This window comes from Pleurodeles waltl, chromosome 9 (genome assembly GCF_031143425.1).
Source record: "Pleurodeles waltl isolate 20211129_DDA chromosome 9, aPleWal1.hap1.20221129, whole genome shotgun sequence".
In the NCBI taxonomy this organism is placed as follows: domain Eukaryota; kingdom Metazoa; phylum Chordata; class Amphibia; order Caudata; family Salamandridae; genus Pleurodeles; species Pleurodeles waltl.
In genome coordinates this window covers 337,862,983-338,151,340 of record NC_090448.1, presented here as the reverse complement: position 1 = coordinate 338,151,340, position 288,358 = coordinate 337,862,983, and the positions used below count along the sequence as shown (strand labels likewise).

The following is a 288,358-nucleotide window of genomic DNA, read 5'->3' as shown; positions in this document are numbered from 1 at the left end:
CTAATAAGTGAGGCCAAGGACCCAATACAGTGTGAATAGGTGTCTGGGTATGGGGTTGTCCATAAGGGTTAGTGTGTGTCTAACAGTTGTCCCTCGATATTTGCAGGTGACTCTGGTTACCCCAACCTGTCATGGCTACTGATCCCAGTGAGGAATCCCAGGACAAGGGCAGAAGAAAGCTACAATGAGGCACATGGGCGAACTAGGAGGGGGATCAAACGCACCTTCAGCCTCCTGAAGGCCCTATACTACTCACCAAAGAAGGTGTGCAAGATCATCGTGGCCTGCTGTATGCTGCACAACCTGGCTTTGCAACGGCAGGTGCCTTTTCTGCAGGAGGATGGGCCAGCTGGTGGTCTTGTGGCAGCTGTGGAGCCTGTGGACAGTGAAGAAGAGGAGGCAGAAGAAGAGGATATTAAAAACCGAAACAACATAATCATGCAATACTTCCAGTGAGACACAGGTAAGAAGATGTCACTGCCTCCCACATCTCATACTATTGTGGGAGCTGGCAGAAGTCTGTCATTTTCACTCAGTTTATGGACCCTGACTTGTCACTTTGCCTTTCCAATCCACAGATGTGGGTCCCACTTTGTGCCCTCTGCTATATTTCCTCCTGGCCTACAGCTGTGTTACATCGGTATGTGCACAAGTAAATTGACATTGCTATATTCCATGGTTATTGCAATTACACATTTGTGAAAGCACAGCCTGCCTCCAGATTGTTTTGTGATTGAAGTGTGTTTATTTCTGTGCTAATAAGTGGAGGGGGTTGTAAAATGGGCTGGGGGGATAGTGGAGGAATGTCCATGGCAGAGTCCAGTTTATTTGTTTCACAGGTGCATTGTCCAAAGGGGCATAGGAAGTGGAGCAATGGCAGTTGAAGGATGGACAGGGTGACAAAGTGGGACAGAAGAGTGACATTCAGGGGGGTCTCATTTCCTGGCGGGGGTCTTGGCAATGTTCTCTGTCTTGTTCCTGGATCTCAGGGACAGTTTGCTGGGTGGTTCTCCATCTGCAGGGGGCGGGGTGCTGGTGTTGTGTTCCTGTGGCGGTGCCTCCTGCCCACTAGCACCGGCAGAAGTGGAGGGCTGTTCATCGTCCAGGCTAGTGTCAGGGGCCCCTTGTTGTGCCACTGTGTCCCTCCTGGTGTTGACAAGGTATGCCAGCACCCCTGCAATGGTGACCAGGGTGTTAGTAATGGACTTCGAGTCCTCCCTGATCCCAAGGTAGTGTTCCTCCTGCAGCCGCTGGGTCTCCTGAAACCTGGCCAGTACCGTTGCCATCGCCTCCTGGGAATGATGGTAAGCTCCCATGATGTTGGAGAGTGCCTTGTGGAGAGTGGGTTCCCTGGACCTGTCCTCCCCCTGTCGCACAGCAGTCCTTCCAGCTTCCCTGTTGTCCTGTGCCTCTGTCCCCTGAACCCTGTGCCCACTGCCACTGCCCCCAGGTCCCTGATCGTCCTGTGTTAGTGGGGTTGCCTGGGTTCCCTGTAGTGGTGGACACACTGCTGATTGACGTGTCCTGGGGACAGAGGGATGGGCCCGCTGGGTGGGTGCTGTGCTGGTGTTTCCTGAGGGGGGAGGGTCTGTGGTGGCTTGGGACTGTGTCAGGGGAACCGACGGTCCCGAGGTCCCTGATGGGCCGGGTTGGTCATCTTGATCCAGTTGTGCAGAGCTGCTGTCATCACTGTGGGTCTCTTCTGTGGGGGGGACTGGGTATGCCTGGCACCTCCTGTCCGGTGACATTGGGTAGGGGTCCTGTAGACGTGTAAAAGCATGATTATTGCATCTGTGTGTGTCATCGTGTGCAATGGGTGAGTGACCCTGTACTCCAGTGCTTGCATTCTTGGCTTGGTCCTTGTGTGATAGTTGGTTTGGGGTCTGTGTGGGTATCTGCACTAGACATGCTTTGGTGATGGGTGTCCATGCATTGGTGTTACATGCAGGGCTTGTTTTGGGGATGTGTGGGTTGTGGTGGTGGGGTATCTGTGGGTTGTTGGGGTGAGGGTAAGGGTGGGGTATGTGATGGCATGCAGGTAGGGCGGGGGATAAAGTAGTAAGGATTTGCCTTACCAGAGTCCAGTCCTCCTGCTACTCCTGCGAGGCCCTAAGGATGCAGTATTGCCAAGACTTGCTCCTCCCATGTTGTTAGTTGTGGGGGAGGAGGTAGGGGTCCACCGCCAGTCCTCTGTACTGCAATCTGGTGTCTGGAGACCACGGAACGCACCTTCCACCTCTTCCTGATGTCATCCTGTGTTCTTGGCTGCTGTCCCACTGCGTTGACCCTGTCGACGATTCTCTGCCATAGCTCCATCTTCCTTGCAATGGAGGTGTGCTGCACCTGTGATCCGAATAGCTGTGGCTCTACCCGGACGATTTCCTCCACCATGACCCTGAGCTCCTCCTCAGAGAACCTGGGGTGTTGTTGAGGTGACATGATGTGGTGTGGGTGATGTGTGAGATGGGTTGTGTTGTTTGAGGTGCGTGGATGTTGTGTAAGTGATGGTATTGTGTGTCTGTGGATGCTGGTGTTGTTTAAGGTAGTGTCTCTCTCTGGCCTGCTATCAAATTTGTGGGTGTGGGTGTGGTGTGTGTATGTGTATCAGGTGTGTGTATTTTGAATTGTCCAATGTGGTGGTGTTTTGTAGATGTGTGCGTATTTTGAGCGCAGCGGTGTGTACCGCCAATGGTTTACCGCGGTTGAAAGTCTGCCGCGTTGATTTGTGGGTTGTGATAGTGTGGACGTATTCTTGTTGGCGTGACGGTGTCGGTTTTGTTATCGCCAGTTTATCACTGACCTTTGGTGTGGAGGACTTGTGTGGGTGTCTGTATTGTGGCTGATTCCGAGCTGTGGGTCGTAATACCTGTAGCGGAATTCCGCGGCCGCAGCGGTATGTTGGCTGTCTTCTGCACGGCGGTAAGCAGGATTTACCGCCAGGGTTGTAATGAGGGCCTATGTCTGTACTGTGGTCAATTTAAAATTTTGAGAACGAGTGTCTGACAGACTTCATGCCAGGAATATCACAGATAGAAAAGTTACATCCACTGGAAAACAATAATTCTTGACAAAATTAGGAGCTGCCTCGTTGAGTGAAGAAAATTACTTATGTAATGAGGCCCCCAGTTTAAGGTGACTTTGGGCATGCCATGATAAACATTGCATAATCTCAGTACTGATTGGGCAGTAAAAACATTACAAATGAATTCCAATTATTCAATGAATCATTGTTTGATAGCTAAAAACAAACTCACACAGGTCTTTCAAAGGTATTGGCGGGAATAATGAGTACTCCTGTTATTGTTTGCAAAGTTATTTTACCAACAGGTTATGAAAATTTGCAAGATGTATTTGATAAGAAAAAAACAAGTGTGTTGCCGCCACATTGAATATATCTTAGCAAGACTCGAACCTAGGGCATCTATGCATCCACATATATAGTTTTTCTATAGTGCAAACACAGCCAAAAGGCACCATGCAGTAGGGAGAGTCAGAGACAAACACAAAGTCTACAGGTGATAGTGGAGGTAGATGGGCTGCATGGTTAATGCATTGTGATGCAGTGATCATTAAAGAGGTGAGTCTCCAACTCTTTACCAAATTAGAGCAGTTTTAGAGCAGTCCTGGTGGATACAGGGATGTTGTTTCAGATCCTGGGTGCATATACTAACAAGCATTGGCGAAGCCAATCGGTCTCGCCTATACAAGAGCTACTGGCTTTGGCAATGTGTTTTGTCATGTTGTACACCAGTGTGGCTGCTATTCGGCATGGTTACATTTTAGTGGCCTGGAGTGTCAGAGAGGAGTGGGGGAGAAGATTGTGGAAGAGTGGATTTGTTGGAATGTCATAAAGTGGAGGACCAGAGTTGAGTAGAGGGGAGTAGAGTTCAGTGGTTTAATGACAGAGAGTGTCTTAGAGTGGAGTGGGGTGGAATAGGGTGGAGTGGGTTGCAGTGGATTGGGGTAGTGTGGTGGATGGGATTGGAGTAGAGTAGAGTGGAGTGGATTGGATTGGGATTGAGTGGGGGGATTGAATGGAGTGGGATGGACTGATGTGGGGTGGATTGAAATGGATGAGGTGGATGGGATTGGGGTTGATTTGAGTGGGGTGGATTAGATTGGATTGGGGTAGGCAGATTGGAGTAGGAAGGAGCAGAGTGGGACAGATTGTTTTGGAGTGGGGCAGATTGGAGGGGGGTGGATTGGAATGCAGCATAATGTTTTGGATTGAAGTGGGGCAGAGTGGAGTGGGACAGATTGTTTTGGATTGGAGTGGGGAAGATGAGAGTATGGCGGATTGGAGTGGGGCAGATTGTTTTGGATTAAAGTGGGGGCAGAATCAAGTAAGGTGGGCTGGAGTGGGGCAGATAGTTTGGGTTTGGAGTGGGGCAGATTGTTTTGTATTGCAATCAGGCAGATTGGAGTGGGGCAGAATATTTTGGATTAGAGTGCAGCAGATTACAATGGGTCAGACTGTTTTGGATTGGGGCAAATTGTTTTGGATTGGAGTGGGGCAGATTGTTTTGAATTGGAGTGGGGTAGATGGAAGTTGGGCATATTGTTTTGGATTGGAGTGGGACATATTGTTTTGGATTGGAGTAGGGCAGATTGTTTTGAATTAGAGTTGGGCAGATGTTTTGGAGTGGGGCAGACTGTTTTGGATTAGAGTGGGTCAAATTGGAGTACAGCAGATTAGATTGGAGTGGATTGGGAGGATTGGAGTGCGGTGGATTGGACTGAATTGTGGTGAGTGGTTTGGACTGGAGTGGGGTGGATTGGTGTGGGGTAAAGTGGGGTGGACTGTAGTGGGGTGGTTATGGTGGATTGGAGTGGGGCAGATTGGAGTGAGGTAGATGTAATTTGGGCATAATATTCTTTGGAGTGGGGCATATTGTTTTGGATTGCAGTTGGGCAGAATGTTTTGAATTGGAGTGGGGCAGATTGGAGTGGGGTGGATTGAAGTGAGACAGATTGTTTTGGATTGGAGTGGGGCAGATTGGAGTGGGTCAGATTGTTTTCAATTAAAGTGGGGCAAATTGGAGTGAGGTTGACTACAGTGGGGCAGATTATTTTGGATTGTAGTAGATAGTTTTGGTTTGCCATATGGCAGATTGGAGTGGGGCAGATTGTTTTGGGTTGGAGTGCAGCAGATTGTAGTGAGGAAGACTGTTTTGGATTGGGGCACATTGGTTTGGATTGGAGAGGGGCAGATTGTTTTGGATTGGAGTGGGGTAGATAGAAGTTGGGCATATTGTTTTGGATTGGAGTGGGACATATTTTTTTGGACTGGAGTAGGGCAGATTGTTTTGAATTAGAGTTGGGCAGATGTTTTGGAGTGGGGCAGACTGTTTTGGATTAGAGTGGGTCAAATTGGAGTACTGCAGATTAGATTGGAGTGGATTGGACTGAATTGTGGTGAGTGGTTTGGACTGGAGTGGGGTGGATTGGTGTGGGGTAAAGTGGGGTGGACTGTAGTGGGGTGGTTATGGTGGAATGGAGTGGGGTAGATTGGAGTGTGTTGCACGACTATGTGTTAAAGCATCATTTCATAAATTACACATAATAAAGAAACAATGTCGCATTGCAATATTTAGAACAAGATAATCTCTTGAGAACAGCGCCCGCGAGCAAAAACAAAATAAAACATGAGTGAAAAGTGAGTAAAGACGACTTGGCAAAATAAAAGAAAACTTTGCTATTTTGTTTGTCTTGCTAGCCACGTTTTTGCCAGTCACACACCTTCTGTTGCAGGGCACAAGGAATTAATAAGAACAAAATAGTACCTTGATCATGTCAGGAGCAGGGGACGGGCACTGATTAAGTTGAATCCATCAATGCTTGGTCCCTGCGCCACACAAAGGAAAGGAAATGATGCCAGGCCTGAAGGGGATGAATTACGGGGCTGTAAGAGTGCCAGGCAAGCTAACAAATGGTGAGCAACAGGTGGGCTCAGAGCCCTTTACTGTACACAACAGAGTCTCGCAAGCAAGAAGCATTCGCTAGCACACACACTCGCAGGCACGAACAAAAAAAGGCCTGCTGGCTTGTTTTTTTGTCTTTACCCTTCTTAGTCGGCAGCCTTATGGTGTACTGGCTGCGGGTGTGCTGCAAACAGTCAAAGAGGATGAGCTTGTCTAAAAGAAAAGCATGGGAGTTAGTTGTGATGGCTTTAGAAATAAGGCTCCCTGTTTTCCATTTTTACTGATTTTACAGATAAATACAGACACAAAACCATTTATTTAACCTGTCTGTATTTATTTTTAAATGTGGATAAAATAGGAATTTGGGTTGCTTTATAAGTGATTCTAAATACTGATATGAGTGCCATGGCTTTGTGGATTGATAGGCCAGGGGGTTAAAAATGAAAGGAATTTTAGTAAAGAGGATTAATTGAACAGCAGTAGATACTTAACAAGGTTGATACTGACGTGTGCATTTTCATATAAGTGCATTGATTTATCTTCTGCAGTTGTTCATATCACTGGAACCCGGAAGGCATTCAAACATAAGTGCATTTTTATTACTTAAATATATGTGGGAATATTCCAGTTTCAGCTTATTTTTTTCACAAAACCCAAAATAAATATGCATAAATACAGATACAATTATCGAAAAATAAATATGGATAAATACAGACGGAAATGTTAAAATAAAAATGCCATAAACCCGGGAGCCCTATTTATAAATGATGAAGCTGGTTTTGAAGATAGTGTGGGCTGGCAAGGGGAGAAAATGGAGTTCCATCAGGATGGAGGTGATGTGATGGACGAGACATACTGCAGCTGGTAAGATGCCTTGAAGGTGCCTGGAGGCCATAGGGCATGGCGTTACCATTATCCAGTTGCAAGAGTGTAAGGGCTTGGAACAGCAATTGTGAAACAGCTGGTACATGCGGTCCTTGTTTTTTGGCAACCTGCTCCATGAAGATGAGGTTGGATTCCTGGGTGAATCCATGCGACTTGGCATCTGGTAAAAGTTCAGGTTCAAAGCTGTTGAGGTGAATGTCACAGAGCCTGGTTTGTACTGTTTCTTCTTTACCTTTTAATACTCATAATTATAGTTTATTATGTTTGATTAATTGAAATCATTACATTACATATAAAAATTAAGTTTTCTAAACCCAACACACTTAAAGTAAACATTTTAAAACCCTCTTAACATACACATAAACTGAAATTAAAAAGATAATTTCAGTTCTTATCCTAACGAGTAGCGTTACTGCAGAAATAACGTAAGGGTTATAAAAGTAATTTGAAAAAATATGGCTGCTCGACAAAGTTACGAGATGTTCTGTGTATTGAGTCAGTGTTTTAAAACTTCTGTGCACGATGTGATTATTTTTGTCAGAAAAATCTGCTTGATGTATACTTGGTTCTCTGGTAATCCCCCTGGACAACAACACATGAGATGGAGTATTGATTCACTTTGGTAGTCGCACAATAACCTAAATTCTTTTACAAGAAAAAGCATAAACTGCCTGCGAAGAATTTGTAGTCTTGCAGATTTATATATTGATTCTATTAGGTATCACGAAGTGGTCATAATGTTGTCGGATTCCATGGTATACTGCAGGTGTTTATTTTTTGGCAATTCTATCAAGTCAGCAATGCGACTTAACAGCATGGTTTGTTTTTTTATTGCTGATATGAATGCTGGTTGGGGGATGTTATTTTCCCAAATTGACTTTGCTTCAAGATCATGGGCTGTGCTTGATAAGCACATTGACCATGGGTTCTTGGAAAAGCAGGTCTTTTCGAGTATTAGCTTGATGATTTCTTTCAGTATAGCCTCCCTATATCTACTGACAAGGAGGCAGTATTTCAGAAAGTTTGATTTACCTGCTACATTTTGAATAGTTAGGCCAAGTTTCAGCTGGATTTGTGCTCTTGATGTGTTGCGTGACAGATTAAATAGTTTTCGAAAGGTACTACACTGTAATGATGGCTTCATGAAGCGTCCTGAAAATCCTTAATTGCCATAGATCAAAGATGGTAGACATTTAAGGAATGTTTATGACCTAGGCTGATGGGATTCTCCGTCAGAAATGTGACGAATATCCCACCCGCCATTTTACATGTTCCATAGGACATAATAGAACTTGTAATACGGTGGATGGGATATCCGTCATGTTTGTGACGGAGTATCCAATCCACTCAGTTCGTAATCAGGGCCTTACCCCTTGTTATTTTCAATATTGTTCAGGCTGAAGGACATCGTAACTTAAAGCTAACTTGTAGACCTCTGACATTTATTGTGGCTAGTGGATGTCCTGGTGTTCTCTTTTCTGTTAGCAATGTACCAAAGTAATTATAGATTGCAACATATCTCAGAATAGATGAACAAATATGCTATGACTTTTTTCGTTTCGTTTTCATAGTTTAAAAATACATTATTGTTAGACCTGTCAGCCTTAGGGTGGCCTTCCCCTAACTTTTTCCTTCCCTCTCCATTTTTCTGACCTTGTTTTTGCGGGTACTAGTACTCTGCACACTTTACCGGTGTTAACCAGTGCTAAAATGCTTGTACTTTCTCCTCTGAACATTGTAATATTGGCTGATCTGCAATTGCATATGTAATTTACCTGTAAGTCTCTAGTAAAGTGCACTACATGTGCCCAGGGCCTGTAAATTAAATGCTACTAGTAGACTGATTGTGCCATGCCACCCACTTAAGTATCCCTTTAAACCCGTCTCAGGCCTACCATTGCAGAGCCTCTGTGGTCATTTTTAAACTGCCAGTCGACCTGGTCAAGAAACCCTCCTGCCGGTCCTAAACCTTTGTTTTTCATACATATAAGTCACTGCTGGACTTCTGCTTTGCTGTGCTGACCTGCTGCCCTCTTGCCTGGGTGAGAAGGACTGGACCTCTCTTGAACCCAGAACCAAGAGTGACTCCAAGGGGCTAGTTGGCTGATCTGATCTGATCTGACGTCCCAGGGACATAAAAGACTTCCAACGACCCTGACATCTGCGAGTCTCCCCTGCCAAGTGGTGCCACCCCAGTCCTGGACCCTTGGAAGTGGGCATAATGTGCTTGACAGCAGAACCGAAGCATCCTGTGATGCATCCCCGACTGAGGTACACATCTTTAAGCAGAACCAAGACAGTGCTGCTGCTCCATGGATTGGACCAGTCTCAAAAGACTTGCATCACTGCAGCAACCCGCATTTTGGGACCAAAGGATTACCTTTGGAACTATTGCTGTGCTATGCTGTCCTTGCCGCTGCTCCCCGGATCCCTTGTTAATGGACCGGTATGTCAGTACAATGCATTCCCTTGCAGTGCTTTCCTTTATCTCGCATGTTATACAACGCATAACCTCAGAGCTCGAAAAATCATAAAAATGTTACTAGACCTGCAGGTCGAGTAACTTGAATAATCTACTCAACCTAACTGTATTGTACGTGACCTGTAAACGGGTCTCAAATTGTGTGATCCTAGGCAAATAGTTTACAGAGTCATCTTTTTCTTAATTCTCACATATGATTGCACCTACAAATATGTGAGCTCAGCATTTCTGCAGTACAAAAAACTCTCTTTTGTTTGAATAGGTAGACTAAAGTTTGCTGCATGCATCACAAGAATCTAGCCCACATACCCATGAGGTCTAGCCCACATAACATAGGACTTCTTTTAGTTGACTAACAACATTGCCATCGGAGCAGGGGTGTTTCTCAGTTTGTTTAAAGACTCAGTTTTAATAAATATACCACTAAACCATGATGCGGTGACATATTGTCATCTACACACAGTAATGTTCCAAGAAATGTCCAAAAACCTCTCCACTAACTTGCAGCTTTACTGATAAAACTACATAGTGTATTAACAATCTGTGAAAATTGGGTTTAAGAAAACATAACCTTTGAACATCAACATGTACAGTATTCTGTTTTTTGAACCTATTAAAATATTTTTTCATCATAAATAAATATAAAAAAGGGCTTTCCCAACTACTGAAATATATTTTAAAATGTTTGCTCAGTTGACTTAGTCATTTCAGTGTTGTGTGTTAGAAAAAAACTGACACCCTATATCCTTTTATTTTACTTTCTAAGCAGCAGATCACACAGTTCACCTTACGAAGTCCTGGAACTCTGCAGTCAGAAGGAAAATTAATTGTAAGAAAAACTGACTTTTGACCTCGGTCTATGAAAACAGAGCAAATGTGACATAAGAACAAGATATAAAGGCATCTTTAATTGCCCCTCCACTTTTCAACTGAATAGAACACCTGTTCAGTGTAGACTCGCCAGAAGGGATGAGTAAGTATTAAATATATCTCGACCTGATCAAATAAGACTCACCAATGTGAGTGGTTGAGTGGATTTTTAGAGCCCTGAACCATAACTACGCATATCCAACAACGAATATGCATTTACCACACATGCTTTTACAAGGCATTTCGTTGTAAAAGCATGCATTTTAAATGTATTTACGTGGTTAAGGTTTTCCCTGGCCCCTGCCCTAAACACTAAAACCGGACCTCTGCACCACCCCACTCCATCCACAGCCCTTTTAAAAAAGCACTGACTCCTGTCCTGAACCCTAAAACTGTCCCCAAATCCTGAAGCCAAACCCACCGCCCTGAACCCTAAAACCTCACCCCAGCGCAACCCCCAACCCTTTTAAAACAAAATTACCTGCCCTGAGCCCTTACACTGCTGCCCCCTCATCCCAAGCCCTAAAGCTATATACCCCCTGACCCAATCCCTAAATCATGACCCCAGATCGACACCTCCCCTACGATCCCTAACTCATTTAAAAAAAAAACAATCCCTCTACCCTGAGCCCTAACACCGACCCCCCTGCCCAAATACAAAAACTATACACCCCCACCCCAAGCCCTAAAACAGTATCCCAGCACAAAAACCTCTACTCGACCAGCAACCATTTAAAAAAAAAAGTCTCCTCCCTTAGCCTTAACACTGCCCCCCAGCCCAACACTAAAGCTATACCGCCCCATCAAGCCCTAAAACCATCCCCCAACCATTTTAAAAAAAATAACTACCCCCAGCCCCAAGCTCTAAAGCCTACTAAAACCTAACTCCGTCCCCCCAAAAGCCTTAAAGCTGCCCCACCTCCCCTTACATCACTCTCCTCACGATAGCAGGCAGGTTCTCCAGTCAGGCAGGTGCAGGCAGGCAGCTTTCCAGTCAGGCAGGTCTAACGATGCTGATAGCCTTTTAACACACCTTCACTATGCATATGCCGTAACCATCACTACCACACATATGCCCACAACCTAGTTCATTGTAAAGGCATGCATGGCACAGGCATATGCATTTTAAGAATGCGTGGTTAAGTCTAAGCATTGTCAAAGGCATGCGTTGTAACACATGCATGATTAAGGCTATACTTGGTAACAGCAATGCTGCCGAAACTCCACATTGCAGCTTCACTGCTCATTGGAACCAGTGCATTGTCTCGACCTCGCAACGTGTCCTTAGCAGCAGCCTTCACATTGCAAGGCCCGTCGATGGGATCCTCGATGCCGACCCAACAGGACTTCATAGCACCACATCTCTGAACCAACACATCGTCTTGGCTGCGTGCTGCATCTTCAACATGGATCCACGCAATACTCAGCAACCACAATTTAAGGTAGGGTGCTTAACTGGGTCCCTGTAGCCTGCCCTCACTCCATCGCGGTCAGGCTGAACTTGTGACTTTGTCCTAGTCCAATGTGACCAAATATTCCCAAATAGGGCTACTTGCTTCTGGATGCTATTTTTACTTAAAACTTTAAAATTCAATATCTCCAGTTCTACAAATTGTATTTTTGCCATTTCGGTCTTGTTTTACTTATTAAAATCTACTCTATGTTCCTAATTCTGTTGTAGACTCCTTTTGTGGTGTGTTTTCACTGTCTTACTGTTTGAAGTGTTGCACAAATACTTTACACATTGCCCTAAAGTTAAGCCTGACTGCTCCGTACCAAGCTACAAGGGGTTTAGCACAAGTTAATTTGGGGTTTGCTTATGTTTTATCCAGGTAGCTATGCAATTCATTAAAATTCTCTGTAGCCCAATGTGAGTTTGATCCAGAATTACATCATCTGTATAGCGAAGGATTTTCAGGTAGTGAATTTGTAACTTTGGTGGAAATTATCTAGCTTATTTAATGATAAACCAATATCAGCTGTTTAGATGATAAATATTAGAGTGGCCAGTACGCACCATTGCCTCAACTAGTGATTATTGTCTTTGATACGCTGAAACCATTACCAGCTTCAGCTCTTACCCAGGTTTCTGCATATAATGAAATGATAGCCTGTAACAAGGAAGTCAGAATCCCTCAGTCCACCAGTTTGTTCCACATAATTTGTCGATTAACTCTTTCGAGTGCTGCAGAGTAATCGAGGCTCGCAAATAAATGGTCACATTTCTTAGGGATTGCATGATGGACCAGAAATTATACATTCACAGTGTTATCCACATAGAGTTCCAATTGGGTCTAATACTTGTTTGGAAGAAGGGAATGATGTACTTTTCTTCTGCCCATTTTTTAAGTTCCTGTAGTAGAATCCTAGGGAAAGGTTTACTGTCAATTTCCAAGAGCACTTTTAAGCAATAGCTAGAGCAAAATTGTTGCCCTTGTTTTTAAAAAGAGTCCATAGAATGAAACCACACTAAGAATCTACGACAGTAGCCACTGAAAATGAATCCTGTGTAGAGGTGTCAAGCAAGACTTCCAATATTCTTTATCACCTTTGCTCAGGCTGCTCTAGAAACTGTTCGGCCCTGCTCACCCTGAGATGCTATAGCATTAATTCAGTGCTTCCTGCGTTAATTAAGTAACTGCTGTTATCTCTTTGGCCTTTGATATCTTTTTTGATTTTTTAACTACAATATGTAGGCAGATTGAGATTCCAAGGCCAAGCTGCCATCTCTATAAATCTGCAAGATGTAGTTCTGCCAAACTCAGAGACTTACTGAAATGTTGTTTGGTCTTTAAGTCTTGTGATCTTAAAGATGACTTGCCATTGATTATCAGTGTATTCTTTCTTTTCTTCCCACAGGCCTTTCTTAGATTCTTATTTTATCTCTTGCAATGTCTGTGCCATGTTTGAATCTTTACTTCCATTGCTGTATCCCCTTAGCATTTTAATCAGTTGTACTTCTTGGGAATATAATTTCTGTATGAATGACTTTTTGTTCTGTGATTGTTTATTCCTGTCTGTGAAGGAAGTCTTATTGTCCTGTAGCATTTCTACTTGTAATGATTTGATCATTTCTGTCCACAGTTGCAATATGCTCAAGGGCACTGTAAACCCCCCAAATCTCTCTTTTAATGGTTGTGTACTAGTGGATGTTTTCCATACCTTTAAAATTTCTGCGTTTCTTGTGTTTAATTTTTTTCTCCTCAGGCCTTTGCAACCAATGTTACGTTGTCAGAGGCAGTTTAAGAGTTTGCATTACATTTTGGTCTATAGTCATTAGAGTTGGCTGGTGATCACCATCAACCCTTTCAATGATTGAGTAATCAGCACATTGTGTAAGCATGAAACATAAGTATAGTCTAAAGTAAACCCTCCTCTCGGTGAGCTGTGTGTAACATTTCCAGCTGATTTAAATGAATCACACGGTGTCATGTATTACTGACAAAGAGGTGAATCAATCATCTATTTGTTTACCTAATGAGATTACACATGTAAATTACTCAAAAAAGTAAGGTACCTTTGTGAATAGCCCCCAGCTCGGTGGAGACAGATAAGTTAAACTTTGGAGTAAATTTACAGTTGGATATTGAAAGAGCCAAAAAATACTACAATTATTCAGTCAGTCAGTCAAAATAACTTTGTTCGGTCTAACTAGACCATAAAAGTGTGCATATTAAAAAACACCGTACATACAACACTTTAATCAATAGAGCATATTGAGATAAAACCACATAAAACAAAAGCATAGACAAATTAATTTCAAGTGGGTAAATTACTCACAAGTATGTTACCTTTGTGAATCAGCCCCAGAGTATGATGACAGATGAGAAGCTAGCTGAAATGTTTATCAGAACATAGCAACCCGTAGCTTCCTCACCTTTATCTTATAACTCAAAAATGGAAGTGAATTAGGAACATATATTGACTACACAGGGATCAACACAATTACAGACAAAAAAACAGCCACCCGTTAGCATTAACATCTTTTCTCTTGCATTAGAAATGTGAAAGAAAAATGCCACTCCGCAAACCAGGGCTCCATTTCCAGAAGGAATTGAGAATCTAATGCTAGCCCCTCCCCATATTTGACCAACATGTATATATTAGTTTCACATGGACATTTGAAACAACATACATGTTGCCCTACATTTATACATTTTCTTCACGTAGACAGTTGAAGCAACTCTAGATACCTATACTGACATGCTCTTGGGTTTCCACTGAGAGAAACAAAAAGGCAGAAACTGAAACTTTAGATAATGATAACAACATGTGCTTGGGTTTCTCATGAGGGAAGCAAAAAAGAACTTTGAGGAAAGATACAAGAGTGAAGATCTCAGGCACTAGCCCAACCTCAGTTAAGAATTCTCACTTTGAGAGGCAAGCATGAAGAGAAGGCTGTGTACATCAGGGGCAAGAGTACTCAAGCAAATTAGTATAACATGCTTGCAAACTGGCTGTGGGTTACTCAACACAGCACTTTCCAAATGAATAATTACATTATTATAAATTGGTAAAACAAGTTGAAGTGTCAAACAAGCAACTATTTTTACCAGGCTTAATTAGCGAAACATATCATTTAGTCAGAGTCCGGGGAAGGTGAGGAATGGAAAATGGCATTTTGTACTAAGCTGGGCTTATATTTAAGCTGACAAGTCATGTCTTTTCAACTCTGTAGTACTGCAACGGCTTTTCAATTTTTATTGAATTGGTGAGAGGGATTTTGGATGTATTTTGTTCTGTGCATTTTGTTATGATTTATGCTGAATCTCTAGAAACACATGTACAACATGTTAAAGGAGTATTGCAAAGATTTAGAGAGCATCATCTTTTTGCCAAGGATGACAGATGTATATTACATACCAACATTTTTAGGAAGCAAAAGGAGCCAGAAAGGAATGGCGATCAAGAAGGTTTCAGCAATAACTGTTTTGGCCATGTCTCCTTTTTTAAACTTAGTACAGACGTTTGTAAGCTTTGCTAAATGTTACAGAAGTTTTATCCATCAATTGTCTGTGATACTCAGACCTATTACCAAACTTATTCACTAAGATATGCCTTCACATGGTCCAAAGTAGTTGATTAATCTTCCTACTTTCTAAATGTTCTCCTTTTCATTTTCCCAATGAAACACTGGTGAAAGTGAAAAAAATCAGAGGTTTGAGAGTTAATATTCTAATTTCAGTCAGGTGGGGGGAGTGTAAATTTACTATTAAAACCCCAATCCAACTAAAATTGGTGAAAGTGCATAAATGAAAGCGGGTGAAATTTCATATTCAAACTTGTGTCTCTGAAAAACTGGGAAAATGCATGAATTATAGGGGTGAGATTTGCCATTCTAATCCGTATTCAAACCAGCACTGGTGAAAGGGAAAGTCTGAGCGTGTGAGATTTATTATTGTAATTCCAGTCTTACAATTATTGAAGAAATTGCATAGTTAAAGGGTGTGGGATGAACCATACTACCATTTTTTTTTAACCTATTTTTATTAATTTTTATATTATACGTTGGCAGGTAATGCTTCCATTTTTATTTTGTATACATGTTTAAGATACTGTGTGGTCCATCCATCTAGTGCTTTGACGATTACAAACAACAAAGCTTTGTTGTCTAGAGACAACAAGAATGAAGCCATGGCCGTATCTGGTACCAGTACATGCTAAGTAATGAATGCAATAATTCCTGAATGGGTATGTCCATGAGTACAAAGAACAAAAAAAAAAAGGAAGGAACAACCCCCCCCCCACCCACCCATGTTTATGCCTGTGATGGCCCGCGTGTAGTATAGGCTAATGACATTCGGCAGAAGAGACAGAAGGGGTCCTTGACAATAGAGGCAATGGGAGAGCTTTCGGCATCCATCCAGGACATTTAATGTGTGAGAGCCACTTGCTAATTGGTGTAATAAGCGCCTTGGTGTTGCCTGCTTGTAGACAGGTTGTGTGGCATCAGTCACGATCTTCTGTTCGAGCCCTAAAGTGACACTGACGCCGCGCTCTGCCTTCCGCCTGCTGCTGCTCTGCTGCGCCGCCGTGCTCTCTCAAGGAACTCTAAAAGCGCTAGAATGATGGTGTAGGAAAGTCCTTTTTTTTGCCTGATCACCCCCACTCTTTCTGGATAGGTACTGGTGGTTACTGACTCTTGGCTGTGCCCTGGGTACTGCTTACCAGTCCCAGGGCCAGTGCTCTGTGTAAAATGGATATGCAAATTAGGCTAATTATAATTGGCTAAGTTAACCTACCTATAAGTCCCTAGTATATGGTAGGGCATGTAGGTTTAGGGACCACAGCATAGGTGGTGCACACCTAGGTGCATTGCTGAGGTGCCCAGTGTCATTTTAAAAGCCAGCCTGCCTTGCTGGCTGCTTTTAAATTAAAGTTATATGCAAATTCGACTTTGGAATTAAAGGTACTTCCAAAGTTTTAAACTACCTTATTTTTACATATAAGTCACCCCTAAGGTGTGCCCTATGTGCCCCTAGGGCTGGGTGCCATGTAACTATAAGCAGGGACTTTATAAAAATAGATTTATAAGCCCTGGTGAGGTAAAAACAGCCAAATTCGTTTTTCCCTCATTGAAGTAAATGGCCTTCATAGGCTAGAATGGGCAGACTTTATTTTAAATTTTAAAGTCTCCTTAAATGTTACATACCAAGAATTTGGTATCAAATTGATTGTTATAATAAATCCCACAACTTCCAGTTGTTGGATTTAATATAACTAGTGCAGGTAAAAAGTTTAGACTTTACCTAAAAAGTTGCCAATTTCAGCTCTGCATTGTTTTTGCTGCTGTGCTCTGATTGGCCAGCCTGCAGCAGCTTCTGCCAGGCCACTTTTATGAGGTGTGAAGTGGCCTGGCTTTACACAAAGGAATGTGCTTGGGGGAGAGAATCTCCCCTCAGCAGATGGGGAAGCAGGAAGGGGGAGGGCTGCCAAACTGGTCTTCAAAGGCAGAGAAGGACATCTGGAGCACCCAGCAACACCCCCACATCCTGCAACCCCAGACAGCTAGGTGCCCCCTTGATTAGATTAGGAGAGGGCAGGAGAGGGGTGTGTTTATGATTTTTAGCCACACCAGTGGGTGGGCTCAGCCAGATCTCTCCTCTAAAAATCAGATTCATCCATTTTGGATTTTTAGAGACTATTGCCTTCTGGGATGGATTTTTGCCACACTTCCCAGGAAGTGGTCATCTCAGGGGGACGACCCTGTCCCTGATTGGAGGACCAGGGCCCCCCTGCTTTTCACCCAGGAGCAAGGATAAAACTGGCAGACCTGCACCCACGCCTCAGATCCCCACCAAATTTCAAGAAGAAAGAACTACAAGGAGAAGAAGGACTGCCCTGCTGGACCCCTGGCCTGCATCTGGACCCTGCACTCAGAAAGACTGCACCAGCTGCACACTTGGGCTTCACCACAAGAAGGACTTTGCCTGGCTTCCACTGGTTCAAGGAGGGACTCCCTGTTTGCTACAGGTGAAAAATTGCTAACCAGAGTCCCCTGCACCAACTCCTGAAAAAGTGACCAGCTGACCACTGCCCAGTGGCCAAAAAGGAGTTTGCGCCAGGTGCACTCTGGGAGTTGAAGTCCGCACTTCCCAAGGACCATCACAGAACTTCTGGACCCTTGGGGTGAGCTGTGGACCCCAAAAGAACCTTAAAAGAACATCTGGGTGAAGCCCCAGAAGTTTGGAAAAGATTGGAGAAATTTTAGAAAAAAGCTCCATAAAGTGACCGACTCGACGCGGAAATTCGAGCCGGCTTGCCTCAACCGCGACCCGGCCTGACTTCGTGGTTCGTCCCGGTCAAGAAAAACATCCGAAAAAAAGACTAAGTCCGAACGTAAAAAGTTGACCGGGACCTTCCAGCCATCGTATCCGAGAAGGGCTCCACGGACATCGGATCAAGATCCAGGTTTACCCCGGTCGAAGGATTTTCATCTCGAAAAAACGACTAAGTCCGAAGGTAAAAATCACCACCGAGGAAACCGACTTCGCGTATCCGGACAAGGGCTCCAGGAGGTCGGATCCAACTGGCAGGTTCGTCCCGGGGAAGAAAAACATCGAAAAAGAGACTAAGTCAGAAGGTAACTTTTTGACCGAGGCCTCCCGCGACTTGTAGCCGAGCAGGGCTCCATCGCGGTCGGCCTGAAAGTTTGACTTTGCCCCGGTCCTGGTGCAACCAGATGACCCGATTGGCGCTTTTCGTTTCTGAGCGCTAGAAAATAATAATACTTTAAAAATTCATATCTCCGGTTCCCCTGAACCGATTTTAATCGTTTTTGTGTCATTTTAAAGATAAAAATATAAGCTATTTTTATAAATTGGTTTTGGATTTTTAAACTGTTTCCTGTGTTTTATTTAATTACTGTTTTGTGATATTTGAATGCTTTACACTTTGTCTCCTAAGTTAAGCCTTGACGCTCGATGCCAAGCTACCAAGGGTAGAGCTGGGATTAATTTACTGAGACCTAACTGTACTTTTGTGGAGGTTTGTGGCTTGTTGCTAGGTGTAGGTACCTACCTGCCCTACCAATAACCCATTTTCCAACATAATTGGAAGCAGCGACGGGATCCTGTACTTGTGTTCAATATCACGTTACAGTTTTAGATAAAACAAATTAAAAATCCTTTAAATTGTCCTAGTGCAAAAATTGTTTTTAATTTTTAATTTTAATTTTTTTTTTAATTAATTTGGATTAATTTCAATTATTGAATTTTTGTAATTTTTCTAAATTCTTGTTTCCAATTTTTGCAAAAAGCTTTTGTTGACACAAAACTAGGGAACCATGGAGCTTGATCTGGCTAGCCTACCCACACTGACAGTAGTCCAGCTTAGGGGGTTGTGTATTGAGAGGGGGTTGCCTGCAACCACTAATCTCAGGAAAGAAATCCTGATTAAATCCCTGACAGCATGGGCTGAGGCCCAAGAGGTAGAGACAGAGGAAGCTCCAGAGGAGGAACCAAAAGAAGATGATGCTAACTCTAACCATTCAGGGGAGGAAAGGCATCAGACCCCAAGTGAGGAAGAGGAGGAACGGTCCTCACGGGACACAGTCACTAGGGGCAGACCCAAAGCTAGTGGTAGGAAGAGGGTCCTTTCAGGAGGAGAGAACCCATCCATCAGGGAGAGAGAGCTGGAAGCCCAGCTAGCCTACATAGCTTTGGAGGCAGATAAGCTTGCCCTAGAAAAAAAGAAGTGGGCAAGCAAAGAAAAAAAAGATGGAAGCAGCGAGAAAGAAACTGAGGTGTCCCTGGGTGGGGGTTTTGCCCCCAGATTACCCAAAGGGGTGGTTCCTGCCTATGTAGAGGGGGATGACATCGATAAGTGGCTGGGGGCCTTTGAGAGGGCCCTCCAGATGAGGAAAGTCAAGCCTCAGTACTGGGGTTCACTCCTTTGGGAGTTAGTTCCCAACTCTGGGAGGGATAGGCTCCTAACCATGAGTGGGGAGGATGCAGACTCATACCCCAGTATGAAGAGATGCTTGACTAAAAAGTTTGGTCTAACCCCAGAGCAGTATAGGCTTAAGTTTAGGGACACCCAAAAGACAAGCACCCAGTCCTGGGTGGACTTTGTGGACATTTCAGTGAAAGCACTGGAGGGCTGGATACAGGGCAACAGGGTAAGTACCTTTGAGGGGCTGTACAATTTGATTATGAGGGAGCACCTTCTAACTAATTGTGTCCAAGAGAGGCTCCGCCAGTATCTAGTAGACTCTAGGTTGACCAACCCCAGAGAGCTGGGGGAGGCAGCAGATGACTGGTTAAGAACTAGGGTTAACCAGAGACCCCCAGGGGGTGATCAGAAAAAGGGAGGACATGGTTCTTCTCAGGGGAAGAACCAGGGGAAAGATGACAAAAAACCCAAAGAGTCCTCACAAGAGTCCCCAAAAACTTCTCAGGGAGGGGGAGCCCCGAGCCAATTCACTTCTAAAGGGAAAGGGTATCAGGGAAAGAATTTTGATCCTGCTAAAGCAGGAAGGTTTCAGGAGCTTGCTAAGGCCGGCAAGTGTTTTGACTGTTATCAGCCAGGACATAAAAGAGGAGATGCTATCTGCACCAAGAAGCCCCCCACTGGTGGGCAATCCCAGGGGATTGCTAGTGTAGGGTTGGGGGTGGAAGTTGGCCCAGGGGTGGAATCAGGGTACACTGAAGTCACCTTAGTATCCGTGGGTGGGGTGGACATTGCAACTATGGCCACCTTACCTCCCATCATGCAGAGGTATAGGCAGAGGCCTAAAGTCAATGGGACTGAAGTGGAAGCTCTGAGAGATACAGGAGCCAGTGTGACAATGGTCACAGAAAAGCTGGTTTCTCCAGAGCAGGTCTTACCTGGTGTCTTCCACCAGGTGACTTATGCAGATAGCAGAACCAAACTCCATCCCATGGCTATGGTGAGTCTGGAATGGGGAGGTGTGACTGGCCCTAAAAAAGTAGCTGTAGCTCCTGCCCTCCCAGTAGAGTGTCTACTGGGAAATGATCTTGAAGCATCTGAATGGTCAGAAGTGGAGAGAAGGGTCCATGCAAAGATGCTGGATCTCCCTGAATGGGTGTGTGCTGTGACCAGGTCACAGGCAGCACAACAGGGAAATGCTGGACACTTGGACCCTGGAACAATGGGCCAAGCCTCCAAGAAGAAGAGAAAGGGCACTGGGTCTGGCTTACCAGCCTCAACAAGTACAGAGGGTCAGGAAGAATCCAACCCTGAGGGGGAGGATCTGAACTCTGAGGGAGGGACACCTTCCCTGCAAACTCTGCCTGACTTGGCAGAACTGCAAGGGGCAGGTGGGCCCACCAGAGAAGATTTGTGCCAGGGACAAAGAGAGTGTCCCACTCTTGAGGGCCTGAGGCAGACTGCTGCCAGGCAAGAACAAGGGGATACCAGTGGTACCCACAAGGTTTACTGGGAGGATGGAGTTCTCTACACTGAGGCTAGGACCCTTAAAGAAGGGGCTACTAGGAGAGTAGTGGTCCCCCAAAAGTATAGAGAATTCCTCCTTACCTTAAGCCATGATATCCCCTTAGCTGGTCATTTGGGACAGACCAAGACCTGGAACAGGCTGGTCAACCATTTTTTTTGGCCAGAAATGTCAGAAAAAGTCAGGGAGTTTTGCAGCTCCTGTGTCACCTGTCAAGCCAGTGGCAAGACAGGGGGCAAGCCAAAGGCTCCCTTAATTCCACTGCCAGTGGTTGGGACTCCCTTTGAGAGGGTGGGGATTGACATTGTTGGTCCCCTAGACCCACCAACTGCTTCAGGTAACAGGTACATTGTGGTGGTAGTGGACCATGCCACCAGGTACCCTGAGGCAATACCCCTCCGGACAATCACTGCACCCACAGTGGCTAGGGCCCTACTTGGTGTGTTCACCAGAGTGGGATTCCCAAAGGAGGTGGTCTCAGATAGGGGCACAAACTTTATGTCAGCCTATCTGAAAGCCATGTGGGAGGAGTGTGGTGTTACTTATAAGTTCAGCACACCCTACCATCCACAGACCAATGGTCTAGTGGAAAGATTCAATAAGACCCTGAAGGGCATGATCATGGGTTTGTCTGACAAACTCAGGAGGAGATGGGATGTCCTCCTCCCATGCCTGCTGTTTGCCTACAGGGAGGTGCCACAAAAGGGGGTTGGATTCAGCCCCTTTGAGTTACTGTTTGGGCACCCTGTAAGAGGCCCATTGTGCTTGGTGAGAGAGTCTTGGGAAAAGCCTCTCAAGGAAGCCAAGGAGAATGTGCTGGATTATGTACTAGGCCTGCGGTCTCGCATGGCTGAGTATATGAAGAAGGCAAGCAGGAACCTGGAGGCCAGTCAGGAGCTCATGAAGCTCTGGCATGATCAAAAGGCTACCATGCCTGAGTATCACCCAGGACAGCTGGTGTGGGTTTTGGAGCCCATGGCTCCTAGGGCACTACAGGCCAAATGGACTGGGCCCTATCCAATCCTAGAGAAAAAAGGTGAGGTCACCTACTTGGTGGACCTTGGCACCCCCAGGAATCCTCACAGGATCCTGCATGTTAATAGGATGAAACCCCACCAGGACAGGGCAGACATGACTATGCTGATGGTCACTGATGAAGGGAAGGAGGAGGAGGGTGAACCTCTGCCAGACCTCCTGTCCTCAAAGGAAAAAGATGGGTCAGTGGAGGGAGTGGTACTCTCTCCCAAACTGACAGATCAGCAACAACAAGACTGTAAGCAAGTCTTGGGACAGTTTGCTAGTCTGTTCTCCCTGACCCCTGGACTCACCAATTGGTGTGTCCATGATGTTGACACTGGTGACAGCTTGCCTGTCAAGAACAAGCTGTACAGGCTGTCTGACCAGGTCAAGGCCAACATCAAAGCTGAAGTGGCTAAGATGTTGGATCTGAAGGTAATTGAGCACTCTGATAGTCCTTGGTCCAGTCCAGTGGTACTGGTGCCCAAAGCTAGTCCCCAAGGTGGGAAGAAAGAATTAAGATTCTGTGTGGACTACAGAGGTCTAAATGCAGTCACTAGGACTGATGCTCACCCCATACCTAGAGCTGATGAGCTCATTGACAGGTTGGGGGCTGCCAAATTCCTGAGCACATTTGATCTGACCTCAGGATATTGGCAGATTGCCTTAAGTCCAAGAGCCAAGGAGAGGTCAGCATTTTCCACACCAGAGGGCCACTTTCAGTTCAAGGTGATGCCCTTTGGGATGAAAAATGCTCCTGCCACCTTCCAACGGTTGGTGAATAGAGTCCTATCTGGGTTGGAATCTTTTAGTGCAGCTTATCTAGATGATATAGCTGTATTTAGTTCCACCTGGAGGGACCACCTGGTCCACCTGAAGGAAGTGCTTCAGGCCCTGCTTCAAGCAGGCCTGACTATCAAGGCAAGCAAGTGCCAGATAGGGCAAAGTTCTGTTGTGTACCTGGGCCACCTTGTTGGTGGAGGCCATGTACAACCTCTCCAGCCCAAGATCCAGACTATCCTGGATTGGGAGGCTCCAAAAACCCAGACTCAGGTCAGGGCCTTTCTTGGCCTGACTGGGTATTACAGGAGGTTTGTTCAGAATTTTGGGACCATAGTGGCCCCTCTGACTGAGCTTACCTCCAAGAAACAACCCAAGAAGGTCATTTGGACCCCAGAGTGTCAAAAAGCTTTTGACACCCTAAAACAGGCTATGTGTTCAGCACCAGTGTTACTGGCCCCTGACTATAGCAAGGAGTTTGTAGTGCAAACAGATGCTTCAGAGGAAGGGATTGGGGCAGTGTTAGCACAAGTTAATGAAGAGGGCCATGATCACCCAGTTGCCTTCATCAGCAGGCGACTACTCCCCAGAGAGAAGAAATGGAGTGCCATTGAGAGGGAGGCCTTTGCTGTGGTTTGGTCCCTGAAGAAGTTGAGGCCTTACTTGTTTGGCACTCACTTCCGTGTACAAACTGACCACAGACCTCTCAGATGGTTGATGCAGATGAGGGGGGAGAACCCAAAACTGTTAAGGTGGTCCATTTCCCTACAGGGGATGGACTTCACAGTGGAGCACAGACCTGGGACTGCTCATGCCAATGCAGATGGCCTTTCCAGGTTTTTCCACTTAGCTGATGAGGACTACCAGGGTGTAGGTTAGTACCCATCACCTTTCATCTGGGGGGGGGCAGTGTAGGAAAGTCCTTTTTTTTGCCTGATCACCCCCACTCTTTCTGGATAGGTACTGGTGGTTACTGACTCTTGGCTGTGCCCTGGGTACTGCTTACCAGTCCCAGGGCCAGTGCTCTGTGTAAAATGGATATGCAAATTAGGCTAATTATAATTGGCTAAGTTAACCTACCTATAAGTCCCTAGTATATGGTAGGGCATGTAGGTTTAGGGACCACAGCATAGGTGGTGCACACCTAGGTGCATTGCTGAGGTGCCCAGTGTCATTTTAAAAGCCAGCCTGCCTTGCTGGCTGCTTTTAAATTAAAGTTATATGCAAATTCGACTTTGGAATTAAAGGTACTTCCAAAGTTTTAAACTACCTTATTTTTACATATAAGTCACCCCTAAGGTGTGCCCTATGTGCCCCTAGGGCTGGGTGCCATGTAACTATAAGCAGGGACTTTATAAAAATAGATTTATAAGCCCTGGTGAGGTAAAAACAGCCAAATTCGTTTTTCCCTCATTGAAGTAAATGGCCTTCATAGGCTAGAATGGGCAGACTTTATTTTAAATTTTAAAGTCTCCTTAAATGTTACATACCAAGAATTTGGTATCAAATTGATTGTTATAATAAATCCCACAACTTCCAGTTGTTGGATTTAATATAACTAGTGCAGGTAAAAAGTTTAGACTTTACCTAAAAAGTTGCCAATTTCAGCTCTGCATTGTTTTTGCTGCTGTGCTCTGATTGGCCAGCCTGCAGCAGCTTCTGCCAGGCCACTTTTATGAGGTGTGAAGTGGCCTGGCTTTACACAAAGGAATGTGCTTGGGGGAGAGAATCTCCCCTCAGCAGATGGGGAAGCAGGAAGGGGGAGGGCTGCCAAACTGGTCTTCAAAGGCAGAGAAGGACATCTGGAGCACCCAGCAACACCCCCACATCCTGCAACCCCAGACAGCTAGGTGCCCCCTTGATTAGATTAGGAGAGGGCAGGAGAGGGGTGTGTTTATGATTTTTAGCCACACCAGTGGGTGGGCTCAGCCAGATCTCTCCTCTAAAAATCAGATTCATCCATTTTGGATTTTTAGAGACTATTGCCTTCTGGGATGGATTTTTGCCACACTTCCCAGGAAGTGGTCATCACAGGGGGACGACCCTGTCCCTGATTGGAGGACCAGGGCCCCCCTGCTTTTCACCCAGGAGCAAGGATAAAACTGGCAGACCTGCACCCACGCCTCAGATCCCCACCAAATTTCAAGAAGAAAGAACTACAAGGAGAAGAAGGACTGCCCTGCTGGACCCCTGGCCTGCATCTGGACCCTGCACTCAGAAAGACTGCACCAGCTGCACACTTGGGCTTCACCACAAGAAGGACTTTGCCTGGCTTCCACTGGTTCAAGGAGGGACTCCCTGTTTGCTACAGGTGAAAAATTGCTAACCAGAGTCCCCTGCACCAACTCCTGAAAAAGTGACCAGCTGACCACTGCCCAGTGGCCAAAAAGGAGTTTGCGCCAGGTGCACTCTGGGAGTTGAAGTCCGCACTTCCCAAGGACCATCACAGAACTTCTGGACCCTTGGGGTGAGCTGTGGACCCCAAAAGAACCTTAAAAGAACATCTGGGTGAAGCCCCAGAAGTTTGGAAAAGATTGGAGAAATTTTAGAAAAAAGCTCCATAAAGTGACCGACTTGACGCGGAAATTCTAGCCGGCTTGCCTCAACCGCGACCCGGCCTGACTTCGTGGTTCGTCCCGGTCAAGAAAAACATCCGAAAAAAAGACTACGTCCGAACGTAAAAAGTTGACCGGGACCTTCCAGCCATCGTATCCGAGAAGGGCTCCACGGACATCGGATCAAGATCCAGATCCAGGTTTACCCCGGTCGAAGGATTTTCATCTCGAAAAAACGACTAAGTCCGAAGGTAAAAATCACCACCGAGGAAACCAACTTCGCGTATCCGGACAAGGGCTCCAGGAGGTCGGATCCAACTGGCAGGTTCGTCCCGGGGAAGAAAAACATCGAAAAAGAGACTAAGTCAGAAGGTAACTTTTTGACCGAGGCCTCCCGCGACTTGTAGCCGAGCAGGGCTCCATCGCGGTCGGCCTGAAAGTTTGACTTTGCCCCGGTCCTGGTGCAACCAGATGACCCGATTGGCGCTTTTCGTTTCTGAGCGCTAGAAAATAATAATACTTTAAAAATTCATATCTCCGGTTCCCCTGAACCGATTTTAATCGTTTTTGTGTCATTTTAAAGATAAAAATATAAGCTATTTTTATAAATTGGTTTTGGATTTTTAAACTGTTTCCTGTGTTTTATTTAATTACTGTTTTGTGATATTTGAATGCTTTACACTTTGTCTCCTAAGTTAAGCCTTGACGCTCGATGCCAAGCTACCAAGGGTAGAGCTGGGATTAATTTACTGAGACCTAACTGTACTTTTGTGGAGGTTTGTGGCTTGTTGCTAGGTGTAGGTACCTACCTGCCCTACCAATAACCCATTTTCCAACAGATGGCAGCTTGATATATGGATGCAGCACATTTATTGGAAGAACAGAGTGATTTCCAGTTCACTGATGAATTATCATTTATGGCCCTGAGGAAGGTGGCATTAAGTATTAAGGGGGTCATTTCGACCCTGCGGTAAAATCCGCCAGGGCCGTGAACGACAGAAAGCACCGCCAACAGGCTGGCAGTGCTTTCCTGCCCATTCTGACCGCGGCGGTAAAGCTGCGGTCAGAAAAGGGGATCCGGCGGTTTCCCGCCAGATTTCCCCTGTCTGGGCTGAATCTCCATGGCGGCGCTGCAAGGAACAGGATGGCGGGAACAGGTGTTGTGGGGCCCCTGGGGGCCCCTGCACTGCCCATGCCACTGGCCCACTGGCATGGGCAGTGCAGGGGCCCCCTAACAGGGCCCCAGCATGATTTTCACTGTCTGCTTAGCAGACAGTGAAAATCGCGACGGGTGCAACTGCACCCGTCGCACCCCTGCAACACCGCCGGCTCCATTCGGAGCCGGCTTCCATGTTGCAGGGCCTTTCCCGCTGGGCCGGCAGGCGCTCCTTTGGGGCGCCCAGCGGGAAAGCCAGAATGGCCTCCGCGGTCTTTTGACCGCGGAGCGGCCAAATGGCGGGCGGCCACTGCCGCCCGCCGCGGTCAGAATGACCGCCTAAGTAATTTCGGGATCCACCGAAATGCGCGTTGGCAGTTGAACTTGTGGCTGGACAAGTAAATCTGTGACTGGCGGATACGGAGCACCAAGGACGGGTGCCGGATATGAATGTGACCACTGTAGATGGGTTTCGTGGTTGGCTAAAGGACTTTATGATTAAAGCTGGCTACAAGAATTTAATGTAAAGATATTTTGAACGTGATTGTATTAAAAAAGAAATTGTTATAAGGTCGTATTAAATCAACAAAAAACAAAGAGCAAGAGAAAAATAAGTGTTATGATTATATACTTGTCGAATTAATGTTGGTAAAATGTGATTATTTGTCTTTGTTGGTTGAATGTGAGTATGATTGAGGGGGTGTGAGTGGTCATCATTATTATCTAAAAAATCTTTTCTGTTTGTCTTTTGTGCTTCCATGTTTGTTTTACGATTTTGTATTTTTATATTTTGAGGAAAATAAAATGTTTTTGTAGAATACAAAAATATATATGTTGAGAAGGATTTTTATTTGGGATTGTATGTAAAAAGATATAGGAGAGAAAGGTGCTTATACAAATATCGAGCCCTAAAGTGTTCCAACAGAATATCCCATGCTGCTGTCAATGGGTACTTGCGAAAACCTTTATATTAATCTCTACGCAGTGCGGTGCTCTCTGCAGTTCCCCACTTCCAAACCTCCTCCTTCCAAGTGGTAATTAAAGACACAGTTGAGGATTTACAACAGTGCATAATCTGGCATTTGGCTAGTAGAAGGGCTAAATCTAAAACCGGTTTTCGGCATCTTTTGGGCCTGGGATAGAGTCCCAGAATACTGTGCTCAGCTGCATCCCAGTGATGGCATCCCGTCAGGACTTCTACGGTTTCTCTTATTGTGTCCCAGTAGGTGGATAGTGTAGGGCATGACCACAACATGTGGAGTAGATCTGCTTCAGAACTATGAAAACGTGGGCAGTTGGGTAAGAGCATGGGCAAGATCCTGTGTAATTTTAAGAGGGGGGAGCTAGGCACTGTGAAATATTGAATATTGGATACATTTGAATCTTGTGTTTAGAGGGATGGGTTTGGGATAACCCAAAGGGAAATTCCATTCCTTGTCCTGTGGGACCTGATTGAGATCTGTCTCCCATTGGGACTTCAAAGAGATGAGTGATAGGTACAGGTGTGAACATAATCCCTTGTAAAGCCGCTTGTCTAGGTGACATCCTGATCCCGTTAAATTAATTGCTTGAACCAGTGCATGTGTGCTTGGCTCAGTGCCCGTTGGGGACCAGTGTGTACGAATATAGTGTGTGATGTGGGCATGGGACACAAACAAGATACCCGTATGAACCATACTACTAATTTTGGGGAAAGCGTATTAATAGGAGGGATGACATTTTCTATTCTAACTATAATCCAAATAACATTTCAGAAAGTACATAGATATTTAGTATTTTAACTGAGGTCCTACAGACATTGAGGAAAATTAATAAATAAAAGGGTTGACATATTTATTTATTTTTGTAACTCAAATCCAGTAATAATTAGAGTAACTACATGTAGTAAAGGGTGGAGTTCATTATTCTAGTTCAGTTGCAATAAACACTGGGAAAAGAGAATTAATCAGAGACATCAGATTTACCTTTTTAGTGCATAATTTAAGGAGCTCAGATTTAGTAATCTAATTCTAGTCCTACAAATAGCAGAGAGTTCTCCAACTAAAAGGGCTGAGATTTACTATTTTACCTCCAATCTCACAAAAATTGGGGAAAGTGCATAAATGGAGATAGAGAAATGTAATATTCTGACTCGAGTATGGTGAAAATGCATACATTTGTGCGTGGGGGTTAAAATGTATTTTTGTTGTGTAATGTAAGAAATTTTTAAACTTTAGAAAAAGGTGGGTGTGAGAAATTGGTTTGCTGGTGGACTTGGATGTGACCCCTTGTCAAGCATCAGCCACAATCCCTTGCAGGGTGAACCACAAAAAGTCACTAAATTAACCTGTGCTTAACCCTAGGTAGTTTGCCACAAAAAACAGTCACCCTTAACTTAAAGTAAATGTGTAAGGTATTTATGCAGCACATAAACAATAATAAAGTGAACGTACAACACCAGAAAAATCCCAAACCAATTTTGACAAATAGAGCAAATTATAATAAATTATTTGACACCAACACGACAAAAATACAATCAGTAGAACCGGAGTTATGATTTTTTAAAGTTTAAAGTTCACAATAGCGCCTAAAAGGTAAAAGTGCAAATTGTGGACATCTAGTTGCGCGAGAGAGGGTCAAAGTCGAAAGTTAATGCCAACTCCAATGAAGCACAGTTCGATGCAAGAAGTGGATTGGATTTGGTCAGTGTTTATCTTTGGACTTAAAAAAAATTCTGAAGAAAAATATCTGAGAAGGTAAAGTTCAGAGGGGCAAGGCTGCAGGAAGTGTCTGAGGAGGAAGCGGCATCATCGGGTGCCCTTGGGTCGAAGATTTCTATGTTTGGACTTAGTCGCTGCAATGGAAGTCAAAAAACTCCAGTGGGACGAGGCAGAAGGCAATAGCCGAAGACTGTTCCATGAGGTTGGATACCTCTTTAGCATAGGACCACTGAAACTGATTAGCTGCTGTGGAGAAGAATATAGCGAGAGAAGCCGCAAAGTCAATCTGACCGGCGATGCACCTCGGGTGGATAAGCAAGCAGGTTGGTCATGGTCTCCTTCTGGTTCTCAGAGTACTTTTTGGCCAAATTTTGTCTAGGTCCTCAGTTTTGGAAAATTGCCATCTGGCCATCTTTAGCACTGCAACCAAGGGCCCAGAACTGATTGGACACCTTTTGGGGGGTGAGGGTCAGGACTCACTAAGGATGGGTCCAGGTATGGGTTCAAGATGCTGAGAGTCTGTTATGTTCCAGTGCCTCTGACCAGGAGGCCAGAAAACTAGCCCTTGGAGTCACTTCTGGTAGCCTGAGTGCAGATGTAGATGTAGAGCTCAATGGCAGGGGTGGCCTGTAGGGATTCAAGACAGGCTCCAGGAAACCAGATAGCCCTTCAATGTTGAATATAAACCAGGGCACACCAAAGCAGTCCAAAAAAGTTAATCCAAAGTGGAGAAATAAGTTCAAAGTCCAAAGACTGTTCAATAGTTGATTGAGGTTTATTCCTGTTGAACAATAGTGCATCCAAAACGGCCTATTCCTGTTGAACAATAGTGCATCCAAAACAGCCAATGTACGGCTGCAGTCTGGCAGAGTGTACAGCAAGTCAAAGCAGCCCTCTAAGAGTCCTTCTGCAGGTCCAGTAGTAAACTGAAGAGGTGGGGTGAAGGTCCTATTTTTATACCCTGATTCCCTGATTCTGGAAGAAGGGAGAAGCTTCTTGACAATGTCTTTGAAGTACATCAAATTCACTACCATCCCTGTCCTGGCACCAAGCTGGCTAGAGTGACAATACAGGGGTGTGAAGGCAGAGCACAGGCTATCAGTCGCAACTGAAGCTATGCTAAGCTCCACCTCCCATCATGCCAGCAGATGGCCCATTCAGGCATACCTAATCACACTATTGTATGACTGTCTGGGAGGAATTTACAAAGTCTAACTGGCAGCTACACCTAGTCATGTGACCCAAGACAGGCTACAGGCACAAAAGTGTTAAGGATAGGAAAAATGTGAACTTTTTACAAGTGGTATTTTGAGAATTGTAATTTAAAATTGGCTCCACCGTAAGTTAGGATTTTAAATTCTGATTCCATCTCCACCAAACGTGAACTAGTTACCTCTCCCCATTTGGAAATTACACTTGCAAGATATAAAAAGGCAACTCCAATGTTATGCTATGGGGGAGATAGACCATATAGTGGTGAAAAACAAATCTGAGAGTTTTTCACTACTATGACACATAAAACGGAAAATTACATGTCCTACTTTTTAAACATATTGTATGTACCTTACCCACTGGGCTATTTAGTGCCTATCCTAGGGGGACTTATATGTATTAAGAAGCATTTGTAATTCAATGGGTCTTGCGTTTTCTTGAGCTAGAGCTATTGGCTGTGTAAATTCCTAACTGGACTTTTCTTGCCACATAACTTGAAAATGAAAAGTAAAATAGCTGACATAAGCAAGCCGATTCAAAGCGCCACGGCTGCCATGAGTATGAGCGCGAAGGAGAGACATAAAAGGAAAAAGAAGTTTGCGCGCAGTCAAACATTTCGGCAAACGTGCAGTTATCCATGACACTGGGTCACTGTTCAAGGCGGTAACAAAACCCCCCAAGGAGGGACAAACGTAAAGCATTTACAAATGATAACAAAGGATTTTTGAAAGGCAAGCCCACTAACGAGTGAAAGTGATGGGCATGCAGTGGGCGTGGTTAAAAGCCCACAATACTTACAACAGGTTAAAGCGCTTGCATGCTCAACCTAAAAAGGAAGGTTTGGGCCTGGCAAAAGGTTTACTTTGCCAGGTCAAAATGACAGTTCAAACTGCACACACAGGCTCTGCAAAGGAAGGCCTGAGACATGTTTACCAGGCTACTTAGGTGGGTGGCACAACCAGTGCTGCAGGCCCACTAGTAGCATTTAACGTACAGGTCCTAGGCACATGTAGTGCAAATTTACTAGTTTTACCTGGTTCTAAGGAGACAGCACAAGCACTTTAGCACTGGTTAGCTTAGAGTACTAATGCAACAAAGAATTCATCAAAAAGTGGAGTGTAAAGGCAAAACGTTTGAGATGACCTTGCAGACAGGGTCAGATATAACAGTGGGGAATTATTTAAATAACAGATATTAAATTAAAACGTTTTTTTAATATCCACAGTTCATATATAATAAGTCTTCACTTAAAGACAATGAACCTAAATATATTACATAATAATAAAAATGAAGCACAAACCAAACCACAAAAAACAAGTAGAAGTATGATAATAATAGCGCTGTAAAAAGTTAAATTTTTCAAATGTTATAATTTAAATATCCCAGATATATGGACGCTCTGTTTTTATAATTAAATTACAATTCAAACCACAAAGGTGCCAGTTTATTTGAAAAAATATTAAAATTAAAATAATAGTAAAATATTCACAACTCAGGCCCCCGGTAAGCAATTAATCCACAACATAAAGATAAAAGAAAATATTACTAGTCCAAAATACATTAACCTCCTCAATGAGGATAGCCCCCTTCTATACCTGTGCACAGGCATAGAACTGAATCAGGAAATGGCCCATGCCATTCTTGTCTTAATTTATATCCAACATGTCTTCTAAGTTCACTGTGCCATTCTACACCTTTTTCGAGGTTGGCGCATAACTGCCAAGTCGCACAAAGGGGGTCATTACGACCCTGGCAGAAGGCTGGTGGTCTTACTTTGTGGAATTATGACCATGGCAGTTACCGCCATGGTCATCCGCCGGTTCTCCGTTCCGCCCGCTGGGCTGGAGACCTGGGTCTCCAGCCCGGCGGCCGTCACTAGACCGCCGGCGGTATTTGGACCCGGCTTACCGCCGTGGATTTCCAGCGGTTTGAACCGCCATGAAATCTATGGCGGTAAGCACTATCAGTGCCAGGGAATTCCTTCCCTGGCACTGATAGTGGTCTCCCCCACCTCCCACCCCCACCCCAACTCCCTCCCCTACACCCCCCACCACCCCCGCCAACACCCAAAGGTGGCAGGGCCCCCCTCCCCACCCCGACCCCCAACATCACATCACCCATACCCACACTACACGCACGCAGGCACCACCTACACTCTTACTCGCACACACGCCGACATACATGCCTACATCCACACACACAGTCAGACACGCACACCCACATTCAAACATACATGCACACATCCATACAGACATACCCACAGACATACACGCACTCATTCCCATACACACAACACCCCCGCAAGCATACACGCACTCACACCCCCCCTCTACATACACACACGCACACCCCCATGCACCCACACAACACCCCCCCACCCCCCTCCCCTCACGGACGATCGACTTACCTGGTCTGACGATCCTCTGGGAGGGGACGGGAGCCATGGGGGCAGCTCCGCCAACACCACACCACCAACAGAACACCGCCACGGCGATTCACAGGACGTGATTCGCTGGGCGGTGTTCTGTTGGCATGGCAGTGGAGGTGGAGCAACCTCCACTTCCCCGCCTCCCGCCAGTATGGCTGTTGGCGGCTCTCCGTCCGTAAAAGGTCGGAGAGCTGCCAACGGTCATAATAAGCCGAGCGGCAAACCGCCACCACTGGTGGTCTTCCGCACGGCGGTCCCTCGGCGGTCTTTAAAAAAGACAGCCGAGGTCAAACTGACCCCCAAAGTAAGAAGGAATCTGCATTCTGTAAAAAGATTCCTGCTAAAGTCATGGCATTACTTGCAATCTAGTTTAGCTGGAAACATTTACATGTGGTATGTGTCCACCTAGTGATTCTAACCTATGGTCTGACCTATTCAATTCTGGTCAATATTTCTGTTCGTTTTTTGTTAATGCTGCTTAGTAAAGGGGTAGAGGGAGGAACAAAAGCTTTTTGTCTGGTTGGCGACATGGCAGGAAGTAGATGTAACATGGCAAAAGGAGAAAATGCCCCCTCCCCCCCAACATACTTTAGGTATGTATGCTTATCTGAACACTGTAATCATGGCTGACATATTCATGGTCATCACTTTTGGTAAGTGTAGGAAATAAAGGGGAATCCACCAGAATTCGGCAGGTATTACTGAGCTGGATCTAGGGTAGGATTGGCCTGAGTTAAATATGTTGAATTTTGTCCTGGTGTAATTTGCTGATATCGGGACACATTCAGCAGCTGCTGCATGTTGTCTGTTTTCGGTCCCGAGCAGCAATATGCACACTGTGAAGGGGCTTTCTTATTTTCACTGCCCAGGTGGGCTAAAAACAAAGGTCGAATTTAAGGGGCCATCAGCCTTTCTTTTGTTCGAGTATCATCTTGGCTGCGAGCTTTACTGAGCCCAATATGTTGGTGCAAATGCAACAGAGGGAGACAAAGACGTGCAACTTGTTATCACTTCACAGGTACTTAAGAGAAGAATTAGAGGCAGGTTTTGACTTTGTTCAGCCCCCTGTATTGAGGGATATGCGTTCACTGTAAGAATGTCAGCTGTATGGGTCTGTCTGAGTAGCTACAAGATTAACAATTTCAATAGCACTTACTAATTTGTGTTTTATTTAGTTGTTTAATAGTGCTACTCAGTCCGATGCAGGGCGCCAGAGTGCTGTACATCACATGCTCACACACAATATACAATGAACAAATATCTTAGATGTGTGAAAATCAATGTGCAGGATGTGTTACATAAGATAATGAGCTTTAAAGGGTGTAGCAGTTACATATCGATCTCTTTACTAGGAGGCATTATATGTTAAGAGTGCATGGTTGGGAGAAACATGAAGTTATGATTTAAAACATAACAGCGTGCTTGGGGTTGTCTGTAGTAATAAACCTATGTTAGTAATAAAGGAACCCTTTTTTCGCAGCAGAATATTAATGATAGATAGAGAAAAATTACCATGAGCTCCTTGATGCTGGTTCATGGCTCACTGTGCTATATTAGGATTGAAATTTATGAACTGCAAGTAATAAAAGTATCTCTGCGTCAAGATCAGTAACTCCCTTATCTATCTACATAAAATAAAAATCTGTGGTCTGCATGTTACAAGGTGTGATTTGCAGGAAACATATTAACCCTTTATGCCACTTTATAAGTCAAAGCTGTGACTCGCAAAACATACATCTCTACAGCGACTGCATTGATAGCAAGAAAGGATAAGAGAGAGGATGGTCTCTTTGCACAATGCTAACCTCGGTGCAAACCTGATTCTCCACTAGGAGGGGCCTTTGTAAAGAACAGAGGCTAAAATAACAATAACATTTCATTGACAGTGAAGAAAAGTTTGCCCCACAGTAAAGACAGATAGAAGTAGAGTGCAAACCATGAATGTTTATTAATCAGATTAGTAAAGTTATATCTCAAATTCATTCAATAAAGTCAAGTTTACATTTTCCTTGATACTGCATATATGAATATAATCCAAGCAGTAAATCAATAATAACAATATTTAGAATATTCAAAGCACCATGTGCAAAGAGAAGAAAAGACTCATTTCCATAAAGAAAACACTCTAATTCTTTGCTAAGATTGTGGGCAGGATGGGGAATTTCTAAACAGTTGATATCAGTAAATATAGAACTGAAAAATGAATCTGTCAAACGTTCCTATTAGAATGAGAAGAAAGGGGCTTGCTCTTGAGAGTAGCTTAGCGAGCAGGGAATTAAGAAGCTTTGGTCTCAGGAGATAAGAGAAGAAGTCCGCCTGCAAAAGTGGACAGAGGCAAGTGATCTAACAAGCTTTGCATGCTTAAAACACCACATTTCGGCCAAAAGTTACATTCTTTGTTTTCCCACCTAAGGATGCCCAATAACAATCCAGTGTTTGCTAGACTTGGCAGCTTTTTGCCGTGTCTCCCTTATCTTTTTGCCTTCTGACCTCCTGTTTTTATGATATATTGGACTCTGTTTTTGCTGGCTTGTTGTCTTTGCGCACTTTACCACTGCTGAACTGTGCTAAAGTGCAAGTACTCCCTGCGTAAATTGTATTGGTGATTGAGTTATACATGATTGGCATATTTGATTTACTGGTAAGTCCCTAACACAGTGCACTAGAGGTGCCCAGAGCCTGTAAATCAAATGCTACTAGTGGGCCGGCAGCACTGGTTGTGCCACCCACATTAATAGCACTGTAAAAATGGCTCAGACCTGCCACTGCAGTGTCTGTGTGTGCAATTTTAAATTGCCAATTCGACCTGAGAAGTGTACCCTCTTGTCAGGCCCAACCCTTCCCTTTTTGTACCTGTAAGGCACCCCTAAGGTAGGCCCTAGGTAGCCCCATGGGCAAGGTGCAGTGTATTTAAAAGATAGGACGTGTACTGGTGTGTTTTACATGTCTTAACAGTGAAATAGTGCCATATTGAGGTTTCACTGTTGCAAGGTCTCTCTCTCTCATAGGTTAACATGGGGGCTGTCTTTAAATCACTTTAAAGCACAGATTCCTTTTGAGAACAGATAGAAATTTGGAGTTTAGGGTCTCTGAACTCACAATTTAAAAATACATCTTTTAGTGAAGTTGGGTTTTGGTTTGTGAGTTTGAAAATGCCACTTTTAGAAAGTAGGCATTTTCTTGCTTAACCCCTTCGCTGCCAGGCCTTTTCCCCCTCAGGTGCCAGGCCTATAATTGGCTATATGGGGCAGTTCGCACTTAGACCCTCATAACGTTTTGCCCACATAAGCTACCCACACCAAATTTGTGTCCTTTTTTTCCAACATTGTAGGGCTTCTAGAGGTACCCAGAGTTTGTGCGTTCCCCTGAAGGAGACCAAGAAATTAGCCAAAATACAGCGAAAATTTTGTTTTTTTTTAAACAAAAGGGAAAAAAGGGCTGCAGAAGAAGACCTGTGTTTTTCCCCTGAAAATGGCATCAACAAAGGGTTTGCGGTGCTAAAATCACGAGCTTCCCAGCTTTCAGGAACAGGCAGACTTGAATCAGAAAACCCAATTTTTCAACACAATTTCGGCATTTTACTGGGACATACCCCATTTTTTTGATTTTTTGTGCTTTCAGCCTCCTTCCAGTTAGTGACAGAAATGGGTGGGAAACCAATGCTGGATCCCAGACAGCTAAACATTTCTGAAAAGTAGACACAATTCTGAATTCAGCAATGGGTAATTTGTGTAGATCCTACAAGGGTTTTTCCAGTGATGTCAGATTTTTTAAAGCAATATACTGTTACGTCTGCTGGACTCTTCTGGGTGCGGGGATATGTAGGGCTTGTAGGTGCATCAAGAACCCTAGGTACCCAGAGCCAATAAAGGAGCTGCACCTTGCAGTGGGTTTTCATTCTATACCGGGTATACAGCAATTCATTTGCTTAAATATAAAGAGTGAAAAATAGGTATCAAGAAAACCTTTGTACTTCCAAAATGGGAACAAGATAAGGTGTTGAGAAGCAGTGGTTATTTGCACATCTCTGAATTCCAGGGTGCCCATACTAGCATGTGAATTACAGGGCATTTCTCAAATAGACGTCTTTTTTACACACTGTCCTACATTTGGAAGGAAAAAATGTAGAGAAAGACAAGGGGCAATAACACTTGTTTTGCTATTCTATGTTCCCCCAGGTCTCCCGATAAACATGGTACCTCACTTGTGTGGGTAGGCCTAGCGCCCGTGACAGAAAATCCCCCAAAACACAATGTGGACACATCACATTTTCCCAAAGAAAACAGAAGTGTTTTTTGCAAAGTGTCTACCTGTGGATTTTGGCCTCTAGCTCAGCCAGCACCTAAGGAAACCTACAAAACTTGTGCATTTTTTAAAACGAGACACCTAGGGGAATCCAAGATGGGGCGACTTGTGGGGCTCTCACCAGGTTCTGTTACCCAGAATCCTTTGCAAATCTCAAAATCTGGCAAAAAAAACCCACTTTTTCCTCACATTTCGGTGACAGAAAGATCTGGAATCTGAGAGGAGCCACAAATTTCCTTCCACCCAGCGTTCCCCCCAGTCTCCAGATAAAAATGATGCCTCACTTGTGTGGGTAGGCCTAGTGCCCGCGACAGGAAATGCCCCAAAACACAACGTGGACACTTCACATTTTCCCAAAGGAAACAGACCTGTTTTTTGCAAAGTGCCTACCTGTGGATTTTGGCCTCTAGCTCAACCGGCACCTAGGGAAACCTACCAACCCTGTGCATTATTTAAAACTAGACACCTAGGGGAATCCAAGATGGGGTGACTTGTGGGGCTCTCACCAGGTTCTGTTACCCAGAATCCTTTGCAAACCTCAAACTTTGGCTAAAAAACACTTTTTCCTAACAGAATATAGAAAGTTCTGGAATCTGAGAGGAGGCACAAATTTCCTTCCACCCAGGGTTCCCCAAAGTCTCCCGATAAAAATGATACCTCACTTGTGTGGGTAGGCCTAGTGCACGCAAAAGGAAATGCCCCAAAACACAACGTGGATACATCAAAATTATCAACAAAAAAAACGAACTGTTTTTTTGGGGAGGGGACACCTGTGTTTTTGGTCCTGGGCTCAGTAGCCATATAGGGAAACCTACAAACCCAAACATTTCTGAAAACTAGACACCTGAGGGAGTCCAAGGAGAGGTGACTTGTGTTGTTTATCCAGTGTTTCTTACCCAGAATCCATTGCAAACGTCAAAATTTGGCTAAAAAAATCACTTTTTCCTTCACATTTCAGTGACAGTTCTGGAACCTGAGAGGAGCCACAAATTTCCTTCCATCACGCGTTCCCCCAAGTCTCCCGATAAAAATGATACCTCACTTGTGTGGGTGGGCCAGGTACCTGCAACAGAAAAAGCCAAAAACCTGTAGAGATTGAGGGGATAGCACAGCAAGTTGATAAGCACATACTTTTCTTTTATACATCTTTAGGCTGACTCTGCTTTGGGGACCCACACAAGTGAGGTGTCATTTTACTTGGGAGACTGAGGGGAATGCTGGGGAGTAGGAATTTTGTGCCGGAGCGGTGATCCTACAAAGAAAAGTCCGGAAAATATGCTTTTATAATCAAATTTTGAGGTTGGCAGAGGAGTCTGGGTAAGAAAATGTTGGAGGATCCACGCAAGCCACACCTCCCTGAACTCCTTGGGGTGTCTAGTTTAAAAACTATTTTGGGTTTGGTAGGTTTCCCTAGATGAAGGCCGCACCCAGGACCAAAAACAAAGGTGCCCCCTCCCCCCTAAACACAGGTAGTTTTGTAATATATCATTTTGATGTGTCCATGTACGTCTGTGATGTGCCAAACACTAAAATTGTGAAAAGAAACGCACTTAGGTTATGTGAAAAAGACCCCTCGCCCACCAACCAAGTTGTTGGCATGCTTCATCATCGGGGTCCCACCTGAGATACCTAGTGTGTCACTAGTGTGCTGCGACGCCTGATTACAGCGGAGCAGGTTTTGTCATTTTTACCACACATACTGGTTGGATTTGGCACGAGGGTGAGTGATGGTTCAGTAGATAACATTTTATTAACAAGAGATTTCACAAAAGTGAAATGCACTGTTAATAACTGAAAGGCCAAAAAACTGAACCAATGACTCACAGCTAGTGAGCTGTAAGGCAGCATCAAGGCACCAACCGTTTTACAGTCCAATCACACACCTTTCATACATGACATGTACAAGACCATTCACGCCGCCAGCCACAGGCCCAGCACATTACAACACTCGCATCGACAGACAGTGCCACTCAAGGGCCCATCACTTACATACGCTCACATGCATGATACAGCAATCACACTAGCTGATGGGAGTGTGTGGACTGACGTTTGGCTGACACCGCCAGCCAAGCGCCACTCCACACACACCGCCAGCCAAGCGCCATCCCACGCACACCAGGAGCCAAGCGCAACCCCACACACCGCCATCCCTTTTTTTGTTTATAAACAACAAAGAAACCACTAACTAATTATAAAATAAGTACAAAACTAAAAACACAAAAGCTCTAACTAAATACATGAAAGTAATGTCAACCGTGAAACTGAACATATGAAAATATAAAATAGGCAGTTTACGCTCACAGTATTTCCCAAAAACATTTTTGGGTGTGGTAGCTTCTGAAACAGCTGGCCACACACAGCCCAGGCTTTGAAGGGCAATCGGGGCAGTACATCCGGCTCTCCCTCCGGATACCTCTTCGGGCACATACTCTACATTGCTTAGTGGGCAAGTCTTTTTTGGGAGTGGGAGGAATGTGATCTGGAAAGTGGCGATCTTTCAATCTAGCCACATCCTCCACCACTGCCACTCTAGGAACTCTTGCCTGTTCCACCACAATAAGGCTCTCTATCACTGTCTCCTGAAATGTAACAAATTTCATCCTTGACTCAGGTGAACAATCCTTGAACACAATAAAAGCATTAAAAGTTGCCAAATGAAATAAATGTAGGGGCAACTTTTTATACCACACATAAGACTTACGAAGAGCAGTGTAAGTTTCCAACCTCTGATCTACTCTATCAACAAGACCCATGTGCCTATTGTAGTCCAAAATGCACACAGGTTTGAGCACTTCAGCAACCTGACCCTAAGCAGTCACAGGGGAAGTACTCTCATCATAGATGGTAGATAGCATGTACACATCCCTCCTGTCTGAAAATTTCAGAGCTAGCAGCTCATTATTCCGCAAAGCACTGCACTGTCCCCTCTCATGTTTTTTACAGGCAAGCTCCCTTGGATAGCTTTTCCGTTTAGAACGGATTGTGCCACAAGCAACAGTGTCCACTCTAAACAACTCCTTGAACAGCTGCACTCCAGTGTAGAAATTATCTACGTACAAATGGTGACCTTTGTTAAACAGTCGTCTACCAAGTACCCACACAATTTTCTCGCTAACTCCAAAAGCGGGCGGAGAACCAGGGGGGTCAATACTGGAATCCCTACCAGTGTAGACCCAGAAATTATACATGTATCCTGTACTACTTTCTGACAGTGTATACAATTTAATTCCATACAGTGCCCTCTTACTAGGAATGTACTGCTTAAAAATTAAAAGCCCCTTGAACAGGACCAAAGACTCATCCACACTTATCTCTGTGCCTGGAACATAGACCTCTGAAAACCGTTCTACAAAATGATCAAGGACAGGCCTAATCTTAAAAAGACGGTCACAATCAGGGTGATCTCGCAGCAAGGCTAAAGCATTGTCTACAAAATGCAGCATACGAAGAAGAAGCAAATAGCGATTACGAGTCATAGTTGCAGGAAACATAGCTGTTGCCATCAAGGGACTAGTAGACCAATAGGAAGCCAGTGATGGCTTCCTTATCAACCCCATCAAAAAAGTAAAACCTAAAAACTTTTTCATCTCTTCCAGATATGTGGGAACCCACTGAGTAGCTCTAGACTGTGGCCTAAGTCTGGCAGCGCTGTACCTCAAATATTGCTCTGCATACAAATTAGTCTGCTCAACAATCTCTTTCAAAAATACATCGTCCATAAACAAGTGAAAGAAATTGACAGGCAACAAGTTTCCCATATTGACTTTAGACCCTGGGAGACCAGTAAATGCAGGTAATTGTGGCTGCTTCATGTTTGGGGCAATCCGGGTGTCAGGTCTTCTAATGGGAAACCCTTCAGCCCCAGGCTGCTGCACTCTTGGCACGTCAATGTCCTCCTCTAAAAAAGACCCTTCATCTGCACTGAGAGTGGCTTCCTCATCAGAAGAATCCTCTCGGACAGAAAACTCACTGCCAGAATCTCTCACTTCCTTCTCTGCCTCAGATGCAGAGTCAGTCTCATAATCATGGTCAGAAGATGACTCAAAAAAGAATGCCAACAACCTGCTGAGTGGTCACTCTGTGGCTAGCCATGATCCTTTCTAACAACAAATGGATTGCCAACAACAACCAGCACTAAAATAAGTAATAAACAAAGTGTAGCTTTATCACAAAGAGTTATGTACCAAGAAACTATACCACTCACTTGGCTAAAAAAGCTACTCACCAGCAACTACTCTGTACAGACACAGCAATCACCAATGATATCCCACTAAAAAGAAAAAAGCAAATTAGACATATGACAACACAGATATCGCGCTCAAATCTAACAACAGTTTCACACACAATCCTGCACTTAGTACACCACCTACAAACATGTCATTCATGCATGTCAACAATACTCCTTTGGAGTAAATTGCTTTTACTTACCTAAACCATGCAGCTATGCAAACCGCAGGAAAACTACTGCCAAAACCACAAGGATCCACAGCAAAGGAAGCAAAAGCTTTCAACTAGAACAAATACAAATACTTCGCCAGTTGACAAACACACCGCCACCAAGAAGTTAGAAATTGTCCCTGGTGACTAAGTGGCTTCTGCCCCCTTGGGGGCAGATGGACCTAAAAGAAATAGGCCGATCTGCCCCCAAGGGGAGCAGAAATGGCCATCAGTAATGTGCCCCCCTTTGGGGGGCGACCCTTACCAAAGGGGCCGCCTCCCCCCACAAAACACACACACACAAGATCCCTGGTGCTTAAGTGGATTCTGCCCCACTCGGGGACAGATGGGCCTAAAGAAATAGGCCGATCTGCTCCCATGGGGGGCAGAAATGGCCAACAGCTCTGTACCCTGTTTGGGGGGGCGATGCTTGCCAGTGGGGTGCCCCCAGCACAAAAAAACTAAGAGGAACAAAAAGAAAATTCCCTCACCTCTTGGTGGCTTCTGCCCCCTTGGGGGCAGATAGGCCTTGAAACATTTCCCGATCTGCCCCCAAGGGGAACAGAAATGACCATCAGTAATGTGCCCCCTTCGGGGGGCGACCCTTACCAAAGGGGCCACCCCCCCAATACACACACACACACACACACACAAGATCCCTGGTGCCTAAGTGGATTCTGCCCCCCCTTGGGGGCAGATGGGCCTAAAAGAAATAGGCCAATCTGCCCCAAAGGGCGTCAGAAATGGCCATCAGCAATGTGCCCCCTTTGGGGAGCAACCCTTGCCAAAGGTGTCGCCCCCCCCACACAAAACACATACAGACACACACACCAGATCCTTGGTGCCTAAGTGGATTCTGCCCCCCTTGGGGGCAGATGGGTGTAAAAAAATTGGCCGATCAGCCCCCAAGGGGGGCAGAAATGGCCAACAGCTCTGTGATGGGTCGCTCTGTTCCAACCCACACACTTCCCTTACTTGTGCTGACTCTGCCACACATGACCTGGTGCATACTTTAGACTCCGACGCTTTGATTGGTCGCTTACGGCAACCGCGGGACCAACTGCAAGTTATAAGTGGAGCGTCAGGTATCCCTAGGAGAGTGGTGAGCGGGAGTGAAAGTATCCGAGACCCGGTGACAAAGGAGGAGCAAGAAGACGAGGAGCACGGCATCGAGGAGGAGGACGGCCGGAAGACGAAGCCGACGGGAGCCGAGGAGCCACAGAGGAAACCTGGAGACCGCTGGCCCGGGGAGCCTGCCCCTAAGCCGCCACGCTTCCGGAGAAGCGTGGCCTCTCCAGGTACGGAGACAAGAGTGGGGAAGGGAGGCGGGAGGTGAGAGTAACGGGGAAGAAAAGGGGAAAAGAGGGGAGAAGGGGAAACGGGCACTTTTTGACGGGGAGCACTGAGGGGTACGGGGGAAAAAAGGGACGGGGTAAGAAAATGATAGCATTTCTTCAGATACAGAAAAGAAAGAGAAGAGAAATATAGAAAATAAGACACCAAGAAGATAGAGCGCACGCAGGAGGAGATAAGGGAATAAAGACAGTGAAAAAGTGCGATTAAGTACTCGAAAACAATAAAGAGAGAGAGAGAGAAGAAAGACGGAAAAACAGTACATAAGAAAGAAGAGATACTCAGGACGCAAAGGAAAAGGCAGGAAGGAAGTCTGGCAGGAGAATCAGAAGAGAGAAAACCAAGGCGAAAAGAAGAAAGACTTTAAGAAGACAGCTGAGACAGGGACAAAGAGAGTGAGAGAGGAAAGGAAAAGATAAGAACAGTTAAGCCTTAACAAGCTTCCCCACTTACCGTATCTATGTATTTTCTTGTTTTCACGCTCCCCGCGAGGCCTTGGGAGAAAGAAGGAGGACGAGCCAAGAAGTCAACCAGAGGACTACTCCACAACCTACCTCTATTCCATAAACTTTGTACATATTACTCACCGTATAAACTGTTTCAAGAACCAATAAAAGACAGTTCTTTGAAACCACAATATTGCTCTTCAGCGTCATAAATCTGCCATCCTCGTACAAGTGGTGTCAGAAGTGGGATTCGAACCCAGTATACATAGAGAAGAAGATGGAGGAAAAACCTACCATGGCGGATATAATTGCTCAGCTCGCAGAAGGACAACAACATCTACAGTTGATGTGGGAGCAGCAAATGAAGGACGCCAAAGAGGAGAGAGAGGCGTTACAAACGGCCCTTAAAAGTCAGGCCACAATTATGGCCAACAATCAACTGGTCCATGAAACTGCCATGAGTAAATTAACAGAGACCATTGCACATACCAAAGTACATCCGAATGTGCCGAGCAGTGTTCTACAAAAATACCAAGATCAGGAAGATCCGGACTCATTTTTTCTTAATTTTGAAAGGGTGGCCAGTACAGCCAACTGGCCCGAAGACAAATGGGGCCAATATGTAGCCCCATTATTGACTGGACAATTACAGGCCACATATCAAGCCATTAATCCCATGGGTACAGTCCCCTACAAGGAGATCAAAAAGACTATCCTAGAAAGGATAGGACTAGACCACGAAAGTTATCGGAGCAAATTCCGGCATATGAAATGGGGGTTACAAGAAAATCCGCGCGCCTTATATTACCGGGTTCAACACGCGGCGGGACGTTGGTTAAGGCCCACCGAAAAGACTCGGGAAGAAATGTAGGATGTGATCGTTCTAGAACAATTCCTGGATGCACTGCCCTCATCCACAAGAAACTGGGTTCGGCAACACCCCGGGTTAACTAACGAAACAGCAATTGACATAGCCTGTGCCTTCCACAGGAGCCCAGATTTCAAAGCCACTCCTACTCGAAATCCTGGACCATCTCCTGCACGGCCCAATATAGGGAAAATAGCGCCTTCACGACCCATAAGTACACATGAGCAGGAGACAATACGTAGTCCCCATCCACCTCCAGCCTCTTATGCGTCTAGCGGACCTCAATGTTATAACTGTTCAGAATGGGGTCATATCGCCCGGTTTTGTCCACAAAAAAAAGACATAGAAGAACCCATGGAAATTGGCGTCACCAAAGGCAGGGTTTTCTGGGCTGGAGAAGCTAGGCCTACATATACGCTCCCCATTTGTCTAAATGGACAAGAGAAAGTAGCCTTAATTGACTCTGGCTGCAGTCAGAGCGTCATTAGACAAAACCTAGTAGAAGCAAGGCACACCATACCCCATACCCAGGTATTGATAGCATGTGTCCATGGTGATCAGTCATATTATACAGTAGCTAGCATTCGGTTTCAGTGGAGGGGTGAGGAAGAAACCCTCAGGGTTGGGGTGTTGCCACATCTTGAAGAAGATATTATTATCGGGACAGACTATGTAGCCTTTCCACAATTATTGCACAAAGCCGGAGAAGAACATCTGATGAAAAAATGGTGGGAGTTAATACCCTATGATATTGATATAGCCGAGACTCGACCTCTCAAACCCCACGCAAGCAAAAGACAGAAAAGAGCCCAGAGACAGCAGTATTGGGAGGAGAACCCGGGGAACACGAACCCACCAAAAAGCACAGGAAAGGTATATACCGTCGCAGGGGATTTTAGACAAAACCAGAGAGAGGATCCATCCTTAAAGAATGCCTGGGAAAAAGCCCTTAATCGGGAGGAAGGAGGGGTAGGACCCACATTTCACATACATAATGACCTGTTATATAGACTGCCCCAATCAGGTAATATGGACCGGAGACAGTTATTAGTCCCTGGGAGGTACCGAGAGCAGGTCTTACAATTAGCCCATGGGGAGACAGGGGAAGGGCATCTCGGAAGAGATAAGACTGAAGCAGCGGTCCTACAGCGGTTCTATTGGCCTGGGGTATATGGGGATATACGTCAATATTGTCAAACCTGTCAGAAATGCCAATTCTATAATCCAGGAATGCAACCCCCTGCCCCTTTACAGCCCCTCCCGATTATAGAAACCCCTTTTTCTCGTGTAGGAATGGATCTTATTGGTCCCCTCACCCCATCTACTAGAGGAAGACAGTATATACTAGTCCTGGTGGACTACGCCACGAGGTATCCCGAGGCAATCCCGCTTCCCAGTATGCATACGAAGGTAGTGGCCCAGGCTATGATCGAGTTCTTTTCAAGGGTCGGGTTCCCTAAAGAAATTCTGACTGATCAGGGTACGCCTTTCATGTCTCGACTGAAGAGGGAGGTCAGTGACACGTTGGGGATAAAACAAATCCGGACCTCGGTTTACCATCCCCAAACTGACGGCCTTGTGGAATGATATAATCGAACCATTAAGTCGTTACTTAGGAAAAGCATAGCAGAGGACGGAAGAGACTGGGAAAAGAAACTACCACTCGTGTTATATGCCATACGTACACATATCCAGACTTCCCTTGGACACAGTCCTTTTGAGATGTTATTTGGTAGACCTCCTAGAACCCTCCTTGATATGTTAGTAGAACAATGGGAAGAAAGAGATGAGGACATAAAAGATCTCCTGACCTATACTAAAGACTTAAAAGAGAATCTACAGTCTGTTTGGGATAGAGCCCATGAGAATTTACGAGAAGCCCAAGACAGGCAAAAAAAGAATTATGATGCTAGAAGTGTGATTTGTACCCTTAATGTTGGGGATAAGGCTCTAATCCTTCTCCCCAGTTGTGAGAATAAATTGTTATCCCGATGGCAAGGACCATATGAAGTGTTAGAACGAATCAACCCAACAACATACTGGTTGGCCCTTCCCCATCGACCCCAAAAAGAACAAATCTATCACATAAACTTGTTAAAAAAATGGCAAGAGACTGATCATAGCCATAAAATACAACATATCGTGACAGAGCAGATAGAAGACATTCCTTATCCCACTTTTTCCTCTTCCTCCAATGAAGGAGATAATAAACCCCGGATCAATACCTCTCTTGCTGACAGGTATCAAACTTCTCTCTCTCAAATACTTACCACCTATGCAGATATATTCTCCCGACAACCTGGCCACACTAATTTAACCGAACATAGTATTAGAACCAAGAGCGAGGCAATTGTAAGACAAAGACCCTATAGGATTCCGGAAGCCAAGAAAGCTGTAATCGAACAGGAAGTTACTAAAATGTTACAGTCCGGGATTATTGAACCATCCAGTAGTCCCTGGTGTTCCCCTATAGTGTTAGTACCCAAGCCAGACGGAACCACGCGCTTCTGTGTAGATTACCGGAAGGTGAATGAGCTCACCTACTTTGACACTTACCCTATGCCTCGCATCGACGAACTGTTGGAGAGAATAGGGCACACCAAGTTCATGTCTACTTTAGATCTCACAAAAGGATATTGGCAGATCCCCTTAAAAGAAACAGACAGGGAAAAGACTGCATTTTCAACACCCTCTGGGTTATATCAGTTTACAGTTCTCCCTTTTGGGCTACACGGAGCCCCTGCTACCTTTCAACGGTTAATGGATATGATTTTACGTCCCCATCGTTCCTATGCCTCAGCATACTTAGATGACATTGTAATATTTAGTGACTCATGGACTGACCACCTCCAACACTTATCAACAGTACTACAGACATTGAGGGAAGCCCACTTAACTGCCAATCCTGAAAAGTGTATGTTAGGCTGTACCTCAATAAAATATTTGGGTTATGTCTTGGGACAAAGAAAAGTCCGCCCTCAAATTGAAAAAGTTGAAGCCATAAAACAGATTCCGGTACCTAAGTCAAAAAAGAAATACGCTCGTTCCTTGGGATCGTCGGCTACTACAGGCGGTTTATTCCCGGGTTTTCAACCATAGCTGAGCCTCTTACGAATCTGCTAAAGAATGGGTCCCCTAAAACATTTTCCTCCTTACCAGAAGCAGGTATGCACAGTTTTCTGAGACTTAGAGAGGCCTTGGCTACTGACCCTGTGTTGTGCTGCCCTGATTTTGGTAGTCCTTTTCTCTTACAAACCGACGCTTCAGATGTTGGTCTGGGAGCCGTATTATCTCAAACCCAACCTGATGGGTCGGTTCACCCTGTTCTGTTTATCAGTAGGAAACTTCTCCCACGAGAACGTCCATATCCCACTATTGAGAAGGAATGTCTTGCCATTAAATGGGCCATTGAATCCCTTCGGTATTATCTCAGTGGCCGTCCTTTCACCCTCCTGACTGATCATGCCCCACTCACTTGGCTGTCTTGTCATAAGGATACCAATCCTAGAGTCCTGAGGTGGTTTCTTTCCTTACAACCCTTTTCGTTTCAGGTGTTTCATTCTCCGGGACGTCTCATGGCCAATGTTGACTTTCTCTCCAGATGTCCTTCGGATGAGCGTCGTCTACAGACGCTCTCTGGGGGAGTGTTTGTGATGGGTCGCTCCGTTCCGACCCACACACTTCCCTTACTTGTGCTGACTCTGCCACACACGACCTGGTGCATACTTTAGACTCCGACGCTTTGATTGGTCGCATACGGCAACCGCTGGACCAACTGCGAGTTAAAAGTGGAGCGTCAGGTATCCCTAGGAGAGTGGTGAGCGGGAGTGAAAGTATCCGAGACCCGGTGACAAAGGAGGAGCAAGAAGACGAGGAGCACGGCATCGAGGAGGAGGACGGCCGGAAGACGAAGCCGACGGGAGCCGAGGAGCCACAGAGGAAACCTGGAGACCGCTGGCCCGGGGAGCCTGCCCCTAAGCCGCCACGCTTCCGGAGAAGCGTGGCCTCTCCAGGTACGGACACAAGAGCGGGGAAGGGAGGCGGGAGGTGAGAGTAACGGGGAAGAAAAGGGGAAAAGAGGGGAGAAGGGGAGAAGGGGAAATGGGCACTTTTTGACGGGGAGCACTGAGGGGTACGGGGGAAAAAAGGGACGGGGTAAGAAAATGATAGCATTTCTTCAGATACAGAAAAGAAAGAGAAGAGAAATATAGAAAATAAGACACCAAAAAGATAGAGCGCACGCAGGAGGAGATAAGGGAATAAAGACAGTGAAAAGGTGTGATTAAGTACTCGAAAACAATAAAGAGAGAGAGAGAGAGAGAAGAAAGATGGAAAAACAGTACATAAGAAAGAAGAGATACTCAGGACGCAAAGGAAAAGGCAGGAAGGAAGTCTGGCAGGAGAATCAGAAGAGAGAAAACCAAGGCGAAAAGAAGAAAGACGTTAAGAAGACAGCTGAGACAGGGACAAAGAGAGTGAGAGAGGAAAGGAAAAGATAAGAACAGTTAAGCCTTAACAAGCTTCCCCACTTAACGTATCTATTTATTTTCTTGTTTTCACGCTCCCCGCGAGGCCTTGGAAGAAAGAAGGAGGACGAGCCAAGAAGTCAACCAGAGGACTACTCCACAACCTACCTCTATTCCATAAACTTTGTACATATTACTCACCGTATAAACTGTTTCAAGAACCAATAAAAGACAGTTCTTTGAAACCACAATATTGCTCTTCAGCGTCATAAATCTGCCATCCTCGTACAAGCTCTGTGCCCCCTTTAGGGGGCGACACTTGCCAAAGGGGGCGAAAGGGGGCACCCCCAGCACAAAACAAAAAAAGAGGAACAAAAAATAAAATCCCTGGCATATTGATGGTTTCTGCCCCCCCCCCCCTTGGGGGCAAATGGGCCTAAAAGAAAAAGGCCCAGCTGCCCCCAAGGGGGGCAGAAATGGCCAACACTAATTTCCCTCTTTTGGAGGTGGCGACCCTTGCCCAAGGGGTGCCCCCCAAGACACAAAAAACACTCACACAATCCCTGGGGCCTAGTGGGTTTCTGCCCCCCCCCGGGGGTGAGATAGGCCAAAAACATGGCTGATCTTGCCCCAGGGGGGGCGAAACATATCAAAAAATATTGCCCCCAGGCAGCGACCCTTGCCTAAGGGGTTGCTGCACAAATCCTTCATTAAATTCCTTGTTCTCTAGTGGGTTTCGACCCCCCCGGGGGCAGATCGACAGACAAAACGTCCGATTTGCCCGCAGGAGTGGCCGAAACAGGATTTATTTATGGCCCCTCAGGGGAGCGACCCTTGCCCAAGGTGTCTCTCCCCAAAATAAACTGCACACGAAATCCCTGGTGCCTAGTGGGGATTCCTGGTCCACGATCGCAGGCCCCGCCCGTGATCATGGAGCAGGAATCCATTGAAAACAGGCACAGGGAGAGAGGAAAAACTCTTTCCTTACCCGCTGTGCTGTTTTACCCCCCAAAAAGAGAAGGACTCGGCAGCTTCTGATGACGTCGGCGAACTGTGAGCACGCTGAAGTCATCAGATTGCCGAGGGGGGGATCGGGGGTGGAAGGGGAAGCAATTCCCCTTCCATCCCCGACTGGGGAGTGTGGGCGGGAGGCCCAATGGGGGAGCGCTAGCGCTCCCCCGTGGGCCGGGTGCATGCCTGGACGAGACCAGCTCGCCCCAGGCACCCTGGGTGTTAAACCATTCTGTGACACTGCCTGTTTGTGGATTCCCCATCTGGGTTGTTTGACAGTAGGGCTATTTACACCACTCTCCTGGACTGTGACACAAAGGGAGCTGACCTGTAGCCTGCATATCTTGATGAGCCATCTGAGCTAGAGTGGAGGGAGGAGTGGTCACTCACACCTGAAAGGACTGTACCTGCCCTCATACAATGCAGTCTCTAACCCCCTGGTGTGTGTCTGAGGCCCGGCCTGGACAAGCAAGGATCTTACAAACACTTGAGACTTTGCTTTGAAGTTTGCCAACTTCAAAGGCAGAAAGGGGTATAAGTATTGGACCCAAAACCCTAGACTTTGAGAATCTTTCTGGAGTCAAGAGGAACCTCTGCCAAGGAGAAGAGCTGAAGATCTGGAGGAGTACTGTCCCTTTGCTGTGTTGCTTTGCTGGACGGGCCTCCTGTTGCTGCTTCTGCCTGAAAAAAAGAACAAATGGTGAACTTTGCTGTGTGTCCTGCTTGAGAAAGTTCTCCAAGGGCTTGGAGTAGAGCTTGCCTCCTGTTGGAAGTCTCAGGGACACCAAAGACTTCAGTTTCCTCGACCTGCAGCACTGGGAACTGTATGTTTTGTGCTGTTCAAGAGGTGAAATCAATGCAACTCCTCCAACGATGCTGCTGGCCAGTACCGTGACCTGCCAACACTGCACGGAGCCGCACTGCCCCACTTTGCACTGCGACCCTGGTCTAACTGACGCCGTCATTGGACGACTTCATTGAGTCACTGCTCGTACCGCGACTTGTGGGCCCCGCACTCCGACATTGCCTTGCTCACACTGCAGCCTAGGCATTCCTGATGCCGCCGCTTCTGCTGATACCGGCGCCGCTGCCTGCACGGTCACCTGCGGACACCGTTTGTGAGGTACACAAAGCACCGTCCCATCCCGCACCGCAGCTCCGGTCCACCGACGCCAGCTCCATTGACGCCAGTGTCATCACCAGGCATCCCTGCCTGCACCGTGGACTGTGGACACCACTCGTGAGGGTCACGAAGCACTGCCCCGCACCGTCTACCGACGACAGTGCTCCAACAATGATGACGACGCTGCCTGCACCACGACCTGGTGACTCCACACGCTGCATCGTCCCGCTTCGCCCCGTAGCCCAGACGCCATCCACGCAATCGCTCCTGACTACATCAGCCCGGATTTCGATCTGCAACCCGTGACTTCAAGGGCCCGACGACTCCGGAACCTACACCACGACACCAGTGACGCAGCTCTCCGGAGCTTACCGCGAGAATTGACGTCCTACAATTCCAAAGGTACTGTTTGATGGTCTTCCCAACACCATAGCTGGCCCGCGACGCCACGGCCGGCCCAAAATGTTGGTTTTGTTGATCACAACGCTGTGATAGCCCCAGGTGGAACTATCGACTTCAAAGAACTGTATTTTTAAGTTAAATCTTGCAGAATTCATATTTTTATTACTGTATGTTGGATTGTTATCGTACTTGGTCTTGTTTTAAATAGATAAATATTTGTTATTTTTCTAAAACTGGTGTGGTGTCCTTTTGTAGTGTTTTCACTTATTACTGTGTGTTATGTGCAAATCCTTTACACATTGCTTCTGGGATAAGCCTGACTGCTTGTGCCAAGCTACCAATGGGGTGAGCAGGAGTTATCTGAGATGGGTATCTCCCTTATCCTGACTAGAGTGAGGGTCCCTGCTTGGATAGGGTGCAAACCGACTGCTAACTAGAGACCCCTTTCTAACAGTGGTTGTCAGCGGTGAGGATAGGACTTGCATTTGCACTTGACCCACAGTGATTGGTGTACACTACTACCATATCGCAGACCACTACGTGCCACTTACAGATTTTTGTTTTTTATTTTTTTCTCTTTTACCTATTTTTGATCTTGAGTTCAATTGAACTCCAACGACATCATGTCTCAGTCAAGAGCATCTTCAGTTGCATCCCAGGATTTGGTTTTTGAGGAGGATAGGTTGAAAACCTATATCGTGAAGGAACTGAAGGCAGCTTTTAAGAATCTCAAAGTCCAGGTCAGAGGCCTCACCAAAAAGGAGGAGCTACAAAAGGCGCTGAGGGCCTGGGTAGCAGCCAGAGCTGCCAGTGGGCAGTCTGAAGATCCAAATGGGGAGTCTGCAGACACAAATCCTAAGGAAGATGTGGTGAGGGTGCTGGAGCTGCTTGGGGGGAGGTACCCCCTGGGCCAAGCAGCAGTGGTGGATCAAAAGGCCTGACTCTAGAGGAGAGCTGGAGGAGAGAAGGCAGGAGGCACCAGATTGAGTTGGAGAGATTAAGAATGGAGGCTCAGAGAGAGCGGCGAGCTATGGAGGAGAAGAAGATGCTTTTGGACCACGAGCTCAAAGTAAAAGAGCTGGATGTGAGGAGCAGATCCAGCTATAATGGTGGCAGCAATACCTCAGTGCAGTAAGATAAAATTGTTCACATTCCTAAGAATGTAGGGAGAGAGTACAAGAAAGGAGACAGCATGCAGAGGTGGTTTCAGAGATATGAGCCATCCATCCAGATGAATGGGGTCCTTGAGAAGAATTGGGGGGCAGGATTGTGGAACCACTTCATAGAGAAGGGGAGGGACACTTTGCTAGCTTTGGGTAAGGGGTACAACCTGACCTACGTTGACATGAAGGAGGCCGTTCTCACTAGGTATGGTCTCACTCCTGACAAGTACCGGGATCAGTTTGGGCAGAGTAAGAAAACCGATTCCCAGAACTGGTTAGAATGTGTATATTCTTTTTGCAGATCGCTGGATGGTTGGGTGAAGGGCAGTAATGTGACAGATTTTCAGAGGCTGTAAACTTAATTGCGTGGGAGCACTTGTCTAGTCTGTGTTTTTCAGAGCTGCACCAGCACTTGACTGATAGTAAGCTGACTGACCCCAGGATGCTTTCTATGGAGGTGGACCACATGGTGAGTACCAGAGTCCACAAAAAGGTATATGGGGGAGATTCTGCCAAAGGAGGGCAGGATTCCCAGCAGCAGAGTGGGGGGGACAAGGGTAAACAAAAAGAGTCTTCCAAAAGGCCCCAATCTAGTAACACGGGTAAGAAATCCCCCCGCCCCAGGAGCTAAGAAACCATAGACCTCTTCAGGAAAGCCTGCAGAGGCAGGGCACTGTAGGTGCTTTGCTTGTGACCAGGAGAGTCACATGAAGGGGAATCCCAAATGTCCCACGTGGACACCATCACCCAGCAGTGGGCGCTTGGTGAGGAGGTGGTCCCAGGTGGGTGTGGGGATCCCACTGAGATGACCCTTGTCTCACTATGGGATGGTGAGATGGTCCAGAGAAACCTAATGCCTGATAACACGTAGAAATACAGGCAGTGGGTGACTATCAATGGACACAGGGTGGAGGCTCTCCAAAATACTGGAGCCAATGTGACCACAGTCCGGTGTCATCTGGTGTCTGAAGAGCAAATAGTCCCAGGTGTATTCTACTAAGTAGTTGCAGTGAACAACTCGGAGTGCCAATGTAAGGTGGTGCAGGATCCCTTGGATTGGGGGGGGTGGGAGGTCTCAGTTTCCTTGAGGGTAGCTGTAAGTCCCGCCATGCCAGGTGACTGTCTGCTGGGCAATGACCTGGAGACTTCCGCCTAGCAGGAGGTAGAGCTCAGGTCGCACTTTGGGATGTTGGGGTTGCCAGAGTGGGCATGCGTGACCACTCGGTCCATGGCAGCCAGAGAGGGTGATCAGACAGACCTGGAGCCTGAACAAGTGGCCCAGCTGACTGCCAAGAGAAAGGGCAAGGTGCGTGGGAAGCCCCACCCCCAGAGGCTCCCATGGTTTGGGAGGAGGCTGACCTCGAGGGGCACGCCCCGGCACATACAAGGGAACAAGTGGCCAAACTGAGAGAACTATCTGAGCTTTCCCATTGGCAGCAAGAAGGGGGTCCCACCAGGGACGAGTTCTGCGCAGAGCAGAAGGTGTGCCCTACTCTCATGAGTCTTGAGCAGGAGACTGAAGACCAGGCAGCTGGGGCTGAGCCCAAGGATCACCTGATATACTGGGAGAATGATCCCCTGTAAAGCAAGCCTAAGGCTGCTGAGCCTGGGGCAGCCCGTGTGCTGGTGGTACCCCAGCGCTTCAGAGCCTTCCTACTGGGTTTGGCTCATGATGCGCCTCTGGCAGGACATTTTGGGTAGGGCAAAACCTTTGACAGGCTGCGTTCTATAGATCCTATCAGACTTGCCAAGTGAGTGGCAAAAGTATAGGGAAATGTAAAGCTCCCCTCCAACCCTTTTCTGTCGTGAGCACCCCTTTTGAGTGGGTTGGCATTGACATAGTGGGGCTTCTGGACCCCAAGACAGCACTAGGCAACAGGTTCATCCTGGTCATGGTGGACCATGCTACCCGGTACCCGGAAGCTATCCCTCTGAGGACAGTGATGGTGTCTGTTGTGCCCCGGGCACTGATGGGGATCTTTACCCGAGTGGGTTTCCTCAAGGGGGTGGTATCTGACCGGGGTACCGACTTTATGTCCATGTACATAAAGGCTATGTGGAAGGAATATGGAGTGAACTACAAATTCATCACTCCTTACCACCCCCAAAGTAATGGGTTGGTTGAGAGATTCAACCGAAACCTGAAAGGCATGATTGGGGGTCTGTCAACTCCATGAGGCGTAAGTGGGATGTCCTCTTACCATGCCTTCTCTTTGCCTACCGGGAACTACCACAGAAGGGGGTTGGCTTTAGCCCTTTTGAGCTGTTGTATGGGCACCCGGTCAGAGGACCTCTGAGGCTGGTGAAAGAGGGCTAGGAGAAAGCTCCTAGGAAGCCACCCCAGGATGTATTTAGCTACATGCTGGCCTTCAGAAGCCAGACCACCTGCTTCAGGAAGCCCGCTCAAGAGAATCTAGAGGCAAGCCAGGAGGACATGAATCGCTGGTATGACCAAAATACCACTCTGGTTGAGTTTCAGCCTGGCCAGAAAGTGTGGGTCATGGCCCTCATAGAGCCTTGTGCTCTGCAGGACCAGTGGTCAGGCCCATTTGAGGTGAAGTGGCGCAAGTGTGATGTCACCTTCTTGGTGGACTTGCAGACTCCAAGGAACCCCTTGAGAGTTCTACATGTGAACCGCCTCAAACTCCACTTCGAGAGGTCTGAGTTAACCATGATTCTAGCTACAGATGAAGGGACGGAAGAGGAAAGTGAACCTCTCCCTGACCTCCTAGTTGCCAAGGAGCAGGATGAGTCAGTAGAAGGTGTGGTCCTCTCCCCTATTCTGACTCTAGAGCAGCAGAGTGAGTGTCACCAGTTACTGGGACACTGTGCTACTCTGTTCTCACTCACTCCAGGTATCACCCATCTGTGCATGCATGATGTGGACACTAGGCATAGCCTGCCTGTGAAAAACAAGGTTTACAGGTTGGCTGACAGAGTGAAGGCCAGCATCAAGGAAGAGGTCTCCTAGATGTTGGCATTAGGGGTGATTGAGCGCTCCAGCAGCCCTTGGTCCAGCCCAGTGTTTTTGGTACCCAAGGCTGCTGCACCTGGTGCCACACCAGAGCTTCGGTTCTGTGTGGACTACCGGGGGCTCAAGCTGCATCAAAACAGATGCCCACCCCATCAGAGCTGATGAGCTCATAGATCGGTTGTGGCAGCCAAGTTCCTCAGCATGCCTGATTTAACATCTTGGTATTGGAGATTGCCTTAACCGAGGGGGCCAAGGATAGGTCAACGTTCTCAACACCAGAGGGGCACTTCCAGTTCCGGGTCATGCCCTTCGGGTTGAAGAACGCCCCTGCCACCTTCCAGAGGTTGGTCAATCAGGTCCTGGCTGGGCTTGAAAACTTCCGTGCCGCCTACCTTGAAGACATTGCGGTGTTCAGCTCCAGTTGGGAGGACCACTTGCACCACCTCTGGGAAGTGTTGAAGGTGCTGCAAGCCGCAGGCCTCACTATCAAGGCCAGTAAGTGCCAGATAGGGAAGGGGTCAGTGGTGTACTTGGGACACCAGGTAGGGTGGCGCTACTACAACCCAAAATTGATGCCATTCAGGTTTGGGCACCCCCCCAACACCCAGACAGAGGTGAGAGCCTTCTCAGGTCTCACCGGGTACTACAGAAGATTTGTCAAGGGGAATGGCACCATTGGTACCCTTTTGACACAGCTGACTTCTAAGAAGCAGCCTAGACAGGTGATCTGGACTGAGGCATGCTAGACTGCGTTTGACACCCTGAAGGGGGCCATGTGCATGGCCCCCCTGCTGCTGGCCCCTGACTTCTCCAAGGAGTTTGTGGTACAGACAGAAGCTTCAGAGCATGGTGTGGGAGCAGTACTTTTGCAGCTGAACAAAGAGGGCCTAGATCAGCCTACAGTCTTCCTTAGCAGGAGACTACTCCCCAAGGAACAGAGGTGGAGTGCAACTGAAAGGGAACCTTTTGCTGTGGTCTGGGCGCTGAAGAAGCTAAGACCCTATGTGTTTTGGTCTCACTTCTGGGTTCAAACCGACCACAGGCCCCTAAGATGGTTAATGCAGATGAGGGGTGAGAACCCAAAACTGTTGAGGTGGTACATTTCCCTACAGGGGATGGACTCTGCGGTGGAACACCGTCCTGGCACAGAATATGCCAATGCAGATGGTCTGTCCAGGTTCTTCCGCCTTAGTGAGGAGCACTCCCCAGGGGTTGGGTAGTTCCCCCCACTCTCAGCTGGAGGGGACATGTGTTAGACCTGGCAGTTTTTGGCCTGTCTCCCCTGTCATTTTGCCTTCTGACCTCCTGTTTTTATGGTATACTGGACTCTGTTTTTGCTGGTTTATTGTCTCTGCGCTTTACCACTGCTGATCAGTGCTAAAGTGCAAGTGCTCCCTATGTAAATTGTATTGGTGATAGGGTTATCCATGATTGGCACCTTTGATTTACTGGTAAGTCCCTAGTACAGTGCACTAGAGGTGCCCAGGGCCTGTAAATCAAATGCTACTAGTGGGCCTGCAGCACTGTTTGTGCAACCCACATTAGTAGCACTGTAAACATGGCTCAGATCTGCCACTGCAGTGCCTGTGTGTGCAGTTTTAAACTGCCAATTCGACCTGGCAAGTGTACCTACTTGTCAGGCCACAACCTTCCCTTTTTGTACATGAAATGCACCCCTAAGGTAGGCCCTAGGTAGCCCCATGGGTAGGGTGCAGTGTATTTAAAAGATAGGACATGTACTGGTGTCTCTTAACAGTGAAATAGTGTCAATTTCACTGTTGCAAGGCCTCTATCTCTCACAGGTTAACATGGGGGCTATCTTTAAATCACTTTAAAGCGCATCTTCCCTTTGAGAGCAGATAGAAATCTGGAGGTTAGGGTCTCTGAAATCACAATTTAAAAATACAGCTTTTAGTGAAGTTGGTTTTTGGATTGTGAATTAGAAAATGCCACTTTTAGAAAGTAGGCATTTTCTTGCTTAAACCATTCCGTGACTCTGCCTGTTTGTGGATTCCCTGTCTGGGTCAGTTTGACATTTGGGCTGTTTACACCTCTTCTCTAGACAGTGACACAAAGGGAGCTGGGATGTAGCCTGCATATCATGATGACCTATCTGAGCTAGAGTGGAGTGGTCACTCACTCCTGAAAGGACTGTGCCTGCCCTCACACAATGCAGTCTCTAACCCCCTGGTGTGTGTCTGGGGCCTGGCCTACACAAGGAAGGATCTTACAAAAACTTGAGACTTTGCTTTGAAATTTGCCAACTTCAAAGGTAGAAAGGGGTAGAAGTATTGGACCCAACACCCAAAACTTTAAGAATCTTTCTGGAACCAGAGGAACCTCTGCCAAGAAGGAGAGGTGAAGAGCTGGAGGAGGAGTACTGTCCCTTTGCTGTGTTGCTTTGTTGGACTGGCCTGCAGTTGTTGCTTTTGCCTGAAAAGAGTGCAAAAGGTGAACTTTGCTGTGTGTCCTGCTTATGAAAGTTCTCCAAGGGTTTGGAGTCGAGCTTGCCTCCGGTTGAAGTCTCAGAGATACCAAAGACTTCAGTTCCCTCAACCAGCAGCACTGGGAACTGTGTGCTTTGTGCTGTTCAAGAGGAGAAACTACTGCAACACTGCCAACAACGACGCTGGCCTGCACCGTGACCTGCAGACGCCACATGGAGCCGCACTGCCCCACTTTGCACAGCAAACATGGTCTCACCGACACCATCATCGGACGACTTCATCCAGCCGATGTTCGCACCGTTACCTGTGGGCCCGCACTCTGGCATTGCCTTGCTCACACCACAGCCTGGGCATCGCTGACGCCACCACTCCTGCTAACATCGGTGCCGCTGTCTTATTACTGTGTGTTTTGTGCAAATGCTTTACACATTGCTTCTGAGCTAAGCCTGACTGCTCGTGCCAAGCTACAAAAGGGGTGAGTAGGGGTTATCTGAGCTGAGCATCTCCCTTATCCTGACTAGATTGAGGGTCCCTACTTGGACAGGGTGCAAACCGAATGCCAACTAGAGACCCCATTTCTAACAGTGTTCTTTCCATGCCTAGTGTCAGCCTCCTTATGACTGAAGATTACAGTGCCAACTCTTTCTTCCACAGCGACCTTCACAATATCATACAAAGTGGTTTCAAATCCTTAGCATTCTCACACAATCCAGGTTTTGGGGTTTCGATCCAAACCAACTAATTTCTAGGCTATGACCTTCTAAATTCAAGCTAGTAAAAAAATAACATTTTAAGAGCCCACAGTGGCTTGGTATCTGAAACAGAAAATTATATACACAGCAGGCAGAAACACATTTAAGTCAAAATGGCGTGAAGCACCTAGGCCTACTCAAGGTAATGTTACATGCACAGTGGCTAAATAACGTTAATCAAATATATGTGTACAGATGATACATTCTACTAAATCTATGTGAATAATGTTACTTACAAATGACAAAATTTGAGTATATAATGTGTATTTCATGTGTAAAAGCCGAGGCCAGTGCAGGCTACAAGTCAGCATATTATTTAAGTGCAAATTAACAAATCAAATTTGTGCCAGCAGCACTAACTACAAGAATTACCTTAACATTATTATTATCCCCTGAGATTTGCTGGGCACATAAAGATCTCTGCAGCATGTACCTTAATCCCATAAAATATGTTAAAATGCAGCCTGTGTGGCCAGTAAACCAGAGCAGATTTATGGTCACATTTGTCCTTGTTTCCAATTTCCTTGCAGCAGAATGTTTTGAAAAATCTATGTATAAATGAGCTGCTAGACTTTGCTTTTCATGACTCCGCCTCCAGGACACCACCTCCTTTCCATTGCCACACTTTGATCGATAATGTATGGGCTTCTTGTGTATTTTTTCCAGTTTCATCACAGCCTGTGGTTGAAACACTGATCCAGTTATTTGTTCCATGTAGCTTTGCCACCTGGCCAGTTTTGTGCAGGTATTTTAATATCCTGCCAGTACAAAAAGTTGAAAAATCTCCTAAACAGGTACAGGGAGTGCAGAATTATTAGGCAAATGAGTATTTTGACCACATCATCCTCTTTATGCATGTTGTCTTACTCCAAGCTGTATAGGCTCGAAAGCCTACTACCAATTAAGCATATTAGGTGATGTGCATCTCTGTAATGAGAAGGGGTGTGGTCTAATGACATCACCACCCTATATCAGGTGTGCATAATTATTAGGCAACTTCCTTTCCTTTGGCAAAATGGGTCAAAAGAAGGACTTGACAGGCTCAGAAAAGTCAAAAATAGTGAGATATCTTGCAGAGGGATGCAGCACTCTTAAAATTGCAAAGCTTCTGAAGCGTGATCATCGAACAATCAAGCGTTTCATTCAAAATAGTCAACAGGGTCGCAAGAAGCGTGTGGAAAAACCAAGGCGCAAAATAACTGCCCATGAACTGAGAAAAGTCAAGCGTGCAGCTGCCACAATGCCACTTGCCACCAGTTTGGCCATATTTCAGAGCTGCAACATCACTGGAGTGCCCAAAAGCACAAGGTGTGCAATACTCAGAGACATGGCCAAGGTAAGAAAGGCTGAAAGACGACCACCACTGAACAAGACACACAAGCTGAAACGTCAAGACTGGGCCAAGAAATATCTCAAGACTGATTTTCTAAGGTTTTATGGACTGATGAAATGAGAGTGAGTCTTGATGGGCCAGATGGATGGGCCCGTGGCTGGATTGGTAAAGGGCAGAGAGCTCCAGTCCGACTCAGACGCCAGCAAGGTGGAGGTGGAGTACTGGTTTGGGCTGGTATCATCAAAGATGAGCTTGTGGGGCCTTTTCGGGTTGAGGATGGAGTCAAGCTCAACTCCCAGTCCTACTGCCAGTTCCTGGTAGACACCTTCTTCAAGCAGTGGTACAGGAAGAAGTCTGCATCCTTCAAGAAAAACATGATTTTCATGCAGGACAATGCTCCATCACACGCGTCCAAGTACTCCACAGCGTGGCTGGCAGGAAAGGGTATAAAAGAAGGAAATCTAATGACATGGCCTCCTTGTTCACCTGATCTGAACCCCATTGAGAACCTGTGGTCCATCATCAAATGTGAGATTTACAAGGAGGGAAAACAGTACACCTCTCTGAACAGTGTCTGGGAGGCTGTGGTTGCTGCTGCACGCAATGTTGATGGTGAACAGATCAAAACACTGACAGAATCCATGGATGGCAGGCTTTTGAGTGTCCTTGCAAAGAAAGGTGGCTATATTGGTCACTGATTTGTTTTTGTTTTGTTTTTGAATGTCAGACATGTATATTTGTGAATGTTGAGATGTTATATTGGTTTCACTGGTAATAATAAATAATTGAAATGGGTATATATTTGTTTTTTGTTAAGTTGCCTAATAATTATGCACAGTAATAGTCACCTGCACACACAGATATCCCCCTAACATAGCTAAAACTAAAAACAAACTAAAAACTACTTCCAAAAATATTCAGCTTTGATATTAATGAGTTTTTTGGGTTCATTGAGAACATGGTTGTTGTTCAATAATAAAATTAATCCTCAAAAATACAACTTGCCTAATAATTCTGCACTCCCTGTATTTTCCCCTTTATCAGTGCATATCTTAAACCAGTGCTTGAAATGGAAAAATAGAAGTGCAGGTACTCTGTACCAGAGTATCTGCTTGTTTCTGAGATTTGCCGGTACTCTCTAATTGAAAGTATTACGTTTTTCCTGAGAAGTGCAGGTACTCTCCCTCTCAAAATAAAAAAGTGCCTGTACTCAGTACCGGCCAATCTAAAGCACTGCCTTAAACAATAAATACTCTAAGAAATCTGTTTGGAATGTGTTCTGTTGCTGCCCTTACAAACCCTGACTGATAATTTAAATTTAAAAAAGTAAGAAAGGCCATCTTAAAAAAAAATGACTACAGAACACTTCATTTAAAATACTGGCCTCTGCTGATTCTTAATACCTGAACAGATAGCCGGTGTGTTTGCCTAAGAAAGGTGGCAACCTTAGTTCCACAAAAGACACAATCGTGCATTGTAGTTAAAATTCGTAAATTTAGTAAAAACAAAAAACAAACGAACAATGTAATGTGTTTTTTTCCTGAATGAGCCCCCTGCACAGATAAGAAGCGCGCGTTGTCAGTCATCCATTCCTGCGTCTTCCAAAGGTGCAAGCTTCGTACAGTCGCCGTTTCTGCGCATGTGCTGCTAATCGGTAACTACTGCTCAGCGCATGCGCGATTGAACGATACACCGCACATTGTTTCACCGTGAGGACGCTGTGTGTGTTTTGTAGGGGAACCCGAACATTTTCCTGTTCTCATCATTGCCTCGGACTCCAGGGGAGAGATGTCCCTACAGCATTCAGATGAGGTGAGCCACATCTTGTGCAGTAACAGAGTATTGATGGTCGGATTTACTTGAACTCTTTCCATTCAACTGGTTTTCTGGTAGGGGGCGGGGTTGGTAATGGGGAATTCTTTCCTGAGATGTTAATTCCTAATGAAACTGTTATTCATTTATATAGTGCCCACCAAACACCGACTTATCTCTTGACGCGTCGGCACTGGGTGTTGTAAATGCCTACTTCACTGTGCTCGTTTTATCCACCTTTAACAGAGGGAAGCCTGCGCTGCTGCTTCATGGCTGCGGACTCGCGGTTGGACACCAACAGCTGCAGCAGTTGCTTCACTTAGTGAGGACTTTAAACGACTAACATTTGTAATCTCGCGTTTAGCACTTCAGGGCAAGAGTTTTGAGCGGACCTTCACTTTCTAGAGTTACCAACTGAAAATAACAAGCATTGGCAAAGCCAACAGGTCTCACCTATGCAAGAGCTATTGGCTTTGCCAGAATGTTTTAGCCATATTGTACACCAGCGTATCTCCTGTTCATCATGGCTAAAGGCTAATGGCTTAGAGGAAAATTATGTGGCGAGTTGTAGAGTGCAATGGCGAATAGTGGAGTAAGCTAAATGTTAATGGCGAGAGGAGAGTGACGGAGTGTTGTAGAGTGGAATGGAGAACAGTGGAGTAGAGTGTTGTAGAGTGGAGTGCCAGTAGTTCCCAACATGTGCGCTGTCAAAATTAGCCTTTTGTATTAAAACAAAATATTAAAAAGGGGCTCATTGCCTGCCCACAGCCTTCCCATTATTTATCATTGGTAGGCTTCCCCCGTCACTCTCCTTGCCGTGCTTCTTATTGGTCATAAGCAGCTTCTGACATCATCGGTCTGCACTTCTTCTCTTTGTTTCTCTGTGTCAGCTGTACCTTGCGACTTGGACCTAGTACTGTTTCCATCAGTGGCTGGCAGCCAGTGTTCTTCCAGCCGCTCACTTCTGAGGTGCTATTTTTTGTATTTTAATGCCCCACTCCATACGAGTGGCTCTGTTCCATCTTTCCACTGCTTCCTATCACCTCCCGCTGTTGTTTGTTTCACCTTTTATTTGTTTCTCCTGCTCGTTCTTTTATTTTACCACTCTGAGCAGGGATGCAGTTGCCCAACACATATTGTTTGGGGTCAAGGGCAACAGGTCTTCACGTTTTTCTATGTCCTTGGAACAAGTAGGCCCAACCCCCTGCAGCACAAACCTTTGGCTGCTAGTTTACACTGAGGGAAACTGTCTGCAGTTGAGGTAATATGTGTGTCTATATGTTAATGCTGTTTGAACTTGTACATACAGTTCATTAATGAAAAGCTATATTGGGGTGAACGCTGTAAATAAATGTTTTAAGGTTACACTGCACAACTGACAGTAGTCCCAGTAAAAAAAAAAAGTATGGACACGTTTGAAAAGTTTATCAATATGAGGCTACGTATAATGCTCCCATTATGCTCTCTGATTAGATGCAAATGTTTGCAGAAACTTGTAAGCAAGAGTGATGATTCTTTGTGTTTTAAAATAAAATGTTCTCCAAAAAATGCAAGTAGGAAAAAATGGCTCATTACTATGAAATTTTAGGTGCCATTTCTTTGAAGCATCATTTAGTAAAATGTGTTGGTGCATGCTAGTATTTCCAAAAAATAAAATAAGTGTAACCATTTTCAACAAGATTATGGGAAGCAAGAAAATAAACAAGCACTGACTAAGCCAACTGATGCGACATTTCTTGTGAGACTTTTGGTTTCGTCAATGCTTGTCTTGTTTTGACATGGCTTTTGTAACATGGTATTGTTGTGGGGGCTGTCAGGCCCTCATCATTGTAACAAACACTGGCAAAAAAAAAAACATTTTTGATCTCAAAAGCACACTTTGCCACCAGTGGTGTAACAAGGGCCACTTCAGCACATCACCTGCCCTGAGTGAGTCTGGACAAGGGGTCCCTCCATATTCTTTTCAGGGGGCTCCCTTCTGTTTTGTTACACCACTGATTGCCACATTAGTTCCTGGCACTGAACAAAACTACTTTGTGTGCCAGTATGGAAGAGCAGAATGTGATCACTCACAGTAAAGCTAGCCAATAACGAGAGAAAAATAGAAGTTTAATAAAAACAAAATGTCTTTGTTAACGCCAGACCTAATTAGGGACACAATTCTTAAAGAAAGTCACAAAAGTGCAGCAATGGTATAAGTCTTTGTATTAGTGGATTTCCTGAATTCGCAAGAACTCACCAAAGTAGACCAGGAAATCGTACTCCTATAAAATATTTGTGAGCTGTAATTTAGCATGTGCAAATATGCATGTGTAGATTGGCTTGTGAAAACTATTAAGCGTTTACAAGTTCACTTTCCCTCAACCACTTTTTTCCCAGCCCTGTAAGAACTTCTACTTCTGCCATTGTCAGGAGTCATTTTTATTATGGGAAAAGATTTTCACAGTGCCCTTTCCTCTGGATCTGCATGTTGCTGACCAAAAGGCCCACCTCCCGGCGTCACCAACTCAGAAAGCTATCAGAGCGCAGAGTATTGATGAAGCCAGACGGGGGGAAGGGAATTAGGGTAGGGTACTGCAGGGAGAGAGATATTAAAAGAAAGTGGTTTGGACAAATATGCATATACTATTTCATAACAGTATAAACTCACCAATAGACTCTGGAACAAAGGCGTCTCCGTGATATCGGATTGAGACCCTTTGAGAACTGGTCGTAGCCCCTTCTTTGAATCATGGAACAAGAACGAACTGCAATCTCTGTACCTAAAGATGGCAAGAGCTTTGGACTATGATCATACTCTGAATATTAACCATGTAACAATTATGCTTTCATACCATAAACGTTTGATCGCAGCCTAGAAATGCACAACGATTTAAATATGTATCTCTCATATTGTACTTTCCAAAAACATGAAACTACAGCTTGCTTTTCTCAAGCACTTTCACATTTGCGACTGAGGCCCGAAAAGTTTTACTAATTGAACTTGAAGCGCTTTGATCGTCATGCATGAAGCTCTTTACTCATTATGCCAGGGGCGCTTCTACTTGTTTTGCCTGAAACGCTTTGCTCGTTCTGTCAAGGGGCGCTTCACTCGTTTTGTCTGAAGCGCTTTGGTCGTCGTGCCAAGGATGCTTTACTCATGTGGCCTGAAGCGCTTTTGATTGTCGTGCCAAGGGTGACTTCCTCGTGTGGCCGGAAGCGATTTGATTGTCGTGCCAAGGGCGCTTTACTTGTGTGGTCTGAAGCGCTTTGATCAAAATAGTGAGCAATGTGCCTGGGTGTGGCTGGGCTTTATAGGCCTGCCACACTCCAAGATGGCCGCTGCCTCTAAAAACTTGGGAGTTGTAGTCCATTCATAAGATGGCATTGATAAGTGCATCTTGTACACCAATGCCCTGACCCTGCAGCTACATGAGCTTTACCGCAGGGCAGGCGATGCTGATGACCACCTCTGGAGCAAGCGGGGATGACAAGCGCCGCGCATGACGTGCTGGACCGCGCACAGCCTTATTCCTGACAAAGATTAGAGAAGAGCTGGTGAAAATCCTTAAAACATGCCCATTAGTAGGTTTGCAATCTCAAAAGCATTCCAGCCCTGGAACTATTGCTTACTGCTTCCTTCAGTCTCAGTATGTAGATCTGGGAAAGGTGGCAAAATGAGGAAATTGCTGTAGTAGCGATTGAAATTTACTATAGTAGCAGCCCTGGCATAATCAGAGAGACTATTATCAGAGTTCTTACATAATGAGATTACTGCCATAATTTGTCTCTGCACTACATGGCACCAAAGGGACAAGTAGATTTTTTACGGGACAAATAGATTTAAGAGGCAACCTGTCCCATGGACAAGTAGATATTTTATTAAATTCCTCAACCCTGACTCTCCAAGAGTGTATGTCTATGGTCACCCTCCTGCCCCTCCCTCAGTCCTTCCTTCTCTGCACTTCGTTCGTGTTACTTCCCTCCCCTGTCTGTTGTTGCTGCTCCCAGCCTTCTCGCCTGGACTTCTCATGTTTTGGGTTGGTTTTGGGTTTATATTTGGAACTTGGGTCTGAGGCCTCTTTACTTCCCTGTGTCCTACTTAGCACTGCGGGCTTCAGAGGATCTGTACTGTGTAACATAGTGTGTTCTAGATACATGCAGCAAATACATCCCGGGCGTCACATGATCTTTTTTCACAACCTGTTACTTTAATCCGCTTCTCAAACACCCTGACAACCAGCTCGTCCTAGGATCAAAACTGTACAGCGTCCTTCTAGATTACTGCAGGCAGTGATTGAAGAATCTCTGCGATTTTAAGTGTTTCCTATATACCCCACGCTCCATATTTTGTTTTTTACTTGGCCAAAGTGCAGTACTTCACTCCTTTCGCAAATGTGCTTACCCACTTGTGTGCCGTGAATTTTTCATGCATCCATGATTCTGACTGCTCCGAAAGTTGTTGGAACACATTGCCACCATCTCTAGATATATTAGTGTTGCCTCATCACACCACTTCATTAAAGCAAGCCTCCCACACCATAAATGCGATTATGACCCATGACAGTGTACTTGAGTAGAGTGCAAGGGCATAGAGTTGAGTGTTACAGAGTAAACTGCATAGGCATACAGTGTAGTGGTGTAGAGTGCAGTGCTGCAGAGTAGTGTAGAGCGGAGTTAGGCAGAGCAGATTGGACTGGCCAAAAATAGTGGTGTGGAGTGCCGTGGGGTGGAGTGGAGTAGAGTACATTTGCACAGAGTGTAAAGTGGAGTGGTACAGAGTTGAGTGCAGTGGAGTGGTGTGGTGTAGATATAGTGGCGTAGTGTAGAGTGGCGTTTGCATGGTGTGGTTGCACGCTGCCATTACAGACAACACGTTTTCAATTGGAATAACTGTTACATTTGCAGACATATAGTTTTACTAACAAAACTATACAGCACACAAACAACGTGTGGAAATGGCTTTATCTAGTGTATTTATATGTCTTGATCATATTAAAGTAATTGCAACACACTTCAGAACTAACAAAAATGTGCTTCATTTGTGAATTCATAATTCTGATATATTCTGAAATACTTGTACAGTTTATTTAAATGTTTTTGTGTGCTAGAAAAAAATCTTTCACGCCACCAGTATTCATCCACATCGTCATATAAATCCTCTACTTTGAAGTCCGAGAAAGAAAAGTAAAAGCTCTCTTGGAATATAGAGGCTCTCTTGGAATACAGAGGCTGACATTTGACCTGTGTCTTTAGATGCACGGCAAATGTGAAAAGATAAGAACAAGGTTTACAGGCTGTTTACAGAAAGGAGCACATGTGGAAAAATACAAGGGAGTTGGTGTGAAAAGGCTTTACTCTTCATTATGCAGGTGAGTCCAGTTTGCCAATTACAATGTTTCTGAGATAACATGGTTATTCCTAGCAAAGGTAGGTCCTCTTGAGCTTTCATGGTCAAATGTTTCGCAAGAATTGGTGAGGAGGTATAATTTTGTTATTTTCATTCATGCTATCCAGTTTATAAAACCCACCAGTTTTAGAGCAGCAAGAGACCTATGTTTCAGCACAAGTATTTGGCCGATGAAGAAACAAATACATGACTGATTTAGTGGTCAAAGTTTCTTAGTTTTTCCCCTGTTCTTGATATGTCCAAATACACAAGGGGCATCTTTATCGTTGACCATTGGAACTGCAGCTGGATGATTCAGATGGCATAAGACTTTTTCTGTCTTTTTATAGAGTCTTAATTTGCTATGGAATTTTCTGTTTTACTTAGGGTAGAACAATTCTTCTTAATACTGGGGAATGATAATTTTATATTTTCTTTATTTAAGGTGTTGGAAAACTGAGGACCTACCATTTCTGAAACCAAATTTATCAGCTCTCTGAAAGGACTAAGATTACTATTGCCTATTACGTGCTGTTTTAATCTTTTAGGATTCTTTCCTATCTTCGATAACAATACTGTATTTTTAAGATTACAGTTGAATGGATATTTTTTTCCTGTTAAGAACACAACAGACATGGTAGTGCTGGTGAAGTCTGTGGTGTATGTACTCTCCCGTAGTGTGTTGTGTGTGTGTGTGTATATATATATATATATATATATATATATATATATATATATATATATATATATTTTTTTTTTTTAAGTGGTCGTAACCTACCAGCATCTTAGGGACATTTGGAAAAGCTTATCTCGGGATGCATTCACCCCTCCCTTTTCCCTACCCCCCCCCCCATTGCATACCATTAGCTTTGTAGTTTGTAACTCAAATTTGCTTGCTTTCTGTTTGCTGGCTTTATTTAGTTTAGGCTGTCCAGCTTGAGTTTGTTGCCCAAAACCTGTTTACTGTATTCTTCTACCAGATTTGATGTGGATCTACAGACAGAGGTCAAATGTCAGGCTCTGTATTCCAGGGAGCTTGGTGTTCAGTTCTCATTGTCTGACTTCACAGTGAGAGGATTTATGTGACAGTCCTGCTGGGTATCCAGACAGAAAGGCTGTAGCATCTTATTTTTTCTAGCTGGCTACTCGGGGTGTGCTTAACAATGTTATTTTGTTAGCACAAAACATTTTTATGTCTGTAAATGAGCTGTGCAGATATTTCAATGTATGGAAAGTACTAATGTTGCACATTTTTGGGGGGTAATTATGAAGTGTGGTGGAAACAAATATTTTAATACGACCAAAGCAAATCAATACACTAGGTGATGACATATCCACACGTTACTGTTTGTGTGCTGTATACTTTTATCAGTACAACTGAACGTCTGTGCAAATATAAAGGTCATTTCAATTGAAGATGTGCTGTCTGTACTGGGCACTGCGCTACCACACCATGCATTCTCCACTTTACTCTACTCTACCCTGCACCACTCCATGACACAGCACTCTACTCTGCACCACTTCACTCTACGCTACTTTACCTGGCACCTCTCTACTCTGTGCACTCTACCCCACATTCCTTTACTATGCACTGCTGCTCTCTTTGCCACTGCACTCCATGCCAGTCCACTCTAAGCCACTCTAATGTAGTCTGCACCATTGCACTCTAGAGCACTAGAAAAGTGCATTCTACACCACTTCACTCTGCTGTGAAACCATCTACTCCATGCCACTCAATTCTACACTGCACCATTCCACTCTACGTCATTCTGCACTGTATCACTGCTATTTACCCTGTGCCACTCCACTGCACTTTGTCACTCTGCTCCACTGCACTCTATGCCACTTTACTCAAAACCAATACACTCTATGCCACTCCACTCTACTCCATTGCACTCTACATCACTTTATTCTGCACCATTCTGCTCCACTGCACTCACCAGTGCACTATGCAGTTGCACTCTACTCTGCAACACAGCAGTCTGCCACTGAGCTGTATGCCACTTTACTCTGCACCTCTGCACTCTACTCTGCATCACTCTACTTTATGCCACTCCACTGTGCGCCACCATTCTTCTCTGCATTACTCCACTCTACGCCACTCTAATCTGTTCTACACCGCTGCACTCCACGTTCTCTACTGCATGCCACTACACCTACACCACACTGCTGTACACCTCTGCCATACTTTGCACCACTCCATTCTACGCGACTTCACTCTACTCTGAAACAATCTACTCTATACCACTCTATCCCACTTTGTGCCACTCTGTGGTGTTGCACTCTACGCCACTGCAATCTACTCTGCACCACTCTACTCTGTCACTGTACTCTGAGCTAATTGACTCTACACCACTTTACTCAAAGCCAATGGACTCTGCGCCAATCTACTCTGTATCACTACACTTTACGCCACTTCAGAATAGTTCACTCTACAACAATCCATGTTACTCCAACCTATGACACTCTACTCCATTAGGCTTTACTCCACTCTGACACTCTTCACTACTCTATACCACTTCACTCTACAACAATCTGCTCCACTATATTCCACTGTGACAGTACTCTGCTCTACAGTGCTCTGCGCAACTCCCTCTATGCTACTCCATGCCCCTAAACTCCATTCTGTTCTATGACACAATTCTCCAATCCACTACTCTATGCCATTCCACTCTCCTACACTTCTCCACTCTACAACAATCTACTCCCCTTTGTCACTCTACTCTACAACACTCTAATTCACACAACACCCTCTACGCCACTCCACTCTACACTACTCCATGACACTCTATGCCACTTCTCTCTTTTCCACTCTACGCCCTTCCACTCAGACACTTTACTCCCTCCACAATACTCTACACCACTCCACCCTATACCACTCCATGATGTGCCTTTCTGCTCCTACTTACGACACCCCACTCTCTTTTACACCATTCAGTTTTAGCCCTACTGCACAGCAATGATGATGGTGCGCAACAGAGTTAAACATAATGGCAAAGCCACTAGCTCTTGCACAGGCGAGACCTGTTGGTTTTGCCAATGCTTGTTAACAATCACTGGTCTATAAGAGATGTAGATGGAGGCAGAGGAGCAGTGGATGGTATTAGCTGCTTGTGCTGAGTTTTCCTTAGTTTTTATACTTACTGAGGCCTTTGAAAGATGGGTCTAACCAGAGCATTCATATATGTGTTGATTTGTTTAAGTTCGGTCCATATCTGGTTTAACTAGAGAGTTTTAACCTCTGATTAATTATTTCCCAATGCAAGGATTTGCAGTAACCCATAAAGAGATCCCTGCATTAGCAATAAGATGTCTAATATCTTGATGGGGAATCTGATTTGTTTAGTGTAGGTATTGTTGAAGAATGCAGTTTACATCCTCTTTGCTGTGAAAACAAATTGGAGATTCTCTGTGACCTTTAGTAGTCTCTTTAAACACTGGTGAGATCGTGGGACAATAAAGATCTTGGTGAGAATTATGAGATGGGAAGATGAAAGATGGGGCTGTAATGAATTGGGAGAGGGACCAGGTAAACTTCGATGATTTATACTAGGATTTAATCATACTGTATGACTTGTCATATTTTCTTGTGAACAACTCATACTTTTTTGAAAATAAGCAGATTCAAAGAATGCTGGAAGATTGACTGGATTCTGCAACCACATTAGAAGTCAACCTTTAAACTGTTTAGAATCAACTTATTTAGTGGTTACCAATAGGGATGTAATAAGACTCTTTGGCATGCAGGTTGAATCTGAAAGGGCTTCGCATCATTCACTGAGTTTTGTATGCCTTTTTGTTTTCACAGTAGAGTCAGACATTTTGTTGATAGTGTTAAGTGTTAATTGTTGAGTCTTTATGGGATCTAAGCTAGAACAAGGATCCCCTTTTAACTTTACGTTGCATAGACGGTTGGACTGAGTTGGTGCTTTCTTAGATGATGCAGACCTATTTGATCTTGACCGTGCTCATGGGAGATAATTTGCCTGTATGCCCTAAACACCAGATTTAGTTAGACATGCACTGTGACTGGTTCATGGAACCAAAAGAAGACCTAATGTAATATAAAACACAATCATACAGTTGGTAAGGTCAATATAGATAGGAGAACACTGGCTCGCCTCACCTGTCCTCCAGTTCTTCAGTTCCTCTGGGTACATGTATCCCAGCATCACTTCATCTGCCACACAGAGCTGCATTCCTGACCCAGTGGAAAAACTGGAGCAGATCCTCAAAACTGCCAGGCACTCGACACCCCTGACTCCTCGGGAAGGGTCTATTACAGGTGCGCTTTGAGAGCTCTGATAAGTTCATGGTATGGTTAAAAAGCATAGGCTGCAAGCCTATGTATGGGAACATAAGATGGTCACAAACCTCAAGTGTGTGCATAAGTATACTAAAAGAGCACGACCGGCTAGTGACTCATCTGATGTGGGAAAAGGAGGGAGCGATAGAGCTGTTAGAGATGTCAAAATGACGGGAAGCCTAAAGCTGAGTGATACAGGAGGCTGAAAGTGAGATCGTCCACATTTTTTGTGGTGCGGCAAGGCTTTTTATGTTCAGCCCCTCACAGAGCCTCCAAGGCTTGTCACCTGTACTGTGTTGTGGGCAAGGAGAGCCCAATGTTGACCTTTGGTGCAGAAGCAATTTCTAATGTATAAAGTATACAAAACAGGACAATCGAGAGTCTGTGATTCATATTGTCCAATTCTCAGGACATATCATAGTGGTCAAAGACAAGAAGTTTTTGTGTTCATTTTATCCACTGTACCCAACACCAGAGAACACAAACCCTTTTCGTACCAGCTTCTATTAGCACCGTGTAGCTCTTTGAAAGAGGATTGTCTTCCATAAAAGCAAGATTTGTATCTATATAAATAAATATTTGATTCATTAATGCAAACCTATTGGCATTAGGAGAAGAGTAGTAAAGAAATGCAGTTAGCTGCGAATTCTGCTTGTGTTTCTGACATTGGAAATGTGTAGAAGTTTTCCATATTTAACAATTTGAGGCTTCTTATAATGTATGAATGTATTTGATACTTCTATTGAATAAACCAAAATGCAGGAGGCACTATACATGGTCGGAGAAAAGCATGAAGTCAAAAAGTAGTGCTTCCATAATTCTCCCTGATTACAGGTAGATACACGCAGAAGCATGAAAGCAAGTTAGGTGATTGTTTGCTATCAAAATGAAGTGTATACTCAAAAATTGCTCTTCGAAAAATTTTTTTTTCCTAAACTACTGTGCAACTGTAAATACCAAAGAAGATAGGCAATACCCTGTGTGCGATTTAATGGGTGCTGGCAAGGAGGGGTTCTGTAGAGAGAGAATCGAGATGTGATGTATGGATAAGCAAGTTTCACCTCATTGCTTCTAGGTTTAGCTACATTCTGCCAGAAAGAGCATATTGTGGCTTTCATGAGCATTGAGCTGAACGACGGGGTGTTTCTTTGGTAAAATAAGCTTATTTTAGGTGCCAGAGGTAAACCAGGACAGCACTGGAATAAAGCCAAAACAAGTGTCAGTGACATGGGTGGAACGGAATTCTGCAATAAAATGCAGGCAGCTATCAGCCTTAAACACTCACAGTGAAAGGGGAGCACCAAAGAAATAACAAAAATAGTCCATCACAGCAGCAGATAAAGCAACCAAGTTGGAATAATACAGTAATTGGTCACTGCTCTAAAACAGAAAAAGGTAGAATTGGCGACTAGCAATAAAGAATTTTTGAAGTACACTGCAACCAACAAATGAAATCGCTTTAAGCCATTAGAAGTATACTACAAGTATATATGAGGTTGAACGCTTAGGCTTGACCTAAAAAAACACTTTCTGGGTAGAGATCTAGCTTTCTCCAAATTTGGTGTAGTTCCGTTCAGCCGTTTTGCCAGTAGCTTTGTCTGATTTTCCTATGGAAAATTGTGTGGGGGAAAAATGCATTTAGAGACTCCTGTTTTCTTGGCCCCTGCTTAATGGATTACCCCAAAACTTTTCAGGAAGAAACTGAGGTAGATGAACTGTTTTTGGAAAGTTTTGTGAAGGTTAGTTATACGGCTCTAAAGTTACAAGGAGTAACTGAATAATCCCATCAATAGTCCACAAATATTAAGCTTTCCAAACATTCTGTGCTAAAAAGCAGTTGGTGCCCACAACTGAATTACCGTTATCTGTGTGTGTGTATGTGTTTTCGCTCTGACGTTCCTACAATGGAAAATGCCATGATATAAGTGTATAATTAGCATGTCCTGAAATAGTTTAAAACAAATTAGTTTAAAGGGGGCAGGATAGGAGGGTAGGGACATCCTGTGCGCTTGGGGAGCAGCTCTCATCACCCCCCCCCCCCCCCCCCCCACCCCCGGGTCCAATTATTAAAAAAGAAAATGTTTTGTGCAGTGGGTCCCAAGACAAGTGAGTGTAAGATTATCACGGAGTACAGTTAGTCTGAATGTCGCCATCTACCTTGATCAAGGCGTTTCAGACCCTGACAATGCTAATACCTGAGCAACAGTGGGCCCTACTTACCAGACTATTTAGATGATTTCATTTCCCTTCTTTGGCTGCTTTTTGCACATCTTCTGAAGGGTGTATCCACCATCTCCTATTCTGATAAACTCTAAATCAACTAACTGTGGCTCGAAATGTCAACACTGTACTCATTTAATGCTTGGATAAGGGATTAGGGAATTGACAGTACTTTTAAAATTGCACAACTTGCCATAAAATGTTACAATTGATTTGTCCCATGCAGGCATTGTTGCTTCTCCTGTCTTTGTGTTCACCAAATAATTGTATCTCACCAACCATGAACATCGAGACACTGCACTTGATTTGAACTGTGGAACACTTACCTTTTAAATATATTTTATGTGCTGTTTGATTTGATATACAGTTCAACCATAGTGAACAACTGCAAATACGTGTGTATCTTAATTTCAGTGCTTACAAAGAAGAGGTCATTTTTCTAGGTTTCTTCCCAATTGTTAATATTTTCTGGAAATATATCCACCTGAATAACTTTAATTATATTAGATGTCCAGATTCTTCGCAATGCTGGAATGCCCCATTATTATAACACTTTGCGAGGCACAGGGCTAACCTCTTGTGAGGTTTCAAAGAACTCCAGCAGAAGTGAAAGCTCAAGCCTTTGCCCCATGATACCCTGTGCGCAACCCTCAGAGAAAGGTTGCTGACAGTGGAGTTTCACTGCCTATTGGGGGATGGATACAGGGCCCTGACTCTAAATAGGCCCTACATCCAACCTCTACTGCACATGGAAACCTGTGGTGGGTCGGGCATAGGTCCAGCAGCCAACCCCTACTGTGCATGGGGTTGCTTGACCTCAGATGGCAGTGATGTGCTCAGCTGGGGAGTTGGCTGAATTTGCTTTAAAAAAAATAAAACAATTGCTAAAATGAACCCAAAGTTTAGAGGGGTGACATGTACTTACATATGCTAATAAGTTCTTAGATTATGTATAAAAACATAGCTATTCACTGACCTAAATAAAGGTTAAAGTAACATTAAAGTTAAGTGAAGAAATAACAAAAACTACCATTTAAAAAAAAACACTGCAATTCACAAGTTATAGTTTACTGAGCTAACAATAACATGTGCCCCCGCTATGCACTGCTGATGACCTCACATGTTGCATTACTCATGACATGGTAAATGTTATTGATCATTTTACTCATGACCTCTCAAATTACATCAGTGATAATGCCATAGTCCTATACAACATAGTTACTGTGTGAACATGTGGGGTGCATGGCATGAAAATAGTATACGTCCTTGAGGCAGACATGATTGTGTATGTTCTTAGTTATATCGGGCATCGCTTGTAAATCACTAAAGTTTGGGTGCATTTAGTACTTCGTGTTAAACAGGGTAAATGCTAAGCACACGTGATGTGGGTTGCAGAATATTGCATCAAAGTCGAATATTCCTTTACGCCAAAGCCTATTGCAGAAAATATGTGAGTAAGTCAGAGCTTCTGTTGACAATAGAGGATCGACCAGCGTGTATCTGGGCACATGCCCTTGTAATAACAGTTGTAATACAATGGTAAAGACAAATTGTATGTAACAGCTATATTTATGAGATGCAGATGTGTTTGTTTTCAGAACTTTATAGAATTTTTTTTGATGCATTTTAGAATATTAAGTAAAGCAGGAATAGGGATGTTCCACTTAGGGGTGGTGTAGCTCAAATTGGCGTTGTAAACATGGCTCTAAAGGTACAAGGCCCTTTTTCTCACCTCAAGGTTGAGTGCGGTGCATTTTGCCAAACTACGGAAGGTTGTACAAAAGGCTTGACAGAGCGTGTCTTTTCAGTGACAAATGCACACTTTGCAGCCTCTTGACTTAAAATTGCATGCCATTGCAGACCTTTACGAGTGTGAGCCCATTATGTGAAAAGAATACAAACTGATTTTTGAAGGTTGGTTAAGAATTTAAAAGGGGGTGACTCCATTAAAGTTTATGGAGGCAGTTTGATTATTAGGTGAGTGACTATAAGTAAAAAGAGGATAACATCTACCAAATAGGACCAGCTTGACAGATGTGCTATGTGGCCAGCATATAGTCAAACATTATATCCATTATGACATGACTGATGAAAAACAATTAGTCATAGATATACCATGTTGAATTGTTTCAACTCCAATAACCAAAGAGGACACTGTTAGAATCTCTGGATGGTGTAATTGATGACGTAATTCAAGAAGGCATCAGTGATATCTTCAGTAATGCCATTTAACATATCCTGAGTGATGTAATGTATGTAAGGTCATTAGCAATGTATTGGTGGGCGTGGAGGTTATAGTTAGCTCAATAAACTATAATTGGTGAATTTCAGTTTTTTTATTTGTTTTGCGTTTTTATTGTTTTCAACACCTAACTGTACCATCACTTTAACCATAGATGTTTTTCACTGACTAAATGCGTATTTGTGTGTGTGATTTATATCTATATCACGATTGAATGCGAATTGTCTTTGAATAATTGATTAAAGATGTGTTACCAGTAGAAAATGCTATTGTAAGTAAGTGATCAATTTAAGGTAGTTTAAGTGTTTGTGGATAGGATACATAAGATGTTTGTGTCTTTTAGATTAATACTTCTGTAAAGGCCCATCAGAGCAACCTAACGTATCATTCATTACACGTTATAATTTAAATGGGAAATATTAACGGTTTGTATGCAGGCATACATTGCTTCACATGGGTGTACCTCCACACTGGAATTCTCCCCAGTGCTTAACCATCATGAAGCCCAATATTCATTGTGGTAAAGCTGACGTGGCCAGGTTTTAGGAGCCTACCTCTTTTATTTTCAAAGTGTGTGCTTCTAGTAGGCAAGGCAGGTATGGCCTTTTTATTACATATTTGACATTTTTCAACTGTACGAGCATTCTTTTATAAAGGAAATTTCCTAAAACCTGGTTTTTATTACATCAGAGCCCGTCAGAGGGACTCCACAAATCAGTGAATACCGAAAGCTAGTTTTATGTTTGCTTCATTGTAAAGGATTTGAAGTTGAACCAAGAACTCATATCAATTTGTCCATTGGTTTTTGCATACTCTCTCACAGTGCCTATTATACCAAGCTGGAAGAAATGTTTCAGGATAAAACTTGCATTCCTCTAGATATTTGGACATGCTTTGTGCAGCTTCAGCTAGAGGGATGAAAGTTATGATTTAGCCAAAACATACCTCTTCTTATGGTGTGTAGTTCTGTTCATAACTAAAGAGTTGTTATTCTGTGTATATCTTTCGACATTTATTGAAGTAATCTACGTTTAGAAATTAAAGTATTTAAATTGTCAGTTTTTTAAAGTGGCACAATATCCACCCTACCACACCTCAGATATATACTTTTGAGGGTCGAGTGCACAAGTGCTCTGTCTGTTGTAATATCTATTTGGGCTTGTAACCACGCCCATGTCACGCCTGCCACTTTAATTGGTTTGTGGGCTTGCCTTTTAAAATCGGATGCTTTCTTTACTGAAAGGCATGCATACGTCATGCCTTTTCTGGTGTTTAGCCCTCCGAGTGCACTGGCCAACTACTGAAAACTTACGAGGCTCGATGTTGTCCGTCTGGTTTCTGCACTGCTTTATCTTTTTATTTTCCATGCAGCACGATTGCACATAGCGTGATTGCGCTCGTTTTTTTTTCTTTCTATTTGTGTGGCACGAAAAGTCAGGTTAGGAGTTTACAAAGCTAATAGCTCTAACTCGAGCAAATGCGAGACCCTTGCATTGTAAATGCTTGTTAAATTGGGGTTTGATCTTGGGTGTCTTATGGTTCCAGTACTATCAATAACCATAATTGGTCAATTTCAGCCATTATGTGACGTCTCTTATTATACGATTTTTCAAATACTTTTTTTTATGGTTTGCAATCATAAATGTATTTTTTAGTTCTTGAAGTCTGTTAATTGTGCCAAGTTTGTTCACAGACATGCAGTTGGTGGCAAATTACTTTGAGATTTTTTTTTTCTCCATAAATTGGGTTTTTTGGGTAATGAAAAGTAGGGCTATACTTACTCTTCATATTGGAATGTTTATCAGCCTCTTGTGGTGGATTTTAGGTTTTGGATTTTGACCCATTAGTTACTAGTTTGTGAACGGTGTTTGATTCGGACTACCGTTTGAGAAATGTTGTCACTTCCTAAATCATCAGCTTAGATTCACATACCAAGATCCTGGTTTATAAACATTGCTACGTTTTTTTGATGTTTTGTTAGAGGAATGAGGGCATTTCCTTTCCGTGTGGGGTGGGCCCTCATCACAACCTAGGGTTTATTTAATATGCGTCTAGCTTGCTCCCATAGTAACTTTTCAGATAGATTTTTTGCAGTGTGTGCTGAACCAACTGATAGGCTCAGTTTGCAGACTGACATTTGTCATTTGTCTGCATCGAGTCATATAGTGTTTGATTTGCTCTCCGGAACTCCTGGGCGGAGCAAATTAAAAATTGGTTCTCAGACCAGGTATCTTCACAACCAAATCAATTTAATATGTTTTCTTTTAACCAGAGCTTGCCAACCAGTTCACTAACTTAACTACAGAATTACATCTAATTTGCTGCAGCAACAGAGACTTATTTATTATGTTTTTAAGTTAAAACTATTCAACCGATTTGCAGCAAAGCTCAAAGGGAATTCAACTTACCTCTATCTTAATGCTAGCTTTAGGATAAGCCTGTTTAGTTTATTTGTCTCTACACCAAAGCAAAAAACAGGACATGGGGATTTCATTTGCACCTCTTCTAAAGTAATTCTTCTGTAATAACCTTTACCCTTGACTAATCTACACCTTGTTCAGCATACGGTAATCATCTGCCAAAACTGGTCTGAAAGAATAACTGTGTATTATAAACCGACAATGTCGCAGGGACGCTCTACTGACATAAATACTGAGGCAGACGATCAGGTCGTTTGTGGATGTCATTACTTACCTGCCATTGCTTTGCTGGTGCATATTGCATATGGGGCATTATGAGTTTATATGTGTGTGTTGTTGTGTTTTTATTTTTTATTTTTATTTTTATTTTTTAAATATTTTGTTCTGGTGCTCTTAATTTACAAAAAGCTTCTTTTCAAATGGGCAATTCTTTATTGCAGACAAGTATTTTAAATACCTGACTATTCTTTTTACCTGCAGCAAAGCAAATAGAAAAATGGTATGTTGTTCGTAGAAGTGGGGATGTAGTGAAATCATTTTTTGCTGGAATGAGAAGCACATTTCTCTGTAGAAATTAAGTGTTTTGAAGTTTGTTCCTGCCATGTTCATGTTCGTCCTGAGAATGCTAACTGCCAGAGGGCAATAATCAGCTGATTAAGCTGGGCAGAATGAGATCTGCCCAGGTACAGGTGATCAATGACTGAGGCAACAGCCCTACTCTGGGCCACCCTATAGGACAGAGAGGGGTGCCATGGCAGGAGCATCCCATATCCACTGTATATATGGGAGGAAGTACCTTGGTCAGCGTCGGGGACCAACTAGGACAGTGTCGAGGGCCTGGGACAAAGTTATGTCTGCTGTGGGCTGGAAAGGGAGACTTAACCCCAGCTACACCCCTCTGTAGGGGTATCCTCTTACCCAAGATTAATGGGTTTGTGGACTTTCGAGGGTGGGAGCAATTTGGGATTGAAACTCGTGGAGATTTTGTAACCTTTGAGGCACTATAGCAGGTGTATGCCTTGGCCAAGACACAGTGGTTCTGTTACCTCCAAATGATGCACGCCCTGCGAAAAGAACCAAGGGCCTGATTATGACCTTGGCGGAGGGGATTACTCAGTTGCAAACATGACGGATATCCCGCCGGCCATATTACAAGTTCCATTATATGCTGTGGAACTTGTAATATGGCGGGCGGGATATCTGTCACGTTTGTGATGAAGTAATCCCCTCCCCCAAGGTTGCAATCAGGCCTCAAGTGTTCGAGATGGACCTGCTGGGCCATACCCCACTGGAGAGTTGGGTGTTGGGAGACAACTTAACACATACAGCTGTTTCTAGACTCTATTGTACGATCTTAAACAACACATCTATACACTAGGAAGGCTGCAAGAGAAGTGGGAGGCAGACGTGGGACCATTTGAAGTTGTAGACAAGGAAGTGGCACCAATGCACCCTCAAGAGGTAGCTATTAGGACCAGGTTCCACCTAATTCAGTTTAACACTCTGCATAGGACATACTATCATAGGTCCCGCCTTTCCAAGATCGGTCGGGAGGAGAGCCCCCTGTGTCTTCACTGTGCTGCTGAGGAGGGCACCTTCCTCCGTATGATCTGGGACTGCTCTGAGGTAGCCTGATATTGGGAGCTCATTACATAACTAGAAGAAGTGGTGGGTACTGCTATTCCCACGACGCCTCAATTCATAGTGCTAGACATACCTAACGATGCTGACATCCCTAAGAAGCAACTGCTATTTTACATGCTAGGCCTTCCAAAAAAAGATGAGCATAGTGTTTTGAGGCTTTAATTAATTGAATATGTGGTCACAGTTCAAAGTTAAATATCTCCGTTTCTACCTCTCTATCTCTTTGTGAATATATTCCTTTTCACACTCTAAATCTCTGGCCCTTTTTCACTCTCCTTCTCTATTTATATAAGATCTGTTTTATTTTAAAACAAAACCTTGAAACTTAATTGAAAAAAGCAAAGGTTAAAGTAACATTATAGTTTGGTGAATATGTCAGTGACAACATTAACCTTTTGAACTCTAAAAACCAACGAAATGCACTAGCTATCGATAAAGTTAAATCAAGTGACTATAACTCATGCCCTGCGCATAGTATAACTCATCTCCACGATGCACAGGTTTCTCAACAATAATTTAATTGCATATGTTGTACTAATATTATCAATAATGTCATAGAAGATGTCATGAGTGATGTAATATGTGGAGTAATTAGCAATGCATGGTGAGGGAGCGAGTTGTTACATTGGCGTAGTTTAATGAATCTGCAGCCAAATTTCTAAAAAATGTAATCCACTTTTGATCATATTATGAATATTGTGCACACAATGGAAATGTTATAGGAGAAGAACGGAAAGTATACCTTGGCAGTTTTCATCTTAATGGGGATGTTTTCGACTACAGGTAGAAATGCTGGACAGATGAATACCAAAGTTAATAACATGGCAAAAATGGTTGCCTTTATATTGCTTTTTGTACTTCATTGCAAATCCAACCAGCATTTTTTGAGAATTGTTTTTGAGAAACTGAGAATGAAGGCCCATGGACATCAGAAGTTTGACACAGAAATCTAATGAAAATTGGTTATGAAGTTGACCATTTTTCTCATACCTAATTTGTGTTGTCTGTGGACTATACCACTGAAATCCTTTGGGAGTATGGGGTAGACCTCCCCGAAAAGATTGAAGTCCTGGGTACCTCTGGCTAGAGGGCAGGAGATAACGGACACAGCGAATGCCATGCCTCTACATGAAGCCAACTGGGTAAAGCTAAAGTCTATGCCTATCACAGACACCGGAGGAGCGCCCAGTGCATGACCATCAGTCACACCATGTGCCCAGAACCAGTTGGGTGTGGCTTAAAACCATGCTTATCAGGGTCTGTGAGTGAATAAAAATAGTGATTGGACGGAATCCTCTGACCAAGTGCCACCAAGATATAATGGGATGTAAGCACTGTAGACAAGGCATGTCACATCTGGATGTGGCCAAAGACCTTGCTCGGTGACCAGAGCACTCATTTGTGCCTATTGGGCTCCGTGGCCCGTTGAAATGGGCACAGGGTGTGTGGCCTGACACACGTAGAAGATGTGTAGAAATAGAAATAAAAGTACTGTATGATATCTCAAAACTCTAACTGAAAAAAGAATTACGATTAACCACTAAAGAATGTGTAGGAAATAAATGCGGGTAGAAGATGATAATTATGTTTATTTCTTAGAAAGAGAAGAGCATCTTAACAACCACGTCTTCTTCTCTGCTCCTCAACTGCTACTTCCTTGAATCTTGTTCCCTACAATGTCACCAGGTTCTAACATAGCATTCTACTAAAAACACTTAACGTAAACACTACACACCTCCCCTTTTTAACAACAAAAAGAAAAAGCTCTGAAACAGACAATCATGAAATCAAAAGCAATGTATAAATTAGGAGAATGCAAGAAATATAATACAGAGAAATACATATCAGAAATGTATGAAATCTTTAAATTTTATTGGAATGTTCTTTGCTCGTGTACTTTTATGGACGTTGATGTAATTTCCTTTGTCCATCACACTCTCATTGGAATTCTGAGAAACATTAACATTAGTTGTTTGGCCCGTACTTGCAGACTCTTTGAGCTTCCTAACATCTACCAACGTCAGTTACACTTTTTCCTTGAACCATACCATCAGAACTTGTGGACTCTTCACCAGCTGTTCTGCCTGATTTATTCCCCCCCCCCCTTCCTGGTATTTTCCTATTGTAATCAGTATTGTTGGGGTCAACATATATGTCAAAGTAAGGACCTTCCTAATCTCCCTCAGTGATGCCTGACCTTTGACCAGTACCTTTTTGCATACTTACATTCTTCTGAAATTCCATATCTTGCCACCTTCTACACTCACTGCTTTGCTAAATACGTCCAGAATTTTTGTAGGATCATGTGTGTATCTCAGCATGAACACTGTGTCCAATCCCATGTTAGTGGCATCCACTGATATCAAGCATTCTTTTCCCACCACATAAGATTTTTTAAATGGTGCATGAACTATTTCTCTCTCCAGTAGTTCAAAAGCCTCTTGCTGTTCTCTGCACCATTCATATTTAGCATTTTTCTTTAGTAGTTGCCTAAGAGGATACACCATGGTTGCATAACCTTGCACAAATTTCCCATTATAATTATGTCAAACCTAAAAAAGGACATTAATTGGTCAATAGAAGTAGTTGCTGGGGTATTTAAAATACTTTCTGTATGGTTGCATTTAGGTTTGATACCTTCTTTAGAAATTTCCTGTCCACGATATCCAACTCTATCTTGTCTGAATTCGCATTTTGAAAATGTTAGTGTCAGTCCTCTGTTTTGCAATCTTTTATGAAACATCTGGTAAGATTTTATCATGTTCCTCATGAGTCTTTCCAAAAATCACTATATTATCCTGGAAATCAACAGTTCCCCTATCCCTTCCAGTACACGCTTCGTAAGATGTTGAAACACTGAGGCTGCACTTGCCAATCCAAATGGCATACGCAAATACTGGTATATGCCTTTGGGTCACAAATACTGTGAAGGATCTAGAGTCTTTGTATAGCTCCACTTGGTGGTGCACACTTGCCTTATCTACAGTGGAAAAAACTGTAGCACCTGCCAGTGTCCATATCATCTTGTGTATATTGGGTAAAGGATGTTTGTCTACCCACATTTCTTTATTAAGACTATGCAGATGTACACATAAACAAAGTTCACCAGAACCTTTAAGGGATAAAACAATGGGAGATACCCAAGCTGAAGACTCTATGGGTTCCATCATTTTCTTTGCTTCAAGTTCGTTCAACATGACTTTATCACAATAGTACAAAGGAACATTTCTAACTTTGTGCCTAATGGGTACACTCCTCCTTATCCAATATGATTTTGTGCTTGAAGTCAACGTATTTCCCCAATTTTTCCTTGAACAAATCTGGAAACAATGTCTTTATTTTGGAAATATTACCACTACTATCAAGTGTAATGGCATATGCTGGTGGAGAAGCATTTGGATCTAACCCTATACCCAATTCTTGTTGATGAGGTCATCCTAGCATAGCATCACCTTTTGTCACTACATATACTTAGCCTTTTGTTCTCCTCCCTTTTAAATTGCTTATCTGGCCAAAAATATTCTTGAAAATCGATCTTGTGAGCATAGTACCTGGCTGAATATCCGGTGAAAATAACTTTCTGCTGCCCCAGCTTTCATTGTACGTTTTCCCATTAATGCTATACCAGACAAACAAATCAACCATCATCGTTATAGGTTTGTCATCAACAATTGGTGTGCATCTGGGAAAACATTTATATTTGGAATCAATCACACAAAGAAAAGAATTGAAGTCTACAGTCTTCATTTTCTTCATCACCTGCAGTGCAATCGACTTTTTGAAATGTTCCTGAATTGCTTACCCTTCCAAAATGTCCCTTTCCTTACGTTTAGCATAAGCGTATGGCCTCTTGTATACTTCTTCTGTGGACTTAAAGGCATTTAAATTGTTTGTTTCAGTGTCGTTTAAAAATCCTTGTTTGCTGGTGGTCAGTCATGCTTGTATGTCCTTCCTTTTCACTTTAATTCCCTCCCCAGAGCACAGACCAACTTCATTATATTTATGCCTTCATCTGTTCCTTTGGGGGGTATTTTTTTTTGTCAGTTGTTTCCTGCTCGTGTGAATGTTTGGCTGTGTTTAGCTTCGGCTCCTAGTACATTTCAAATTCCAGTGTGAGTAAAAAAACCTCTGTAAATCTTCAATTTATTAGAATGGCATTCCCTTTAATGTTCAACCTGGCTCTCCCATCACAATTTAGAGGGCTCTGTGGCCAGTGCTGTCCACACATCATATTTTGTGTTCAAACCATTTGTATTTCTTATTACCCTTACAATAGTTGCACTTGCTCCGATCTATCCACCACTAACACTAAATGTGGATGGTATGGTTCTTTGTTCTGTCTTGTTCACTTCCTGCACCAGTTTAAAGACCTTTGAGTTTAGAACAAAATACTTAAGAAATGTTTACCAGAGAGCAGAGTGTGGGGCACAACGCAGAAAAATGAGGGATTTCTGCCCTCCCTCGCCATTCGTATACACCGCATGGTACCCCCCTCCTCCCGTCCCTCCTCATCCCCGCTCCCCATCCCTCCTCTCTCTCCATGTTCACACTGTCAGCGCAGCTTCTGTGATCGATCGATACCGGCGCCCTCTCTCCAGCCTAAGAACTGGGCGAGCAGGCAAGCGTAAGACTGAAGTGAACACCCATTTGTGATTTAAGTAAAGCACACAAATTATGCCCACTTGTTTTTTCTGTTACTACTTTCCCCTACCACTTACTATTTTTCCATGTGCTGTCCACTTCCTCCTCACCCCCTGCCCCTGTCCTTGCTTGCCTATCACTGATACCCCATCGGATTTCCTAACCTCGATTGCACCAAACTGTGTCCCGTCCCCAAGGCTTGAAGAGGATGAAAAAACTGAGGGTGTCTCAAAGGAGGGTGGCCAATAGAATTATAGGACTGGCTTAAAAACACATAAGTTATAAATCCCTGCTTTGCATTGTGTGCCACCCGACTGGTATTTCTGCTGCTTATTTCTGACGAAGGATATAATACGATAAGTAACATTACACCTACATAAGTCAGGACTGTTGGCTTTGTCAATGGTTGTGAGTTGCAGGGTTGATAAAAGTCCAGTTATACATTTACAGCGCCAATAGCTCTAACTGTTATTACATTTGACACATACCTAATCCCACGCCGGACAGCCCTTTAAATTACCCTCATGAAATTAACTTTCACATCTGAAACAACTAATACTATTTTTCTTTCCAGTATGTTTGTTTTCTGGATCCCTGACTTCCGAATTAGAATCCTGTGTACTGCCATTCTGGTTTCTGATTTTGTTAGCAAACTTTAGCAATATTTATGACAGCACTCGAAGATGATTCTGTTCCATCCCACAGTTTTTCTTGTATTTTTTTTTTACTCTTTGTTTTCATCATTATTTGATCCCTTAGCACTTCATCATGTGTTTATAGTTTTTAATTCACAGGATCCAGCTAATGCTTGTTCAACAACTACTTAAACCTCTATTGATTTATTCCTTCTATTGTGCCCTGGAATAGAATTTAAATCATTCCATCACTGTATTAATTTTTTTTTCCAAAACAAATACTCAATCATTTGACAGCTTGGTCGAAAACATTCATATCACCAGCTCCTTCTAAAGGAGGTAAGTTATTAAATTATTTTAGGCCTGCTCTGCTCAAGCAGTGCTTAAGCAACGACAATTTCCTTTGTGCTGAGCAATCTTTATTTTCCAGTACCTCCACATAAGCCTAAAACATAGGATACCATAATTCCCATTCCGTTTTTGGTTCCCCACTTGACTGCAAAAAATGGAGTGGAGTTACAGTATTTGCCATGGTAAATATAACAAACGTTTGAGACAAAATGAAACTTAAACAAAAAGAAAAAAATTAGAGAGGCGCTGGCAGAGACCCGTAAAACATGCTCTTTAGTTGGTGTGTACAGACTCAAAAGGGCATTCCAATCCTGGAACTATTATTTACTGCTCCCTCCAGAACCAGATTGCGAACTGCAGAAAGGTGGCAAAATATGGAAATTTCTAGTATTCAAGTACTACTGTAGTATTAGCCCTGGATTAATCAGAGAGGCTATTATCAGGGCTTATATATATAATGAGATTGCTGCCATAATTTGTCGCTGCTTTACATGGCACCAAAGGGAAAAGTAACAGTTTTTAAAGGACAAATACATTTATGAAACAAACTGCCCCATGGACAAGTAGATATTTTATCAAATTCCACACCCCTGAAATACGTATTCACCGAAGTTGACGTGGAACTTTGTTGTGCAGATCAGTGTAAAAACAGAACCGTTATGGATGAATCCCAAAATTTCAAATTTCTAGTAGAAATTAAAACACTTGACTTCATAACATCACACTGCCTCCTGGATACCAAATTCTTGATTCTGTTTTGATGTGGTTAAAATCAGTCTCACATTTAAAAAAACAAGTAAATAGCAGAAAGATTAGCCATTTTTAGAAGTTTGTTTTGTCAGTTTGAGTTTTAATCCGAACTGGTCATTTGGCTGGCTGCCAGAAGGTAAATAATTTTTTGGCAGACATTTTTGTGTGCACAGACTACCGTTTTGGGAAACAAAAAGATTTCTGCTGCGTAATAGGGTCATAGTGGACATAACCTTACCTGTAGAGGCCTAGAGTAAACTCAGATTTTAGGAATGACCTTTGAGATTTGCTTAGATGTCTCACCATATGATTGTTTCCTAGTAAATCATACATAATATACATACAAAGAGGGGCTTTTGGTCAGCATGCTTCAACCATTGATCTGTTAACTTGTCATTGATATTTTGCTTCCAACCGCCACAGTATACAGCATGGGTCAATGGGTATCAGTGACCGTCTTATGAGGTCCTTCCACTGATGTTGTCAAGTAGCTGAGAAGCAAGTATCTTCTCTGTTTTGGCGTCTGATCCTATGCACCACTAGGATGCTAGCTAGGTCAAAGCCAGCGTTGTCGGAGGATGTTAATGATTCGTTATTTTTTGCTGGAGCTAGGGTGAAGCCTCCTAGCTTTTTCCACTGAGAAAACATATTTTAGAGGTGGTGTTACTGGATGGTGGTGTAGGCTTTTGTGTTGTCTTGCAATAGTCCGGTCCTTTTTGCGCACCAGAGATCAGTCTGAATGAAGTATTTTGTACTTTTTTTAATCTTCTTATTTGATAGCAGAGTAGGCTGAATTAAAGGGATATGCCATAGTTAAGGTATGGTTAGTGCACTTGCCGCCCTATAGAGATGTTCAGGAGGAGTTAATCATAAGGTGTGTTTTTGAGGAGATTTATTTGATGGAGGTGGCCTTGACTACTGCTCCTAGTGAAGTGTGAGGCTGCGGTGGACCTTCCAAATAATTCCTTGGTTTGAGACCTTGGCCATTGACGAGAATAGTGTCTCACAAGAAGATGGGGGAAGGGGGAATGACAAATCAGTTTTTGAGAAGTTGGGACAAGCACTATAGCAGAATATTATACTCTGTCTACAAAATGCACAATCATTGAGATGCACTCTATTACATATAGAGCTACTGGCGGTAGGCAAAGCTCAATTTCTGTGAGGCGTCCCCATTATATCATCATGCTCTTAATTCTTTTAAAATGTTTGACAAACAGGTTAGCTCTAATCATTTAATTTGTTTGTGTCTATAGTCCCTGCCCAGCGTATTCACCATAGTGATCTCCGGTCTCAAAACCCTCTCATGTAGCCTGTCCATCTTTGCTTACCTTTCTTTATTTTATTTTGCAATATTTCTAAAGGAACATTCTTGGAAAGTAACAAACATCTGGGTGACTTGTTTGTGGTAGAGTCCTCTTCTCTTTGTCCAATTGTCCCGAAGAAATCTGAGCTCCATTCACCCCAGTATATATTTTTGGGACTGGCGACATTAAAGTAGTTTGTGGACACACACTGACGAATGAAGTCCCTGCTCAAGTTACCAGCTGTTGTCTAAAAATGTATTTTATTTGGAAAGTCCGCCCACCTCAGTGCATCAACAAGGGTGCAGTCCAGAACATAGTTTCTTTGCCATTCCTCCATCCATAAACCTGGTCCTTCAGCCGCCCCTGCACAGACCTCTTGGGTATTGATTCTCCAGTACCTGCCATTAAAATTGCAGCCACTTTTGACATATACTAACTCGGGCGGGGGATGACTCACCTGCAATATCAGTGATATGATTTTTGAAGGACATTTTTCTTGTCATCCTGAAGCCCGCAGTTTAAAAAAAATATTTTTTACTTCAACAAAACAAAGTATTTTTCTTCTACTACGTTTCTAGTCCTTTTTCATCTTATTTCATTTCTCAATAATGGTGCTGCAAGACAGGATTGATAAGCAGTGAGCAGAGTTACCTTCTCAATTTCCTACCTCGAGGAACTGCAAAAGAAATCTTGCCTCTAGAACTGATTGAAGACGTTTATCCACAGAGCCCTGAAAAACCGCAGAAGTTAGATTCCAGTTTCAAGGTATTTTGCTTTCACTTAATGACGTTACCATTTTTCTTATCAAAAGTATTGACGTATGCCCATGTTGTGGGATTCTGGAGGGGAAATTAGCTGGTACTTGTATATGAGTTTATGTAAAATCTTGTCTTTTTAGGTTTAGCCTACAGACTGCTTTAGCTGTTTTGATGGCCTTTTATTTTCTTTTTAAATTTAAGTGAAAATGCATACATTTGTGCTTATACCTATGGGCTTTGGTCCAGCTTTCTTTGTCCATAGTACAACTGGCAGCCACATTGCGCTTCCTCCCTGTGCAGCATTTAGCATTTTACAATTGGTCAGCCCTTTTTCAGCCAATTTGTGTCTCTCGCTGAGTGGAAGTATTTTTTTCCTGTGCACATCTGGGTTCAAAGCCAAGGCTGGTGGATAAATATCTGCTTTCCTTTCCTGTTTTTTATTTATTTTTTGCGATTTTTTTTTTTTTTTTTTTTTTTTTTTTTTTTTTTTTTTTATTTTTTTTTTTCCATAGACATGCCTCTTTTAAAGAGCGGCGTTGTTACTTTTTATTGTTTAAAAATTTGTAATGCTTATTGCATGCGTTTTTAAGGGAAAAAAAGCATAAAATCACCACAGGTTTGCTGAGGTCAGGCGTAATGTTTTGCCAATGTTTGTTTAACATGACCGGTCTGCCTCTGTTTTCTTTAAAGGTTGTTTATTACAGGTTCATACAGTTCTAAAATGTTTGAAGGAATTCCTTTGCTGTTTTAAGGTTGTGTTTCAAACTGGAGGAGAAATACGGCATTAACTGATGTTTCTATGTTTTTATTCAGTCCCTACATAAAAATACTAGCCATAAAAATATCCTCGTGGCATAGCCTAATATTATAACATGTTCTTAGCTCTAGAGTTTGCGAGCTTTAGTCCGAGTAACTTTCCTCTGTAGCAGTAAAACTTGGAACAGAACGCGCTAAACTTTGCCTGGGGGACTACACATTCCAGGTTGCCCTTGACTCCCGGAGGTGGCCATCTTACTTGCCCAGCTGTTCACACTTCCACCAATGACGAGCGCTATAAAGCGCTACCAAGATCACTGCTGCGCTGGATGCCTGCGGGCCCATCCGCACCTATCGGATGCCAAGGAGGCTGGGCCACCCCTCTAACATTTTTGCTTTGTTTTGCATCATCAAATTGACCTTATGGGCTGGAGCTGTTGTATTTTGGGAGGAGGGTTACTGATCTAGCAGGCCTTGCTGGGGCCTATCTATGTATTACTCTTAACAAGTGATATTGCATAAGGGTAAAACGCGACAGAAGGCGGGGCTGGGACAGTGCAGAACACACAAAGTAAAAACCGGAAGCATGCAGCAAACAATTGTGTGATGACAAGGACTGATAATCTTCTAGTTAAATGTGAATAAATACTGTCCTTCCCGGCACTTTTACAATGCCCCCGAAAATGCCCAGGATGTATGTTCTTCTGTAAATTTGGGGGTTAAATGCAAGAAATTCCCTGACATGTTTAAAGTACGAGACCTGGAGCAGTGTGCGCAAGAAGGGAAAGGGGTGCGGCGTGTCATGCCACTCACACCACAGCAAGGCAGGCAAACAAATCGTCACTTGATAACAGTAATGTCATGCTTCACATTAATCGTTTTAGTCCGCTAAGAGACATCTTAGACACACATGATGATCCTGTCACCAATAGTATAGCAGGTGAGACCATAGTCACAACTGTCACCCCCAACATGGCTGAGTCTCAACATCTCTTTCATATACAAGATTTAAAGGCTGAGGTGGCTGAGCTCAATTCTATGATATCCATACTAATCTCTGTGGTTAGGCAGATGACTCCATCGGCTGTGATGACTCCCCTGGTTGGTGCCCATGGCCTCGCGTCCAGTTCTCCTGGTCCAGTATCTGTGATGCCTAATTTCCCTTTGCCAGTTGCTAGCAAGAGTCTTATCCCAGTGCCTGGCTCTGCTAGTGCTAGTTTGGCTCCTTGTGTCGGCAAATGGCCAGTAGGTGGGACGTTAGGGAATGTTTGCCGTGCTTCCAATTGTAGTGACACCGGCATGGTTAAGGAGCCAAGAGACTACTGCCAACCCTCTGGCCTTGTAGATAATGGTATCTCTAATTGTGTGGGAGAGTCTATTTTTGATAGGCCCAAATGTACAAATACTGTTTTGATGGTCAATCTACCCAAGCTACACGCTGCTGCGTTTAGAGAGATCTGAGAAGCCACTAAAGACAATGCATTTCATTGGATATGTTAAGTGAGAGGTTGTCGATCTGTGAGGACATAACTAGGGCAGGATGTGATCTAGCTGACACTCCGGGACAAGAGTATGGTAGATGATCTGGTGGCCATAGATGCAAGAACATGTCCACCAAGTAACTCCTGTATCCAGTTCAAATACCTCCAGCTCTCTGAGCACTACAATGCTCATTCAGAGGGTAGTTCATCAGGTTTAAATGACAATGACTGATTCAGTGCTTCATCTGAGATTTCTCCAGCCCATTCACCACTGGTTCCTGCTTTGCATAATGTAGCCGGTCCTGGCATTAGCACTCTCCATGCTCCTGCCCCTGAGTCTGTTAGTTCTCCTGTCTTTGACAGCTCTTGAAAGACACTGCCAAATCAGTCTGTTAATTGCCCAGCCAATGGTGCCACGATTACATCTATGTTGCACCTGGCATCACATAATGATGGGGTATGTCTTGTTCCCTGGAATGTGGCAGGTTTAAGTTCTACTACCTCCTCTGCCAGCTTTTGACTAATTTATTGAGAATTACGATATCTGCCTTTTCTAGGAAACATGCGCAGAAGATCCGTTCGTTCGCCGTGGGTTTCTGAATTCTCATATTCCAGCACTTCCTATCAAGAGGGATAGACCCTCTGGTGGTCTAACCACATGGGTTAGAACAACATTAAACTGTCGCATATCACAGTTACCCATTGACTTGCTTGATAATATTAGTTATTCAGTTATCGTTTGGATTGAAGTCCGGAGTAATTATTATTAATAGCTATGCAAGAGGGGTTAGTGGGACTTGCCCTCCAGCATGCTCCATGTGCTGGAAGCTTTTCTTAAGCAGTGACCCTGGTATTTTAAAATCATTGTAGCAGGCGATTTCAATGTCACTTTGAACCTTTAGGCTGTGATGACCTCAGCTCCACGCATGAGGAAGATCGGCTGTGGTATGTTCCATCCCTAGACATCCCTCCCATCAGTAGAAAGCAGTTGAAAGCCTTGACTATGGAATTTGGGCTTAGAGCACTTGATGGCATAACTAAATCAGATGCTAAGGGCTCTCACACTTATAACATAACTAACCATACAAGCAGAATTGATTATTGCTTAGTTGATTTGAGATTGTGGTCTTTGGTCATTGACTTGATAGTTATTGTTGAGAAGATAGCGACTGCCCACAATCCACTCTCTGTCTAAATGCTTGGCGTATGTGACCAATTGTCCGTGCCTAGGATTCCCACTATACCATTAAGGTATGACCAATGACAAAAGACATTTGAAGTGGCATCAATTTAGTAGCCCGGCCTGATATTTTAAGTTCTGTCAATGCTGCCTTGAGGCCTTGGCTGGCACAACTAGAGGCGGGCTCCACTACTAACAATGTGCGATTGATTGAATGTCATGTTCTTTGTTTTGAAAGTATTGCTGCCCATTTCATGGTAGGTGGTAACCTTGGTGGCAAAAGTCTCAAAGGGAATCATCCTTGGTATAATAAGGACTGCGGGGCCTCAAATAAACAACTGATCAAAGCTATCAAAACATAGAATATAGCCTCTGTCCATATAGCCAGAAAATCTTACAAGGCTGCCATCCGTAAAGCCAAGCATATGCAGGATGAGAAATGGTGGGCTGCACTGAATGAAGCTGCATCTGATGAGGGTTGTGTAAGATTTTGGTCCTTGGCCATGCAAGGACCTGATAATGGTGTGTTGCGCGCAGAGACTAATGTTGCTCCATCAGAGTAGGTTAACCATTTCAGTCAACTATACTCTACGGATTGCTCTATTGCGGTGTATGAGCAGAAGTGGGCTGTTCCGCCATTATTGATGAACCACCCAATTCTCCAACTCTACATTTGTTCACTCTTTCTGATGCTGTGCATTCATTAAGCACCCTCAAGCGCGGTAGGGCAGCAGACCAGGATGGTGTCCCGGCAGATTCATTTTTGACTGACCTAGGCGCCTGGTCCAGATACATCCTTATTCTATCTAATGCAATCGGGGCGAGGGCAACAATCTCCGATTCGTGGAAGGGTGGCGTTGTTGTACCCATCCATAAAAAAGGTGATAGATCCTTGCCATGTAACTATAGGCCTATCAGCTAATTAGATTGTGTGCAATAAAAATTCTGCCACTGCCTTTTGGGGACGATCCAGGATTAGCTATCTGAACATGATATTCTCAGCCCTCTGCAAGCTGGGTTTCGCATAAAAACTTCCACTATTGACCCCGTCTTTAGATTCCTGCTTCTATATTGGAAAACTGTCTTAATTGGCAAAGGAAATCTTTATGTTGCTTTCGTGGATCTAAAATCTGCGTTTGATTTAGTACCTCGCAACAAGCTGTGAGAAGTTCTATTTGACTTGGCAATGCCTCCCCACCTCCTTTCCTTACTAGTACACCTCCTTGAGGATACTTAAAGGATGGGGTGGGGTGATCAGAGTCAGCTTACTGACAAAATCCCAGTACAAAGGGGAGTACAACAGGGATGCGTCCTTGCTCCAACTTTATTTTTTATTATACATCAATAATATTGTCTCCTTTTTAGCTATGGTGGAGACAGATGCACCATGTATAGGTGCACGTAACGCTCCTGTATTGTTGTTTGCAGACAACACTCTCTTAATCTCCAAGACCCCTACTGGTCTACAGAAACTCCTAAATCGATTTGAGGAGTTCTGTCTCTCTCGGGGACTGGAGATCAATACCTCCAAATCTAAAATGATGGCGTTTAACCCCCCATAATTCATACAAAGGGAAGGTAGTTCTTGGAGGCACACCACTGAAATCTTTTGGTTACCTTGGTTTAACCATATCTGAAAATCTGTCCTGGAAATCCCATCTCACCAAGGTAGCGTTGAAGTAAAAGCATTACACTGGGGTTCTAGTCAGGTACTTTAGCACCTCCTATACCAAACCGATTCGCCCAACATTCCAGATCTATGAGACCAAGGCTGTTAGTTCCACTTTATATGGTACTGAGCTATGGGACTATGCTAAAGCTCATGAAATATCTGTAGTCGGAAATACCTTTATTTAAGTAAACTTGTTTCTCTACCATCAAGTACCCCGTTGTCCCTCTTTTAAAGGATTTGGGCATTAAGGGAATAGGCCCTAAAGCCCGTTTACGTCCTCTCCTGTACTGGAGACGGCCCTGGACTACTCAGGAGCTTGCCTGTTATACTGAAGCCCTCCAAGCTGTAGTTAAAGCTGATCGCTCTCTTAGTGTCCTCTGGCTTAGATATGTTAAGGCTTCACTGTATTCGCTTGGATGGTGCGGACTCTGGAATCGCCCAACTACTGCTGCCTTTTCCCTCAAAGCTTGACTTTAAAAATAAGTATTGGAAGATGGTAGATTCTGAAGAACTGAATGTAGCACTTCATTCTAAGATGTCTCATGCTTTTGCTGATCTGAAGGATACCCACAGCTAGGAGGCATTTTGGGACATAATCTTGACTCCTAAGGACAGGAAGCTGTACTTCCAGTTTTGAGTAGGAACATTACCATTAAGATCATTCACTAGCAGTTGGTCATCTGACGGAACTACTGTCTGCCCAGCTTGTAACACGCATATTGAAAATTTGCCCCATATATTTTTTGCCTGCCCCGCTTATGTAATCCCTCTTAGGAAGTGACTTGAACCTGCCTGCTGGCTGCTGGGTGTCCGTAGTTCTGCTATGGCTCTACGAATACTTAAGTTGGACACTGATCATGTTTTAGATACTGCTGTCGCCAAATTTCATGGAGCTATGTGGACCAATAGAGCAAAGATTTTATCTTCTTCATGTGAAGTTGCCTTGTAATGTATATTTGCGGGTTGCCTTCCAAATGACGGACAAGGTTCTGCACATTTCTGTGAAATGAATTGTTAATTAGTGTGTGTATTCCTAATACTACTGTGCATTTGGGCTAAAGAAGCTGTGTAGTGACTATGTTGGATCTGTGGCCTAAAATCGGGAATTCTTGCAATTGACTCTGCAAATCATTTAGGTAAAGTGCTTCTTCTCTTAGTACTGTATTTGGTGTTGATCACTGATGAAACTATTGCATTTTGCACAGATTTTAATATTTTTTGTGTATATGATGCCTGAGTGTTGTGTGCGCAAATTTAATTTTTAAGTCCTGGGCCCAGTGGTATTTATTATTGTATCGATTTTATCCTTGTCTTAACTTATTTTGTATGTATATGAAATGTGATGTTTTTTCTTTGTGTATATTTTGTGCTTTTATGGTACCAAAATAAAGCTTATTTGAATTGAATGAACTTGGAACAGAAATACATGTTTAGTTCCACAATAGACCACTGGATGGCAGTACAGCTTTTTTAAAAAATTAGAAGCATCCTACGAGTAAGAAGAAACACTTTGCTGGAGACATTGTTGGGTATTAGTATCCTAGAAACCGCTGAAAATATGGCTGCCTCACAAAGCTTTTCATTACTACTTATGTAGGGATCATTTTCACAGAATCCTCTAGGCCCCTGGAGGATGTGGCAATCAATACTAGTGCAACCCATACATGAAATTTAATCACCCTTCTACTTTCCAAGGATCTTATCGTGAACGGGGACAACAATAAGGAGGGGAAAGTAAAAATATCTCTTTCATATCAATAAGTGTTCCTACTGTATTGTGTTACACTGCATAAAGTTGCTGAGTAAGTAGGTGATGTAATGTTTTCTGTTTTCGATTAACAGGATTTGTTTCATGATGTGTCGATCTATTTCTCTGAAGAGGAGTGGGGGCTTCTCCATGAGTGGCAGAAGGAACTGTACAGTAATGTCATGAAAGAAATCCACCAGGCCCTCACCGCCCTGGGTAAATATGGACCTCGTTTGTTTCACAAATTAGATATTGATATACACATACATATTTATTGTTTTGCTATAATCTATGTTTGATTTGATCAGATCATGAGCCCTCGAGATAGTTCAGCGAACTATGCATGCACTCTCCGATGACATGACTATATGACATGCAGGTCATATGTTTGAAATATGGCATGGCCCACGTGACCTTTCAGCTTTTTTGAGGTTTATACACTGAGTACCATTTAATGCGGTAGCAGTTACACCGGTTCTGTGCTGCACTTGGGTACAGCAAAAACTGTTGAATTTTGTTACCTATGATAGAGCGGGTCAGTATTCTGCTGGCAGTATTTTTATGTTCATGTAGTATCTGACCCGAATTCTAGCATAACAACCACTAGAGTGGAATTTGTCAATTTAATAATGGGAAGACTGCTAGTTGGAAGTACAGAGGCCTTGTAGCAACCATTTTTGCACATCTGAGTTGAATTTAGGTGCACATAAAATGTCCTTGTAAGCGCAAATTTCGAAACCCTGATTGCCTGTATTTATTCTGGGCACAGTTAAGCTTGCAGGTGTATGTTAATACAGTGGGAAACTGCCAATATTGTGAATTTTATACATTTGTGATGCAAGAGGAAGAGGCTTAATTTGGGGAGTTACCAGTTGTAAGGTGGGTCGTGGGATCTGGGTAAGAAGTCGGCACCACAAAGATGTTGCTTTGGTGGTATTCACAAATGTTCCCAATAGTTTTATGACTCAGTTTACACTTATTCTTCATGGGGGTATTAGTTAAGGTTTTTCTGTGTAGAAAAATATTTTTCTTGTGGAGAGGAAATAAGTGCTCACCTTAAGAGCATGTAGATTTTCCACCAGTTGAGACCAGTGGTTAGAATTAATGTTTGCATGTAAATTTGATTTCCATGACTAGCCCTGGGTATTTTCTCGATTTATCACTTAACGTCGAATAGGATGGAGAAATAATGCTAGAGTACAATCCCCCTTGAAATAACCAGCCGAGCACAGACTTGTACTCTGTGGAAATGGCAATGGAATTCTTAGTCAAAATGAACGAATAAGAGTGTGACAAGCTGTCTCTTGGGCAGAAGTATCCTAGCCCTTCCATAATGAGTTGTTTCAGTCAAAGGTGCTAGTCCCTCTGTTGATAGGACTCTGGGTCCTCACCTGCCAAAAGGTGGCATGCTTCATCATAGAGTCTGCTTATAACATATGTAACAGACTGGTGGCATTAGTGGCCTCAACCTTAAAAAGCAAGGGATTTCTTGTATCTTAGTAGTTCCCAAACTGTGGTCCAGTGCCCCCTGGGGGTCTGCAAAGTCTCCTCAGGGGGTCAGCGACTGCTTAGAAAATTAAATAAGATTAACCAGTTAGGTCCCCAGTTTTCTGTACAGACTCTGTGTGGGGCGGGGACCCTGTGATTCAGTAATAACGTGGGGGGTCCACAGAAGTCAGAAGGTTGGAAACCACTGTTGTAGCTGAATAACATTCATCCAAGGAACCAAAACTACTTTCACGGAGTATGTCCCTTAGTGGGAAAGCGCAAGGGACTAAAAAATGAATAGTAAAATTACCTAACGGCTGGTCTGCAGTTTGATTCTGATCACCAGAATAAGGCTGGTGAAAGAATAAGAGAGATAATATAATCCTGGAGTCAAGATAACATGTTTTAGCCCCCTAACATGAGCCTACAAGAGGAATGGTGCTTTTGTCAGGGCCGTTGTCTCTATAATGTACTATCTTAGGTCAATGTGCATATAAGTGATGTGAGATTTGTTTAACATATGAACTTTCATACAGAACCAAACAATGTGCAGTTTGGAGGTGAATTAAATATTTCACCCCTCTCAGAAGGAACCTTTGTGTTTAAAGAGGGATATAAGACGAAGACTCGCCCTGGTGGATCAAATGGTTGCATGCATAATATAAAGTTTGTGCAGACCTTCTCTTTACTCGTCACTGTACTCCTAGAGAACAGTACTATGTTGATTTGATCACCCAAAATCTGTTCATCCAGCTCCCACATGCATCAGTCCTAAAAAGAGGTAGGTAATATTAAAAATAAATTCAGTGCTTACCGCCTAATTAGATCTATATTGTTTCTGGACAATGGGATAGAGAAACCTCTAGTTGCTATTTTTAGGATGTGGCAGAAAAGAGGAGAGTCAGCAAAGCCTATTATAGCGTTGTGAGGAAGGAGAGCTGGCAGTAGCTGTGTGATTACCTCAACATGAAAGTAGGTTTTCCACTCAGTTGCACCATGGGTGTAAACTCCCACAGGCACGGATGAAAAATTATGCCAGAAGGTCTGATCATCATTGCAGACGTAGGTCACATGATCCTTTCAGCGTTGCTTACACATGTGATGTAATTCTGGAATGTGCAGAATCGCATCATCTACAGCAGGGGTCTCCAACCTTTTTATTAGTAAGAGCTACTTATGTTCAATGAAAATCATCACAAGCTACTAATATTATTAGTATTGTAGTTTTGTAATAGTCACCACATCAGAAAAAAATTACATTAGTGGGCATCCTATGCAAGATTAGCATCAGTGATCATCTCAGTACATCAAGCAGGGTTGCCAGCAGTTATAGAAACAAACATTTGCAATGTGATAGTTCTTGCATTTGTTTGAGTTAGAACTATTGGCATTGTAAATTCATAACTGGACTTTTCTTGTCACATAAATTGGTTAACCCTGCCTCATAATTTCGTATTTTTGTGCCTTATAATTCTAGTGGCCCTGCATACAACTAAAGCACTTCCATTTACAGTCTTCAACTATCTGCAGCAAAAAATTAAAATGTTGCCATTTAGAATCCTATTGTAAATCTGCTATGTTAATTCCAGTAGAATACCACATTCACCACCCCACCATCAGTGTTGCTGGCTGGCTAACACAATTCCCCCCAAAAAGATACAAGACGGCCACAGAGGAGACAAACTAGAAGGGTCACCCAAACATATCAAAAGTGTACAAACAGCAATAGTGTAATATGGATGATAAATTGGCCTGAATTATGGTCATAACTGTATTAAGGAGAGATTATTAAAACATACAATTATCATATAAACCTTTTTCAGAAATAAACTTCTGCTATTAGACTGTAATGCTCAAAACAGCCCCTAAAGGACACCATAACAAAAATATAATTTGTAAGGAAGTTGGTCATGTAACCATATTGTTAGGCCCTAGAGGAGATAACCCCATGAAAAAGCAAGGTGTGGCAAAAAAAAGCCTCAAGATGGGACAAAGGTAAATCATTTACCAATGACATCAAGTGATTTTTTTTTTTTAAAGGCAAGCCCATGAATGAGTGAAAGTGTTGGGCGTGACATGGGCGTGTTGTCATGACATGGTGTTGTTAAAAGCCCACAATACTTAGAAACAGGTGAAAGCGCTTGCGCTCAACTTAAAAACAGGAGTAAGTAATGCGGTGTAACCATATACTTACCCCCTAGAGGGCATTTTTAGGGCCAGCAGGCCTACTGCAATGATATTACAAATAAGGCCTTTTAAACAAAACTTATCCTAACTATAAAACAAAAGTTTTAGCCATGAGCATTCTTAAAGGACGGTGCATGGTGAGAGGAGTAATTATTTTGGAGTCCCCACTAACCTACTGTGGGGACCCAGAGATGATGTCGACAGAGCGTTTTGAAGGTGGTCACATTGTCCTGGGACCAGCACAGGCTGAGTTATGAGAAACAATGTTTTGTAAAGGTAATGCCCTGCAAAGCATTAAAAGGGGAGTTATTGTGTTGTGAATATTATAGTATGTGGATTTGCAATGCTCAGAGCAGCCCCTAGAGGACACCACAATACAACTAGTACTTAGAAGAAACATGGTCACAAAACCATACATTCCGTCCTTAGAGACCATAACCACATGAAAAAAAGAATGGGAGAAAGTAATGTAACCATATGTTTAGCCCCTAGAGAGCTTAGTGCATTACACATTTTCAAGGCTAGCAGGAATATTGTAATGATATTATAAACAAGGCCCATAGAACATAACTTCTCTCAGCTGTGTAACAAATGTTCCAGCCATGAGGAAGCTTAAAAAGATAATGACTGGTGGTAGGGGTTATTATTTTGGAGTCCATACTAACATAGTGTGGGGCCCCAGAGATGATGTAGACGGAAAGAGCACATTATGGTCAGTGTTTTGAATGTGGTCCCGTTGTCCTAGGATAACCATAGGCTGAGTTATGAGCAAACCTGTTTTGTAAAAGTAATGGCCTGCAAAGCATTATGGGACAAGTTTCCATACCACAAATATTTTGATATGTTGATATGACACTAATGCTTAGAACAGCCCTTAGAGGACACCACCATGGAAATAAAGGTTGTAAGAAACATGGTAATGTAACTATATAGTTAACCCGTAGAGGGCATAACGACACAAAAAGAAAATGGGAATAAATAATGCAGTGTAACCATGTATTTAGGCCCTAGAGGGCATAGTGAATTATGTATATATATATGTATATGTGTATATATATGTATATATGTATATGTGTGTGTATATATGTGTGTGTGTGTGTGTGTGTGTGTGTGTGTGTGTGTGTATATATATATCTATATATATATATATATATATATTTATATATATATATATTTTTTTTTCAGGGGTAGCAGGCCTATAACAATGATATTACAAACGAGGCCCTTAAAATGCAAGCTATCCCCAGCTATAAAACAGAAATTCCAGACATGACGGAGCTTAAACAGACATTGAATTGTGGGAGGAGTTATTTTTTTGGGGTCCCCAGTATCCTAGTGTTGGGATCCAAAGATGATGTACACAGAGCACGTCTTGCTGAATGTTTTGTAGATGGCTCCATTGTCCTAGGACCACCACAGGCTGAGTTATAAGCAGAAATGTTTTGTAAAAGTAATGCCCTGCAAAGCTATATGGGGCGAGTTTCCCGGGTGCAGGGAATATTGTAGTATTGGCTCTCCCTCTCTGCCGGGACAGCCCCTTTCGCTTTGAGGATTTCTGTTTTACATAAAGCATTTACCAATTTCAAGTGCTGTAAGGGGAGAGCCACAAAAAATAACCGATTAGGTAACTGTGAACAATGTGACCAGTGCTCCAATACCGCTGATCGAGTTCACGCCTGTCCGTGCTGTGTGCGCCATGCAGCATGAAGCGGGGGAGACCAGAGAAATAGTTTGCCCACGCTGAAGTATATTAACAGTTGTGCAATAATCTATGTAACAGGGGCAGTCTGCAAGGTGTGACAAAAATAACCTGAAGGCGGGACAAACATTAAGCATTTATCAATGACATCAACTGATTTTTGGAAGGCAAACCCACAACCCAGTGAAAGTGATGGACATGGTTAAAAGTCCACAATACTTAAAACAGGTCAAAGCGCTTGCTCACCCAACCTAAAAAGCATTTGTCAATTTGGAATGCCTTTACCTGGGTAATACCTAACAGTCATAGCAACAACGCCCCTGGCACGAAGGTAAAAATATTAGTAATGTCTCTCCAACAACAAATGATTTTTCACTGAAATATCAGCTTTAAATATATTATTCAAGTTGAACTTTTTTTTTTCTTCTCAAAACATCGGCTTCAGTGTTCTAAAGATACACACATTTTTTAGTTAAATACACACTTTTCAATTTTGATAGATATATTCATTCAGACAAGCAAACGTGTTTTATTTAGTAGACTGGACTGCACAGAGGAGGGCTACTTGCAGGTAGCTGGAGAGCTACCATTAGCTCATGAGCTGCTGGTCAGAGAAGCCTGATCTACAGTAACAATGTTGGATGGGTAAAAATGACCTGAAAAGTACTTTCATAGCCTTCAAATTGGTGTCCCATTTGACATCATTACTCCAATCAACTGACCATGCTCTCTTCCCCACCAATTGCAAGAGTCTTCTGTACACTTTCCCACCTTAAGGCAATTGTACACTTCGCCTTCCGTGGTTATAAGAACGATGTGTGGGCCAGTGTCACAAAGCTATCTTTTTAACACAAAGCTGAGAATCATGCTTCCATTAAAAGTTTTTGGAATCACACCGGCATGGAACTTTAAGTAAATCTGCAGAAGCCTCTCTATAGCTATAGCTCCTGTGCACAATAAGCGGAGAATGGAATATCTGTTCATAGGGGAAGCAACGTGAACTGATGGGTATGTGTCTGCATGCAAACTGCCACACCTAGTAGCTTTAAGCATAAACATGAAAAGCCACGTTAATTGCGGCCCAATATGCAAGAAGGTCCACAAGGCATGCTGTTTATTACCTAATACATAAAAAATGTGTTTCTACGCATGACCTAAGTCAGTGGTTCTTAAACTTTGACTTCTGTGGAGCCCCATTTAATCATTAGTGGAATCGGGGACCCCAACTGAATCATTATCAGAATTCGGGAACTCCCAACTGAGTTAGTATTGGAATCAGAGATCCCATCCTAATCAGTTTTGATAATCTGAACTGCAAAACTACACACAACTACAGAAACAAGCAATCATTAAACAAATACACAATAACATATTTTATTTAATTCACACATCTAAACAAATAAAAGTATTAATTTTAATGGGAAGGTTGAAGCTTTTCTAAATGTAATTGAGGCCATCCATTGCTCATACTGTATTCTGTTTGATGCACTTCCATACTCCCAACAGTCAATCTGAAGGTACCCATTTCTTCCCTAGTCTCCAATTTAATTTCCTTCACATGTACAGAACATTTTTCATCTTTATTTTTATGCGCTTCATTAATCGTTACTATTTTTTTTTTTTTTTTTTTTAGCAGAGTTGAGTAGGGGTCCCGGAACCACAGGTTAAAAACCGATGACCTAAGATATTCAGACCCCAGTGGATCAGAGGCCAAGCATCTGCTGTGGTTGAGGCCCTTCATTAGCTGGCTTACTCTATTTAGAGTTCCCTGCTTTGTCAGAAGAGCATCTTTGCTACAAGTGATGATCCTTCAGATATTTTATTTATGTGCGTTCAAAAGCAAATCCCCAAAGCGGGTGAAAGGGGAAGGTTATTTCGGCAAACAAAAAAACAGATGACCTCGAGATGTGGAGTTTTCTTCCTGAATGTTTGGACACTTCTTGCATATCAGTGACTAAATGGAAAAATCCGCGTTGAGGCTTCCCTAACCAGGGCAGGCCTTCTGATGCTGTAGTGCTAGCGGATCTGTGACAGACTGACTGCTGGCTCGGGGCTTCCAGCAGCAAAGCCAACTGAGCTTCTCCTGTCAGAAGCCAAGCAATTCATCCAACTCCAAGCAAGAAACATTGGGGAATCGTGAGCCGAGCGGAACAGTACATCCGCTTATTTACTGCAGGTGCCACATTGCTGCTCTCCCCTAAATGAGACGTGGAACATTCATGTTCAACGCAAGAGTCCGAAATACTGCAAATGTTCTAAGTTGTAGAGGAAATAATTTAAAACGTGTACATCTAGCTCAGTATAGCACCCAGCACATGGTGGGAAAGGTGGACGTGCAACAGGGACTGAGCTTCAAATGAGGAGGTAACCGGCCCATGCTAATACTGAGCTACTCGATTTGTTATTTAGTTATGTTTCATCAGACATGAAGTCTCCTTTGATGTCCATGGCTCAGCTTGTCCTGCTTCTGTGGACTGAGCTGTGAAATATCTGCTGAGAGTTCTTCTGGTAACCTCTGACTCTCACGCCCATCCAAAACCTGGACCTGTGGGTGATGGCTCTCCTTTCTGATGCCTGAATCTTTCTATACTGTGAAGGATGAGAGACGCTTTGATGTCCGAGCATTCATCCAGTACATTCTGTGCATTCTGAGGAATAGCTCTCCTGCTTAAAGCTACAGCGTTTCCTTTCTGTGTTACTGGAGGGAGAACTCGGTTGCGTGAAGCCTGCGCCGTAAGGATTGTGTGATATGAGCTGTACCTCTGCTTTTGTCCTGTAATTAATGTCTGTTGGATGTGTGCATCATCAAAGGGGATAGCTTTGAGGCCTAATTCTTTAGGTTTTTTTTTTTTTCTTGAGACGATCAGTACTTTTTTGGTGGGATGGAATGGTAGGGCAAAGGGCGGTAACAGGTGCTTTCAACAGTCCTAACCCTTTATTAGAAACCGCCTGTTAAAAATACTGGTTTTGACTCGCACTGACAGCGTTGCTTTTCAGAGGGCCAGGCACGCTGTGTACACCCACCTTCATATATAACATTGTTACACGCCTTGGTGATTATCCGTTTAGTCATCTACAAGCAATGAAAGGCTGCATCCATCATGCTTGAAATGCAAATGACAGTACCATAGGCCCAATGAGGTGCATTCCTCTCCTGATTAGCATTAAATCGCACAATTGCCCTTTTTATTCGTACCTATTTTGTTGACTTCTAAATTATGAAAAGTTTAGCTACACCTGTCTGCATTGAAAAAATGTGATGCACAGATCTCTGCAGCGAGCACGTTAATCTACTGAGAAATGTTACAGGAGAGTTTAACATTCAGTTTTTTTCTGGATAACTGACCTCCGCCGGTCTGTTTTCCTCTTGATAACCCCTGCTTATTTATTGCTCATCCCTTCTTCCTACCGCACTTCCCTTTCTTACTGCTTTTCCTCCCTTTAATCTTATATCTTAATGTGTGCTCCTCAAAGAATTGTTTTCATACTTTCCCTTGGGATTCAGGCTTAAGGAGATTGTGTGAAGACCATTGAATCGACCGGAATCTCCAGTAAACATTTGTGATTTCACACCAACCACTTTTAAGATGTTCACAATCTGTGCCTGGAATAGAGCCTGAGCCAGACTGTCTGATGTTGTGCATAAAACCAATTTACTGGAGAGAGAAATATTTCTAGTTTCTGTTCCAAGAAAATAGCTATGTGCCAAGCCAGAACACATTATCCTTAACTGGGTGTAGATCATGTCCTATATACACAGTATCTACAATACACTGGCACATGATTTCAAGGCAGGTGTTCATGTAGAAAAGGTAGTGATCAAATTAATTGTATAGACGTCACCAAGTTCTTAGTCTAAGGTGGCTGACTAGAAGGCATGACTAAGGCTCAGCGTAAGTCCAATATATAGTTCAACAACCCAGCACTACGTAGTATGCCAGTCAAGGTGAAGCAAGCAAACATAAAAAAGCCAAGAATTAAAGCAAGATGATCTGTATATCTGAATAAACTAAAGTAAGATTTTATGCAAATACATTCTGGGCTAGGATGCCTCTTAGTACACGCACTGAATATATGCACGAGCACCGTCTTAGCCTTTATTTGTTCATTAATAGTTAATAAGCACCTAAGCTGGCTTCACTTCTCAATAAGAAAATTGCTTAAATCTATACTTAATGGGGTGATCTGTTATTTTGACGAAAACCTAAAATCAAGATTGTCAGCCTGATGAAAACAGACTGACAAAATTTCATTTTATAGACTACACTAAATAACATTACCACAAGAATACAATATTTTTGTAGAAAAGGTAGATAGATGTTCATTTTAAAAAGGTCATGGTAGTCTTTCTTTTATGTCTAACACAACTCGGAAGTTAAATAAGAAGGCTACGAAAAAGAGGACCGCTTGAGGAAGAGGAAATTAAAAAGGGGTGGCTGTACAGGATGGGTGTTGGCATAGATGTATTGGTAGGGGAGATTTTAAGATATAAGTTTAAAAAAGTGAGTAAAGCAGTAAGGAGAGCAACACAACGGGAATGGTAGTAGGGAGACATAAATGGTTCAAGAGAAAAGCAACAGCGGAACGTCCTCCCTGGAAAAGGAAAGAGCGAAGGGTGCCCCAGATATGCAGTGTACAAAGGTTCCATAATGCTGTAGACTAGGCTCACATCCTTTTCTTTTGAAAGGGCGTGAGTAGGACGCACTTGCCTTCCATATCAAGAAAAGTGTACAATTGGAGGCGCTTCTTCAGATATCATAGAGATGCACCACAAATGGTCTTTTAAATATCTTTAAGGCCATTAAAAGTAACTCTACTCTGTAGAGGCAGCCAGTAAAGTTTCTTAAGTTACAGGGGTGGAATGTTACAGGTCTCTAAGATTTGCTACCACTTATGTTGCCAAGGGACCTGCAATAAATGGACCTTTTCTTAGTGCAGACAGTCAGAAGGGAATTGTTGTAATTGAGCATAGTGCTAATGATAACCCTAGCACCCTTTTGAGCATTGGGTTATATTGCACGCATGGCCTTGCCTATCCGTTGCTTCATTTACGGTTTACTTTGCTTCTTCTTCCACCCAGAGAGTGTCATTACTTTGAAAAGCCAGGCCACAATTCATATTTCACCCTAGTGAAAGGTGCCATCTTAACCTTTACTCGGACAGTGAGTAAGTAAGACACCTTGCTAGTAAGTATTCATAGTTTTTTTTCAGTTTTCATGAAGTTTAACACAAAAATTAGCTCTCCGCAACTTTTTATTTTATTTTTTACTTCTGTTATATATAATTGCCGGTTGGACCATCCCACCTGGAGACTACCTAAAAGCTGCCAGTCAGTTACTGAAATCCATTCCCAAAAATTAAACCATTTTACATTTTGGTTCTGCTTGGATTGAAAGCAAGGTTTTCTATGTTCCTTTACCTCACAGCACTCCAGTTTGATCCCTGATCAATTTCTCTACAGTGCTGTCACACTCCCGCCCGCCTGAAAGGTCCCTGCGTGTTGGCGGGGAAATTCTGTGAAAAGTGCTTTCAGCAAAATTGCAGTGCTGGGCAGGCTGCCATGTCAGGGCACCCTTTCTGCTCAGTGCTTTTGTTTGTTTTTAGAAACAGACATCTTGTTTATCTATGAAAAGCAAAAAAAAAAAATGTGCCTGACAGTCTGCCTGCATGAAAAGTATGTGCCAAAAGGTCTGCCTTTTTACAATGCGTATCTGGTAGCCCTTTAGTGAATGAGAAACCAGTGAAAAGTTTCCGCCGTGGGTCTAGATGAGCTCTGCCGTCTGAAGGACTGCACTTTCACCACTTCAAACGAGGCGGGGGGACGGCACTTGTACAATGAGTGAACAGGGCATTTATTCAGGGGCATATTTTAGACCCCCTGTAGACCTTGGGACGCAGGGAGGCCTCCAGCCCTTAAGGGGAACCACACTGGACTCCAGGCCAATGAGTATCTGTGGGCAGCTCATCCCATTCATCAGGGGCCCCACCATTTTTCATTACTACACTGCATTTATGGTACGGCATTTCTGTGTTCACTGTTTCTAAACCTACATCACCCCTGGAAAGTAAGCCTTGGCTGCCCTTTTGCCTCTGCAATAAAACTCTAACCCTAAAAGGCAGGTATCGTCACATTCACCGAGCTCGCATTAGTATCCATTGCTAAGGATACATAGATAACAGCAATACTCATCACAAAGGTGATGCCTTCCTCCCTGAATTCCCCGGGCTCGGTAAAGTTGGCCTAACTGTGACGTGTGTTTGTATGTGGTATTTTTATTGCACAGTCTTAGCGGAAAAGCAGCAGAGAGCTGTTTAGGGTCAGAAGCAAAGATGCAGTCAGTCAGGGGGAGCTGGTTTCTGAGACCAGAGGTGTACTGTTACTCTTCATGATACTCCTGTCTTATCGCTCTTTATCTTCTGAGTGCTTGAGATTTATGCATCATATTTCTTGAGGTTCCTGATCAGTTTGCCCATATCGAAATGTAAGTGCATAAACATTTACGGATATGCCTTTGTCATACAATTTGGCCAGCAGCTGAAGCACCCCTTCATCTTGTTCTTTAAGTGCTGAATTATTATGGGCTGACTGGCCAAAAAACTGTGGGTAATGAAATATCAAATCTAATGGTGATGGGAAAGTTCACACCCTATAATGTAGTTTTGCTGTGTTGCAAGCGTCAGTGAAACTGATGTTCAGCAATTCACAAGCCACAAGTCTAGTGTTCCAATACTCATGGCCTTTGTCAGTGCTGCCAAAATTTGCATTTTCACCACCACTTTGCTCTGATTCCCCATATATCCTTTTGGTTATGCAAAGTGCAAATTGACGTGGTGGATATCACAGAATACTTCAGTAACAGAGTCCATTATCAGTGACATTCGAATTTTGGTACTCCTACCTAACTGGAGAGGAGGATAATCTCTCATCCTTCTATGATGCCTCAAACACCTGTTGCCATATCTTATTATTCCGTCTATACTCCAGTTCAAACATCCGTCGCCCTGCCCTTTGTTTTCCTGTTCTCCAGTTGCTACCCGTTGTCCTGTTAGTGCCTTCCTCCAGCTCTTACATTTAGGAGCCTCAAGTAACTCCATTGTTTTTCTCATTCCCCCTCGTGAGTTATACTCTAGCTGTAAAAAAAAAAAAATATATCTATGCTTTGTAACCATCCCCTACTATTACCCACCCCTACCCCCAATTCTCATTTACCTTGTTGTCATGTCTTGCTGTTCTTCCACATGTTTGAGTGATGAATCGGGGCTTGAACTCCAGCCCAACACCTTTGTAAATATAGTAACAACAAAAATGCTTAAATAGCTTCAACACAACAGGCCATTGAGATGGATGCATATGGTACGCATAGTGACAAATTCAATCATGTTTGGTCCTATATTTGATAAACTCCCTGATACGTTTATAAGTGCCAGAGTTAATCATGAATACATATTTTGCAGCAATAGGATTGGCCATGGTCAATAATGAATTACTATTCAGGGTTTATTTGAGGGCTTGATTCACAAAGGTAAACTTAAACCTAAAGTCTAAGTTTAGGCCTGAATTCTAAGTGAGACCTAAAGTCTAAGTTAGACCTGAAATGTAACTTTAGGCCTTAAGTCGAAGTCGAGACTTCAGGTCTAACTTAGACTTTATTTCAGGTCTAACTTAGACTTCCGGTCTAAAGTTAGACTTCCGGTCTCAGTTTACCTTTGTAAGTCGGGCCTTGAATCAGTGTTTTATAAGGATTTTGATGAAGTTCATCAAATATTTGAGATATCCTTCAGTTCTTCAATCTTCATCTCTGCCTCTTTGACTCTAAAGGAAAGAAGGTTGTTTCACCTTGAGGGATTTATGCGATCTTCATCCTGGTTCACAAGATACTTTTGTTGGGTCCATAGACTTTATATTTGGATCTGTTGGTCTGCTTGCTCTAGCAGTTGATGCGCTGGAGAGGCGTACAGTTCTGAGCCTGCTAATGCTAATGTCTGTCACCAGTTCAAAATAATCATGCTCAGAAAAGACATCTTACATTCAAGGGAATGCAGTTACCTTTTGTTTTAGGTTTCATGTTATTGATCTTCAGTAGGTGTTACACTGGAAAGGATACTCAACTGTGTTCTTGTTTACTTGCAAAAATTACTTGTCAGTCCGTACAATCCACGGTCATTTTAATGTTGGTTAGTACACAAGATGTATTGCAAGCAGCCCTATAGCATTCTGCACTCAAGTTTATCTTTCAGTCCACAAGCTTCCACCGATCTCTTCTGACATTTAAACTACCAACCAATGCCCCCCATGTTTTAATACACATTCCTGAGTATTTTTGTAATGTTCATTGACCCTTCGTTGTATCATTCTTATGTCTAGTTTCGCTTGCCCTGGCTGGCCTGCAGTACCATCAATGTCCAATTCATGTTGGTGTTTTGTTTGAAAAGACTTCAGCACATCGAACCGCAGATCCAGGCTGTTGTCAGGGAAAATATAGTATCGTAGTCCTATATGCCAAAAATAATTCCTATGGCATATTTTCAGCATTTGCACTCAGTTGCTGCTTTTTTTCTGTTCTGTCACAACTCTGTTGAGGGAAGGCATTGAAGTGACAGCACCGTGATGTGTGTAACAGTTTAAATCCTGTTCATTATCTTTCTCTTTTCTCTGCTCCACTGCTTTCTTTCTCTTGCTCTCTATTTCTCCATTGGTCTCTCGCTCTTTCATGTTTTGGATGTTCCTTCTTGAAATAAAATATATGCAGTCATAATACAGTTGAGCTTACAGTACTTAATGCAACATGTTCTTGATGTAAAATGTCAGAGAGCGACCTCCCAACTCTGGGCTTCACCTTTGGGGTTTCATTCATGACGTGAATCAGACACCAATGGCATATTTGCACTTTTCACACCCCAACATTAAATCAGTGTTGTAATTATTATTTTTTCTAAACTGGCTTGATAGTGATGCCATTGTGATGAGACAGCTAGCTCTCTATCACATACATGCTTCATATGCCCTGCCACTATTGCCCTCAGCACCCTGGTCTAAAAGATACCTCCGACTCAAAGGAGAACGGGCCTGGGGCACATGCAGCTTTCGTAAGTTACTGTCACGGTTCCTCAGTTCTCTTTGCTAATATCATCCTTTCCTGGTTTCAGAGAGAGGTTCACAAGAGCATGCACACTATTTTACATTACTGAGTATGCACCTGCTCATCCTTACCCAGTCCTCTTTCAGAAAGCCACCTTTCGATTGTTTTGGTGTGAAGGCACATACCATTGCATACATGTTACATGTTACATGTTAACCAACCCCCTCCCTCCATGGAATCCTCCTATGCCGAAGCCTCACAGTCAGAAGAGAGGAATATGTGCACATGGTTGAACATAGCACTTGTATGCTGAATTACTGCACAGCCAACACCCACTGAAGCCTGGGCAGGATAAGTCTTTACTGATGACCGAATTTTAGAGAAAATGTCTAAAAAGCGGAACTCTATTGTATTTGTTAATATTTGACTAATGGTATGACAGTACGTCTTTAATGAGTGTCATGATTCTCAGTTAATCAGTTTTGCATCTTAACCAAAGTTTAAACACAGGTGCTGCTGTTCCTAGTCTCTCGGATTAAATTAAAGCTTCTATTCTTCTCAGATCACGAGTTGTGAAGTGCATAGCTGATCTGCCTGGTTGATTTCTCTGTCAATTTGAATATCTTTTTCAAAATGCATCTTATTCATAAAAATTTTAATGAGGAATCTATTAATGTTAAAGGTCTGAAAAAGCTTGAAGATCAACTTTTTTTTCTAACTAGTTCCACTTAAGTATCTTCCGACGCATTCAAATCACCCTGAAAAGGTTAGGCTATTCTATATGACCATTATCTCAGTTTCCCTAGAAAGAAAACACAGAAATGCTAAAGAGTTCAAGAGCTGATGTTCATAGAATCATTTACATTGGTGGGGTCTTGTGGACATGAGTCGTGCTTTCTGCTAAAAGCTAATGTGATCTGCATCCTTTCAAGGTCTGTAAACTAACTCCTATTAAACGGGATAGTAAAAACTCAATTTGGAACCACTGTATAATGAAATATTATTGCCAATATTATTCTTATGATTTTCTTTTTTTTGAGCCATCTCTTGCTACTGCTGTCCATATAACGTTTTGCCAATCTATGTGTTTACCATAGGCATGGATTTCAGTCCTGAGAAGTAATGAACTGCAACAAAACCACCAAATAAATTGATTTATTTAATCATATGTAGTTATGTGGCTATGCTGCACTGTTTGTATTGTTTTATCAAGGTGTCCACTGTATTTCCATTGACATTGATTCACCAAAATTCCAGGGGTAAAGACAATGACATAATGTACGCTTTGATCCCCAATGATATCACATGGTTGCTCCCTTTGATTCCTTTCTGTCCCTGAACTCCTCGCCAGTCTGTTATGCACTGTTAGGAGTCCAGAGGAGGGCCAAGAAGTGGAGACTATGGAAGGTGAAGAGGGCTACCAGCTTATGCAGCCAGTAGGCAACTAGGCAATCCTGGTCAGAGGTATTGAAAGTGTCTCTAGAAGCACAGCAACACATTATTACTGTTAGTTCACAAACTTTTCCGGTGGAGAAACTATCAGATTTGTCAATCACAACATAAAGAGCTTTCCACTATTTAAATGCAAAGGATAAGACACCAGCACCTCACTCCTGTAATCCAGGAAGGATTTACAGATTCCTGTAGTCAAGTAATGTGTGTACGTGCAACTATGAACTTGATTCTGCCACCACACATTAAAATTTTGCAAACTACTCTCATTACTAGATCTCTCTGCTACTCACTCCATGGACTTCTGTTTCCACGAAATCAGATACTCCCCTCTACTTTCTCCACTTGTCATCCTGATTCTCGTGGTACAGTCTATGTATTGTCCTCCTTTGCTGGGTTGCTTTAAATGTTCCATAGTCCAAGTAAACCTAAGTCTTTTAGTTGTATATTGTACAACTCATCTGATGCATCAAAGTTGTAGTATCACAAGTTCTCATGCTCATATGCATAATGTTCATTGTACATGCAAATCCAAAACCCTGTGTAGTGGCTGTTCTCCATTAAAACCGCATCAAAGTTTTCTTGGCGGATCTCTTGTTGCATTGTGACCATTGGTATTTTACAGCTTGCCGTTCACCTATTAAGAGAAAATTGCAGGTTTGAGTGGCCCATGTTCTAAAGGGTCATCATTATTTCTAGGCAGGTTCTTTGTGACCTTTCTTGCTCAAAGTCTGGTTAGTAACTCTTGTGACCTGTTGCCACAGGCCATGGGAACGGAGGACTACCTCCTCTTTTGACTTTGACTTTCAGGGAGCAGCGAAGTTTATCATTCAAGCCTTTGGGCCTGATTACGACCTTGGCAGATGGGATACTCTGTCACAAACGTGACGGCTATCCCGCCCGCCGTTTAACAAGTTCTGTAGGATATAATGAAACTTGTAATACAGCGGACAGAATATAGTATCCCATCTGCCAAGGTCGTAATCAGACCCTTAGTCTTGAAGGGTTGTGTTGGGTAAAACTGTTAGTTCAGGTAGCACATATATCACTCACATAAAAAGAATGTCTAAATAATTGTATAAAAGCCATTATACTCCATTTCTATTAAGAGAATATATTGGGTAACTTTAAGAAATTTTGTGGCATAATAACACTTTTGAGTGTCTAGTTGTTTTGTATCTACTATGCCTCACAGGGCTAGGCACTCTTAACAATACATGCCATTGTAGGTTGGAGCTGACTGGCCAAGTGCAGCATTTGCTTTTGATTGTTGTTGGTTGCACAGTTCGATACATGATTTCCTTTTTTTTGTGATGTCCAAGGTTTCTCTCTGCATTGTGCTTGGACCATGATGCTCAGCACTGCCGGGTCTTAGGGTCGAGCCTGTGATAGAATGTGCTAGTACATGCATCTGACTTGCGAGACACTGTTAACAAAAAAGGGCTTGGAGCTCGCATGTTGCTTACCATGTGTTGGTTTGCATGGCACTCTTCTTTACAGCCTCCTAAATGGTTACTGCAGGCCTAGCATCATTTTTGTTCCTTTTGGGCACTGATTCAACAATTCAACATAATCATTGGCCATCTGCTACTCCTAATGTGATTGTGATACTATTTTGTTCTTTTTAACTTCTATTACCCTTCAAACTGAAGGAATGTGACTGCCAAAGGACAAACAAAATTGCAAAGTTTTATTTTCTATAGTTAACTTTATTTTATTTTGCCTCGTCTTCTTTTCTCTTTTTGCACTCCTGTTTTGTTCTGTTTTTCTCAGTCTCTGTTTTTAAAAGATGGCCATTATCTTGTTCCAAATAATGCAAAGCAAAATTGTTTCTTTTTTATGTGTAATTTCTGAAATTATGTTTTAGCACATTTGTGCAGTACACCCCAATCCACCCCACTATTATCCAAACCAGTCCGCCCCCCACTCCAATCCATCAAAATCTATCCCATTTAATCCCACACAAGTCCACCCCAATCTAATCCAACCCACTCAGTCCACCTCACACTAATCAAATCCACATCACACCAGTCTACCCCAGTCCAGTCCACTCCACAATCCACACCACTCCACTTCATCCCACTCCAATCCAAACCACTCACCTCAGTCCACTCCAATTTACCACATTCCAAACCTCCCAAACCACCTCCATCCACCGCACACCAATCCGTCTCACTCTAAACCACTCCACCCCACTCCAGTCGAAACCACTCACCCCAATCCACTCCAGTCCACCACACTCCAATGCTCCCAACCCACCCAAGTCCACTCCACACCATTTCATCCCAATCTGTGCCACTCCAGTCTGCCCCAATCCAACCTGCCCCAATCCAGTCCACCCTAATTCAATCAAAGCCACCTGACCCACACCAATCCAAACCTCTCACCCCATCCACTTCAATCTTCCCAATCCACCCACACCAATACTCCCCACTCCGATCTGGCCCAAACCAATCTGCCCACTCCAGTCCGCCCTAATCCAATCCAACCCAACCCACCTCACCCCACATCAATCCAACCCTCCCTACACTAATCCAGTCCACCCCACTCTAGTCCAATACACCCTATTCCAATACAGTTCACTTCACTTAATCCAATCTTTCCCAATCCTCTCCTCCCCACACCAATCCAATCCACCCCATTCCATTCCAAAATAATCCACCACACTTCAGTCCAGACCAATCCAATCCACCTCACCCCACACCAGTCCAACCCCACACCAATCCCATCCACCCCACTCCCACCCAATCCAATCAACCCTACTCCATTCCACCCCTTCCAATCCACCCCACTCAATCCAACCCACCCCATTCCTATCCAATCAGTCTCACTTCATTCCAGCCCACCCACTTCAGCCCAATCCATCCTACTCCATCCACCCACTCAAACCCATTCCACCCCATTCCAATCCAATCCACCCATTCCAGTCTAATCCACCGCAACCTAGTCCAGTCCACCATCCCACTCCAGTCCAGTCTACCTTACTTCACCCCACCCCACTCCAGACCAATCCACTTCCCCCGATCCAATCCAGGCCTTCTTAATCTACCCAACTCCAATCCAAACCACTCCACTCCAAACCACCCTAATCATCCCACTCCAATCCAATCCACCCACTTCAATCCAGTCTACTCCAGTACAATCCACCCACTCCTATCCAGTCAACTCACCCCTGTTCAGTCCACCCTGATCAAATCTACCCTACTGCATTCCACCACACCCCACCCCACTAAAGAAAAGACACCCACTCCAATCCATCCCACCTGACCCCCAATCCAATCCACCCCACCCCAATCGAGTTTACCCAGTCTAATCCACCCCACCACCCACTCCACCCCACTCCAATCCAACCTACTCCAATTCACCGCACTCTAATCCTGTGCACCCCACCCCAGCCCACTCCAGTGCACACCCACGCCAATCCACCCTATCCATAACACCCCACTCCTATCCACTTGAATCTAGTCCACCCTCTTCAGTCATATCTACCGTCCCCAATCCAGTTCACCCCACTCCAGTCCACTCCACCCCAATCCAGTCCACTCCACCCCAATCCATCCAATTCCAATCCAGTCCAACCTACTCGAACTGACCGCACTCCAATCCCATCCACCCACCCCATTCCAATGAACCCCCACGCCAATCAACCCCATCCAGTACACCCCATTCCACCTCTGACTACTCCAGTCTACCCACTCAATCCACTCCACTTTATATCGATCCAATCCACCCCTCTCCAGTCCACCTCACTCTACTCTAATTCACACAATCCAATCCACTCCAGTCCAGTCCACCCCACTGCAATCCACTCCAGTCCAATATAATCTACCCAACTCTAATCCAGTTTACCCCAGTCCAATCCACCCCATCCAGTCTCATCACTCCAATCCAATCCAGTCCATTCACTCAATCCAATCCACCCACCCCACCCAATCTGATCCACCCCTTTCAATCCACCCACCCCAACTCAATTTACCCCACTCCAGTCCATTCACTACAATCCACCCTACTCAATCCACCTCTCTCTACTCCAGTCCAATCCACCTCTCTCTACTCCAGTCCAATCCACCCTACTCTGCTCCCGTTCAATCCACCCCACTAACTCAATCCACTCTATTCCTCACGACTCCACCCTATGGCACTGCACAACACTGCACTCTTCGAAACTCTCTGCACTGAGCCATCAAACTCTACCTACCTCTACGACACTCTACTCCCCCACTCAACTCTACGGCTCTCCACGCCACTAACGTGTAGCCATGCTGAACAGCAGCCACACTGGTGTACTACATGGTTCAAAAACTCATTTCCAAAGCCAATAGCTCTTGGATAGGCGAGACTTATTGGCTTTTTGTCTGCCCGTGCAGGGGGGGAAGAAGTGACAGTCACTGTTCAAGGACTCCAAGAATGTAGCAGCAAATGAGCTCCCAGGCCCAAACCAGTGGCTGCTCCTCCGTATGGGGTAGGAGCGTCGCCACTCCGGCCAGCAGCAGCTACAAACCCTTTTAAACAAAATTATAATAAACTATGTTTATAGTTACAGGGCCACGGGGTGAAGTGCACTGGGGGGACCACTGCCCCTCAGAGCGCATGTGTGTTTGGCCGCCTGTCTCGGGCCGGCCAAACACACATGAGCTGTAGGCTGGAGAGAGCCTGCACGGGCTCTCAGTCTGCCTGGGAGCGCCCTGGCTGGGCAGCGTCAGGATTGGCCGCAGGGCAGGCTGGGAGCCTGTTCCTGTGCAACCAAAAAGGAAGAGGAGGGGAGCGGCGCGGGACCACGCCGAAAAAGATAAGTGTTTGTTTTTTTAAAATTTAATTTAATTTTAGGTGTCCCCCTGCCCCCTGTGCCTCCTCCCCGTCCCACCCCTTCCGCAGCCCGCGAGCCGCTACTGGCCCTAACTCCATCCACTCTATGGTTGGGAGAATTTCACATTGCTGATGCTGTCCTGCAGCACTCTGACCTCACAAAGACATCAATTACAGCGTCGCTGACGAACAGGCATTCACATCTCACGCGGATAGCTGTGTTGGTGAATAAAGCTTGTGAGGCAAATCAACATGTGTCTAAGAGGGACAGCGGCTCTACTTTAAAAATAAAGGAAATTCCAAAGCCCAGTGGGATCACAAATCACAGTCAATAAATCATGTAGAACACTTTCTGAAACATCATATGTCTCCCACACAGGAGGACATACCGGGTAAGCTGCAACACTGTCTTTATGATTAAAGTTGTGGCTTTCGAGGGGCTAGTAGCGACGCAGTGGCACACAAGTACTCTTGCAGCACAGTTTTCTTTTCGAACAGGAGCTGTAGCATGCGGTTTAACTATTCAAAGCCTTACAAATAATCACTGCGATGTTTCCCTGATGAGCTTCACCATGTAAAATGTTTTAACGGATGCATCCATATGCAGTGACAAATGTCTGTTGGTTGGACACGTCATTTCAGTCATTCTGCATTAGCTTTGTGGAATGAGTTTGGGAATGGTGCATTACTGTAATACGGTTGCTTTTACCTATGTGAGAAGATTGTTCAGTCCAGCTTATTGCTCTCACTCATATTTAGAGGAGGCTTTTCTCACCCATTTCTCATGTTTTAAAATAAACTCCACAAAATGGAATTTGTTAAGATGTTCTACAGCTAGTCGCTTTTCTAGGTCTGGCTTGGAAGCAGCAGTAGACATTTGCCTCATGTAATCAATTCAATTCATGAATTCCTGTATAGAGCATAGCTGCCAGAAGGGCTTCCAGCACTGAACAGACATCATAGGCCACCTGCCACTCCAAGGACTAACCCCTCAACAGCCAGGTCTTCAAGGCCTTCCGGAAGGACAGTTCATGGTCAAGTTGGCGTTGCTCTAAAGGGAGAGTGTTCTATAGTTTAGGTGCCAGGTAGGCCGTAGAAGGCCTCCCCACCAGGACTTATGGATTTTAGGAACATCCAGAAAGTAAGCCATAGAAGATCTAAAAGGCCTACGGGGGATGTAAAAAGAAGTCATGATCTTAACAAAGGGTTGGTGCTACCATGACGTGCCCTGTGCAAAAGCAAAGAGTCTTAAATTGGACTTGTTGTTCCACTGGAAGCCAGTGTAGTGCTGCCAATGCTTTTTTAGCGGACTGATGTCTTGGAGTGTTTATTAGGAGGGGGACGACAGCATTATGTACCACTTGCAACCTATTTACCACGTACCGAGGTGAGCCACGATATAAGGCATTGCCACAATCAAGATGCAAGATTACAAGGGCCTGGACAGTCAATCTTTTGGCTAGAAAGGAGAGAAGATCAAAGACTTTCCTCAACCGTCATAAGATCCGAAGCTGGTGGTAGTCAACTTCTTTGCTTGATAGTCCTTAGTCCTGCTAGGATCCAACCATATCCCAAGGCTTTTTATTGAGCTTTTTGGGGTTAGGAGATTCCTCAGACAGTCTGGTATGAGCGTGGGAGTGAGTCCTATTACAAAAGGTTTTGCCCAGAAACATGGGCCACTGTTTCAGGTTCCTGGTCCTTCTGATCACCCTCTCTGGCCACCATGGACCGTGTGGTCATTAACGCCCACTCTGGCAATTGTAGCATCTCTAAGTATGACCTAAGTTCCACCTCATTCCAGGCGGTATGCTCTAGGTGGTTCCCTAACAGACAGCCAACAGGCATTCAGGAACTCACAGCTACCCACAAGGAACTTGAGACAACCTCTCCGCCCCCACAAACAGGTGATAGCTGACAGTTGTCATGCTGGATCCTGTGTCTCTGAGATCCTCCACCCGCCTCCCATGGGTGGTCACTCACTGCCTGTACTTTTTAGAGTTGTCAGTCATGATGGTTCTCTGGACCACTTCACCTGGGGAGACTAGGGTTAACTCAGCTGGCTCCCCACCACTAACTGGAGCCAACTCCTCCCCAAGTGCTACACTCGCCACCCCTAGTGTCTGCCCACAGGTGGGGGGTTGTGCCCGCTTGGGACACTTGGAACCTGGCCTGAAATGCCCTTCCTGATTACAGGGGAAGCACTTCAGGGGCCCCTTCCCTGCAGGCTTTCCTGAAGGGAACCAACTCTTCTTCTCAACAGGGGGTTGGGAATCCTTACCCTGTGAACTAGTTTGGGGCCCTTTTGAGAACTCCTTTCTTTTACCTTTGTAGCTCTCCTTCTTCTGCTGGGGACACTGCTCACCCTTGGCTGAGTCTCCCACATATAACCTCTTGTGGACCCTGGTACTCATCAAGTGTTCCACCTCCTGAGCAAGCTTCCTGTTATCACCACTGACCAACAAGTGGTTTTAGGGCTATGGTGCAGCTCTGGAAAATACAGACTAGACATGTGTTTCCATACAAACAAATTGTACAGCTCCGATAATTTGGGAGGCCGCTCTCCACATGCACGGGGTCCCTGAGAGAGATTGGGAGGCAGGTCTGTGGAACTACTTCACAGTGGAGGGGAGGGACTCATTGTTGACACTAGGGGCGGCAAGCAAGCTCACCTACACTACCATTAACGATGCCCTTATCACTAGGTATGGCACAATACCAGAGATGTACAGAAGGAAGTTTAGGGAGAGTAGGTAATTCATTACCAGAACTGGCTTGAGTGTGTGGATTCCTTTTGCAGAGCACTGGACGGTAGGGTGAAGGGCAATGAGGTTCTATGTTTACAGATAAACAAATAGGGACGTTATAGTTAGGCTCAGATTTTACACACACAAAACCACAGAATTTCAGCAGTTATAATTACTTAATCTAACTATTAATTATGCCCCCACAAGGAACTGCTGATGACCTCACAAATTACATCACTCATGACCCGGTCAGTGACATCACTGATGTCCTCATCCAGTGAGGGTGTTTCATAAAAGTTTCTTAGGCTTAAAAATATATACTAAGCTACTGCATAAGTTTAAATACTATCCTTTCTGCACTGCTGAGTGATACTATTTCTAACATATGTCATCTGATCTATAATCCTGTTTTTAAAGAAGGTGTACTATTTGTCAGGGAACTAGCCTGTACATTGGCACATGTTCTTGCTGATGTATGTGTATGGTATTGCTTTGCAACAGTCTAAGCTGTTCATTGAAACTTCATTCCACAGTGATGGCTCAGAGTTCTATTTTTTTTTTTTTTTTTTTTTTTTACTGACCAGTTTCGTTAGATCTCTCTTCTGTGTGATGAATGACTGTAGCAGTAGATTGCACTAAATGTGTTCACTAAGGTTTTTCTCTAGGGTGAATAGCTCAGTGTAGTAGACCTTTACATTTAATTTGACTGAATATGTTACGGTGATGTTACCAATGATGTCATGGAAGATGTCATAAGTGATGTAATATTTGAGGTACTTGGCAGTGCATGGTGAGGGCCTGAGTTATAGTTACCTTAGGACACAAGTTATAGTCACTTGAAATAGCTCTAGAACAGCTGAATATATGTTTTTGTGTGTGTAATATCTGAATCTAACCATAACGCCCCTGTAACCCTTGTTTTTTTTTTTTTTTTTTCTTCTTTTTTTAGTGAATGTCTAAGGTTTTTTAAAATTCTATTTCCTAACTAATGGCCCTGAAACCTTTTTTTTTTTTTTCAGTGAATTTCTAGGATTTTTTTTTAATACTAAGTAAAATGCCCATCGCAATGCACAGTGGGGTGAGTGAGGGAGTTGGATTTTTAAATGAAATGTTTTGAGTTTTACCAGTTTGAATAAATTAAGAAGGCTTCAGGAGTGTCACACTTGTGTCATAATTAAAACTGTTAGTGGTCTAATTGTTCTTTAGAACACTCTGGGAGGCTGCAGTACAACACAGGGAAATCAATTGACAGGCTGCTCCTGTTGGAAATACATGTTTTACATGTTTTACTGAGAATGTCAGACTTAATTCTCATATGGCTGAGAAAGATAGTGTGAATTTACAGAAATAATGCTCTTATTTTAGCTTCTGAAGCACCTTCCATAACCTCTATGGGAAACTCATTAGAAAACAGTTTTCTCTCGAACATGATTCATGAAATCCTAGCAAAGGCTTTTTCACAGGGTAAAATCACCTTTGTAGCAAATTATTTATATTGTAACTAAAAGGTGTTATCACCCTTAATACCTCCTCCTTTTAGTGACCCTCAAAACCTGCCATTCACTACAATGCATTTCAATGGGGTGCTATCATGTATATTGGTCTCAAGATGGCTGCCATCACTTTCTGGTTGAAATGCTGACAGTCAGATCTCACCACGAGCTTTGTGCTTAGGCACTGCCCAGATATACAAATGTATTTTTCCTTTAATATCTTAAAAGCTACTGAATGGATTTACACCAGATAACAAAAAGGGTACTTTCTGGACCAAGAGCTACCTTCCTGCCAAATTTGCTGTAACTCCGTTCAGAGGTTTGGGCTGTAGTCGGGTCTAAAATCTCTATGGAAATTACATGGGAAACACACTTTGACCCTCCCCTCCTTCTTTCAGCACAGCTTGACGGATCACCCCAAAACCAACAAGACCCAACAAGACACTTTTTTGGAAACTTTCATGAAGATTCGTCAAACTGCACCAAAGATATAGCCAAGTCAAAAAATGCTTTTCCTATGGAAACTAGGTCCTAACTATAACTACCTACCGCCGATGGCAGGTAGGTGTTTTAAAAAAATAATATATCATTCTGTACCTGATCAGGTAGAACAGTCACCTCTTCAAAGGCTGTGAATCCCCGTAACCGTTTTGAAACACATTTAGTTATGCGCGTAGTGTCTGGAAGCTGTGTGGGGCGAGTAGTATTCCTCACACTTAATTTCAGTCCTTTCTGGTAGCCTTTTTTTGCATATTCGTCATACTGTTCTTGGTACCAAGCACTGGACTGTCTTTGCTTATATTATGTGACAACAGTGTGCCAATACTTTCCCTTGTTGAAGGTCGTTTGTATATTGAGTCAGCTCTTGGAATGATATATTTGCCACTGCAATGGCAGAAACAGGAGAGGGAGCGCAATTCAAGACCTGCCTTTTTCCATTACAGGCTTGGATTACCAGTTAAGCTATTTTTATCACTTTTTGATTATTTTTATTTCTATAATAGATGGAATGTTTACAGTGCTTGAAATGGGAAAATATCACTCAATTTATGGGTTACAGGAGTACTGAGGAGCAGAGTCAGGACAGCCATCTTTTACATTATGAGGCAGATTTATAAATTTTTGATGCAGCAAAGCAACTTGCTGCGCTGTGTCAATTGGAGAGGGCAAAAATGTGGCATATCTATTAAGATATGGCACATTCCTGTCCTCTCCTTGTGCTGATGCATAATGTGCTGACTTGCACCAGTGCAGGGACCTTTGCACCATGGTGCAAGGGTGCCTGTGTTTTAGGCACGATTTTCTTCTGTGCGGGAATGAGCACCTTGCTGCACAAAAACAGCAAGACCTTTTCAGCTTTCTAAGTGTGCTGCAGAATGCAGCTCACCTATAAAGAGGAAACAATGAGGAGGCAGCTAGGAGAAATAAAGAGATTTCTCCTTGGTGTGCCTCTTTTGCGAAGACATACAATTCTGATACATTCCCAGGTCTGCCATTGTTGATAAATCTGGGAATGTGTCAGAATGCATGGTGGATGCGTGTTAACATCCATGCTCCATCCATGTAATGTCCTCTCCACAGAGTGTAACACAAGGCAGCGTTAGACCAGATTTACCAAGTCGCACACGGTGGCCTTAGCTTAGCTTGGTGAATCTGAATATAGGTTTTGCTTCCCCTGCATCACAGTGGCACAAGGGCTACACAAAACTAGGATAAATCTGCTCCACAGTTGTTTTTAAAACTCCCCTTACCCTCGAAGAAACTGTCAACAAGGGCAAATTTGGTAGTCACAAACCAGCTTCCTTATAAAATGTGTGGCACTAAGGCATGTGTTATGGAGATCTGTGGGTATCTAGCAAGATTGGGGGTGTAATAGTGATGTGATAACTGTTGGTTGAAGCAATTGCTTGAAAGACCTATGTGCAGTCTAGTCGCAGGCTTTTGACTCATCACAAAAAAGCATAGGGATTGAATGTGTCCAATACAAAGTACAGCGTATAGCATGCAGGTCATAGATTTGTATTTTATGCACCATAGCCAGTGGGTTAATACTTTTAATGCAGAGACCTCTGTTTTTTACCTTCAGGTTTCGTGTTGCAATCCTAGTAATTTAGCTCATTAGATTAGAATTTTGAAGTTTATTTTGTTATCCTAAGTTTGCTAAACCGCTTTCTTTGCATTGTAATAAACTCTTAATTGTAACCTATACATATGATAAAGGACCTCCTGCCAAACCTTATAATTAAATTACAAATTAGAGAGAAGTTTTGTGACCATAGAAAAGAATGAGGCTGAAAAATGTGTCCCCTTTATAAGGTTGTGTGACTCCGAGGTGACTTGCAGTATCCTTTTAATGTACAGCAGTGGGTATTTTATTCCTTACTTTTGCAGAAATTAAAAATAAAAGTAGAATCTTTAGTGGCAAATTAAATACACCAAAAAGTTTTTAGTAAATTATTTAAAAAACTATTTTGGAATTAGTTTAATGTCAGATTAAAAAATAAATTATCTTCTTTCTGCTTTCAAATTTTATTTTAGAAAAAAAGATCAGAGGAATGTAAAGATAGTTCATGGTTTGTTGTGCTGCAATAATGTTCTTTCACCTGCCTTTTACCTTAGCTGCTGGCCGTTGCAGCAGACACTATGATTTGCAAATTTAACTTTTTACAAGTGAGCAACTGTGTCATTTTCTTACTGCAGGTGACAAGAGAAAGTAAAAGCAACAAGGATGTTAGTCACGAGCCTTTATACAGTGATTGCGAGCTCCCAAGTGCTACAAGATATATTATTGTAATTATAAATAGATGCTCTTGGAATTATTACAGCACATGCATGCAACTACACCTCTTATGTGGATAGAGTGGGAAAGTCAGCCTCAGATTGAAGACAATTTATTTTCCCAAGTGGCAGATGAGCCTGCAAACAAAGGATTCCACTTTGCTTACAAAGCACAGTGGACAGTGAGTTGTATAGCTACTGGCGTTTTAGAAGCATTTGGTTCCTACTGTGGAGATGAACTTGAAGCATAGAGAGGCTTCAGAATTCTCAGTCGTCCCATATCTGCTGTACCCCATCTTGTTCTGGCTCTTTGATGAGCAGAAAACCCAGAAGAATTCTGCATGCTCCTAATTTGAGAAAGCATGTATTCCGTTTTCTTCCATCACAATAATACCAGTGGCTAGAACTTTAGACGTCCTTTCTTTATTTTCATGGAAACATGTTGTTTAAGAATTGGTGTCAAGTCTTCTCTAAATAATGACAAAAAAAGCCAAGCACAAACTCCTAATCTGTATAGTGCTCTGCATATTCCTCCAATCGCCTACCCTTTATCCATGTAAGAATCTGGTAACAAAAAGCGTGTTTGTTTGAGACGAACAAGATACCCCTCACCCCCTGCATTCGAGCCAGCCATTACATATGTAAGATTCAGGAGCCCATTCTGTAGAAGTCCTTGTTGAATAAATGTATGCCTTGGAGGAGGTAGGTATCACCACCCATTTTCTTGAATGTATTACTAGTCATCGGTCTCTTGGTAGGTGCATTTAGTCTCCTTGTTACATCAAATAACTTAGTGTCTAGCCATGTCTGGCTATGGTAAAACGTTGCATCTCATGATGAAGTGCGGTCTCTTCTTCCCATGAGGTGCTCTTAAATAGCAGAACACTTGATATCTCATGTTGTGTCCCTAGAATTTCGTTTCTAACAACCCTCCCCCTCTTTGTAAGTACAAAAACGTTCAACTGTAATGTAAGTAACTGGTTCAGAAAGGTCCAATAACCCATACAAGACTATTACATGATTATTTGAAAAAAAAGCGCTTCATTACTTTACTTTTTTAGGGGAAAAAAGAAGAATCGTAGTTAGAATGTTTTGTGGTTAGTTGCTTCAACTATGTCCTATCCAGTTCCACCTCCTCAGATTCAGCTATTTGAGGAGCATTAATTGAATGTAAAAGACAATGTGTCTGCCTTCCGCCACTAAACGTACTCTCCTTTTACTCCCCTTTTGCAAATGGTATTGTGGAACAATCAATTTTTAAGATTCTCAAGCTTCTCCTTAGAAACCTATGCTGTGTTCCGGTATCCTGATCATCTTGTGTTTCAAAAAGTTCTGCTCCAATGATAAAATGCCTGTTCAGACCTCCAACTAACCCTCTCACCAAGCTCTTGCCTTTTTCACCTCCTGTAGCTCTTTGCACATCTTTGCCTGCAGTACAGCAAACTCATCCTTCAGGCCACGGAAGACCCCCTGGTGGGGATCACCAGGTGCATCTGTAGTTGCTGTAGACAGCATGTATTCCCTGAGCAGTGTAATAATTTTTTCTATGCATTCCGGGCCCCTGTGAAGCTTGCCCTCCAGTGGGCTGTTGTGCTTACATTTCTAAATGTTCTCTTAGGAGGCTCCCCGCAACCGAACTTGCTTTATGTAGCCCTCCATCAGTCCTTCCCTAATGCTGTCACCTGTGCTTGATTCTGCCGTCTCTAGGTCCTCACCAGTCCCTCCTGTTTTGCTTTGATGTTCTAGAACAGTCATGGTCCATAGTGGCAGTGCAATTGGTTTTCGGCCATTTCTCAGCCCAATAGTCTGTCTCTAGGGCCCTACGGAGACACATACTATTGGCTCTGTCTTGCACCTCGCAGCAGTCGATCTCAAGGTCAAGAGTTCTCACTGTCACTGCTCACCAGCACTACTGCTGGACTCTGCCTCCTCCCTCGAGGAACCCTTGCTGTCAATTGAACATCTACTTGCATGGAATCCTTTCACTTCCAACCTGTATGTCGCATGTTGCAGCCTGTTGGATGCCTGCCCTTTGTCACCTTCTATATTCATTCATTCCTGTGCCAAGGTCCTCCGTCGAGGGTGAGGACAAGAATGGTTCACACCCACTGGCCTTTTGAGGGTACATGCATCCTTCTCCTCCAGTTTTCACGGCTGTCGCTCCGGGAAAATGTTCTCTTGTCTGCAGGCAACTCTATGGAGCCTCTCCAGGCTGGGTCTTGTGTAATCTGACATTCCGCATTAAACACCGTCTTACTTCCAGCATTCGGGCGCTGCAGTTTGTCAATGGGCTGCCGTCTTAGATCCATCCCCAGTGTTGTCCCGGGATAGCAACCAACTTTTCTTTTGGACTTCTTACTCCAGGACGGGCTTCGATACAAACCTTGTAGTGAGACTCATTCTCTCCAAATGGCTGTGAGTATGGCCCAGTATTGATGAATTAGGATCATCGAGAGGGAGGGAACAAACCCAGGTCTGATTCCATGCTGACCCAGGCCACCATTAGTGTTTGTTGTAGACAACATTTTGCAGTTGGTTTGTCTCTCTTGTTGTGCTCATATTACCATCTGTCATGCAAACATATTCCTTAATTAATGGATGGGTGTTAATGGTAAAGTAAAGATATCAAGCACTGCTTCTTTTTAAAGCAAAAGTACACTAATAAGGCAAATTCTTGAAATTCAGTCTGCAAGTAAGGATCTCCACTGATATTGATGGACTGAAAATTGTATTATACCGTGCATAACTAGTAGTGAGTCTTTCTGGTTTAATTTTGGCATCTGGATAACTTAGACTTCTAACTCTCCTTTCTTGATTCTTGCATATGAGAAAATATGTTAGCAGATAGATTAATTGACTTTAGTTGGTAGCTTGCTGAGATTTTAAGGCTTCCTCTGATACATCGAGAAAGTCAGAAACTTGATAAAGTCTTTGTTAACACAAGGGCATGAGCTTGCACATATTTCTAATAAGTGTCCCACAGAAGAGCAATTTGTCATTTTTCATAGTGTGGACAAGACCAAACGGATGGCAGAGGACTTTACATCGGAACAATTTTACAAGAACAATAGACAACATAAAAAACAGAAACACAGGTTGAAGATTAGAAAACAAAACATTTTAAGAATGTTATCCTCTTCAGTATTAACATTTCATGACGAAAGGCTTAAGTTTCAGAACTCTGAAGGTTGCAGAGACCTCCTAAGATCTTTTTCATGGGAAAGACAGTTTGAGCAGATGAGTTGAATATCCTGTGTGCGATGAATGTTCGTACCGGGCTATTCTTACCTACTGTGGGAAGCCACTTCTGTGCGATCAGAATTAGTGCCATTCGGTAAAACAGTCTCAAGCCCTTGGCTGGTTTAGCAGCTGCATACAAAGCTGCACTGAGAGAGGTTAGTGCAGTTTAGCAACCTCTACGAGTAGGGAGTTACCATAGTATAATTTTGATAGCACAAGGAATTTAAAATTCAGGTCCGGGCTGAAAGGTTTCATTTCTCGAAGGCCATCTTAAAATTGTGGCACTGTAGGCAGCAAACCGATTCATGCTTGCAAGCGAAGGTTTGAATCTAAAATAAAGACCGAGTATTTGCACATTCCAAAATAAAAGGGTTCCTGCTCAGTGGTGTCAGTGTGTTGAGTCAAGTTTGAAAAGAGAAGGCACTATTAGGAGAGATCAAGAACTGATTTTTGTGGTGAATCCTCGATGTTTGAAAAATTATCTAGAATTGTGGCCACTAATTTATCAGTGGTTTAGACATTTGAAACTTGTGAAACTCATTGTTGTAGCATGACTACTTTGGAGAGAGACAGATAACCATTTTGTATGTGTTGACATCTGTTCTCCAGGTGTGACCTGAAACAAAGGAGAACTACGCCATTTAGCTCCATTCTCTTCTTGAGGTTGTTTAGGAGAAAGGCCACTTATAAGTCAAGGGTGTGGTGGAGGTGGTAAACACCTTTGTCTAGAATGCAAAGAGTGCTGTCAACTACTTTTAAAGTTGTCATCTCTATTCTGTACCAGGGACTTATGCTTCATTGGAATTCATCTGAGACTTTTTAGCTGGTATCAACACAGCATTTTATTAACTTCAGGTAGGAAGATTAGAAACCAGGTAGAAATTGTTCAAAGGTTTTGGCTCTACCGCATGTTTGTAAATTGTGGCAAAACTGTTTCAGGCAATCTGATAGAGCCTTCTAGCTGCAGGTTCCTTAACTTTGAATTCTCCCCAGACATCAGACTGGATCTGAAGATTTTCGTTAGCCTTGTACGCTGACGTCTGTTCTTTTATTTCCACACCAGCAAAGCACTGATCCGAGAGCTACCCCTCAGTCAATTTTTGCTGACTTTTTTAAAAACCTTTTTTTTTCTAGTTTTACTCCTGGTGTTTCGAGGATGTCTTCTAAGAAGACAGGATTTAAGCCCTGTGGATCCTGTCATAGGGCAGTGTCCATGACTGATCCACACCTCATGTGTCTTTGGTGTCTGGAACACAACCAAGACCTGAAGTTGTGCTCTGAGTGGTGAGCTGTGCATCCGAAGGCTTCAAGGGAGCGGTCCCTAAGCTGCTGGCATCCCTGCCCTCAACTCAACTCAGCGCAAGTCGATGTCCCAGTCAAGAGGAATGTCCTGCGACTAATCAGAGTCTGAAGTCGCCTCCATCCCATTCCAAGTCCTCGGGTGATTCAGTAAGTTTAACAAACAAATTCAGTAACAAAAGTCTAAGAAGTCGAGGCGCTCTTTGACTTCTTCTTGTCCATCGAGACGAGGGAGTGTCAACACTCTAGGCCTTGTTCTGCGGAACCTGTGCCTGGGCCAACTGTACGCCTCTCCGAATTTCCGGGAGCAGGAGCGCCCCTGCATAATTCTGAGAGTTTTGAGGCCATGTACCTCATTTTTGGGCAGACCAACCCTGCTGGAGCAGATTCAGGCCCCTCAGAGTCCGAGAGGGCCCCTTTGGATTCTTCGCGAGCAGCTTGAGCCTCGGCGTCAAGGAGCCCCCAGGGATCCAGTCCTGGATCCGGACCGACACCGGTTGTGCCACCTTGACAGACGCTGATGCTCCCGGCGACGTCTGCGCCAACATGTGGGGCCATCCTCATTGTAATTTCCCACTCTGACATGGAGCCAGATGAGCGTTAACCTTGCCTCCTCGTACGGATTCTGAGCCCTTTTCCTATGCGCTAGGCTTTGGGGATGAATTGAAGGGATTGCTGTACCCTTTCGCATACCAGTGCAACAAAAGTGAAATAGACTGGGGTGTAGACTCGGGTGAAGGCAGCGGGCTGGACAAATCTCCTGAAACTGGCATGCTTTTGATGGTGAGGAGGGCAGCTGAGGTCCTGGACCTTCAACTGCCCTTGGTGGCCATCAAGACTAATCTCTTGACAGAGGTACTGCAACCGGGAACTTCCGCCTTAGAACCCCTGGTCCTGTTCAGTGATGCCCTCAGTGACATCCTACTGGGTACCTGGTCAGAACCCTCTACAGGGGCTCCTGTGAACAGGATGATTACATCCTGACATCGTCCCGCACCTGGGGCTCACGTTTCTTGAAACAGCACCAACCCCCTGAGAACTTGGTGGCCCAAGCCTCTCCTTCCCAATGTGTGTTCCCTTCCGCTTCCCCCAGGCAGGGAATCCAAATGGTTCTACTCGCTTGGAAAGATTTTTTCTTCTGCCAGCCTTGCATTGGGGGCAGTGAACACTGCATGCCTTTTGGGCGGTTATTCCTGCAATTCAGTGGGATACGGTTGCACAACAGGAGGAGGCAGGGGTTGTACTCTCTCAGGCTGTTGCAGATGGGAGGGATGCAGCAAAATTCACAATTTGATGCAGGACCTGACCGACACACTAGGTAGAGTGGTTTCTTCTACACTGGCCCCGACGCTCCACTCCTGGCTTAGTATGTCTGACTTTTTGGAGGATGTTCAGGCTTCTTTGATGGAACCCATCTCTTAGGGGACAAGGCAGACTAGGTGCTCAAGCACTTCCAGGATTCTCGGGCTACAGCCAGGTCCTTGGGCCTCGCAGCAGCCCCTCGTCCCCCGTCTGCCTTTTGCCCCTTTCGTGTTTTGTGACTACAGAATGGGACTTCATCCACTCCCATTCCCAGTCAGCCACTGTGCTGCATGTGCTGCCCAGTCTCTGCATGGCCAAAGGCACAGGACCCACTGCCCTTGTGAGTCAGGTGGCCAGTGGTCTGGTCCGTCCACCTCCCCTCCCTCTACACCTTCCTAGTATACCTTCCCCCTCCAAGGACCAGTAGGAGACAGGATTCGCCATCACCTGTCCCTCTGGCAATCTATCACTTCAACCAGGTGGGTTTTGCAGATAGTGCAAAGGGGCTACTCCCTCCCCTTCAAGATTACCCCTCCATCCATGTCACCATCCTATGATAGGATGCTGGAGAATCATTTGTCACTTCTCTGCGAGGACATGTTGGCTCTTCAGGCCGGGTGGGGGGGGGGGGGGGGGGGGGGTTAGAGAGAAGGCTCCAGTACCAGAAGTAGGCTACAGTTGCTATTTCTGCTACTTTCTGGTTCCCAAAAAGGACAAGGGTCTTTACCCTAACCTAGACCTTCGTATCCTCAGTCTTTTCTCAAGAAGGAGAAGTTCATGATACTCATGTTGGCTCAGGTCTTGTCTGCCCTGGACCCAGGAGACTGAATGGTAGCATTGGACTTGCAGGACAGTTATGTTCATATCCCCATCCTGCCTACCTACAGACAATACTTCCGGTTGCGCCACGAGCACTTCCAGTTCACTGTGCTCCGCTTTGGCCTTACCTGTGTACCTAGTGTGTTCACCAAGGTGATGAAGGTGGTTGTGGATCATTTGCGGAGACGGGGGGGGGTTCTGCTTTCCCCAGACGTGACAAATGGCTGTTGAAGGCAAGTTGGCCCCAGGCTGAGATCTCCCACCTCCAGATTACAGTGGACCTCCTGCATTCACTGGGGTTCACTATAAACATGCCGAAGTCACAATTGACTCAATCTCAGACGCTCAGGTTCATCTGAGCTGTTCTGGACACAGTGCAGTTTCTGGTTTATCCTTCCGAGTGGCAAGTCCAGGATATTCACGCTATGATACCCATGTTTCAGCCTCTATCCTGGATTTTGGTGAGAATGACTCTGATGCTGCTGTGCCTCATGGCCTCCGGCATCCTGCCGGTGATACGTGCCAGGTGGCATATGCAGGCTCTGCAGTGGGACCTGAAGTTCCTGTGGGCGCGATATCAGGGAAATCTCTACCATAGGGTCCAGATCTCAGACGGAACTGCGCAATAACTGCAGTGGTGGTCAAAAAACCTCAGTTGAATCAGAGGCAGTTTCCTCTCCCTTCCCCATACAGATCTAACAGTAGTGACAGATGCACCACTGCTGGGATGGGGCGGCCATCTTAGAGCAATGGAGATAAGAGGCATCTGTTCTCTGGCGGAAGCAGAACTCCACATCGACATGGTGGAGCTCCGTGCAGTCTGGCTGGCATGGAAAGCCTTTCTTCCCTCTGTCAATGGAAAGATGGTGCAGGTGTTCACAGACAACACCACCGCCATATGATATTGCAACAATCAGGGCGGGGTGGGGTTGTGGACCCTTTGTCAAAAGGCTCTGCGCCTCTGGACATGGCTGGAACAGCAGGGCATATCCCTGGTAGTTCAACATCTGAAAATGCCTATCGGATTACAGATGGTTTCTCCACCTGGAGATGGCTCAAGGTCTCTTTCAGCAGTGGGGGGAGCCTTGGTTAGATCTGTTTGCCTTTACAGAGAATGCACAATGTCTGCAGTTTTGCAGGTTGGAGTTTCCAAGGCGGCAATCCCTCTGAGATGCTTTGTCTTGAGTAGAGTTCAGGCCTCCTGTACGCCTTTCCACCCATACCACTCCTGCCCATAGTTCTCAAGAAGATCAAGAACGACCGTACACAAGTATTTCTGCAACAGAACCTGTCCACTTTCCACCTTCTAGCATGGAGATTGAGCGGCAGCAGTTGACAGCCTTTAAACTTCCTCCTGAAGTATGTAACAACCTTGGCAGCCAGGCGTCCCTCTATCAATGCGGTATACGCCTGTCATTGGAAGAAATTTGAGGCATGGTGCAGAGACAAATCTTTTGAACCCCTTTAGCCAGGCGTCCCTCTACCAACGCAGTATACACCTGTCATTGGAAGAAATTTGAGGCATGGTGCAGAGACAAGTCTTTCGAACCCTCTCTCTCCAACATCCTGTTGTTCATTCTGTCCCTTGCCCAGCAGGGCTCTGCTCTGGGCAATCTTAAGGCATTTTTGTCTGCTATTTCTGCTTTTTTGTAGTTGCCTGATCAACCTTTTTTTTATGTCTCCTATTCTACATTGGCTACTCAAAAGACTTGCACATCTTTTTCCTCTATTCCCATTCATTATGCCCCAGTGGGATTTAAATTTGGTTCTGACATTTTGGATGTGCACTCCTCTTGAACCTCTCCACAATTGTCCTCTTAGGCTTTTCACATTGAAAACACCCTTCTTTGTGGCAATTAACTTTGACCCCAAAGTGACTGAGCACAGACTTTGTCATCTGTGCTGCCCTATCTTTTTGTCTATCCGGACAAAGTGGTGATTCGCACTAGGGCCTTTTTTCTTCCAAAAGTGGTGTCGCCCTTTCATGTCGGCGATTCCATCACCTTGCCTACTTTTTACACTCCACCACATCCTTTTAAGGAAGAGGAGAGACTCCACCACCTGGACCCAAAAAGAGGGTTGGGGGTTCTACCTTGATCGTACAAAAGGGTTCCTGGTGGATGACCAACTCTTTGTAGGGTATGTAGGTGTGAAGTATGGTTGGGCAGTGCAGAAGCGTATCATCCATAGATGGGTCATACTCCGCATTATGATCTGGTAATGGCTAAAAATCAAACCTGTGAAGGTTTGCACACGCATTCTACCTGAGCTAAAGCTGTTGGAGCACGTGTAATTCCGGTCCAGGACAAGTGCCAGGCAGCAATGTGGCTATCTCTACACGCATTTACCAAAAACTACTGCCTGGTCAGTCAGGTCCTTCGGGATGAGCGATGTGCCCGTTCAGTCCTGTAGGACTTTCCAGTTTGAACTTGGTTCTCAGACACACCACTCAATGGATGGTATTGCTTCTGTATCTATTCAAAGGTAAGGAATCTGCAGCTTGAAGTGTCTTTCAGATGGACAAGTTACTTACCTTCGGTAACGCTGTATCTGGTAGACAATATATTTACAGATTTCTTACCAACCCATCTATCCTCCCCGATCTGCAAACTGATTTCTATGGGAAGGACTCCTCTTCTGCACCCTATTTTTGACACACTCGTAGTCGCTGTTCTTCATAGTTCTCCACTTTTGACATGGGAAATTGCGAAAAGAAACTAATGTCAGCGCACCTGGGTGGCACCTATAAAGGGCCCGTGACGCCGTATCCGGTGCTGAGAATAACGGACACAGAGCCAATCACCGCAACCTGCTGATCACCAGGGGTTCTGCTCACAAAAATCTTTTGGATCCAGTCGAGATGCCTGGGGAAAATCCAATGGAAAGGAATCTGCAGCTATATATAGTCTTTACCAGGTATGGCATTACTAAAGGTAGGTAACATGTCTATCTGGGACTGCTGCTTAAGAAAGGAAAGTGATAATCATGTTATGGCAGTACAGTGGAATTGAGGAGGTGATCTCATCTCTATGAGAAGTGTCATAGGGCTTGAGTGAGAAATGTAAATGTGTCTTGGCAACAGTTTTAAGTAGTTTTATGGGAGTGACTTCTCTGAAGGAGTACTATGTCAAAGGGTGAATAGATTTACAAATTCAAATTGCATTTTGGGTGTTCTTGAGCTTGGGGTATGTCTGTTTAAAAAAAAAAAAAAAACTGTAGATTTGGCTTTGGAAATAAGTCTTTGACTACATTTCTTCCGATTTTCAGTAGAGGGTTTTTAAACCAAATATATTCAGTGATTCTGAGACAATTCCTTTTCTCTTTCAAATCTCTTGCTTACCATTCAGCTAATTTTCTGATTTTCTGTCTAAGTCTTTTGGAGCAACCATGTCCATAATCCCTGTCATGGTCTCTGTGTACTGAGCTTTCCACCAACTGACTTCATATTCTAAAGAGATGGAATGTAGTGGATGCTCATGAAGTATTTTCATTATTCTTGAAGTCTATCCCACTAGTAGGGTCACCTGTGTTGTCCAAAAGGTCATACTTTCAAGGAGTGACCTGAGGCAGGGATTGTTGTGGGTTAATTATACGCGTGGCTTGGGCACGCATCTTTTACCTTTTCTTAAGCCTGCGGCCTGTGCCCTTTCACATACATATGTGCTCTGATTTCATTTCTTCTGTTTTTTCATTTATAGTTAGCTTGCTTTCAGCTGAGATGTTTTTATTTTCTAATCATCTGTAACTTTGTGATTCAGTGAAAGCATTGTTATTATTATTATGTGCACAACATTTCACCATGTACCCCTGTCCAAGGCTGACAAGAACAGCATATAATAATCAAGCTAGCAATTTTCACCACAAGCGAATGTAAACAGTTCAACAATTAGGCACATGCCCTCGTCAGGCCTTTTTCACAGAACAAAAATATCTTTCTTATAAAAACACTGTGTAGGGCACGGGACAACAGGGAGGGCATTCCAGCCAGTATTCCGTCCATGCTGCACGCCATCTTCATTGCTGACCTCAACACTGTCCCTGCAGCAAATCCAGGAGACGGCGAGCAAACCCATATCTTCCAGGTAATGGGGGTGGGTGCTCCCCTCATGGTCTAAATATGGACAGATTGGGCTATCACTGCTATGCTCTCGCTTAGGAGTTAGGTGTTAGGTAGAATTTATCTATATTATACCAATATGTTGGTACTGTTTATTTTCTTCTCGCTGGCCACCACCATTCAAATTCTGTTATATCGCATTTCCCTAATAATTGCAGCTCATATTTTATCGTAGATTGCAGTCTTTCCACTATATGTATTGAAAACCATCCTGCATATCTTTTTTTTGGCCTGTGTGTGTGCATGAGACCTTTTGCTAACAAGAGAAAGAGGTGACATTCGTCTATTACAACTTCCCCTAAGAAGCCACAGAGTGTCGTGTTTCAGGCTGCCACTAATCACCTTTTCTTTCAGGGTTGGGGGCCAAGACGGTGTGAGATTGACTCAGTCACCCACAAACAGTGGTGTGCTGCCTCCCCTAATCCAGCAGTCTTGTTCTAATAATGGGAGTCCTACAACATGGTGTTGCCAAAGTTGGTAAGGCACTCCATATACAGGTCCCCTGACTATCTCTGTCTCACACACACACTATAGGTACACTAAGTATCATTTTGCTGAGGCGTTCTTGGTCTTAGGGAAAATCATCCTCAGCTGAATAGGGAGCTGTAGGTTGTTCAAGCTTGAACCTTAGAAGGATTTCCCCTTTTGTGTTCCTGACTCTGATATCTGTTCTTTGATATGGCAGAACCAGTAAATATTCAAGAAACTGTAGACAATCTGTCGCACAGTTCCTTTTAGCTAATGGTTTAACAAATGAGGGTGGGGATGTCACATTCTTAGTTGAAGCTCAAGACGCTTGGAGAACAGAAATATTCTAATCATGGATCACCTTCCCAGAAATAAATGCTGACTCCAACACATTTCATACATACAGAGTAGTGGTGGTGCCCTTACAGTACAGAGCATATCAATATTTAGAAATACCTCTAAATTATCAAGAACACCAAGATTGGTTTAATGGCACCATTTCACATGTAATACAACCCATTAGGCTAGGACCTTTAAGCAATGACAGTCCAACGCAGCCAACATACCCACCACATCGTAATGTGCACACTCTGCCAATAGCGTAAGTACACACCTTATACAATGTGCTAGTGGCAATATTTAGACAATACAATTCATAAGGTGGACTTTAAACACCGCCCCAACGAGGGCTGCTCCAGCTATAAATAACTTGGCCATTACAGGGATAAATCCACAAACTGTCCATTCAATAATGGGAAAAGCGCCCACTGAGTGGTAAAAGATTCTCTTCTGGGTTGCACAAAAAAACAAACCATCTTGAAGCAGTGTTTCCACATACGGGACCCAAAGACAAACATAAAATTCTCACAGTATGCTTGCCATTTGGAATGGTTCCCTCAATAGAGGACTAAACCACTTAGGACACAGTCTTTGCCACAAAATATACCATTTCACATGGTGCACCAGCACTTGTGAATTTACCAGAAGTGTTGGAACAAATTCAAAATGCCCCGTCCTGGGGATGAAACTGATGCGCAAAATTCACACAGTGTCCTCAATAATTTTAAGCAATGTTAAAAGGGAAGCAGCAGCACTGGCAATTCGCCAGCAGCTCCAGGACGTTCCTTAGCAGGAACAGGAACACGAGCTGCCAAAGATTATTTCTGAAACTTAAACTAGTATAGGTCGGGGTAGTCTGGGGGCAAGACCAACTACAGAGTACTTCCACTAAGAAGGGTACTGAGCAAACGCAAAATAACTCTAAAAAAACGCTGGGTTAAACAAAAACAAAATAAAGATAGAAGAACACAAAGAGGAGAATCTCCACCACCGGAAACCTTGGAAAAAAGATACAACCTTAGACATAGGGAAACTTTAAAAACACAAGATAGATATCAGTATACTGACAGTCACCAATCTTGTTCCTTCCAGGACACACCAGATAAACTGAGTGACTGAGGATGGTCAGAACATCGAAGCGACTACGTGAAACTGAAAAAGGACTCCCAACACTCCTCAGAGACTTTTACAAAAAAGGAAGAGTAACTTGCACAGCAAAACAAACAATTTAAAAAGAAAAAAGTGGCAGCAATTTCAATTAAAGATGCCACTCATAATGAGAACATTGTTGAAGAACAGGCCTAAGGCAGTGACTCTGCTAGACAATGTGGCAGAGGTCACAATATGTCACCAGAGTCTTATAGGTCTTCTGGATGTGACAGCGGACAGGCATGTATGCCCACCAGAAAGGATATACAGATTAAACCTACTGATTGAGGGAGACATAAAGCGCACTATTAAAAGTAATCTTCTGTGGAAGATTAACACTAAATTATTATATTTTATTGGCAGAAAAGGATTGGACACCTGAATATGTCTGTGTGCTCCCAGAGGAAAGTCTTTGTAGTGCACAAGGCCCTACCAGTGCACAAGGCCATACGTTTGCTCTCCTAGCCCCAGACACACTACAGAGGGTTTGAGAGTGCCTTCTGTAAGGACAGGCACAGCCCTGTTCAGATGCAAATGTCAGCTCCTCTCACCACTCTAGCCCAGGAGTACCTATCAGGATATGAAGGGCACACCTCAACTACCTTTTTGTGACTGTCTAGAGAGAATTCACAAACAGCCCAACCACCATCCTGACCCAGACATGTATTCCACAACCAGACAGAGGCACAGAATGGTAAAGCAAGAAAATGCCCAATTTCTAAAAGTGGCATTTTCAAACTTACAATTTAAAAACAAAGCACCAAAAGATGTATTTTTAAATTGTGAGTTCAGAACCCCAAACTCCATATCTCGATCTGCCCACAATGGTAAGTTACACTTGAAAGATATTTTCAGGCAATCCCCATGTTAACCTACGGGAGAGATAGACCTTTCAATAGTGAAACCCGAATTTAGCAGTATTTCATTATCAGGACATGTGAAACATACCAGTAAACGTCCTACCTTTTAAATATACTGCCAGAGTTTTTTTTTCTTACAAAATCCAGCGTCTGAGAGCCGGGATGTAAGCACCTTCAGCACGTTAGGCTCTCAGCTGTGTTTTTGTCGTTAACCCCAAGGGTATAAGAAAAGTCTCAGGTAGTTTCTACCCGTGTCACATAAATATTACGTGATATTGATCGCATGGTGTTGTCTTAAGTCAATGACATTTACCTAACTGGTTGACGACCTCAATGCGCATTTGGTCTGGGTTTGTTTTAGGATTTGTTGCCCAAGGCTACACATTGAACTTAAACAAAACCAGAATTGCCTTTTATAGTGTCCTATTTTTAGGATACTAATTATCTGATGAAGGCAAAAGCCTAGCCCCTCACGTTCTCAAAAAGTGTGCTCATCTTCAACCTCCAAACTCCATCAAGAAACTGCAGTCATTACTGGGTTTCTTTAATTTTGGCAGAACATACATTCCAGATTATACACAACGCTTAAAACCACTTTATTATTAAATCAGTCCAGATTTTTCAAGCAGACACTGGACAGCAGAACATACATGCATACTCAGAGAGTTACACCAAGACATTCTATCAGCACAACACTAAGACACATGTGACAGCAAAACAGATTTGTTCATCTGAATAATTCCTGGTGCCATCTAGTTCACCATTGTTGCATTTAATGAGGGGGACACGGTACCCATAGCATACATATCACACTTGTTCTCTAACACATAGCAAAGGTTTACACCAACAGATGCCTGTCATTAAGGAGAGGCCACTTGCCCAAGGGAAACTCATTATTGTTGTTACCCTGGTGCCAGTCCTTGTGGCGGTTACCAAAAATAGCGTCATAAATGCAAAAGCATTACATACACGCTGGATCCAGTGGGCGGCCTCCCTGACTTGCACTGATGTTGATTGTTTTCGACCCCAAACTACAAACCCTCACATTTCTGCAAAATGAACTTGAGTACCCTGTGTCCACTAACATCATGCATCTTGATCATTTACACTGATGGTTCAGCACAGCCAGCTTTAGATATAAAATATCAGTGCTCCCATGCTTGCGCAGCAGTTAGTGGAGTAATGAGGGATGGTACATTCCACCCTCAACATACCTACACCCAGACCCTAGGGGACTGCACAACTTGTAGTGCTTAAGGCACTGATTTTGCCACTGGAACATACGGATCTTGGACAGTCCACTTTGATTTTGTGTAATTTGTACTACTGTGTCCGGTCTTACAATGATTACTTACATCTTTGGCTCCTGAATGGGTTCAGAGATTCAAAAAGGAACACCATCAAACACAAAAAATCTTGTTGGGGAAGGTAGCAGAATTTGAGGACAGACTACCAAGAGCTCATGTAGTTCATACAGTGGGACACCAGCGTGTACGAGTGCACGTTGTAGGAAATGCTTTGGCTGACAAAGCTGCCAAATCCGCAGTAGCTGCGGCTTCTGTTGCTGCAATTACTCATTCTCATGTGAGACTGGATAATGAGACATTGGCTACTATAAAAGCTTCGGCTGAAGGCAAGCCTTTACTAAAAACATACCCTGCTAAATATACCTACCACCTCAGTGCCCAAAGTATTGCACTTACAACAATTCCAGGTGTGGGTGATTCACTAATCAAGATCAGATCTCATTGAAGCAGCGTATGAGGGTGTTGCTTCTTTCCATGCTAGTGTGGCAGCAAATATTTCCTTGCTACAAAAATTCTGTTGGTGGCCAGGTGTATACAAACAGACCAAACAGTATGTCCTTTGCTGTGACATCGGTCAACAAATTAAAGGGTCTGCCATCAAACGCCCAACGCAGAGACCTCTCCTAGTTTCCAATAAACCACTACAATGTGTTTACCTGGACCATTGCGGTCCCTTACAACCTACTGGTGCATACAAATACATCTTAGTTGCTGATGATTCATGTTCTAGATTCCTCTGGATGTGGCCACAACATTCTCCTGACTCCCAACTTTTTTTTTTTTTTTTAGAGATTTGCAAGTCTTCATCATGACGCATGCGGTTGCAGCATTCCACTCAGACTAGGGCCCTGCCTTTGCCTCCAGGGTATTCAGGGACACCATGGCAACAGTGGGTGTTCAACTCCATTTCTTGTCTCCATATCATCCCGAAAGAAATTCTATTGTGGAGCGGAACAACCGAGACGCAAAGCAATTCTTAACAGCAAGGGTATTCGGTTCTGTTCGCAGTTGGCCTCCACCTATATGGTGTCCAGAGAGCACTAAATAATTTGCCTAGAAGATTCTTGGGAGGACGCACCCCTTACGATGTCCTGTTTGGAATACCTATGTATGTCCCAGGTCTTGATGGCCTTGGGGCAGTGTTGGCAGAAACACCATTTGACATAAATGAACGTGTCACTGTTTTACAAAAAAAACACAACCATTCTGTGATGAACATTCAGCTGCCTATGCCACCACCTTGTGAATGAGAGATTTGCCAGCAGTGTCTACCGGCCTCGACTCCTAAAGTAGGGGATCTAGCATGAGAAAACAATTGCTGGAAAGAAGGAATTTGGCCCATAGTATAGAGTACCAGTTCCAGCCCTGGGAATTCACTGTACCAGAACTGTCATCGTACCACCGTTATCTGGTTCTAAAGAAAACTGTCTTGTTTCAATTGACAACGTCAGATTGCACCATGTGGCTGTTCCTGCACAGTAGACCACGAGGATTCCAGGGTTTTTTCCCTAGCCTCTGTCACTACCCAACGAGATATACCTTTACAAGCACTCAATAATGCTTCTAAAAGTACCAATGCTACATTTGTCTCCCTGAGCTTGAAGAGGGTGGAGAATGAACTTCTGCTACTTCCTGTCACCACTTCACAGAACAGGAAACATCCAAACTATGGATCTCTACTTCTTCAATTAGACGTCATTCAAAATGTATATGCCATTTTTACATCATGGACAAAGTCAACTGAGGTCCATTATGCAGCTGGGTTGGACACTGCAGGTTCTTAAAAGTGACCCTGGCAGCATGTCGACTCTATGGCGTTATTTGGCACCCTCAATTGGACCAGATAACGGCAGATAATGGCTGAAAAGGAAGCGAGTTACATTATGCTTAACATTGAGAAAATGGAAGAGTTGCCTTTACTGTAGCATAAACTCCATCAGCAGTATGGCTAATACATGTGGTAATCCATCTGCCCATTTCTACCTTTCAATTCAGCAAGTCTGAAACATTTTGCAGTTGGCAGATTTGAGCAGTTAGGGGACAGAGACATGTGCGAGGTGTGGGAGTTGCCTTTCACTTACAAATGTTCAAACGGTGAAACAGAGGCCTTTCTTAGCGGAAGCGAATAGGAGACTGCTGTTAGTCATTCTATGATATGCAAGCAGGTGCCCTTGCACTTCACTTGTAACGCTGCCATAGGGAACATAGCATGTTATCTGAAGAATACTCCCATCTCTTTGATTTACCCAGTGTTTCAGATACTTTCAAATGGAAGTTATGTGATTCTAAACAGTGAAGGCTGTTGGGGATTGAAGCCTGGAATCGCCTTTGTGATTTTGATTTCTCAGATTGTAAGTTACTGTGGCCATGTGTTATATCCCCCCACATGAGAGATAAAATTAGCAGCAAATTGCTACTTTAAATGTAAATGTTGCAAATGTAAATGTGCAGACTAAATGTGCTATTGTTCTCAAAACATGTGGCTCTGACATCAACCAGAGAGACCTATGACCTCCAGCTAGCAAGGTCATCAGCAGAGATGCAGTCCTTATTAAATACCATCTCCCCCAATAATTTTGGAAAGTTGGTGAGCAACATTGTATACGCCTTCAATTGTGCACTTTTTTAAGGCTGTCGGGTATGAATTTATTAGCACCCTCCAGAGTATGGGGGTCATTATGAACATGGCGGTCCAGACTGCCATGCCGGCGGTGGCGGAAATTACCGCCACCGGCATGACGGTCTGGACTGCCATATGTTTCACATGGGAGACCGTCACAGGCGGAACTCCGCTACCGCCGCCAGGCAGCCTGACGATGGCCGAGTTCCTTATCCGACAGGGCATTGCTGCCCGCTGGATAAAGAACCTGTGTTCCCCCAGCCTTTCCCTGGTGGTTTCCCCTGCCAGGGAATTGCTGGCGAAAGGGGTGTTCCGGGGTCCCCTGCACTGCCCATGCACTTGGCATGGGCCCCTTGCACAGCCCCGTCACTGCCTGATTTACGGGCAGTGGTATGCACAACAGGTGCTGCTGCACCCGCCGAACTGCGACGGGCCCAGCAGAATGTTCTTTATTGGGCTAGCGGGGTCTTCAACGGGCTGGAGGTCTGTGTTTAGACTGCCAGCATGAACACGGCGGGAACTCTCGCTGTGTTCATAATGACCCCCCTATACTTGGAGAGATACCTTCAGCCACCCATTCACTTTTTTTCAATTGTCTTTGGTGGATTTCCAATAACTATGGCATTGATTTACAGCATTTTGCTGTTGCATTTTTTAGATACGCAATGGCCTTCCCAGCTCAGCAAAGCGGAGCAGTGGAGCTCCCACCAAGCCCATCTGTAATGATCGCATGATGGATTAATTTGGTGCTTCACTGTTGGAGGAGCTTGAGCTGAATTGGTCATTGACATTTTGACCAATACTGACCTGTATGCAGCCAGATCTGTTAATGTTCTCGCTGAGTGCTTAATCATGAACATGTCCATTCAGACTCCGGTTCATACGCAAGGCATCATATGAGCCACCGCTTGTGGATTTCCTGGCTCCTTCCACATCTGCTGCTGCCAGGAATGTGGCAACCTTAGCCGGTCCTATGGGTGAGGCTTATGCAATGGGAAGGGTGTTGTGGGGTCATTGTACATTCTGCTTCGGCATGCATATTTTTGCTTAGCTTAGGCCTGTGCCCTTTCACCTACACATGTGCTCTGATTTCATTTATTTTGTTTCTTTCATTTTTAGTCATCCTGCTTTCAGTGAGGATGTTTTTATTATCTAATCAGCTGTAACTTTGTGATTCTGTGAAAGCATTGTTATTATTCTGTGCACAATATTTTACCATGTACCCCTGTCTAAGGCTTACAGTAACAGAAACTGAATATCCAGCTAGCAATTGTCGCCACAAGTATAACACTTAAGCACATGCTTTTCACACAGAACGAAAATATGTTTCTTATAAAAACACTGCATAGGCCAGTGGACAAAGGGGAGGGCATCCGTCCACCCTGCATGCCATTTTCAGTGCTGATCTCGGCCCTGTTCCTGCAACCAGCCTAGGAGACTGCAGGCAAACCCCTATCTTCCAGGTAAAATGGGTAGGTGCTCCTCTCATAGATTAAGTACGGACAGATTGGGCTATCACCGCTATGCTCTAGCTTAGGAGTTAGAGGTTAGGCAGAATTCATCTCTGTATGCTACTCCAATAATTTGGACTGATAGAAGGATCTAAGGGCAGAATTGAGATGGGCAATTTAAGTGTTCTTAGGCAACAACAAGTCAGAAACCCTCCTTGGGGTGATGAGGAGGGGTAGTTGGCTTTGGCACAGGGCAAATAGTGTTACTGTCATCAGCTGTTATGGTTCGGGCTATTTACCGTTGGTGTCCTAAGGTCCTCCTTGCTACAGTTCGGCATACTAGGCTGGGTATACCCTTGCTGTACTTGGTTCTCAGGGTAGCGACTGCGAGCAGTCCAAAGTGTCTCTGGGTGTTAGTGTGTGGGTACAGACTCAGAGCTGAAGCAGTAAATCAGTAGGGTCGTTAAATGAATTTCCAGTCTGGTACTTTTCTTTTACAGAAAGAGACATACTTAAATAACAACTGAAACATGATAAGGTACATAAAAAAAAGAAGTTGCACTTCTGTGAAGCACGCTACGGGATATACAGGGTTCCCTATACAGAGAAACAAAGTCTTAGACTAAAGTGTATCACTATGGCAAAATGGAACAATTTTCCTCTAATCTGTGACCCATTAATCAGTCCTTAATCTTTGACTAGGCAGCACTTGTACACAGGTTGCAGTTATTTTTCAAGACCCCACCAAATTCTGCTTAGCCAATTTTAAAGTCATTTTCAGTCAGTTAGGCCCTTATTATGAGTATGGCGGTCGAACCGCTGCTTTACCAGGATGCCGCTGATCGACAGCCTGGCGGTGCCAGTGGTCCTAATCCGCCAGGGCAGTGCTCCTGGGGATTACAAGTCCCCTCACTGCCGTCTTTTGCATGGCCGTTCCACCGCCATGCAAAGGCGGTGGAGATGGGGTGCTAGCAGCCCCATGGGTGTCCCTGCCCTGCCCGTACACTTTGCATGGGTAGTACAGGCCCCGCCCCATGGACAGCCCTGTCGCGCTTTTCACTGCCTGAATTACAGGCAGTGAAAAGAGCCACGGGTGCTGTCACACCCAATGCACAGCAACATTATGAGCTGGCATCAATGTTGTGGCCTGTTTCCCAATGGCCCAGCGATATTTGCAAAACGATTAAGAGCAGTACTACCCTATTTAATGCAGTCTGGGATTTTGGTAGAGTGAGACAGGTTAGTGACAACAGAAGGAAAAGGTGCACCTGATTTATGTGGTACTGAGATTGTTGTGAATCCGTGCTCCTTGTTAGGAGTTCTCAACCCACCCTCCCTTAGGGGCCAATAAGCCTGATTCTTTGCCATACAGGCTTCTTTGCCCTCCTAAGTATGGTTCTGAATCAGTTGTAGTTTTCCCAAAATGTGCGGAGGTTGTTTGCATCACGTAGAGTACTTAGGGCAGAAGAGTAATTTTTACCACCACCAGTCTCCACAGCCATGAGAGGGAGCCTCCCATCCAAAAGCTCAGGTCTGTTTGGGCCATAGAAAAAAGGTCTCATAGTTACGCTGTGGCGTTTTCTCCAATGGGAGTGAATCTGCAATCCCAGATAAGGGACCCCCTGTGTAGCCGAAAGAGAAGGGGAATTGTTGAGTGAGTTGTTGGGGGTCTGCGTGTGGGTTTGTAAGTCCCAATATTTTCATTTTCTGGAAATTAACTTTAAACCCGGAGACACTGCCAAAAGATTCTAGTTCTGTTATCTGGTGTGGGAGGGATGTGTAAGGGTAGGTAAGGGATATCATTATATCATCTGCATACATAGTCAATTTGTGTTCCCTGCCGCCCATTGGGATGCCCACAATCAATGGAGTGCCCCGTATCCTCTCTGCCAGGGGCTCCATATGTAGAGCCAATAGAGAGGACGGGGCAGCCCTGCTGAGTGCAGCGCTTAGTAGCGAGAGGTCGTGACAGTGTGCCATTTACCTTGACTTGTGCCCATGGTGCTGCATAGTTGCACAAGATCCATTTCTGGAATCATGAGCCTATTCCAGTTTTGGCTAATACCGACTACAGAAGCTGCCAATGGAAGTGGTCCAACCCTTTTTCAGCGCTGACCGACAGTAAAAGTACTGGTATACGTGCACAGGTAGCCCTGTCCATGAGGTGATAGAGGCGCTTACACTACAACTTCTCTCTGGAATAAATCTGGTATGGTTGGCGTTGATCAGTCCCCGCATATAGGATGCTTGGCAGTCTGCACGTATACTAGTGAAGAGTTTGGCATCCACACTTAACAAGGAGATGAGGCGGTAGGAGGCACATTGCACAGGGTTTTTCCCTTCTTTGAGAATTACTCTAATTGTGCCATTTCTCATTGTGTCAGTAAGTGTTCCTGAGGTGCTGAAGGAATTATATAGGCGTGCTAAGCAAGGGTCCAGGATAGGAGCAAAGGCCTTGTAAAAGAACAATGGGTAGCCATCCTGTCATGGTGCCTACCCCGACGAGGGGTTATAGCTGCCAGGACCTCGGCGGTCCAGATATCTTTACCCACATGCAAGGAGTCGGGACCTGGAATGCAATCCAGAAGAATGGAAGCAGGCTAATAGTGTGCTTCAGCCAGTTGCATGGGTTCCGCCGTATACAGTGCTGCATAGAAACATTCCAAATCTTGAGCTATTTGAAAGTCCTTGCAGACTAGGTCCCCCTGTCCTGTTGTTATTTCAGGTATCCTATGCTTGAGGGCTTGGGTCCGCAGCCTATATGCTAGCAGTCAACCTTCCTTGTTACCCCTGGTTAAAAAGAAAATGTCTGTTTTGTGCATAGTAGCGTATATTATTGCCTCTTATCCTTCCTGTCTTTATTGTGTCGTGCCGAGATGGCTATGAAAGTTCCCCTTATGACTGCTTCAAGTATGTGCCAGAGGAGACCAATGGGGGGTGTCTGGGGTCTCATTACGGTTGAAGTACATGCATATTGTAGTGACAATTTCCATGTTGATATTGCAATAGTTTAGTGTTAAGCCACCAGTTGGCAACTTGGCATGGGGTATTTGGGGTGTGTGTAACGTAAGAACGATATGTGAGTGATCTAAAAGGGCTGCGACTCCCAACTCCACCCCAGTGATAGCTGCCATCAGATGCTGTGTTGCAAGGAAGAAATCTATCTGGGCATAGTTTTGGTGTGTGGCGGAGAAAAATGTGTACCCCATATCTGTGGGATATTTTACTTGCCAAGCATCTTCGAGTCCCATATATTTCAGCCACTGGAGGCTTGTAGCCATAAAGGCCCCAGTTTATCCTAGCCGCTGAACCGACATGTCCATGATAGTGTTTGGGACTAGATTAAAGTCTCCACCTATCAGTACATCATTGTCTGGGGCGTCATAACCCTACCCAAAGTATCCAGGAGGAATGGCTCCTGGTGGTCATTGGGGTCATATATTGTAGCCACTGTGAACGTATATGTATGGTTTGAGATGTAAAGGGAAAGTAGTCTACCAGTCAGCTTTGCCTGTGTTTGCATTTCACGGCCGGGTAAGCTTGTGGCCAAAAGTTTTGCCATCCCTGCTTTCTTCTGGGTGCCTGAGGAGAAAAACTGGTAATCAAACCAGCGGGAACATAGACAATGGCAATCACCCCTGAGGAGATGAGTTTCCTGAAGAAGGCAGACATCACATTTGGTGTCTCTAAGCATGGAAAGAAGGGCTTTATGCTGTACCATAGCACTGAGGCCCCAAACATTGATGCTAAGTTTCTTAATCATGTAAAGGTGTGAGCGATCGAGCACAGCTTACAAGGAAGTGGGGGGAAGCCTCGTGGCATGTGTGATGCAGGCATCCTACTGAAGCTCCAAACCTGCCTTGGGGCCTACAAGACAGCCAAAGGGCAAGGGTGCTGGGGGATTGGCAGAGAAGGATTAAACCTGAACTGAAGAACTAACTGTCTTCCCACTCCTGGGAACCAACAGTGTCACACAATGGGGAAGCATGTCCACAGCAGTCCAGCATCTCTGCAGCCACACCTGGGGAATAGAGGGAGCACTGCCCCACGTCAGTGTTGTGATGCTCCTGTTGCGGCTCCGTCAAAGGGGTCATGTCGGAGAAGGCTTTGATCACCTCAGCAAGGTGTGCATGTTCGATCTGTGGGACATAAGGGTCCATGGATGCGTTCAGTCATTGTCAGGGTTATGTGTACCCCCTTGCAGCTGGAGTTGTTGCAGGAGCGATGCTCGTGCTATGTGGCTTTCGGATGGCGAAGGTTTCACTGTAGATTTCTTGGTAGCACATGAATGCTGGTTTGACTGGGCAGAAAGACAGAACTAGGGCTGGGCCTTGGATTGTTGAGTGTTGTCATCCGATACAGATTCAATTATTAGGATGCTGTGGGCTTCTTCCAAGGTACAAATGGCATGCGTCTCTTTGTTCTAGACAAACACTAGGTGGAAATGATGGCCCCAGCAGTTCTTAGGGTCCTGTGATGTTGGAGTGTCAGTGGGGAGAGGTCAGTGGGGAGAGGTCCTGGAAGACCCAAATCTTTGCACTATTGATAGTGTTTGTGTCTCGGATTGCTGCCATAATGAGTTATTTCTGCCTGAATGAGTGGACGCATGTTAAAATATCTTAAGGCATGCCCGGGGTCTGCTGATACTTTGTTTTGATTGCCAATCAAACAATACTTGGAAGATGTGGGAGAAGCAGCCCTCCGTAATGCGGTAATGCTGGACTAGTGCTACTAACTAGGGCACCTGCTGGTTTGGAAAATATTGCACAGAAGTCTTTGCTGCCAAATGGACCAGACTTCCAGTTTTCCTTGCAGATGATGGTAGATCAGCCGCTTACCTAAAGACACCAAGGGCACTACAGATCCTGACACAAGAGTTCTCAGGGAATCATGCTGCCTGAGCACTCTATTGTCCTGGGAGCCATATTGCTGGACTGAATACTTTTAGAAATGGAAATGTGACTCTCCTGTAGTCTAAACCTGCTGTTTAACCTCTGGTGGGGGAGGCTGGGGAAGTTAATAACATAATGGTTAATTTGCACTTTGATAATAGTTAACATTTCTTGAATCATAACCACCTGCCAATCAGCATCAATCTGGTTATGAAAATGTTTAAGCATCGGTGTGATAGGTGTTTTCTGGCAATTTGTCTCATGGTTAACTCGGGTAGTGCATGACTGTGCTTTGTTTATGCTTTCCATATATACTGATAGTTTGAAATAAAATTGTATTTTATTTTCATGGTTGTGATTGTGGTAGCAAAACCCTAACCAATGATTTAGCTATATGGTCTAGAAAAATCAAATAGCTGTAAATTTCGACGCAAATTAATTTGGCAAGATAAGAAATAATTGAAAGGGGTGTGTGTGATATACTAGTCCAAACCCTTCAATGCTGAGTATGCTTGAGAAACCTCCTTGTCACTTATTGCTTTTGTGAACTGAATGGTATTTCACACATTGGTGTCAGTTCCCCAGTCGAGTCTCTCTAGCAATTCAGAGTGATGAAGACATTAGAGAGGTCCAGTAACAGCACTATTGTGAGTCCATTTAAATTAATAGTAGTTGTGGTGAAGTCAGAAATGACGATAGTTCTTAATGTGACTTCTGTGCCCCTCCTGCAAAATAAATTTACTGTTGGAAGCCAGAAACCCTAGCCTAGGCAATTACTACAACTGGAATATCTAAATAATACACAAAAATGCACAACACTTATACATCAAACACAGATACATTTTTTTATATTTTATTTTATTTGAATTTAAAGGGAAGTTTAGACCTTTTCTAAATGTTTTTTTCTTGTAAAAGATAAGATATGCTAGAGTAGCATAGCACTGTCTTTATTTTATTATATGCAGGTTTTTTTTTTTGACAGACCATTTAAAAAGTTAAATATTACATTATGTTTTTAATTTATATAAAAATCATTAGATAGTTAATATTTAATTTTCTGAACAATTGCAGATCACCTAAGTAGGCTTCATAGAACCCCTAGGGTCCCAGGGCCACAGGTTAAGAACCAGTGCCATATGTTAAATAATGCGTCTTCCATGCTGCCATCAGGATGAAATACAGTTTGTTAATCTGAAACAGACGTGCTCCTTAGGTGAATGCTGTCAGTTGACTGAAGTCGTATCTTTCTGGGAATCTCCCTTTTAATACACAATTACAAAAAAGTTGGTAGTTAGAAAGATCACTGCCTTGTGTATTTTCTTAGTGTATTGGAGCTGAAGTGAAGTCTTATTTATTTGTTACATATCACAAAATGTAATATAATGCTTGTAATTGTTGTTGTTTTAGTAGTGTGTTGTCTAATTATTAATTTCTGCTTTATTTAAAAAACAGGTCCTCTTATAGCCACCACTGTCTTTAAATTAACAGCTAAAGAAAAGTTAGAGCTCTACCACGGACAGGACTCCATGAGAAACCATGAAATTCATCATCTTCCAGGTAAGTGATGGGCATTGTTAGGAAAATCTTGTACTTTGTATCCTTGTCATTGCTAAAAAAAAAAAAAAAACTCTCTCTCTCTCTCTCTCTCTCTCTCTCTCTCTCTCTCTCACACACTCTGTCTCTCTCTCTGTGTCTCTGTCTGTCTCTCTCTCTCCCTCTCTCTTTCTCTCTCCCTCTCTTCTCCCCTCCCCCCCCCCCCCACTCCTCTCTCCATGATCACTGCCTACCTTCTACCTTTAATGTAGAACTCCTCAGTTGGGCAGTTGGTCCCAGTCCTGGTTACAACAAGAGTGTAGGGACAGGAGGGGCAGATTATTAAGTAGAGGTTTGATAGGAAATGATGGAATCCATTTTGATTTCCAGAGGGCTCTTTAATGGTCTCAAGGCAAATACAACACGTTTACAATTCTATGTGCTTAAAAGGACTTGCTCCGTTCAAAATGAGAGGGCTATCAACCCTGCAGACCAGCCACATCACTGCATGTCTGTTTTGCTACTTACTTAGGGAGTCTACGGCTGTTTAGAGTTTTAAACATGAACAAACTAAGCAAATATTTACAGATTGAAAAAGTAAAATTAAAAATATTAATATGTTGAGGGAATTTGAATTTTTTCTTAAAAGTAAGGTGGTATCCTTAGCCTGATTTGTGGGAGTAATCCACATACAGTAAACAGTCATTTGGATGAGAGATTGTCTCAGTTAAAGCAGTAGTGTCCGCTAACAAAAAGAGAGGATGCATTAGGGGAAAAAAGATAAACCTATTATGTTACAATCTAGCAAACCTCATTGTCTTTTAGAAATAAAACCAAACTTTGAAAAGACCCAATCTTCCAGATAAAAAACAAACAAATCGAATTTACATATCTTTTGTTTGTGCCTTAAGGAAAAAAAATATTAATTTGTGTATTTGTTGTATACTTGTACCTATAGTTTTGTGTATTCTTGGAGGGTAAAAGAGAAATTGTTTAGTCTATGGTGTCCGGCTTTCAATATTGATTAATTGCACAGAAGAACCACTAAATTACTTCTAATAAAAATATATTTTCCAAGCTATAGTTGTGATCTATACATTAAGCAATCATGATACCTTAAAATATAAAGACTTGCCATTTGAAACAGCTAAGGGCTACAGAGTAAGGGCCTGATTTAGATGTTGGCCGAGGGAATACTCCGTCACAAACGTGACAGTTATCCCGTCTGCTGTATTACGATGCCCATAGGATAGAATTGGATCGTACGGTGGACGGGATATCCGTCACATTTGTGATGGAGTATTCCCTGCCTCCAAAATCCAAATCAGTCTCTTATTGGAAAAGACACACTACCAATCTGCTTTGAATCACATTTATGTGGCAGTCTCAAATATTAGCATCTCACAAGTCAGGAAGCAAATTATGTATTCAAACAGTTTTGTTTTCATTTTCAGCTTATGGTATGATCAAGAGTATTTGTAATGACTAAATGGGTGTAAAAAGTAGGCTTTGTATTTGTAACTTCTTCCACTATCAGAATGTTGTGTTCCTAACCTCCTATTTGGGTTTTCAAATGCTGGGCATAGGAAAAAACGTGTTTCTGTAATCAAGAGTTGTAAGCAGTGTTCATTCATCACTATTTCTCGTATATCTTTCATTGGATGTGAATTAGTCTACATGCCTCGTTTCACATAAGAGTGTAGAATCTCAGGATTAGCTTCTGTGATGTCTGCTTTAACCTACAAAATGATGTGTATATGATTGGGGCCCCTGTCAGACATCAAAGGTGGAATTTAGTGGAGCAGCTTTAAAAGGTCGAGGACCCAAGGCTGTGAAGATCACTTGTATGTCTGGATAAGCAAGATGTCTGTAGAGATACTAGTGTAGAAAAATAGAGGGTTTGATTTTGTTTTTCTTGTCTAGGAGTATGTTAATAGGGACAGTATCGTACAGGTTCTTACTGGCATTTTTATTCCTCATTCAGTAACTGACTGAAGGTTATGTCAGAAGTAGGCCATGCAAGAGAACATGTCAATGTAGTAGTCTTAGGGTCACTGCACATATGTCATAGTGGTGGTGCTATAGAGGATGTGAATATATTTAATACATCATAAGAGAAGTCCCGTGATTCATGGGTGCCCTATTCTGCTTCTAGAATAAACAACATCTTTGGCAAATCAACATCCTACAAAGAGTAGTGGGAAGAAATAGGTTAAGGCACAATTTACACTCTTTATTATTTAAAGAAAATATGTGATAATAGTATATTGGGTTAAATAAATCTGTTGTAACTTGAATGTTTGAAGTAAAAAAGCAGGCCCATAACACAGGTGACGGAAGCAGTTAATATAGATTTGGCCACTAATTATAACCTGCCTTTAGTAATGAGAAGCTGTTATTGATCCAGTAAGACATCATTGTGCCTGCAGGGGTTTCTCACTTTTGGACGCTACTTCCCTATTGTGACATTTGTTTGCCAGGCCCTGAGTCAGCCAGTGGTTACTGAGAGGTATCCTTGGTGGGTACTGTTGTTTACTACCTGTCCGAGAGCCTCACGCATTGTTGTACTCAAGTCATAAAAGTGAGTTTACAGCATGTTTCTATTGTAGAATCACAAGGTATGCACCCTCCTGCCATCTAGTGTATTGGCTTCTAGTGTGTGTGGAATGAGTCGTGATCATATTTCTTTAAATTCGCAATAAATACACCACGGCACAGATCACCCCACATTTTTTCTGTATTTGGTGTTGACAGTTATCATCAGTATGCTACATGTTTAGTTGCAATGTGACCATTGACACTTGCCACCAACAGGCAGAAAATAAGCTTGTTTCTTCGATCCGACATGGCCTTGCTCATAAAAGAACTGCAAAGGAGAGAGGGGTCCTAGTTAACTTTAATACCCTTTTTAAATGTTGTCCTAAATGTAGAGTCCTTTATCGCTAGAGATACATGCATTGGTTGCATGCATGCAGGCTTTTTGATGTAAAAAATCATTAGATAAACATCAGTTTACAAAGATTATAGGTTTCAATGCCATACCAAGATATGGTATGTTCCCAAGTGTAGAAGTTTTACAGATATCTACATTGCATGCACACTCTGTTCAAGACAACGTACAATATTTTGCATTTCTTCAAAATCAGAATTGGATTGCACATGTGTTTCATAGCCATAAATGTTATTGCATCTTTACAAAAAGTAGCACTCATTTTTTGAATGTCCGTAATACATTTCTTCTTGAAATACTGTAAAATGACTTATCTTTAGTAGTGCAGTTCCTGCTTCTACCTACTCTTTAAAAGTTGTCCATATGAGATTTGTAAACCACATTTAGAACCTGTGTGTCCTTGTTAGTCTCAAGGAATTGTTTAAAAAAGCATTGTTTCTGGTGGCTGTTACTTAGATCAGTGAAGTGAGTTAGTTTCCTTGGCAGTGCATAAACTACATTTACAGATGCATAAAGACAGCGTAGTGTTGACTATATAGCCTAAACTATTATCAAATGCTGTCATCATTCATTTAAACAGAATTATAGTTACTGTTAACCACTGGAATGTTGGAGAAAAGAGTGATTGTTTCTTAATGTGAAGAAATGAGTGAGGAGGGTAAGTAGGAATAAAGTACACTGCTCATGATAATCATGGAGAATGACAGTGAGCTGAGGGATCAAATTAAGAGGGCTGTGTTTATGGGGTTTCATAGGCACTACTAGCCTAACATTGTGTTGCTTCCGAAAACTGATCTGGTGGGAGAACACACCCATTTCATGAATGGAGTCACATAACAGGCAATTGCTTCATGTGGATTTTCTATAGGATCATTGGTAATGGGCATTTTACGCAAGAGAAGCATTCCAATTAAAGTAGGTATGTCGCCACTGGGCACATGGGGTTGTAAGGTGATGGTGTCAGAACTGCTTTGTGGAACCAGATAAACCTTTCTTGATGTCTGTGACCAACCACGGCTGGTGGTGAAATTCATAGAGGTGCCCAGATCCTTTCTGGTGGAGGCCCTGACTGGGAACCTGGTAGCATTTGGTGATTTTAATTGGAGGGGGTGGGAGTGGTTGGGAATGTTTAGAATGATTGAGAATGTAGAAATGTGGAGAAAAAAGCCCTCCAGGTTAGGGAAGTTTATAATGGTGATGGAATTGCCTGATGCCTGGCATGCCATCCACAGCATAAGGAGAGAGAAGATCCTTTTTCGCTACTGCACATTTGCCATTCTCAAGATTTAGTAGTTTATTTTTGATGACAAGATATTGCCAGTAAATATGATTTATTTATTTGACGGGAAAGATTTCTGATCATCCCCTCTGTGGTTATGACTTTGGGGAAAGGGAAACATGTGGCCTCGGGTGCTGGCAGCTCTATGTAGGGCATTTATCTGAACCATATTTTATTAATCGTTAAAGAGTTGGAAATTGCTGAATAAATGAGTATCATTAAGCACTTGGTATAGTGAAGTTTCACAAACTAACTCCAAAGGACCAGATTATTCGATTTTTAAAGTATGGACTAGGGAATAAACAGCAGGGCCTGGAAAGAGGAGATAGATAAGGGCTGAAAAGTGAAACATTGGAAAAACGTGGAAGAGGTCTGACAGCAACGTACTGAACTTGTTCAAGCACGGTATTGACTGTTCAACTAATATGGAGACCACGTCAGTAAAATGAATATGTGCTTGATCAAAGGTGTGGTCCAGGCCTCCAACTTAAATTGTGTTAGAGGGGTTACTGAATCTGTGAGGTGAAATCTGTAGAACTTGAAAAATATAGGGGCGATTGATGAAGGTTATGAGTTCCTCTTTGAATGTTCCACTAGTGGATGAACATTATATGGATGAGTTGGAGAGGTTTTAATGATACAAGAGATAGTGTGTATGGAGGGACATATACAGCCGCATATGGCTTCAGGGCAAAATAAACTCCCTACTGCCCACTTCCAAAACTGTGCATTATAATGACTTAGAATGTATTCAGAGAGGGATGGGAGATTTATGGAGCATCATTGTCATGCAGGTACTAAAGGACTGGTTGTGATGCCAGCCTATCTCTCTCTTAAATCTAGAGATCATAGTCGTTGCTAAAATATTTGACAGAAGGTTTCATAGAGTCTTGGCAATGTTTGTCCACCAGGACCAAACCTATATTAAGTCTGGGCATTCAACTCGGCTTGACACCATGTTGACTGCATATTGTCTTGGGTTGTGCTGATATGATTCCCTGGTAACTTGGAGTCTTACTGCTAGACATAGAGAAGGACTTTTATTCCCTAGAGAGCGGTGGTGCGCCTCCTGCCTTTTCTGCTGGTACTCAAGTAGTTGTCAACCTGAGTCAAAAGAAGCCCTGAGCTGAAAGGGTTTCCAGGGTATTGCACTTGCACAATCTGGAAACGATTCTGACAAGATTTAAGGAAGAAGTTCTTAAGTGGAAAAGGCAACCTCTTGATAATGGGAAGAGTAGTTCTGTTCAGAATGATCTTCCGCTGGTTTCTGTATGTAATCCTCAACATGCCAATAGAAATCCATAGGTAATACTTCTAAAATCTAGCTATGTTAGTTATTGAAACACTCAGTATAGTGATGGATCAGAAGATATAGCTTCAGAACTTTAGGAATTGTTATTGGGCATCACAGTTGGATGTGATTGACTGGTAGTTTCCAGGGGTGGTTCCTTCAGTTCGGACAGAAAGGCAACTGGTGGGAGAGAGGACGTTTGCACGTTGTACATGATGGGAGGTTGAGCAAGAAAGCCCCGGGACGACAAAAGCTGTGAAAAGTGTATGGAGGAATGACATTGCAATAATTGAGTTGAAGTGTAGATTAGCAGGAGAAACTCCACTTCAGGTGGACACGACTCTCCAGGTTGTAGCAAGCCTCAAAGATTTTAAGTCAATGTGATATCCAAATTGTCAGTATTTGGCAGCAAGCACTCCTGGTGACATTTGAAGAGCTCAGTTTGGGAAATTCAGCTACATAATAAGGGATTTTATAAGCACCCACAGTTGAGACTTGCAGTGCTGAACCCGGACAACTCTTGGCTTGCAGTTCTCGAGTTTTCTCCCCTCAAAACGTAAATGACTGTTGGTCGACTGGAAGTGCAGCTGATATCCACCTTTAAAACTCCTCTGGAAGATTGGAGGAAAATAAGAGGCGCAGATGTAGGGAAGTCTCATTATGCCTCTGAAAATTTTTGATAAAAATGAACGTCTATCTTCTACAGCTTAAACTGCTCCGCAGGTTACATTGCGCATGAGACCAGCTGTTCAAAGTGAGCTGAAATGATTCATTGTTGTGCTAGGTGTGTGAGAGAGAGAGGAAGGAACATAATTACTTTTTAGGTCTTGCCTATGGACCGCTTTAACTGTTTTAATTGAAAGAATTATTATGTATAATAACAGAACCTACAATAGGCTTCGAGACATTCCATGCTCTTATTTGTTGACTTGTTTTCCTCGTCTTGCCTTTGTACCTTCCTTGAGGCATGGCTTCTTTACCATGCTTTGCATCGGATGTTCTGTATAATTCCACAGCTTTCATTCATAGAACTGACTTCTTTTGCCTGATATCTTTTCCCCTTCAATCCCATGCTCCTTATATATACTCTGTTATTTTCCCACCCTGAGCTTGGCTGTTGCTTTGCCACCCCTCCTCATTCATCTGTTGCTGCCTTGCCCCTCCTTTTTCTATTTTTCTTATTTAAATTTATTTAGCTTTTCGGGGAAGCCCCACTGCTGGAGTTTGCAATGGGGCCACTTCTTTCTGTTAATGCCCTTTTGTGTATGGTTTGTTCATCTTTTTAGTTTAGTACTCAAACATGGGCGCTAGCCACTTTCCAATAGTAAATAAAAATAAAAGCTAAAGTGGCCGCCATGTTTGGACAGATGCATACATGAAGAGTGGCACATGCACATACATACGTATTCATGTTGTGCCCATTGTTGCATCCTCACGCATTAGTTTCCGCGCATGATCCTGCATATCCATCATATTCAGTGTCAGTCGGAAGCCTTTTGTTTATTTGCACGTTTTTAATGTTGTTTAGCATTGGCAATAACCATTGTTTTTCTTTTAACCTACCCTGCATAGCATCATCAGAAAGCATTAACGTTGCCAGTGCTTGCTATTCATGAGGCAACTATAACTCCAGTTTGCATTTACTTTTTATAACTAAACACAAAAATTAAGTTATTACCCCTGTTAGATTTATTCATCCTACAGTTGTGTATTGCTGTCTGGCCACAGTGGTGTAGCAACGGTACCATGGGTCTTTGTGCAAGCAGGTAAATGACCCCCTCTGCCCTCTGGTTGGGTATTGAATGACATGCCTAAACAAGCATTTGCAATGCAATGGGTCTCACGTTAGAGCTATTGGCATTGTAACTGGAGTTTTCTTGCTACATAAATTGAAAATGAAAAGTAAAATAGTTGACATAAGCAAGCCGATTCAAAGCACCACTGCCACCATGAGCACCAAGGAGAGACACAAAAGGTAAAAGAGGTTTGCTTGCAGTCATCTGTATGGCAAAAATGCAATTGTCCATGTAACGGGGTCGGTATCCAAGGCATAACAAACCGCCCCAAGGAGGGACAAACATAAAGCATTTACCAATGATAACAAAGGATTTTTTAAAGGCAAGGTATAGTGATAGTGATGGGGGAGCGGTGGACCTGGTTAAAAGCCCCAAATTCTTAAACAGGTCAGAGCGCAGGCACGCTCGACCTAAAAAGAGAGCAGAGGGCCCTTCACACGTCTGGTCCCAGGTGCCAGTGCAACTGCTGCACTATTGATAGCTACAATTGTACCTGGCTAGAGTTGGTAGTATCTGATTTGTTCTTTGGTGATGGAGAGCAGCAAAGACTTCTCTGGTGTCTTAAGAGAGATTGTCTTTATTGTCCTTGAGAAAAGGCTTGGAGCCAGAAAGGCCACGAGCAAGAAAGTGCAGAATCCAGAAGTCTCCTCAATAGAGCCGAGTGGAAGTTACTTTACTTTCAAGCAGGCTCTTACTTGGTGCATGCCTAAGCTCCATGTTTGTTTACACTACAGTATTCAATAAGGTCCTCAGTAAGTACCCCATTAAAAGGCTACTCTTTGAAAAGAGGGAGGCATGAAGAGTAGCAGAACGGCGGGAGAGCTGCGGACACAGATGCTGGTGTGAGCAGGAAACACTCAGACGCCATCATAGAAAGAGTAAGAGAAACAAATTGGGTAGAAGAACTCAGCCAAGAAATAGATACTAGGACTAAATAAATGGAGCAAAAACCTTTGGGCACAATAATGTTGGAATAATGATGGAGAACAAAAACTTGACGTAAACAGTGTTGCAAAAATAGTGCTATTCGACAGTGAAAAATGTAAAACCGCGCATCTGCTGGAATATACCTGGAGTTGAATACAATATCGAACGTATCCAGATTTCCAACAAAATGGGGTAAGACCAAAGAAAAGAGTGAATTCCAATCAGGAAAAAAAGAAAGCCAAGAAGAGCTGGCATGGGTTAGGAGGATCCCCCTCCACCCTCGATTGCCTGGGGAAAGAAAAAATAATCCATACTCCCTCTTCAACTCTAAAATATTCAGGCGCGCAATATGTAGTCGGTGCTCTAATTTAAGAAGTGCAGGTTTTTTTGTTGGAAAAGCAACATAAATCTATGAAATCACCAGTGGTAAATGAAATAGTGAGATACACAAAAGAGAATGGATGTCAAACCCTTGTGGAGAAAAAACATAGAGAGTAAAATGAATAAAGTTAATACTTCGAGCCTCCCAAAAATGGCTTCATCTGGCGTATTTGGACTAATGTAGGAATTGTTTTTTGGATGTGCTAATGTTCTCACCTTCTAGACAAGCTCAATTGATCGTTCATTATCACACAATATTGTAAAGATAGATTAAATACTCGTTAGTATGACTCAAGGGAAAGGAGGTGGGACATAAAAGGAATGCAGGACTAAAAGGTAAAAGGGGCGTAATTTCCTGAAGATGTCACGCATGTTTATGTTTGTTTATTCAACAGGCGATGTGATTTCTAGCCCGGACCTGCTGTTCAGGACGCACAGAGCAGAAGAGCTGTGTCTAAAGCATGACCAGGGCTCGGAGGGAGGTGTTCAGCGTCACTGCCTTAGCCCAGGTGAGGACGTGGATGCAGCATGTGGGCCCCAGCCCGATCCCAAGTACGAACTAGCTCCCTCCTCCTCTCTGGTTTGCTTTATTCGATACCGAAAGTCCACAAATCTGCTAACAGCTTCTGCTGTAATGGGCAAAAATGTTTCTTGTCAGAAAATGTACTTTTCAATGGTTTACCGTCTTTTGTTTAGCATCTAAAGGTTGTTTCGTGCGTGTGCGATACTCTAACGGCTCCAGCACCTCCCAAATGGAAGAGCTCCTTTCGAGAAAAAAAAAAAAACTGTCACGGGGCTTTTTTGAGTCCATACTACAGTCGCTACGGCACCAGGCAATGATGTGCCGATAGAATGGTGAAACTCCCCATCTGCCAAGGCTCACCAGGTGTTTTAAGGTTTCTGGATAGCTTCATGTCTTCACAGGCACCTTGTTCCGCCAGCTAATTTTCCATTGACATATTATGTTTTTTTAGCTGTGTTAATCCCATTAGCTACTTCAAAAAAAGAAAAAAACATTCTCCAGGATGCACAAGGTTGTGAGAGGTATGGTTAGCTAGGCAAAACTTGTTGCTGATCTAATTCCCCTCCCAAACCTGGCTCTTGTATCCCCTATTTATTTATTTATTTTAAACTCCCCTCTTAAATTGTCTTTATTCTTTATGCTTGCTAGAAAGACAAGCTAGCTGATAGTAGTGCCTGAAAGCTCCCTCTGAATGCCCCCAAAGTGACATGAGCCAAAAAAGCTACGCGAGATTTAGGGGAAAAGTTGCAAAGTCAAGCAAGTTGGTGGTGATTCTAGAGTGGGTTTTCAGTCCTGATGACCTGGAGCCAGCTGGTAACCATAGGTCTATGCCTGACCGAACCAGGAACAGCTGCATCTTGTAGCTGAGTAGGCGCAAATTTAGCCAGCCTCCCATCTTTCCCAGCCGTCCTCCAAATTTCTCGACCTATTTCTTTTCTTATCTTTTAATAATGTTGTTGGTTTGAAATTTAACACTCGTCAGCCTGAAATTTAGCTTATTCTTTGCTTTGTTTTACCCCTACTGACTCTTGTTTGAGGACGGAAGATGAGCCGGTTCCAATTTTCATTGATCATCTTGGGGCGGAAGTGGCAGACAGCGGTGCCAATGCAGACACAGGCAAGTTACAGACATCTCGCTTTGACGCCCTGCTCAGATTGCTATTGGCTCATTACTGATGTCTTGAATGAGGTAGATGTTTTCTCACTTTGCACATTATATTGCGGCCATGCCCTCGAGTTGCTACATTGATGGAACTTTAAAAGGAACACACCAGTTGTTTCTATTAGGTGATGCTTCATCATAGCCTCTTCATTTGCTGTATTCCCTGTGCCCCAGTGCCACGTGTTCTTTTGCTCTGAAAAGCAATTTGAAAAACGTATTTTGCAGCTCTTAATAGGATCCTTTGATGAGGTTTGCAAGGTGATCACATCTGCTTTCTTTCCCTTGCATTGTGTGATTGTATTTCCCGGCAGGCTCTGCTCCTTCATAATGAGGCCCTTTGATGGACCTGTACAGGATGATCAAATCATTTAGTGACTGCCTGCTCCTGAAAGGTCACTTTGCTAAGCTCTTAAAGGTGACCTGATCTGCCTCTGTCTATGCCACTGACTTAAAAGGTTCTTTGATAGCACTGAAAGTTTTGGTCCCGCTTCCTCTGAAGCAGTTTTAACTCCACTAACCTGTTCAATGCAACACCGCCATATCTATAGCTGTATCATATATGTACATAAACATGTTTCTATATGTAGATACCGGCCTGAAGGTTGTTTCGTTCCGTATAAAAACCGAGGAAGACGCCTACTGCTTGGATTACAAGAACAGGACAGTCACAGAACGCAACAGTGTCCCTGCAGGTAGGAAGTACCTACTTTTCAGGACAAACTAAAGTTTGCTTTTAAAATGTTGATATGAACATAAGTGTTTTAACAAACTATTTTATATAATTATTTTTGTTGTCTCTTAGTGATTACATAATCATAGACTGTTTTTAAAAATGATTTCTATGTGTAATTACAGAGAATCCTCGTAAAAACAGGTATAGTTCATCTTACCCATCCAAGTATGTTGTATTTTATAATACTCTTAATTCGAGGTGGACTCATTTGTAAGGCTCTCACGCGTTCTAATGTTTTCCCCTCATCATGCTTTCTGGACGGTACATTTTGCAACATTCCAAAATGGCCACATTGTTAGTCCACTTTATCTATCTTCCTGTGCCTCAAAACATGAGATACCACTCCTCGTCTTCAATTTTGACCCTACTGACCCTATAATATGTTGCCAGCTCACCTTACTTTTGCTGCTGGGCCCTATTTTCATAGTCATACCTCTGCAGATGGTGTCCTGTGCCTATACGTCTGCCTGCATGCCGCCCAAGAGTTAAAACAAGGAACATGAGGCCTGTTTTTACCGGTGTTTATTTGTTTTTAATAGGAATTATATAACGGTGTTCAAGGATTCTCTGTTTTCACGATTTCTTTAAGCAATCTTTTTGTTCTAATTAATTTTTTTGGTCTTAAGCGGACGGGGTTAGTTGCTTGTATTCAGAAAAAGCTTATGTTTAGTATTTTGCCTTTTTTCATACATCTTATATAGTGCACGTTTTCTGTTCCCTTCAACATCTGTGTATGGAGGGTTGGATGGATGGATGTGTGTGTGTGTGTGTGTGTTCATTGTTTTCAAATTGAGAAGGTGTTTTGTTGTTTATATGGGTAGATAATGTACTCCATTCTTCAAGTTCAGACAATGTAATGCACTCCAAATGATGTAACATCAATTTATTTTATGCTTTTAATACCAGGGTCGTTTCATCAACTGGGACTGTTGTATACTTTTTTCTGTTGACACAATTAATTTGCTTTGCTACATATTACCCCGATAGCAGAAATGTGGTTCATTTTTGAAGGGTTCCAGAGAATTCCTAGAATGACGTTACTCCCTCCCATCATGCACTATCACATGTCTTACACAGACTGGCACAACCCATCATCTAAAAGCTGTACAATACTTTTTAGTGCTCTGACATCTTTCCTGATATAGCACTACGTCACCCAACAGATGATCAACCTCCTGACTCAAAAAAACTATAAATGACAAAACAACCGGTTCAAACCCCATGGCTCAGCTTATCTGACAGTCCTCAACTTACCTTCACCATTTATTTATTTATTCATTTATTTATTTTTCGTTTTTTTTTTTAAGTGCAGCATTCATCCCAAAGGGGATATCACAGAGCTATGGCAAGCCATGTAACATAGGCAGAAGCACTGTTTGAGGCAGGAATAGAATAATCATTCTTTAGGAAAAAGCCAAGTTTTGAACTTGTTTCTGAATCCAAGATAGTCATTAGTGCAGAGAAGATCTAGAGGCGGTAAATTCCAGTGTGCTGCAGCCAGATGGATGAAAGAACAGCTCCCAGCCCTTGCTGTTTTCACTCGTTTAGTTTTAGCAAGAGCAGGATTGGCACATTTCAGACTTCTTGTAGGGGTATAAAACTCCAATTCAGATCAGGGAAGTACAGGACCTGTATTGTAAAGGGCCCTATGTGCATGGCACAGGAGTTTGAATTTAGCACTCTCATGAATAGGTAGCCAGTGGAGGGTTTTAAGGCAGGCTGAAGCAGTTGAACCTGTCTTGGCTGCATAAAAGTGCAGCAGCCTGAATCACCTGCAGGCGGGAGAGAAAATGGTCTGACATCTCAAAGTACAGGGCATTACCATAGTTCAATGTGCTTACCGCAAAGGCTTGGACCTTGGTTCTACGCCAATCGACTGGGATCAAGTGGAACAATTTCTTAAGAAGTTTTAACAGACCATAACAGTTGCCACAAGTAGCGATAACTTGCTTGTACATTGGTAAGGACTCAACAATCAAGAACCCCAGATTTCTTACCACTTTTTTTGGTTTAGAGGTGCCACCAAGAAAACGTGGGTACCTCCAAAAATTCAAAATCTTCGTTTTTTTCGGCATTCAGCTTCAGACAGTAAGTCCTCATCTAGCTGACTACCTCCTCAAGACAGCCAAAAAGGTTATGCCTGCTTTTTTGTGTTGCTCACCTAATGAGATGACTAGTTGTTTGTCATCACCTTATGTGCAAATTACAAAACCCAACTTGATCCCTAGCTTAGCAAGGGCTGCCACATACACATAAAGTGTCAAGCTAAGCGACGAACCCTTTGGCTCACCAGAGTTGGAACTGTGGAGTGAAGATCTTCTGGTATCCAACTGAACTGACTGAGTCCTGTTGATCAAGAAAGAGCTAAACCACTGTAAGGCAGTCAAATGCAGTCTAGCCTCGTGAAGTTTGCTTATCAGAAGGCTGTGTGATACCATAGCAAATGCTGGCCACAAATCTGGTAGAATCAGGGCAACTGCTTTGCTGTGATCTACTTTCAATCTTATGTTGTCTAGGTCAGTGAAGAAGGGTGGTTTCAGTACTATTTCTGGGCCTAAAACCTGTTTGAGATGGATCAAGTAAGTCAATATCTTCCAAAAAAAAAAAAAAAATTGTCAACTGACTGTTATCCAGCCTTTCTAAAATTTTAGACATGTATCGAAGTAAAGATATAGGGTGGCAATTTGATAGTACGGAGACGTCAAGTCCTGCTTTCTTAGCTAGGGGATGAATCAATACTTGCTTCCATGTGTTGAGATACAATCTAGCACCTTGTCTAATAAATTCAAGCATCACAAAAGGATGATGGACGGAGTGCTGAACAGTGCAAACACTCACCCCAGTTTGGACCCAGCCATATGCAAATCAGTCTTTACCCTGTTCCTTATGGGAACAGTCCAGCCCGAACTGCCAGGCCAGGTCCTCCCTGGACCGGAAACAAGCATCCTGGGACCGGTTTCAGGGTTTCACCCGTCATCAGCCAAGCTAGCTTGAATCCAGTGGCACAGTAAGCAAGAAACCGGTCCCAGGATGCTTGTTTCCAGTCCAGGGAAGACCTGGCCTGGCAGTTCGGGCTGGACTGTTCCCATGGGGAACAGGGTCAAGACTGATTTGCATATGGCTGGGTCCAAACCGGAATGGCATTGGCAGCAAAAAAACGATGGATTTAGGCCCAGATCTCTGTACTGGGGGTGAATGTTTGACATTGTTCAGCATTCCGTCCATCACTTGTTCTTTTTGCATTTGTCACCCTAAGTGGGAAGAGTATGCCCAGACGTGGGTCTCGTGCTCCCCATGCCACTGGATTCAAGCTAGCCTGGCTGATGAGGGGTGACACCCCGAAACCGGTCCCAGGATGCTTGTATCCAGTCCAGGGAAGACCTGGCTTGGCAGTTCAGGCTGGACTGTTCCCGTGGGCAACAGGGTCAAGACTGATTTGCATATGGCTGGGTCCAAACTGGAATGGCATGGGAAGCAAAAAAAACGATGGATTTAGGCCCAGATCTCTGTACTGGGGGTGAATGTTTGACATTGTTCAGCATTCCGTCCATCACTTGTTCTTTTTGCATTAATAAATTCAAGCCCCAGTGACCCCATCTGTTGAGAAAACAACCCTGTGCCCAGAAAAGTTGTACACATACCAGGGTTTCACTGACTTCCCAATAATAGGCAAAATTATACTTCATGCCATCTCAGGAGCTAAAGTTAGTGGTGCTCACCTCTTTATACTGAGTATGGTGTTATGACGCCATTGCCTTGCTAACATTTGGTACATTTATTTTATCAGTTCCATCAGTTTGAGGTTACAGAACTCCGATTTGTGTGTGAAAGCATAATTCATATTTCCTTCTTTCCAGGTTAGGTCAGGCATGCTTGCAGAACAGAACATAGCAGAGCAGCAGCAAGACAGACATGTTAAGGGAGGCAAATGAACTTCACAAGGTTGGCCGAGGCATGGCAGGCAGGATTCTCTGGGGCAGTGTATTTGATTTCCCTGCTGTATGTTGAACTTAGTTTGTATATGTAATTTCTAAAGACTGGGTGTTCTTTGCTACTTAATTTGCATTTGTTGATAAAAATGGCTGACTCACTTGCAATGCCCAGATCCCCTGGTTAGGTTGATCTGTGTTGTTCCCTTGTTGATTGACATTATGCCCCTAAATTGGATAGATAGGGAAATCAGTGATAAAAAAACACTTTGCTTTTGTTATGGCTATAGGCTTTGGATCAAAATATGTGCATTTGGCCTGCACTTGATTGGGGCAAGAGTGAATTTAGAGGCGCTGAGCAAGACACAAAAGTCTGGTACATCCTTCCCCCTCTCCCCTTTCTTTATCAGCAGTAGCACACCCTTGCCCTACAGGCTCCTATGTTCTCCTGTGCCTCATTGTAGGAAGCTGGCCTGGTGTGTGGTGGGTACCTATGTTAGGTACACTTTATACCAGCTCCAGGTATCCCCTCTTAGTAAAGTGTAGGCAGTGTCTAGAAGTCAGGCTCTCTAGAAGTAGCTGTGGATGAGCAGCCAAGGCTTATCTAGGAGACATGCAAAGCTCATGCAATACCACTGTAGTCACACAGCACTTACACACTTGAAAGAAAACACTCCGTTGTACAACAATAAAGGTACTTTATTTTTGGAACAAATCACCACAAAATACTAGACAGGTGACCCACCCTTAGGAGGTAGGTAATACACCAAATATATACACTATTAATCAGAAACCGGCATAGAAAAGGTTAGAAAACAGTAAATAGCAAAAACCAATAGTGACCCTACGGGGAGCACAAACCATATACTAAAAAATTGGAATGCGAACAAGGTACCCCCACCTAGGTAAGTAAAATGTGTAGAGGGGAGTGCAAGAAAAACCAGAGGTAAGCAACATAGTACCCCCCATTGACCAGGAATGCAGGAGTAAAACACTGGATTTTCCTGAAACCACCCAATAGGAGGAAAAGAAGAAAAAGAAGACACCCAGACAAGCCTACAAGAAAACCAGCGGTGGATTCCTGAAGAAAGAAGACCTGTGGAGAGAGGGGACCAAGTCCAAGCGTCACAGTAGAGTCCAGGAGGAGTAGAGGCCATTACCCACCCAGCTGTGAATGCAGGAGTTGGTTAACAGTGATAAAGAACAGGTCAACACTGCAGCCTTGGAGCCGGAGAAGAGTTCCTGATGGATGCAGATGAAGCCCCACGCTGGAAGGAAGATTGCAGATGGGTGTCGGTGCAGGAATTCCACCAACAAGCCTTAGCAAAGGCAAACTCACGGTTAGTTGAAAAGATTTTCTGCCGGGGACCAGCAAGGTCTAGGAGGACTCAACCCAGGAGGGGGAGTCTCAAGGGACCCTCAGCATCGCAGAGAGTCCACAGGAGCAGAGGCAGCACCCACAGGAGTCCCACAGAACGGGGGTACAGGAGTCGCAGAAGAAGCCCACGCAGCACTACAAAAGTGGGTCCCACACCGCAGGAGCATCACGCAGGAGGCTGTGCTTTGCAGGATGGAGTGCTAGGGGCTGTAGCTACACGTCACCTGAAGATCCCTTGGAGGAGATGCAAGCAAGCCTTGGCAGCTTGCAGTTCAAGGGGGTACTGTTCTGCGTGGAAAGGCAAAGAACTACCTCCACCAAAGTTGGATAGCTGGCAGAGAGGACCAAGAGGACTAAACCGGACCACCACCCGTGATGCAGGATCCAGGCAGCTCAGCAGGAGAGGGGATCCACACAGCCAGTTGTCGCTTGTCGTCGGTCACAAACAGTTAGGAGTGCACCTGCCTGACATCCCAGCAATTAATCTGCCCCATTGCATCATGGTAGATGTAGTATCTTCAAAAAACGAACTCCATTAATTTTTAAATATTTCACCTTTAAGTAGGTACAGCCTTTACTGTGCATCTCTGGACACATGTGTTTCTGGGTTAGTCCCTTCTTCAGCAGAGAACATATTTGCGGGGTGCTGGGAATGCTGCCATAAATCACCCGGTTTCAGTACCTCTTTCCTGGCCTGCTGGTGCCTGCTCCAGAGCTCGTCAGCCCAGTAGCTCAAGGGAGCCTTTAAAGTCACAAACAGTTAGGAGTGCACCTGCCTGACATCCCAGCAATTAATCTGCCCCATTGCATCATGGTAGATGTAGTATCTTCAAAAAACGAACTCCATTAATTTTTAAATATTTCACCTTTAAGTAGGTACAGCCTTTACTGTGCATCTCTGGACACATGTGTTTCTGGGTTAGTCCCTTCTTCAGCAGAGAACATATTTGCGGGGTGCTGGGAATGCTGCCATAAATCACCCGGTTTCAGTACCTCTTTCCTGGCCTGCTGGTGCCTGCTCCAGAGCTCGTCAGCCCAGTAGCTCAAGGGAGCCTTTAAAGTCACAAACAGTTAGGAGTGCACCTGCCTGACATCCCAGCAATTAATCTGCCCCATTGCATCATGGTAGATGTAGTATCTTCAAAAAACGAACTCCATTAATTTTTAAATATTTCACCTTTAAGTAGGTACAGCCTTTACTGTGCATCTCTGGACACATGTGTTTCTGGGTTAGTCCCTTCTTCAGCAGAGAACATATTTGCGGGGTGCTGGGAATGCTGCCATAAATCACCCGGTTTCAGTACCTCTTTCCTGGCCTGCTGGTGCCTGCTCCAGAGCTCGTCAGCCCAGTAGCTCAAGGGAGCCTTTAAAGTCACAAACAGTTAGGAGTGCACCTGCCTGACATCCCAGCAATTAATCTGCCCCATTGCATCATGGTAGATGTAGTATCTTCAAAAAACGAACTCCATTAATTTTTAAATATTTCACCTTTAAGTAGGTACAGCCTTTACTGTGCATCTCTGGACACATGTGTTTCTGGGTTAGTCCCTTCTTCAGCAGAGAACATATTTGCGGGGTGCTGGGAATGCTGCCATAAATCACCCGGTTTCAGTACCTCTTTCCTGGCCTGCTGGTGCCTGCTCCAGAGCTCGTCAGCCCAGTAGCTCAAGGGAGCCTTTAAAGTCACAAACAGTTAGGAGTGCACCTGCCTGACATCCCAGCAATTAATCTGCCCCATTGCATCATGGTAGATGTAGTATCTTCAAAAAACGAACTCCATTAATTTTTATCGCTTGTCGTCGGTGCCTGTGGTTGCAGGGGAGTGACTCCTTCACTCCAAGGGAGATTCCTTCTTCTTTTTGTCGGGTCCTGGAGGGTCCAGTCACAGTTCGGGAGGCCAGAAGTCGAAGTGAAGGTTTCAGAGGAGTCCTACTGGAATCTTGCCAGCCGATTCTGAGAACCTACCCAAGAGAGAGACCCTAAATAGCCCTGAAATTAGGATTGGTCACCTAACCAGGTAAGCACCCATCAGAAGGGGTCTCTGACATCACCTGCCTGGCCACTCAGATGCTCCCAGAGTTCTCTGCTAACCTTAGAAACAAGATGGCAGAACCCAGGGGCCCTCTGGAGGAGCCCTGGGCACCCCCCCCCCCTGGGGTGGTGATTGACAGGGGAATGGTCACTCCCCTTTCCATTATCCAGTTTCACGCCAGAGCAGGGACTGGGGGAGGTCCCTGAACCGGTGTGGGCTTGTTTATGCACGCAGGGCACCAAATTTACCCTTTAAAGCGAACCAGTGGCTTGGGGAGGCTACCCCTCCCAAGCCAGTCACCCCTATTTCCAAAGAGAGAGGGTGTTACCTCCCTCTCCCAAAAGAAATCCTTTGTTCTTTCTTCCTGGGCTTGATCAGATCAAGCAGCAGGAGGGCATAAACCTGTCTGAGGGATGGCAGCAGCTGGGCTGCCCGGAAAACTCTGTAAGACTGGTGGTAGCAGTGCTAGGGCCCCTCCAAGGAGCCCCCAGAGTGCATGGAATCATACTTCCAGTACTTGCAACAGTATTTGGGTATTCCAACATGTTTGATACCAAACATGTCCAGGTTTGGAGTTCCCATTGTGTAGCTGGGCATACGTAGTGACCCATGTCCAGTACACGCGTAGAATGGCGTCCCCGCACTCACAAAGTCCAGGAAAATGGATCTGGAGTTTGTGGGGCATCTCTGCTAGTACAGGGGTGCCCTCACACACAGGTACCTGCACCCTGCCCTCGGGGCTGAGAGGGCCTACCATAAGGGTGACTTATAGTGACGTGGTGTAATGACCTGTATTGAAAATGGATGCATGCACCCATTTCACACAGGCTGCAATGACAGGCCTGGAGAACCCTTTGCATGGGCTCCCTATGGGTGGCAGAATATCTGCTGCAGCCCATAGAGCTCCCCTGGAACCCCCATGCCCTGGGTACCTAGGTACTATATACTAGGGATTTACATGGAGGGACCAGTATGCCAATTGTCGTAAGAATAGGTTAGTAGCAACCAAATATAGAGGAGAGAGCATAATCACTGGGGTCCTGGTTAGCAGGGTCCTAGTGAACATAGTCAAAAACACTCACAACAGGCAGAAAATGGGGTAAAAATGCCAGGAAAGAGGGCACTTTAATACACATATGTTACCCCTAAAGAATGTGGCCCCTGCTCTCCTCGGCTAGGAAAGGAAGGGGGTGTGTGTTTGTGTGTGTGTTTGTGTGTGTGTGTGTGTGTGTGTGTGTGTGTGCGTGCGCTCACATGTGCCTTGATCACTGGTGGTGTTTGGCTGAATGGTGTCCTGTGGTGGGCAGTTTTAATGCATGCTGCAAAAAGTTCCTTCTAGTTCAGGTTGCCTTTTGTCAACCTATAAATGTCACACATTGCATGCTGTTGCCCGCATGACTTAAACCAAGGAACCCTGTTGATGTCTAGTGAGCTAGTGAGTATACTTTCAATCCCTGCCAGCTAGAGTCTTCCTTGCCTAGAATGCAAGCGACATCTCCTGGAGAGAATGATCCATACACATCAAATTTTCATGGGGGTCCAAGCATTTAATAATTTAATATCCTGGAATGTAAGGGACATACACGCTATGGCCAAAAGGTATAAAGTGTTCTCATACCTGTTCGAAGGGGCATACATATGGCATTCCTCCAAGAGACACATCTTGCTAACAAGGAGGGGAAGGCACTCCAGGGGGTAGCTTTTCTATACCGTATTCTCTGCTTATGCTAGGGGGGTATTTATCTGGATCCAACAGGAGTTCCATTCCAACACATACACTGGACAATTGACCCAGAGTGCAGCTTTGTTGTGTTACATCGTAGGCTGGATGGTGAACATATATGGCCTGAACACAGATCAATCTGCATTCCTAACAAACATAACACCAGGACTATTTCTCTCCCTTCCTCCCCCCTTTAACGACTAACTACATGACCGTTCTCACCCCCTGTTTCAAGACTCTCCCATATATCGCTCTGCCCGTGCCTTCACACTGTGGCAACTGAACTGGAACCTCATAGGCTGAAGATTTTTTTCACCCCTCTACATGAATTACATGTGCACCTCAAAATGTTCCTATGCACAGCAGATTTGCATCTTCTAGTTCCCAACCGAGAATATTTTGACCCGTGCGATATACAATCATAATCTGATCCTTTTACGCAAAAGCTGGAATATACCGCCCTCCCCAAGATTCCCATCTGGCGACTTAAACCTGAAGCCTTTGAAAAACCACAATTCCTAGAGGCTATTTGTGTGCAAAAAAAGGGTTATTTCGCCACAAATACTGGAACTGCTACTCCCTGCTGGTAGAGTGGGATACGTTCAAGACGGTGATCAGAGGTTATTGTATGGCAGAGTCGATCGGTCTTCGTGCAACTCTGCTTTGTGAATTTACGGATGCTGTGCAGACACTTGGAGACAGAACTAACCCGCCCTGAGCACCCAGAATCCCATTTACTGCTATTTGAAGCCAAAAAAGGGGGTGGCGGCGCATGCTGAGAGCCTCTGCTGATACGACTATCGAGCATATTTCGAGAGGTCGCATGCGGAGCACGACCACTCTGGCTGTCTACTAGGGTGGCTCACCAACCCTCCCAAGAGAGGTTCATCCATAGTGGAGCTCATCTCTAATGAGGGAGCTCTATTGTGCTCTCAGCTTGATATCAATGGTTGCTTTGCTCACTACTACCAAGACCTATAGACCAGCAAAAGTGCACAAGACATCTCAGGCTTTTGCAATTATATTTCAGGAATAGATCTCCCCCGGCTATCCAGCGAAGAAGCTGAGGAACTGGGAACAGGCATCACATTACAAGAAGTGCTAGGGGCGATTAAAGGCCTGGCGAGGGGAAAGGTACCCGGTTCTGACGGGCTGCTGACAAAATTCTATGCAGCTTATGCTTCGGAACTAGCACCCAAGCCGGTTGATCTATACAAGACAGCCAAAGAGACAGGGAGATTGCCACAAACCACCAAGGAGGCACTGGTTGTGCCCCTTCTAAAACCAGGGATGTCAGTGACGGATTTTAAAGCCTACTGCCCGCTAGCAATGCTAAATATTGATTATAAACTCCTAACTAAAATACTAGCCAGTAGATTACTCCCACTTATGACCAAGCTAATTCACCACAATCAAGCGGGATTTGTACTGAGACGGAACATGGCAATTAACATACGGCGGTTGCTGATGACTCTTGAGGCCACCACCTATGATAAGGATTGCGTGCCGATCATGGCTATTGATATTGAGGAGGTCTTTGATATCTTTGAATGGGATTATCTATACACTGTCATGCTCCGCATGGGGTTGGGTAGATCCTTTGTTGATTGGACCCGGTTCCTCTACACTGAACCAATGGCTAGGGTCCGTACGTAACAACTAATCGCGGACAGCTGTGCAGGTGAGAGGGGCACCCAGCAAGGGTGTCCGCTCTCGCCTCTACTCTTTACAATTGCTGTGGAGCCCCTTGCACAAATGGCATAATCTGGTGCCGCTAATGGAGGTCTCAGGATGTGCCTCACCACACAGAGGATCGTGCTGTACACTGATGACCCCCGGCTCTTCCTTAGCAACACGGGGGGAGACTTGGCCGGGGCCAGAGCGTTGCTGGAAAGATTTGGCGAGTATTCAGTATTAAAAGTGAAAAGGCGAAAACTAATGTTTTCGAGTGGCAGAGAAACCCCATCCCCCCCAAATTTTGGGTCGTCTCATATGGGAACAACACTGCCTCTCTTACCTGGGAGTCAAGATCTATCATAATGATGGTGCTATGTTTGAAGGGAACCTTGGTCTTGCCACTAGGAGGTTGAAAACGCACATAGAATTTTGGAAAACACTTCCACTCTCTGTGGTGGATTGCATAGCCATCCAAAAACGATAGTCTTACCCAGATTCATTTACTTCTTTGTAGTGCTCCTCTTCTGGATACCTAGATCACTCTAAACAAAACTTAACTCCATTGTAACGTTTTTCCTCTGTGGTACTGGTCGGCGCTGCATAGCCCTGGCCACGTTGCAACGCCCTACTATGCAGGGAGGGCTGGCAATCCCGGACTTTGAATCTACTACTTGGCGGCCCAATTACAGTGATTCACACAGTAGATGGTGGGTAGGCAGGGCCCTGCAAGAATTATGGCCCCCCCATTGTCCCACCACTGAAAGATCTTGCGCGAACCCTGCTGCGAGTCAGACATGCCCCAAGAGCTAGCTACAAGAGAGTTATTCAGAAGTGCTGGACCCGCTGTCTATGGAACACAACCACACAGGTCCCATATTCCCCAAACCTCCCTCTCAGGCTCCTACATTTTCTATCCCCTCCTAACCCCCCCCGGCAGTGACTGTAGGGGGGAAATGGGTGGATGCGGGAAAAACTACAGTGGGCACCTTGTATATGGAAGCAGTATTGCTCCACTTTGAAGATCTAACAACAGACTTTGGTTTACCCCAGGGTCATTTCCTAGTATATGAATCAGTGGCAGCGGCTATATGCTGATACTGGCGCTCTGGAGGTACCGAACACAAGGTCCTTCTAAGCTGTTGTTACATAGCTTTATCAGCCGGTAGATTCAGAGCCATTACCTGCCTCTACTGCTCACTGCAGACAGATTCACTACACTCACTAGAAATATTAAGGACACAGTGGGAGCGAGACTTGGGAACCACAATCCCTAATGCAGCCTGGGAGACCATTCTAGAGCACCCCGAAAGTTTCTAGCAATGCACTCTTCAAACTAATCAATTTCTACATTCTCCATAGAGCCTATCTCACCCTGGAGAGAGTCAGCAGACATTTTGGAGTAGTAGAGGCTTGATGCCCCAGAAGCAGATACCGATCCTACTTTTCCCGGTCATAGCTATTTTGGTTCTAGTTTTGTTGCTCCACAATGGATATACCACCTCAAGGCAAAATAGTGATGAATCTACTACACATCCTGCCTTGTCATCAACGCGTGATACAGTATTTCGGAGTGTCTTTGCTCCAGGAACTAAAGATGAACTGGTCTTTGTCGTTAAGACCTGTGTGATTACACTGTGTACAGCCCATGTTCGTCTGACTGCTGTGCCCTTTTGAGTGTGCACTTGACTTGTGTCTGGCTACATAATTGGCTCAATCTGTGGATATGAATCACTTGTGAGTTCGTTCAGCGTTGTCCCACGATGCTGCCATTGCTGCTAGATGCATAATATGGGCCATCTCATCTGGTTGATATGGATGGTTCTGCTCCTGGATTCCTGGAATCTGGCTCTAACATTGCATTTGCACCATCTTGCCTTAAGCATCAGCTGAGATGGATGGATCTGACTGTAGGAAGCCGGTTATCTATGCAGTGACCCAATGTAGGGGGTCACTAAGCAGATAGTCCAGGGCAACCCTTATTGGTTTACAGGGGTGAAAATGACAGTCCCAAAGGCACTCTTTTGTGTTAGTGTGGGAAGACAGGCTTATCAGCGGGAAGACAGGCTTATCAGAGGGTAGTGCTAAGAATTTGTTGAACACGCAGTCAATAAATGAGACACACTCGAGAAGCAACTCAAGACCAATTATTTAAATAAATAGTTTACTTGTATTTTTTTTATAAACACCAGAACATTTGCAGCAAAATAAATGCTGTTGCAGTTCTCAGAACTATTGGCAAGTAAGTATCACTTTTTGAGGATGAATGCATTTTTGCGCGGCACAACTTCCAAAGTACTGTGGCTGCATAGGAGTACTTACACTCAGTTTTGGGGAGGGGGGTCACCTGAAGGTAGTGAGGTACTAGGGGTGCAAAGTTATTGACAAGACCAGCAGTTCTAGTTTACCTGCCCAGGAGCATCCGATTGCCGTGCCATTGGTCTTTTCAGTATCCTGTGCACTAAGCACTTGGCAATGAGTGGGGGGGCACTTAGAAAATGAATGCAAGGAGGGACTTGGGGACAAGTGCAGGAGCTCCCAACAGATGGCTCGGTCAATGGGTGTCTGGCAAGCAGGGGGACACCATTGGAAGTTGTGGATCCTTAGTGGTGGTACTCCTGCATCAAGGCGCACACTGTTCTTTGGGGAACCTGCAGAAGGAAGGACAAAAGAAGACAACTGAATGACTGTGAATGCTGTCCTCTGCGATGCTGACATCCCTCGCTGGCAGGTCTTCGGATCTGATGTTGGAGTCCAGGTGGACTTTAACAAGCCTTGGTTGGTGCAAGGGGTCCAGTTCACCAGGTGTGCGTGCAGCTCGGCTCCGGTGGATCCTTGGGTGTTCTCACTTGGTAAGGAGACAGGGCTGACTTTTGGAGCATGGAGACCTCCTTGGATGGCTGCTGCAACTGTGGACTCTGAGATCAGTAGGCCGGTGAACTGGAAGTTGCGATTGGTGCCTGCAAGAAGCTGGGAAGTGGCTCCTCAACTCCAAGGGAGATGCTGACAGGCTGGCGATCCTCCGAGGCTTTTGGAGTCCCCACAGCTGCAGAACGAGTTGCGAGGTTGTGATTGTCAGTAAGGCAGCAGGTAAGCAGGCAGGGTTTTGTGCCAAAAGTTTACCAGGTGTCTGCAGTTCTCACTCATCTGTGTCTTCTTCTTCTTGTCGGGCAAATCTGGCTTCTGGTGTTAGGGAGCCACCTAAATACTGAATTTTGGGGTGTTTTAGGGGTGTGTAGGGTAGTAGCCAATGAGCTACTTACCCTTGGGAGTGCCTACACCCCATTATGACCACTTCCTGTGGGGAGTGGTATGAGAGGGCAGTTCTGACTATCTGGTCCACCCAGATTTATTTGCTTTTGGATCACCCGCTTTTTGAACTTTTACTGTGAGGGAGCCTCATAGCCTAGGACTCACCTACAGTAAACTCATGCTAAAATGGACTCTGCATGTTTACTGCTGGTGCCGCCTTTTTAAGATAAGACTGCTGTGACGCAGCAAGACTAGAAGACCCAGGGCTGGTTACAGGTGACCACATGTGCACACTCCATTACATGCCAGTGGGAAAGGCTGCTCTAGGGCGCAACTCCAGTTTCCTAGGGTTCACAGACTCCAGAGTCTCACCAATGTACACTGCAACATGTAAGAAGAGAACAATGCAGTCGGTTACAAAACCATACCTGTAATGCTTATGGGTCACCTAGGAATGTCATCTTTCTCCGACTCAGCTCAGGATCAGGGCCCAAGCCTTTGTGACCCTGCTGGGCTGGATTAATTGCTATTCTCTCCGGTTCCAGGAACAGGACCCAGCATCAATCAGCCAGCTGTCATCCCGTGCCAGGAACCGGGGCCTGCTCCAGGCCCCTCAACGAGGAGGGGACACCTTTGACAAATTGCTGGGGTTGGCCCTGGCAAGAATGCAAGTTAGGAGGGGAGCCGAGACCCTTGGAGCACATGTGGCAAGTGACTCCTGGGCGATGCCATTTTGAGCTATCCCAGACAACTGTGCAGGAAGATTGGGAAAGGGCCGGAGAGGTGATGTGGGACATCAAGATAGGTCAGAGGTGCAGCCCTGCGGGACACTTTTGCCCCTTTTAAAAGGCCTTGCACAGGGGAGAGAGAGCTCTCTCTTGGATGTGCTTTTCTGCAGAACTGGGACTGAAGACCGATGTCATTGACTACTGGAAGGAAGAACCCCCTGACTGTCCCCTGGGGCAAGGGCTCTGCCCCTGATTGACCCCAGACTCAATGGGGTACACCCCAGGACCAGGCCAGCTGATACCCTTACTCCCCCTGAGGACCAGTTGGGGGAATGACTGGGCTTCTGCACAAGGAGTGCTCGCTGCCCAGAGAGAGACACCCAAGTGAATGGCTGGCGCAGGGAGTCGTGAGACTGGTTCCCTACAAAGTTGGGGATCTTCGAGGCTTGAAGAAAGTGCTCCAGTTGCCAGGAGTTCGCCACCAGGAGCAAAAAGAGACCAAAAGCGTCCAAATTATCCCAAAGGGGCCCAAGTTCTGTCTGTCAGAAGGTTTGCGAACTTTGACCCCATTTCAGCACGAGCGGCAAAGTGCAGGGGCTCCACTATTTCTCCGGACTGTACCCCCGGGGAGGGTCAGGGTCCAGGGGCTGACACCAAAAACAAGAAATTGGCAGGGGAATTAATAGCATGCTTTCCAACCCACCCCCCCCCGAAACCCCTGAAGAGGAGGAGGAGCCCAGGCCCCCACCTCTTGGCCCCGACCAGGAAACGATGTCGGGGAGCGCCATTGCGTTCCCCGTGAAGTCATTGGGGGCCCAGGACCCCATCCCGAAGAAAAGTCAGGGAGTGCCGTTGCAATCCCTGTGAACCCGCCCCATGGGCCCACGACCCCATCCCTAGGCCCAGACGAAGAGCAAGGCTGGGGGAGCGCCATCAGCTTCCCCCCTCGCAGAGGTAAGAGGGGGCCCAGTACCCCATCACTGGGCACTGAAAGAGGGAGGGAGCAGGGGGCAGTCTTGTTGCACTCTCCCAAGCAGCCCAGAAGGGCGCCACACCCAGTGCAACTGCCTGTAGGAGCAGCAGACTAGGAAAGGGCGCTGGCTCCAGTGGCAGCACACAAAGGTTCTGGCCGTGTGTGAAGCCAACGGGAGCAGCCGAGGGTGGGCTCCCCGATCCGCTGCACAATTGAGATCAGCATGCGGGGTGTGTGGGTGGTACCAGACACCCAAAAAGGGGAAATGATACTGCAGCACGAGGCCGCATATCAAAAAGGAAAAGCGGGAGAGCCGTTGCTCAAAAATGCAGAGAAGAGCACAAGACGCACCCCATAATGCCCTGTGGGGCCAGGCCCAGGTTTACACAGCAAAGTCCCTCTTTTTGGCATTATGGTGGCCCGAGGAGAGCGGGGTGACCACCAAAATGATTTACAAACACGGGGGAGCTGCAGGAGGAACGCAGACTCCCTCCAAGAAAGTTCCAATAGTCGCCACCCTCAGTTTCAGGGGACTTAAAAAGGATCACCTCTCAAGGGTACAAAGGGTACCACTGGGTTTTTAAGCTCTGTCCCAGCTGGGACTTTTGTTTCAAGGTGGTGGAACTTCGCCAGCTAGGGGTGAAGATCATGGCTGCTGTGGCAGCAGGTGCGCATCTTATTTTTAGGGGGGCCCCTAAGGTTGTCACAAACTCTGCTGCAGCCCTTAGGGACCATCTCTTCTACCCAGGCCTTAGGTACCGGGGGTCTTACACAGGTGAAGGAGTGTGCCAATTGTACAGCATGTTACATGCTTTGGGGAAAAGAGCCCTGGCACTGGGGGCCTGTTTAGCAGGAACCCAGTGCACCCCAGTCTAAAAACCTCAGTGGCAAAAAGTTGGGGCTGACTATGCCAAAAAGGGGCACTTTCCTACACTGACCATATCTGTTCTTTGGAACTTGCTTCTCGGGCTGCAGTGGATCTTTCGTCTGCAGTTGTGGGTTCCTTCCTGAATTCCAGTGACTTTGGACAAAGACGCCTCCAAGAGATTTGATTCAGCCCTTTCTTTTAAGTAAATTGCTTTCATTAGTTTTACATGCATTTTAATAGCCATATATTTTATATACAGCTTTCATTTGCTTTTATTTTTAAAGTGCATTTCATATTTTATACAAATATTTGTTTCAAGTACACGTTTTAGACTACTTTTTATGCTTTTATTTTGGGTTGAGCTTAGTGTCTCACGGCCAAGAGGGGAGTGTGGTAAAGCACGATAGGGTCCACTTAATGCCTCCATTTTAAAATGCACGTTTTAACTTAGCCTTTCATTTTTGATGGTGACCTTTTTACATGGCTTTTCACTCATGCTATAATGTACTGAGAACTTACTGTACATGCAGCTTGTTTTTTTAAGCTTTGCTGCAATCCAGTCTGTACACTCTATCCAAGGTTAGGCACATAGAATGCGATGTCCCAGTATTGTGATTGTCCATGGAGACAGCTCCTTACCTGCAGACATATCATCACATCGGCCCTGCACTTCTGATACAGTGCAACAGGAACGGTGTTTGTAATATGTTATAAAAGCTGCCTGTGCACTGCTTTCAACAGAGGAGCACTTGGATTATCCTGGAATGTGGCACACATTGGCTGAGATGCAGCTTAGCTAAGGCTAATGCTGAGTCTGACCTATCCCTGCACAGGACAATCACCTGCACTACACCACACCCGCTTCTTGACTTCCTGTTACCTCTCACCCAGGTATTGGGTTAGGCTATACCAATTGATCTGGCATAGGGTACTCACACTATGCTCTCATTAGTGTAGACAGTAACATATAGGAGTGTATCAACATAGTAACATTGTCATGGTTGAACGGTTTATCTTTTTCACCATTTTTGTATAGATGGTTACCATGCTTTGTCTCGTTTGCCTAATCATTGCAGTTCATGTTTTTTTACACACGAATAAGGACCTGATTTAAATCTCCGCAGATGGAATACTCGGTCACAAACTTGACGGGTATCCTGTCTTCCATATTATGATCTACATAGAATATAATGGGATTGTAATACAGTGAACAGGATATCCGTCACATTTCTATCCTGAGTATTTCTATCTGTCAAGATCGAAATCAGCCTCTATAACTGTTTCAATAAATGTTTGAAACAACAACTCTGCATCTTTGTTGTGCCTCATCTTGGTATGCAGTGTGACAACAAAAAATGTAGGTCTGTTTCTACGTTTTCTGCAAGAATCTGAATAGTCATGTTTGAAGTTCAGAAACCATCTGGACTTCAGAAAGGGCACTGTGAGCTAGCAAGGAGCCATGCCATCATTTCCTGATGGTGGTAAATGGACTATACACTGATTTTTATGTTGAGCAGATGCACAATCCTACTTAAATCGTAGGAACCATGTAACAGCTCCTCTCAGTGCTACTCCAGAGGGTTGGCATCACCAAGGCCCAATGCCCTCTGAAGAAGCACACCAGTCCACCAGGAACAGCACACTTCCCAGTCCCCCACCCCTGCAGCATCAGCCACCAAGCTGATTTAGTTTGCCCTTAGTGATGCATGACCACCCTGTGAGAGGCAGGATCAGACATTACTTCCATGGATGTCAAAAGATAACTGACAGGTGGGACTTTCACATCATTCAGCATGGCTATGCCTTGCCTTTCCTATTAGACCTTCTGCATCTCCTACCCAAATCAGAGCATCTTTCAGAGAAACACATTTCTTTCCGGCTCTAACAAGTACAGGTTCTTTGGCCGACAAACCATTGAGAGGGTACGGCCTTGGAAACAGGGTCTGGCTGTAGTACCTGCAATTTCCTTGTGCCAAAGAAGGAGGGAGACCTTTGTCCCTTTTTAGATCGCCGCCTTTTGGAAGCCATTTAAAAGGAAAGGTTCAAGATTCTCACATTGGCCCAGGTTCTGTCTACTCTGTGGTGGCTTTGGACCTGCAGGATGCCTATTTTCATATACATGTCCTGCAGTCTAACAGATGCTTTCGGCTGTGTAAGTTGAGCAGGGTGGTGTTTTCCTCTCCTCTCACCAGTGCCACTCAGGTGTTCATAAAAGTGGTGGTGGGGGTTGCAGCACATCTTTGAAAGCTGGAGATTATAGTTTTTCCCTACCTTGAGGACTTTCTATTACGCAATGAAAAGTTGGACTAGTGGAAGGCCCCTCTCCCTGCCTCAGTTAGTTAGACCTGATGGTGATGATTAATGCCTCCATGTTGGGATGGGGAAATCGCCCGAGAGGTGGAGATCAGAGGTCTCTGGTAGAGACTCGTCTACATCAGCCTGTTGGAGTTTTGAGGCATTCACTTGGTGCTGAAAGCCTTTCTACCAGCCCTCAAATGGAGGCTGGTTCAGGTTCTCACGGACAAAACTACTGTAGTGGTACTGCAACAAGCTTTGCAGGGCCCTGCTCCTGTGCCAGGAGGCTCTTCATCTCTGGAGCTTGCTGAAACGTTAGGACATCTCCCTGGTTGTGTACAACCTGGTGGATGAACTCAGCTGGAGGCACCTGGCGGATCACAAATAGCAGTAATACTCCGAGGTTGCACATTGCATCTTCCTTGGGGAGAAACCTAGCTAGATTTGTTTGTTACTGCATAGTACGCGCACTGTCAAAAATTTGCGGACTGGAGTTTCCAAGAAAGCTCTTTCTCTGAGACACATACCAGACCGAGAAGAGCACAGGACTCCGGTATGTCTTTCCACCACTGCCTCTCTTTCCGTGAGTTGTGAGAGGATTGGGCAAGGTGAGCATGGTACCCAGAACTTCTGGGCACAGACATCTATCCTCTGGTTGAATTATCGATTTGGGAAGATCTTCTGTCACAGTAGCAGGGCAGGGTCCTCCTTCCTGCGCAATCTGCACGTCCATGTATGGAAATTGAGCTGCTGCAGTTGACAGGATTTTATCTTCCTCCTGAAGTTGTGGATGTCATCTTGGCTGCCAAGCATCCTTCTACAAATGTTATAGTCTAGTGTGGCAACCACAATACTAACCCATTAAGGCCCAAACTTCTTGATTTCTTCTTTGTTTTATATTTGGCACACAAGGGCTTGCAGTGGTCACCATTAAAGGTGATTTGTTGGCCCTTTCAACTTTTTTTTTTTTTTTTTTTTTTTTTTTTTTTTAATGTTTACCAGACCAGTCCTCCTTGTTCAAATCACATGTTGTGATGTGGTTGTTTCACTTGTTTCCTCCCAACGAATTTTCTGATGCCTCGGTGATATCTTAATTAGGTCCTCACATTCCTCATGTGCACGACATTAGAATGAAAGCTCAGCTGTCCACCACATTTCCTGACTCTGAAGACTGTTTCTGGTTGTGGTGACTTTGGCTTGTTCCGTTAGTGAACTCCAAGCTCTTCTCAGTCCAGCCGCCTTATACCACCTTTTTCCCAGACAAAGCGGTGTTGAGAACCAGGGCTTCCTTTTTGCCAAAAGTCATGACTGCTTTTCACGTTGGGTTAGCCTCCCTCTCTCAATGTCCTTTGCTGTACCTCACCCCTCGAAAGAGTAGGAAAGGCTTCATCTACTGGATTTCAAAAAACTCATGAGGTTTTACATTGACAGCACCAAAGAGCATTAATTGGGTGATAAGTTGTTTGTGGTGTTCTCTGGGGCAAAGAAAGCCAAGACCATGCAAAAAAAGGGCTATATCATGGTGGATAGTTCTCTGCATTAAGATCTGCTTTGTGCTGGCAAAGAATCAGCTTCCGGAGGAATGAGGGCCCATTCCACTAGGGCTCAGGCTGCTGTCACTGTGCTGGCACATGGAGTGCCTGTCCTAAACATCTGTCAGGCCAATATGGGGGCATCAGTGGACATGTTCACATAGCACTACTGCTTTGACAGCCAGGTGCAACAGGAGGAGTAGTTTGCATCAGTCCTGCCAGACATTTTGGGCTCAGCTGTTTCACAGACTCACCACTTTGGAATGTATTACTTTGGTATCTATTTTTAAGGTGAGGATTCTTCGGTTATAAGTATCTATCAGTAGAACTAGTTACTGATCTTCAGTGACACTATTTCTGGTGCATACTCTATCTAACCCCAGATTCCTCACCACCCCCAGCTCTGTGAAAATTATCTTTTTTTCCAGAAGGTCCCAAATTAGAGATCTGCACACTGGACTGGTTCGTTGACCAAGGGCACGGACAGACAAAAAAACTAACATTGACATGAAAGAGTGGAGCTAATGTGTGGCCTTCTCATCCCTTCCAAGGTAGAATGAAGTCAGTGGGGAGCCACAGGATGCCACTTACTGGTGCAGTGCTGTTTAAGTCTTTCAGATCCAGTCTGGCATTTTGGGAATATTTTAATGGTGAGAAATCTTTCTTTAGATAGAATATTCGCCAAAAAGAGCATCACCGAACATGTTCTTCAGTTCTGTCATAAGCTCATTAATTTACTTTAACTTTTCAAATGTGCACAAATCATTCAGTTGTCCAGTTACTCCATATGAATAGTCTGTTTTTATTCAGGATTCCCAACTTTGTAAACTTCCTTAATACAATTAGGATCTTGGTATGATTTTTTTTGTTCCATCTTTCCCAGTCTCAAAGGCTGCTTGTTTTCCCAAATTAATCACAACATATATGTTATAAAGGTGGTTGTATGAACCTGTACAAAACTTTTCAAAGCATCTAGTGACTTTAGGTTGTTTCTGCCATGTTTTTTGCTGGTCTGTTAATCTCCGTAGAATTCTTTGCTCTTCAATACGGAACAGAATTGCACCAAAAATGACAACGTAAAACTTAACTCAAAGAGCCCCTTTGCTTGGTATGGTGTAAATCCATTGAGTACATTTCTAGAAGCTAGCATTTAAAAATCCTCTCATACTGGTCATGAAGCAGTTACATTTTTGAGCTGTCTGGATCACTATTTTACTTTGCTCCATGGACACGGAATTGCGGTTCTCAGTGGATCACAATGATTGCTTGAATCTGTTGGACAGAGGGAGCTTTTCTCCCTGTTGGCCATTTTAAGTTCTCTGTGGGTTTTGCAGGTCTGACTGTGGACAAAGTCTGATGACCTCTTTGTAAGTTGGAGAAAAACATATTGCTGCTGCGATGACAGGATGTGGGAACTCACTCCCTGCGTCATGATAACAAAACATTTAAAGGGCACACAAGGGGCCAAATTGAGACGACCATGGTCTCAGGAACCCTTCCTTTGCATTTAACATTAATATTTTCTAAAAATCTGTTTACTGCTGTGCTTGGTGATTCCTTGGTCTGGATTTGCCATCCCCTGTTGAGCACCCTTGATCCTCAGATGCTGACAGGGAATCAAGACCCCCTCCAACGCAAGCCTGTAAGGGGGTCCATGGATCTTAAACCTGATCCACAGACCTCAAAGAAAGCTCAACATGGGTCCATGGAGCCTGCTGGGGTTGGCACCCCAATGCATGTGGGAGAGGGCCTGACCTTAGGCCTTTAGCTGTTTACCCGAGGGTTTGTTCGCTGATGACAGTTTGGCCTGTGCATGGCTTTCGGTTCTGCGCAGCTGAAGTTTTCCCTCTGCTTTGTGTTGTAACTGTAAAAAAAAACAGTTTGAAGTGGATTTATTGTTCGCTTTGCTTATAAGATCTTAACACTTTTCTTGACATTCACTGTTTATGACATCACATATGACATCACTCATGACATCTCAAATTAATCTGTGATGGTGCTATTGAACTATAAACTAAAATAAAAAGGAAACCAAACTTCCTATGGCCATTAGCATCAGGGACTGACTTTCTGTGGAGGAATGGGGGGACAGCTACTTCTGCACTCAGCCGAAGTTGTGAGCAACTGAGTGTTGGGTGCCTAGTCAGGCCTTGCAACTAAGCTCTGCCGCACACAACCAAAGGAAAGAATTTGTTGCAGACCTAGTAGAAGCCCTGAAGCAAACCATTGCTACACTTGGCTGAAGTCTGTGCAGTATGGATTGGCCAGCCATAGAGGGAGGGTTGTGCTGGGAGCCTAGCTGTAGGCTAAGCCCTGTAGCTGTACGCTCTGTCAGTTGGTTGCCGACAGAGGGTTGGACAGGGAGCTTGATCCTGCAGCTAACCTCTGTTCCACACAGCCAAAGGTAAAGTATTTGTACCCTTGGTTGTTTCCTTCTGTGATGCCATTTCCGATATTATCAATGATGTCATTTAACGTGTCATAATTTATGTTGTACAAGGTATCCTAAGCAGTGCAGGCCAGGGATGCATTTTAAGGTTAGTTTTCCTAACCACAATTGGTGAATTTCTGTTTTTTTTTTGTATCTTGATGTTTAACCATAACTTCACTTCAATTGTGTTTTTAAGTGAATGTCAGAGGTTTTAAAATATATTAAGTACCTATAGGCAAGTCTAACCATTACGTTAGGATAACCTTTATACATCCTCTCTCTCTCTCTCTCTCTCTCTCTCTCTCTCCCTCTCTATTTCTCTCGCGCTCTTTCTTTCTCCACCACTTCTTCAGACCACCACACAGCATATGGCAGAGGGGGCATTGTGTCAGACCAATTCAGCCTTAGGCTTTCTTCAGGGTGAGTACGACACATAGGCATATCTAAATTAATCTTAAAAGTAGGCCTTCTCACCACCAGAGATGGTAGGCCAATCTCTGTTTTCAGTTTTTTTCTTAACTTTTCATTTTCTGATAAGAGACTTCTATCTGCATATTCCTTACCTTTTGAATATTCCCCAGGCATCAGGCTGGATCCGGAGATTTTTCACGAGCAGTACCCCTGCGTGCCGTTTGGTGGCGTTGATCTGCTCTGGGTCCGTCGGCAGCAGAGTCCACGCTGGATATGACTTCATGGGTCCTATAAAGGTGCCACCATGGCATGCTGACGTCAGGTCTTTTATCTCTGCACCAGCCTCTGCCAGTACAACAAGAGCTACCTTCAGCCATTTTTTCGATTGGCCTGTTTTGACCTTTTGTCAGATTGTTTTTTGAGTTGTAGAACTCCTGGTGCATCCCAGTGGACATATCAGTTTCCCAAGTGCAAGCCTTGTGGATCCTGTCATCCTGTGATGTCAGTGATGGACCCGCACCTCGTGTGCCTTTGGTGTTTGGAGCAGGACCATGACCCGAAGTCCTGTTCCGAGTGTCGGGCCATGTATCCGAAGGCTTTGAGGGAGCAGTTGAATCTGTTGGCGGCCTGACTGTCGACTCTGTGTAGGTCGAGGTCCCGGATAAAGAAAGGTCCCAGGAGCGGTCACGGAGTCCCCCTTTGTCGTCCCCCCACTCCAAGTCCCTGGGATGATCGGGGAAGTCGAAGAAAACTAAACGTTCTTCAACTTCACCCTGTCGATCAGCCAATGACATGAGGATGAGGGAGTGTCGTCCTTCTAGGCCTCCATCTGCGAAACCCGCATCTTGGCTGACTCCATTCCTCCCGAAGTTTCCGGCTCAGCTAAAATAATTTCATGAGGCGATGCGCCTCAATTTTGGGCAGTGCCTCTGGGCCCCGCTGAGTCAAGAGGGCCTCTTCGGGTTCCGCATTGGCAGCTTCGACCTTGGCTCCAATGGGCACCCATGGTTCCATGCTTAGATCTGGAATGGCGTTGGTCGTACCATCTTATCTTCACCGACGCCAGTACTGCCTGTGCCCCCAGACTGCACCGTCGACATGGAGCTGGATGAGCGTAGTATGACTCCGCCACCGACAGGAGCCGTGCCTCCTATGTCAGATCCTGAGACTGTTTCTTATGGCCTAGGGTAAGGTGAGGAACGGGAGGGGGTTGCTGGACCCTTTAGAATGCTGGACCCTTTAGAATGCTGGACCCTTTAGAATACCTGCTCCAAGACTCTTTGGACTGGTGTGCAGACTTGGGTGAAGCCAGTGGACTGGACATCTTCCAAGACACTAGCACACTTTCTCCTCCTACCATGTTTACGAATGAGGGTGCTTCATAATCAATGGTGATGCAAAGAGCAGCTGAGGTCCTGGACCCTGAGCTGCATTCGGTGTCAGTCAGGACTAACCTCCTGACAGAGTTGCTTCAACTGGAGCTTCATCGTCCGAACCGCTGCTCCCCTTCAATGAAGCCCTTACAGCTGTCCTACTGGTTACCTGGTCCAAACCCAGAACAGGGGCTTCTGTGAACAGGTAAATTGCCTGCCGCCATTGCCCTGCTCCAGGTGACCTGAGTTTCCTGACGCAGCACCCCACCCCTGAGAGCTTGGTCATCCAACTTCCCAGGGCGCGTACCCTTCTAAACCCCCTGATAGAGAATCCAAGAAACTGGACACACTTGGAAAGAAGATGTTTTTTCTGCCATTCTGGCAATGCAGTCCTTGAATATTGCGTGCATTTTGGGCTGATATTCCCACATCATGTTGGATATGGTTGCGCAAGTGCTGCCACAGGTCCCGGAGGAGCAAAGTTCACAATCGGATGTGGACTGGATGTGACAGACTCACAGGGCACAGCGGTGGCATCAACAGTAGCCCTTGGGCACCTTGCTTGTTTGAAGACTTTTCAGGAGATGTCCAAAACATTAATGTTGACATGCCCTTTGATGGTACCTGCAGGAAGCTGGCCTGGTGTGTGGTGGACACCTATGGTGTTTACACCTTATTCCAGTAGACCTCTATTAATTAGTGAGACAGCGTCTAGGAAGCCAAGGCTCTCTAGTGGTAGTTGTAGTGAGCAGCCAAGACTTACCTAGGTGGAGTGCAAAGCACTTGAAATACCACAGCAGTCACACAGCAACTTATCTCACATGAAAGGAACCACACAGTGTTACAAAAACAAAGGTATTTTATTACAGTAGTACTGAACTGTATCATTTATGGGCAACCCCCCAAATCGAAGTAAGTACACACCATATATGCACACAATAAGTATTAGTAATAAGCATTGGAAAATAACAAGCATTGTCAAGAAATAGCAGGAAATAGTTAGGTCCCTATAGCGGGGGCCAGAACACATACTAAAATAGTGGAATGCAAAGTTGGGTCACCCACCCAAGGACGTGCAATTGTTAGCAGGGAGCTGGGAGAACTCAGGACCCCAAGGGCTGAGTACCTAGATGAACCCCAGTGACCAAGAGAACAGAGGTAAGTTACCTGGCCTTCCCAAAGACTAACAAGGCGACTTGGAAAAGGAAGATTGCAAAACCAGGACCAGTCCAGCGGAACCCAATGGTGGATTCCGGTAGAAGAGGACCTGCAAAAGAAGGGGACATGGTCCAGTCCACGCAGGAGTGTCCAGGTGGGGCAGGAGCGTCCAGGTGGGGCAGGAGCCACTGCCCATTTTTCTGTGGATGAAGATCCTGGTCGACAGGGGAAGATGAAATCAGCTGTGGAGCCCAAGAGCTGCAACGAGGTCCTTGGAGTCGTGCAGATGATGTTGCCAGGTCGCAGATGGTCATTGGTCAGGAGGGCCGCCAACAAGCCTTGGCAAATGCACTTCTGGGCAGAAGAGGATTTTCAGAGAAGAAGAGGACCAGCAAGGCCCAGGGGACTCGACCCTTGGAGGGGAGTCTGGGCTGACCCTCAGCAGTCAGGAGAGCCAGCAAAAGCAGTTGCAGCCCCCACAAGCAACCCACCTGGCAGCAGGCACAGTAAGTTGCAGTGAGGCCCAATCAGCACACCTGGAGAGGAGTCCCAAGTCGCTGTAGCAGCAGAGGAGAAGACTCTCTTTGCAAGGATGATGTGTTGTAGGTTGGGGCTACTTGAAGCTGGAAGATCCCTCGGAGCAGGAGTCAACAAGCCTTGGTTGCTGCAAGAGTCACAGTGACAGGGTCCTGAAGGAAGAGGCAAGGGCTCACCATCTCCCAAGCTGTACAGTAGTTAGAGAGGACCCAGTGGAGCCCTCCACAACACCACCTGTGTTGGAGATTCTTCCTGGAGCCAGATGGGACAGGATCTCAGCAGCTGGACGTCATTACTTTTGGTGCCTGCGGAAGCAGGGGAGTGACTCCTCTCCAAGAGAGATTCCTTTTTGCTTCTTTGGTGCAGCTGAAGTCTTGCCGACCGCAGAGAATGCACAGCCATGGAAATGTTGCAATTACTGGAAGGAGCTGGAGAAACAATGTTGCAAGGCGAGGTCCTCTCGGAAGTTGCAGGCTTGTTTGGTTCCTGTGAAGTCAAACAGCAGTTCCGGTGGCCAGGAGCAGAAGAGGTTGATGCAGGGAAGTCATGATGGAGTCTTGCATGCCGAATAGCCCTAACAGGGGGCTTGGTCACTCTGCAGGGTGACCACCTTTCAGAAAGGGTCACTGACATCAGTCACCTGTCCTGACCAACCAGATGCTCCCAGGGGCCTCTGCACATCTTGTGTCCAAGATGGCAGAATCAAGTGGCCACCTGCGGAGCTTTGGGTACCACTCCTGGGGTGTGATGGACAGGGGAGTGGTCGCTACCCTTTTCTTTGTGTGGTTTCACACCAGAAAGGGACCTGGGGGTCCCTGGACTGGTGCAAACCGGATTATGCAAGGAGGGCACCAAATGTGCTCTTCAAAGCAAGCCAGTGGCGTGGGGAGGTTACCCCTCCCCAGCCTTATAACACCAAAGAAGAGGCTGTTGCCCCTCCCCCCGCCAACCACAGGAAATCCTTTGTTCTGCCATCCCCTGCTTGAGCTGGTCAAGCAGCAGGAGGGCAAAAACCTGTCTGAGAGGCTGCAGGAGCGTGGTCAGCCCGCAACCCATGGAAGACTGTTAGAAGCAGTACTGGGGGGGTCCTCTAAGGAGCCGACACAGTGCATGGAATCATGCCACCAATACTAGCATTAGTATTGGGGTATGATTCCGACATGTTTAATACCAAACATGTGTAGGTTCTGAGTTACCAGTACATTGGAACTGGAGTTCATAGGGGCACCTCTGCTCATGCAGGGGTGCCTCACACACAGGAACCTGCACCCTGCCCTCTAGGCTAGGAGAGCCTACCATAGGGGGTGACTTACAGTAACCTGGTGCAGAGACCAGCAGTGAAAGGGTACATGCACCTTTGCACGAAGGCTGCAATGGCAGGCCTGCAGACAGTTTGCATGGGCTCCCAAGGTTAGCATAACACATGCTGCAGGCCGTGGAGGACCCCTGGTGTACCAATGCTTTGGGTACCCAAGTACCATATACTAGGGACTTACAGGGGTACTCCTGTGTGCCAATTGTGGGATGCAAAGAGTACCAAAGCAACCAGATTTAGAGGAGAGAGCACAATCATGTGGTCCTGGTTAGCAGGATCCCAGTGAAAACAGTCTAAACACACTGATGAACAGGCAAAAAGTGGGCGTAACCATACCAAAGAGTGACTTTCCTACAACACCCATCTCTTCGGAAAGCAAGCAGACTCAGCGCTCAAGCGCTTCAAGGATTCCTATGCAATGGCCAGGTCCTTGGGCCTTGCGACTCCCCCTCAGTCTGCTTTTCACATCTTGTGTGGCTACAGAAGGGGCGCCCTACCGCGTCCATTCCTGTTCAACCACCATGCTCCGCACACCGCCCAGACTCTGCGTGGCTCCGGACGTGGGATCCACCACCCAGAGAGCCAGCAGTCCGGCCAGTACCCTTCTGCCAACCCCTAACCCCCACCCTCCCCCCTTTCTAGCTGCCTCCAACCCTCCCTCATCTGACGACCAGTCAGAGGAAGGATCCGCCATCACCTGCTCCACTGGCAGTCCATCACGTCAGTAATGTGGGTTTTGCAGATTGTCCGAAGGGGCTACCCCCTCCCCTTCGAGACTACTCCTCCATCCATGCCACCATCCTACGATCGCTTAACAGAGGATCACTTGACACTTCTCCGGGAGGAAGTTACAGCTCTCTTGACTAGGGGAGACACAGAGAGGGTTCCCGTGACAAAAGTAGGTAGTGGTTGCTATTCCTGCTACTTTCTGGCACCCACAAAGGGCAAGGCCTCAGCCCTAACTTAGACCTTTGGTCCCTCAATGAGAAGTTCAAAATGTTCACTCTTGCTCAGGTTTTATTTGCCCTGGGCCCAGGAGTCTGGATCGTAGCTTTGGACTTGCAGGATCCTTATTTCCATATTCCTGTCCTGCCTGCCCACAGATGTTACTTATGGTTTACTGTAGGCCACAAGCATCTTCAGTTCACTGTGCTCCTCTTTGGCCTTACCAGCACCCCTCAGGATTTCATCAAGGTGATGGCAGTGGTCACAGCTCATTTGTGTGGGTCAGGAGTTTGTCTTCCCCCTACTTCGACGACTGGCTATTGGAGACGGCCTCATTCCATGCTGTTGTTGCCAACCTTCTGCATTTGCTGGGGTTCACTATAAATGTGCCACAGTCACACCTGATTCCCTCTCAGATGCTCTCTTTAATCGGTACTGTTCTGGACACACTGCAGTTTTGGGTGTATCTTCCTGAGCGCTGAGTCTAGGATATTCAGGCAATGATACCGATGTTTCAGCTCTATCCTGGATTTTAGTGACAATAAGGCAGCTGGAGAATCCCTCCAACATGGTCCAGATCTCAGAGGGAACTGTGCGAGATCTGTAGTGGTGACTAACGGATTGCGACTGGGTCAGAGGCAGATCACCCTCCCTTCCCCAACTAGAACTGACAGTAGTGACAGATGCATCAGTCCTACGGCTTCCTTTTTGCCAAAAGTGTTCACGCCCTTTCATGTAGGCCAATCCATCACCTTGCATACTTTTTATGTACTCCCACATCCTTCTTAGGAACCCACGCTCTCAAGGCACTGCACAACACCGGACCAGAGTACCTCAACAGACAGCTCTCCTTTTACACCCTGACCTGACAACTTTGCTCCGCTGACCTTTCCCTCGCCACTGTCCCACGCATCCACAGAATGACTGCCGATGGCAGATCGTTCACCCACCTCGCTGCCAAGACATAGAACACTCTTCCCAGCCACCTGTGACAGACACAGGACCTACTTACCTTCAGCAGAAACACCACAAGACTTGGCTGTTCGAGCAATAGCAGCCCCCTCAGTGCCTTGAGACCCTCATGGGTGAGTAGTGTGCTTTACAAATGCCTTGATTGATTGATTGATTGAAAAGGGGAGACTCCACCTCCAGGAGCCAGAAAGAGTGTTGGTGTTTTACCTTGATCATACATAAGAATTCTAGTGGATGATCAACTCTTTGTCGGTTATGTCGTGCGAAGAAAAGTCAGGCAGTGCAGAAGCGGACCATCTCCCGATGGGCCGGACTCTGCATTAAAGTCTGCTATGCACTGGCCAAAAAGCAACCACCTGAAGGTTTGCGTGCTCATGCTACCAAAGCTACTGCTGCGACCATTGTGTTATTACGCGGAGTTCCAATCCTTGACATCTGTCAGCTGGCAACATTTGCAACCCTGCACACATTACATAGGGAACCCTGCCCATTCGGTCCTGCAGGACTTTCTAGTTTGATCTTGGTTCGCAGACCTACCTCCAGGGATGGTATTGCTTGGGTACTTATTCAGAAGTTAAGGAATCTGCAACTAGAAGTCTCTATCAGATGAACAAGTTACTTACTTTAATTGATGCCTTATCTTGTAGAGACATAATCTATTTGTAGATTCCTTACCAACCCACCCATCCTCCCCGCTCAGCGAACTGATTTCTAGGGACAAGGACTCCCTTTCAGGGCCCTAATTTTGATGCTCCAGTGGTCTACATGGCTCTGCGCTTCTGGCGTGGGAAGTTGTGAAAAGAAACTGACAGCGCGTCGGGCTGGTGCCTATATAGGACCCAGGATACCATATCTGGTGTGGACGATGCGGATGATGGACGTGGAGCCGATCGATGCCAACTAACGGCACGCAGGGTTAGTGCTTGAGAAAAATCCCTGGATCCAGTCTGACGCCTGGGAGAAATTCAAAAGGTAAGGAATCTCCAACTAGAATGTGTCTCTTCCGATAAGGCGTCACCGATGGTAAGTAACTTGTTCTTTATGACGGATTATTTTTTATTTACTTCCATATATTTGCAGGCCTCCCTCAGGTAGGGGCATTTTTATTTATTACTTTTAATTCATATTATATATGTTTTCAAAAAGCCTAAAAGTAACGAATGTACAGGCTTATTAAGGCCATACCTTATTGCCCATGGTTGTTCCTATTTATATCACAAGAAATCAGTCTTACGTTTCTATCTGTGTGTAACAAAATGGATGTATTTAACAGTCTGTTCAAGAGCACGCTGATATGTGCTGAAATAGAATTATTTTCTATATCCTGGTTTAATGCAAAAACGTTTTCAGCTAAATTTTCTTGTACATTACAACAAGCTTACTTTTATATCACAAAGCTCTCAACCTTTATGAGGTGCATAACTGAGCCTTTTTGCAGACATTCTTAATTCAATCACAATACGTTTTCAGACAAATTGTGAACTATTGTGTTTTTGTTTTCTCTGGCCTTCTTTTTTCCTTTCCTCTGGATTCTCCTGGTTCTTCTTCAATATCAGTTCATCTGACCATCATGGCTTTTCTTTGATTTTCTCCTTTTTTAATAATTTCTATCCCCAAGAAACACAATGTGGATGCTATATCACCATGAAGTTCTGAATCCTCATAGAGGTCAGGAGAACTATCAGACAGACCCTCACAAGAATAGCTACCTTTATTATGCAATCTTCTACCGTATTCGATATCTGCCTGTACCAAATCAAACTTGTGTCAAATTTATGCCCAGATGTACAGACCCTCTTTCGTTACTTTTTCATCTCCTTTAACTGTTTTCTCCTTTTTTAGCTTAATTGTAGTGGTAGAGGATCTTTCATCAATTCCTAGTAAATTCTTTGCAAATGATCGACTAGTCAGGATGAGCTTCAGAAGAGTATGCTCTATATTATTCTGGAACTTCTTTCAGCAACTAAAATATCTTCTGTGACTGTAAATAGACATCTTTGCACATTTTTAGTCATTTATTTTAGCTTGATAGACAGTTCTATAGTGTCAGTAATTAATTGGAACTGCAAGCAAAATACATGTATATTTAAGATCATAAGGACTTGTTTATAATGCTTGTGATAGGATTTGTGTTTCTGTTAACAGGCCCTTATCTTGGTGCTTTTCTGTTACCTGATGTGGTTTCCATGCTTTGATTTAGATGTACTTCTTGTATTACAGTGGAGGTCTTTATTTGACTATTGTTTGGACATAAATTTCATGTTCCCTGTTAGAGTCCTTGAAAGTATTATACATACATGTGAGTGAGATCTTTTGGACATCAGTGGTGTCCTTTTATGCAATAAACTGAGTTATTTCTATTGCTATCTGCAAAATCTGGAAATTGTTGTTGTTCCTAGTCTCTTTTGTTAGTAAAGCAATATTCCATCACCATGTCCCACACTTTACTCTAGTGGAATTAAATTTATTGATATCATCAGTGTATCTAATGTAGCAGCCTTTGTATACATTTAAGAGGCGCAATTTACTGAGGCCAAAACAATTAAAGCAGTTAAATATGTAAAAATTCACATAGACACCTAAATGAAGTCACTCAAAAAATTGTCATATGCCCTTTTGCACTTTACATTTTGAAAAATGAGTCATTAAATTTTCAGTAGTACTTACCTTTTGTGACAAATAAGGTCTGCAAATATTACCTTCTAGCTAGAAGAAGTTTATGAAGTTGCAGCCTTAATTTTTAACCTGGCGTTTGTGTCCTATAACCTTTTCCTTTTCGCAAAGCAACATACTATGTATGGGGTTTTACAACAATACTTCAAAGTGTCTTTACTCTCTGAATGTTTACAAGTCCAGGATGTTGTATATACCATTATTAATGGCTTTGATTCCCTTTAAGTGGGTCTGGGCTGTTTAGTTTGGGGAACAACATTTTCATTGCTAGCATTGTTGCTTAGTGTATGTGTGTATATTTATATGTGTGTATATATATATATATATATATATATATATATATATATATATATGTGTGTGTATATGTTCGATGGCATGTGTAGCTGCAGATACACATGCTTTGCACATCCCGCCATCTAGTGTTGGGCTTGGAGTGTTACAAGTTGTTTTTCTTCGAAGAAGTCTTTTTCGAGTCACGAGATCGAGGGACTCCTCCCCTTTCGGCTCCATTGCGCATGGGCGTCAACTCCATCTTAGATTGTTTTCTTTCCGCCATCGGGTTCGGATGTGTTCCTTTTCGCTCCGCGCTTCAGTTTGGAAAGTTAGTGAAAAACTCGGAAAATTCGACGGTATTGTTTGCGTTCGGTATCAGGTTAGTTACAACAGATCGACACCGAATTTTTAAAGAGCTCCGGCGGGCCTTCGGGGTTTTCGATTCCCAGACGGGGCCTGGTTTTCGATTCCCCGACTGTGTGCGTCTTCAAGGCTAATGGAACGGACCCCATTCCGCTTCTGCCCCAAATGTCACAACAAGTATCCTTATACAGATCAGCATTTGGTCTGTAATTTGTGTTTGTCGCCAGAACACACACCTGTGAGGCCTGTCGAGCATTTCGGTCCAGAAAGACCTTAAGGGACCGAAGAGCAAGAAGACTACAGATGGCGTCGGTGCCGACAGGACAAAAACACATGGAAGAAGAAGAGGAAGCCCTCTCCATCGAGGATTCGGACTCGGAAGAGGTCGATCCTGAACAGACGCCGAAAACCGTGAGTAAGACGTCGATACACAAGACTCACGTAAAGACCAGTAAAGCCCAGGGGACGCCACCGCCAACAGGCCATGGCTTAACCTGAAAAATAGGCGACCGGCTATCGGCACCGAAAAAGGGCATGCATGTGTCGAAGTCATCCGACTCCGGTCAAGATACCGGCACAGAGCACACTCGACCCCGAGGCACCGGGTCAGAGCAGACTCAACACCGGGTCAGAGCAATCTTGGCACCGAGAGAGCGGCACGGAACCAAGTCAGCACCGATAAATCAGTACGCCGAAGAGCAAAAAAGTGTCGTCGGAACCGAAAAAGGCAGCCGAAAAGGTTTTGATACCGAAACATCCGGCCTCGGAACGGAAATCAAGTTCCTACACAGAGGAACAAGGCCTGTCCTCACAAATGCAAACACATAGATTTGGACAGGAACTGGAGACAATGGAGCCAGACTACACCCAAAGAAGGCTCCACATCCAGAAAGAAACAGGGAAGATCAGTACTCTCCCTCCGATTCGAATGAAACGAAAACTTGCCTTCCAAGAGAAAGACAAGCAGCCACAGGCGAAGGTGGCTAAACAAGTATCCCCGCCACCACAACGCTCTCCACAACCATCACCGGTAGCCACTCCACCAATGATGCAATCCCAAACTCATACAGGGATGAGTCAGGATGATCCAGACGCGTGGGATCTTTATGATGCTGCTAGACCGTCACCACCAGAAGATAGTACAGCCTACGCACAAGTGGTGTCGAGGGCAGCGGCGTTTCATAATGTCAGCATGCATGCTGAGCCAATTGAAGACGACTTTCTATTTAATACACTGTCGTCCACACACAACCAGTACCAGAGCCTCCCCATGCTACCTGGAATGCTAAAACACTCCAAACAAGTATTTGAGGAGCCTGTGAAAGAAAGGGCCATTACTCCAAGGGTGGAGAAAAAATATAAACCGCCACCAACAGACCCCGTGTACATCACACAACAGTTAGCGCCAGACTCAGTGGTAGTAGGGGCAGCTCGCACGAGGGCAAACTCACACACTTCAGGAGATGCACCACCTCCAGACAAAGAGAGTTGTAAGTTCGACGCGGCAGGGAAAAGAGTGGCGGCACAGGCAGCAAACCAGTGGCGTATTGCCAACTCACAGGCTTTGTTAGCCAGATATGATAGAGCTCATTGGGACGAAATGCAACACTTTATAGAACATTTGCCCAAGGAGTTCCAAAAGAGAGCACAGCAAGTGGTGGAAGAAGGACAGAGTATCTCAAACAATCAGATACGGTCAGCAATGGATGCAGCAGACACAGCTGCTAGAACTGTAAACACAGCAGTAACAATACGGAGACAATGCATGGCTGCGTACATCAGGATTCAAGCCGGAAATACAACAAGCCGTGCTGAATATGCCATTTAACGGACAGCAGTTGTTTGGGCCGGAGGTGGACACTGCTATCGAAAAACTTAAAAAGGACACTGATACGGCCAAAGCCATGGGCGCACTCTACTCCACACAGAGCAGAGGCACATTTCGTAAAACACAGTTTCGAGGACAAAGCATGGAACCCACAACCTCACAAACAAGGCCCACTTATCAGAGCCAATATCAGCGGGGAAGTTTTCGGGGACAATATAGAGGGGGACAATTCCAAAAAAGTAGAGGGAAGTTCCAAAGTCCCAAAACTCCACACAACAAGCAGTGACTTTGATGTCACAAATCCCCAACACATAACACCTGTGGAGGGGAGACTAACCAAGTTCTACAAACAATAGGAGGAAATAACAACAGACACTTGGGTCCTAGCAATTATCCAGCATGGTTATTGCATAGAATTTCTCAAATTCTCTCCAAATGTCCCACCGAAAACACACTATGTCAAAACAACACAGGGATCTTCTACAACTGGAGGTCCAAGCGTTGTTACAAAAAGATGCACTAGAACTGGTACCAATTCATCAGAGAGAAACAGGAGTTTTCTCGCTGTACTTTCTCATACCCAAAAAGGACAAAACTCTAAGACCTATATTGGATCTCAGAACATTAAATATCTACATCAAATCAGATCACTTTCACATGGTGACATTACAGGACGTAATCCCATTGCTCAAACAACAAGACTACATGACAACACTAGACCTAAAGGATGCATACTTCCATATACCGATAGATCCTTCACACAGAAAGTACTTAAGGTTTGTATTCCAAGGGGTACATTACCAATTCAAAGTGTTGCCATTTGGGATAACAACTGCGCCAAGAGTTTTTACAAAATGCCTGGCAGTAGTAGCTGCTCATATCTGAAGGCAGCAAATACATGTGTTCCCGTACCTAGATGATTGGTTAATCAAAACTAACACACAAAGTATGTCATAGAAACCCTCCACAAACTAGGTTTCTCACTCAACTACACAGTCACACCTTCAGCCGTGTCAAACACAGCAATACTTAGGGGCAACAATCAACACAACAAAAGGGATTGCCACTCCAAGTCCACAAAGGGTATAGGCATTTCACAATGTAATACAGGCCATGTATCCAAAACAAAAGATACAAGTCAATATGGTGATGAAACTACTAGGCATGATGTCCTCATGCATAGCCATTGTCCGAAACGCAAGATTGCACATGCGGCCCTTACAACAGTGCCGCCTAGCATCACAATGGTCACAAGCACAGGGTCAACTTCTAGATCTAGTGTTGATAGACCGCCAAACATGCACCTCGCTTCAATGGTGGAACAATATACATTTAAACCAAGGGCGGCCTTTCCAAGACCCAGTGCCTCAATACGTAATAACGACAGATGCCTCCATGATAGGGTGCGGAGCACACCTCAACCAACACAGCATCCAAGGACAATGGGACACTCAGCAGAGACAGTTTCACATAAATCATTTGGAACTACTGGCAGTATTTCTAGCGTTGAAGGCATTTCAACCTATAATAAGCCACAAACACATTCTTGTCAAAACAGACAACATGACAACAATGTATTATCTGAACAAACAGGGAGGAACGCACTCAACACAGTTGTGTCTCCTGGCACAGAGAATATGGCATTGGGCGATTCACAACCACATTCGCCTAATAGCACAGTTTATTCCAGGGATTCAGAATCAGTTAGCAGACAATCTCTCTCGGGATCACCAGCAGATCCACGAATGGGATATTCACCCCCAAATACTAAACACTTACTTCCAAAGATGGGGAATACCACAAATAGACCTATTTGCAACAAAAGAAAACTCAAAATGCCAAAACTTTGCATCCAGATACCCACAGGATCAGTCTCAGGGCAATGCGTTATGGATGATTTGGTCAGGGATATTTGCATACGCTTTTCCCCCTCTCCCACTCCTTCCATATCTGGTAAACAAATGGAGTCAAAACAAACTCAAACTCATACTAATAGCACCAACTTGGACAAGGCAACCTTGGTACACAACACTACTAGACCTCTCAGTAGTGCCTCATGTCAAACTACCAAACAGACCAGATCTGTTAACTCAACACAAACAACAGATCAGACACCCAAATCCAGCATCGCTGAATCTAGCAATTTGGCTCCTGAAGTCTTAGAATTCGGCCATCTGGACCTCACACAGGAATGTATGGAGGTCATAAAACAAGCTAGGAAACCAACCACAAGACATTGCTATGCAAATAAGTAGAAAAGATTTGTTTATTACTGCCATAATAAACAAATACAACCCTTACACGCATCTGCTAAAGACATCGTCAGCTACCTACTGCACTTACAAAAGTCAAAGCTAGCTTTTTCATCCATTAAAATACATCTCACCGCTATTTCTGCTTATCTGCAAATTACGCACTCAACATCACTATTTAGGATCCCAGTCATAAAGGCTTTTATGGAGGGTCTGAAGAGAATTATCCCACCAAGGACGCCACCAGTTCCTTCGTGGAACCTCAACATTGTATTAACAAGACTCATGGGTCCACCGTTTGAACCCATGCACTCATGTGAGATACAATACTTAACATGGAAAGTAGCATTTATAATTGCCATCACATCTCTAAGAAAAGTAAGTGAGATACAAGCATTTACCATACAAGAACCCTTTATTCAGATACACAAGCATGAAGTAGTTTTACGAACAAATCCTAAGTTCTTACCAAAAGTCATATCACCGTTCCACTTGAATCAAACAGTAGAACTACCAGTGTTCTTTCCAGAGCCAGATTCTGTAGCTGAAAGAGCACTACATACATTAGACATCAAAAGAGCGTTAATGCACTACATTGACAGAACAAAACAAATTCGAAAAACAAAACAATTGTTTGTTGCTTTCCAAAAACCTCATACAGGGAACCCAATATCCAAACAAGGCATTGCTAGATGGATAGTTAAATGCATTCAAACCTGTTATCTCAAAGCAAAAAGAGAACTGCCTATAACACCAAAGGCACACTCAACTAGAAAGAAAGGTGCTAACATGGCCTTTCTAGGAAACATTCCAATGACTGAAATATGTAAGGCAGCCACATGGTCTACGCCTCATACGTTTACCAAGCACTACTGCGTGGATGTGTTAACACCACAACAAGCCACAGTAGGACAAGCAGTACTACGAACTTTGTTTCAAACAACTTCAACTCCTACAGGCTGAACCACCACTTTTGGGGAGATAACTGCTTACTAGTCTATGCAAAGCATGTGTATCTGCAGCTACACATGCCATCGAACGGAAAATGTCACTTACCCAGTGTACATCTGTTCGTGGCATGAGACGCTGCAGATTCACATGCGCCCGCCCGCCTCCCCGGTAGCCTGTAGCCGTTTGAAGTTGATCTTGAACATTTGTAAATTTGTAAATATATCACTTTAAACCACATTATGTACATACATATTTACTCCATTGCATGGGCACTATTACTATAATACACAACTCCTACCTCACCCTCTGCGGGGAAAACAATCTAAGATGGAGTCGACGCCCATGCGCAATGGAGCCGAAAGGGGAGGAGTCCCTCGATCTTGTGACTCGAAAAAGATTTCTTTGAAGAAAAACAACTTGTAACACTCCGAGCCCAACACTAGATGGCGGGATGTGCAAAGCATGTGAATCTGCAGTGTCTCATGCCACGAACAGATGTACACTGGGTAAGTTATTTATATTTATATATATATATATATATATATATATATATATATATATATATATATATATATATATATATATGGTATTGGGAAAAAAAGGTGAGGGCTTTTAGAAAAGATGTCTCTGCTAGGAACTCTGGCAAGACTGTGCAGTCGCCATACTAACCCCTATTTCCCGGGTAGTTAATTGAGACCCCTGTCTGTTGTCTCTGCTTTGTAGGCTCACAGATTTGCGCTGTAGGTCTGTAAAGGTCTACATATGGTAAATCTGCAGTCATTTAGGAGTATATCACACCTTTGTGATGGCTGCATATTCTGTCCTCATTACTAATTTGAATCTTTGTTGGACAACTTGTGCAATGACCCTAGCTTTAGATTCAACAATTCTCATGTAAGAAAACATACTCATGCTTGGTAAAATAACCTTTTCTTTATGTGCGCTGATTATGCCCAGCAAGCTATCGTTCTGATGGATACAACTACCTGTGGATTCCTCACCTAATGAATACTCCCATGGCGCCAGCATTCGACGGAAATCTTCTTACTAGTCTCTGCACGTCGACGAGGACGTCACTCTAGCCCACGCGACGCCGTCTGACGTCATACAGGCAATAAGAGGTCCTCGACGACGTGCCGACGTCAGTTCCCTTTTTTCCGTGCATTCGAAACGGTTATCTTCGAGGGAGCAACTGTTACTTTTGTGGTTACGGTGTATTTTTGCTGCGTAGTCTTTCTCTGTGGTAATAATGTCGCAGAGAAAGTCTGGATTCAAGCCTTGTCGTGAGTGTGGAGGCAAGATGTCAGTGACGGATCCTCATTCCGATTGCCTTTGGTGTTTGAGCTCCGACCACGACGTCTCGACTTGTGATTCATGCCAGCACATGAATCCAAAGGCCCTCAAGGAACGTGAGGCGAAGCTGTTTATGGCGAAATCGAAGGAGAAGCATCACAAGAAGTCTTCTTCACCAAGACATCGGCGTCATCGAGACTCCCGGCGCCGTAGAGAATCTCGGCGTCATTCAAAGGAGACTCGTTCCAGGTCTTCGGATCGGCGCCGAAGGACATGGGAGATCAGTCCCACGGTTACGCCGCATCCTTCGACGCCGTTGCCCTCTCCGGCGTCTCCAACTTCACCTGGACAGGCGTCGGTGATTGAGGTATTGGAGCCTCAGGTGTTTTCTCCGGCGTTGCAGACATCGAGGCCGGCGTCGGGGTCGCCTCCGAGACAGGCACCCCAGTATCCGGCTTTTCCCACCCCTGGAGCCGATAGTTCCGCATTCTTGAATGCGATGTATGCCATCTTCCATCAGATGGCTCCAGGGGGTGCTCCGGCTGGGCCTTTGGCCTTTTCATTGGGTGATCCTGCGCCTCTTCGGCCGGCACCCTTTATGCCCTTTCTCCCTTTTGGGAACGTGGGCTCAGCGCCAGTGTCGGCGCCGGTGGCCGCTCCGGTGGCTTCAGAGGGATTGGCCCCGGGGATTTCCATCCCGTCGACGTCGGGATTTCGGCCTGTGACTCCGGTGGGTCCATCTGCTTCGACTGCTCTTTCGTCGGCGCCGAAGTTACCTGTGGCGCCGGACGCGGCGTCGGTGGCTTCTGAAGATCGGCGCCGATCTTCGACTTCGGCGGAGGCATTGTCGACTCCGCGTATTGAACAACGGCTTCATTCGAGGAGACGTGCTCTCCGTGTATTAAAGGAGCAGGAGTACCAACGAGCCCTGGAGGAAGGAGAGCTAGAGGACTCGGGTGATGGGCTGCGTGGTCTGGAGTCGGACAGTGGGCTGGACACTTCCCCTGAGTGGGATCTTTCGTCCCCGGGAGAATATACTGAGGAGGCTGCTCCCTTTCACGCAGTGGTACGGAAGGCAGCTAGTTTTTTGGACCTGCCTTTGCCGGTGGTGGAGGCTAAACAAAACCTTCTAACAGAGGTGCTACATCCGGCCTCAGCTGCGGCGGAGCCTCTTTTGCCATTTAATGACGCTCTGCTGGATCCGGTTTTAGAGGTGTGGAAGAGGCCGGCATCTTCCCCAGCAGTTCACAGAGCCGTGGCCAGGAGGTATCGGGCGGCTCCGACTGACCCTGGTTTTCTGTCTAGGCACCCTACGCCGGAGAGCTTGGTGGTGCAGGCCTCCTGTTCATCCAAGTCAGCGCCTGGTTCTTTCCCGACGGTGCCTGGGGACAGAGATTCAAAGAAACTAGAGGCGCAGTCCAAGAAGATTTTTTCGTCCTGCAGTCTGGCGTTGAAGGCCACCAACGCAACCTGTATCCTGGGGAGGTATATTCATGCTCTGATGGATGACATTTCCTCATCATTTACAGAGCTTCCCCAGGGTCTTTTGGATGTTGTTTCAAATGCCCAGGCTGCTGCGACCCAGATTATCCAGACAGGACTGGATACGACCGACTCGGTAGCCAGAGCAATGGGCACAACTGTGGTGGCAAGGAGGCAGGCCTGGCTCCGTAACTCGGGCTTTTCTGCGGATGTACAGTCCACATTGTTGGATCTCCTGTTTGATGGGGACAAACTGTTTGGAGCCAAGGCTGATTCGGCCTTGGAACGTTTTAAGGAGAGCAGGGCCACGGCTAAGTCGTTAGGGCTCCAAGCTCCTTCTTCCACGGCCTCTTCCAGATTTTTCAGGAGGTTTCGTGGATTTGGGCGTGGCTCTTCCTCCTCTTCCTTTCGGGGAAGATATCAGCAACCTGCCTCTTCCCATCCCTATAGATCTTTTAGAGGGAGAGGTAGGGTCCGCACCAGAGGAGCCTCTCAGCAGCATTCTGCCTCTTCCTCATCCTCTGGCGGGGTGCAGCAGGGGAAGCAGCCTTAGGCTTCCACCATTTCCCACTCACTCCTCTCCTGTAGGAGGAAGATTACAGCATTTTCTCACCAAATGGAAGACTGTTACAACGGACACTTGGGTTCTCAGTATTGTGGGAAAAGGCTACACCCTTCCCTTTCGGGAGTTCCCGCCCCTCATCCGGCCCCGCCCTTCTTATTGTTCAGAAGAACACCTCCTGTTGCTAGAACAGGAGGTACAAGCCCTCCTTTCAAAGGGCGCGGTGGAGTTGGTCCCAGAGCAGGAAAGGGGTCGAGGATGTTACTCAAGGTATTTCCTGATTCCCAAGAAGGATGGTCGTTTGAGACCAATCCTGGACCTGAGGATCTTGAATTGGTTCCTCAAGCAGGAAAAGTTCAAGATGCTGACCCTAGCACAGGTGCTTTTGGCGTTGAACAAGGAAGACTTGATGGTGTCTGTCGACTTGCAGGATGCTTACTTTCATATCCCGATACTCAAGTCACACAGGAAGTATCTCCGGTTTGTGGTGGGATCGCAGCACTATCAGTTTGCGGTCCTTCCGTTTGGTCTTACTTCAGCACCTCGAGTCTTCACGAAGGTGATGTCGGTGGTTGCGGCAGAGCTCAGAAGGAAAGGGATAGCAGTATTCCCTTACTTGGACGACTGGTTGATCAAAGCCAAGTCCCCGGAGCTTGTGTCGCATCATCTGCAGTCAACAACCCAGTTGTTGTTCGACCTGGGTTTTTCGGTGAACGAGCCCAAATCTCACCTAGAGCCCTCTCAGCGCCTCCTGTTCATAGGGGCAGCACTGGATACAACATTGGGTCGGGCCTTTCCTCCGCCTTAGCGGATTCAAGATATTCAGGATTTGGTTCCAATGTTTCGAAATGGAGCGGTAGTTCCAGTCCTCAAGGTCCTTCGTCTGCTCGGTCTGTTTGCCTCCTGCATTCTGTTGGTCACGCATGCTCGCTGGCACATGAGGGCTCTTCAGTGGTGCCTCCGAAGGCAGTGGTCTCAACACAAAGGGGATCTAGAGAGTACTGTCAAGATCTCCAGAGATGCTGCTGTGGATTTGAAGTGGTGGATTGCAAGCAACAATCTTTCACAGGGAAAGCCGTTCGCGCAGTCACCACCGGTGACCACGGTCATAACGGATGCTTCCACTCTATGGTGGGGAGCTCATCTGGGGGATCTGGAGATCAAAGGTCTTTGGTCTCCAGAGGAACAGATTTTTCACATCAATCTGTTAGAGTTACGGGCTGTACGTCTGGCTCTCAAGGCCTTCCTCCCTTCCCTTCGTGGTCAGTCGGTACAGGTCCTAACGGACAATACTACCACGATGTGGTACATAAACAAGCAGGGAGGAGTGGGGTCGTACCTTCTCTGCAGAGAAGCTCTTCGACTATGGTCCTGGGCAAAGGACCATCAGATTTGCTTGATAGCAAACCATCTGGCCGGAGTCTTGAATGTGCGTGCGGACAGTCTCAGTCGCCAATTCTCGGCAGACCACGAGTGGCGTCTCCATCCAGATCAAGTCCGTTTAATCTTCCAGAGGTGGGGGTTTCCTCGGGTAGATCTGTTTGCCACTCGGGAGAACGCGCATTGTCCGTTATTCTGCAGCCTCCAGTATCCGATGAAGGGAGCGTTGGGGGACACGTTACAAATAACCTGGTGCGGCCAGTTGCTTTACACGTTTCCTCCCATACCCTTGATTCCTCAAGTATTGAGGAAGATTCGCCAGGACCGGGCTCTAGTCATCCTAATAGCTCCGGATTGGCCAAGGAGGGTATGGTACTCCGACCTTCTCCAACTCTCAATGTGCCCTCCGCTCAGTCTCCCTTTCAGGGCAGACCTCCTCTCGCAGTCGCAGGGGCAGGTTCTACACCCCAACCTCCAGAGTCTGCACCTACATGCCTGGAGATTGAACGGGGCAACCTGAGTTCCTTCTCTCTCCCGTCTGAGGTAGTGGATGTTATATTAGCGGCCAGGCGACACTCCACTAAATCTATCTACGCTAATAGATGGTCTAAATTTGTTGCGTGGTGTGGAGAGAGGCAGATTGATCCTTTGCATGCTCATCTATCGGACGTTTTGTCTTTTGCTCTGTCTCTAGCGCAGAAAGGTTGTGCAGTGGCTACCATTAAGGGTTATTTATCGGCCTTGTCAGCCTTCATATGTCTTCCAGACCAACCATCTTTATTTAAATCCCCTATTGTTATCAGATTCTTGAAAGGTCTTCTAAATAAATATCCTCCAAAGCCATTTGTTATGCCGCAATGGGATTTGTCCCTGGTCCTGACTTTCCTTATGGGGTCCCCTTTTGAACCTATGCATTCTTGCCCCTTAAGGTATTTGGTTTTAAAAACAATCTTCCTGATAGCTATAACATCAGCAAGGAGAGTGAGTGAGTTGCAAGCCTTATCAGTAAAGCCCCCTTATACAACTTTTTATGGGGATAAGGTGGTGTTGAGGACCAAGGCTGCTTTCCTCCCGAAGGTTGTTTCACCTTTCCATTTGGCTCAGGCAATTACTTTGTCCACGTTCTATCCTCCGCATCATCCTTCCAAAGAGGAAGAAAGACTGCACCGTCTGGACCCAAAGAGGGCGTTGAGCTTCTTTATTGATAGAACAAAGGATTTCAGGCTGGAGGATCAGCTGTTTATTGGATACGTGGGCAAGAGGAGAGGAAAGGCAGTCCACAAGAGAACACTATCCAGGTGGGTTGTTCTTTGCATTAAAATCTTTTACTCTTTGGCAAAGAAGGATCCTCCTGAGGGCATTAGAGCTCATTCCACCAGAGCTAAGTCGGCCACTTCGGCCTTGGCCAGAGGTGTTCCTGTGGTCGACATCTGCAAGGCCGCAACTTGGTCGTCCCTTAACACTTTTGCAAAACATTACTGTTTGGATTCTGAGGTTAGAAGGGACGGCCATTTTGCACGGTCAGTGCTGCAGGATTTCTTGGTTTGACCATTTAGGCACCCACCGCCGGGCGTGGTACTGCTTTGGGACTCTATTCATTAGGTGAGGAATCCACAGGTAGTTGTATCCATCAGAACAACGAGTTACTTACCTTCGGTAACGACTTTTCTGGTGGATACATTAGCTACCTGTGGATTCCTCACGGTCCCACCCGCCTCCCCGTTGCCTTTCTGGTCTTACCAAGTAATCCTTGAGTACGCTCCTCTTGGTCTTTGAGGGTGCAATAGATGTTGTATATATTATATTTATATATATGTATATATCTTTGTGTATATACTTGATGTGTATATATATATTTTAAAAAGAGAGAGTTATATATATATATATATATATATATATATATATATATATATATAAAAGATTTACAGTTATTCATGCAATGTTGTGTATTTTTACAATGTAATGGGATGTTGCCTTGCTCTTTCATTGCATTGCCTGGTTGTTCTCATGCACGTAAAAAATGATTGGTACTGACGTCGGCACGTCGTCGAGGACCTCTTATTGCCTGTATGATGTCAGACGGCGTCGCGTGGGCTAGAGTGACGTCCTCGTCGACGTGCAGAGACTAGTAAGAAGATTTCCGTCGAATGCTGGCGCCATGGGAGTATTCATTAGGTGAGGAATCCACAGGTAGCTAATGTATCCACCAGAAAAGTCGTTACCGAAGGTAAGTAACTCGTTCTTTACGTTCGTTGGTCACCTGCTCTATTCCCAAGAGGGGTGTTAATGCTCTAATCACCAGAAAATATCATGCCTTGGATTGATCCATGAATAATACTGTTTTCCTCCTTCGAATTCTTACTTCTTAATACATTACTAACTGTAATTATAGAAACAGATAGCTTGACACTTGATCTAAGAGTAGACTCCTTGGGTTAATGATAAATCGTCATACTCCTAGGTCTGCCATACAGACTACACCTAAGGTTCAACATGTGCTCATTAGTGGCTTGGTGACTTTGAGGTCCTTCATCCATAGGTAGCTTCTATTGCATCTTGGTCACCATCTTGTATTTTTTCTCCCAATTAGATACCCCATGGACGACTATCACAACATCTTTTCCCAAATGGGCTTTCTGCTTTGGGATCAGAGAGACCTCCTCATGACCACCCTTGCATTGGCCCGAATGGCTTTCAGGTGTCCTTGCCAAGACTGTTAGCGAGGAACACTTTAGCCCCATATAATTATAAATTGAGAAAGACTTTACTTTTGAACTTTGATCCATTAATATGAACATTTTTAACCAACTTCTTCTCAAGGACTAATACAAGTATTATACATAAAACTCTACATCAAGGACAGTAACCAAAATAAGTGCCATTATAATGAACCACATTTTGAAAGAAGCCAAGAAAAACAGACTTCAACTGCTGAAGAACAAGTGACCATCACTGACTCAGCCACACCCCATGATACAGCCTTTCTTTCTTTGCTCCTGGGCTAACCTGTTCATTCTTTTGAAATTATTCTGTATTAAGGTTTTACAAATATAGTCATTATACATATTCCAGAATACCTGAAGTTAGCTAGGAACAGACAGTAGATCCTGGAGGCCATGACTATGGTTTTACTGAAAGGGTGACATAATATATATGACAATACAAAAGACGACAATCATACTCTATCAGGCACAAAATGTTAAGTATTAACCAGTATATCCAGGCCAAGTATGTTGATTCAAACAGAAATGATGTAAAACAAATGAAAGCTCTGTCATCCAAAGAGAGGGAGTGGTGGAGACTGAAAGGAAAGGGGAAGACCAAGGGTTCAGTACTGGGTCATCCTTAAGAGATCAAGGGTGACCTCTTTAGAGGTATAGAAAAGAAAGTAAACCCCAGCATCCAGTGATGGACAGAAACATGTGGCAACTGTACAAATGGTTACTAGAAGTATGAGGGTGGCAGATGTCAGGGCTTTGGACTTTTTAAGATGGTTGTTTGCCCCAGAGGTGTTAACCTTTACAGTTTAAAGGAGAACAAAGTCCGACAAATTATCCACCATGCGCAGCACTCGCAAAGTAACTAGCTAGACCAAGCCTCAAGGTTGCTTTTGTTTTCTCTTTGGAAGCCTTCTGCTCCTGTGTGATCCTCTTTCCTAGCAAGGTGAGGTAGGGTAGAATGTAGTGGGTTGGAATAGATTGGAGTGGGGTATAGTGAGGTGAGGTAGATTGGAGTGGGGCCTATTGGTGTAGATTGTGTTCGATTGGGGGAGTGGGGTAACTTGGAATGGAGTTGAGTGGGGTAGATTGGAGTGGAGGTTGGTAGATTAGGGTGGAGTGGAATGGGGTAGAGTTGGGTGGAGTTCAGTGGAGTGGATTTGGGTAGATTAGGGGAGATTGGAGTGGGTGGGGGAGTTTGGAGTGGGTGGCATAGATCGGGGTGGGGTGGATTGGGGTAGGTTTTTTTTGTTGTTTTTTTTAACTTTTTTTAAGGAATGTATTTATTCAGCTTTTACAGAAAAACAGTACAACAATGCTGCATAATGGTGTAAACAATACCAACAGCATGACAGGGTAGCAGTGCACTTCCACATAGTCACATTTTTTCAGTGCGATATCCAGTATTCTTCATGTCTTCAATAAACCTAGAGGCAATCAGCAAGAGAGAAAAATACAGGAAAAATTGGTGGGGGAAGGTGGGGGCAAACGAGGAGAGGAGAGCACCAGGGCATCTGGATAAAAAGCTCCGGAGTCTCCCATAGATGTAACCACATAGGCGGGAGGGAGATTGATCAGGTCCATGTACATGAGCCCCATACCAATCATCTCCCCATATATCAGAAATCTGGCCCCCCTTTCCCACCCTGTGTCCCTGTATAGCTACCAAACTGATCTCCAATTCACAGCGACTTCCGCCGCTCCTCACCCCCTTACTCTGTTCGTCACTCCCCATTTGCCATCCTCCCGAGAATTCCATTCACTCTGGCCTTTGTGCTGCAGCACCTGGCCGTCGTTCCTGATCATCGTGGTCACACGAGCTTCCAGTTGCCTGCCCACCTAAGTCCCCCTCCCCAGGCTAACCTCCCAGACGCTGTATGATGCGGCTCCAAGCTTCAAGATCCCGCTCTGCATGCTCATCCGTCTGGGTCCTTCTGAGCCTTTACTCCTCAGCTGCTGCCCATTCCACTAGATCAGCCATCCATTTTTCACAGATTGGAGGAGTTGGGGGGGGGGGGGGGCGGCAAAGAATAGCAATGTGCTGGATAGCAATGTGCTGGTTCGCTAGTGTCAACCCCAGCTGTGCAAACCAATGTCATTTTTCAACCTTTTTTAGGGAGAGGCAACAGTCCCAGAAAACAGTGCCACATCGTCATCTCTATTTAACTGTTGTGACCACTCTTACTAACTCACGCCAAAAACGACTGCAAGGAGCCACATAGCCATGTGACATGTCCAAAAGTGGCAGGGGAGGTACCGCAGCGCACACAGTTGTCAGTTTGTGCCAGAAACATTGTGTGCAATCGCTGCAGTGTCAGATACAGTCGATGCAGATAATAAAATTGTGCCGGTTTAAATCTGGCATTCCCGGATCCTTCCTGCACCAACGTGCATGCCCTGCTCCATTCCCCCTTCTCTAGTGGTAGCTCTAGATCTGCATTCCACATCGCACGCACCACCAAGATAGGTACTCGTCGATCTCTCTTTAGGGCTGCATACACTTAGGAGAAGAGACCCCGAGCTGAGCCCGGATCCAACAACGTCTTCATCAAATGGGAATCTAAGGGTTCTTCAGGGAAGGATGTTCATATCTCTCGAACTGGCTCGATATACTGGCATACTGCAGTAGCTGTCCCCGTCCAACTCCAAAGTGTGCCTCAACCTCCTCTAATGTGACAAAAGTGCCATTCTGATACAAATCCCCTGCGCTGTTGCAGCCACCAAAGTGGTTGCAGGCGCTCTTCGGATCACCCGGGTGACTGCCCGCTTCCATAATCGGGCCACCTGCAAGACCACAAATGGAGCACCCTCTGGGAACCCAGCACCACTCATAAGGAGTGTTGGGAGCTCTGCTATACGCACTGCCCCGTCCAGCAGGGTTTTATCCCAGTTAGGTCCATCATCAGGCCAGAGGGCCACATATTGTAAGAGACCTGCCATATAATATAACTGAGGATCCAGCACTCCCAGCCCACTGCCTACCAGATCCAGTTTCAGTACCTCGAGATGGACCCTGATCTTCTTACCTGCCCAGATCAGGGACACCAGCAACCTATCTATCTGGAGGAACAGTGTCGGCGGCAGCTAACAGAAAGAGTTTTGCATGACATATAAGCAACGAGGGAGGTATACCATCTTACTAAGCGCGACCGTGCCCATGACTGACAATGTGAGTGTGGTTCAGAATTGGGCAGAGGCGCAGAGTCCATCCATCAGGTTGCCCATGTTCAAGCTATATTGTAACCGAGGGGAGTGAGTCACCCGCATCCCTAGATATTGAAACGCCTCAGTTTCCCATGTCAGACCCACCTTCAAGAGTTCCGTCACCTCTAGGTCAACCAGAGATGCCATCGGGTAGAGTACCTTCTTAAGCCTGTTAACACAGAGGTCCGAAACTGCACCAAAGTCATCCATAAGGCTTAACAGTAGAGGGTCAGAGCGCTCCGGATCCATTACATACACCAGCGCATCATCTGCATATAATGATATGGTATGCACTCCGGTCCCTACCTTGGTACCCCATGCTTGCAGCTTTGCCATAAGCTGCACCGCTGACAACTCCATCGCTAGCACAAAAAGGAGCAGGGACAGGGGGCAACCCTGCCTTGTACCCCGTTCTGTGTACAGGGGGTCAGACACCGTCTTCACAGTGCATACCCTCACTTGCAGTGCCACGTACAGTAGGCGTAACCATGACAGGAAGCTCTGCGCAATCCCCATTCATCACATCACCTCCCATAAATAATCCCACGACAGGGTATCAAACGCTTTTTCAATGTCCAAGGCCACTAGAGCAGCCAGCATCTCTGAGTTTCTAGTTTTCTACATCAAGTGGGAGAGTCTCCGCAAATTCGTATGCAGCTCCCTCCCAGGAACAAATCTGCATTGGTCTTCGGGCACCAGCTGCGTAATCACTTGATGCAATCGCTTTGCCAGTACTTTAGCAAGTAATTTTACATCAACATTTAACATCGACAACGGTCGGTAGGAACCGGGGTCGGTCAGATCCCTCCCCTGTTTTGGTATCATAACTATTGATGCCGGTGTACAGGCAATGCTCCCTCCCTATGCACCTCGCAGAGAAGACCAACCGGTTTGGGAGAAGTGCAGCTGAGTATACCTGAAAGAACTCAGCCAGGAAACCTCTGGACCCAGCCCTTTACTACATGGCATGGCTCCTCCTCCAATTCTTCCAATTGTATGTCTAGATCACCCGCCTGTGTGTCCGTCAACCTTGGGAGCTGGAGGCCAGCCAGGCACCCATTCACTTGGGAATCATCCACACGCAGTGGCGAGGCATATTCACCCATCAGGTGGTCACAGAGCAGAGAATTGACCCGTTCCAATTTCATATCTCCAGCTGGCCCATGAAGGGACAGAATCATCGGTGGAGGCCTCTCACGTTTTAGCAGCCACGCTACCATACGCCCCAACCGGTCACCCTCCCGATGCAACCGCTGTCTATAATCCCTGCGCACCAGATTATCCAATCTGTTCCACGCAATCTGTGTCCATATATGCACCTCTAGAAGTCCGGGTTCATCCAGAGCACCGTCTCCTTCTCGACTCGGCAATCGCGCCAGGGACCTCTCCTGTTGTGAAAGCTCCCCTTCCAACTTCCTCCATGTACCATACACCTTCCCAATGTTCACTTTCCTCACAATTATCTTTAAGGCCTCCCATTCCAGTCCCCTGGTCGGAGCCGTGTTCCAGTACGCCCTTTAAAATCCCTGCAGCACTGTCAGCACATCTACCCTATATTTGGGGTCCCCAAGCGTCTCTAGACCGGCTGTCCCCCTGTGGCGTCTGCATCCTGAGTCTCGCACTCCAGTACCAATGGGGCATGATCCGACAGAAATCGCACCTGATATGCTGCCCGCCGAACAGTCAGGGAGCCATGATTTGCTAGCAGAATACGGTCCAACCTACTATATGCTCCATAAGCCGGCGAATAGCAAGAGTACATTTTGGGCATAAGATGAAGTTCCCTCCAAACGTCCACCAAGTATAGCCTTGTTATAATTTCCTAAAGTCTAGTGGTCAAGCGGGGTTTAGTGCCCCCGTCGCGGGGACACCTATCCAATGTGCCATCCAGCACGCAATTAAAATCACCAGTCCACAGAATAGGCATTCCAACATAGGGTAATAATTCCTGTTCCAGGGCCCTAAAGAACTCTTCGTCATCTGTGTTCGGGGCATGCATATTTAATATACAGCACTGATGCCCATCTAGATTTGCATGCATGAGGACATATCGGCCCGCCACGTCTGCCGCCTGAACCTGCAGCTGGATCAGTACCGTGGGGGCCCCCCATAGCGAAACCACTCTTCCCCCCTCCCTCCCCAGCATAAGATGAATACGTAGCTGAGTAGAGCTGGCCCCTTCATTTTCTCTGTAATATTTGTGCCTCTGCATCCATCAAATGCGTCTCCTGTAGGAGAGCCATATGTACGCCAACTCGTCTGAGGTATGAATGCACTCTAACGTTTTACAAATGAGTTAAGACCTCGCACGTTCCACGTAAGAAAGCGCACTAAATCACTCATTGGGATCTATTTCAGTCCGCATTCATAGCAGTACCCCGCCTTTCCTCCTTCCATCCAGACACACCACCCATTGGTCTCCCAAGCCTGCATGTACATCACTCTCTTCGCACATCTTAGCATCGTTCATAGTGTTAGTGTAACTAATCCACCACTGCTGTAACAAAAAACTCCCATGCAACAATCCCCACAGAAGCCCATCCCATCCCTGGTAAACCTCTCTAAACACCTTTTGTCTCCCCACCCCACATATGTATCCTACTCTCCCATACAGTCTATACCTTGGCAGAAAGTAGCATGACAAGGACTCCCACCTTACTACAAGGAAAGCTCAAGGTGTCCTAGGATAGCGTGCATCAAGTCCTCCCCCCACTAACACCCGATTCGCCCGTACACAAAGATAAGAGAACATCATTTTTTAAAACCTTTTCGCATTGTTCCGCATGCACAACAGTCACCCCTGTGTTCCGAGGTGCACTCCATCTGTCCCTTCGATCTCCACATGTGCATCTCCTTTCAGGTGCGGCTATTGTCCAGGTCTAAAGCTGGACCCTTTTCTCCTTGCAGAGACTCTGTGCGTGAGGACGCCTCAGAGGTGCCCGTCCCCACCAACACCCTGGCCTCCTCTCACTCTTGCCGCTGATGCTCCAAACTCAAGCTATCTGGACGCACTATCACTCTGGCCTCTGTGCTGTCGCGTCGACATTGTCTACTTTTTCTTCGTGTGGTGGCCATTGTATCACCTGCCCTCCGGGCATCCCCTCTATCCCTCACCCCTCACCCCCCCCCCCCCCCCCAGGCGGAGGGGGATCAGTGAGGCCCCCCACCCCCTCTGAGTTCCAGCTAGTCCCATGCTGCCTCCAGTGTTGGAAAAAGTGTGAGCGGACAGCATGCAAAACTTTCAGCTTAGCCGGAAACAGCAGCATGTATGTGTACCCCAGTGTCTTCAGTCTTTGCTTAACGCCACTGAATGATTGTTGTTGGAGCTGAACATGTCTTGTGTAGTCGGAGAAGAATCGTATGGTATGATTCTCGAAAGAGGGGTCACCCCGCTTGCGCACTTCTTGCATAATAGTGTCCCGATCTTTGTGATAGAGTATCTTGGCAATAATTGTCCTCGGGGGAGGCCGAGCGGCTAAGGCCCTATGGGCCAAATTATGTAGCAGGTTTGAGTAAATTATGCGTCAAGAAAATGCTAATTATGCAGCATAATGCAGCACTTTTTGTGATGGTATTACTTATATTTTTGGTCATTTTCAAACTTTTTAACATTGTCTCGGCATTGTTGGACCTCATTACTACCAGTTTAGCACCCAAATATAGCAATATAACAAACAAAAATGTAACTTTGCAAAGGGCCATCCACTAAGTGGCAATGCATGCGCTGCATTTTTAGTAACTTTTGAACTGTTTGAGCTAGAAACAATTTGTTTTTTTTCTTAAAATCTGCGGATTATGTAGCAGATATTGGATTATGTGTCAAATGCAGCAAATCTCTAACTATGCGAAAATCACCACAGCCGCACAATCGCATAATTCCAGTGACCCTGCCTATATTTCATGCAGTGTGTAGTCAACAGGGTGCACAGGTTATGTGCCCTATCGAGCTTGCATTTTAACATTGCAACCAGGACACTCAGCCTGCAATGGCACTGCTGTAAGCACTTGGATGCATGGTCCCCAGGGGCGGCACAATTTGTGCTGCTGCCCTCAAGGACCTACCCTTAGTTCTCTAAGCCCTAGGTACCTAAGTACCATTTACTAGGCACTTACATTGGCAGCTAAAGGTGTTGCATCCCAACAGTTTTGGGAAAGGGCTCTGGCCAGAGGAACCTGGTTACCATGGGCCTGGGCACTACCGGCTTTGAAACCATATCAGATACCAGAACAAAGTGTGGGGGGGGGGGGCTGCTACCCATGTCAAAAGAGGCACTTCCTCACATTGACTTCATTTGTATTTTCCTAATTGTGATATATTCTGAAATATCTGCACAGTTCATTTTTAATGTTTGCTTGAAAAAAATAACATCTTACAGCAGCTTCTCCCACATGGGTACCCAGCAGCATTGTCACATAAATTCCCTCAATTTCATGCCGGAGAAAGAGACATAAATGCCAAGCCGTGGAAGACAGAGACTGACATTTAACCTCTGCCCTTGAGTGCACAGCGCATGTGACAAGATGAGAACAAGATTTAAAAGCCTGTATACAGAAAGCAAGTACTCTGAAGAATACAGTAAGCAGGCAGTGGTCCACAGAAGGGTCGAACTCAAGCTGGGCAGCTTAAATAAAATAAAGCCAGCAAATAGAAAGCAAGCAGCGGTGAGTTTCAAAACCACCGAGGCAATGGTAAGTAGAGGGTGAAATGCAATCCCAGGGAAGCTTTCAGAATGCCCACAAGAAGCTATTAGCAAACCAGACCAATGAACTGTCTGGTAGGCTTCAACTTAAATATTATATAGACAGCGTATGGTACCATAAGCAGCAACAACTTTGAAAATAATTGGTAACCAGGACAATTCCATTAACTGTTGTCAGCCCAATATTTGGTTGCAAGCCACTGAACGCAGTTTCTTAAATTCCACTCTTGCGTTTGCTAGTAGTAGGAGCAAGCATTTCTTCAGGTTTAATTTTTTATCTTGTGGGCGTAGACCAAAAGCTAGCTAGATGGTGGCCTTCTGTACACAGTGGAGTTTCTACTGTTGAAAAACAGGAATTCATGCACAGATAATGTTTCCATAACCTAGCTTTGAATTAGCACGCACAGCGGAATACGAGTGTCATAGGTGGAGGAGTTTTATACTTGGCATAGTTTAAACCCGCAGTACTTTACCACCTCAGCAATTTGAGGCCCCAAGCTCGTACCTGGATTATGCCAAGATTTCTTCGTGTGTCTGGAAACGTACAAGGAGCATCTAGCTGTGATAGATGGTGATGGCAGCAAGTATAAAGTAATTCTCCTTGACATATGTTCAATATCACATCACAAGACCAAAAAAAGGCCAGAAGACACCCCCATTTCCCACCCAACATCCACTGCCGCAGGTCACTGGCTTCTCCACCGTCCTTTTCCACCTTCTCCTACTTGTTACACACACCAGGCTCAAAATGTCCATCCAGACTAGGAAAAGAAGAGATATAACCCCATCATTCACCTCGTCAGGTTACGCTTCCCTTCTCGCCTGCTTCCAGCATACAGATGCTGTGTGCAGGAATCTCCGGGCTGCTTCTACCAGATACTTAAAGTGCTTCTACTAGTTATGATGATTTCTGTGCAGATTCTAGAGCACGTTTAATGTGTAAAGAAAAAGTTAAAGGGCTGGGCTTAAGGAATATTTATTTAAGCTATTCTGCCCTCTACCCATATAAATAGTTGTATAATGCGCCTAAATTAGGTGGCTGTGGAAAAGGATCTGCATGGCCTACCTGCAAAAAACGTGAAAACTGTTTTTATGATGCTCAGACTCGAACAGCTGCCCGTATCGTCAGTGGGGAGCGCTGGGAAATGCGCGCATTGACTCAGTAGGTCTCCAGACTTTGTAGGGCAAATACTGATAAAACCACGCACTTAATATGTGATTGTGCCTGTCTTTGTGTAGGACGTGGGCTCTTATTTGCCAGATAAACTGTTTTAGTATTGAACTGTATACCAAAAGATGTTAACTGCACTGTTTATGACAGAGGCAATAAATACTGTTCTATTACAATATGTAGATTATTTGTTTTTTATGACGAAAGAAATCAAGGGTATTGTCATTTCCTTATTATTTTTTCTCATTGTTTTGCATGTTTCATACTATGAATGTGTTACTTGGATTTGAATTGGGGAAATAAGCTATACCCTAGATGAAATATGTTAGGTTTATTGAGATATTATTATTGAATTAGTGTAACTGACTAATTTTTATATCACTGTTTTATTGTCTGTATTTCTATGCGCTGTATAAGCCTTAAATTAAACATTTAGAAACTGAATTTAAATTGGTTCACAGTATAAATCTTCTGAGAGTGTTTTTTGTCTGTAAATCCAGAACTTATACCATTTGCTGACAATAAATTCGTTAGAATTGCATTAGTCTAACTCTCACCAGCAAAATGAAGATATAGCTTTGAACAATGTTGTATCTTGTATGACACTGCAGTGTATTAACATAAACATGTATCTCTTTCCGTAACCAACATATAATCTCCAGATCTCTTTAACATTTAGTGACGAGTACCATTTGTAGGCGGCGCTCTTGCTGATAAAAAAACATTGGTTAATATGATTCAATTTTCTGCTACGTTAACTACAATAACGTAATAGAAATCCCCTGCTCTTATTGATGTTAATTATTGGTGTAGAATTTAATCTGCGCTGAGCAGCCTGGAGAGACAAGCTTCCATTCCACATTACAGCCACATAAAACCACTGTACTGAAAACTCCATAAGACTTCACTAATTAATGGCCATTTGTGATGCTCCTTTTTCCTACTTGCATCTATTGAATGGATTGTCCTATTTCTTTAGACTATAATGGCATGAATCTCATTCTGTTATAGAAATTCTGCAGCACCACTTTGCTCAGTTAAATGTCCTAACCACACCTCTGTAGTTAAATGTGTCAGAAGAGCAGGAGCCGATCAGTTACCATGTAGAAGATGCTTAAATGAGCATATGGCCACTTTAAGAGCCTATCGTCATTTGTGTTAAAGGATGAGGAAGCCAGTTTCAGTCTGATTGCCCGACTGGTCGAGAGGATGCCCGCAGCAGTTAGCCTATAAAATTACCTGATTCTTCTTTTCTTGCTTCCTCAATCCTCCTGAATGTAGGAATAAGTGGATCTTTATTAGTTTTCCACAATCTTCTTGGAACCTGAGGATGATCAGTGTGGACTGCTCCTACTGAACCAGAATCCTATGTAACCTGCTGTTTATTGAACACCTCCTCTGCAGCTAGTAATACATATTATTGTCTTATCTGGCTTTTGATGTATCTTGCCTTGGATTTGACTATTTGTCATGTGTTCGTCTAGTCTCTTCCAATATCCCGCCGTCATGGCCAGTGTAACTATGAAACTTCTAAATATCGAAGGAGGCTCTGTTAGGGTGCTTCCTGCGGCATGACTGTCTCAAACTTATCTCACATATTCATTCAGTTGCTGAAAAATATTTTTATTGTTGATCAGCTGCTTCTTGATCTGTAGTAAATGTGCTTTCTCAGGTCCTGGTGGAATTTCTAGCTGTATCTCATTAACTTTCATGCCAAAGTATTTGCTTCTTTCTTCTAATTCACCCACCTGTTTGAGGTGGTAACATCTTCTAGCCTTCTAACTGAATGTGGACCTGTCATGATTTTTCTCTAGGTCTTATCTTGCAGACCACCCCTGGCATCTGCACACAGGCCAGTAGTGGTCAAACCACTCCACTATAAGCACATAGATGTGATTTTGTGCAAATTCAGAAAGATGGGTCACTTTATAGTGAACAATAGTAAGAGCCACTGGAAATATGCAGCGTTGCTGCCACATGCCACATAATCCATCTGCTGCATAATCTACAGATGTTAACAAATTCTATTCGTAGCTCAAACAGATAGAAAGTTACAACACGTGTTGCAGTGCAGTTGAACACCCTTCGCAAAGGTTTATTCAGCAGTATACTGTTGCTGTATTTCAGTTTTAAATCGTAACTAATGAGGTGAAACCTTTATCCAGATAGCATTCGTAAAACATGACAAATTAAGTAATACTATCACAATATGTGCCACATTATGCTGTATAGTTCACCTTTCCATGCCTCATAGGTTACCTTTCCCTGCTGCATTGTTTGGACCTCTTCTGTCGCATAGCTCCAGTGGCCTTGGCAATAATAAAGTGATCATTTTCACAGGTTCTACTTTAGCAGTGCAACAGCTGAGATCCACATTTTTGGGGGTTTTGAAATGTCTTTAGTAATTGGACCCGAAATATGCACTGCTCTTCTTGGCCAAACTTCGAATAACAGCTGAGCAGTGCACATAGCCTTTTCATAATCCAGACAAGGCATGGGATTAGATTTAAAAGTACGAGAAGTCTGATGGGTTACCATCCCACTAACCTACCCTAAAGAGAGTATATCCCCAGAGCCTGCGTCCCCCTGCATTCGCCCAGAAGATACAGAAATTGTTGTCGGAACACATGCAAGATGGCAGGTTAGAAGTCTTGCTTAATTAGGGTGCTGCGAGACAGAGTAGCCTTTCAACTTACTTACCCTCCTAGTGGGGACACCCACGCACCATCCCCCAAAATTCCCAATGCTGTCCGGTTCCCTCATGAGTACATATATAGTTGAAATACAATGGGTCTTGTTTCTTTTGTTATATGTGCAGGAAATATTTGGGTTTTTGACCTAGCTGGTGTTTGAAGTGAGCCTTAGTATGGTGGGCCTATTTAAAGTGAGATGCTGATTGGTGTGTGGGCAAGTGCGCCGCAGACAGTTAGAGCCTACATATGTTACTGAGATGTACCTTCCATTTTGGGTGCTGTAGAGTTATCAGGGTTAACAGACAGTGTTTGCTGATGAAAAATGTTTGTTTCATCACCTAGAATGTAAGAGGTATGCACATAGCGTCCAAAAGACAGAGTATGCATTCTTTAAGTGCAGAGGGAAGCATGTGACCTTACTGCAAAAAAACATTTGATGAATGCTGAGAGTCAGAGACTAGAAAGAAGATGGAGGGGCCAGGTTGTGGCTTCTTGGTTTTCTGCTTATGCTAGAGGCACTTTAATCTGGTTTAACCCTGGGGTCCCTCTTCACATGATCAAGTCGATGGTGGACTGAGAAGGCAGATATGTGTTGATTGAAGAAAAACTGGATGGCAGATTGATTGGTAATCGTGATTTATAGGCATCTTATTCAAGTCACTATGACTCTAGTTACAGGTTTCTAGCAGGGGTGGGCACATCTGCCCCACATATCACAGGACAACTTTAACATTATATTAGATTTCTAGGAAGATCACCTATAATACTTCCTTACCTTGTTCACAAAAATGCAAAGGTCCTTTGTGCCTGGCTAAATAAATGGGAATTAGTTTGTCTCGCTGTAAACACCCGCAGGTTCATGAATACCAGTTCTACACCACTATATATAATCTACAATGATGTAAGGGAACACTAATTTTCCATACCAACATGATCTATGTTTTTCATCTTACCTGGGCACCCTGCAACATATTAAACTGAGGAGATGGAGCTTGGGGCAATTTTAAATCAGTTTCTTCAGATCCCATCACAAATACACGTAGATAGGAGCTCCCTTGTCCAGAAAGCTTTCCAGACACAATAGGTGCCTGGGTGAGGGTTCTATGATGAAGCATGCCACTAGATATTTCTAGTGGGTGAGAGTCCTCTTAACAAATTGGAAGGATTCCCCTCTGGTATGGTTGGGGACAAATTAAATGGCTTAAGATATTCATTTTAAAGACTTTATTTTGTTGGTTGGTCTTGATGCAGCCTCTGCTTCCATGGGTTTGAATGTGATGAATGCAGTGGACGTGGGGTAGGTGACAGAAAAGGTGAAAGCTCTTAAAGATGTCGTATCCCGTTTTGGTTAATGTAGCAAGAGATTCTTGCAGTGTTTATGGGTCGATCAAGAGATGTTTTTATGGACATTTTGGATTGATTATAATATGATATATGTTGAACATCTTCCTTGACTCATCTGGGCCGTTGATGGATCAGAGAATTAGACACTTTCGGCCTTCTGGAGGGCTTACTGAAATTCCCATCCTACCCCTTCCGATGTGCCTTTAAGCTGGACTCCCAACTTCAACCAACATCTTGCACTATCAATATCATCATCAGTATTACATGTTTTCATTGGTACATCTCCACTCAGTCATTGGGCCATTGTACTTGTGTAATAGTGGATTAGATGCTTAGCTTTGGATGTTTTCTTCTGAGTGAGGGCAGCTTGTCTAGTGATCCTGTGGTAAAGTTATACAAGCAAAACACCTGGGTCTTTCTTCAGCCTATACAGCCTGACTTGGATGGGTTCTGAATCATGCATGATTTCACAACCCATAAAAGCCCTTCATCCAAAGAGTAGGGTTTGAGTTTCTTGATGGAAGTTGAATGGTCTTCAAGTTGTGGTGTTGCACCATATATAAGGTTCTGGAAACGCCAGAGTGCTTTGTTTGCCCTAACCTTGTTGTGTGGAAGTGTCTCTGAATTCCAACCTGGTATTGTTGTTGACCTGAATCACAATAGTTTGATTTGTGTGAATATTAACTGTGTATTTCCTCTGGATGACAGAGCTGCCTCCCTTTAGTCTAGCCTTTTTTACAGTAGCTGCTTTCTGAAACCTTTTCATCCTAGTCTTTGGGCAATTCCTGGATAATGGGAGAGCCTTCTTGGCTATACCCATCATCAGTCTTAAAAGACAGAAATGTGCTATTAACTACTTGGCCCCGTCTCAGGAGTGTAAACAATACCAGGTTGTTTCTAAATTTTCTGTCCCAAAATATTGTTCTGGGGTTATAATAGATTCAAATGCAGATGTGGGTGTAATTACTGTGGCGAACTGGCCACTTGTACTTGTGGAGAATTTGCTCCATGCTGCAATCGCCTAAGGGTACCATCTTTTTTAAGAACTTTCCGTTCCTAAAATGTTCTCGGCATACCTTTCTCTTGCAGATCACCCCTTTGAGAATTGCCATGCGATCCCAGGCACATTAACCCTGCTCGAGGGATCTGCCCGATGACATGCTTGTGCGGTAGAAGTAACACACATGCACAGCCCTATTATTGACAGTCTCGGGTTTTTGAAAAAAAAACGTTTTCAAAGCAGGGGGCGGAAGTGGGACTGTGCGCGTGTGGTCTTCATGATAGCATTATTATTTTGTTAAACACAATTTTAACTGTAGGTATCTGGTACATGTAGGTTTGAATGGATTTGTTGAATTTACCAAGCCTTGTGTGTCAGTTGTGGGAACTTTAGGCATTTTTAGTTGATTCCTGGACAGGTTAATGAAGACATTCAGTTCAACCTGTGTACGCATCCTGTGCATCCTTCCCTTAATCTGTTGGATCCGAAAACTAACCTTATTTTAACCTGTTCCAGGCTCTTTTTCTGTTAAACTCAGGATTCCTTGCAGGAACGGGTTAATGAGAATTTATTATACATATCTCGTTCCTAACATATTCTTCTTCCATGCTTGTTACCCTTTTCATGTCATTTTCATTTAATATAACGGCTGTTATGATACTTTTCCAGCCATCTAATTTTTACACTGACCCACATTTCTCCACCTCCAATCACTTGTATTGTAATCTGTGACTTCCCTGATTGACAGCATTCCCTCCAGGGGAGCAGGTTACCTCCCTAGCCTATTTTAGCAACGCAAACACTTGTCTAAATAAACACACGTCCGTTCTGCAGTCCTATTTCACATTACTTCCCTATGTAACTGAATGACTGGATCCTGCAGCTTTTTGTGCTTTCATTATTTCTAACTGGACTTGACTGCTTCAGTGAAACGCTCCACTTTTTTCATTCATGTATCTAGTTTCGTTAAATTATCCTCTCTTTGAAACGTTTTGTCTCTTTAGAAAGGTTGAAATCTTTCTGCCTATTAATTACCTTACGATGAGAGCTAGAAGCTTGTGTCTTTCTTAGTGAGAGAGCGCGCTGCTGTGTTGGCGGAGGTGTGATAACAGCCTCTTGCTACTTCTCGAACATTCTCAAGTGCTGCGCAACTGATTACCATGTAAGTTCAGAGATGAGGGGAAGTGTTCAGAGTAGTGAAGATTATCTGCGTAGAGACAAGCTTCTTTGACATCCCTGTAGAGCCAAGCACTACACCCAACTTTGATCATTCACTGTAGGAAGCTGGCCTGGTGTGTGGTGAGCACCTGTGGTGTTATCACCTTATACCCGGTCAAGGTATCCCCTATTAGTGAAGTATAGGCAGTGTCTAGGAAGCTGGGCTCTTCTGAGGTAGCTGTGGATGAGCAGCCAAGACTTATTTAGGAGACATGCAAAGCTTATGCAATACCACTATAGTCACACAGCGACTTATCACACATGAAAGGACCACAGTGTTACAGAAATAAAGGTACTTTATTTTGGTAACACCACACTAGTAGGCCGTTTCCTCCAACTGGAAGTAAGTACACACTAATTATATACAGAGTATTAATCAGCAAAGATCATAAAAAGCAACAAGCATTGGCAATATTTAGTAAAAATAGAAAGGGCCCTAGGGGAGGGCCAAACCGCATAATAAAAAAGTGCAATGCGAGACACAGTCCCCCACCCAAAGATGTAGAGTTGTTAGAGAGGGGCTGGAGGACCTAGGAACCCCAAGAGGTGAGTACTAGTGACCTCCACCAACCAGGAGAGCAGATGTAAGTACCTGATTGTTCCAAGAGCTAACAGGAGGATGTAGAAAAAAGATTGTACGAGATCAGGACCAAACAGGAAGAACCCAAAGGTGGATTCCGGTAGAAGAGGACCTGCAAAGGAAAGGGACCAAGTCCAGTTTGTGATGTAGTGTCCGGTCGTGGCAGGAGCCACTACCCACCCTTCTGTGGATGCAGGACCAGGTCGACAGGGAGGGGGTGGTGGGGGTGAGAAGACCAGCTGAGCAGTGCCGGAGCCGAAGAGGAGTCCCTGAAGCAGTGCAGATGGTGTCCCACGTCGGTTGTCGAGTCGGGTCGCAGATGGTCAGTGTTGTAAAAAGGACCGCCAACAAGCCTTGGTAAATGCAAAGGGTGCAAATGAATAATTGCAAGGCTGAAGAGGACCAGCAAGGCCCAGGGGACTTGCCCCAAGGAGGGGATTCCGAGGTGACCCTCAGCAGTCGAGAGGGCCCACCGAAGCAGTCGCAGCCCCCACAAGCAACCCACTGGCAGCAGGCACAGCAAGTGGCATTGCAGCCCAGTCAGCACACCTGAAGAGGAGTCCCACGTCGCTGGAGCAGCAGGGAGGCAACTGTGCTTGGCAGGAAGAAGTGCTAGGGACCATGTGCTACACAGAGGCTGAGCAGGAGTAAAAAGGCCTTGGTAGGAATAAGAGTTGGGGTGCACATGGGTTCTGTCCTGCAAGGAAAGGCAAGAGCTTATCGTCTCCCAAGTTGAACAGCGGGCAGAGAGGACCAAGGGGACCACTCCAGACCCCCACATGTGAGGCAGGATCGATGCAGTTCCAGAGGAGAACAGATCCATGCAGCCGGTCATCGTTGCAGCTGGTGCCTGCAGATGCAGGGGAGTGACACCTTCACTCCAAGGGAGATTTCTTCTTGCTTCTTGGTGCAGACTGAAGTCTCGCCGACCTCCGAGGATGCGCAGCCGAGGAAATGTTGCAGTTGCTGTAAGGAGCTAATCTGAAGTTGCAGATTATCAGTTCTTGAAGCGTCCAGTTGTGGTTCCAGTGGCCAGAAGCTGAAGTAAACGGTGCAGAGGAGTACTGTTGGAATCTTGCATGTCGAGTCTGAGGACCTATCGAAGAGGAAGACCCTAAATAGCCCAGGAAGGGGGTTTGGCTACCTAGTAAGGTGACCACCTATCAGGAGGGACTGTGATGTTACCTACCTGACCTGGCCACTCAGATGCTTCCAAGGGCCTCTGAACATCTTGGTTTCAAGATGGCAGACTCAAGCTGCCACCTGGTGATGGACAGAGGAGTGGCCACGCTCCTTTCCTTAGTCCAGTTTCGTACCAGAGCAGGGACCGGGGTCCCTGGGCTGGGCAAACTGGTTTCTGCAAGAAGGGCACCAAATGTGCCCTTCAAAGCAAACTGGTTGCTTGGGGAGGCTAGCCCTCCCAAGCCTTGTAACACCTATTTCCAAGGGAGAGGGTGTTAACTCTCTCTCCCACAGGAAATACTTTGTTCTGCCTGAGCTGGTCAAGCAGCAGAAGTGCAGAAACCTGTCTGAGGGGTGGCAGCACCGCTGGCTGCCCGAAAACCCAGATGACTGGTAGGAGCAATGCTGGGGGTCTTCGAAGGAGCCCCCAAAGTGCATGGAATCGTACAACCAATACTGGCAACAGTATTAGGGTATTATTCTGACATGTTTAATACCAAACATGCCCAGGTTCGGAGTTATCATTATATAACTGGACCTGCGCCCAGTACACTGGTAAAATGGCTTTCCTGCACTGGAGTGCAGTGGAGCTGTAGTTCATAGGGGCACCTCGGCTCATGCAGGGGCGCCCTCACACACAGGGACCTGCTACAGGGATCTAGTGCAGTGACCTGTTGTGAAAGGGTGCATGGACCTTTTCTCGCAGGCTGCAAAGGTAGGCCTGCAGGCACATTTTGCATGGACTCCGATGGGTGGCAAAATACATGCGGCAGCCCATGGGGATCCCCTGGTGCCCCAGTGCCCTGGGTACCCAAGTACCATATACGAGGAACTTATAAGCGGGCCCCAGTATGCCAATTGTGTGGTGTGCAAAGTCCTAGGCAACCAAATTTAGAGTGAGAGAGCACAATCACTTGGGTCCTGGCTAGAAGGATTCCATTGAAAACAGTCAAAGAATACTGATAGCAGGCAAAAAGTGGGGGTAACTATGCCAAAAAGAGGGTACTTTTTTACAGTCACCGCCTAACAATTTTATAATTTAAGGAAGAAGATAATTGAATTGGCTTTAGTTCCAACTGACTTCAAAGTCTAGCAGAAGGAATGTATGTAGCAGCCTGGAATGTTTGTGTTGTGAATTATGAGTGTGACTGGAACCTTGGGCCTGCAAGGCGTTGTTGGGTGCTGAGTGCAGCCTGCCTTTTTTTTTTTTTTTTTTTAGCAGAAGCACAAACGTGCCTAGAATTAATGATCCAGAGGCTTCAGTGCAGCTCATACTATTACTAGTTAAAATGCCATCTGGAATTTCAATCCAGACTAAGGTCCTCATTATAACCCTGGCAGCCGGCGGTACACTAGCGGTAACACCGCCAACAGGCTGGCAGTGTACCGCCAGTGTATTCTGACCATGGTGCATTAGCCACAGCCATACCACTAGCCCCTGCAATTTACCGCCAGGCTTCCGCCAGCCGGTCATAATCCCCAACTGCCAGCCTGTCCAAGGCGGTGTTGCTGGCGGTAAGAGGGACTCGGGGTCCCCTGCACTGCCTATGCACTTGGCATGGGCAATGCAGGGACCCCCAGGCACAGCCCCATCGCGCATTTCACTGCCCGAATTTCGGGCAGTGAAATGTCCGATGGGTGCTGCTGCACCCCCTGCACATTAACATTGCCATCGGCTATATTATGAGCCGGCTGCAATGTTGATGTGACTTTTCCGCTGGGCCAGTGGACGGAAACGCAAACTTGAGTAAGAACTCTATCTCCGGTGTGGGTAGTGAGTTAGTAAAGTCTTTCTGTAATAGTCTGTCGGTGACTTCTGCAGAATTTGAGTTACCTGCACTTGTTTGAAAAGTTACTTCTCGGACATATTATGCACAAATACATCCCCTAAATAAAGTGGTTCAAGCAAAAGGCTAAGGTTCTTGTTATATACCTTTATACTAAAATACCTTTTTACTAGTGTCTACACTGCAGCACACAGACTCTACAACTGTGGAAGATTTACCTAATAGTTGCAGGGCTCAATTTCCCACAAACGTTGGTCTGATTGTGTTGAAATTGTTTAATTTGGTGAGCTTCCTTCAAAATGTCATAAAAAATCATGCATTCTGGTTGTTTGTGTTTGACCAGCGTTCAGGCACTCTTTTCCAGCCAAAAGATACATAGAATCACGGTTGCACATTTGCCAACTGTTCTGTGATACTTCAGCCTCTAAGGGTAATGCAAGACACTGACAGACCTGTCAGTCCTGAGGAAAAATAATTTTCCTACGTTATTACACACCTTGCTTCTACTCTTCCCAAAGGTTTTAACTCTTGGCTATTTACATTATTGTAGCACTTTTTAACAAAGCACTATACAACTAGTAATGTTCAGTTAAAAAAGAGCTAAGATCAGAATTACATTTGATGACAAGTAGACAGTAATTGCTCCTTTAATAACTTAAGTCCCCATGTTAAGAGCAGGTCTTACAGATCAGCATATTAAAGGGTCCAGAACTGTGAAAGGGTGAAACCTAGCAAATACATACATTGGGAGGCAAACAGACACCGAACAAACCAAAGTTCCAACTTAGGTAGAAATCAACGAGTAAAGTAAGGAGGTGCCAGCAATTGATGATATTTTACCACGATACACAGAAAACAAAACTTTGAGTGAATTTAAACAGATAATCCACACAAAAGGCTCAAATATGGAGATGCAAAGGACTAAGTTGGAAGCGAGAACAGAAGATGAGCATAAGCATTCTAAATTGAATGGAGAGAAGTAATTAAATTTTGCGGCAAGTCATCATTTAAGGATAGACGGTAATTAAATCAGGATAGAATAATTGTTTGCTGAAGAAGTTTCAACAAAGGGAAAAGAGAGCAGAAGTTTAAGTTTACAAATCTTTAAAAGTGACAGTTTTTTACCACTGTGCAAATTGTGGTATAACTTATAGAGAAGTAGGAAAAAAATGTCGTAGTTGTGAGTAGAAGGGGAGAGAGGGATAGCGGCAGGAGGGGAGAGAACAGGAGGTGGTGAAGAATCTGAAGATAAAGTGAGAACAAAGGAATGTTTCATTTCCTAGTTTTGAGTTTAATGTGATGTAGGCCATTTACAATATTTAACAGTGTCTTCCTCAGCCTCCTACACAGTGGAAAAAAAAGAGGACTCTGTTACCTTTGTTCCATTGGAACATGTTAGGAAATTGCATAGTGTGCAACCTCTATAGCTTAATAGCATCCAAACAAAGCCTGGAATATACTTTCTATTGGTACCAGGGTTGTGGGATTAGCCAGATGCCTTGTGGTGATGTGGGGGAGGAACCCAGGTTTGAATGTATGTTTTACCAACTAGCTTTTTAACCTACATTTGTTTTCCAAATATTATGATGTTATGGATTTGATCCCTTAACAAGTACCAAACAACTCCATTAGTGATAATTTCATGATTTATTTTTAAACACTTAAAGCATGATTGTGCCCTTTCATTATATCCTATGGAACTTCCAACACACCAGGTTGGATATCCTTCACGTTTCTGATGGAGTGTCCAATCCGCCAAGGTCGTAATCAGGCCCTTAATCCAGAAATGCTTTTGAGTTGGTACCACCACACAGCGAGAAATCGTTGAACATAATTTAGTTTCCTTCAGCTCAGGAGTAGCTTTGTGCTTGAGTTCAAGGATCCCTGCCTTAATTTCGAGTAAGGAAGTCAATAGAACATTTTTCAAATAACCAGTATCAGATGTTGATCTCTTCGAGATAAGAGACATGGTTTCATTGTGTAAATGAAAAGAGGTGTTGCATTTTGTTTTGACATTATTATCTGAAAGTCATCTGACACAATTATAAAAAAACATGGGTAAGTACTGTGTTATTGATGACCTATCCCAAACTAACATATGTATTAGGAAACTCTACCTAACCCACTTCTTCACTTTCCCAAACTGATCACTAGGGGTGTGTGGTAAAGAAAACTATACGTGTGATACTTATTATCAGTATCACCTTTTCTAAAAGTTGAATTATACTGACTTCACTCTCATGTTAATTCAACAGGTGATGGACCCATGAGCAGAAAACTGAAAGGGGGGACCTCAGCAAAATATACTGGAAACACCACACGAGGCAAGGCTTTATCTGAAAAGTCTAAAATGAAGATGCTCCACAGATCCGAGAAAGGACCACACTATAGTAGCCACATATGGTCTGAAATGGAAGGAGATACCGTTATGCCAAGTGACAACAGTGGTTTTAGGAATAATCCAGCAGTTGTACATTTTCAGCAAAAAGCCGCAAAGAAACCAAAATTGGAAAAAATGGACTGGGACCATCTTTTTACATGCCAGCCTAACAAAGAACAGACAAGTCAATACTCGTCTGTGGAGTGTGAGAAAACTTCAAGTAAGAAGGGATATACTTCTGGACAGAACAGAGCAAATTCTAGTTTGAAACCGTATCAATGCACTGAGTGTGAGAAAAGCTTCAATAAAAAGGCAAACCTTTTTGTCCACAAGAGAACACATACAGGAGAGAGACCTTATCGCTGTGCCATATGTCAGAGAAGCTTCAGCCAGAAAGGAGTGCTCAACAGACATCATAGAACACACACTGGAGAGAGGCCTTATCAATGCACAGAGTGTGAAAAAAGATTCAGTCAAAAGGGAGACCTTATTGCACACCAAAAAAAGCATAACCGTTTAACAGATTTTCGTCCCAGAGGTAAAGCACTAACAAAGAATGTTAATATATTGCCAGGCCCTAAACCCAATAATCAGACTTATTAATGAATCTTCCTACAGTTTTATTTTCCACTCAGTAAAGAAAAACCTACAATCTTGTTCTGTTCATTTGTAAATAATCTGAATCTACAGTAATTGTGTAATGTACATCTGAGTGAAAAACAAAGCTCCAAGTGGCTAAACAATTGACTACTTGCACCAGCATTCAGTATCAACCCTCTGTAAACACAGATGCACTAAATTCACCTTCATGGACGAATTAGGCTATGTAAAATAAAAGGGGAACGAGGAAGATGAAAACTACTTTGAGACAACAATAAAATGAAAACACAGTTCGGGAAACCAAAGTAGACATATGCTTGGAAACACTAAAACTAATTCTTGAAGAACACGCTGAGCAAAATGATATAGATACTAAAAGTAAACATATTGTTTTGTCGCCCACAAATTTATAAAGCAAGTAATAGAATTAATACATTGGCCATTGAAAAAATTACAAGAAATTATGAATATTTTAATATTGTTCTCTAATCTAACATCATTAGTTCATTTTGACAGATATATGGTGGGAGTTTCAACTTTGATTACTATTTCTTAGGGCTCAGTCCTTTAAAGTAATGGAGGGGTGGCAACTTGTACTGATTTAGGTTTTCCTATACTCTTTTTTTTTTTTTTTTTTTGTCTGATATTGCCTGTGAAAATGCAGCAATTCGTAGATGCTAAACAGTGGATTACTAACTCAGCGATTACGTAGATGAATGTATGTCAAACAGTAACACTGGCGCTATTTGTATTGTCATGATGTTTTACGCTTTCAGATGTAGGGCCTGATTTAGAACTTGGTGGACGGGTTCATCTGTCAGAAAGGTGACTGATATCCTATCCGCCGAAATTTAAATCTCATTGTGTCCTAATGGATTTAGATTTCGGCTGACAGGAAGTCTGGCACCGTTGTGACGGAGTAACCGGTCTGCTGAGTTCTAAATCAGGCCCTTAGTTTTTAAAATTAATAAATGGTTATCATTGCAGCTATGTAGATATGACAAGTTGTATATCACAGCTGTTGCAGGTAATGAAATGAAATGAAATGTACCACAGTTCGCTAACAGCAGGGCATTATTTTAATTAATAGCATATTTGCAAAATGTAGAATTTCATTTGATACCTGTGTGGCAAAAGACAATAAACTTTGACATAGGGTGTTTACAGATGTGTGTGTAACAACGATAATAATTTCTTTTTGTACAACACAAGTTATTTATATTCTGCTGTTGTGTAGCACTACAAATAAAAGGTGTTCCTATTACCTAATTAAATGGTGCTAATGTCACTCATGGGTAAAGGCTATGTTGAACTTGCGCTAGCAACGTGGTTGTTTTACATAGAACTCAAAACCAATGGCGTAACTGGCTATACTGTTTTTGCTAAGTTTAGACCAACATCTACAGCTCAACATTTAACAACATAAAATTTTGCTGAGTTACCAGACATCAAGCAGACATTTTTCTCATATGACTTCCGTAATTTTACAGGGAATGTTCTCTTTACTAAGACAAGGATGGTATGTTTGCAAGTGATGTACCTAGTAAGTGGTTAGCCTAGGTCACCGTTGATAACTTTTTAACCAAGGCCTGACCAGGTAGCAATTATTTCTGTTTTTGCCAAATATATTTTATTTTCTCAAATCAGTCATATACAAAGCCAGAGGATGAGTGATTTTTGTGTAACTCCCAGTTAAATATTCTGTATATAACTCTGTTCAATGTGTTGAAAGAGCGAATACCAACTGACAAAGTAAAAACCATTTTTATTTTGGTGAAGGATCAGATTTGCCTATCCTTGTGTGTCCCAAGTCTGCCATTGCATCATGACGCTATGCTAAGAGAGACACATTGTAAACATTAAGGCATGCATCTCTTCACTGTCTGCATGAGATCAATCAACCATTCCAGTTTGTTTCTTTGTGTAGAAGAAAAAAATGGTCGGCTGCATCTCTCACTCATACGCTGTTTTCAGGGCAGTCTGTCATTTTTCACAACTTTTTAAATGACAGTTCTGATAGAGACTTCTAACCACAGGTTCTTCATCTTAGAATATTCCCCAGGTGTCAGACTGGACCCAGGACATTTTGGGCAGTACTTCTGCACACCGTTATGTGGTGCTGATTGGCTCAGCGTCTGCGGCGTCCATGCTAGAAGTGACATGCCTTTATAGGTGCCACATTCACTTACTGACATCAGTTCCTTTCTTTAAGCTATAACAGTGCAGATCGGAGAGCTACATCACTCAATTTTTTCCGACCTTTTGTCTTTTTTTTTTCTTTCCTCATTTGAACTTTCTTCTCTACTAACCCTCAGGATTTAATCCAAGTGAGGGATGTCACAGACAGACAGAAATCTGGTTCTGACTCACACTTGCTGTGCCTGGAGTCGAGACCACAACTGTAATGCCTGCGTCAATTGCAAGTCTATGCACCCAAAGCAGTTTGCGAGTGGGTGATGAAGCTCCTAGCGATACAGCAGAAGAAGGCTCTGCACCGCACTCTGTCTCTATCCCGAGGTATATATTGAGCCTACTGTTGGAGCTGCTCCCAAGGACGTTCATCATCCCAATCCAAGTTGTCAAAGTTGGGTAAGTCAAAGAAGCACAAGAAGAAGTTGAAGCTGTCTTTGCTCTCTCCCTAGTTGGCACCGTTCTTCCAGGTCCCTCTTCGGCTATCCACCCACAGAGTCGGTGGCCGGGTCTACTCTATGCTTCCCTGAGTTCCCTGGAGTGGAGCTACCCCTGCCCAACTCAAGGACTTTTATGATGTCATGTACTCCATTTTTGTCCCAACAACTCCCACTGGCGTGCCTTCAGGCTGGGTTACTGCTGGTGGATTCACTCCTGACGCCAGCTGGGCCATCAGAATGCATCCCTGGATCTGGACTGATGCCGACACCTACACCAGTCCAAGTTCCCTTGTCCTGTTTCTGGCTCCAATAACGTCATGCGAAAGATCCTATTGTCTTCCAAGACAGCACTCTCTAGCTGCTAACACTGGTGCAGCCTGCACAGTGTCTGCCCACCCTAGACTTAACACCCGTGGTCAGCTCCACCTTTCCAGCGGTTGGGTGTTGACGAATAGGACTATGGTCCTTGAAGGGTGATCCCTACCTGGAGGAAAATTGCTAAGAGAAGCTGGGCAGTGCTAGTGGTCTGGACACCTCACCAGACTCTGGCCTGGTTTCTACTCCGGGCCCGGCTATAGAGGAAGGAGCGTCTTTCACCATGGTAATACGCAGGACAGAGGAAGTTCTTGGCCTACAGCTGCCCTTTGTCAAGGTCAAGACCAACGTTTTGACAGAGGTGATTCATTCAGGGGTCAGCTCTACATAGCCCCTACTTCCATTTAATGTGGTCCTCACCAGCGTTCTCATGGGAGCAAGGCTAAACCCTGCATGGGGGATCCCGTGTACAGGAGGATGGGCCATTGCCAACGCCCTGTCCCTGGAGACCCAGCCTTCCTCCCCAACATCCCTCTCCCAAGAGCTTGGTGGTGTAGGCCTCAACAGCTAAACTTAACCCGAACGCATTCTCTACCACTCCCTCGGATAGGAAATCAGAGTTTGGATACCTTCGGGAAGATCTTCTCTTCCACCAGCCTGGCATTGCAGTCGGTGAACACCGCTTGTCTCTTGGGCCAAAATACCCACGCATTGTGGGACTTGGTCAGACAGCTGTTGCCCATGCTTCCCTAAGAGGGCTGGGCCATGTTGAACCAGGCACTGATAAATAGCTGGGATTCAGTGAAATTCACCATTCGGTGTGGACTGGACATCACTGCCTAACTAGGCAGGTCCATGGCCTCAACGATAGCCCTCCCACACCACACCTGGTTGAGGTTGACAGGATTTTCAGTGGATGTCCAATTTTGTCTGATACACATGCCTCTTGACGGCTCCTTCCTATCTGACAATTAGGCGAAAATGGTGCGTGATCCATATAGGGGAGAGCTGAGTCACTGCCAGATAACTAGGCCTCACTTTGGATTCCAGACAACAGCAACAATTTTCCTTCCCCGCCTTTGGTGGCCCTGTGTGCGTCCACAATTCCAGTCTTAGCCCCACATGCCAGCAGGCATCTCATCTCAGTGCTTTCGTGGCCAGGGATGTGGCTGCCACAGAGGACATGGAATCAATTCCCAGCGTACTGTCACGTCCCTTGTGTGTCTGCTGCAGTCTCTAAACTTCTATAAAGGGTCCTTAACACAGCACACCTATCCCCCCATTGGCAGCAGGATCAGACACTACCAGCCACAGTCGCAATCGATAACCTCCAACCAGTGGGCACTCCAAATCATGCAGCAGGATTATGCCCTTCCATTTATTGCCACCCTCTGCAGAACAGCTGATGGGGGGCCATCCTCCTTTTCTCCATCTGGCAGTACAGACTCTGCTAGCCAAAGGAGCCTTTAAGCGGGTGCCAGCATCAGAAGTAAGACATGGTTGTTAATCCTGCTACTTTCTAGTGACGAAAAAAAGACAGAGGCCTGCACCCTGTATCTGATCACTGCCCTGTACTAGATCTCTGCACTCAGTGCCTTTCTACAGAAATGAAAATTCAAGATGGTCACGTTGGCTCAGGTTGTATCTTGCCTGGAACCCGGAGACCGGATGGTAGTGTTTGACCTTCAGGACACATATTCCACGTTCCAATTCTGCAGGCCGACAGGCATAACCTACCCCCTCGTAAGCCAAGAACTCTGCTAAAATTAACAATTCATAATCAACTATGTAACACTCTCCCTCCACCAGGGCAATGGGACATGGTCTAGTTCAACATTTAGGTACCTTTTCACTAAGGTAAATGTACATTTGTATTTTTAGTAAATTTACTCTTATGCTTTTTACTAACTTTACTATTTTTGGCTATTTACAATTTGAGTGTAAAGTTACTCTAAAGTATATATTTGCATGTCTCAATCACAAAATTGGGAGCTAAAGTTAGTAAACACAGCAAATATAACAGTAAAGCTAGTTCTAGTGTGTACTTTTTGTCTGTATTTGACTTTCTGCACAGTTGTCAGAGACCACAACAATCAGGCCAGAGAGCTCCCTATGGTGAAGTAAAAGGAAACGTTTATTAAACTTTAAAAAACTCATAGATAACAAATTTGTATGTTAAATGTTAATTCATTGTATATTTTTTTTAAATTTAGAATGATAAAAAAAAAAGGTTACAACATTAATAACCTAATGTTTTAGGCATGTGTCGCTGTAGATACACATGCTGTGCATAATCCTGCATCTAGTGATAGACTCTGATGTGTACAAGCTGTTTTTATTTGAGTCTTTCGAGTCACAGCGTATTGTGACTCCTCTTGCTGGTAATGCACATGGTTGTTCACTAGATTGTTAGATTGTTAACTTCTGCCTTCAGGTTCGGACATGTGGTCCCGTTGGATACTGGGTTATTGGTAGTGGTAAGTATGAACCCACCACTGGCAATAAGGCCACTAACCAAATGTAGGTTCTTTAAAGGTTTCAGTAAATTAGCTCCTTGCTCAACCCTTGGTAGCTGTAACCGAGCAGGCAGGTCTAACTTAGGAGACAAGAGTGTGAAACATTCAGAAACACCAATACAGTAAATAAGTGAAACACAATAATAGGTTATAATTTTATGAGTAAATAGACACCAAAACGATGAAAATCCAATGTAAGGAACCAGAGATATGAATTTTTAAAGAATAAACACTTTCTAGTGCTTAGAAACACAAAGTGCCATCTTTACCAAAATTCTCCTAACTTCAGGAGGTTTTTCCTGAAGTCCTCCTTGCAGGTATAGAAGGTCCAAACCACAAATCCAAGGGTGTGGAATTTCCTGGTTGGTCCTTGGAACCAGAGATATGAATTTTTAAAGAATGAACACTTTCTAGTGCTTAGAAACACAAAGCGCCAACTTTACCAAAATTGTTCAAACGTCTCCAAACTTCAGGAGGGGTTTCCGGAAGTCCTCCTTGAAGGTACAGAGGGTCCACAACACACATCCAAGGGTCTAGAATCTCCTGGATGGTCCTTAGAAAGTTGGACCACAGTTCCCGCAATGCACCTGACTAAATCCTTAAAACTCAACTGGATGCACTCCAGGCTGGGGACTCTTGATGGGGATGATGCAGGTGAGGCTCTATTAACCTGTAGCAGCAGGGAGTCCACTCCTGAGTCCTTCTTGAAGCAAGAAACCCTCCCAAGGGCTGTAGTACCAGATTGTGCAGCAGGTGCAGTTCACTCAGAAGTGCAGGCCAATGGTGCCGATCCAGATTCCAGCAGGGTAGTCCTTCTTCCTCTTGTAGTTTCAGGCAGCATATCTGAGAGGCTATGCACCTCTCACATATATATTCCCAGTTAATGGGCATCAGGAAGGGGGGGGCACCCCAACCAATAGAATGCTGAGTGACACCCAGATGCATGACCACTTCCTCCAAAGTGTGGCATATTCCTGTCCCAGAAAGTACCATTCTTCCAAAACCCATGATGGCTGAAATTTCAGCAAAGCAGTGAGAGTTACCTAAACCAGCCCCCAATGTGGCTCATTTCCATAGCTCTCCTCCTCCTAACATCTGCAAATTCCTTCCTTAAACCTGGTATCTGGCTGAGCAATCCAGAAGGTGGGGGTTAGGTGATCTGGCATTCCATCAAGAAGCTCTGCTAATCCTGTTAGCAGTAACCAATCAGAGAGGACCTTCAGAAGGGTGGGTGTTGGTTTACAGAAAGGAAAGCCTTATAACTTCTTTTCTGTACAAGTTGTGATAAATTCACCAATGTCAAATTGCTGGATTTATCAAAACAAATCATCCTTGAATGACTTTTCTACACTTTTCCTTACTATAATTATAATTAAATACAATATTGCAATGCTAGCCTATGAAGGCCAGTACCTACAATGGGGGGGGGAATGAAACTATCACCTTTTTCCCTCACTAGGGTTTATAATACATCTTTTATAAGGCCCCTGTTTATAGTTACATAATCCCCCCCAAATGGTATGATTTTAACTTTTAAAGACAGGCTACAAGGCAGACCTGCATTTAAAAGGACAGAAAGCACACAGCAGTGCACACATGCAAGTGCAGAAATTCCGCTGGGCATCTAATCTCCATGCCCTACTATATACTAGGGACTTATAGACAAATTGTACCCCCTTACCCTATTATATACTAGGGACATAAAGGGTATGTCAGGCCTGTTGGAAGGATACCCTAATACCTAGTGTACCCTACTACATGTGTGTTTTTAACATAGCACTGGCCTGGGTCTGGCTAACTGTATTCAGGGCACAGTGAGAGTGAGTTATCATCAGCACCAAACAGCAAGAAAAAATGGGAGTGAACAAAAATATGACTTTGCAACGGTTCCTGTGCTCCATTTCAACACAATGGTTGTGCACGCTTCTCAGTTTACAGGGTTCCTCCCTCCCTCAGAATTGTTATCCATGGCATTTCTATTTGCCTTCTGTTCGATTCGACGAATCCTGAATCGACCAGGTGGTTTTCCATTGACCTCCATCCCATATGGCCCTTTGCCCTTTGAGGCCTTCTTCAGACCTTTGGCGTATCTCCCCTGTCATGTTCTAATGGTGATGGTACAGATGCCTTTCTGCTAATACCCTTGGTGTTGCCCAAAATACCCTTAGACTAATCTCCATCAGTTCCTGATTTTGTTTCTCTTCCCCGAGCACAACGAGGCTAATTGCGACGCTTTTGACTCCTACATGTTAAAGAAAACTCTTTGTGACTGTTGGGCTCGACAACTCAAAATGTCATGGAGGAACGGAGATGATACACTAGACCTTTTTGGCACCAAGGTCATCAAGAGGGAACATCATGCTCAAGCTTCGGCCATGGACAAAGAGACATTCTCTTCCGACGACAGCTCCGGCTCTGACCTGGAAATCCATGATATTCCACCAGCGCAGCCATCCATGAGTACTGTTACCCACTTACCTCGCCATTCACAACACGCAGAGCAGCCCTTAGAGAGGCACATAATTACTCTGGAGCAACAGTCAGACTGCTGGGCCACCCCTGCCTTTGGGCCATGGTTGGCACCACCCAACAGATTTGGATGTAATGCCTAGCTGCAGCTCTGCGCCAAAGAAAACATCCAGGCATATTACCTTGGCACCGGCCGCTCCTGCCTCGGAGTCAGCCGATGTCGAGCCAGCGTTCATACCCGACACCTTTGGTTTCGAAACACAAAGTGCCATCTGAGTCAAGACAGTCAGTGTCCAGCTGCATGGTTGGCCATGGTGCTGGGACTTTCAAACCGTTTCTTCATTAATTACAAGAGAAATCAACACCCACCAGAAACACCTAATGATTCATCCACATACAGGCTGAATGATCACCCGCCCTCCTAGCTCTACTGCTCAACCATCTAAATGGCAACTGCCCTTTGAAGAAAGTTTGGACATGCCAACAAGAGAATGGACAAGATTACAAGCCCTTTGCCTTTCACAATTCCACTACCCATCCCCGCTCCGCCAACCCCCACCCTCACCTCCTGCTTGTCTATCTGACCCTGTATCATACACACCTCAAGGGTCACCTCATTCAAATTCATGGGGACAGGGCCATCGGCACACTTTTGACATTCCACCGCAGGATGATCCCTGGGATAACTGCGATACAGATCCACCAGCGAATACAGACCCTGACCTATATCCTGAAAAACCTTCTCCTCATGATGTTACTTTCTCCCACGACCTCATTTGTAGGACTGACAACTTTCATAAAGTGGCCCTGCATACTGAGCTCTTAGAGAATGATTTCCTTTTTAAACCCTTTCCTCCACACAACGTTCTGCTCAGTACCTCCCAATGCTCAAAAGTATCCCCTGTCCCACTGACGTCTTCCACAACCCTGTTCGAGCTTGAGTCATTACACCAAGGGTGGATATGAAATACAAGGCCTCCCCAACTGACCCACTCTACATCTGGGGCCAGTTACCACCTGACTCAATAGTGGTAGATACTGCACAAGAAAGGGCCAACTCTCAGAGCACTGGTGATGCCCCTCCACCGCATAAGGAGAGCAAAATGATCGATATTAGAGGCAAGAGGGTAGCTGCACAATTGGCAAATCATTGGTAGATTGCCAATTCTGTTGCGCTGCTTTCTCAATATGTCTGGGCCCATTGGGACGAAATTATCTCCCAGGTTAATTCCTCCATTATCTCCCAGATGAACACAAGAAAAGAGGCTCTGAGGTTGTCTCTGAAGGACAGCAGAGCTCAAACACCACCATATAGTGTGCCCCAGATGCTACAGATAATGCTGCTGGAGGCATGCATGGCTCTGTGTCTCCAGCCTCAAACCGGAAGGCCAGCAAAACCTACTTAATCTTCCTTTTGATGGGTAGCATCTTATTGGCCCACAGAAGAAAAAAATGTAAAAGGCCAGTGAAACAGCAAAAGCAATGGGTGCCCTTCAAACCCCTTCACAGCGTGGCTCCTTTTGCCGCTCATCCTACCTTGGATGTACCAAGACCACTTCTCCCAAAAACTTCCACATCATATCAGCAACCACAAACCCAAAACACCTCTCCCAAAGTCTATTTACGAGACTCCTACAGATCAAAAGGTAAAGGCAGATCCCCCAAAGGCTCTGCCACCACCAGTAAGCCCTAACTTACCTCTCATTCTCCCCGATCACATAACACCAAACGGGGGTCATCTTCAAGGGATATTTCTGCTTGGTGGAACGTCACCCCAGACCAGTGGATTTTGGATACTATCCAGCATAGATATTGTCTGGAGCTCATTTCCATACCTCCCAACATTCCACCTTGCTAAAACAAACTCTCCCTCACAACATCTAAATTCTCTCAGGGAAGACGTTCCAGCACTCCTCCTCCAAAAAAAAAAGCTGTTGAACCCATTCTTCACTATCTGCAGGGTGTGGAAGTTTACTAGCTATACTTCCTGATTCCCAAAAAAGAGTGGGTCCCTCAGACCTATCTTTGATCTCAGGGTCTTAAACAAATATATTCTCTCAGAACATTTTCACATGGTCAGTCTTCATAAAGTCATTTCGATACTACTACAATGCAACTTCATTGCTGCACTTGACTTAAAGTACACCTATTTCCACATTCCAAACCATCCAACACATCGCCAGTATCTCAGATTCGTAGGAAGCAGACAGCATTACCAGTGCAAAGTACTCCCTTTCGGAGTCACTACCGCACCCAGGTTTTCAGAAAGTGTCCCGGGATAGTGGCAGTTCACCTAGTCAGACTGGGCATCCACATCTTTTCCAACCTGGACAATTGACTTATCAAGAGTGCCATTCATCTAAAATGTCACCATCCACCTACTTCACGAACTAGGCATTAACATCAACGCTACAAAATCTAACCTCCAACCCCTTCAGATCCAACCAATTCTAGGGGTAGTTCTCTATTAAGAGAGGGGCATAGTCTACCGAAATGGTGCCAGGATGCAATCCTTTCAGGCACTCATTCCTCTATTTCCACCAGCTCAACAGGTTACAGTCAGGACAGTGATGCGCTTCCTAGGCATGAAGACCTCATGCCTAGGTAGTGCCCCATGCAGGTTACACTTGCCTCCATTACAGGAGTGCTTAGCCCATCAATCATCTCAAGCGGAGAGTCGATGGGAAGATTTAGTGTTGGTCGGCCGTCAGTCTTGCCACTCTGCAGTGGTGGAACACTAACACCATATTAAAGGGACGGCTATTCCTAGACTCAGTTCCACAAGGAGCATAGAACGGATGACTCTCTTATGGGATGGGGAGCACATTCGCAGAATTTGACTTTCTAAGGTCAGTGGAGTCTCTCAACCATGCGATCTGGCTCTTGAAGTCCTAGAATTTGGATACCTTAATCTCCCACCAGAATGCATGGACATTCTTGAAGTGCACAAGCATATACTACTTGTGCCTGTTATGCTGCTAAATGCATTTGAGATTTGTTTACTATTGTCGTTTCACACATATTGATCCCTTAGCAGCCAAGGCACAAGATATTGTCTGCTATCTCTTTCACTTAAAAACATCTGTTAAAGCTTTCACATCCATAAAAATACACCTTGCAGCTGTAGCCGCCTATCTTCAGAACAGGCAACATGTTTCCCTATTACCAATTCCTGTCATTAAAGCCTTCATGGAAGGTCTTAAGAGTAATTCCTCCTTGGGTCGCATCAGCCCCAACATGGAATCTTAACATTGTATTGACTGTTCAGCATGGCTAAAACTTAGGGCCACATGTACATACCTTTCTTCTCATCGCAAAAGACACGTTTGTGACGAGAAAAAAGCATTTTGGTATGTACAGACCCATTTTTGCGATTTGGTAATCTATTTACCGAATGGCAAAAAGGGTTTGCGAGTCGCAGTTAGAAAGGGGCGTTCCCTTCTGAATTGCAAGTCGCAGTCCGATGTATGATCGTGGTTACAAAACAATCACAGGTAGCACTACAGGGAGTGCAGAATTATTAGGCAAGTAGTATTTTTGAGGATTAATTTTATTATTGAACAACAACCATGTTCTCAATGAACCCAAAAAACTCATTAATATCAAAGCTGAATATTTTTGGAAGTAGTTTTTAGTTTGTTTTTAGTTTTAGCTATGTTAGGGAGATATCTGTGTGTGCAGGTGACTATTACTGTGCATAATTATTAGGCAACTTAACAAAAAAAAATATATACCCATTTCAATTATTTATCATTACCAGTGAAACCAATATAACATCTCAACATTCACAAATATACATTTCTGACATTCAAAAACAAAACAAAAACAAATCAGTGACCAATATAGCCACTTTTCTTTGCAAGGACACTCAAAAGCCTGCCATCCATGGATTCTGTCAGTGTTTTGATCTGTTCACCATCAACATTCCGTGCAGCAGCAACCACAGCCTCCCAGACACTGTTCAGAGAGGTGTACTGTTTTCCCTCCTTGTAAATCTCACATTTGATGATGGACCACAGGTTCTCAATGGGGTTCAGATCAGGTGAACAAGGAGGCCATGTCATTAGATTTCCTTCTTTTATACCCTTTCTTGCCAGCCACGCTGTGGAGTACTTGGACGCGTGTGATTGAGCATTGTCCTGCATGAAAATCATGTTTTTCTTGAAGGATGCAGACTTCTTCCTGTACCACTGCTTGAAGAAGGTGTCTTCCAGGAACTGGCAGTAGGACTGGGAGTTGAGCTTGACTCCATCCTCAACCCGAAAAGGCCCCACAAGCTCATCTTTGATGATACCAGCCCAAACCAGTACTCCACCTCCACCTTGCTGGCGTCTGAGTCGGACTGGAGCTCTCTGCCCTTTACCAATCCAGCCACGGGCCCATCCATCTGGCCCATCAAGACTCACTCTCATTTCATCAGTCCATAAAACCTTAGAAAAATCAGTCTTGAGATATTTCTTGGCCCAGTCTTGACGTTTCAGCTTGTGTGTCTTGTTCAGTGGTGGTCGTCTTTCAGCCTTTCTTACCTTGGCCATGTGTCTGAGTATTGCACACCTTGTGCTTTTGGGCACTCCAGTGATGTTGCAGCTCTGAAATATGGCCAAACTGGTGGCAAGTGGCATCGTGGCAGCTGCACGCTTGACTTTTCTCAGTTCATGGGCAGTTATTTTGCACCTTGGGTTTTCCACACGCTTCTTGCGACCCTGTTGACTATTTTGAATGAAACGCTTGATTGTTCGATGATCACGCTTCAGAAGCTTTGCAATTTTAAGAGTGCTGCATCCCTCTTCAAGATATCTCACTATTTTTGACTTTTCTGAGCCTGTCAAGTCCTTCTTTTGACCCATTTTGCCAAAGGAAAGGAAGTTGCCTAATAATTATGCACACCTGATATAGGGTGTTGATGTCATTAGACCACACCCCTTCTCATTACAGAGATGCACATCACCTAATATGCTTAATTGGTAGTAGGCTTTCGAGCCTATACAGCTTGGAGTAAGACAACATGCATAAAGAGGATGATGTGGTCAAAATACTCATTTGCCTAATAATTCTGCACTCCCTGTAGTCTCAAACTGGTGCTAACCCATTTGCAAAAGGGAAGGGGTCCACAAGGACCACTGCCTGCTCTGAAAAAATTAAGAGAAATCTTCATTTTTGCTTTGAAATGCATTCCGTTTTCCTTTAAGGAAAATGGGCTGCATTTAAAAAAAAAAAAAATGCTGCTTTATTTCAAAGCAGTCACAGACATGGTGGTCTGCTGACCCCGGCAGGCCACCATCCCTGTGAGGGCGGCCATTCCCAATGGGGTTGCAAATTGCGACCTAACTCATGAACATTCATGAGGTTGGTCATTTGCGACCCCATTGCGAATCACAAACAGTGTAATTGACACTGTTGTACATCAGGTTTTGCAACTCGCAAATTGCGAGTCGCTAAGTCTCGCAATTTGCAAGTCGCAAACCCCGATCTTTGTACACATGGCCCTTAGTTCTGTACAGGAGAGTGGCGTAGAGTGTTATAGAATGGAATAGGTAAGAGTGGAGTAGAGTGTTATAGAGAGGAGTGGCAGGGAGTGTTGTGTATTGGAGTGGCATAGTGTGGATTCGCATAGAGTGCCACATTCTAGAGTGGCACAGAGTACAGTAGACTGGCGTTGAGTGCAGTAGCGTTGAGTGCAGTGACGTACAAAGCAGCATCGTAGAATACAATGGCATAGATTAGAGTGGTGCATAGTAGAGTGCAGTGGCATAGAGTTGAGTGATGCAGGGGGCAGAGGCATAGAGTTAAGTGGCACAGAGTGGTGTAGAGTAGCATAAAGTGGTGTAGACTATAGTGCTGAAGAGTGCAGTGGAATGGAGTAGAGTGCAGTAGTGCAGAGTAGAGTTGCATAACGTTCAGTGGCAGAGAGTGCAGAGTAGAGTGTAGTGCTGTGGGGTAGAGAGCAGTGTCGTAGAGTACATTAATGCAGAGTGAAGTGCAGTGGCATAGAGTGCATTTGAGTAGACTGCAGTGGTTATGAGAGTGGTGTAGGGTGCAGTGGCGTAGAGTGCATTTGAGTAGACTGCAGTTGAGTAGACTGCAGTGGTTATGAGAGTGGTGTAGGGTGAAGTGGCATAGAGTGGAGCAGAGCAGAGTGGCAGAGCGCAGTGGTATAGTGTAGATTGTTTTAGAGAAGAGTGAAGTGGTGTAGAATGGAGTGGTGCAGGGTAGAGTGCAGTTGCATAGAGTGGCATAGATTGTAGGGGCGCACAGTAAAGTGCCCTACAGTGCAGTGGCATAGAGTGCAGTGGTGCAGAGTATATAAGAGTGGCGTACAGTGGATTGGCATAGAGCACAGGGGCATAGAATTGAGTGTTACAGACTAAAGTGCTTTGGCATACAGTTTATTGGCATAAAGTGCAGTATTGCAGAGTGGCGTAGAGTACAGTGGCGTACAGTGGAGTTGTGCGCATTGGATTGGTATGGTCTAGACTGGAGTGGTGTATAGTGCAATGACGAAGAATGCAGTGGTGTAGTGTTGATTGACAGGGTAGAGTAGAAAAGCATAACATGAAATGGCATTAAGTGCAGTGGCATTGAATTAATTGGTGTACAATGTAGAGTCGTAGATCCAATGGCATAGATTAGAGTGGTGTATAGTAAAGTGCAGTGGTACAGAGTGGAGTACAGTGGTATAGAGTAGAGTGACAGAGTGGTGCAAATTGCAGTGGCATAGAGTTGAGTGATGCAGAGGGCAGTGACAGTAGAATGTGTGCAGTGGTGGAGAGTATTGCATAATACAGTGGTGTAAAGTACAGTGCTGTAGAGTGCAGTGGCATAGAGTGGAGCTGTGAAGAGTAGAGTGGCATAGAGTTCAGTGGCAGACAGTGCAGTGTTGCAGAGTTGACTGTCTAGTAGTGTGGAGTAGAGTGGTGTAGAGAGCAGTGTCGTAGAGTACCGTGGCATAGAGTGCAGGTGTGTAGAGTGCACTGGCATATAGTGCAGTGTTAAAGAGTAGAATGCAGTGGTGCAGAGGGGAATAGAGTAGCATAGAGTGCAGTGGTGTAGAGTGGAGTGGTGTAGAGTGGAGTGGTGCAGGGTAAAGTGCAGTTGCGTAGAGTGTAATGGCATAGCGAAATGTGGTGTACAGTGCAGTGGTGCAGGGTAGATTAGAATGGTGTACAGTGGATTGCTATAGAGTGCAGTGGCATAGAGTTAAGTGTTACAGAGTAAAGTGCATTGGCGTAGACCAGTGGTTCCCAACCTGTGGTCTGTGGAACCCCAGGTTTCCGTGACACATTCCGAGGGGGTCTGCAGGCCTGGGCTGGGAGGAAGGTACTTCTCCAGCTGGTGCCCCTGACAAACATGTGAATGTTATTATATTTATTACTTACTTTGTTCAGTAGTTTTAAAAGTGCTGCAAAGTTCTTGTACATCCAGCAGCTTTCAGGCAAAAATAAAACTGTCAAGATAACTCTAGTGATTAATTTAACTGCTGGAGAGAGATGGGAGTTTTGTGCAGTGGCAGTTTTGACCTAAAGGTAGCACAGATGGTTAATATGCCTGCTGCAAAGAACGTGTGTCTTGCGAAGAACAGTATTTTATGTGCATAGCAGAGTGGGTTACTGCTTTTGTCACAGAGATTCTTTAGTTACTGTGCAGTTCATAAGTTACAATCGTAATCTAGCACAGTGAGCTATGAATTGTCATTAAAGAGCTGCATGCAAACAGCATGGCACAAATTAGAAAGTTCTTTCGAATTCCTTATGCTGCTAAGAAAGGTTTGCTTATATAGTGTAGGAAGTTGGCTGTGTATATACTATCTCAAAGTGAGAGAGAGTGTGCACAGAGTCCAAGGGTTCCCCTTAGAGGTTGATAGTGGCAAAATTAGATAATACCAATGCTATATTTTGTGGTAGTGTGGTCGAGGGTAGTGTTAAGCATTTGTTGTACACACACAAGCAATAAATGAGAACACACACTCAAAGACTTAACTCCAGGCCAATAGGTTTTTATATAGAAAAATACTATTTTCTTAATTTATTTTAGAACCACAAGATTCAGAATTCAAGTAAGTACATAAATTGTAAGGAACTTGGCATAGGTAAATATGGAACTTTGAATTAAAACAGTAATGTACACAGTTTTGGCAAAAATGACAATAAGCTATTTTAAAAATGGACACAGTGCAAAAATCAACAGTTCCTAGGGGAGGTATGTAATGGTTAGTTTTTCAGGTAAGTAAAGCACTTACAAGTTCAGTCACAGGGGCATAGGCAGCCCACCGTCGGGGGTTCAAGTCAAGGTCAAACACCCAGCACCAGCAACACAGGGCCGGTCAGGTGCAGAGGTCAAAGTAAGGCCCAAGTAGCATAGGCGCCTATGGAGACTAGGAGTGCTCCGTTTCCAGTCTTCTAGCAGGTAAGTACCTGCGTCCCCGGGGAGCAGACCAGGGGTGTTTTGTAGAGCACTGGGTGGGGGGGGGGGGGGTCACAAACAGGCACACAAAATACACCCTCAACAGCACAGGGGCAGCCGGGTGCAGTGTGCAAAGTAGGTGTCAAGTTTTGCATTGAAAGCCATGGAGGGACCCGGGGGTCACTCTGGCAATGCAGGCAGGGCACAGGGGGGCTTCTCGGGCCAGCCACCAACTGGGCAAGGATGAGGGCCGCCTTCTGGTCACTCCTGCACCAGTAGTTGGTTTCTCTCGGGCCTGTGGGCTGCGGGTGCAGTGCTTCTTCCAGGCGTCGGGTTCTTGGTTGCCAGGCAGTCACGGTCAGGGGGAGCCTCTGAATTCTGTCTGCAGGCGTCGCTTTGGGTGTGCAGGGAGGTTGTCTCAGGGTGTCCACGTCATTGGAGTAGTCTCGGGGTCCTCTCTGCAGTGTTGGTTATTCTGGACACGAGCTGGGGTGTTGGGTGCAGAGTGTTTGGGACTCACGTCTCCGGAGCAAGACTGGAGTCCCTTTAAAGATGGTTTCTTTGTTGGTGTTTTGGACAGAGCCGCTGTCCATGGGAGTTTCTTGGTCCTTTGGTTGCAGGGCAGTCCTCTGAGTCCTCAGAGGTCACTGGTACCGCTGGATGCGTCGCTGTCCAGGTTCTTTGAGTCTGGAGACAGGCCGGTAGGGCTGAGGTCAAGTCAGTTGCCATCTCCGTCGTCTCTGCCGGGCTTTCAGGTCAGGAGTCCTTCTTGTTGTAGGTTGTCAGGAATCTGGTTTCTTGGGTTCAGGGTCGCCCCTAAATACTCAATTTAGGGGGTTGTTTTGGTCTGGGGGCAGTAGCCAATGGCTTCCGTCCTTGAGGGTGGCTACACCCTCTTTGTGCCTCCTCCCTGTGGGTGGGGAGGGGGGCACATCCCCTAATCCTATTGGAGGGAATCCTCCAAAGCAAGATGGAGGATTTCCTAAGTCAGGGGTCACCTTAGCTCAGGACACCTTAGGGGCTGTGCTGGCTGGAGGATGACTCCTCCTTGTTTTTCTCATTATCTCCTCTGGACTTGCCGCCAAAAGTGGGGGCTGTGTCTGGGGGGTAGGCCTCTCCACTAGCTGGAGTGCCCTGGGGCGCAGTAACATCAGGCTTGAGCCTTTGAGGCGCACCGCCTGGTGTTACAGTTCCTACAGGGGAGGTGTGAAGCACCTCCACCCAGTACAGGCTTTGTTCCTGGCAACAGAGTGACAAATGCGCTCACCCCATGTGGCCAGAAACCCGTCTGGATGTGGCAGGCTGGCAGAAACTGGTCAGCCTAGCACTAGTAGTCGGAATGGTATACAGGGAGCATCTCTAAGATGCCCTCTGTGTGCATTTCTCAATAAATCCCACACTGGCTTCAGTGTAGATTTATTGTGCTGAGAAGTTTGATACCAAACTTCCTAGTATTCAGTGTAGCCATATGGAACTGTGGAGTTTGTGTTTGACAGACTCCCAGACCATATACTCTTTATGGCTACCCTGCACTTACAATGTCTAAGAATTGGCTTAGACACTGTAGGGGCATAGTGCTCATGCAGCTATGCCCTCACCTGTGGTATAGTGCACCCTGCATTAGGACTGTAAGGCCTGCTAGAGGGGTGACTTACCTATGCCACAGACATTGGGTTGTGTGCATGGCATTCAGAGGAGAGTGCCATATCGACTTAGTCTTTTTCTCCCCACCAGCACACACAAGCTGTGAGGCAGCGTGAATGTGTTGAGTGAGGTGTCCCCAGGGTGGCATAATACATGCTGCAGCCCTTAGAGAACTTCCCTGGTCACAGGGCCCTTGGTACCAGGGGTACCATTTACAAAGGACTTATCTGTGAGCCAGGGCTGTGCCAATTGTGGAGACAAAGGTACAGTTTAGGGAAAGAACACTGGAGCTGGGGCCTGGTTAGCAGAGTCACAGCACACTTTCAATCATAACTAGCCTCAACAAAAGGCAATAAGGTAGGGGGTAACCATGCCAACAGTGGCAGTTTCCTACATATAGAAATACATTTTTATTATTAAAGTCAATGGTAACCACTGTGTTGTGCTCTGAATCCTGAGTTTGTGCTTCTCCTGACCAAGCACTCTTGGAAAATGCTTACCAGTGTGGATGATATGTGAATCCTACATCTTGCAGACCCCCTGTAAAGTGCTCTGATACCCTACACTGGTATGAGAGGTGCTATAAAAAAAAAAAAAAAATTACATGTTACAGAGAGGCTAGTGAGAGCTGAGAGGCCCTTATGGTTTTACTTCCTTTCCCCACCACATAGTTATGTGAAAAAGCTTTCTCACATTTTATGTACCAAAAAACAGAAATTTCTTGGGAAGTCTAGAATCTGACCCGAAGATTCAACTTCCCTAAATAAAACCAAACATTGAAAAGTTAGTCTCTGAGATGCAGTGCCAACATTTTCAAGAAAACATTTCGATTTTTGCATATTTTTTCAATATAAAATGATTATATATTTAGTAATTTGAGTATTTGTTTGATGTGTACTTGTTGATGTATTTTTTGTGAATTACTACTCTGTTTGAAATTTAAAACATACAAATTGCTTGGGGGGTCTCCGGCTTCCAGTAATGAGTCAGTGTGGGTCTTCAGGAGTCAAAAGTTTGGGAACCACTGGCGTTGACTGTATCGTCAGTGTGCAGTGGGTAGATTGCAGCGTTACTGAGTGGCGTACAGTACAGTAGGTTACAGTGGAGTTGTGCTGAGTAGATTGGTGTGGCCTGGACTGGAGTGGTGTAGTGTGTAATGGTGAAGAGTGCAGTGGGTATAGTAAAGTGGCGGAGAGTGCATTGACATAAAGTAGAGTGGTACAGGGTACAATAGAGAGGCGCAGCGTGAAGTGGCACAGAGTGCAGTATTGTGGAGTGGTGCAGGCTAGAGTGCAGTATTGTGGAGTGGTGCAGACTAGAGTGCAGTGGCTTTGAGTGGAATATTCATGGTGTGGTAGCACACTGCCATTACAGACAACACATTTACAATCGAAATGACCATTACATCTGCACAGACATACAATTTTACTAATAAACCTATACAGTCCACGGACCAAAATGAGTGGAAATTGCATTACCTAGTGTAATGATTTGTTTTGATCATTTTAATGTATTTATCTGCTAGAGACTTCTAGTTACAGAAGATTCCTTGTCTTAGACTTTCCTCCAGGTGTCAGTTTGTATCTGGAGATTTTTCTCGAGCAATACCAGTGCGTGCCTTCAGGTGGTGTCAGTCGATTCTGCATCCGTCGTTGGCATCATGCTTGCCAGATATGACGACGTGGGTCATATATAGACGCCACCCCGGCATGCTGATGTCAGTTCTTTTCTTTCCGCACCAGCCTATGTGCAGATCCAAAGAAGAGCTACCCCACAGTCACTTTTTAACTGGCCTTTTCGACTTTTTGTCGAAGATTTTTGACTTTCTGGTGCATCAAGTATGTTGTCAAGGAAGACTGGGTTCAAGCCCTGGGACTCCTGTCATCGCACCTCGTGTGTCTCTATTGTTTGGAGCACGACCACAACCTGAAGTCATGCTCCGAGTGTTGGGCCATGAACCTGAAGGCTTTGAGGAGTGGTCCCTAAAGTTTCCTGAAGCCTGGCGCTCAGTTCTGCATCGCTACCGGTCTCGGACGAGAGGAAAGTACAGAGACCACTTGCGGAGCCCACACTCATCTTCGTCCCATTCAAAATCTTCAGGACGCTTGGGTAAGCATAAGCAGAAGTCAAAGAAAAGTAAGTGTTCTTCGACTTCACCCTGTCATGACACAGGAAAAGAAGCACCTTAACTTTGGGTCTCCGTCCTCAGAGCCTGCTTCTGGGTCAGCTCTGCGCCTCCTCGAGTTTCCGGTATTCGGAGCCACCGTACCCAACTCAAGGAGTTCTATGAGGCCATGCACCTCATATTTGGGCAGTCTGGCCCTGCAGGAGTGCCTTTGGGGCCTGTGGGGTCAGCAGGGGCCCTCTCTAGTTCCATACCGGCGGCTTCAGCCTCAGCTCCGGAGGGCATCCAGGGATCTGTTTCTGGATCCTGACTGGCATCAGTTGTGCCACTGCGACCTTCCCTGACACCGGTGCAGAAGTTGACACTCGTGAGGCATCCTGGGCCTGCAGTCCGCGTCAATCCCATACTGACGCCGACCCCAACACAGAGCCAGACTGGTTTCACTTTTGTGATTCTGACTTTGACGGGGACCTTGGTTGGATCCTGATCCTTATTCGTAAGGGTACGGGGAGAGTATGAAAGGGTTGCTGTACCCTTTAGAATACCAGCTTGATGACCCCATGGACTGGGTTCAGGACTTGGTTGAAGCCAGTGGTCTAGATACTTCCCCTGCCCTGACCCTGGCATGCTTTCTCACCCTACATTGGCTAAGGAGGATGGAGCCTCATACTCCCTGGTGGTGAGAAGAGCGGCCATGGTCCTGGGCCTCGAGCTGCCTTCTGTGGCCATCCAGACAAACCTCCTGACTGAGGTGCTTCAGTCTGGGGCTTCTTCTTCAGAACCCCTCTTGCCATTCAATGAGGACTTCACTGATGTCCTGCTGGGGACTTGGTCTAAATCCAGCACTGGGCTTCTGTAAACAAGACAATTGCCCACCGCCATAGGCCTGCGCCTAATGACCCAAAGTTCCTTAACCAACACCCCACTCCGGAGAGCTTTGGTATCTGAGCCACTACCTCCTCTGGTGCATTCCCTTCCGCACTCTCCGATAAGTAACCCAAAGGACTGGATCCCTTTGGAAAGAAACTGTTTTCTTCCACCAGTCTGGTATTGTGGTCCATGAACACCCCATGCCTTTTGGGCCATTACTCCCATACTTTATGGGACACGGTTGTGCAGGTGCTGCCACAGGTCCTGGAGTAGGCCCAGGCCATTCTCACAGGCTGTTGCTGATGGGAGAGATGCAGCTAACTTCACAATGAGATGTGAGCTGGACATGACCTACTCACTGCGCAGATAGGTTGCATCAACGGTGACCTTGAGGCGCCATGCTTGGTTGAGGAGGTCTGGCTTTTTGAGGGATTCCAAGCAGTGCTGATGGGCATGCCCTTCAATGGCACCTGTCTCTTCAGAGACAAAGCAGAATCAGTGCTCAAGTGCTTTAAGGACTCCTCGGCTACGGCTCGGTCCTTGGGCCTCAGTGCTGCCCCTCACCTCCTTAGTCTGCTTTTCACCCTTTTCGTGGCTATAGAAGGGGTGCCCAATCATGTCTTTTTCCCTCCAACCACCGTGCCGCACATGCTGCCAAGCCTCTGCATGGCCGGGGATGTGGGATCCGACGTCCTTGTGGATTAGGGAGCCAGTGGTTGACCTAGTCCACTACCCCTCCGCTACAGTCTCCAAACCTTCCTAGTCGGATGCTTCCCCATCTGCCTTGCAGGGAATCCACCACATCAGACAGGTGTGTTTTGCAAATAGTCCGTAGAGGCTAATCCCTTCCCTTCGAGATTACGCCTCCATCCATGCCACCATCCTACGATCAGATGATGGAGGATCATCTGGCACTTCTCTGCGAGGAGGTTCCGTCTCTCAGGCCAAGAGAGCTATAGAGGGTCCTTGTGCCAGAAGGAGGTCATGGTTGTTAATCCCTCTACTTTCTGGTGCCCAAGAAGGACAAGGGCCTCCATCCTATACTAGACTTCTGGTTCCTCAATCTCTACCTCAAAAAGGAGAAGTTTAAAATGGTCACTTTAGCTCAGGTCCTCTCTGCCCTGGCTCCAGGAGACTGTATGGTAGCAATGGAATTGCAGGATGCATATCTCCATATTCCTGTCCTGCCTGCCCACAGGCATTACTTGCAGCTCATTGCAGGTCACAAGCATTTTCAATTTACTGTGCTTCCCTTTAGCCTTGCCAGTGTCCCACAGGTGTTCACCAAAGTGATGGCCTTGGTCACAGCTCATCTGTGCAAGTTAGGGGTTTCAGTCTTCTCCTACCTCGATGACTGGCTGTCGAAGGCAGGCTCGCCCCAGGCTGTCGTCTCCCACCTCCAGACTGCGGCGGATCTCCTGCATTCGCTGTGGTTCACTATAAAAGTGCCAAAGTCACACTTGACTCCCCCTCAGACTCTCATTTCATTTGAGTTGTTCTGGGCACAGTGCCGTTTTGGGCCTTTCCTCCTGAGAGGCGAGTGTAAGATAGTCCGGGTATGATCCTGATATTTCAACCTCTATCCTAGATTTCGGTGAGAATGACTCTGAAGCTGCTGGGCCTCATGGCCTCCTGTATCCTACTGGTGACACATGCCAGATGGCATATGTGGGCTCTGCAATGGGACCTGAAGTTCCAGTGGGTGCAGCATCAGGGGAATCTCTCTGAGATAGTTCAGATCTCGGAGGGGACTGCGCAAGATCTGCAGTAGTGGCTTTTGAACCATGATTGGGTCAGAGGCAGATCACTTTCCCCTTCCCCCAACTAGATCGGACAGTAGTGACAGATGAATTTCTTCTGGGATGTGGCAGCCACATGGAAGAAGCAGAGATCTAGTCTCTAGTGGAGTCTGAGCTCCATATGAATCATTTGGAGCGCACAACGATCAGACTAGCATTGAAAGTATTCCTTCCGTTTCTCAAAGTGAAAGTGGTGCAGGTGTTCACAGACAACACCACCGCCATGTGGTACTGCAACAAGCAGGGAGGGGCGGGCCATGGACCTCTTGGCGAGAGGCTATGCACCTCTGGACATGGCTGGAACATCATAGTATATCCCTGGTGGTTCAACATCTGGTGGGCTCTCTGAACGCCAGAGCAGACAAACTTAGCCACCAATGGCTAGTTGATCACAAATGGCATCTCCATCCGAATGTGGTGCAAGGTCTCTTTCAGCAGTGGGAAGAACTTTAAGTAGGTCTCTTCGCCTCTGCAGAGAACGTGCTGTCAGCTGTTTTGCGCACTGGAGTTTCCAAGGCGGTACTCGCTCGGCAATGCTTTTCGTCTCAAGTGGAACTCAGACCTCCTTTAGGCCTTTACGCCAATAACACTTCTGTCCAGTGTTCTCAAGAAGATCAAGAATTACCTGACCCAAGTCATTCTTGTGGCTCTGGACTCGGCACGAAGAGTCTGGCATCCCGAGCTCTTGAGCATGGCCATCAATCCTTCACTCAGGCTACCTCTTCATTAGGATCTTCTGTCGCAGCAGCAGGTGGACGGGCCTCCACCTGAACCTGTCCAGTCTCCACCTTTTTTTCATGGAGATTGAGCGGTGGCAGTTGACAACTTTTGAACTTCTGCCCAAAGTCTGTAATGTTATCTTGGAAGCCAGGTGTCCCTCCACCAAAACAGTATACGCCTGTCATTAGAACAAATTTGTGGCATGGTGTAGAGACAAGTCTGCTGACCCCTCTATGCCCCTCTTTCTGAGGTTCTTTCGTTTGTTCATTCTCTGGCCCAGCAGGGTTCTGCTCTGGGCACCCTGAAGGGTTATTTGACTGCCATCTCAGCTTTCCCCAGACTGCCTAACCAACCCTCCTTGTTTAAATCTCCCATTGTTGGAAGATTTCTAAAGGGTCTTACCCATCAGTTTCTTCCTTCTCCATTCATAATGCCCCAATGGGATTTGAACTTAGTTCTTACTTTTCTGATTCATTCTACTTTTGAGCCACTTCACAACTGCCTACTTCGGTTTCTTACTCTGAAGACAGCCTTCCTTGTAGCCATCACATCTGTCTGCAGGGTGAGTGAGCTACAGGTGTTTTCCTCTAAGCCACCTTTCATTTCCATTCATCCTGACAAGGTGGTGCTTCATACTAGGGCTTCCCTTCTACCGAATATGGTCACGCCCTTTCATGTAGGCCAATCCATCACTTTGCATACTTTTTATGCCCCCACCCCCTAACGTCCCTTTAAGGAAGAGGAGAGACTCCTCGGCCTGGACCCATTGGTGTTCTATCTTAATCATACCAAAGAGTTCCAGGTGGATGATCAACTCTTTGTGTGTTATGTGGTTGCTAAGAAAGGTAAGGCGGTGCAGAAGAGAACCATCTCTAGATGGGTTCTTCTCCGCATTAAAATGTGCTACCCTCTGGCTAAAAGAAACCCTCAGATGGCTTGCGTGCTCATTAAGAGCAACAGCTGCAACCACTGGGTTAGCACACGGAGTTCCAGTCCTGGACATCTGCCAGTCATGCACATGGCGGTCCTTGCACACATTTACCAAACACTGCACTCTGGACAGTTGAGTCCGAAGGGATGGATACTTTGCTCGTTAGGTCCTGCAGGACTTCTTAGTATAATCTTCGTTCGCAGACCCTCCTCCGGGGATGGCATTGCTTGGGTATCTATTCTAAGGTAAGAAATCTGCAACTAGAAGTCTATCAGATGAACAAGTTACTTAATCTTCGGTAACAAATTATCTAATAGAGGCATATTCTAGTTGCCGATTCCTCACCGACCCACCCATCCTTCCCACTCTACAAACTGATTTCTAGGGACAGGGACTTCCCTTATAGGAGCCTAGTTCTGACGCACCAGGACCAGTGTTCTTCATGGCTCCGCGCTGCTGGCCTGGAAAGTTGTGACAAGAAACTGATGTCAGCATGCCAGTGTGGTGCCTATATACCACCCGTGACATCGTATCCGGCGAGCATGGCACTAACAATGGATGCGGAGTCGACCAATGCCACCAGATAGTGCGCAGGGGTACTGCTGGAGAAAAATCTCCTGATCCAGACTGACACCTGGGGGGAAATCTAAGGTAAGGAATCTGCAACTAGAATATGTCTCTACCAGATAATTTGTTACTGAAGGTAAGTAACTTGTTCGTTTCTAACACACCTCTTAAATAATAAAAAATTTGCTTAATTTGTGTTCCTAATTCTGAAGTATTCTGAAATACTTACACAGTTAATTTAAATAGTGTTGTGTGTTAGCAAGATTGTCACACAAATCCCCTCACTTTGAAAAGAAACGTAAGACAGCACCTGACATTTGACCTTGATCTTTCAATGTACACCAAATTTGATGAGATAAGAACAAGATTTACAGGCCAGTTGAGAGAAAGGGAGCACTTGGAAGGATAATGTAAATAGGGTTCGAGCAAGCAAAGATAGGAACTCAAGGTGGACAGCCTAAAGCAAAAAAAGCCAGCAAATAGAAAGCAAAAAAAATGTGAGTTAAAAGCCACAGTGCCAATGGCATTCCCCAGACACCATGCCTATATCAACTTTCTTAAAGTCCCCAAGATATCTTTAGCAAACCAGACAGCTGCACTGTCTGGTAGGCTGCGACATAAAAAGGATGTAATACGTAGTCAGCATTGTAATTACCATAAAATGGGACCTATGTGGCGCCTTTAGTGCTGTGGTAGTGTAAAACAAACATTGGCAAATCCAATAGGTCTCGCTTATGCAGTCAGCTCTCGCTGCTTCATAGCGCTTATTTACTTTCAGCCGTGCTGCACAGAAGCCACATTTCTGAACAATATGGTTAAACCAAACACTGACAGCCAAAAGCTTTGCCAGTGCATGTTGACTGTGGTAAATGCAGAAGGGCAGTTTGTGAATAGGAATGGGCTAGTGCTTTTGTGAGTGGGGACATGGCCATCGATAAACCATTCCTGAGCCCTTCCTGAACTCCTTCTTCTCCCTTTTAGTTGTAAGTATTTCCATTTTCAGGCACTCACCCATCTCTCACACTTTTTCTACAAAAACATGTGCATAGATGTGAGACTTTTCCGCACATAAAACGCAAGGTGGAGACCTTCACACATAGTTTTGGGAATATTAGTTTGTAGTACTACTAAACGTAAACAAATTGTAGTTTGTGAATATGAATCTTAGTTGAAAAAGTACCGCCTCATTCTTAAATCCAAGCAAAAAGAAACTATGCTTTCTACATCCTACTTTCCAAGGTTCTCCAAGGGCTTGAATTGAGCTTACCTCCTGTTAAAAGTCTAAGGGACATCAAAGACTTCATCTACCGGTGCCTGGACTCTGCTGAAAGTCCTGAGTTGCCAAGTGGTGCCACTTGGAAATGTGAGCTGGTGACCTGAAAAAGGAAAGCCATGCACCAACGTGCGCAGCAAAAAATCAATGCAGCGCCTGTCCCGCAGCTGAAATATCTATGCAGCGCCTGTCTCGCAGCTGCAGAATCGACTCAGCGCCTGTTTCACCATGGCGGCTTCATCAACACAGCACGTCTGGATGTTCCAGGCATCGCCTCTTGGGCGTCAGTTTCTCATCGACCCTCGCAACGGAGTATGGAACTGAGGCTGCGATTCCAGAAATCAACACATCGCCTTTCAGGTGAGGAAGGAATCGACGTTGGTATTGCATAAGCTTTGCATGTCTCCTAGATAAGTCTTGGCTGCTCATCCACAGCTACCTATAGATAGCCTGGCTTCCTAGACACTGACTACACCTCACTTTTGGGGATACCTGGACCTGGTTTGATGTGATAACACTATAGTTGCTCACCACACACCAGGCTGCTTATGCTTAAGCATGGGTGTGGTGGACCCCAGGGCTTTTAAAGGTTTGAAGGGGGGCATGCACCCCTCCTCCTATTTTTAAAATAAACTCCGGTGAGGTGGTGGTCCCTGGGGGGGTAAAAATCCCTTTCAGTTGGGGGGGGAGGATGGGCAGGCACATACACACACCTTCAATTAATTTAATTTTTGGCGGATTTGTGAAATCTTCACAAATTTTGGCAAAGATTTAAAAATAAAAAACTTTTTTGCCCTGGCAGGATGCCTGGGGGACCCCATCACCTGGGCTAGGGGGTTAGGGTATTCCTACCCTGCCCCCTTTTCTTTTTTTTTAAACTTTTTTTTGGGGGGGGGGGGGGGGGGGGACTCGGCTGAGTTCGAGTCCCAAAATGGCTGTTAATACTTCCTGCTTGAAGTGTTGGCAGCCAGTCAGATCTCAGCATGAGATCTCTGGGATCTGCAGACCCTCCGCGTCCCTAGATATTCAAATTGGGTTTTCCTTTATTTACTCTAAAACAACTAAACGGATTTACACCAAATAACAAAAAGGGCTTTTTCTGGATCAACAGCTACCTTTTTGCCAAATTTGGTGTAATTCCTGCAGGCTATCAAACCTTCACACAAATCCGTAGAGGCAAAAGAGGAGGTGGACTAGCTATTCTATTCTAACAAGCAATAGATCTCAGTAAAACAGACATTTCCATACAAGGTTGCGAGGCCTTCCTTACCAGAGGCAACCCTACACTAACTTCCTCCTGTTACTTTCTCCTCCTTTACAGACCTCCCCCTAACAACTCAACATTTCCAGACACTTTTCTAGACACCATCTCAACCCTTATAACACTATACTCCAAACTATGCATTTTTTGGGGACCTAAACATTTGGTTTGACAAACCAAAAATGCCCCATCCAAAAGCTATCACCACTTGCCTAGTCACATTGAACCTACATCAGATTGTACACAATCCCACACACATTGCTGGACACATCCTAGATGTCATTTTTGCAAACTCTGAACTAGGTACCGTTCAAAGCATCACACCAATCACATGGTCAGACCACCATCCAACAAAAAACACTGCAAATCAACACACCCAATAGCACCTTACATACATCTATCGATCGACTATGGGACAAACTCAATTTTGAACACTTAGAAACCCTACTAAATAACTAACAGCCAACACAGATCTAGACACAATAAATTCTGTTCCAAAACGAAATGAGTGGCTTCAGGAAGCTTTCTTTATCCTAATACCACTCAGAAAAACTAAACCAGACAAAAGAAAACCAACACCTTGGAGAAACACAGAATTAAAAAACATTAAGCAACAAACCAGAAGGCTGCAATGGACCTGGCACAGAACAAACAACATTCAAAACAAATTTCAGCTACACAAAGTTGACAGAATATACAAATCATCAATCACAAAAGCTAAAAAATAAATAAAAATAAAAAGTACTACTCATAATCAAAAATGTTAAGTCTGCAACTAAAGAATTTTGTATAAAATTCTCCATGAATTTCGAAAACCTACATGCATGGAAGGAAGTCATCCCACTCAAGATTTCACAGGCAAACTGGCAATTCATTACACAACCAAGGCAGACACATTGGGCTCCTATTTAAAACAAAAGAAAACCATCAGCACCAACCCCTTTCCTAAAATTCCCTCCAAGAGTAAACCAACCCAGCCTCTGTATTCCTTCAAACAAATGTCACAAGGTGCATTTATGGATTTAGTCAAAGCAAGAAGGCTTTCCGGCTGCCCTTCTTACCGTTGCCCACCACACATCTTCAAAAACATTCTTTTATCTACTGCCACACCTGTAAGTAGAATCATCAGTACCTCTTTAACTGCTGTAACTTTTCCTGAAGACCTAAAAAAAAAAGGCATGCATACGCTTGTCATAAAAAAAAAATATTAAAAAAATACAAACCTGGACCCCGCATGACCGCGACAATCTACAGACCAATTACAAATGGACCTTTCCTGGGCAAACTGATAGAGCTGTATTCACCCAGATGTCACAATTCATTGAAGACAACTCCATACTTTCAGACTACCAGACTGGATTCCTCCCAGGAAGAAGCACTGGATCTGCACTCATAGCAATCTGGGATGATCTTAAAAACACAGTTGACCACAGAGAAGTTGCTGCACTAATTCTTTTGGACCTCTCAGCTGCCTTTGATACCCTTGACCATGACACCCTAATTCAAAGACTCCACGAAGCTGGCATAGAAGGGACTGCTCTCGACTGGTATATATCCTACCTTCAAAACAGAACTAATATCATCTATTCTCCCCCCTTCTCGTCCAAACTGTACCTCACAAAAGCAGGGGGTCCCTCAATGATCAATCATCTCACCTGTGCTTTTCAACATCTACATGATGTCATTATCAGAACTGATCAATGATTTTCAACTCACATGCTATAACTGTGCAGATGACTCACAAATACTCCTTAAATTGGAATGCCCCAAAGACATTGAAACTCGCAAATCTTAAGTTGCCTCAGAGTCATTGATCAATGGATGACATGGAGCCATCTCAAACGGAATGCTTCCAAAATGGAAATTCTCACATGTGGCGACTAGAATAATTATGACCCATGGTGCACCTGCCTGATGATCTGGGACCACCTCCTCAAGTATCTCAGGAAGTTAAAAACCTTGAAATTACCATGGACACCAAATTAACAATGAATGCCCAAGTGGAGAAATGAATACGATCAAGCTTCATCACCTTGAAGACTCTGCGACACATCTTCCCTGACCTTGGATTTCCACACAAGGTGCAGGCTCTAATCTCTCTTGTACTATCTAAACTGGATTACACCAATGGCTTCTACCATGGATCATCTCTATCCACCAAGAAAACACTATAACTTATTCAGAACTCAGCTGCCAGGCTACTATTACATCTCTCCTGCCTTGAGAGCACTACATTGGCTACCGGTTGCCAGAAGATCCACCTTCAAGCTGCTTTGTATCACCCACAAAGCTATACATGGAAAAGGACCACTGTTCATCAGAAACAAAATAACCAATTATATTCAACAAAGAAACTTCCACTCAAGATTGGCACACCCCGCCACCTTAAAACACTATACAAGAAAAAGACAATAGGTGGTACATCCTTCTCTGTTCAAGCAGCCAAACTTTGGAATTCATTACACCCAAATAAAAGATCCATGGGTAACTATCTTGTCTTCAGGAGACTACTCAATAGTTGGCTCTTTCCTTCCACCATATCCAAACAGCAATTGACTGAATATGCCTGTGCTGATAAATATTTATAATCTGATTATGTGTATATTCTAGTTTTGTATAGTTCTTTAGGAAATATGTATAGTTACTATTTCATGATAATAAAATATACAATTACTCTTTAAGCCTGTTTAACAAATGTATTTTTCTCATGGTTCAATGTATACATGTGTGTATACATGTGTGTATGTGTGTGTGTGTATATACATATATGTGTATATTGTTCTATGCTTAACATGTTCATAGGTCATTGCATAACTCCTATATAAGTTGTTATATTAGATACTTATGAATCCCTACTTTATTTTTTATATCACAATGAGCAAATGTTATCTTAACTATTTTAACAGCAAGCATTTTGCTATTGAAAAATTGAGGAAAGAAAAATGAATGTTAGAAAAGTACACTTACAAACATCAAATATTGCAAATCTTGAAAGTCTGTGTCTATACAATACAACTTTACATCTCATATTATTTTACACATATTTCCTTACACATGTATTCCCTTACTATGTATTTACATATATATTTATTACTGTAGTCCTCCTGTACTAGAGAAAAACAATTAAATGAATACATAAAATGTAATAAATACATTGAAAAAGAAAAGAAAATGTACTATCTCTTAAGCTTTACTCTGTCTCCCCATCACCCTATGTCTCCTGTCCTCTATCCCGACTCTGTCTCATCCCAAACCCATTCTAATACTTTTTTCTCCAAAATAACCCTGCCTAAACTCTTCCCTCATCTACCCCATCTAGCTTACCCCAAATCTCAGTTTACTACTATAATCTCCCAAACAACCCTACTAAATTCTCCCTCATTTATCATACCTTTGTCTTATCCAAAACCCCTTCTAGTTAGTACTTTGACCCACCTCATCCCTTTCCAGACTCTTACCTCCTCCATTTCTCCATTATTCATCCCAAATCTCATCCTATTACTATAAACCCCCAATTAACACTTCTGGATTCTTCGGTCCTCTAGCCCTCCATTACTCTAGTCAATCCAAATAACAAACCCACATATCCCCGCTCAAATTAGCTACTAATACTAATACTGCACTCGTACTTCCCTATGCTAATCCACCACTGATTCCTCTTAGGTTCTGGATTAGCATGCTACTTGCCGAAAAGCGCTTTGACACCTCATTGGGGGTAGTAAGGGCTATATAGATACAATTACAAAGGTCATTTCCACCAGCCGTACTAATACCTTCCATTGTATGCAGAGTACCAGCAACAAGTGTCATCATGTAAAAGTCCCATCAAATAGGCAATTGACTACTTTCAGTTCCCACAGTCACACATTGTGTCAGAATAATGTGTCTGCAGTTCTGTGAGTGACCTTAGGCAGGTCAACCTTAATGTGCTGGAGACAATCTTCCTCAGACTCTGAATCTCTAGAGATGAATTCTGAGTCAGCTGGGTTCTCTGGTGGCATGCCAGTGATTTGTTCACCCACTGTTGCCACTGCTACTCTTTCCCTTCATTTTTTATCAGGAGAGTCTTGCCTGTTCCTCCTGGATCTCGATCTACTTCACCTTCTTTTCTTGGGGCATTCCCCCCTACAGCTGCTTCAAGTCAGAACCTGGGGATCCATGTTCCTCCTTCCAGTCTAAGGCTTCTTTAGGGTTGTCAGTTATTATTTGAAGTGTGCTGCAAACAAAATGCACATAGCACATTCCTGTTACCTTCAGTTTGCATTTGACTTCTAGGAAGTGGGGGCACTGCTGCTGAGGCGCCAGCATATTGACCAGGAACACTATGATCAACCAGAAAATTACCTACTTTCCTGGAAAGCCAGAAAGCCCCTTGTTGTAGTTATGTGTTGAGTGTTTTTTTTTTTTTTTAAGTATCTAGGCAGCACATGCCAAGAATGTTCACAGTCTCCATGGTAGTAGACTTCCATCTGTGTCAGTTGTAAATGGGGAGCTGGCTGAGGCTGACATCGTTGGTGGTGCATGTTTCACCTTAATAAACATCTCAGGGGAAAAAAAGGAGTAGCGTTTTAATACTTGTGACAGAGGCTTAATTGGGGACAAGCTATACCACCAATTCCCCTGAGAACCCATGAGTGGCACTATTTATGGACTATCAATAGTCATATAATTTATGCCCTTCACAAAAACTGATTATGCCCTTGCAACTACATATACCATGCCGGCATCATGGGACATCACGGTAATCTTTACCTTTTATTCCGAAGAAAGACATAGTTGATACTTCTATACTGACCGGCATCAGATTTCACAGGTGAGCATGCTGAATCACGTGCAGCGCAGCGTTGTGTGACATTGTTCATCTTGGAGCGATGAAGAAGTGAGGCAGTGCACTCAAGCTGATCCTTTGTGACCTTGTCAGCACATTGCACGCATGAAGACACCATTTGGAACAGGATACATTACTAATAAACTGTAGGCACTCGCATTATTATACCGCATGATTCTGAGGCTGAGACCATTAGCGCTCTCGTGATCTATAATAATAATAATATGTGTGAATACAGTGGCGAAATCGCTTCTCGTAGCAAATTTATCACTACATCTGCATCTCAGCCAAGTAAAGAATCCATGAGGTGGGAATTTAAAAAAAGAAATGAATGCAGACATGACTGGCAGCAATATGTCACAGACACCAGCCTTTCGATCTGAGAAAGGTGAACCCATGCTTCTTTAGAAGCATTGGAGAAAACTCTTTGATTCTTATTTACTGGCTTTAGGAGGATAAAAAAATTCTGCACATCGAAAACAAGCAGTTCTTTTGCACAATCTTGGAATTGAAGACTGTAATATCTTTAAAAGTATTGATGGATTGCCTTTGGTCGATCGTGATGGAGAACCCTCAGATGTTTTCAAAATGTCTATGAAAATGCTAGAATAATATTTTGGTCCATGTATCAGTGTTGGTTTAGAGATACAAAAGTTTTGCATTAGAGCACAGGAACGCAATGAAAAAGTGGGCAACTTTATTGTGTCCCTGGAAACGCTAGGGCTTGCATCTGAATTTGGAGAACTGAGTCTCCTAATTGGAGATCATTTAGTGAGGTGCACTAACAGTAGCATAGTGCAGGAAAAATTGCTGGCTAGGAATCCCTTACTTACGGAGGCAACTGCTATTGTTGAAGGAATAGAGAATACATCTAAATGGGTTAGACAAATGAAGTCAGGTGACAGTAACTGATAGCATACCCAGACAAATGGGAGTTCTGGTCACAATTCTAGTACTCAAACTGTTATAAAAAATTTAAAAAAACAAGTATGGTCTCAGGACACTATGCAAGACTTTGTAAATCCACAGGAAAAGTACGAATGGTAGAGACTGTTGGTGGTGTAACGGACAGCCCAAGGACGGTGGTTCTAAATGTAAACAGCAATAGTGATGATGTGAATGCTGGAGTGATAGTAATGCCTGAGTGCAAAGTTGTTATTGGAGAGAAGCAATTTATAGTTCTGGATCCCGATTTACCATGATCAGAAACAAACTGTGGGATGAAACATTTCCTAATTAAAAAATTCTTCCTCCAGATAGCAAACCGGTTAGCTATGGTGGCACACACATAGATGTGTTGTGGTATGTGGTAAAAAGGATTGAATTAAAAATTAGAGAGACCATTGGCAAAATGTACAGGGCTAAAAAGAGGATAATCTAGATTGGAGACACCAAAGGGATTTGGGGATTATTTTAAATAAAATGCATGTGACCAAGTTATGATGATTGATGATTGTGGAAGAGATGAAAAAATTTACAAATAGTTTTCTGAGGTAGTTAATGATAAGTTGGGGTTACTCAAAGACTTTGAGAACCGTATTGTGTTAAAAAGAAAAAACAACAACAAACCTTGTGTGCACAAAGTGGGAAGGGTTCTTAACTTGATGCTGGAACCTTTAGAGAAAGAGCTGGACAGGTTGCTTGACTTGAAAGTTATTGAAGAAGTCGATTCATCAGTTTGGCTGGCACCTTTGGTGTTGGCAACTAAAGATGGAGGGGAATCCATTAGGATATGTGTTGACTTGAGAGATCTAAATAAATTGATCTGAGTGGACTGCCCACCACTCCCCATCATTGCTAATTCCATTAACATTCTGCAAGGGGCGGACATATTCAGCGGTCTAGATCTCTCGTCAGCATACCACCAAGTACAACTGCATCAGGATTCAAGCATTTTACTTCTTTTGCGACTCCCTTGGGTGATTAAAGGTTTGTGTGAATATGCCGTTTGGGCTGGCCTCGGCTGCAGCCTCTTTTCAGACAATCATGAAGATGGTTCTGGGGAAGGTATCTAATGCTCTGTTCTATCAGGACAACATTCTTATATATGGTAGGGTTAAGTGTGAGCATGATGATGTCATGAGAAAAGTGTTGAGAAAATTGGCTGACAAAGGACTCGCAGTGAAAAAACAGAAGTTCAAAATTGGATTAACGTCGGTCACCTGCCTAGGCCATGTCATATCAGAAGGCATTCAACCCAAATTGGAGTTGGCATTGCGAAAGAAGCTTTTGCTATAGTGTGAGCAGTGAAACATTTTAAGTTTTATTTGTGGGGTATCCCATTTTTACTGAGGACAGACCATCATCCTCTGGTACAAATCTTTTCTTGCAATCAAAGTGAAAGACTGACACCCAGACTCAAGCTTTGGAATGATGGGTTGGAGGAATTCAATTTTCAAGCGCAATACCTTCCTGGGTTGGCAAACAAGGCAGCTGATTGCTTATCATGGTTTCCTGTTGAAAGCAAGAGTGAAGTGGCCACTACTGATTTAAACTGTGTGAGCTGGGTCAGAGAGGCAGCATTTACAAAAGAGGAGTGCGAGAAGAGTAGGGAAAGAGGATGAGTTGTTTTCTACAATCAAAAAATTTCATTAAGGGTTGGCCTGATTATAGGAGATTATATTTAGTTGTGCAACAATTTTGGCCAGTAAGGAATAACTTCACGTTGTGCGAAGGTGAACTCATAAGAAGTGAAAGAATTGTTCCATCCCAGCAGTATGAGAACCAAAATAATAAACCTGGGTCGTGAGGAACATCTTGGCAGGAGTCTAACCAAAGCCAGGATCCGAGAAAGATATTGGCAGCCAGGCATGGATCGCCAAGTGGAGCAGGTAGTCAAAGAGTGTTATTTGTGTACTTCCAATGGAAAAAACTTGTGTCGCTAATTTAGCTCCCTTATCACCACTTGTTGTGCCTGAAGAGCCATGGACCAAGTTAGGTTTGGACATAATGGGCCCATTTGAGTTGTTACCATCGACTGAGAGATTTGTATTGTTGTTGGTGGATTATACCTCAAAAAGGTTATCTACTAAGTGTGTGAGTACAGTGAGCATGAGGACCATCTTGGAGTTTTTCCAAGGATGCATTTGCGAATTAAGGAATACCTAAGTATCTAATCACTGATAATGGGGTAGTTCATCAAAGAACAGCTCTCTATGCACAAAAGGCCAATGTTCTTGCAAAGTGCATGAATAGAGTGGTAAAGGCTTGTATGCAGAGAGCTCTAGAACCGAAGACCACACTCAAAGGAATACTCGGAGACAGAGGTGAGCACATCGCACTACTCTCAATTGTGTGACACAGAGATCCCCTTTTAGCTTTTTGAGGGGTAGTTGAATCCTAAATGGCTACCAACTAAGAATACTGGTAAATTGAACAAGGAAGAGGTGAGAGACAGAATTGGGACATATCAAAAGAAGTACAAACTCAGATATGATATGAAAAACTCAGTAAAAGGAAAAAATTGAATGTGGGAGATCTAGTCTTGGTGAAGAAACCACAGTGGGAGAGAAAAGGGGTGACTGAATTTATGGGCCCCTTTGTTATTACATCCATTAGAAGAAATGTAGTGAACGTTCACACAGTCAGTAAGTGGAGTGTGTCCAGATTGGTAAAGTACCATGATAACAAATTGCCAGATGGAGGGTCACATTTTCCTGCAAGATACAAGGACGGAAAGGGGTGAGAGAGCCCATCCAGTGACTCTTTAAAAAAAAAAATTAGCTTCCAGGAGCATTTTTCAAGTTAAACTCACCATAAGACCAAGGAGGGTACCTGTTTGATTCAAGCTAAGTGGATTGTGGTCATACGAAATACTATATAGGGAGCTGCTCAAAGCTGTCAGCCTACTGAAAACCATAATCTGCGCACCCATCTCACACACTACTTTATCCATCACAGTGCTGTGATGCGTCCCAAAACAGGGCATCTGTACCTCAGTAGTCATCAGGCTTGAAGTGGGTGCACTTCCCACATAGGATCAACACAAAGACAACAACGTCCAACCATACACCTTACATGGTGCAGCGTGTTACCCATGTAGGTAAGCACTTCAGTGCCCCACATAGGAGTAGTAGGTGCTATATAAATGTTACAATACAATACAGCCTTCAACTTGTCCTGCGGTTGAGTATGCAATGTGTTCCTCTCTTGCAGCAAGGGCCCTGATGCTCGGTGAGTGCACTGCTCTAGCTGCTTCCATTAGACATCTTCCATTGGGCATGTGGCTTTAGCGGACCTAGACTTGCCTATGATTAATGGAGGATTTTTGCAACTGGCACCAATGTGGATTCAGTTGGGTGCACAGCACCTTTCCTTAAGGGTGAACAACACAGCTCTGTACACAATGTCATGTTTGGCAAGCTAGCTTTGTTGCTGGATTTCTCTATTGTGTCTCCACAGTCAAGCCAAAGATGCCCAGTGTCCAGCAGGACCAACAGCCAGTTTCAAGGCCACAGTACATATTAATGAGGGAGGAAGAGGGAAGGAAAAGGGGCAGGAGCTCACCTGCCGCCACCACCAGTTCCATTCTTCTGCCACCAATTCCTCACCGCCACTAGCTCCCCACCATGCCATGTGTGCCCCCCAGCATGCCTCCCGGCAAGCAGTTTCCTCTGCCATTTGCCTCACCTTAAGGCTCGCTTGCCCTACTGGCACTACAGCGGTCACCCTCAAGACTGCAGTTGGCCCAGCAGCTGCCTCCGTGAAGAGGGTAGTCCACAGTATGGGGTTGTGGACCAGCTTCACTCACCGCCTGCACTTCATAGTCTCCAGCAAGCCCTCAGGCCAACAACGTACCTATTCACTCGGCATCACAATGCAGGGCTCATGTCCAGCTCTGCATACTCAGCTATTTGCCTTCAGTTAGGTCTTGCACTGTAATTTGCTCTGGTTCCCCGAGTTCTGCAATGCTGTGGAACAGCTCCCCCAGCACCACTGTCTTCTAAGCCAGTCTGTGTATCTTCCTGTGGCTAGTTCCTCGTATCAGGGTATGCAGCACCTCTACTCTCCGTTTCTGTTACCCCACCATTTTGGAGAGCACACCAGTGTGTCTCATCACATGGGACACGCAAAATGCTTGGTCCCTTGCAATTCAGGTCGCATCTGACACCTCACATACCTGTCTCAGTATGAGGGGCTCACTGAATTATGAGCTTTAAGGAAAGCATGCTGTCACGATTAGGGCTACTAGCGATGGCTGGTAGGGAGTGCTAAGAGAAGTCTCCTATGTCATTGGCATGGCCATGCCATCTTCAGGAACCGGTTGTTAACTTATTGGTTAACGCTAGCACTATCCCAAGCTGTATTGCATCTTGGCTTTTTAAGCACTGAACGGTGTGTTGACTAATAGCCTTTGACTGCCTTCATTAGAAAATAAAAGCTTCTGGTACATTGACCAGATTTATTTATTTTTTCTAACGCTATCTTGTACAGACACAAATATAGCTGTGAACAGGATTGCTCCACGTACAATGAAAGCCTCCTCAACAAGTACAGAACCTATGTAATACATGGGTTTCAGCAAAAAATGATACAATGAGAAAAAAGGTGAAGTAGTTGAAAAGACGATGGCACAACTGAAGATGAACCGATAAGACCTACACATGAAAACGGACACCCTAGATCTCACCAATGATAAGGTATCTAACTACAACCATTTTGTTTTAACCCATATCAATATTTATTTAGGATTGAATCTGTTTTATTGACATTTTATCATGTACAACTTTTCCACCTACAACCTCTGGCCGGTGGATTATAAGTGAATTAAAAACTTGTCACAAAATACCATGCCTTCCTGTACCATTCCTATATCCTGCGTTATCACTTGTTCACTCTCTCTCCCTTCACACTGGCCCTCTCCAACTCATGTCGCAACTGCACCTCTCGCCATGGCTGTAGTTAAGCTCGTCAAGCACAGCACTTGCAAATAGCGCAGGCATGTCAGCTCCCTGAACTCATTTGAAAGGTAAGAGATACAGGACCCCCATACCTTATCAAACTGGGGTAGGGATCCCATGGCCATTGCCGTCAATTTTTCCACCCCAAGGACGTCCCACACCTTGTGTAGCCAGTCTGTCTGGGAGGGCACCAACTCTGAGCCCCATCTAGCTAGAAGTAGCTGTTTGGCAGCCCCGATCGCAAGTGTAAGGGTCCTACCTTTCGGACCGTTGAGAGAGTATGTCTGTGGGTTTGGTAGCCCCTGTAAAACATAGCTGGGGAAATGGGGCACGGCAGTGTCCTACATTCTGTCGATAGCGTCCAGTACGTTCTCCTAGAAGGCAGCCAAACGCGGACACCGCCATAGAATATGTGTGAGTGTACCCCTCTGGTCACACCCCCGCCAGCAACTGTCGGTGGTGCCCGACCACCAGCCAACCACCCCCACCGGAGTGTAATACCAATAGTGCACTATTTTCAGGAGGAATTCCTTAGTAGTCATATTACAGCCCGTTACACGCGATCTGTGCAGTACATCCCGCCATTCCTTATCAGTGAAGGCCCGCCCACATTTGACTTCCAACATCTGCCTCGCCGGAGTCCTGAGGAGATCCGGTCGTGCCAATAGGAAGCCATAGATATCTGAGATAAGTTTCTTATCTGACTAGCGGGTCAATAGCCAGCGCTCAAAGGGAAGGTGGGGCCGAGCCTCATGGGGTCTTACCGCCGGGGACAATACTCAGTGCCTGATAGCCAAGTACTTCCAGTAGCCCTCCTGTGGGAGACCGTAAATCTCCTTAAGTTGGGAAAACTCCAAGATCCACTGCATATCAAACAGATCCCCCACCCTTTTACAATTGGAGTTCTGCTAAGATTGGTAGGCAGACCCCATGAGTGCAGGGGGGGAAGTCTGGGTTGCCAATAATTGGCATTTGCAGAGATATGGGTGAGGATAGGGCCTTACGCGTTTGTACTTTATCCCACGCTTCCATAGTTGCTCACAGGACCGGGGACACATAGGCACTCCTCGGGCAACATACCCTCATCAGACAGGGGACTTTCAAAATATGAACCCCCATGACTGCCTGGTCAATAAAACACCAGTACTTTTCAGTACTTGTACGAGACCATTCCACCAAGTATCGCAGTTAGGCAGCCTGACAGTACCCCTATAAATATGGAACTTGCAGCCCCGCCTCCGACTGTGGCAGGTAGGCCTGTTCCTTTGACATTCTCGCCTTCTTGCCTGCCCATATGAATCCCATATCAACCTCTGCATAGCCTCTAGTATGCCCAGCGGAGGTTGTAGTGCTAGAACCTGCATGGTGAACAGCACCTTAGGCAAAAGAGTCATATTCACCGCTGCAATACGCCCCAGCCACGAAAGGCCGAATCCCCTCCACCGGGCCAGAGCCTCTAGTGCCTCGTCAAGCAGGGCAGTATAGTTAAGTTACGCTATAGCCACCGGCGTGGGCAGTATCTGAAAGCCTTAGAATTGTATTTCCTGCAAGGTGCAAACAAATGGCAAGAGGGGTCTCAAGTCCTCCACATCCCTCTCCAACACCGTCAAGTTGAGAATAGAGGATTTAGACAGGTTAGTTTTAAAGCCTGTCACCTCTCCAAAAGCCCACAACTCATTCACCACTGTCAAAAGAGAGGTCCTCAGTTCCATCAGATAAAGCAGCACATCATCAGCGTACAATGCTATTTTATGGGATCTGCCTCCCATTGGGATGCCCCTGACGTCCTCATTTTGCTGAATATGGTCAGCGAAGGGCTCCATATACAGCGCATACAACAGCGGCAATAGAGGGAAGCCCTGCCTAGTCCCCCTGGCAATAGAGAAAACCAGTCACAAAAACTGTGGCCCAGACCGTACTGAGGTAGTACCGAAAAAAAAAAAACCTCCAATACACCCGGTCAAAGGCCTTCTATGCATCGATAGAAAGCAAAATCGAGGAGATATGGGCCCGTGTACCTTATCTAGAAGGTGACAGAGCCTCTTAGTATTATCCGCACAGGTTCTCTCCGGAATGAACCCGGTTTGATCTGGGTCTATTAGGCCCTGCATATAGGGGCCCAGCCTGTGCGTGAAGATGCCAGAAAAAAGTTTAGCATCCACATTCAATAATGTGATTGGTCGGTACGATGCACACAGAGTTGGGTCTTTGCCAGGCTTCCGGACAACCGCAATAGTGCCCGTACACATTGAGTGGGGCATCAGTCTGGCAGAAGCAAAACCATTGAACAGCCTTGCCAGTACTGGAGCCAGGAGCTCACTAAAAATCGTATAAAATTCCACCCCAAACCTGTCCTGTCCTGGCGCCTTCCCCACGCAAAGCCGCCTGATAGCCTCCAGGACCTCCGCAGGAGTAATATCCTTGTCTAACTCACTGGCTAGCATATTGGGCACTTGGGGCAAGGGTATCTCATCTAAGTATCTCGCTATTGCCCGCTCATCTATGAGCTCTGCGGTATATGAGGCACAGAAAGTCTCAAATTCTTTCAGGATCAGCTCTTCATCTGTAGTGGCCGCTCCCCCGCTTGTCTGTATTTAATTTATCCGGTGGTGTGCCATCTGAGCGCACAACCAGTGTGCCAGGAGACGCCCTGCCTTATTGCCCCCAGCATCAATATTTATTTAGAGTCATTTTTCAACTGGAGCAGCCTTTGGTGGAAGTAGGTTGGTCTGTGGACTTTGGTAGCTCAGCATGTCTCCTCTCCTCATTGAGCATTCCTTTGGCTGCTGGTGAATCAGCTTATTCAATGAAAAGCACTGTGTATGGTCCATCAGCCTTCACACATGACGGGCCCTCCTATTCAAACGATATTTTCTAAGACTTCACCAGCTAGATGAGAAGTTCTTGGAGACTTTTTTTTCCCAGAGTATGAGGGCTTGCAGTTTTGGTGTGATGATACCCAAAACAAGATCCAGTTTGCCTTTGGGATCTCAGGAAGATCCATTATAATACACAATTTCTTAAGGGCTGGAAGAAGACCTGTTGGAAAAGGATGTGAAGATTTGGGTTACATATCTATAGCACACAATGACATCACTACCAAGAGTCTGCCACCAAGAGAAAGTTTGCAGCATCTTCTGTTTTCTTCATGCTGTTGTGGGCCACAGTAAAACTATTGAGTGCTTTGAGATCCTTTAAATATCACTGTATAAATGTGCATTACATAACATAAATGAAGGTGAACTGCTGCTGCAATATTCATGCGGTGGTGTGCAAAGCACATTCTTCCATTCACCTCTCATTGAATGCATTATTAGCTATCACACACTGCAAATGTTCATTAAGTCGCTTCTGAATGGCTATGAGAAAAAACTGAATATATAATTGCTAGTACTGATCAGTGTATTGCTAAGAGTGTAGCCATTGCTGATTTTATCCTTGTTTTAAATGGTATTTTGAGTGTTCCTGTCAGGCAAAGCTTAGCGTACTTTCATCTTCTAATGGGTTTAAAGGCAGATTGCAGGTCATATATTTGCTATGGGAAAAGTCAGTAGGATATATTTTTCTGGGCTGACCAGGCTCGGCTTACTTTGATCTTCCAATGCTCATAATATTTTTGCAAGGGTAAGGGACAGCAAGATAGAACCAAATGCCCCTAAATCAGCGAAGCTTACCCTGAAACAGTGCAACCAGTCTAAACATGGTAAGGGTTAGTTTGATTTTCTTTTTAGGTCGAGTGTAAGCATTCGACCTCGTGTATACTTTTAGTATACTTCTTATGGCCTAAAGGGATTTCATTTGTTGGTTGCAGTGTTCTTTACAAATTCTTGCTTGCTAGTGTCAGTTCTGCCTTTTTATCCCTCATTTTTCTGTTTCAGAGCAGTGACCAACTACTGTATTATTCCACTTTAGTTTCTTTATCTGCTGCTGTGACTGACTATTTTTGTTATTTCTTTAGTGCTCCCCTTTCACCCCCTTGGGTGTTTTAGGCTGGTAGCTGCCTGTGTTTTATTTGCAGCATTTCATTTCTTCCATCTCCTTCCACGTCGCTGATATTTGTTTTGGCTTTATTCCAGTGCTTTCCTTGTTTACCTCTGCCTCCTAAAATAAGCTTATTTTACAAAAGAAACACCCTGTTGTTTAGCTCACTGCTCACGAAAGCCACAATATGCTCTTTCTGGTAAAATGTAGCTAAACCTAGAAGCAATGATGTGAAACTTGCTTAGCCTTGCATCTTATCTCGAGTCTTTCTCTCCAGCGTCCCTCCCTACCAGCACTCAGGACATTGCACACAGGGAATTGCTTATCTCCTTTATTGGGGCCATAAATCTTCTCAGCTTGCTCTGCTCGTTCAAATGCGAGGCAAGAATGCTTGCAAGACTTTTCATTCTGATCAAATTAAGAAAATACTCTTCCAGCCTTATTTTCCAATTTCTGTTCAGACGTTTACATAACGCAAGGTAGTGCAGTCATCTTCTCCTCTCTCCCGAACGGCTTGTGATTTCTGATGTCAGTACCCACAAGTGACCACCAAAACATGGCGGGAAAAGACAAAATTATGAGACAGGGTTGACCAATGTATGAGGCAATAAAATCCAGTTCTGAATTTACAATGACAATAGCTCTAACTCAAGAAAATGCAAGACCTAGTGCATTGCAAATGCCTGTTTTTCTAGATGGCAGAGCTCTGGGAATTTTCTACTAGTGCAGGTAAAGGCAGAAATGGGGTATTAGCTTTTGAATAAAAAGGGTCGATAGCAAAAGACCATGTCCCCAGGAATTTGCAAGGCTAGCCTCAGACATTGCTAACAACCTCATAGTAGTAAGGGGTAGTTTCATTTTTTTCTAAAAGGTTCATACAGGGCACTAGGCCAGAGTTCTTGGATGAGCGAGGAAAGCAAAGACTGTGCTCTGCCAAGGCAGGCTTGAGTGTCAGTATCCAGCCGGCATTCAGAGAAGTTAAGGCCCAGATTTTAGAGGGCCAAGCGCCTCCTTGCTCTACATTAGTGTAATTTTTTAATGCTAATTCGGCCCAAAGAGGTCAAAATCGCTGCGCCGGATTTGAAAAAGAGGCGCAATGCTTTTTTAACGCCTGAACAGAGCAGGCATTAAAAGGAGGCACACCATTATTTATAATGGGCCTCAATGTGCTTCGTAGGATTAGCGTCACAATTGTTTACGCTAATCCCTCAAAGTGCCAAACTAGCATCAAACATTTTGACGCTAGTTCTCTAACTACCGCCATGGTGCGCCGTATCATACATACGGCCCACACAATGTGGCGCTATGGGGTGCTAAGTGGCGCTCGAAAAGTGGCACTGCATTGGATGCAGCCCACTTTTCTTACATTTGCCCCCAAATTTGGAGTTGTCCCGGACAGAAAATTACACCTATTGCCTACTATTGTTTCGGATCAGAGGCCTTTTGCTAGAGCAGAGAGCAGAATTAATGGAGGAATTAGCAGAATGGGAGGGGACAAGACAGAGGACATCTGAAGTAAAATTAGCTTGTGGAGAGAGATATAAATTGTGTATTTCACAAAAATAATATGTCATAGAAGAGCTGGGATAAGATTGATAAAAATGAGAACTAAAAACTTTGTACCGTGCTGCTGTCCTAGCAGTAGAAATGGGTTCAGGTTAAGTCTCCTTTCACCAGATTGGCTCTCTTTTACCCCGAAATGCAGTTCACTACTGGTAATGAAAATGGAAGTTGCCTAGGAGGAAATTTAATAGGAGAATGCCTACCCATGTCAACTAAGAAATGTACTGGGCTCACATGGAGGGATGAGCATACCTACCAGTTCATGGTGTCACTGTGTGAAACACTGTTTGGCACTTATCACAATACCACCTGGTATAGAGACAATGCCACATGGTGAACAGGTAAGATTAGCCAGAAACTATTGCAAAATGTAGGTTTCCAGCTGACGGGTGGGGCCTCTGCACTGTATTAATCCACTTGTGCTTATAAAAGTTCCCAAAACATGGGAAACAGTTCAAGATGGTTTTGTTTTCACTACGGTAGCCGAGGGGTGGGTATGGCTGGTCAGACGGTGCTAGGGATTTAAAGCCATACGCCCTCTCCTTAATCACACCTTCTCCAAGACACTGCCCTTTCCTTCCCCATACAGTCACACAATATTCTTAATTTGGTAGCTCTGGGTGAGGACATAAGGTACCAGGCATAAGGTAGGCCAGTTTGCCCTTGCGCTGTCAGGGCAGCAGTCGACTAAGCACTTTGATGTGTACTCTCGCATGTGCCAGGCCAGCTATGGTCGGAGCCACAACTTGACCAGGTTTATCCTGATTGGTGCTCTTCTGCCTTTGGGAGCCCTCAGGCGCTTGAGAGGGATGCAAACCTATTCTTAAAATGTTGGCTTCTCTTGGCACAGCAGGACTAGGTGGAATCTGGGCGTTTAAAAGACTCTGTAGTTTCAGCTCAGGTTGTCAGCATTGAATGCTGTTCCACTACCTTCCTTATTCATAGCACAAATTTGTTCACCAATGGGTACTATACTAGCCTTAAAAATAAAATGCACAGCGCGGCTACTACTTATGTCACCCAATTAATTTCTTTCTCTTTGGCATACTTTTACTAATTCAAAACCTCCTCTGCCTGGCACATATTGCCATATGGGTTACTGAGCCTTTTTTTTTTGTTACGTAGCCCCTCCTCCTCCCCCCCTTATTAGTGTGTATACCACTGAGCATCCCAGTAGCTGCCTATATGAGTATTTCTCATTACAATTATAGTTTGAGCTTGTATCGCACACATACCCTTATCCATCATACCGCCAGGTGCTGCTTTCCATAATATGATAACCCCACCTCAGTAGTCATCACTCACAACATGAGAACACTTCCCACATAAACTCAAAACAAAAACAATACCCTGCAAACCACACACTATACAAAGTGTAGCTTGTCTGTGTGGGTAAGTGCTTCAGTGCCCTGCAAGCAAGTGCTATACAAATGCTACAACACAATCCAGTAGTATTTGGCCATGGGAGGAATGCTGTTGTATGTTGAGGTAAGAGTTGAACTGATGTTGTGGACATGAAGGGTTACCCAGTACTTAGTTTGTAATAGAATGGGTGTCAGTGCCTAAAGCTTTACTCAGAATCCCGCTGCCTGTGCTTTTAAACGTCAGTGCACCCAACACCAAGCCAGTGTAGTCTCTAATTGACCTCATGGCTCTTCCATAGTAACACTACCAGACTCTACCTATCTGTGTAACTCAGGTATGCAAGTTCCTGCTGTCTCCCTTTGCAAAGGTTTTTCACTCTTTCTCTTCCTGCTGCTTCCCACTTGTGTGTTTTTACCTCTCTTGCTCACGATCAATGTCTGATGAGGACAAATAAGAGCTGGTTCCAAAAAATGAGTACTGGGGGGTCCCATCAGCAACCACCGGCCCAAAGTAAGCATTGAGGTTACTTTCTGAAGAAACGTAAGGTCTGATGGGTCAGACCTAATGTATCCACTCCGGAAATGTATGTTTGACCTAGTGGTCAGAGGTTTCAATGCAGCGGGGTCACTCGGAGCTCAATAGTTTTATAGCATAAGAAATAAGCTGCCGTTTTTAAAGCACTCATTTTCTTTAGGCTGGACCAGGTTGTGGAGAGCACCGAGGCTGAGTGATTATGTCTCTATGAGTGAGGTTTCATTGTCTAAAGCTTGCAGGCTAAGTAATAAACCATCATTCTAACAGATGGTGTACAGGGAACAGATGGGCTAATTTTATTTGTGCAGCTTTTCTCCAAAGCACTGAGCAGAAATAAAAAATCAATACCAAAATAGGTTTGTAATGCTACAGCAGTAAATAAGTCACAGTCAGCTGAAACTTACAGCAATAAACAGGGAGTTAGGAGAAAGAAACAGCCACATTGTACAGTGGTGTTTCAGGGAACTAAATCTACCCAACAGGTCAGAAAAGAATGCTTCATTGGGTTCCCAGGGTCAGCAAACCATTATCCATAGATAACCAAAGTTCCAGCACGTAGGGAGTACCTTTCAATGACGATTAAAGCGAGGTCTCTGGATACAGGTTGAGCTTTCTGTCATTGATTCTGGATCTGGAGCTTCCGCAAGTGTAGTGGGAGCTGCTGTTTGATTCCGACCGGAATGGGGTTAATGAGGTTGGTGTGTGATTCACAAAGCTCCACAGAGTTTGCAATTTACAGATCAAAAAACGCAAAAAAATAAAACTCCCTAAGAGACATTTATAGTATCTGTATCATATAAAAGATCTATGGTGTCATTGGCAGATACAGTCTTCCTGGAAGAAAACAGTGTCTTAATAGATGGCTATATTTTGACAATCCCTTCCAAACAATTCAAGACATGACAATATCTTGCATTTAAGAAGAATGCTAAATGCAACCACTAGCCTTATTTGTACCACCAATAGACTTGGCATTATAAGCAATTTGCAATTCAACAGGCTTTTAAAGTTTAAAAAGAAAGTGCAGCCTTGAGATCCAAGGGACCTAACCTTAAAAGTATATGTATCTCAATTTCATTAACCTATGAAATGTTCCTAATCAAGTCTGCTTAAAACAACACAGATAAACTGACTCAAAATGTTTATTAGACATTTGCTTAATCAGCTAAAACCTAAACCCATCCCTGGACTCGGGGATTCCATGTTCCTCCTGTGCAATGGTCAGGCCCCCTCATTGCATAATTCTCTGTTTGACTACATCCATGCACATTCCTTAAATAAGATAATTCTAACTATGAAAAATGTTTAAGGGATCTGTGGTTAGCTAACACAGTCTATGCCACATTCGAATAGTTTGGGTTCATCCTCAATAAGTAACACCAAACATTCACAGTAAAAAAAAAAACAAGTGCCTGAATGGACAGAACAAACGAACAGATAAAGTATTGTCTGTTTTACCGAATCATAAATTCCGATTCTTAAGAAATCGCTTTTTGTGATTCAGTAAATGAAATATACTATTGCTTACTTATTCCTATTAGTGATTTCTTAGGATTGGCTTCCTAAAAATAAGGAATCATTAAAAGTGATTTCAACACGTTTACAAAATGGAAACAGCACCCAGGCACATACTGTTGACATCACAATTGGGAAAAATACATTTTGCACTGCCCTTCTGAAGAACGGAAGCTTGCAGTGTGGACATGTGTGTTTTTCATGCTATTTTTTTTTTTTTTTTTTAAATGACAACTCAGGAAGGGCAAACAGAGGACTCCTCGTGAAAGCGAAAACACAAGTTTTCAGATGATGAGATAGCTAAACTGGTTGAGGAGTGTGCAGCTAACACAGGAAAAACCTTTTGGAAAATCCACCCTAACTGTGCCTGAACCCACAAAAAATCTGATTTTGAGTTGTATCCAAGAAAGGATCAGTGCCGTGGACATAACTACTCAAAGTATTCCTAAAGTCTGCAAGCAGTAGTACGACCTCTGCTCACACACCCTACGCTGTGGAGGCTTACACTTCAACATAGGCGTGTATGTGAAATTCAAAATTAAATTCATATTAATTTTACTTGTATGACATTTTATAATCAGTGATAGAAGCCATTAAAGAACAGCAGGATAGTCACACTGTGGAAGATGTGGCTGGTTAGGAGTTCACAACTATGATATGGTTGAAGCAATGGACATCACGCCAACAGCAATATTGTCAGAAACAACTTTACCGACAGGAAGAGACACGCCTAGGTCTAGAAGAAATTTTGGGGCAACTACATGAAAGCTCTTTTATACAGAGACTCAGGAGAGGAGGTAAAGATTCTTACCACACCGACCACGGTTTCCAACCAGACCTGCTGGTACATGTGCTGCACCATCAAGATCGGAATTTGTTAAAACTGAAAAGGCAATATTAGACATTCACACAAAACAATTTGAAGCAATGAACATGCTTGCAAGAAACATGGATGAAGGCCTATGTTTAACAGTATTGACAATTTAAATGAAACAATGAAGTCATTAAGAGATTCTGTTTTTGAGGAGACACTGCAACAAAATAGAAGACATCAACATGTTGTATTTAATATACATTTTGGAAAAAGTGTGGAAAAATTGCCAACTGTAATAAGGATACTCTGTCATTGCACCATACATATAACCAAGAAATGTCCCACTGTTGCAAAAATGTAGCTGCGAGTTTAGAGCACATTAACTTAGGTCTTGAATTTTTACAAACAACCCAAATACATTCTAGTGGTACGGTTAGCCTTGCTATAGAAAATGAGGAGGCTTCTAGCCGCAGTAGTATCTGTCTCTGATGCTATTAGATCTAGGCATACACGCAAACAGGCTGCTGACGTAGAAGTGGATATGCTGGCAACTGACCTACAGAGGCCCACTCCCAGCAACAACTAAAAAACAGGCATTGAATGTAATTTTTTGTGGAATCCAAAATAGATATTTATTGCATTACAGTAATGTGCATTTAATAATGTGAAAAACAAGAGTTTTGCAGTCCTTTTGGGAATCTTCATATTTCCTGTGAAGAAACATGGGAATAAAAATGACTTTTCTTCATTCTGACTGGGACTACCCCATTATAGATTGTATGGTTTACTTGAACTACACTTACATTAGAATTAATTGTTGGTAATGTAACTGCATCTGTCCCTTCCATCACTGCTTTTTGTGATGTCTTTGGTGGGGGTGGCCTTTTTCTTCATCAGAGCTGTCCTCCTCAGGCTGCATTGGAAGTCCAGTCCAGTGTACCACACGATGCCACAACCTTGCATGCCACTGGAAGTGAATACTGAAAGGTTCACAACTGTTATGAAGGCAGCAAATCATTGCCTTAAGATGCCCAAAGCTACGCTTGCTAACTGCCCTTGTCAAAGTCCTTCAGCTCTGTCGAATGGCCTTTCCTCCATGCAATTTTGGAGAGAAAACATTTTAGCCCTATGTTTCGACCCTGTGTGAACTCATGGGCAAGAGTCCGAGTCAATGGCACCATTTCCTGGCAGTTTGGCATAATAAGGGGTACCTGTAGGGACTGTCCCCTCTCTTTCCTCTTATTCACCTTGGTAATTGAACCCCTGGTGGAATGGATCTGGAGGGATGCCCAACTATGGGTTCTGAGGCGGGAGGGACACATAGAGGATTGGATCTGGGGGAAATAGAGAGAACAACATGATGTTCCATGATTGACATAAGAGGTGGGCAACCACACGGGTGGAGGGGTAGGACAGTACACATGACACCAGGCGAATGCAGAGCGCAGCGGGCAGCACCCAGACGGCTTCAGTTTTGTAGTGGGGCAAGCCACATACAGGGGAAGAGGGAAGTTGGGAGGAAGGGGGCATGTGCTGGGACTGCAACTACAGAATTGTGATTGACAGTTCTGTTTTGTTCTTGAAATGCACAATAAAAACATTTTAAAGAAGATAACTGCCTTTGTTCACATATGGGCAGTGTTATAATGATGTTCACTCCTTGTACTTGCATTGGGGTTTGGGGTCAAAATCCATGTGTGTAACGCACAAGCACTGTCTCCTAACACAAGTGAAAAATATAACTAAAACTGTTCCTACATAATATGAAATGATTATATATAAATGTAGAAATACCTAAAAGATAATCATCCTTAATGTCTCCTCTTGCAAATCGATTGTATAGGGCACAGCGCAGAAATGTGTATGAGTCATGGGTGCAACCTGGAACTTTAACCACAAGGTCAGTAATTAAAGAGTCAGCATTGGAAACTATTTGAATATTTAAGGAGTGCTGGCAAATCTGATTCCTAAACAAAAACTCAGTAGCACTACGAGGGCAAATTAAGACTCCCATTAACGCAGCCTATAATCTATGGGAAATGTGCCACAGAAACAAAATATGGGGCCAGATGTATCAAGCATTTTTGTATTCGCAAACGGTGTGAATGGCCGTTTGTGAATCTAAAAATGTCTTTTATTATGTATGAAAGGCATTCGCTATGCAAATTTAAGGAATTGCTAAAATAGCGATTCCTTAAAATTGCGACCCCATTTAGAGAATCGCAAATTGCGACTCTCTAAATAAGAAATCGCAAATAAAGAATCCTTATTTGCGATTTGTTAAGCACATGTATCAAGCTTTTCCTGAATGCGAATTGGGCATTTAGGAATCGCAAATACAACTTGGTGGTAACCATGTGCAAATTTTACAAATGCATTAAAAATGCATTTTTTAAATTGACATGTAGCGCACACATGCCCCTTTGACATGCGTGCGCCTTACAAGTCCTTAAAACATTTTTGGGGGTGCAGCGGAGGGGGCCTTTGGCCCCCAGCACCCTGTGGTATTGCATTTCCTAAATTGTGAATTCCAGTTAAAAATTCGCAATTTGGGAAATGCTAAAAATTCACAAATACGGGCCTACAGGCCCATAGGTGCGAATGGGCTCAGAATCGCTATTTCAAATATGATACATACCATTTTGCGACTCTGAATTAGCGATTTCTTAAAAATCGCTATTAGAGAACCGCAAAGTGGATTCTTGATACACCTGGCCCATGGTTTGCAGCAGTCTTGCTGTGAGCTTGGAAAAAATATAGCTATGAATGTTTACCAGCATTGTGAATGAACTTTGGGAAATCCCTTTCACTGTCGCAACAACCCCTTGACAGCTTGTTTAAAACAAACGCAAAAGAAATGTTTGTACAGCGCACTTTTTGATTTAGGCTACTCTCCCAATTGTGTAGGTCCTGCTCCTTTAAAAAGAACCTCTCCCACTTTTTCATCTAGCTTAAAGCACTGAACAATGGTATGTCGAATTTTATCATATTGATCACAAAATGTTACAGTCTAGTCAGTCAACACTACAGGAAAATCTATGAATGCTGCACATAGTGGTTGTTTTTCCAAATAACATACTTTTCTACGAAGATGTGAAACACCATTATGTTGTCTAATGTTGAATACTTTGAATGAAATTACCCTTGTTCCAAGTAGATTCTAGTTCATCCACTGATAGTTTCAAGAGAAACAAGCAAAATATGGCACTTCCTTTTCCTGCAGCTTTCTGGTTATATGCAGGATGGTCCCCATTTTCGTCGTTTCCACTGGCTATAAAATAAAACAAGCATTGGCAAATCCAATAGGTTTAGCCTATGCGAGATACTGACTTTGTCGATGTTTCTTTAGACATGTTGTACAGCAGCATATGCTGCTGTGCAACGTGACTTAAAGTAAAGAAGAAAGCGCTATGACAAGGCCAGCGCTGACCGCGTCACAGTGCCTTCTTTCTTTCAGTTGTGCTGCACAGCAGCCTATCCGTCGTTCAGCAGGCAATGGTAACATGCATCTAGCTCCTCTCTGACGGCCATTTTACCCAGCCTGTTTATTTAAGAGGACAAACTATTACGTTATCTGCATGTACTCCAAACCCAATCCAGACCTGCACACAATATATCGCCCCTTTCCAGAAATAAATTAGCCAAATCCCACACGACTTTACTTAAGGTTGAAGCCTGCCCAGCCAAGATGACAAAGTCCATTCTACCAGAACATGACTTCTCTGGAAGGTAAACCCATCCCCTTTTCTCTGCTACATAATTCCTTGCCACCCAGAGGAACAGCAGACTGACTGAATCTTGTGGTGCATGAATCCCCAGAGGCCCCAGGACACAAGAGGCAGCGTGTGTGTTTCTACTCACTGTACTTGACAATTTACGGACAAGGCCCAGGAAACCTGCTCTCCAAATCCCTCTTACGGGAGCAGTCCTTCAAACCTGGGAACAAAGATGGGTCACAGGTTGATTCTTTTGAGATATCAGAAGTCTGATTTGTAAGATTTGGCCCAAATTCTACAAACCTTCTAAAACGTACAGAAATTGTTGTATTGAAATAATAACTTTCAGATGAAAATACATCGTAGCGAGGTCTAGCTATAGGCAAGTGCCTCCAAACGCCATGCGTGACACAGAAAGCTGCTTGAAAAATCTTTTGTTTTGGTTAAAAAAGTTTATGCTCCAAAGCCATACAACCTAAGTGCATGAGTGTACAGACTCGTATGGTTTCCTACTCCTATACTATAAAAATAGTGTACAGCAGTGGTTCCCATCCTTTTGACTTCTGTGGACCCTCTCTTTATCATTACTGGAACACACAACCCCCACTGAATCATTGTTGGAGTCTGGGGACCCCTCCCCACTGAGTCATTATTGGAAGCTGGGGACCCAAGCCTAAACACTGTTGATGATTTGAACTGTAAAGAATATACAAAAAATACAGAAACAAACATTCCATCAAACACGCACACAAATGTTAACACGTTATTTAATTAGCAAATAACATTTAAAAAATAAAATACATAATTTCAATAGGAGGATTGGAGCTTTTCTAAATTAAATTGAAGGCGAGTATTGTTAATACTGGGGGGGCGTGGCTTGGCCTTCTTGCAAAATGACCGTCATGCCGTGAGGCTCTGCCGGGCAGGGGCATCAATCCAACATTAATCCTGTCGAATCGGCTGTCCGATTCGACTTTTTTATTTTTTTATTGAGTTGGCGAAAGCCTGGAGGAGCCGTGACGACTGGAAATATAGCTGGCTCGGTGGTGTGGGCCGCGCTGAGTTTGCGTGGCCTGCTGGAACGGGGATAGGCATGGTGCGCGTTTGCATGGGCCGCTGCAACGCTTCTTCCTCCTGGTCAGGAGGATTTTGTGGGTGGTGTGGTGATCGGGGCGCTATTCCCCCTCCTTCCCCCTCCCCCCCTCCTTCTTGCTGGGCCATCACCGGGGGCCCTTGCGGCTATTTGGAGGCTCTCCGTGGGGCCTCCAGCGTTGCCTCTCAGCGGGGCTAGGTTGGCAGCCGGGGTCGGGCCGCGGACCCCACTGGCCCCATGCCTGGTGCAGCGACGGGCTGCGTGGTTTGGCCTGCTACGGGGCCCGGCCCTGGAGGTGACTGGGGCAGGCCGCGGTGGTCGGTCTTTTCTTTTTTTTTTTGGGGCCTGACAACGGGTGAAGCTTGGATTGCTCCCCTCCCCCTTCAGGTGGACGTTTGGCAGTCCCCCGGCGGCTGGTCGGTTGGCCCGCGTGGTGCTTCCAAGACGTTGGTGGCCCGCTGGGCCTAATTGGCGGCAGTGATTGGCCGCGTTGGCCCCCTGAGCGTGTCCGAGGCTGTGCTTGGGGCTCCTCAGTTAGTCGTGCAATGCTGTGGGTCGCCCCCGGGCGGCGTTTGACGGGGGCCCCGGATTCAACGTGCTGAGGCCCCACCTCCCCCCTGTCTTTTTTAGGTGAGTGGGGCTGGGGGGCTGCGGGGTCTCCGTCGTCTCTTGTGGTCCTTGCTGTTTGGAGCTGGTTTGGGGGTACGCAGCCTGTGGCGGTTGCCTGGCCCCTCTCTATCTTTTCTCCGGTCCTTCTGGGATGCGCTGTATGTGGCCACCTGCTGAGGGTGTGCAGGGGAGTTGAGTGCCCCCCCGATTTGCTTTGTTCTTTGCGAGGTGGTGGCTGGATCCCCGCGGGGCACCTTTGCTGCATTTTTTTTATTCTCTGTTTTTCTTTTACTTGCCGCGTTCTCTCCTTTGCCTCCCCTCCTTTTTTCTTCACAACGTTGGGGAAGAAGGATCAGAAGCAATCTAAACTTACCTTTGATGGGAAGAGGAAGTGCAGTCAGGCTAGCTGGTCTGTGGAGGATTTGTTGCATGAGGAGGACAATCCGCTGTCTTCGGTGAAGGCTATGTACTTGAACCTTAAGCACAGCTTGGCCAGTATTGATGCCAAGCTATATCACCTGACTGTACAAATGGATCTTTTAAAGGAGCGGGTGGATGGCCATGATATGCGCCTCGAGCAGGTGGAATCTCGTACTTCTGATCTGGAGGACGGTCGGCGCGGGGACAAGGTGAAATTGCTACCCATGGAGTGAGTGTTGGAGGTAATACGGAACAAGAACGAGGATCTTGAAGCTCACTCCCACCGCAATAATATTCGCATTCTGGGCCTCCCGGAGTCAACGGCTATGGGGCGCATGGAAGATTATGTGGAGACTATGTTGTCAGTGCTTTTCCCTGGCGAGCTGTCTCAGGTGTTGGTGGTGGAGAGAGCCCATAGATCTTTGGGGCCCAGGTCATTGTACGCTTGTTGAACTACACAGACAGAGACACTATACTGCGATTAGCTGGAGAGCGTCGTCCCGTGATTTACAATAATAATTAACTTCATATCTTCCCAGACTACACTCCTGGGGTTCAGGGGGCCCGACAGGCATTCCTGCCTGCTAAGTGCACATTGAGCCAGACAGATGCTAAATATTCCCTCATCTATCCTGCCAAACTGCGTATCCAGCATCAGGGCAAGTTGCATTTTTTTCACTGACCCAAAGCTGGCCATCAAATATGCTAAATCCATTCCTATAAAGGCGACTCCGGATTGTTCGCAAGCTGCCAGTGCTGGTGGCGATACTCTTAGTGATAATGATTGACCTTGTATTGTTGTTGTGGGCTCGACAGTTCTGCATAGTGGTCGGGGGCTCGTTAACTCTAGACTCTGTTATCACTTTAGGTGCAGCCTGTCTTTTAATATAACCAGTGCTGCGTGTGCTCCTGCCCACCCATCCCACGTGGGTGGTTCACAGATGACCATGCCGGCTCCCCACTGGATAAGTCCAATTGTGCTGTTTGTTCCTATGTTGTCGGATATATGTTTGGGTGTGGGTGGGTTTGTAGGGAGGGCCCGATTGGGGGGTCAGTGTGGGTGGGGGGTGCTTGTTTCTCTGTTGTTGACTGCATTTTCTGATTTCCTTCAATCTCTCCATTGCTGTCTCTCTTTGTCCTCGGCGCTGATCTGTTTGCTCTATAGGCATATGGTGGCTAAGAGACAGTTGTCGGACCTACTATAATAACTTCAGCAGGGATGACACATATTAATTGGATGACCTGGAATGTTCGGGGGCTGAATGATGGATGTAAGATGTGGCTGCTTTCTGCGTATTTGCAGCAGCATGCAGTTGATATTTGTGTGCTTCAGGAGACTCACCTGACGGCTGCCACAAAACATAGGCTGTGAGCTGGCTGGGTATTCCTGCTACGCCCGCGGGGTTGCTATTGTGATCCATAAAGGTCTGCAGTGGCATACTCAGAGGGTGATTCTGGACCCGCAGGATCGCTATGTTCTTCTTCAGGGTGCACTGCACGGCAAGCCGTTTCGCCTGGTGTCGCTATACGGTCCTAATGTGGATGACCCGCAGTTTTTTTATGAGGTTTGGCGATTGATATGTTTCTTGGGGCCTGGGTCGATCCTATGGTGTGGTGATTTTAATGTTGTCTTGGATGTTGGCGCGGATTCTGAGAGCCGGGTGCGGCCTCGACATGTGGCGGCTGCAGAAATTGTGTTAATGCTGTCTGTGGCAGCTGGTGCGACTGAACAGGTGGCTTGGTACCAGGGATGTGGAGCTCTGGACGGAAACGGTTGAGCATCTGCCCCGAACATTGTCGGACCATTCCCCGGTTTTGTTGCGTTTGGGGCTTCCTGGGTGAGCGTGGCGGGACATTTTGTGGCGGCTGCCGTGCAACCAGTTGAAGGGCTCTGTTTTCCGAGAGGAGGTTTGCTCGGCCATCAAGGAGTACTTTGAGACGAATGAGGGCTCAGTCACATCGGCAGGCACTTTGTGGGAGGCATTTAAGGTAGTGATCCGGGAGATATGCCTGGCTAAACAGCATGGCGTGCTCAGGGCAATATTTCGCGAATTAGCGGCTCTAGAGGCTCAGTTGACTGCGCTGGAAAAACTCCTGTACGTTGATATGTCAAATGCTTTCTTGGCTGAGTTTCTGGAGAAGTTGTCTGAGGAGGCAGCGCTCCGTGAACTTTGCTTCCTGGACAAAGAGGCAACGGCGCAACGGTATGAAGAGGGCGAGCGAGCTGGTAGGACACTGGTGGGAATGTTGCGTCGTCCATTGGCTGGGAATTTTGTTGTGGAGCTACTGGACTCTGCGGCGTCTCTCATACGAGTGCGGTGGAGGTTGGGCGAGTGCTGACAGACTTTTATGCTTCCCTCTATTCTGCCTCGGGCGGCTCTGCCTTGGAGGCTTATTCCAACTATTTTGAGGATATTATTCTATTGTGGCTGGAGGATAAACACCAGCAATATTTAGATGTGCCTTTCTCTGTTGAGAACATTGTGCAGATTATCTGTGGTTTGCCCGGGGACAAGGCCCCTGGCCTTGATGTGCTCACGTGGCCTTCTATAAGGAATATGCAGATTTGCTGGCACCGCATTTATTTGAAGTGTACTCTGAGGTGCTAGAGTGCGCCACTTTGCCGCCGATGTTGAGGGAGGCCCTTATTGTTACTATACTGAAGCCGGGCAAGGATCCGCGCTCTTGGGATTCCTATCTTCCATTGTCCCTTATAAATTTGGATAACAAGATTCTAGCGAAGCTGCTGGCTATGTGCCTGTAGCCTCTCTTACCATCGATGGTGCTCCCAGACAAAACCGGCTTTGTGCCGGATCGCTCGACCTTGTATAATCAGCGTACCTTCTTTGCAATTGCACAGACGTGTCCTCTGAGGGCCATGTTGTGGCAGTGTTTCTGGACGCTACTAAGGCATTTGATTCCTTAAAATGGTCATATATGTTTGGTCTATTGGTGCGTCTGGGTTTGAGCCTCAGGTTTTTCCAGTTGATCTGCCTTCTCTACTCAGCTCTGTGGCCAGCTTGCTTGTTAACGGGATGACCTCGGTTCCTTTCCCGGTATCTAGGGGCACCCGTCAGGGTTGCCCTCTTTCACCCTTGCTTTTGCGATGGTGATGGAGCCGCTGGCTGTTCAACTTCGACATTACCATAACCACAGAGGTGTGGCGTTTAGACAACGTCCTGTCTAGATTTCTATGTACGCTAATGATGTCGCTTTATACGTTCGGGGCCCACATAGTCTCCTTGATACACTCCTAGACAAGATTGCACGCTTTGGTCGGCTCTCTGGGATCTTTGTCAATTAGTCTAAGTCTGTGGTCTTACCTCTGTTGGCTGCCACGGCGCAGTATTGCTCGCGGTATCCTTTGCGCTGGGCTGATCCGGTATCTGGGCATCTGGGTGTGTCGGGAACTGGATGAGCTTTGGTCTGCAAATTATGGTAGGGCCATTGGCTGGCTAGAGGATAAGGTTGTGGCTTGGTGCTCCTTGCCGCTCTCGCTGACTGGCCGTATAGCCATTGTGAAGATTGTGGTTCTGCCTAAATTTCTCTATTTGTTTACCAACATCCCCCTTGTGCTCACTTCCAGCTTTTGGAAAAGGCTCCGGTCTTTGCTTATCTCTTTGGTTTGGTTGGGCAAGCAGCCCAGGATATCGTGGGAAACGCTCGTGCTACCATTCGAGCTGGGCAGTTTAGCTGCTCCGGATCTGGATCTTCACTATACGTGCGTGCAAGCTCACTACGCACATTTTTGGATCCATCCTATGAAATACTTGCCACATTTGGCTCCGGAGCAGGACTTGGTTTGGGCTGCTTGCCTGTCTGGTGTATTATATGATGCGCCTCATCCTGCTTTGCGAGGCATGGTTACGGTGGCGTGTACAGTGCGTGCCTGGCGGGTGCACCTGCGACGGGTCAGAGACGAGCTGCCGTTTACGCCATTGGCGCTCTTGAGAGATGTTGTGTATAACGGGTGGTGGCCGATTAGACCGGCATCTGTCGGATTTGCAGCTGACGACTTTGGGCTCCTGGTACTCTGAGAATGTATTTATTTGTTCCAAGTTGGCACTTCGTGTGACACCGTGCAGTATCGATTTACTTATCTTCAGGTCAGGGAATCCCTGCGCTCCAGGTATCCCAATTTTGCTGCGGCGCCTCCAATGAGTCAGATGTTGGAGTGATGTCTTCGTCCCCTTGTGGTCTTATCACTAGCTTGTATGTGTGTATGTAGACGACAGCGTCTACGGTGCCCTCTAGGGCCAGAAGACAGTGAGAATTGGGTGTGGGGGGGGCCTTGTCGTATAACGTGTGGAAATATTGCTGTGCGCATATGCGTGAGCTATCCCCCAACTATAGATTGCGTCTGCTGCACTTTAAATTTCTATATCGCTTGTATTACACACAGCGTAGCCTTCAGAGGATGGGTTTTCGTGCTGATGATGGCTGCGATAAGGGTGCGGATTTTCTGCACTTGGCATGGGGTTGCAGGGCGCTGATGAGCTTTTGGGAGGATGTGCTGCATGCGCTGGAAGAGATGGTCGAGCTCACACTACCTAGGTCTTCTGTGTGTGCGCTTTTGGGTTATACTAAAGTGATCCCCCATGAGAATAGGAGACTGGTGGGGTTGCTCCTCGTGCTGGTGAAGCGCAGAGATGCAATGTGTTGGGTTAGAGTGCTGACCCCTCACTGCAGGGATTGGCTGCAGTATGCTGTGTACTGTCAGGAGCAGCTGGTTGCCTACTGGGAGCTGATGCCACCTAATGCCCGTCCAAGGGATGTGTGGTCCCCTTTTCGGACCTTTCTAGAACGCGGGCAGCAGCATGTTGCGTAGTTGGCCAGTGTTTGGCGCTGTTCGCCTTGGTGGCCCCCTCTTTCTCCCCCCTCCTCTTCATCCTCTACCTCTTCACTGCCATGCGACTACGCTTGATTGGCTGTGCTAGATGCGAGGGCTTCTACCCACTTCTTTCTTCTTCTCTGACTATTCTTTTCTCTTCCTTTGTTTCTGATGCTGTTGAAGTACTAGCACTTGGGCTAGTTGGCCCTTTTTTCATTTACATTATAACGGTACAGCCAAGGTATTGTCGGCATTTAATGTTTTCGGCCAGGCTTTGCCTGCTCTTCCGATTTGACTGTACATATGTTCTTCTGCCTTGGCTTTTGGACATTTTGCCAGATGCATCGGTGTTGTTACTTGTATTGTGTTTTACCATTTTGAAAATGCGATAAGAAAAAAAAGTATTGCTAATACTATCTTCAGTTTGCACCTGCATGGCTCCCATGAATTAATCTGAGGATACTAATTTAATTTTTAGCCACCAATTTCAAATTCCTTGATATTTACAGTACATTGAAAAAATGTCACTTGTACATTTAGGCACTTTATTTATTTACACTTTAATAATCTCTTAATTGTCTAAGCAGTCACTGACCCGCTGAGGAGGCTTTGGGACCCCTACGGGTCCCTGGACCACAGATTGGGAACCACTGGTGTACAGTTTATCAATGTTTGAACCGTCGTTGTGTCAGGCCAATCCCATATTGTAAGGGCTTCATTGGGAGTGGAGGGAACATTATTTTCACAATCATAGTGCCTGTCCCTACCTAGCAGGACTTAGACCACAGCAGAGGCCAACCATCCTCAGTGCCTAAAAGCAGACAATCTGTGGAAATACCCTGGCCATATAGGATGTGTTGTGTTGTGGTTATGGTCTAGGATTGTGTTCAGACAACAGTAATGGAGAGGAGAGCTCTCAAAGGAGTCTTATGGAAGACAATTTGGGCTCATCGCACCACTCCTCATAGTGGGACTGGAATTGCACCTTTCATGAGTTTGAGAGTTCGGGTGGCGAGATCAAGCTTGATCTGATGTGACCAAGACTAGCTGGAGAAATAAAGACAACAAGCAGAGGGATTACGAGAAATGTAACCATAAACGTTTGATTGCATCAGCACAAGTACAAATCTTACTATGACAAAAAACCCTAGGGTAATAAACATGTTAGAGTGTAATGTAGGCAATACAGTATTTGTGAACAAACCTAAGTGTGTAAAGGAAGGAGGGTTTGCTTTTATATGGATTTGGATGGTGTGTGAGGTATATCACAGTTGGTGCTCATGAACGTATATGGATGGATAGTAAGTCGAGAGCAAAGAAAGAGTGTATAAAAGGGTGCACCCGTCACACAATCTACTATGGGAGTAAAGTATGGCCTGCCTTTGGGAAGCCCTAGCTAATTTGTTTACTACAGTACATCTGTGAAGTACTTAAGCCATCTGGAGATTACGTTTTTTTAGGTATGTTGTTAGCCAAGACATTTTGATTTTACTGAAATGATATGTATAGTATACTTACTTTTAGGGTCATCCAGCCAACCCTCTTCATCCATTGGTCAAATATTCCTATTTTTCTTCTACCCATCAGTGCTTATTTGGAGCTGGTGGGAGCCACCGGCACCTATTTTTGGGGACAGGCACTTATTTCCCACATCTGGTGTTTACCAAAAGAGGGATAACCACGCAGGGAGGAAACAAAGAGGAAGAGAAAGATGTCAAAACCGTCATAAAACGAGAAAGTAGTGACCTGCACAAGTGGCAAAAAGAGGCAGGAAGTGTCTGGTAGTGGATTAAAGATTACCAGGCTTAGTATTCGTCGTGCCCAGGTTTAATTGCACCAGCCGCCGACTTCTAAGCTCTAAGCTTCGGGCACCGGCACCCTTTCTTTCACAAATTAAGCACTGCCACTCGCAACTGTATGAGTCAGTGGGATGGCCCACTACAGCGATTGGCTACTTTCTCTGACATAACAGGGGAACCATTTGTGCACAGTTAACTTTGAGGATTATGAGTGTAACTGCACTTTTTGATTCCATTGTGCACAGGATGTGAATATCAGTTCTGGCTCAATATTGTTCTTAACGTACAGGGCAAGCAGGTTTGCGTGACTGTGTACTGCTATGGGAAATAGTAACATCCAGGCATTAACCCTTTAAATGTGGGCGTCGGCAACTGGCTGACGCCCGCACTACCTCCCTGGTGCGGGTCACGACCAGTGGCTGACACCAGGGAGGGGGTTAATAAATCCTCGGGTGCATCGCACCCGAGGATTTTATTATTGTTCTTTTTTCCCTGGGAGACACAGAAGCTCTTCAGTGTCTCCCCCCGCCCTCCCACCCGCCACTTTGTGACGTAATTATGTGGATTTCCCCATTGGAGCAGGAAGCGGCCTTGCGGCCGCTTCCTACTTCAATGGGGAAAACGGCCACAAACGGCCTTTCCCAAGTTCGGGAAGGACTCATAAGAAAGGGGAGAGTCTCCCCTTTCTTACGAGGCCTTCCTGAAAGTGTTTCCTGGCCCCCGATCACAGCACAGCTGCGATCGGGGGCCAGGAAACAGTTTCAGGAAGGCCGCGTAAGAAAGGGGAAACACTCCCCTTTCTTACGAGGCCTTCCTGAAACTGTTTCCTGGCCCCGGAAACACCACTAGACACCAGGGATTTCACTTGGGGGGGTCGGCCCCCTCGGAAAACGGAAAAAGGTAGGTGCCCCCTGGGGGGGGGAAGGCGCTTGTGCCCCCCCAGGGGCTAAATTATTATTATTTTTTTAAAATTAAAAAAAAAAATGGACAGGGGGTCGCCCGTGGGCAGGGCGACCCCCTGTGGGGGCAATATTTTTTTTTAGTTGTTGTAGGGTTTCCCTGGGGGCCATTTTGGCCCCCAAGGAAACCATACAACAACTAAAAAATATATAGATCTCTCTCTCTATATATATATATATATGTATATTTATACATATATATAGATCAATATATATATATAGATCAATATATATAGATATATCTATGTAGATATATCTATCTACATGGATATATCTATAGATAGATATAGATATATG

The 288,358-nt window shown here is 44.6% G+C and overlaps 1 protein-coding gene across 2 annotated transcripts; it reads left to right on the top strand.

Annotated features, from left to right (window-relative positions):
- The first annotated feature begins 61,608 nt into the window (after nt 1-61,608).
- On the top strand, nt 61,609-227,780 carry LOC138259269 (zinc finger protein 577-like). 2 transcript variants are annotated; one of them, XM_069206882.1, is made up of 7 exons: nt 61,609-61,812; nt 95,386-95,506; nt 148,333-148,437; nt 157,433-157,546; nt 158,606-158,677; nt 159,310-159,414; nt 225,890-227,780. In XM_069206882.1, the coding sequence occupies exons 1-7, from the start codon at nt 61,789-61,791 to the stop codon at nt 226,615-226,617; spliced, it is 1,269 nt and encodes a 422-aa protein (XP_069062983.1). In that variant the 5' UTR covers nt 61,609-61,788; the 3' UTR covers nt 226,618-227,780. The 2 variants fall into 2 exon arrangements, with proteins under 2 accessions (XP_069062983.1, XP_069062982.1); XM_069206881.1 differs by having other exon boundaries at nt 158,585-158,677.
- The last annotated feature ends 60,578 nt before the right edge of the window (nt 227,781-288,358 follow it).

Bases quoted from the DNA above. Each gene is read 5' to 3' on its own strand.
- LOC138259269 (XM_069206881.1), top strand. From the start codon at position 61,789: ATGTCCCTACAGCATTCAGATGAG. The intron at 148,438-157,432 runs GTAAGTGATGGG...TTTATTCAACAG, and splicing joins TGAAATTCATCATCTTCCAG to GCGATGTGATTTCTAGCCCG. The intron at 158,678-159,309 runs GCAAGTTACAGA...TTCTATATGTAG, and splicing joins CGGTGCCAATGCAGACACAG to ATACCGGCCTGAAGGTTGTT.